At 38.5% G+C, this 288,358-nt stretch overlaps 3 protein-coding genes across 4 annotated transcripts in view; 2 read left to right on the top strand and 1 right to left on the bottom strand.

The window, feature by feature from the left end:
- Positions 1 to 37,830, top strand: part of ARHGAP28 (Rho GTPase activating protein 28) — an 89,529-nt gene extending 51,699 nt beyond the window's left edge. For both annotated transcript variants that reach the window (XM_070747568.1, XM_070747569.1), the window contains exons 3-15: positions 1 to 105; positions 2,011 to 2,098; positions 3,018 to 3,175; positions 4,719 to 4,884; positions 4,985 to 5,076; positions 6,173 to 6,250; positions 14,328 to 14,490; positions 24,314 to 24,396; positions 26,321 to 26,518; positions 29,273 to 29,416; positions 34,265 to 34,389; positions 36,476 to 36,540; positions 37,414 to 37,830. The exon at positions 1 to 105 is cut by the window's left edge and continues 113 nt beyond it. In XM_070747568.1, coding sequence (XP_070603669.1) covers positions 1 to 105; positions 2,011 to 2,098; positions 3,018 to 3,175; positions 4,719 to 4,884; positions 4,985 to 5,076; positions 6,173 to 6,250; positions 14,328 to 14,490; positions 24,314 to 24,396; positions 26,321 to 26,518; positions 29,273 to 29,416; positions 34,265 to 34,389; positions 36,476 to 36,540; positions 37,414 to 37,514 — 1,566 coding nt within the window. In that variant the 3' untranslated portion in view covers positions 37,515 to 37,830. The remainder of the gene's footprint in view (positions 106 to 2,010; positions 2,099 to 3,017; positions 3,176 to 4,718; positions 4,885 to 4,984; positions 5,077 to 6,172; positions 6,251 to 14,327; positions 14,491 to 24,313; positions 24,397 to 26,320; positions 26,519 to 29,272; positions 29,417 to 34,264; positions 34,390 to 36,475; positions 36,541 to 37,413) is intronic.
- A 12,752-nt stretch (positions 37,831 to 50,582) lies between these two features.
- LAMA1 (laminin subunit alpha 1) lies at positions 50,583 to 173,931 on the bottom strand. The gene is made up of 63 exons (XM_070747567.1): positions 173,762 to 173,931; positions 155,876 to 156,046; positions 154,873 to 154,985; positions 143,957 to 144,199; positions 139,813 to 139,992; positions 138,341 to 138,430; positions 136,108 to 136,225; positions 134,963 to 135,141; positions 134,245 to 134,350; positions 132,999 to 133,159; positions 131,796 to 131,936; positions 129,453 to 129,626; positions 128,737 to 128,838; positions 127,260 to 127,471; positions 126,648 to 126,759; positions 125,583 to 125,693; positions 124,665 to 124,792; positions 123,609 to 123,695; positions 119,036 to 119,247; positions 118,451 to 118,557; positions 117,387 to 117,567; positions 116,245 to 116,381; positions 114,714 to 114,944; positions 113,917 to 114,060; positions 112,583 to 112,762; positions 109,628 to 109,813; positions 107,854 to 107,981; positions 106,871 to 106,991; positions 106,625 to 106,762; positions 105,319 to 105,440; positions 104,500 to 104,586; positions 103,264 to 103,457; positions 102,443 to 102,585; positions 100,673 to 100,771; positions 96,906 to 97,017; positions 96,581 to 96,743; positions 94,469 to 94,679; positions 93,588 to 93,704; positions 93,342 to 93,505; positions 92,437 to 92,575; positions 91,071 to 91,164; positions 90,176 to 90,292; positions 88,587 to 88,769; positions 85,459 to 85,613; positions 82,832 to 82,975; positions 80,762 to 80,895; positions 78,124 to 78,274; positions 76,476 to 76,600; positions 72,177 to 72,327; positions 70,557 to 70,701; positions 69,362 to 69,503; positions 65,905 to 66,019; positions 65,550 to 65,720; positions 62,976 to 63,127; positions 62,264 to 62,449; positions 59,763 to 59,925; positions 58,251 to 58,363; positions 56,410 to 56,599; positions 56,113 to 56,271; positions 54,582 to 54,729; positions 53,562 to 53,695; positions 51,945 to 52,167; positions 50,583 to 50,919 (listed from the first exon to the last, which is right to left on the bottom strand). Exons 1-63 carry the CDS (start codon positions 173,838 to 173,840, stop codon positions 50,765 to 50,767), a joined length of 9,273 nt encoding a protein of 3,090 aa, XP_070603668.1. The 5' UTR covers positions 173,841 to 173,931; the 3' UTR covers positions 50,583 to 50,764.
- Positions 173,932 to 201,571: 27,640 nt separating this feature from the next.
- On the top strand, positions 201,572 to 202,468 carry LRRC30 (leucine rich repeat containing 30). The gene has a single exon (XM_070749144.1). It carries the CDS (start codon positions 201,572 to 201,574, stop codon positions 202,466 to 202,468), a length of 897 nt encoding a protein of 298 aa, XP_070605245.1.
- The last annotated feature ends 85,890 nt before the right edge of the window (positions 202,469 to 288,358 follow it).

Raw genomic sequence — 288,358 nt, 5'->3', positions numbered from 1 at the left:
GCTGCAGTGCAGAAGAGATATACCACATATTCTCAGACTATGAGAAAGAAAAATAAACACACAATCAGAGATGTGCGTGATATCTTTGGTATCCATAATTCCTCCGTAAGTGAACTATTTTAATGCTTTAGACATTATTGAATTTTTTAAAAATTATTTTGGTCACTGGTTGATTACTCTGTGGAGTTTCACTTTAAATTTGTATAATACTCTGTACCAAAATGCTGAGAACATGTTTAGGAAAGCCCATCAAAAAGTAGTTTCTCTTTCCCTTTTTGTTTTACACATTTTGCTCTTGAATAAGATGATGATACATAAGAACTGCGCTCTTCTTTAAAAAATTCACCAGATATTGTTCATAAATTCAAGTCAATTTTTGTTCCGATAAGAGATTCAAACTTGAAAAAAAAAGAATTAAACATTTCTATGATTTATTCAATCACCTTTTATGTGTTTCCATGAAGAAATTATGTGACATTAAACCTCATTTAAATTTTGTAAAAAGGAATTTATTTATTTATTTTATTTATTTATTTATTCAATTTTTATGCCGCTCTCAGACTCAGGGCGGCTTACAGCATGTTATCAATAGCACTTTTTAACAGAGCCAGCCTATTGCCCCACAATCCGGCTCCTCATTTTTCCCACCTCGGAAGGATGGAAGGCTGAGTCAACCTTGAGCCGGTGATGAGATTTGAACTGCTGACCTTCAGATCTACAGTCAGCTTCAGTGGCCTGCAATACAGCACTCTACCTGCTGCGCCACCCCAGAATACAATATGTGCAAGTACAAATGTATTTCAAATTACTGAGGCCACCTCATTATATTTTCTAAACTTATTAGTTAGTGATAACAAAAAAATATTTTAACATATGTTTATATATAAAATGGATAATTTGCAATAGAAGTCTACTTATTATTTCAGTATATCTTCACTGAAGTATTTTATGTATAGGACTTACGGTAATTTTAAAAATCACATTTAAAATGTGTTATTATTGAAAATAAAATGCCTTTCTATAAAACACATATCAAAACTTCCTTTTGCCCACAGCTCTGTCAGTTCAAAACTTGTCATATTCAAGGCAGTTTTACCATCAGTAATATCAGTACACAAGAACTCACTCTATTATCAATATTTTGTTTTCTGTCCTATTCATTAATAGATCATTTTATTTCCAGTTGTCATTGTATAATTTCAGTTATAGAAACAGAGAAACATAGAAGACTGACGGCAGAAATAGATCTCATGATCCATCTAGTCTGCCCTTATACTATTTCCTGTATTTTATCTTAGGATGGATATATGTTTATCCCAGGCAGGTTTAAATTCAGTTACTGTGGATTTATCAACCACGTCTGCTGGAAGTTTGTTCCAAGGATCTTTCAGTAAAATAATATTTTCTCATGTTGCTTTTGATCTTTCCCCCATCTAACTTCAGATTGTGTCCCCTTGTTCTTGTGTTCACTTTCCTATTAAAAACACTTCCCTCCTGGACCTTATTTAACCCTTTAACATATTTAAATGTTTCTATCATGTCCCCCCTTTTCCTTCTGTCCTCCTATATGATAAGCAAAGCTGGAATGATAATTTCACTTTGATAGTACCGAAGCTAAGCAAATGGGAGAAGCCATACTGAACAGCTGTATTTCAATCAATGTGAATTATTTTTAATAAAAAAACCAATGAATGTAATAATTTAATAAAATATTTTATTTTAATATTAAGTATCAAATTAAAATTTAATAAAAATAAGTTAATATAAAGCTAATTATTTCCATTCATATTTTTTAGCTAATTGTGTATAATGCTATGGAATTCTATGTGGTCCCCCCCCCTCCTTTTTGTTTTAATGAACTATAATTTCATTTCAATTTCAATTTCAATTTACTTTGTCCAGTATGAAGAAAGACAAATTGTATAATGTTAACAAAGTCAATTAATTGCATATTTAAAATTACAGATTTGTATCAGAGATAAATTGTTCTAATGTTTTCTTGTCTTCCAGCCTACGTTTGAGACTTTACCAATGTTACCTGTTACAACCAATGGTATTGATTTCTCTGTGCAAAATCCAGATTGGAAAATGGTTAACTGTAAGTATCTTCTAATAGATTGCTTAAAAATATATATATATCTGGGGTATAGTTTGACTGTTGGTGGTAGTATCCTATTTAAATTTTAATGCAGAAATCTTATATATTATTACTTCAGGAGGAAGTAAACATTTTGTACCCCCCCAACTCTCTGTCATGACTATAGACACAAACTCTCTGTCATGACTGTAGACACAAACAAATTCACCAAAAATTTCCAAAAAAGGATGGTGGTGCCGACGGACTACACGCCTCCCCATCATTGTTCCAAGACTCCGGCACCCCACTATTTGAGAAACACTGCTTTAGCACAATAGAAGATAACAACATTACAAACTCAACTTTTTACTTTTGAACCACAGTATATAGTAGCCATTTCTATAGCAACAAATCTATCTAATCAGCAATACACACACACACACACATACACACACACACACAGTATATCAAAGGTTTTTTTGGAAACACAGAATCTGTGGAGAAATCTGTGGAGAATGCTTTTGTTCACTCATTAATCTTTATAAACTGAATGTATATTAAAATAATTCCCCATATTATTTCAATTTTTTAAACCCTTTTGACAGAAACCAAACCAGAGTTTTTATTACCATGAGCATCATATTGTCTGCACCTGATTAAAACCCAAAATGCAGAGGGAGGAAATCTTTTTTTTTTTCATTCCATCTACAAATTTACTTCAGATCCATCATTTCTGAGCCCTGGACCTCAGTTCAGGAATTGAGGTGGAATAAATGAATAAAAATATCTTCATAATTATTTCATAAATTGTCATGTAGTTCTTACTATAAACCCAACAGAAATAACTGGTTAATGCTATAGAATTAGTTTCTCCAGCCTTTGAATGTGTTATTTTTCCATGGACAAAACAGCATTCATGAAAATTGTCCCTTGATTTCAGCTAGTGACTGTATGGAATATGAATTCAGTAAAGGCAGCCAGTTGGAGAAAGAGGAGCTTTCCCTTGAAATGTCCTTCTCAGAATCAATCACGGTACCTCCAAAACACAGAGAATGTCACAAAAGTCAAAGGTTAAAAAAAGACGATTCTGCATTACCTGTAAGTTCAAGCTCCTCAAGTTTATGTACTTTGCATTTCTTTTGAAATGAAATAATTTTTTTTCAAGCATAATCGCTATATGTTACATTAACTTTGGAGATTTGTCTTTAAAAAAGGAAAATTTGTTTGTTTTCTAAACATGTTATTCTGAAATGAATAGCTAAGAAATAATGTACCTTGCTGAATTTATTAATAGAACACTCCTGTTGGGAGAAAAAAAATCTTTGATAGGCTTTAATCGCAAATTATTTTATTTTTATTTATTTATTAGATTTGTATGCCACCCGTCTCCGAAGACTTATGAAAGTCAAGAGAAATTTCAATGGCCTATATCACTGGTTTATTAGAAATGCCTAATAAAACAGCCACATGCTATATTCAAATTAGTCAGTGCTACAAATTTGGTATACAAAGCCTTCTTCTATCCATCAAAAGTTTTAAAAGGAGCAGAGGACTCAATAAAATTACTTTATCTCTTCTCTGAACTCAAGCAAACTTTTCACAAGTTCCAGAATCTGTTGGACAAGCTCAGAAAAAATGCACAAGGCTTTAAGATCCCAAGGTTTAGTGGGGTTTCCTCCCTAGAAATTGAATAATGAGTGCTGCTTCAGAGGTTCCGTAACAGTATAATAATTAGCAAAAATATAAAAAGAGTAAAATCTCAGTGTTAAAAAAACTAATTACTGTATTGTAAAACAGCATTTTATATAAGTGGATAAATAAAATAATTATATCAGGCTTTTGCTATCTATAATTCCATAATTATAGTCTACGGAGAGGGGTGGCATACAAATATAATAAATAATAATAATAAATAATAATAATTTACTACATGAAGTACTGAGAACTATATATCAGTGTTTTGAATAAATTCATAAATATTAAAAAAAGCAAAAAAGTTGACTCTTAAATTCCATGTTGCATGCAAATATTACTTCAAAATTACCCGTACAATAGAAAAAATGAAACATTGGGCTGCTGTATAGGTCTAGTATCTATAAATACTTGAATTTGTACAGATTTTTCCATGTATCAGGCCAGAAACATGATTTTTGTGTGAAAACACTGTTTATAAATCATTTGCCCTTCTCTATTAGATTTATCCTTCATAGGAAGACTTGTTGATAGTTGCTGCAGGGATCATAATAATATATAATAATTTCCCAAAACATAAAATAAATTTAGTCTAATGTTATGCATACAGTAATTATTCAGAAATAAAAAAGATTTCTAAATGAATTTGGATGGGAAGTCAACTGATTCCATGCTACTTGTAAGTGTTCTGAATTTGCATTTAACAAAGCAAGAATTCAGATATAGTTGGTTTAATATAATTTTCCCCTAAATTCCTAGAACATAAAGGGAAACTAACTATGCCATCTATAGACTGAGAATTTTAATCAGCACGTTTCTTAAGATAATTATTTATAACTTGATTCACTTGCTTTTTGTAAAAAATATACTTAAGGATGAAATACTATATGCATGCATACATACTTAATAATGTTTTCAATGTTAAATAATTATTTAAAATCTATTACAGAAATATACAATTAGGAAAAGTCGATTTGGATTAACTGAAGTTGGAGATTTGTCTCCTGAGGACATGAAGAAAATTCGTTATCTTTCTCTGATTGAATTAACTGCTGTCTACGATGCTTTAGGAATAGAGTTGAAAAGGAACCGGACAGAAAGGATGAAAAGGCGAGGTAATAGCAATCAATCTTATGACATTAGATATTTTAAGTTTTAGTAACCACAAAAACATTACTTAGCTGAAGTCTCTTATTTAAATTATTTTTCTTAAAGAAAATGGTCTCTTTGGAGTTCCATTAGCAGTACTCTTGGAAAATGATCAAAAGAGGTTTCCTGGAATTAAAGTCCCCCTCATTTTTCAAAAAGTGAGTATTCATTTAAAGAGTTTAATCTTAATCACCACTGCATATACTGTATAAAGAATAATAGTCATTAATCTTATAGTTTCAGGGCATTTGACAAGCTTATTTCTGCTTATGTTTTGAATCAGAAAGATGTAACTTCAGATAAAATCATTCCTCTCATAGTTCACTGTATATATTGTGCTTCCTATGTCTAAAGCTTCCCAATGTATTTTGGATCATAACCCCAAGAATTCCAATAGTTTGGTCACTGAATAGCTAGGAATTCTGGGACCTACATTCTAGTCCTTCTAGAACAGGGATGACAAACTCATGGTCACAGCGGCGTCATATGACATATCAGAACTTTTTTCCCCTTCGCTAAACCAGGTGTGAACATGACCAGCATGTGATGCATTCACTCCATGGGCCAGGGGTTTGACAGGCCTGTTCTAGAAGATTCCAGTTGGAGGCACTGCTCTACAAAATATAACATAGTCACCACTAAGTACAAAAAGTTCCTCTTTCTGACTCTTCATTAAATGATAAAAATAGGAACAGTTGTTTTATCTCTTGTTTTTATTTTGCTTGTATTTTCTAACTAAGAATAACATTAGAATTATATGATGATGACGATGATGATGATGAACATCATCATCTAGAAGAATATAATACTAGTTTATTTCCTAAACAGCCCTAACAATTCCTTCAACAGAAAGTTTTAATTTCTTGTTAAATTTTTGTTTTTGGCAAAAGTTCAGGGTATCTGTTATCTTTAAGTTTCTTACTCAATAGACAGAATTCAAAAACTAACAAAAAAGCCACTTAGGGATTTGGACTAGTTCTGTTTATTTATTTATTTATTATTTATTTTATTTATTATTTAGATTTGTATGCCGCCGCTCTCCGCAGACTCGGGGCGGCTCACAACAAAGTGAAAACAATTTACAACAAGTCTAAATTACTATTTAAACATATTTAAAAGACCCCATCACACAGATTATTTTTGTTAGGAATAATGTTCACAGGAGCCAATTGTTGTAAAAATGCTCTTTCTGTATTTTTAAATATCTCTGCACTAAAAAATGGCATAAAAGTACTTTGTTGTATTACGATATAGCTATTGCTCAAACTTGAGGAAACTGGTCTGGAGACAGAAGGTATTCTTCGAGTGCCTGGATCTGCTTGCAGGGTGAAGGTAATCAGTTTTTGCTTTCAGAATTATAGACCTTTGATATAGATGTAGGGAGAAAATAATTTTTGGACAAGTTTTGCGTGACAATATATATACATATGCACACACACACACACACACAGACACACACAGACACACACAAACACATTCATAGTGTTCTTAAAATGTCACAGTTTGGTGGACAAAAACATTACTGGGACAAAAATAATGTTGAAAGTGAGATCTGTGCAAAGCTTTGGATTCAATTTCAAAGAGGTACATCAAACATGCAAGAGGAAATTTATTAGCAGCCTGCAATTTTATAAAGCAGTAGTAAACTGGTCCTGTGGTTGACTATTCAACTGATTTGTAAATCCCAAAGCAACTTTTCTGCATTGACTCCAAACAATCCCTTAGAGCCCTGCCCCCTTCTTTTTTTGTTTTTCTTTTCTTTTCTTTCTTTCTTTCTTTCTTGGAGACCTCACCTACAAAAAGATATTGACAAAATTGAACGGGTCCAAAAGACGGGCTACAAGAATGGTGGAAGGTCTTAAGCATAAAACGTATCAGGAAAGACTTAATGAACTCAATCTGTATAGTCTGGAGGACAGAAGGAAAAGGGGGGACATGATCGAAACATTTAAATATGTTAAAGGGTTAAATAAGGTTCAGGAGGAAAGTGTTTTTAATAGGAAAGTGAGCACAAGAACAAGGGGACACAATCTGAAGTTAGTTGGGGGAAAGATCAAAAGCAACGTGAGAAAATATTATTTCACTGAAAGAGTGGTAGATCCTTGGAACAAACTTCCAGCAGACGTGGTTGGTAAATCCACAGTAACTGAATTTAAACATGCCTGGGATAAACATAAATCCATTGTAAGATGAAATACAGGAAATAGTATAGGGGCAGACTAGATGGACCATGAGGTCTTTTTCTGCTGTCAGTCTTCTATGTTTCTATCTTTCTTTCTTTCTTTCTTTCTTTCTTTCTTTCTTTCTTTCATTCTTCAGTCATGTTCAATTCTCAGAGACTGTCTGGATAGTTTTCTTGACAAGGTTTTGCTCGAAGTGGTTTACAATTGCCTCCCTCCTATGGCTGAGAGAAAGTGATTGGGTCAAGTTCACATCACTATACCAAACTGGCTCTTATCCCATATCCATATTGAATGTAAAATATGCTGAGTAAAAACAATAGGGAAATTAATGAAGTGTGGCAAACAGGTATATTCTATCTGGCAGCCTATTTCTGCAAATCTGCAAATCAAGTAATTATTGACTCTTAGCAACCATGTAACTTTTCTCATGATGATATGTCCCTAACCTGGTTTTTCACCTATTGTCATTATAATTGAGTTCATTCACCTTGTTGTTAGTCATTGCCTTTTCTTTTTCCTTCTGCCTTTCTCAGAATTAGAATTTTTTCCAGAGATCTGTGTAATGCAATGGTTCTCAATCTTTCTAATGCTGCGACCCCTTAATACAGTTCCTCATATTGTGGTGATGCTCAACCATCAGTCTAGCGCCAATTCTCCCAACAGAACTTTAAGCTGATTGGAAGGAAGATCAGAGGGACTCCTCCCAATATAAATGCCTGATTGGTCGAATTATAAAAATATGTTCCAAGGTGCCAGAATAGAAGCTTTAGTTCCCAACACCATGGGAAATTTGTCTTTTCCCATGGTCTTAGGCAACCCTTGTGAAATGGTTGTTCGACACCCAAAGAGGTCCCGACCCCCAGGTTGAGAACCACTGGTGTAAGGTATCAAAAGGAGGACAACCTGAACTTATTTACTTGTATCTCTAGTGAGAATTCTGGGTCTACATTTTTCACGGGGGGGTTTTCTTGATTGTTCATGGTATTCTTAGGAATTTTTTTCAAATATCAAAGTTCCAATATCAATAATCTTCCTATCCCACTTCTTCAAATTCCAATTTTTACTCCCATAGATGGTCATAGAGAATACCATGCTTACTGATTATGATCTTTTTAGCAATAGACACATTGTAGCATTTCAATATCTTTTACAAAGTAAATTGGGTCTGATAAATCTGTTAAATCATTACAGTATTTGCTGCTAAAGTGAACGAGCATTCACCCCAGCAGATCATCTACTTCCTTTAGCTCACTGTTTAAAACTGAGAAAAATACTTAAGATTAAGTATACATCTTTGCATCTTTGACCTAAATCTGGTGTATTGCAGCATAATGCATTATCCCATCCATCACGCTTCCCTGAACATGGGTGATATCATCTCTTTTAAATATTAAATAAACATGCTAAAGTGAGGCAGCAAAAGAGTAGGCATGAAGGTGAATAAGAGGAGAGACAAAGGCAGAAAGAGACTAGACAGACCAATTCTTCCACCTAAATAAAAATTTCCCCAGAAGATATTTTACCAAGGCCTTCAAGGGGGAGTACCTCTGTCAACCTTGCCAATTATGTTCAATTTATGCAAGAGAACAAATGTGTAATTCAAAGATCACAAATTTCCATTATTATTGGAGAGATTATTCAAAATAAAAGTAATAGTAGGAAGGAAGGAAGGAAGGAAGGAAGGAAGGAAGGAAGGAAGGAAAACACCTTATCTATCTTTTTCTTTTAGAAGCATTCACAAAATCCAAGAGTGGATAGTCCTATTGTGTTAGATAGTCTTAGATAGTCTTAGTTCTATTTTACCAATTCTTTCTTTATTTTATTTTTATTTATTTATTTGTCCAATACATAATGAGAGTTTTAGTGGGTATATATATATATGTCATATGTTTTTTTGCTGAATTTGAAAATTAAGGGAGACTAGGATAGATCTATTTTGGCCTTATTTTGGCCTCATCAGCTAGCCATACCCACTGGGACTTGAACCTGCAACCTTTGCCTTGTAAGGCAGAGAATTATCCTCTAGGCTACAGTATCCAATCCCTTCAGCTCTGCACCAGGGAAGGGTTACATATTTTTGTGTCGAATCACCCTGATGTATTGAAGGAACATCACAAGCTCCTTATTTGCCTCTCGGCCCAACCCAGGGCCATTTCCAAGGCAGTTAATTTTATTGATAGCAGACAATTCTATCTGTATGTGTCATATGTTTTTTTTTGCTGAATTTGAAAATTAAGGGAGACTAGGATAGATCTATTTTGGCCTTATTTTGGCCTCATCAGCTAGCCATACCCACTGGGACTTGAACCTGCAACCTTTGCCTTGTAAGGCAGAGAATTATCCTCTAGGCCAGCGTTTCCCAACCGGTGTGCCGCGGCACACTGGTGTGCCGCGAGACATCGCCAGGTGTGCTGCCTGGGCGGGGCGCTGCGGTGCCTCTGAACTCTCCGCTCCTGCCCGATGCCGCGGTTTCTGGCCCTCTCCTGCTGGGCCCCAAAGAAGGAAGGCAGGAAGGAGAGCTCCGTTCTTCGCGCAGGCAGTCGCGGGGAGATGGCGGGGGGGCGGCTAAAGCGGCCCCGGGCACCGTTCCCTGTAGGCTTTTCCAGGGGCGCGCAGGAGAGCGCCAGAAACCGCGGCATTGGGCAGGAGCGGAGAGTTCAGAGGCACCGCAGCGCCCCGCCCAGGCGACAGGGAAGCTTCAGCTGGGCCGCGGCATCGAGCAGGAACCGGGAGGTCGGAGGCACCGGCACGGCAGCGCCCGCCCAGCTGAAGCTTCCCTGTCGTCATCGGCAAGTGTCCTTTGGGGCCCGGCGGGAGGGCACTGGCGGTGCGAGCGGGGGGGGCGCGGCTGCAGCGGCGCAGGCAGTCGCGGGGAGATGGCGGGGGGGCTAAAGCGGCCCCGGGCACCGTTCCCTGTAGGTGGCCCTGTAGGCTTTTCCAGGGGCGCGCAGGGAGCCGCGGCCACCCGCCCGCCTACCGGATTTCCCTCCGCGCGGTTGGGGAGGTGGATTCGCCGCCCCTGCCAGCCCGATCTCCCTCCGTGGGGGGGTAGGGGGCGACAAACCGACGACCGGGGGCTGTCCATCCGTGTTGGGTGGTGCAGGGCAGGCACAGGCAGCCCCAGGGGAGAACAAGGGAGGGAGAGAAAGGAAAGAGAGAGTAAGGGAGGGAGAGAAAATTGAATGAAGGAGGGAGAGAAAGAAAGAGTAAGAAGTAGAAAGGATAGAGATAAAGGAAGAGAAAGAGGGGGAGAAAGGAAAGAGGGAGGAAGGTGGGAGAGAAAATTGAATGAAGGAGGGAGAGAAAGAAAGAGTAAGAAGTAGAAAGGATAGAGAAAAAGGAAGAGAAAGGGAGGGAGAGAAAGGAAAGAGGGAGGAAGGGGGGGAGAAAATTGAATGAAGGAGGGAGAGAAAGAAAGAGTAAGAAGCAGAAAGGATAGAGAAAAAGGAAGAGAAAGGGAGGGGGAGAAAGGAAAGAGGGAGGAAGGGGGGGAGAGAAAATTGAATGAAGGAGGGAGAGAAAGAAAGAGTAAGAAGTAGAAAGGATAGAGAAAAAGGAAGAGAGGGAGGGAGAGAAAGGAAAGAGAGAGAAAGGGAGGGAGAGAAAATTGAATGAAGGAGGGAGAGAAAGAAAGAGTAAGAAGTAGAAAGGATAGAGAAAAAGGAAGAGAAAGGGAGGGAGAGAAAGGAAAGAGAGCGAAAGGGAGAGAAAGGGAGGGAGAGAAAATTGAATGAAGGAGGGAGAGAAAGAAAGAGTAAGAAGTAGAAAGGATAGAGAAAAAGGAATAGAAAGGGAGGGGGAGAAAGGGGGGAGAGAAAGAAGATATGAAGGAGGGAGAAAAAGAAAGAGATAGAAAGGAAAGAGGGAGAGAAAGGAATGAGAGAGAAAGGGAATGAAAGAGGGAGAAGGGGTGAGAGATAGAAAGGATAGAAAGGGAGAGAAAGGAAAGAGAGAAAGGGAGGGAGAGGAAGGAAAGAGAGATGAGAGAGGAAGGAGGAGACAGAAAGATAGGAAGGAAGGAAGAGAGAAAGAAAGAGGGATGGAGAGAGAAAGGAAGGAAGAGAGAGAAAGAGGGAGGGAGAGAGAAATAGAGCGAAAGGGAGGAAGAGATTTTTTTTTGTCCAAACTTTTTTTAGCGGGCCCCCCCCCCCATGTTCCCCAGGATTTTGAAAATATGAAAAATGTGCCGCGGCTCCAAAAAGGTTGGGAAACACTGCTCTAGGCTACAGTATCCAGTCCCTTCAGCTCTGCACCAGGGAAGGGTTACATATTTTTGTGTTGAATACACATAGTAAAATACATTATGAAGGTTATAGAGGAGATAATCATAGTAAAATATATCTATGAAAGAATAGAAAAGAAGATATAGTAATAGAACATATCAATGAAAGAATAGAAGAAGAGATACAGGAATAGAATAGAATTGCTGCATGTATCAGATTTCCTACTGATATATAGCTAATTTTGCTGAAATCACCAGTAAGAAACAATGTGGGGTTAAGCAGTAGTGGGTTCTAAATCCTGTTGCTACTGGGTCGCGCATGTGCTCACCGCTTCAGTACATGCACAGAAGCATCCTGGGTGGATGGGCAGAGCCTCCCGCTGCTACTCGTTCATTAAACCGGGCCAAACTGGGAGCAACCCACCACTGGTGTTAAGCTAGGAGAAGGAAGACTGCTCAAATTCGCCTCTAGCCATAGAAACTTAATGGGTGACTTTGGATTGGTCATTTTTGCCTCTCTTGCAGGGCTGTTGTAAGGAGAAACAGGGGAGGTGAATCAGAGGCGGGTTCCTATCAGTGCGTTGCATGCGCATTGTGATGTTTTGTGCACGAGTGCGCTCGCTTCACTCACATGCTTGCACACGTTCCCTTGCACAATTTTGCTTCTGCACATGCGCAGAGGGATGATTTTCTTTCTGCGCATGCGCAGAGAGCAAAAAAAAATCTCATAAAATTAAGAAAAAAAGATTGCACCATGCACAGACTGGCAAAAGCAGCACCGGAGCCATTGTACACAAATTGCACAATTGGCAGGCCATTACCGGAGCGGTGCATTGGACTGCTCCGGTAGGAATCCACCTCCGAGGTGAATGCTATGCATTCTGCATGGAAGAGAGGCTGGATACAGATCTAAGAAATCTAACTACCACTGAAAAATGAATGCAATAGAAGCTCCTCTTATATTATTAATCTGAAATATCTTGTATCTTCAGCTTGGATTTTTTTTTCAGCCGGTCATTTCATAAACATTCAACATTTTATTTGTTCCAATATATTGCAGCAGGAACAATACTATCAGCATTAGATTTCATACAGTTCATAAGCTGCCTTTTTGTTTTCTTTATTTGTGTTCTGAGCGACCTTGATATGTTTTTACTAGGTCAGACTTCCCTGTATTAGAAGAAAAGCCAAAAATCCCTAGGAAAAATGAAAATGTTTAATTTCGGTTATTGAATCATTTAATGTTAGCCAAAAAGTGGAAACAGAAGAGAACATTTTTAAAGCTGATCCAGATTTAACCATTCAAAGCAATTGTTTATTATGTTGACATTCCCATTTGAAAGCATTCCCATTTCTTAAAGAAAATACATGTGGTTCTGATTTAAAATTATTCTTTGAATGTAGCAGCTGAATAAAGACTCAAAGAGTCTTCTGTGTTCTTTAATTTCTACTTGTATCTATAAAAGGTTGGTGCCAGCTGGGCCTTGTTTCACTGCAGGCAAGAGCTTTGCAAAGCTATCTAGATAGTATATGTGAGGCCACAAACAGAAGAAGATAAATAATATATTTTAGAGTGATATGTATACCATTAGTTCAAATGTGTTTATTATCTTTTATATTACTTGCTTCATGATCATTACCAGAACCACAAGGATTTGTCATGAGAGGTATTCACCAAAATGCAGACGTAGAGCAGTTTCTGGTTTTATTTTTGCCTGTGCTATATATCATCTCCTTTGTCAGTGGGATTGCTCTGCTTAACTTGAAATTCCCTGTGATAGCTACTTCAGCATTAGAAAATACGGTGAGAAAAGAGGCTATTTCATTATTCTGTTGCACTGCTCAATACTAAATTGCAAAGATTTGAATCTGCATATAATTAAAGTACAGCTTAGTCTAATTGAATTGAGTATTATTTGTAAAAACTTAAATATGTTTGATATTGATATTCAAACTATATAAGATGGTTTTCAAAATATTATACTTAATATAAGAGCAAACTATATACACTTTGTAAATTAAATGATTTATAATAAATTAATAAAGTGTATTTTATATTAAGTAATTAATATAAATATAAATTAATAATAACTTCATTGATAAATACGGTATTCTGTCTCATAAAGTTATTTTAAAACAATAATATATAATACAATTTATTTTATCAGTGGTCATGTTTAACATTAGTCACATTTGATTATCCTGTAGAGTCTTCGCCAAGAAATTGAAGCAAAATTTGATGAAGACACTTTTTAAAATATATATATATTTATTAAGTTTTTCCATTTTTTTAAAAAAAGTACATGATCATATTTACAGATGAATCTACATCATATATACATTCCTATCAATATTGTCTTTTAATTGCTTTTAAATTTCTTAATATTTCATTTCAATGCTTCTTTTAAGTTTCTTTTTTTGTCCATTGGTACCATTTTGTCCAGGTTTCATAATAATCCGATTCTTTTCGATTATTAAGCTCCATTGTCAATCTGTCCATCTCTGCACAGTCGTATATTTTCTTGATGATTTCATTGTCTTCAACTATTTGCGGATTTTTCCAGTTCTGTGCAAATACAATCCTTGCAGCTGTTGTAATACGCAAGCTTAAATATTTTACATTTTTAGAATAGGTACCTCTCATAATACCCAATAGACAAAACTCTGGCGTATATTCTATTTTTCTATTTGTTATTTGACACAACCAATTATTTATTTTTTCCAATATTTTCTTGTCTCTGGACATAACCACCATAGATGAAAGAAGGTGCCTTGAGTGTTTTTACATTTCCAACACATTGGACTGTAATTTTTGTGCATTTTAGCTAGTCTTTTGGGTGGAAGATGCCAACGGTATAGCATTTTATATTGGTTTTCTTTGTATATTGTGGATTTTGTTAATTTGATATTTCTCTTCCAAATCTGTTCCCATTCCTCTATATATAATACAATTTCTTTTATCAGTGGTCATGTTTAATATTACTCACATTTGATTATCCTGTAGAGTCTTCGCCAAGAAATTGAAGCAAAATTTGATGAAGACACTTTTGACTGGGATCAAGTACGCAATAATGATGCTGCAGGACTGCTGAAGATGTTTGTACGAGAACTACCAAGTCCTCTTTTCCCTGTGGAATATTTGCCTGCTTTTATCACATTAGTAGAAAGTAAGTAGGGGAGACTCATGTTTCACAAACCAATTGTTTTTATTTTAAAAATGTAAGCACTGCAGTATTTTTTTAATTTTAGCAACCTTATCTACCTCATTCTATGTCACCTGGAACTCTATGTCAACACATGTAACTCCCGTTACTTTGCCTAGAGGACATCTGAATTTCTGATTTACTTCTTAAATCTGTGGGATTTCCCCCTCCAGCTCAGGTACCAAGTCTGGAAAGAATATGCCATGCATATCAAATAGCAGAGGGAAAAATGTTGTGAGCTGCCCCGAGTCTACGGAAAGGGGCGGCATACAAATCTAATAAATAAATAAAAAAATAATAATAAAAATGAAGAGAGGGAAAAGTGAAAAATGGAATTTTTTGCTGTATCAATTGGTACATCTCTCAGGTCTAGGTGTTACTCTTTCAAAATACAGACCATGCTTATAGTATTTAGAAATTGAAAAACATGTAAGCAGTTTATTAATACACTGGTACATCCACTTACGAACTTAATTTGTTCCATGACCAGGTTCTTAAGTAGAAAAGTTTATAAGAAGCAATTTCCCCATAGAATCAATGTAAAAGCAAATAATGTATGCGACTGGGGAAACCACAGGGAGGGTGGAGGCCCTGTTTCCTTCCACGGAGGCCCCACGGAGCCTTCTCTCCCCCTTTTCCAGACCTCTTTCCTCCTAGGAGATTCCCAGAGAGGCCCTACGGAGGCTTCTCCCTTCTCCTTTTCTGGTTACAGTTTCAGAGGCTCGGGTTTGTAAGTGGAAAATGGTTCTTGAGAAAAGGCAACAAAATCTTGAACACCTGGTTCTTATCTAGAAAAGTTTGTAAGTAGAGGTGTTTGTAGGTAGAGGTACCACTGTATAAAGAACTTAGTCTCAGTGACAAATCTACAGTATTGTAAAATAATCTATCTAATTTAAATTGTGTACATGTCATTATTATTCCACAGCCACGTGCAAAGGACTGCAGTTTTACATCATGATAAGTGAAAAGTAAACAAACCACAAAATGACTTGCCTCCTTGTATAACCAAGGCATAATTTGAGTCAGACTTGCAGTTTAGTGGCCCAGTGTTCTTAGTTCTAGGCAACATGACAATAATGATACAATGATGTGAAGCAATGTTTTTCACTTGTCAAAATACAAAAGTGAAAGATTCACCTCACTGGGGGGTTTTATGTCATTCCAACACACCCTCCAATTTCTATACCTGCAGCACACATGAGTAGAAGTCTCTGATAGCATTTTTAATTACCATTACCATTATTATTATTATTATTACTATTATTATTATTATTAATTGGATTTGTATGCCGCCCCTCTCCGTAGACCCGGGGCAGCTAACAACAATGATAAAAACAACATGTAACAATCCAATACTAAAACAACTAAAAAACCCTTATTTTAAAACCAAACATACATGCAAACATACCATGCATAAATTGTAAGGCCTAGGAGGAAAGAATATCTCAGTTCCCCCATGCCTGATGGTAGAGGTGGGTTTTAAGGAGCTTACGAAAGGTGAGGAGGGTGGGGGCAATTCTAATCTCTGGGGGGAGCTGGTTCCAGAGGGCCGGAGCTTCCACAGAGAAGGCTCTTCCCCTGGGTCCCGCCAAACGACATTGTTTAGTTGACGGGACTCGGAGAAGGCCAACTCTGTGGGACCTAACTGGTCGCTGGGATTCTTGCGGCAGAAAACTGTGTCCTGAAAACTGTGAAGGACCGTTGTGCAGTGCCTCTGCCAGTGAAAATTGAGCTTGGGGAGGTCACATGTGGCACCCCCGAGTTCCGTTTTCGGCTGTGACAGCCTCCTGCAATGCAGCAAAAATGAACCCATGACTCCCTCAAGCTCTGTTTTTGCTGGCAGAGTGCTCAGTCCACCACAGACACTCCTGACATGGGTGACGTTTAGATGGCCACTTCGAACCTGGCCACACCCAATCTGCCCCCCAAATCAAACACCACCCTGATGCCGCTTTCAATGAAATCAAATTTGACACTTCCGCATTGGAAGAGCATGAAGAGAAATAATGTGCTCATTCCTTTTTTAGAAGCAAGGGAGCATGGTACTTCACAAAGAATACCTTTCAAATTTAAAATATCTCAACTTCATGTTTTTCTGTGCTCTTAGCATACCATATTACTTGAAGAGACCGCCTTTAGGACCATTGTCCTAATCTAGATAGATAGATGATGGATGGATAGATAGATGGTATCAAGAAGATAGATGATAAGTAGATAGACGAACATCCTTATCTCAACTTCAATATGCTAATATCCACACACAAGAACGCACCCTGTTATCAATATTTTGCTTTCTATCCTGCTCATTAATAAGAGATCATTTTATTTCCAGCTGTCATTATATAATTTCAGTGTTTTCAGTGCTATTGTAAGTTATATGACATTCCAAAGGCTAATGATGAGCAGAGCTGAAATGATACATTTCACCTTGATAATAACATAGCTAAGCAAATAGGAGAAGCCATATGGAACTGCTATATTTCAATTAGTGTGAATGATTTTTTAATAAAAAACTAATTATTTTCATTTATATGTTTAGGTAATTGTGATATAAAATTCTGTGGAATTATATGTGGTTTCCCCCACTCTATTTTGTTTTAATGAAATATAATTTTATTTTAATTATAATTACAATTTAATTTGTATGATAGGGAAGAAAGACAATTGTGTAATGCTAACTGAAGTCAATGCATTTGGCCCAAACAAAAATATTTTTTAAAAAAACAAAAAGCCTACATTCTGCTTGAAATCTACTGCATTTATATCAGGCTCTACCACACTGAGAACATTTCAAGCTTGAAATAGCCACATTTTCTGTTTAAAATCCCTGTTTCATAATAAAAGCAGAGCTGCTTCAGCCTTAAAACACTTCTGGTATAAGGGCAACAACTCATTTTAACTCAGAAGAATGTTTTAAGCTCAAATTATTTTTAATTAAAATAATGAAAAGTCTTAGTCTATAATTTGTAGTATGGTACAAATAGGTTCCTTTTAGGGAAGATTACAGATCTGATTATAAAGTCCAGCTTCATTGAAAGTCCAGCTTCATTTGGATTTTTAAAGGATTTCTACTGATCATCTAAAAGCAGTTAGTTTTTCATGACTCCATTCTGGCAGTGGGAATCTTTTACAGACAGACTATTTCATATAATCTCTGTGGCATTACCCCCTTTAATAAAAAACACACTTTTTGGATTTTTGAAAGAGGAGCTTCTGGGAGACAGTTCCATGTTTGTTTATTATTGTAATGTCTTGTCCCTTAGCTACTTTTTATACTTTCATCCATGCAGGATATAGATTCCCTGCCAAAGGCAAAACTGCCAGTGATTTCAGTGAGATAATTGGTTGAGTCAGCATAGTCTGTATCATAGGATTAAAATGAACTGCCAGAAATTGATGCCAACCAATCCCCTTATACTTTGGGTTAGAGAGACAATGTTGTTTCTATGCCGTTTACAAATCCTCTGCTAATATGGTTCAGTGCTTTCATATAAACTGATGGTGAATGAAAAATTATCCCCAGGACTGTGTAAAATATTTGAAGGAATTTTTCAAACCGATGACGTTTTGATTAAATCAGCCCATTGAGACAGATCCAATGAAGGGACATGGATCCTGCTTCCAACTAGCCTATTGAATTAGGAAAAGTTCAAAGTCCTTCATAGGCTTTGAAGTACTTGAGGACTAGAAGGCTTTGCAATCACTGTTATCTCTGCCTCTTAAGGCAGGCACTGCAAGTACCTCAAAGTGATTTATTGTAAACCATATGATGAAGTAACTTATGAAACATAGTCTAGTTATACCATGGGTTAACAGCAATTAAGTGGACTCAAAAATACTTCTTAAACAGTATTTTAACAATGGTTCCTCAAGGATTTATCATTAAGTAGAATTCAAATTGAATTTGACAGGTTAAATAAATAGGCTGTAAATAACACAATGAATTTTAATAGAGACAGATGCAAAGGTATTCTCTTAGAACATAGAAATTAAATGTATTGACACTTCATGAAAGATGACTTGCTTTAGATTTATTCAATGGGCAAGGAGGTAGATTTAACAGAAACCACTTTTTTTTTGGTTTTGTCTGGATTTTAGCAAAGATAATTTTACTGCAATTAAGATTTTTCAACCAGCTGCAAAACTGTGTTCAGGTTGGATTGTCATTTCCCTATAGGAAATATGGTCTTCCCATCAATGAAAAGTAAATTGGGGGTTTTACTCTATTCTCCAGAACAATTTCCAGATTGTAGTGGTGTTTTACATGAGCACTCTGTGTCTAATCTAATTTTGGGATCTTGGGAAATAGCTCTGCAAGCATTAGTCATGGTCTTTTTTCTTAGGAGACTATAAGGAAAGCATACATCTACCACTCTTCAGTGTAAAGCGCCTCAGGATTCATTAAAAAGCTTATTGTTGTTATTGCTTTTAACAGGGTTACTGTTATTTAGAATAGATAGACTCTTTCTTTTCTTTTTTTTAATTTTTTAAAATTATTTTATATCGACAAACATACAAACAACATTAAACATTTATACTTATCTATTATACATAATAATTAATATTTTACAATTCTGTTTTTTTACAATATATTTCCTTAATACTAATTCCTTTTCTTGTTTTTTTTTCCTTTACCCAGTTATACAGTTTCTCCCACACTCTATAGTAGTTCTTATTTTGTTTATCCTGTAATTCATACATTAATTTACTTAGTTTAGCGCAGTCTAACATTTTATTGATCACCATCTCTTCATTTGGTATCTTTTCTTGTTTCCAATTTTGTGCGAATGCCAGTCTTGCTGATGTTAGCATATGTGTTATTTATTTGCACTTTTATAATCTTTAGTAGCATCAGTTATAACATTAAAATCCCCAATCGCACAAATATCTTCAACTTCCAATTCTACTAATTTCTGATGTAAATTATAAAAATATTTTCCTTTTTTTAGATAGACTCTTTCATTTCACTTAAATTGGCTAAGGTCCAAAATTTAGAGAATAATGAAAAAAAAATTAAAAATCTGAATGACACCTATAATAATAGGTGGAACTGGTATTTATAATAGAATTATTAGAAAATTGCTATACGTTTGCTATACATTAGAAAATTGCTATATATTTAATTGATCCAATCACTAATTAAATTAAAATAATTAAGAAAGTGCAATCCTACTGCATATTCCAAATCCTGCAGTAATAATTGCAATAGTTTAGTGTCAGGGCATTATTTTCCATGGTCAGTAACAGAATTAGGTAACCATTTTTGTTTTACATCTTGTTCAAGAATAACTTCTAGGAAGCATAGCTAATTAATAGAACTGCTTGAAGCTATTCAGTAATATCTGGGGTAATACAGGTTGCTGACTCTGTAATTTCAGGTTGTTGATTTTTAAAATAGAAACCGGAAAAGTGTCACTTTATTATGGGATTAATTTATAGACTCTTTCCTTATCCTTGCACCTTCTGCGTGTGCAGACAAGATTTAAATCTGCTATAAGACATGGCAGAGCCACTCTGCTAAAGCATTGAAAAGAACTATTTTCAGATATCAAGACAGAGATGTATTATGTTATAGGGAGGACTTGTCCTTTGAACTAAAAATTATGGGGGTTTTTCAGACATCAAAGAACTGATTGGCAAGCGATAATGAAAAATGGCCTGTTTGTGACCCAGATAATATCAGCTATGCAGAGAATGAATCCCAAAAGACAAGGCTCCCTTGTGAAGGATATAGTATTTTAATAGCCCAAGCAGACATTTTCCACCGTCTATAATGCTGCACACTTGAGACTGACTAAATAAATAAATGGGGGGAAATTACCAATACTCATAGAAATTAAGAAATAAATCCATATTCAGTCTCAGATGTGGGAAGTCTTCAATATGAAACAATAGTATGTGAAGAACTACAAAATAATGTTTTCTTAATTATTGCCTAATCAAATGCTTTTGTTGTGAGCTGTCACTTTTTAAAATGATCATGGCAATAATTCAGAGGTTAGTAAACACATCAAGAAAATGAAATATAAATTAGGCCATTCTGGCAGAGGGATTAACAATATCAAAATAAATATACAAATGCAATCACGTTGATTTTTGGGGGGTGGGGTGGGGGGGCTCCAGAAGACTGTCCCAATCTGAATAGACTATTCATCTGATGCCATCAAAACAATCTTATCTGTTTTTATTTATTTATTCTCCTTCCAGGCAAGAGCGGCAAAATAATTAACACTTGTGCCAGCGTGTGGCTAGAGCTATTAACAGATTCAAGCCTAACATTGTTATTAATAATAAAACAGAGTTTAGCTAAGTACTGTTAGTGGGGCATTAAAAAGCATGCAGGATATTGCCAAATTTTAAAGGGAGATTGATCAGTAGATGCAACAAATTATAAGAGCTGTAGGTTTCCTGCAGGAAGCCAGCCGGCAAACTAGGAATATAGAATGCATCTAACTGGATGCCCATAGAAAATAATCATTCTACATACACAGTATTTTTCAATGGACAAAATGTCTGAAAACGTAAACTAATGAAAATATTCCACAATAGTATTTATTTATTTATTTATTCATTCATTCATTCATTCATTCATTCATTCATTTATTTGATTTGATTTGATTTTATTTGATTTGTATGCCGCCCCTCTCCGCAGACTCGGGACGGCTAACAACAGTAAAAAAAATAATATAAACAAATCTAATATTAAAAGTAATTTTAAAAACCCCAATTTAAGAAACCAATCATACATACAGACATACCATGCATAAATTTTATAAGCCTAGGGGGAAGGGAAATTTCAATTCCCCCATGCCTGATGACAGAGGTGGGTTTTAAGAAGCTTACGAAAGGCAAGGAGGGTGGGGGCAACTCTGATATCTGGGGGGAGTTGGTTCCAGAGGGTCGGGGCCGCCACAGAGAAGGCTCTTCCCCTGGGTCCCGCCAAACGACATTGTTTAGTCGACGGGACCCGGAGAAAGCCCACTCTGTGGGACCTAACTGGTTGCTGGGATTCGTGCGGCAGAAGACTTTTTGTAATCACCTGGGTTATTCTTTTCCACCTCCATGTTACTGAAGCTTTTTTCCCCAATTATCTTCACCGTTTTATTTTCTAAGAAAATTTTACACATGCCCTTAGGGCAGTGATGCTAACCTTTTGGGGCCAAGTGCCCAAAGTGTGCGCATGCATGCAACCTGAAAAGGTGGTGTGAGCACCTCTGCACATGCATCCCTCCATACATACACCTCACCCCCTTGCAAATTTTGGCTTCCAGGTTGGTGCAGGTGGCCTTCCAGGCCCAAAATGGAGTGCGGAGGCTCCGTACACAAGCACAGAAACCCCAAAATGCAATGCAACTTCTTCTGCACATGTGCCTCCCGTGCACTTGTACCCCCTGTTCATGCAACCCTCCTGCCCATTTTAGGCTTGCAGGTTGGTGCAGGAGGCTTTCCAGGGCCCAAATGGGGTACTGGGGGAAGCAGACGCACTCATCTCATTTGGGCTTCCAGGTTAGTGCAGGACGCCTTCCAAGCCCAAAATAGGGTTTGGGGGAGCCACCTGCAAGCACACAAGCCCTCAAACTGCAATGCAAGCTCCCCCACACATGCGCTCTGACTCACTGTGCATGCCTGGCACAAACCCAAAGAACAGCTGACCATCGGGAGGCACGTGTGCATGCATGGTGGAGCTGGGCTGGGGCAACAGCTGGCTTGCCCAGGGAGAAACATAAAAACATAGAAGTCTGATGGCAGAAAAAGACCTCATGGTCCATCTAGTCTGCCCTTATACTATTTTCTGTATTTTATTTTAGGATAGATATATGTTCATCCCAGGCATGTTTAAATTCAGTTACTATGGATTTATCTACCACGTCTGCTGGAAGTTTGTTCCAAGGATCTACTACTCTTTCAGTAAAATAAGGGCTTTGCATGCCACGTGTGCCATACATTAGCCATCAGGTCCTTAGGGCAGGGGTAGGCAAAATTGGCTCTTCTATGACACATGGACTTCAACTTCCAGAATTCCACAGCTAGCATGATTGGCTCAGGAATTCTGGGAGTTGAAGTCAACAAGTCATAAAAGAGCCAATTTTGCCTACCCCTGCCTTAGGGCATTCCTGGTATTGATTTGATAAGTTACTGATATCCAATACTTCACTTTTCACTGTGATTATTCTTACTTAACTGATTACAAAATATATTTAACATAATCTGAACTTAATTTTTTTAAAGTTAAATGGATTAAGGAATCAAACATCAAAGAAGAGGCACAAGAAAGATCAGATGTCACTTCAAATGTCAGGTCTATTGACTTTAAAAAATTCAGGAATAACACAAATCTGACATAGATTTCTTTTTAGACTCTTTTTCTCCCAAATGTAAGCTAATCTTGTCCCGTTCTCTATTTTGTTTTTCTACCAATGATAAATTTATTTATTACTTATTATTTCCTTTAAAAAATGGTTTTTCCAAACAATGGCTTTCTATGTGCTCTTTTTTTCGGTGGAGTTATGCTTGATATAAGCATTATAGTACGGATTTGGTTTTACATGTAAATTATGAACAGTGAGGATTTTGATATACAGAATATAGAATGCCAGATTTGGAAGGGATCTTGGAGGTCTTTTAATCCAAACAGTTGCTCAAGCAGGTGACCCTAAACTATTTCAGATTTTTGGGAATTTATCAGTAAATTATGAATCGATAGAACCTCTACATTGTTAAATGCAATATCCCTAAAAAGAATTAAACCCATTCACTGAGGATAATTTTAATAACAGCTTGTCAGGTAAGATTTTAACAAAATGAAAAGCCACACCATATTTTTCAGAATATAAGACGCACCAGAGTATAAGACACACCTTAGTTTTGGAGGAGGAAAATAGGGGGGGAAATTACCTACCAGGTATTCATCTGGGTAGCATCCTTAGTCTTTTCAGCTTCAGCACATTATTTTATCCCCTGGTTAGGGCTGAAAGAACCTTTTTCAGAGAGAGTAGGAATAAAAACAAGCCTGCAAAGACCTAGGAAAGGAAAAACTGCTTTGGAGAGAGTAGGAATATTTAAAAAATGCTTCAAGCCAGGAAGATCATTAGCACCGCATTAGGGCTGAAAGAACCTTTTTGCAGAGAAAGTAGGAATGAAAATAAGCCTGCAAAGACTTACCGCAGGAACAGATCTTCGGAGCGAGTAGGAAGCCAGGAAGATCATTAGCACCTAGTTAGAGTTGGGAAAAAAACTTTGAAAGAGCTACCTGTGGAATATAAGACCCATCCAAATTTTCAACCTCTTTTAGGGAGGAAAAAGGGTGCATCTTACACTCTGAAAAATACAATATATCATTGCCATTGTCCATCTCTGCCACGGCTTAAAACCTATTTCCTAAAGCTTCCGAGGAAGGAATATAGAATGAAGTTTACTTCTTGCTTGATTTATTTTTCTAATTGACAATTACCTTTATTTATTGATTTGATTTGATTTGATTTGATTTGAATGCTGCCCCTCTCCGTAGACTCGGGGCAGCTAACAACAGTAATAAAAACAGCATATAAACAATCCAATACTAAAACAGTTAAAAACCCTTATTATAAAACCAAACATACCATGCATAAAATTGTAAAGGCCTAGGGGGAAAGAGTATCTCAGTTCCCCCATGACTGGCGGCAGAGGTGGGTTTTAATCCTTACCTATGACATTCATTGAAAACCATAGCTTCATTAGTCATGCTAGATTATTACCAGGCATCCCTCCACAGTTGTTTGACAGACTTTTTCTGATCTTTCATTCATAGAAATCTCCAAAGTCAAACTGCAACTTCAGGCTTTGCATTTGCTGATCATGCTTCTTCCCGATGCTAGTCGCGATGCAGCCAAGGTAGGCCTATTGTTCAGTAGGGTTTGACATTACAGTGATCTCTCGGTTAGCGCGGGGGTTACGTTCCAAGACCTCCCGCGCTAACCGATTTCCGCGTTATACTGGATGCGGAAGTAAAAACCACCATCTGCGCATGTGCGCCATTTTTTTCATGGCCGCACATGCGCAGATGGTGGAGTTTGCGTGTGGGCGGCGGGGAAGACCAAGGGAAAGTTCCTTCAGCCGCCCAACAGCTGATCTGCTCCGCAGCGCGGAAGCAGCGAGGAGCCGAAGATGGGGTAAAGGCAAAGGGGAAACCCCATCTTCGGCTCCTCGCTGCTGCCGCGCTGCGGAGCGGATCAGGTGTTGGGCGGCTGAAGGAACCTTCCCTTGGTCTTCCCGCCGCCCAGGCAAAGGGGAATCCCCAAGATCGCTTGCTGCTTGCCGCTTTGCAGCTTGGAGCCTTGCTTCGCCTCCTTCGCTGCAATAGGCAAGCGGCAAGCGATCTTGAGAAAGAGAGAGAAAGGAGGGCGACTTGCCAGTCCACGCCCCCCTGGATGAACAGCCTCGCATGGCCCCAGCGCCGGGCTCCGCTGTTGCCTCCGCCCCCATTCGGCTCTGCAGCTAAGAGGCCTTCCCGGCAGAGCCCTCCCCAACAGCTCCCGCCGCCAGCGCAAAAAAGAAAAGAAAAAAAAATCCCCAAAAGAGGCAGGCACAAAGCGGGGGCACAAGGGGAGCTGCCCGGCAGAGGTTGCTTTTTTTCTTCTCGTGGGCAAGTGGAGGGGGGGAGAGAGAAGGGAGGAAGAGAGTGTGAGAGAGGAAGAAAGAGAGAGAGAAATGATAGAAAAAAGGGGAGAAAAAAGAGAAATGAGAAAATGATTGAAGCATAGTGACAGGAAAGAAAGAGAAAGAGACAGAGAAGTGACTCTTGGTGATGACGTAAGACGTCATCGGGTGGGAAAAACCGTGGTATAGCAAAAAAACCGTGGAGTATTTTTTAATTAATATTTTTTGAAAAACCGCGTTGCAGCGTTTCGCGCTAATCGAGACCGTGCTAATCGAGGGATCACTGTAATCCATATTTGATCATGTTCCCGTGATCCAATAATAAATGCAATCAATAAAATCTCCCAAAGCCCTCAACAAACTTTCTTGTCCTTAGGCAATTTCCTCAGATTGGAACCTCCCACCTTCCACAACTCCCAGCCCATTTCTACATAAAGCTCTTTTTGAAATGAAATGACTAGCAGAGTTATATATATTATATATGGAGCACCAAACCTTTTCTCTGAATTCTCAGGAAAAATGCTTTATAAATGTACTTAATGAGGCTGAGTGAAACTTCAGTTTTTCAAATCAAATGGACTTATTAAATTGAATTAAATTAAATTAAATTAAATTAAATTGAATGACAATCATATAGGATATTGGGTGATTCACACTTCGTAGGTAATCCTGGGTACTGGCATATATATATGTATGTATCACATGTTTTTGCTAAATTTTTAAAATTAAGGGAGACTAGGATAGTGCTATTTCAGCCTTGTATAGCACTTGGATAGCGCTATCCTAGTCTCCCTTAATTTTAAAAATTCAGCAAAAACATACATACAGAATATAGTTTGTTGGCTATGAATAAATTAACTGCCTTGAAATGGCCCTGGGTTGGGCCTAGAGGCAAAAAGGAGCTGTGACGTTCCTTCAATATATACCAGGGTGATCCGACAGAAAACGTGCACACACACACACACGTATACAGTATATATATATATAATACCTATTATTATGCTGTTATATACAGTATATCTGTTTTTTGGAGAAATATAGTCCAACCTTATTTAAATCCATGGAAATAATTCTTTTTGGTTTTTTTTTTGTTTTACAAAATGCAATTAACAGCAGTGATTATCAATAAATACCAGTGGTTTTATTGATTTTTATTTAGGCCCTTCTACAGTTTTTGAAGAAAGTAGTTGCTAATGAAAATAAAAATAAAATGACTTTATGGAATGTCTCCATGATTGTTGCCCCAAACCTCTTCATCTACAAAGGCAAACATGCCAATCAAGAAGAGATGCTAGCAGCAGCCACTACTGCTCATGTTGTAAGGCTTTTGGTTAAATATCAAGATATCCTGTGGCTGGTAAGCAATGATTTCAATTTTACCGTTAAATAGTATTGCCATTTTTTCTTGCAGAGGTTTTCCCTTTGTTTCAGTTTTAAAATATCTAGAAATTATATTCATGTAACAGTAGCTGCCTTGCAAGATAAAGCTGATATTTATTTATTTATTTAATTATTTATTTATTTAATTAATTAATTAATTTGTATGCCGCCCCTCTCCGTAGACTCGAGGCGGCTCACAACAGTAATAGAAAAAACAATGTACAATACAAATCTAATAATTAAAACTAAAAACCTATAATTTAAAAAACATGCACACCACATACATTTATGTAAACATTTATGTTTAAATCAGGTGTTTATTCAGCAACAATAAAGTCATGCTTTCCAAAGCATGGGTAGTAAGATTTTTCCATGTACTGTATTTAGAAGTTACAGGAATTTAAAAGGAGTAGAATAGAAGAATAGAATTTTATTGGCCAAGTGTGATTGGCCACACAAGGAATTCATCTTGGTGTACGTGCTCTCAGTATACATACAAGAGAAGAAAAAGTTTGTCAAGAATCATAAGGTACAACACTTAATGATAGTCTGGGTACATATAAGCAATTCAATCATATTAGGAACCAGTCAATATAAATTGTAAGGCAATTGTAAGGTGCCCTACCCGAGTCTTCGGGGAAGGGCGGCATACAAATCTAAATAATAATAATAAAATAACAACAACAACAACAAAGTTATTGTCATTAGTGGGAGAACATGGGTGATGGGAACAATGAGAAGATTAATAGTTGGTGAGAAGATTAAGAGCTGGGGTGGCACAGCAGCACTGTAGGCTACTTCAGCTAACTGCTAGCTGTAGTTCAACAGTTCAAATCTCACCATCGACTCAAGGTTGACTCATCCTTCCATCCTTCTGAGGTGAGTAAAATGAGCCCAGATTGTTGGGGGCAATATGCTGATTCTGTAAATTGCTTAGAGAGAGCTGTAAAAGTACTATAAAGTGGTATATAGGTCTAAATGCTATTGCTTGTTGTGCAGACTTAGGAAATAAGTCTTCGGAGAGGGGTGGCATACAAATCTAATAAAGTATTATTATTATTATTATTATTATTATTATTATTAAATAGTTTGACAGTGTTTAGGGAATTATTTGTGTAGCAGACTGATGTTTTCATCCTGTGAAAGTACTTGTAAAATGGGGGAGCTACATAATTATTTTTTTAACTTGCTCACTTGTGTCCAAATCTTGGGGACTGCTTGGACAACTCTTTGCAGTTTTCTTAACAAGGTTTTTCAGAAGTGCCTCCTTTCTAGGGCTGAAAGAAAGCAACTGGCCCAATGTCACCCAGTTGGCTTTGTGCCCAAGGTGGGACCATTTCACTTTTTGCTATTTTCAGCGCAAAGTTCATAAAAGCTTCCCAGTATTTTATAAAAGCACTTGTCCATATTCAGTATTTTTAGACACCTTATAATAATAACATATTAATTGCAAAATACAAATAACATACGGACTATTTATATGAAATTATTATTTATAAAGAAAATAATTTACTTGAAGACAACTGTACAGTGATCCCCCGGGTATCGCGATCCCGATCATTGCGAACGGGCTAAATCGCGATTTTTCAACCCGGAAGTCAAAACACCATCTGCGCATGCGCGCCCTTTTTTTATGGCCACGCATGCGTAGATGGCGCCGGGCAGATCAGTTGCTGGGCGGCTTCCCTGGGTCTTCCCCCTCTTGCTGGCGGGAGGGCGAGCGGCGGGCATCAGCGAGGAGTTTCCCCACCGCCCACGCAAACTCCTCGCTGCCGCTCGCCCACCCTTCGCCCGCCCACGCCGTTCGCTTGCGCCGCTTCCCAGCTGAGTCCTGAAGCGAATTGGCTTCAGGACTCAGCTGGGAAGTGGCGCGAGCGAGCGGCACGAGTGAACAACTTGTCCGCCGCCTGCCTGCCCGCGCGCCCGCCCTTCGCCCGCCCACGCCGTTCGCTCGCGCCGCTTCCCAGCTGAGTCCTGAAGCGAATTGGCTTCAGGACTCAGCTGGGAAGCGGCGCGAGCGAGCGGCGCGAGCGAACGGCTTGTCCGCCGCCTGCCTGCCCGCGCACCCGCCACTCTCCCGCCCTTCGCCCGCCCACGCCGTTCGCTCGCGCCGCTTCCCAGCTGAGTCCTGAAGCCAATTCGCTTCAGGACTCAGCTGGGAAGCGGCGCGAGCAAACGGCGTGGGCGGGCGAAGGGCGGGCGAGCGGCAGCGAGGAGTTTGCGTGGGCGGTGGGGAAACCCCAATCTTCGGCTCCTCGCTGCTGTGGCGGAAGTAAAAACACCATCTGCGCATGCGCAGATGGTGTTTTTACTTCCGCAGCGCTACTTCGCGAAAAACCGATCATTGCGAGGGGTCCTGGAACGGAACCCTCGCAATGATCGGGGGATCACTGTATTCTAAGCTTTTCCCCCCTTATCTTTAATAAGTTTTATGGTAATTTCTGTCTGGAACAAGACTAGAATTTGGGGTTGGGGAAAATTTAAAAATCCGAATCAATGGATAACAAAGTACACTAACCTTCAGGAAAAAAATACCAATAGAGATACAATAATTTAGGATATTTGTTTATTTGTTTATTTAGTTGTACATTGATTAATTAATTAATTAATTAATTAATTAATTCATTGGCCATCTATCTTATCTCAGGATAATTCTTTGCCTTTATTATTCTTATGATGCTCAGAAAACTGTTTGACATGTAAAGTTATCTTCCTTTTATTTTTTATGTAGGTCCCAACATTTCTGATTACTCAAGTGAGAAAGATGAATGAGGCTGCAATGAACAATATGAAAAAGCAGCTTATGTTTGATAAGGGTGTAAGAAAACTATTGAGAAGGAAAACTATGGACCGGGAAAGACCAGAAAGAACAGAGGTAGAGTTATTTTATTAAGAAAATATTTTTTTAAAACAAACCAGCATAGATTCTAAATAATGTGCAATAAAATAAATGAAATAATATAATAGGATCTAGAGAAGCTTAACTAGTCTTTGTAGATTGAATCTAAGGGCTATGGTTACAATTGCCTAGGTGCCAAGTTTTTATATTTGCACATACAGTTATTTATTTAGAAGTGCTAATACTCTCTATATTAGTTTTATCTAATGAATAAAACTTAATTAAAGACAACTCAAGGAAGAGCAGTTAGTCCAGTGGTTGCATTTTAAGGTTTGCTTTTTCCTCTTTTCTAATCAATGCCTCTGTATTTTAGAATCACATTTGTTGTTGGACTTTATTTTTCAGTAGGCAGGTATTGACTTCTGCTATAAATGAAATAGCTATTTGCCATGCACTATTTAGTTTAGTTTTAGTTTTAATTGTATTTGTATGCCGCCCCTCTCCGAGGATTCGGGGCAGCTCACAGCATGTACAGAAAAAACAGGAAACAGTAATAACAATCCAATTAATACATTAAAAAACAATCTTTAAAATTCTAATTAAAAAACTATCAATACTATTCATTCAACAGTCGTTCTAAGAACATTCATTGGTCAGGGGGGGAGATCTGAGGAACCCCAGGCCTGGCGGCAAAGATGGGTTTTTAAACTCTTTCGGAAGGAGGGAGGAGGGTGGGGGCAATACGAATCTCCAGGGGAGCTGATTCCAGATGGCCGGGGGCCCCACAGAGAAGGCTCTTCCCCTAGGTCCCGCCAACCGACATTGTTTGGTCAATGGGACCCTAAGGAGGCCAACTCTGTGGGACCTCACCGGTCACTGGGATTCGTGCGGCAGAAGGCAGTCTCGGAGATAGTCTGGTCCTATGCCATGTAGGGCTTTATAGGTCATATTTAGAAAGCTCCAGTGGATGGATTCTTTCTATTTATGAATGAACATTTCATAAATGATAAATCTAGAATTTATGACCAAACTTACAGCAAGGTTTTAAATCTGGTGTGCCGATTGACAGAAGATATTTCCATCTATTAGTAAGCTAAATGTTTGTGAATTTAGCATAAATGTTAGTTTTCAGACATTCTAAATTATGCATCTCCAGAAAGAGGAAATAAACTGTTAAATAGTTCTTTTCTTTCAGTGGCACTAATTGTGTTAAGGACTGGAAGCAAGCATTACAAATTGAATTATTTTAATTTGATACTTTTCAAAAAGAGAATTGGACATCTGTAGTTCAAACTGTGTTTGCAACTACCTTTTCAACCAGCAATTTACTTTAGCATTAACTTCGGTAATAAAATTACTGCCTTTTTGTGCCATCAAGTTACAATTTAAATTCTCATTAAGTGGATAATTTATTTTATATGCCATTACATTATGTGAGTAGAGTGATAATGCTTTCCTAGGGGATTTCCTAGCTTATTCAGGAATACTCAAACTGTTCACAGTGAATCTGTGATGTGCTGTTTACATATGGTTTTAGCACACTGTGTAAATGGTCAATATACCATTTGGTCAATATACAATTGGAAAAGATCCAGCAATTATTTTCTATAGTGAGTTGTTAACTTATGGTTACTACTCTCTTAGATCCAGATGAGCAAGAGCAACGGTCTCAAAGTTATATATATAATGGCAAAGATACCGGTAGTTGGTCAAAGATAGTTCAAGCCTATGCACTTCTATTGAGATCCCAAATTAAAGTTTATACATATATAGCAAAGTCTTGGAGATCTTGTATGTAAAGCTGTTTTATTTCAAAGAATGTCCCTAAACTCTGAATGATACCCTTATAGTTATATAAACCAATTCTGCATTACATTTATTATAATTTACTGTGTTGTTATGCCCTTGCTTCAGCATAGGAGATTGCAATAACAGTGCAATATACCGTGTTTCCCTGAAAATAAGACAGCGTCTTATATTAAGTTTTGCTCCCAAAGATGTGCTACATCTTATTTTCAGGGGATGTCTTATGTATCCTGTATCCTGCTGCAGCAAAAACGCATCCAAACACACAGCTGCATGTTGGATGCATGTTGGATGTGTTTTAAATTTGATTGATGCAGCGTTTTGGGATGCAATTTATGGACAGCAGTGTTATATATGTTCCGTTCAGGAATGCTGCAAAATGAAACTTCTCCTACGTCTTACTTTCAAGAGATGCCTTATATTAGGCAATTCTATGAAACCTCTCCTATGTCTTACTTTCGGGGATGACTTATTTTCGGGGAAACAGGGTAGTAGCTATAGTACAAAATCTGAAATTTTCTTGATTAAGTCTCTTGATTTTTGCTACAGTTGCAAATACAAAAGGATTATTCAAAAGCCCCTTTGCAAGGCAAAAGCACACTAGCTATGGTCCTTCTAGGCAAAATGGAACAACTCAGTCTGGCCAGCTGGGAACACCTTCCTCGCTACTGCAAAGTCCCTCTGCAAACTCACTGCCACCAGATCATTTCAAGACAATTCAACATGAGCAAATCGCTGTGGGGACAATTCTCTGGGTTTGAAGGTTGCCCCCCCCCTCCCTCACTGTTGCCACAGCTGTGCATTCTGTCCACCTGCTCACTCACTTGCCTGCCTGACCATTCCTCTGGCTCTCCATCTGGATGCCAGAAGTAAGTTGTTCCCGTAGCAAATTGCCCATGTTGTGTTGTCCTGAAATGACCTGGTGGCAGTGTGTTGGAAGAGGGGACTTGGCCATGGTGAATGGGTCGTCCCCAGCTGGCTGTGCTGAGTTGTCCCCCTAGGCTTGCATTCACTTGGACCACTTTCCTCGATTTAGAATAGAATAGAATAGAATTCTTTATTGGCCAAGTGTGATTGGACACACAAGGAATTTGTCTTTGGTATACATGCTCTCAGTGTACATAAAAGAAAAAGATACATTTGTCAAGAATCATGTGGTACAATACTTAATGATTGTCATAGGGGTCAAATAAGCAATGAAGAAACAATATTAATAAAAAATCTTAGGATACAAGCAACAAGTTACAGTCATACAGTCCTAAGTGGGAGGAAAAGGATGATATGAATGATGAGAAAAAACTAGTAGAAATAGAAGTGCAGACTTAGTAAAAAGTCTGACAGTGTTGAGGAAATTATTTGTTTAGTAGAGTGATGGCGTTCGGGGAAAAAACTGTTCTTGTGTCTAGTTGTCTTGGTGTGCAGTGCTCTGTAGCATCAATTTGAGGGTAGGAGTTGAAACAGTTTGTGTCCAGGATGTGAGGGGTCAGTACATATTTTCACTGTCCTCTTTTTGACTTGTGCAGTATACAGGTCCTCAATGGAAGGCAGGTTGACAGCAATTGGGTTTTTTTGTAGTTCTGATTATCCTCTGAAGTCTGTGTCGGTCTTGTTGGGTTGCAGAACCAAGACTTTCAATCCTTTCTTTAGCTTAGGTTCATAACCCTTTCACCTTCCTTTTTTATGTGACAGTACAGAAATACAGCAGTCGGGGGGGGGGGGGAGTTTTGTAGACTGATACATAATTATTTGGCAGAGTTGATTTCAGTTTAGGGTTTATTGAGAGTGCAGTTTTATACTTTTTTGTGACTTTTTTAAAGAAAATCCCTATGCTTTAATTTACATGTCAGCCATGCTTGTAGGTAATCTTTGGTAAGAAATTTAGCAATAGTGGCAGTGATTCAGAGACAATGGGATTTTTTTTTTCCACCCATTTGTGTCCTCTCTATCCCAACAAAGCCTCATATATGTTCTTAAGAGCAGCAGCTGTCCCTGTAAAACCCTGGAAGTGTGAAAATGCTCTGCCTTTGCAGTTTTACCTCTTGCTTTGCAGCCATTTCCCCAGAGTTGGTCTTTTCTGAAAAGACTGGGATTGGCTTTGTACAGAAGAAGAAGTTGCCATAAGGAAAAGGAGGCATGAAAATGCAATTACCCTTAGACTATCCACTGTTGACCTCTCCCAATTCCTAAGAGGTCAGTAAGGGGCGTGCATCGTGCCTTCTGTTCCCTGTCCTAATGTTTCTATTTTACTAGCATCATGGGGTAGTGATTTCTGACAGTCTCAAAATGGGTGAGCAGTGTGGTCGGGCAGTAGGAAAAGCAAGTAGGATGCTTGGCTGCATAGCTAGAGGTATAACAAGCAGGAAGAGGGAGATTGTGATCCCTTTATATAGAGCGCTGGTGAGACCACATTTGGAATACTGTGTTCAGTTCTGGAGACCTCACCTACAAAGAGATATTGACAAAATTGAACGGGTCCAAAGTCGGGCTACAAGAATGGTGGAAGATCTTAAGCATAAAACGTATCAGGAAAGACTTAATGAACTCAATCTGTATAGTCTGGAGGACAGAAGGAAAAGGGGGACATGATCGAAACATTTAAATATGTTAAAGGGTTAAATAAGGTTCAGGAGGGAAGTGTTTTTAATAGGAAAGTGAGCACAAGAACAAGGGGACACAATCTGAGGTTAATTGGGGGAAAGATCAAAAGCAACGTGAGAAAATATTATTTCACTGAAAGAGTAGTAGATCCTTGGAACAAACTTCCAGCAGACGTGGTTGGTAAATCCACAGTAACTGAATTTAAACATGCCTGGGATAAACATATATCCATTGTAAGATAAAATACAGGAAATAGTATAAGGGCAGACTAGATGGACCATGAGGTCTTTTTCTGCCGTCAGTCTTCTATGTTTCTATGTATATAAACATGCTTATATCTTTGTATACCACCAAAATGCACTTGAAAAAACAATAAAATAAAGTTTAAAAAAATAGCATAGTGATTTACAATCATACTATAACATATATTAAATACAGTAGTGGTTTTGCTAAATTATTGTTTGTTCCTTTTTTTTGTAGTCTGATATACCTGAAGGTGTGATAAGAGTCCATGCTCCATTGCATTCAAAGGTTTCTATGGCAATACAACCAAATAATCAAACAAAAGCCAAAGATATTGTGGCGCGATTTTATTGTGAAAACAGGCAAGTAGAAGCAGAACAATGAGCAAATAGTCCAGATTCAAGTTTCATTGTTCAAGTAGGCTTTACCTGGTTTAAGAAGTAAAGAAAGCTTGAATTTGTATTTGATTCTGGTCAGTATGTGAGGATAAGATGGGTCATTTTTAATGGAAAGCATCCATGTGATTGCTCTGCCAGAGCATTAATCTGTTGCTTCGTTCACTTGTTCATGTCATAATTTCCAAGTTTACTAACTTTAGGAATCGAGCTCCCAGCCAAGAAGCAAAAAGGAAACAAAAAATGAATTGCTCCAATATCAGCTGAAGCCAAGTGTTACACAAATGAGAGCCATTCACCAGTGTGTTTTTCCCCCCTACAAACGGCTCAGATTAAAATGAATGAATCTAAAAATTACAACAAGCTGGTTTTAATTATAGTTTCTCTGGCTCAGCTAAGAAAACTAGCTTTGTGCTAGACCATTTCCTCTCAATAGGCAGAGCAATTAAGGGAAAGCCTACGGTTCTTAATATGCCACTTGCAAAGGCCCCTTAGGTGTTCACAGACAAAGACAGCAGGTAGACAATTTTCACAAAGTTTTTTTATAGCTTTACAATTTCACCTTTTCTTTCCCACTATCTCTTGCTCCCCACTTTTCATGATATCTGGATGAGTTTACAAGTTCTAAAGCTAGTATAATTTCCCTCCATTCAAGCCTATATTAGCAGGGTTTTGGGTCCATAATCACTGCACCCACTTGGCAGAAGTGTTGAAAATTGAGATCTATCTATCTATCTGTCTGTCTATCTATCTATCTATCTATCTATCTATCTATCTATCTATCTATCTATCTATCGTTCTGTCTGGGTCACTCCAGAAGCCAATACCAACCCAAAAAGAGAAGCCAGACACACTGGTAAAAGGCAAAGGCAGTTTTATAAAATTCAAGAAAAACACAGGTAACAGAAACAAGACAGGATAACGCCACTCCAAGCTGATAACACTCCACATGGCTTAAAGGGCTTGCCTGCCTTTTAAACCCTGCTGATGAGTACCACACCCAAACCCAGCTGTTTCTACTTCAATGGTGAAAATATCTCTTTAACTGCTCCTTTCGTTGCTCTGAACGTCGCTGTCTCATGTCAATGACAGCTTGTGCGTCATCACCTAATGACTCCAAGCTACTGGCTGGGGAGAGCCCCCCCCCCCAGGGCTCTCATGCTGTTCGCCTTCATCCCATTCCTGATTTTCCTCTCCCCCGTCCGACTGTTCAGCCCCCTCCTCTGCGCTGTCATCCTCCTCCGGGCATGGAGCCAGCAGAGACACAGCTGGTCCCTGAGCAGCCTCAGGCTGAATCACAACATCTATCTATCTATGTCTATCTAATCTCTATCTCTCGATCTCGATCTCTATATCATCTACGTTAAAGAATATAGTTGAAGACCAATGTAGTTGTGCTTATAAGGACAATACATTGAATATTTAAAAGTAATACATTAAAGATGAAAAAGAGGCTAAGAGGCTAGACTTTTTTTGATGCAAAGTCTATGAAGGTGGATATCTCCTCTATCAGTGTAGAAAGACTTCAAGTACGTCCTACCGTTCTTTGTAATTCGTAATTAAAGAGAGATGCATATTTCCAATATGTGTGCCAAACAACTGCATTTATTTACTGAGAATCTAATTTAATGTAGTGAATGTTGAAAAAAAAATGTACAGCTAGAATTTGCATAATGTTACATTCACTCCACCAGAAATGCTTGACAGAAACTGTAAAATTCTAATTGTAAAATGTAGCTATCCAGAATCATGATGGAATTGGGAAGTCTATAAATCAATCAGATTATGAAATAAATATGATGAAGCTAGGTAGAGTATACTGTTGATTCTTTACAGAAGACTTTAAGTTACATTTGTAGCAACAATATCCATTTTATTTTGCAAAACAACTAATTCGATTCAATGGTTCTGTACAAAAATGACAGATATAATTTTTTTCTGACACTTTTGGGATCCAGTGAACATTAGCCCCAGACAACATAGAGGTTTAATTCTAGAGTTAATCAGAAACCTATCTTTATGCTATTAGAATGCTTTATTTTTCTATTCTTAGATCTGGATCATCGGAAGAATTGAAAATGCCAATCCAAAGTTTATATGAAATTGGAGGAAATATAGGCAAGTCTTTATTTAAACCTCAGTGATGGCAACTATGTCCTTGATGTTACCTTTATAGGTCCAGCCAAGTTGTGCAGCAAGTATGATAGGGCTACACAGTATTGCTCAAACTCCTTTTAGTACTAAGCCATTTATCTTTGTAAAGCAAGATATGAATATGGGACCCCACTAAAGTGGATTTTCTGCAAGTCTTAATTGTTTCCTGTATAAGTGCCATGTACCAAGTGCTTATTTCAATACTGTAAATTAGAGCATCTCGGAGGAAGTAAATGCATTTACTAAGTGATTTTAGGATATGATGTAATCTGAAAAAGACACTCACCATAATTGGTTTTTTAAAGTTTAGAATTAAACTATTCTTCAAGATGAAAGGTAGGGTGCCAGCTAGCTGCTCAGTTTTAAGATAGAAGGTCAGGTAAACTGTCCTTTCTGTTGGCAACGGCATTATTTTCTGTTTACACACTAACTTTTACACAGTGTATAGAATTGTCATAAATATTTCTTAAAGCCTAAGATTCTCAAGAATCCTACTTTGAACGCCAAGGCCAACCATTACATGAGTTCTCCAAAAGGGGTGACTGCTTTAATACTTCAAGAAGGGATATTTCACTGCAGTAGTGGGTTCTAAAATCCTTTATTACTGCCTCGTGTGTATGATACTTTTGCACATGCGCAGAAGTGTTCTGGGTGAGTGGGCGGAAAGTTCTGGGCGGGCGGTGGATCCTCCCGCTGCAGATACTACCATTTCTAAGAACTGGGCTGAACTGGGAGCAACTCACCGCTGTTTCACTGATCCTAAATGTTTTGTGTAATCCTAAAATGTAAGGATTTTTTTTAAAGGTAAATTTTATAAACTGCTGGTGTTTCTTTCAGGGGAGCACTGTTTGGATCCAGATGCATACATGCTGGATGTATACAAGGCCAATCCTCAAGCAGAGTGGGTAATTAAAGAAAAAAGAAGTTCAATATTTTAAAGACATATTGGTCAATTTGAAAAGAACAGTGCAAATGTCTTTCCATCAGGAGCCATAATGAAGCCAAAGCAAGTGTACTCTGTATCTTTTAGACATAAAGCAAGTCCTTTATCCTCAAGTATTACAGAACCTGAGAAACCTTCAGGCAATAGTTTGTTATTATAATAAAAATAATAATTTATTTTTAGTGAATACATTTTTACTGGTTTTATTGGTATAATTGATAGTTAAAGAATACAATTTGAAATTTACATTAACAGAAAAGAAACTTGTTTTTCCCACAATGTGCCTGAGAAGGGTGTTGCACAGTGGCATCCCAAGACCAAGAATCATATTATAGTAGTAAAGTTCTCAATATAAATGGGATCACATTTTTTAAAACAAAAAATAAGGGCAAGTGGCCAGAATGCTATGATAGCTTTTTCCTGTTCCAGAATTATTTTTTATTGTGAAATATAATTACATCTGTGACTCAGTTCCTATGGATAGCTACCAATGAGAAGGAAAACTACTGTGTAAAGTATGTGTAGTGTATTGTATATGAATATAAATAGTATATAGAATTGCAAGTTATCATTTTTTTTCTGACTTTGCCCATTATTGTACAGCTAACACAATTTAATACACAGTATAAATATTTTGTATGGTATACCAATGATAAACCTACATGCCACATTGAAACACTCCCACCGACGTACAGAAAAAAACCCGTAAACTTCACAAAATGTTCTTTTCAAATTTAATATCCACGCTGTATTCATCCAGATAATCCTTGGCTTGGAAGAGTTCACTTAGTGACCATTTTAAGTTACAATGGCACAAATAAAATTACTTAAGACCATTTTTCACACTTACAACCATTGCTGCATCCCATGATCAAAATTCAGAACTCTTGGCAATTGACTTTTATATTTATGACAATGTCTTGGGGATCGTGTAATCATGTTTTGCAACTTCCTGACAAGCAGAAGCCAGATTTATGTAACAACTGTGTTATTAACTTAATAATTATAGTGATTCACTTAACTTGACGAGAAAAGTCAGAAATGGGCCAAAATTCACTTGTCTCACTTAGAAACAGAAATTTTGACCTCAATTTTTGCTGTAAGTTGAGGACTATCTGTAGTTGTTTTGCAGGTACCAATTCAGAGTTATTTGTCTTCCTTGTCCAAAACATATTTTCTTATTATTTCTTTTGCTTGATGTTTGAAATGTATTATGAAAAATGATTTCTTTTTGAAGTTTATATAAAACATAACCCTTGATTAAATCAATGCCTAGGAAAGCTGAGTGTCTTTTAAATGTTGTGCATATTCATGTATGAGAAAATATATGAAAGCAGAATGACAGAAAGATGAGTGGCAAGAAAAGGAATAAATAAATAAAAATAAAAATAATCAGAAAAAATACTTTACTGATAAAATGGTAAATACCCATTTTGAAAGGAAACAGGAAACTTTTCTGCCAAATTTGCAAAACAAGAGATTCACTTCATTGTTTTAGGCAAAAACCATTGCTGCTTGAAATTAAAATTAAACTGGGAACTGGTCTATTTTGTCAATTAAAGCTGAATTGTTTCAAAACGAGGCCCAGATCAATGGTGTAATGGTTAAGATTATATATTCTTGCATTATTCCTTTATCATATCAACTCTTACCAAAGGAATTGTTTATCATTTGCATGCTCCTATTAAACGTTTAAGCCTAAAGTTTTCAACTGGAAAATTGAGAAGGGGCTTAAAATATGTTTGCCTTAAAACAAATGGAACTTAAAAAACTTGTCCGCATGACACAATAGAACTCACTCATCTCCCCTCCCAGTCAATCAACACCCTTTGTGGCATCATGTGATATCAGATGGTCTTGTCAATCATTCAGCAGCCATGATTCTTGACCGCACCTTGCTTTCCAAGCTTTCCTTGTATGGTGGTTGTTCTGTCTGGGTCCCCCCAGACGCCAACACCAACTAAAAAGAGTATCCAGACACACTGGTACAAAGCAAAGGCAGTTTATATATTTGAAAGCAAACACAGGTAACAAAAACTGTTCTTACAGACAGGAACGTTATGAAGCTTCACAGAGGTTTCACGATGGCCAGGCAATAAAACAGGATTCTTGCTGGCAAAAACAACACTGGAGGTAATAAAACCCACGCCTCCCCCAAATCTTCAGCCTTCGAAGCCACAAGCCAGGATCAGAGACGCCAAGAATCGAAGCAAGGTCACAGGACTCCCAGTTGATAAGTCTCCACAATACAGTGAGGGCGGGCCTGCCTTTTCAACCCTGCTGAGGAGAACCACACCCAAACCCAGCTGTTACCAATTCAGGGATGGAAATACCTTGCTAATTGGCCCCTTCTTTGGGCTGCCCGTCTCTGCCTCATATCTATGATAGCCTGGGCGTCTTCATCTAATGAATCCAGGCTACTCGCTGGGAAGAGGCCCCCCCCGGGGGTCTCAGGCTGCTCTCCCTCCTCCTCTTTTTCTTCTGCCTGGTCCTCCCCCTCCTGTTCATCGTCCTCCCCCTCTGAGCATGGATCCGGCAGAGTTCCAGCCGTTCCCTGAGGAGCCTCAGGCTGAATCACAACAGGTGGTACCTTCAGGGCTGGTGCAAATTATGTGTCATCCTACTCATTTCTTTCCCGTTTTAGCTGCCTCTGGCTTTGAATAGCAAAATGATCAAAGAAGCCACTTTTGCAGGCATCTGGAAGATTTCATCCCAATGAAGGACAGTGGCAAGGCAGTTTACCTTCTGGCAAGAAGTTCACATAATATTGAGGGAATTGATTGATCAGGAAAATTACTTTAACCCCAAACAAGACCAGATTGGATTTTAATATTTCTGGTTCATTGGGTCAATCAAGTGACTCCAGCTTATAGTTTGAATCCTATGCTTTACCCACCCCTATGATCTAGTTAAGCATGTTTGCAAACTCTATTAATTTTTTTAAATATTTAGTAGATAATATTGTGTTTCTCAATGAATCAAAACTAATCTTGAACAAATAAAAACACACTGTAAAAGGGAGAAATTGCTGCTGTAATTCAAAGAGTATATGTCTACACTGCATAAACTTCCTTTAAGATAATTACTTTCATAAACTACAAAACAGAATTTAAGCATATCTAAATAACGTGAAATATTTACATGGGTGGCTCAGTGAACTTCGTGAATCTTTAAAAACAGTCTATGAGCTATAAAAGATAAATTCCTTTGAAATGATACATATTTGAGCTACAGTAGGTCCGTGGGATCATTCAAACATAACATATTCTAGGTTGTACGGCACACAATCAGTGTCTTATGATGTGATTTAAAAGTGTGTAGTTATAACTGTATGACTAGCGTATAAAGTACAGGCAGCCCTCGAGTTGCCTATGATGCCAACTGGGGCCAGAGTTTATATCACTAAGTGATTGTAGTTTGGCCACATCACCTAGCAACCTCAATCCTTGCAGTTCTTGTTCTCGTTGACTGAATCCCATGATGGTTAAGCGAGACAGCTTCCTGCTGGCTTCCCATAACCAAAATCAGTGGGAAAGATGCAGGAAATTGCAAGCCCCAGGCATGAAGGCAGGTAAGTGGTTGCTGCTAGATGGTGGAGACACGAAGGATGTGTCTGTCAAGCAAAAGCATAGCACAGGGTGGAAGGGGGACATGGAAGTGCCATGCAGGCAGATGAGGCATGAGGAGGCGGGTGATGCATAGAAAGCACCACGCAAGTTGAGAGGTTGGTACATGAAAGCTATGGGTTGGGGAGAGGACAGGTTTGTGCAAGAGGAGCAAGAGGCAGGATAAATGAGGGCACGCATGTAGTTAGCAGGGCAGGAGGGCTCGGGGAGGATGGGGAGATTTACCCACCAACTTGCAACCTTCTTGGACTTTCTGTGAAAGCTATCATGAAAGATTGCAAATGGTGATCAGATGATCTCAAAGTGCTTGGCAACCAATCGTATGAACAGGTTGCCTAGCACCCAGTTAGCGATGATGTGACCACAGGGATGCTGGGATGGCCAGAAGTCTGAAGACTAGTAATAGCTACCATTCATTCAGTGCTGTCGTAACTTTGAATGTTCACTGAACAAATGGTCATATGTCAAAGACTACATGTTTTTTAAAATGATCTGGAGAGTTAAAAGTTTTATTGTATTATTCTTTGAAAGACAGACATCTACAAAATATCATTTCTTAATCAGTTTCAACACTTCCATGTTTTATCAAATACATAAGGGAGGAATTTTATGCAGAGATACTTATTTCCTTGCTTTTTCCTCTTTTTTGCCTCCATCCTTTATATCCTACAGATAAAATATTCCTGTTGAAAGTGTTCCATTCAATAGCCTTTTGTAATTGGGTCTCAGTACGAAGGGAAGCATATGGAAAACTGTCAACCTTTTAGACTGACCACTGGCTTGGCTAACAAATTGCAGTATAATACCAGCAGGCGTACACAATGAATGCCAGGCTGAAGGTAGTAAATAGAATTCTTTATTGGCCAAGTGTGATTGGACACACAAAGAATTTATCTTTGGTGCATTTCAGTGTACACAAATAGCCAAATTTTCTAGCTGCTTAAAAAAGTTTCACTCAAATCAATATTGTCATTAATGTTCTGGATGTTTGTCTCTTTCAGGACAGCCTATTAAATTGCTGAACTTAGTTAAAGTTCAGCAATTTAATCATAGTTAAAGACTAGTCATTCACTCAAAGTTTCTTGTGCCTTTTCAAGGCTAAATCTGGAAGTTAGCCAATGTTGAATATTGAAATAAAATCTAAACGTACTATGTGAGAACACACACAGGTGTTCAGTTTTATTGTTGTTCTATTCAAAGCAATTTTGAAGTGAATGTAAAAAATGTATCCTATTGAAAAGTCTTTAACACATTTCTCTAGTAACAGTACTTTGCTGAATCAAGTAATTTAGTGTTTGTTTCCATTGCCTATTTTTCATAGTTTGAATGCATTCATTGAATGCAAAGGTTTTAGAAAGAATTAACCTATATGTATTTAATGCATATTAAACATGGACCACTATTAACTGAACCACTAATATATTTGATTGAATCCTGCATTAAAATAGTCTAAAAGTGAATTTATTTACACTCCATTTATCTATTAAAATAAAGTGATATATAAATATATATTTTGCATAACATTCAGTAAACTGTTATATTAATTCTTAAGCAACTGGGTCAATCTTATAGGTAATACTATTTGTTCCTTGTATTTGTGCCAGAAATAGGACCGCACTCTGATTTGATAAGTTGCTCCATGCATGAAAAACCCACATACGCTAAAGAGTAATTGTTTAATCTTCGCCCTTATATGATACCTTTTCTTTTAGATGACTGCAGAGCAACATTCAATATCTACTGTGCCCTGTGCTTATCAGTACAGTTTATGGCCATTTTATGAGGTTAAGTATTTCAAACTGATTTGAAAAATCTTATCTAGAATAGAGAATTAGTGGAACCCCAATGTTAATGCCTACCGTACACTATAGAGAGCAGTCACACAAACAGTAAACAAATGTTTTGTACCTGGAACAAGTTAGATCTGCTCAAAGAACAGTTACTAGCACGATTCAAGCATTTTATGTTCCAATAAAAAAAAACCTCAGCATTTTGTGTGTGTTATGCCTTAGAGAAGAACTGATTTAAACAATGAACCACCACAAAATTAGGTACAGTTAGGATTTGTGCTGTACGCCAATTAAGACAATTTTGGGAGGGGGGGGGGATAAATAGGATGATTTTTAAAAAATTAACCCGGACCACAAATAAATTAACTGTAAAAAAACCCCTATTCCTCTGTACATTGACCTTGAGGCGTTTTCCAAATGCACATGGGGAGTGCAAACATTTTGCTTTTATCATCCTGCCTGCAAACAAAACAGCGGTTGACAAACAATCCAAGCAATTTTGCACATAGTCTAAAAAAAGAAAGGTGCAGTGCAGAGAACATACATGGGCATAGGTACATGCAAGACACAAAGTTTCTCAAAAGTTAAATCACATACATAGTTTCCTTAGCAACAATATCAAAATAGCCTGTGTGTCTTTCTCTTGGATATGTTTTTAATCTAGTTTATGGCCTTGGGATCCTGGTGGTCTCTGGTTGAAACATTAACCAGGCCTGGTTTTCCTTACTGTCCAGGCCCAGAGTTAAGCATGCTAACAATTAAAATCATAATTAACAGATTCATTGGGCAGTCACCATTCCCTTTCTTCTTCTAAACCAGTTCTAAAAATATGAACCCCTTTTTGCTTAAAGCATTCTCCAATTCTGGAGAGACCTAACATTAAGGCCCAAGCAGTAAAAAAAGAAAATGGAACAAAATGTCTGCATTTTGCCCCCAAATGAGAAGAACCGTTGTACATACCTGAACGGTCTTCTCGATGCACTGGAAGGAGAGTCCAACATGGGTAATTACCAATCCTATTGGTAGAGACTGAGTTAATTTAAATATTTAAATGCGAGGTAGGCACCGCCCCTTAGTAGCCCCCAATACCTCAGTTTTAAAAACGAAGACAGTATAGAGGTAACACAATTTATTGAACTTTAACCATATAACAATTAACATATAAACCTCGCAACCCAAATACTCCGGCGACCTGGCCACTACGCCGGGTGGGTTTGGACTCTCCTTCCAGTGCATCGAGAAGACCGTTCAGGTATGTACAACGGTTCTTCTCCACTGCACTGGGAAGGAGAGTCCAACATGGGATATACCAAAGTTCACATCCCTTGGGAGGGAAAAGGCTGTGCCACGGTCGACGGAGAGGAACAAACCCTCTGCAACACACGTCTCCCAAAGGAAGCTTCAGCCGAAGCAACCGAGTCCAGTCTATAATGACGGATGAAGGTTGTAGGCGAAGCCCAAGTCGCTGCCTTGCAAATGTCCTCAATAGATGCTTGGGTATTCCATGCGGCAGACGCGGCCGCACTTCTGGTGGAATGCGCAGTTATGCCCGCCGGAGGCGATTGAGACCTGGCTTTGTACGCTTCAGCAATACAATCCTTAAGCCAGCGACTGATCGATTTAGATGAGACCCCTAGTCCCATAGATCCTTGAGCAAATGATACAAACATCCTGTCAGTCTTCCTGAACTGATCAGTCCTCCTGATATAAATCTTTAAGGCCCTCCTAACATCTACCTTGTGCCACCTCAACTCCAACGGATGTTGACCATGAGTACAAAAATCAGGAAGGACCAACTCCTGCGATCTATGAAACCCAGAGTTGACCTTGGGAATAAAGGTCGGATCTAGTCTAAGTACCACCCTGTCCGAGTGGAACACACACAAATCTGACCGAGTGGACAGAGCAGACAATTCTGATACTCGGCGCGCAGAAGTGATCGCCACAAGAAATGCAGTCTTTATTGTCAGTAGACGAAGTGGAATAGTCCTGAGCGGCTCAAAGGGAGGTGAAGTAAGAGCCTTCAGTACGAGGGTCAAATCCCAGGTCGGGAACCTATGTACCGGAGGAGAATGGGAATTGACCGCTCCTTTAACAAACTCCCGTATCCAAGGGTGTTGTGCTAGTGAACGGGAAAACGGTACCTGTACAATGGTTGCCAGAGCCGCTATTTGTCTTTTCAATGTATTTGGCGCTAAACCTTTGTCAACACCTGCTTGCAGGAACTGTAACACCAAAATGACTGAAGCTTCTTGAGGGTTAGCATGTTGTTCTAAACAAAACCTACAAAAAGCTGCCCATGTAGCTTGGTAAATCCGGACCGTAGACGGTCGACGGGCGGCCTGCATGGTATCAACCACATTGTCCGGGATACACTGATTCGTCAACCTGAGCCTCTCAAGTGCCAGGCGGTCAGCTGGAACCACTGCGGGTTCGGATGACACACTGACCCCTGGCATAACGATATTTCGCAATCCGGAATCCTCCACGGGGAGGACACCGAAAAGGCTGTCAGGTCGGCAAACCAAGGGCGTCTCGGCCAATGGGGAGCCATCAATATTAACTCCGCTCCCTCCTGCACCATCTTGTCCAACGTTCTTTGAATCAAGCATGTAGGTGGAAATGCATAAAGGAGGCCTTTGGGCCAGGGAGACAACAGGGCGTTGACCCCTTCCGCACCTGGAGTCGTGAACCGGGAATAAAACCTGGGCAATTGGGCGTTGGCCGGGGTTGCAAATAGATCCACTGATGGTACCCCGAAGCGGCGGACTACGCAGTTGAAAAGAGCCGGAGCGAGTCTCCATTCCGAAGGATCGATGGTCGCCCTGCTCAGCCAGTCCGCCTGCACGTTGCTGGTCCCCGCAATGTGCTCCGCTCTCAATGAAGACAGATGACGTTCGGCCCAATCGAAGAGAGCTGTAGTCTCGAGCATTAGACGCCGTGACTTCGTGCCCCCTTGATGATTGAGATGGGCCCTGGTCGCTACATTGTCTGTTAGAACCAGTATGTCTCTGCCCTGAACCCAGGAGGAAAAGGCCTGAAGTGCCAGAAACACTGCCCTGAGCTCCAGAAAGTTGATATTGATGGGAGCTAGGTCTTCCTGGGACCATAAACCCTGAGCCATATGGGGCCCCATGTGAGCCCCCCAACCCGACAGACTCGCATCCGTAGTCAGAACCAGATGGTCGTGACTGTGGAGAGGAGAGCCCCGAAACAAGGCTGGGGACAACCACCATCTGAGAGAGTGTTTCACGTCTGCTGGAATCCTCACCTGCCGGTAAGAATGACTGACCTTGACCTTTTGGTACGGGAGCAGGAACCACTGGAGCTTCCTGATGTGATATCGAGCCCATGGCACGATTCCAATCGCTGAAACCAGAGTCCCGAGTACTTTGGACAACATGGCCAGCGAGACCTGATGATGTCGACACAGGTCGCTGACCAGTCGCCGAATGTTGAGAAGCCGTTCCGGTGTCAAAGAGACCGTGTCCTGGGTGGTATCTATAATCGACCCCAGATGTTGGATGCTGGTAGAAGGCACAAGATGACTCTTTTCCTCGTTGATGGTATAACCGAGGCTCTCCAGGACCTCCCGTGTGAGCGTCAAGTCGTGCTGCGCTCGAGGCAGTGACTTGGACATCACGATGATGTCGTCCAAGTATGCCATCACCCGCACAGACCGGGCCCTGATCTGCGCCGTCAATATGTCCATTAGTTTTGTAAATGTCCGAGGCGCAGAGGACAGGCCGAACGGCATTGCCCGGTACTGGTAGTGAGTACCGTTGAGGCAGAACCTGAGAAAGCGACGATGAGCCGGCCAAACAGGTATATGCAGGTAAGCATCTTTCAGATCTATTGACGAAAGGAAGTCGTGATGACGGATAGAGGCGAGAATCGACTGGAGAGAGTGCATACGAAATCTCCGATACCGGATGAAGACATTGAGAGATTTCAAATTGAGAATCATGCGGAACCCTCCTGACGCTTTTGGTACAAGGAAGACGATGGAATAAAAGCCTGTTCCTTTGGCATGCTCGGGCACTCTCTCTATCGCTTTGATGTGCAAAAGATGTTCTATTTCCCGCTGTAAATGAAGATTTTTCAACGGATCGCGGGTCGATGGACATTGGACAAAGCGTTGAGGTGGGGGCTGGAGAAACTCCAGACGCAACCCCTGCGAAACTGTGGCTATCGCCCATTTGTCGGTGGAGATACTTCTCCAGGAGGCACTGAAAAGTTGTAGTTTGCCTCCTATGGGCACTAGCGAAGGAAAGTCACTTGGAGTTGCGCTTGAAGCCTCGTTGATTTCCCCTAAAGGGTCGCCTAGCCTGCTGATACCCCCTTGGTCGGTCTTGAAATGGTGCACGGTCACCCCGAAAGGATGACTGACCATACTGGCCTTGCTGAAATGGCCTGACATTCTGACCCACCGACGAGGAGGAGTCCCAGCGAAATGGCTGGCGACGATTATAAGGATTAGCCCGACGCTCCTGCCTTCTGTACGCCCTGGGAAGGTACTTCCGTTTGTCCTTATCCTCAATTAGGACCGGATCCAACGCCTCCCCAAACAATTTCTCTCCTTGGTAGGGAGAGGACGCAAGGTTCCACTTGGACTTGAGGTCCGCCGGCCAGTTCCTCAGCCAAAGGAGTCGTCTGGAGGCCAGAGAGGTCGCCATCCCCCGAGCCGAAAACTTTGCTGCGTGCAGGGTGGCATCGGCGGAAAATTCAGCTGCCGCTAACAGCTTACTGATGTCCTGTCTCAAACGGCCATCATCTGGGCCTAGACGGGCCTGCACCTCTTGCAACCATATTATAGAGGCCCGGTTGAAAAAAGAGGCCGCCGCAGCTGCCCGAAACCCCCAACTGGCCATTAAGTGAGACTTACGCAGTAGAATCTCCGCCTTTCTATCTTCTGGCTTAAGGCTATCACCAGACTCAGAAGGAACTAAAGCCTTTGAAATTAGAGTCATGACAGGCTGATCAATGGGTGGAAACTCCAATAACTTTTCCATATCCTCATCCAGCGTATAAAATTTGCGCTCCATGACCGAAGGCCCCTGAGCAGCTGCTGGAGTGAGCCAGGGACGCTTAAGGCCTTGTCGGAAGATTTCTGAAGATGGCACATGGTCAGTCTCAGGCTGGGGTTCTTTAAAGAGGACTGTAGATGGTTTCGGGTCCTCTGTGGAATCTGTAGCTTTGGTAGGACCTGGCAGGTCCGCTGTTTGCTTAGCCTTATGAAGCAACACTTTAAAGAAGGATGCCTTGAAGAGACCTGCTACTACTGGCGCTTCAGGAGCGGTCTCATCATCAGAGAAATCATACTTCTCCTCTGTGTCTTCTATCTGGGGAGGATCTTCAACCCAGGACCCCATACCCGAGAGGGGCGGTACTGACCAAGGATTTCTGGTTGGGCCAGGCCGTGTATCCTGCACTCTTGTTGCCATCCCTTGCGCATAAGCATCAGTAACAAGCTCCTGCAGGGCTGGAGACATCTGTTGCCAGGTATCAGGGTTTACTCTGAGTCCAGCTGCAGTGGGAGTAAAGGTTGCTGTAGGCCCACTCTTAAATGAATGTGCAGCAGAAGCAGAAGCAGGCCTAGGTTGACTAAGGCCTGAGGCAGCATAAACAGGTTGAGGCAGAAATGGGGCCTGCCTTTCTGGTGACCAATCCCTCTCTGACAAGGCCTCCACGGTACCCAACTGGGGAGCTTGCAAATCCCTGGCTTGGAACATCACTTGCGCAGGGAGAGGCGAGGCAATTCTAGGTGTCAGAATGGCTGCCTCAAGCCTCTGCTCCAAAGCCTTAATCCTTCTCTCTGCCTCTTTGAGGGATGTAGATGAAGGCTTAGATTTTTCCTTTGGCTTTGGTTTGCCCTTATCCTTGGGCACGCTGGGGGAGGAGATTTTTTCAGGAATTTTATCCTCCATTACTTACTATTAACAGTTGTTAGAATCAAGCAAGATCTGGAGAGTCAGAGAAATAACGGTCTTCACAATAACTCTCGCAAAATGGTGACTAATCACCTCAGCAATCCACGCATGCGCCCTGCAGCCTAAATATGGCTTGCTGATTGGCCAGTAGCAACAGAGCAATGGCGGGCGCGCGAAAGGACGCCGAAAATGGCGGATCGCCAAATCACAACTCGCTTCCTTCAGGGCTTTCACTAACCCTAATGGAGGAAGCAATGCCATCGTTCTTTGTTTTATAGCCTTCTTCGCCGAGCAGAGCGGCTTTCAAGGCTCCCAGGAACGACGATAACAGCGGCGGCGGCGGCGGCGGCTTTCCCTGTCACCGCCGAACAGCTGAGAGGCGCTGGCACCGCGCCAGGATTTTTCGCGCTCTCAGAAGCCGCTCTCCGAAGCCGCTTCACAGACCTTCCAGTGAGGGGGCCGGACCCCCTCACCTTTGGCCGCCAGCCAGGTTTGGCCACTGAGGCCAGTGACCCCAGGCTGGGTCGCTCCCCGGTCAGAATTGTACCCACGGAGGGAAGGGAAACTCGGGGAGAAAACGGTGGGGGTGGTGTCCACGGAGGACAGAGACCCCTTGAAGAAAAAACTCCTCTTCAATCTGTGTTCCTGGAGAAGGGAAGAGAAGAAGAACAACATTAAAAAGGTTATTTATTTATTTATACATATTCTTATTTACATATCACTACTACTTATGTAGAGGAATAAAACTCAAGTCTCTACTCTTAGACTGAGTTTTTAAAACTGAGGTATTGGGGGCTACTAAGGGGCGGTGCCTACCTCGCATTTAAATATTTAAATTAACTCAGTCTCTACCAATAGGATTGGTAATTACCCATGTTGGACTCTCCTTCCCAGTGCAGTGGAGAACAAACCTCAAGCTCTCCCCACTCCCCAATTTTGGAACATTTTGCAGTCTTTGTAGAAAATAAGCCTTATTAATAGTCCATGAAATGTGTGTTCTGCAACTAGTCCTTAAACTTTCACATTTCCTCTGAATCATTTTGTATGCAAATTAAGACTATAAAAAAATGAATCTGGTATGTTTGATTTAATTCATGTTTTCCCCCCCTATTAAACTCAAAGTTAATTCAATTTAATTATTTCATCTATTTACATTTTTAAAAAAACATTCATATAAAAATCATTAATATATTAAATATATTAATGTATTTTGTTATGTATACAATTTTGTTACATTTTTGTAATTCTTGGTTGATAACAAAATTAGGAAAACTTGCCAACACTTTTATATAACTGTTCCACTCATTAATTTCTTCCCCAATGATAAATATCATTGGTAGCATCAATAAAGATTCTGTCAGTAGTTACCTGTGTTTTGCTAATTGTGTTAGAGAAAATGTGTCTGAGGTTAGCCTTCAGCTTCCATTTTAACTGCAGCAATTTTAGCAGTAATTAAGAATAAAAGAAAGTTATGAGCAAAATTTGTTGAAAATGAGCTTTCTAATAATTCATCTCTAAATGTATTCTGAATTACTTTTCATACTTAAAATCCACAAGTGACATTACAGAATATTGTTGAGTAAGGCCTTATATTACATATTTACTATAAATTGACCCATAGACCCCAAAGTAATAAAGGTCGAATAATTAATAAAAGATTTATTGTAAATACTGATTTTAAAAAGCTTTTGCAACCATAAAGAACAGATTCAGCAAGTGTAGTTTATTTATTTTTATTTAAAAATGTGTAGATGTTCTAGCTAAAAACATATTTTTCTTGAGCTGGAAAGTAAGAAGGAAACTGCTTAAATCAGTATTATCATTAAAAGGATTTCTTTTTCATTAAGAGTTGATAGACAAAGCCTCTTAAAATGGAACATTTTTCTTCCCATTTAGCAGTCAGGCTGCAGGGCAGGAATGTGGAAAAACTCCATGCAGGTCAAAGGCTTCACTGAAGTCTAAGAAATCTGCTTGCTGGGCTTTAATCAGTATAAAGTTTCTCAAACACCCTTGGAAGGAATTCTTAGTGGTCAAGCAATTTTGTTTTATGTCAGCTGGAAAACAAATGAAAAAACACAGGAGACATGGTTACTGTGTGGATGAGACAATGTACATCTTGAAAGCAATAATTGAAGATAAATTGTCAGGTTAGAGCATGCAATAAATCCTTCAATCAATCTAATTTCCATATAGTAGCTTCATGCAATAAAGGGAACTCTGTTGATCGTAAAATCAACGAATGAATAAAAATGCTGGTCTCTTTCTGCTCAAGATCCCCATGGACAATTGGTGGGCCACTGGGTGACACAGAATGCTGGACTCAATGGGGTTTGGCCTGATTCAGGATGGCTCTTCTTATGTTCTTATGTAACCATAAGGGTATTTATTTTATTATTATTAAATAAATGAATAAATAGTTTTTAAGGACTAGATGGATGTCTGAGCCCAGGATTGTGTTCAGACAGTTTCTCAGATGGTCTGAGGTGTAAGAAGCTGTAAGAAAAGGAACAAGACCAGAAGACAGGTAAAGGGACACTGGTATTTTAGAAACAGAAACATAGAAGACTGACGGCAGAAAAAGACCTCATGGTCCATCTAGTCTGCCCTTATACCATTTTCTGTATTTTATCTTAGGATGGATATATGTTTATCCCAGGCATGTTTAAATTCAGTTACTGTGGATTTACCAACCACGTCTGCTGGAAGTTTGTTCCAAGGATCTACTACTCTTTCAGTAAAATAATATTTTCTCATGTTGCTTTTGATCTTTCCCCCAACTAACTTCAGATTGTGTCCCCTTGTTCTTGTGTTCACTTTCCTATTATAAACACTTCCCTCCTGAACCTTATTTAACCCTTTAACATATTTAAATGTTTCGATCATGTCCCCCCTTTTCCTTCTGTCCTCCAGACTATACAGATTGAGTTCATTAAGTCTTTCCTGATATGTTTTAACAGTCTTCGTGTTTCAGATAATTTAATTTCTGTGCCTTACTATTTTTACATTAGTTACTTGGAAAAATATACAAGAAGTCAAGATTTTTTCCTGCTTTGCTTTGAATACAAATAAAATTACATACCAGGATACCCTCCAACATAAATGGGGTTATTTGTATCTGCAGAGGTTGAATGAACATGTGGATTATCAGTCTGAACCACATTTCCATCAACTGTTAGACCAATATGATGCTTGTTTTTCTTAGCCTCCACTTTATGCCATTGTCCATCGCACAGATTAGACATTCCTTTTGGTTCATAGGAAACTGTTATTCTTCCAGCTCCATTGTTGACATTGAATAAAATCTTCAAAAACAAAATAAATCACAACTGATCAGCCAAATGGAGTAAAGATAGAAGATGGTTCTTTTAACCCAATACATTTTCAGAACTGCTGTGAGTGGGTAATTATTAAGTCAATGTTCATTTAATATGAATTTCTTAGCTTTGCATTTTGTCAAGAAACAACTAATTCAATGCACCCTATTTCTATGTCAATATTGAAAGATTTGTTTTATATTACAATCATTTCTAACCCCCCCCTCCCCCCGATAATATATGGTAAAGTACAGACAAGGTTTAAGAGACATATACTGACTGTTCTGCCGGGCTCTCTGGTAGGAGCCTCCTGAAAATTCAAGGGTACAAATTGCAGACACACACACCTTTGAAAATTCTAAGCAGTCTTTTTGTATTGCAAAGAGCACTCGTGCCAAAACAACCGGATAGTCTGTACAATTTCCCTTAAGCAGTCATTAACTACTTAGCTAGCAGCTGTGAAGAAACTTCACACCCCTTCTTCTTCCAACAAAGTGAGACACACGCACACGTTGCTCTGCTTTGGTTTCAAAGGCGTGAAAAATCAACAAAGTCCAGAAAACAGCAACACACGATTCCTGAAGAACTGCAATCAGATACTCTTTCACAACGGCCAAACCCACACGCTGCTATTTACAGCAGCAGCCCTAATTACTGGAGCCCCACCCAACCACAGGTGGCCTCATTTTCTCTTGTAATAATCCTTCAGTTGTTGTCTCCTATGCATCACTCTACGCATGCGTGGATGTGTCATTAATTCTTGTTCAGAATCCAAGGATGATACAGATGATTAATCTACTCCTGGGCTGTCTGCCAAACTCCCCTCTTCCCTGTCACTCATACTTTCTTGGTCAGAGGAGGCTTCATCGGTAGATTCCATCGGGAGCAAAACAGGCCTGCGGCATGTGGATGTCTCCCCCACATCCACCTGCACATTCCTTGGGGCAGAAGCTGGGCCAGAGCTAACTACAACACCTGACTATGTATCTTCCCTGAAAACTTTAATGTTAGATTCTGCTGTCTAGCAATTGATTAAAATGGCTAACCATGCTCTCTCATACCATCAATTGAACTGTTTCTTCTAGTATAACATTTCTGTTTTCCTATGTATAATATGTATAAATAGCAAATTGTAATTGTCTTAATAATCTAAAGATAGTTTTCCAAATAAAAAATTCTATTGCTGTAGGATAACCAGATATGTTTCACAGAGATCATGAAAACATATTAATTCCAGAATCATCATTATATATTAATAATTATCAAAGCTTTTCTCTCAAAAATTGTGACTTTCTTATATATATATATTGATCCATCAATTTAGTTATCATTTAAGATTTATTAGGATAAATGTATTGCAGTATATCCATTACAGAACCTACCTTTCCATTTACAATCTCCAGGCCAATGGCATCTATTTTAGCACTACTGATTCCAAGAAGAACTCCATTCTTAACATGTGTACGAAATTCAAATGTAATGTTAACTTCAGATCTGACTTTGTAGCCTTCCCTAACTACAAAAGAGAGAATGAAATAATGAAGTTAGAGAACTGTTGTCTATAACAATTATATGTTATAACTATAACATTATCAGTAGATCCAAAGAATTTTGAGAAAAAGTTTAGCATAAAATAACGTATTATATTGCAGGTCCAATCCATATTTATTAAGGGCATCCATATTGCATGGTGTCCATAGGTTGCATGGAAAACAGAATTCTAATATATTTCGGTTATTGTTCCAAAGACAATGCTTGCCTTTTCCTGCAAAGAAAGGATCCTGACCAAGTGAACAGATCAGGAATTACCAATCAAATGACTTAGAAAAATAAATTAGAAAAACCACTAAAAATAAGAGCTGCTTGAACCTTCTGCAAAAAAATATACTAGTCATAACCACCAACTTCAAAACTAAAGCTCTGTCTAAATGACACTTCCAGTTAGTGATAGGTCTCCATTTTAAAGAATTTCCTACTTACCTTTTATACATGAAAGTTACTGTAAAAAAACCACAGCTATCTAAGGTGGGAACCAGTAGTGGGCTTTAAAATCCGTTGCTACCTGTTCACGCACACACTGCCTCTGCACCGAATCAGGAGCAACCCACTGCTGGTGGGAATATGTGCCCACTTTAAGTCTCTCCTTGAACTAGACAAGAGGGCTGGCTTTATTGGAAACAGTTGTCTGCAATACAGAGATTTCCTTGTTCTTCAATGAAGCCATTCTATTTCTGAGTAAGGAAATTATATGATTCCTACCCACTACCAGCAGCTACAATAACTCAGAATTGGAAATAAAAGAATAAGAGGAAAATATTTAATGTTATTGGATATTTTCTATATTTCATTTTACACTTATATTGTGGGGGGAATGGGGAGAAATAAAACAACACTTTACTTACCAAGAGCAGCAAAACCATTTCCATCAAAGTAAGTTCCTTTCTGGATTGCAGCATAGCATTTATTCACGGCAAAAATTGAGACCAGACTATCCAATTGCTTGCTGTTAATGGTTATTTCATTAATGCATGCAGGAATGCTGTGAGTAATCTGGAAAGACAATTTGGTAGTACTGTATAGTTACTCCTGCAGAACAGTGTTTTTGAATCTTAACAACCTCAAGACTGGTGCACTTCAACTCCTAGGACAGTGATGGCGAACCTTTTTTTCCACCAGTGCCGAACGAGTGTGGCACACCCATAATCCAATGCCTGGGAAAGGCAAAAACAGCTCCCTCCATCCCCCAGAGGCCCTCTGGAGGACAGAAATGGCTTGTTTCCCAACTTCTGGTGGGCCTAGTAGCCTCATGTTTCACCCCCACCCACCCCCCAGGCTCCAAGGGCTTCCCTATCAGTCTGAGTGTTGCTGTCATCTATCTGGAACTCCTTGTGGGGAAAACAGATGCAGTCTAAACAACAATGCTTTTTTCCGTAATAAATCTGAATAGCTTCTTGGAAGAAAGAGAGGATTTAGGACAGAAGAACAGCAAAAGGTTAATTCTGCTCTTTTCCACTACCGCTGTGGAGATCAAAATCAGTCTTACAAGAGTTGTTTTATTTTGAAAAAAATGTCGGGAAATCCATCTGTTTTCCAGCTTAAAATAGTTTCTTTCCGTAGAGTGCAATTTAATACTGCTATTGTTATGGCTATGATCATGAGCCTGCTTATTATGGTTACTGGATGAGCTGAACATGCTGTTTCAGATACAGACATGTTTGATATCTCTTAAACAAATTTAGTAAAAAATAAAGTTCTCTTATTTGAAGTAAAATGGAAACAGAAAAACTGGAATATTTCAGATCAAACGTGGATAAGCAACTATAAAATACCAAAATAGCATGTAAGAAAATGGACCTATTATCAGCATTACACTCAATTCAAAAATATTACAGAGAATTCATTTCTTAAATCACTCTGTATGTTATCCCTTGACAGCTCATGGTAAACAACAGCTCCTATCCTTCCTTATGAAACTTAAATACAACTAATAACGACCACTATTTATATTTCACAATTCTTGCAATTAATTTTGAACTGGCACAATTGCGCTCAATTCTAGCTATTGAGATTCATCTGAATAGTTCAGAACTCACTCCTATCCTCCCAACTTGGTTAACAGCAGCACGCGATGACTCAGGAGGCTAACAATCTTCTGCCCCTTCTCTCCAATGCCTTGCTGAGTTTGCAAAGGGTGTACATAGGGAAATCTCTTGGACTGAGCAAGACAACATTAAGGAGCCTAAATATAGCATAAGTCCAATCAGTGGAAATAATCAGTTGCCCACCAGAGGAGATGCAAAATTATCTTCACAAGAGCTGATGTGTCACCACCCTATAAGAACTTCAAACCTTGGTGGAGTCATAGCACTTCCTTGGATTAGCAGAATACACAAAGGATCACACAAAGGATCAGTAAGAAAGTAAAGTCCTTACATTTCTAACGTTCTTTGTGAGGTAACCTAAGGGTAGGCCCCCCAAGTACAACTTCCCATCCACATCCAAGGTGTTTCCGTCACCCGAAACATCGACAGCTTCAGTTGCCTGCCCATCAACTATGATTATACCTTTCCTCTTAGCGTAATCTGTTTGCACCTGTAAGATACATTATTTGTGAGCAGTTGTTCATACTTAGGAAACATGCAACTAAAAGTATTATCTGTGACCAGCAGAAATTTTTATTATTGTTCCCCAATTGTTGAGGATTTGAATATAATAATTTAAGAAATGTACCGTATGCCATTTCCCATCACTGATCATTGCTCCATGAGAAACTATTGACTGTCCTTTTCCAAGATCGAATGAAAAACGAAGCTTTCCTTCTTGTAGTTGAAGGGCTGCATAATCAACTTGCTTCTGATGAGCCGTGTAGTATATTAGACCACTAGAAGCAAAGGTCCTGACTCTTAATTGGACAGAAAATCTACAAAATAAGATATGGAACTGATCAAAGTTTGGACATTACACTGCATACTGTGAAGACCATTGAAAATATTGTCTTTCTTCTGGTTTGACGTCATGGCAAGACAGCTGAAAGAAAGTAGGGCCCTGCATTCCACGACTGATTTCTTTCTTCCGGAGACCCATAAAGGTCTGTAGAGGTGATTATAAAAGTGGAAATCCTGTAGATCCCATCCTGATGGCAGTTGGTACAGTAGATCCAGTAAAAACCCTCTAACTGACAGAAGAAAGGGCTTGGCTTTTTAAAAAAAGATAGAATGAATGTCAAGTTCAATAAATATTCTAGGCTGAACTTTTGTGAGCTACCCAAAGTTGCTGACAGTCAGGTGGCATGCAATTTTAATAAATTGTTGTTGTCATTCAAGCATGTTGAGGAGCCATGGTGGTACAGTGGTTAGAATGAAGTATTGCAGGCTAATTCAACTCACTGCCAGCAGTTCGATCCTCACTAGCTCAAGGTTGACTTAATCTTCCATCATTCCTTCCCAGGTTGATAAAATGATTGTTGGGGGCAATGTGCTGATTCTATAGAATGCTTAGAGAGATTGTAAAGCATATGAAGTGGTATATAAATCTAAGTGCTATTGTTATGTTCAGAGAGAGGAATTCATCAGGAAGCAAGATAAACTAATTAATGAAAGCTGTGCTGTGTTGTTTATTTATTTTATTTATTTATTTATTTATTGGATTTGTATGCAATTATTGTGTGGCTTATCACACTGCAAACAAATATGAAAAGGCCAGAGTTTATGGAATAATGATAAAAGACCACTTTCACCATCTTAGTGAAAGTAGATCCATCCATCCATCCATCTTAATCCTGAAAGGACCCTTGGTTCAAATAGTCTGTGATCCTTCTTCTTCTGACTCTAAATAATATCACCCATGCTATTCTGGAAGCTTTGCAGATCCCCTGGAGTGTCATCGCAGATAATACTGGCAACTCTCCATCTGTTTCTAATTCCCTCTAATGGGAAATTCCCCTAACATTAACTGGAGTAGTCATAAATGAATCATACTTTCATAGTAGGCAAATAATTATTGTAGAATAATACAGAAGTTCTAGGAAGCTATTTACCCATTAAGAAACCCATTGGAAAGAAAACAGTATAAGCAGAAACTAAGGAAAAGGAATAAGAGTAAACTGCACAATATTCCAATTTGCACTTTAAAATTGTGTCCATTGTAATGGGAAATAACTTTTTAAAAAAGCTATGAGAAAGCTCAGTGAACTTTTTTGGCTGATTTTAAATGAAGTGCTTAATGCTAGTTTTATCTAGTTTATATGACATCTTTGCTACTTATGACAGACAAGGAACATCAGTTATTTTCAGGGTATGCACCATTCCCAATATTTAATATTCAGAAAACTATCCTACTACTTTATATGGATATAGGAGCAAGAAAAGCATTTAAAAAATGAATGAATGAAAAATAGATACTTGTTGTGTGACTATAGATAACTGTATAGGAAAGAATAGAATTTAATAGTGCTGCATATTGTCTAAGTAATTCTCTAACTTATCCTTAACTTCATGTTTTCTAGCTGCACATTAGAATAATCTTGTATCTCACATGTAGCAATTCTGTACAATAATTTAAGATGTACCTACTTTTTTCTTACTGTAGACTGATTGAAAAGCAGAATTAAATGACTGTTTCTGCTAACGCCAAACTGATGGGCATTGGAAATGTACTTCAGTTCTCCACTTTCTGCACACTGTTTCTGTAAACAGAATAACTGAGGTAAATGAATCAATTCTCCATTCTCTTGTTTTATTAAATATTGATGACTCCCAAACTACATACACACATTTCATGTTCAAATTATCAGAATCTAAGACAACACAAGCCTATTTTATATCTGGTCAGGCAACTGCGGTAGCTTTAATTTAATTTTATTTTTTTTAAAGGAAAGAGGATCATTTGTTTTTCCTGTGAGTTGGGTTGAATTCACAGACAGACAGAAAGACTGGCCCTAGAATTCACAATCTCCTGGTATATAGGCTGGCGCCTTAACCACTAAACCAAAATAATTCTCTTGCTTCCTTCAGTTCCAGTAATAAGCCACTAAGGTGGAAATCAGGAACTTATGCTCCAATGTTTTTGTGGGACACCAGGTTAGAGAACAGCACTGTGGTACTTCCCCATTTTAATGATCAAAAGAACTGAATTTGTGAAATCTCCTCATCTTTAAAAGTAAAACTACCCCTACATTCAATACAATCTGCATCAGAACTTCTATAGTGTTTTTTTTACATCTATGATTACAATGACACATAACTGAAATTATACATATCTAAATTTATATAAAATGATCCTTCTTGATCCAGTACTAAAGTTGCAAAAACACACACTAATATCCATGGCTTTTTTACATAAAAATAAAATTGATTTTATTTTTGTGTATATTTAATGGAAAGTAAATGAGTTAATTCAATATGGTTAATAGGATTACTTTCCCATGTATTTTATAAATTGCCCTGAGAGAGAGCAAGCTGCCCATAAAATTGCCAGCACCTGTGCTGTTTTTTCTTGTTCTTTAAGCTCTCTCACAGCAGCTGCCTATAAAAGATTTATTCTGAAACAATGGAGGAGGGAGGTACTGTATGTGTTTTGTTTGCAATGAAGTATCAGAAAGCATCGAGCAAGCTATCTTTTTCCCTAGCAGTACTCACAAGGAGCATGAGCAATAGTGGAGAAGAATGAGAAGTGAAGAATAGTGAGTAATAGTATATAAGAACTATGTGTGCTTGAGTGTGTTGTCTAGGCCAGCGTTTCCCAACCTTGGCAACTTGAAGATATTTGGACTTCAACTCCCAGAATTCCCCAGCCAACAAATGCTAGGGAATTCTGGGAGGTGAAGTCCAGATATCTTCAAGTTGCCAAGGTTAGGAAACACTGGTATAGACACTTGGGTTGTTTTTAATTATTTGTGCCTTGAACTCACCAAATTGGGGCATAGTTAAAAGAACCCATAACAAACTGATGGCTTTATGATTTACTTATGGTGAAGGGGTGAATTATGTAACTAAAATTGGAAAATAGCAAAAAAAAAGAAGTCCTGCCCAGCTTAATTTTGCTTAATTATGATCACAAGCACAAATATAACCATCATAACATACTTCCTTAGGCTGTGAAAAAGACTTTAGAGAACTTGGCAGCATCTGCGTTTCAGATCGGATTTCAAAGTCTACTGGTTGAATAGCAGGCTTGGATTTCTCTGAAAGAAAGCAGCTGTCCATATCAACACCTTCATACCTTACTGCAGTGGTGAAATCCAGAAATCTGTATTTTTTTAAAAAAAGAAAAGGAAGGAAAGAAGAAACAAATTGCAAGAAACTTGAGTTATTTTTCAGGCATAAGCTGTTAAAATATTCATGACTGGGAGAGCCAATGGTCACAAGGTCAGCCAATGAACAGGCATAGCATCGAAGTCAGCCAATGGGAGTTTAAACATTTCTGAGTCTGTGCAGAGCTTGGAAACTGAAACTTAAGCTAGAAGGCTGGGCATGGCTCATTCTTCACTCTGTCTACGCTATGTACTCTTTCATGCTGAACTCTGCTAAAATGAAACTAATTGTTTTCTGCTCCTGTAACTGATTGAAGAAGAATCTACAGTATTTTGGTATTGTAAAATTTACTTCATGTATATAAAGAAGTTTATGAATCCAGCTGAATCAGTCATCTGTGTGTGGTTCTGATTTTGATGTTTGCAACAAACTTTAATATAAGCTGAAAACTAAGAACACAAAAATATTTACCAAGTGCCTACTAATTTTCTCACATATCTTTGATGTGAAATTCTAAAGAATTATCATGTTTATTCCAATTCCAACATTGTGAAATTCCACGATTTCCATGTTATATATCTATGGATCTTACTTGTTATCATGTGCCATATAAGTGACATCTTCTATTGTAGTCAATAGTTACAAAATAGTCTCAATGTCTGTAGACCAAAAATTATCCAGCTACGCATGACATTCTTTCCTATCCCACTTAATAAAATCAGATATATTTGGTGTGAAAATCAGTTCTACCGTGGTACCGCTACTTAAGAACTTAATTCGTTCTGTGACCAGGTTCTTAAGTAGAAAGGTTTGTAAGTAGAAGCAATTTTTTCACATAGGAATTAATATAAAAGCAAATAATGCATGCAAACCCATTAGGAAAGAAATAAAAGCTAGGAATTTGGGTGGGAGGAGGAAGAAGAAGAGGAGAAGAACAGTTGCTGCTGAAGGAAGAAGGTGAGGTGAGAGGAATAAAAAAAAATCCAAAAGTTTAAGACTTTAAAAAAAAAAGAGGGACTCTGAGGCGGCAAGGAGGAGCACGCGCCTCCCATATGCCCAGCATGAGGCTGCCTCCCATACACTGTGCCAGAGAGAGAAACCCAGGCGGGCGAGAGAGGAGAACCTCCCGCTCCTTTGACCGAAAGGTGACTGCTGCTGCTGCTGCCTGCTTCCTCTCCCTTCCCATGCTAAAGGGCTCCCCTCTTCTCTCGCTCGCTTGCTTTGTAGCCAGCGCCTTTCCTTCACTCTGGTGACTCATTGGTTTGGCTGAAGCCAAGTTGATCCAGCCGGGGCGAAGCCCCCCCTTTTGCCTTTCCATGCCCAGATGCTCCGGGACGCAACCTAGCGCTGGGTGTAAGGGAGGCAGCGTGAGGGAGTCAGCACAGTGAAGTGGTTTATTCCCTCTCTAAGCGCCCAGAGAAAGGAAAATGCTCCATTCGCTCTGGGCTGCCAAAGCCTCCTTAAGCACCACCGAAAGCCTCCTCTGGCAGCCCAGAAAAGCCCGAGATCGCCAGGATTAAAGGGGGAATGGCAGGAAACTGGCTGGGCCTTCATGCTGCTATCAAATTTGCTGGGAAATTTTTCCGGGCTTGGCTTCTTAAGTAGAGGCAAAAAAATCTTGAACGCTCAGTTCTTATCTAGAAAAGTTCTTAAGTAGAGGTGTTCTTAGGTAGAGGTATCACTGTATATATGGATAAAGGCGAATAATTTAAAACCAAATCTGTCCATTAACAAAGCAAAAGACATGGAAATCAGACCTTCTGCCTAAAATACAGGACCAATCAGCCAATTTAGACAGGAAAAAGGGAAACAAGAATTTGAACACTGTTTCACTATAAATAGACTAGATATTCAGCAATATTTGGAATTCTTTAACAATGCGTTCTTGGCTTTTCTACATAAAACACTGCATCAGAGTTTCTGGATACTTCCATGCCTGTTAAGTGATTTTAGTTTAAGTTTCTCTGACATTTTGCAGAGAAGATATTCTGATTTTAAAAATATCATATCATAGTAAAAACAGTAAACAGTTACCTCCAATAAATCCTTCTCCACCATGGAGATATTATAGTAAAACCAAAGTAAAGGATTTTTTTAAATGTAACTTTTTGTCCATTAGTTATAAATAACTTATATAAAATATATTCTTTAGAATTAAATAAGCTTCTTGGATGAGAAATGAAAAGTTTTCATAGAAATAAACCAAGAAAATTCAATTGCCTTTTGGGAAAAGCATCTTTGGGACAACCAGGATGACTGAGAATCTCCAAAGACACATGTAGTATAAGGTTAAATAAGAAATTTCCCATGCATGAAAACTAATTTTAACTTACTCTGTCTTAAATATCACATTAGCTATACAACCATAGAAAGACTCCATCATCATTAATCCTGAAATACTTTCTCCAGCAGGAATTCCACCAATGAAGAGCTTTGATATATTAATTGATCTGCTTTCTGCCATGAGTCCAAGTCTAATTTCTTCAGGTTTACTTTCATCCACTTGTACACTTATTATTCTGGGCAGCAAAAGAAGCAGGGAGAAAACAGAGAGAAACAAAAGTCAGTAACGATTTTTTTCAAGAGAATAATTTCAAGGAAGAGAAATCAAGTGCATTTTATAATCCACCCTGAATAACTAGAGCATAAATTTGGTTCTCCGACATGTGTTGGAGGCATGCTACTGTGAGACATTAGTCTTTCTAATGACTTTGTAATAAATTTCTCTTGTGGGCTTTAAAAAAAAATACATAAGACCTGAAGGCTTCTTAGTGTAGACATCTTAAAGTTAATTATGTATTCCTATGTTCTACAAATATTTGGTAACATTCCCTTTGGACATCAAAGCATCTACAAATTATAAAGGGAATAATCACACACATTTTAATCAGTAGCAGGACACAAAATATAATTAACACAGGAAACTGAACTACCATGAACAACAGGAAAACATAACTGTGATTATTTTTCTTAAATAACATTAGTTCCTTTAGACAACAGAGTAGGTAGCGTAAGTGGTAATTAAATTAGGACTTCAGCTTGTACCTCTTATTCCGAGTGAGGATAACAGAATGTTCTTTTCCATCACTATAAGTTCCATTAGTAGACTTAACCAGGACCCTCTTTGCACTTGCTCGGTCACCAGCAAGGACCTGCACAGCCAAGTGACCATTCACTAGCATGATGGAGAAAAAAGGCTACAAGGAATAGAGGGGAAAAAGTTCCATTATAGCTAGGCGTGTTAAAATGTGGGAAGAGGAGAGAGGGAAGGATGTCTCTCTTTCTTCTTCTGTCTGTATTGGAATTCTATTTTATTTTATTTTTTTATTTTTTGGAGAATGGGTTTGACACAAAACTGTACAGACAGACCTCAACTTATGACAACAATTGGAATTAGAATTCACTAAGCGGTATGATGATAAATGCAAACACATTGCTCAGTAACCGCAATCTTTGTAGTCCCAAGTTGCCGTTGTTATCAAATCCCATTGTCATTCAGCAAGGAAAATTCCTGCCAGTTTCCCACAACCAAAGTAGAGAATAAAGCACAATAAGGATCAGGAAAATTTAGCAAGGATCAAGGAGGTTGTACAAGATTGTAGGTTGGAGAAGATTTTATTTTATGTATTTAGGGAATTTATATTGCCACCTAATGCATACATGGAAGCTCAAGAATATAAAACCTCATATACAAACAATAAGCTAATAAAAGAAGAGTCATAAATTAGTATAAATCACCTCCTGCCCCCCCCCCCCTCCGTGACAGCACCTCATTTAATGGATTCCATCCCACTCTGGCTTTCCCAGGCCTGTTGGAGGAACTAGATGTTCAGCACCTTCTGGAAGAGTGCTGGAGTGGGGACCATTCTAATCTCGGGGGGTGGGATGATGTTCCAGAGAGATGGGCCACTATGGAGAAGGCCTTTCTTATGGGTCCCAACAGCTGTATCTCCCTAGGGCAAGGGACCCACAACATACCTTGCATTCCCGCTCTGATAGCTTGGGTAGATTTGACCAGCAAGAAACTGTCCCTTAGATAACATATTCCCAAGCAATAAATGAGTGGACAATCAGCACTTTGAATTGCATCCAGAAGAAAATGGGTAGTGAATGCAGCTCACACAGGAGAGGTGATACCTTTGAACACTGGGGTCTGCACAAAACCATGTTGGCCGCTGCGTTTTGCACCAAATAGTTTCGGAATGTTCTTCAAGAGCAGCCCCATGTAGAGCACATTACAATAGTCAAGATGGGAATTGACTAGAACCATGATGACGAACCTATGGCATGTGTGCCACAGGTGTCATGTGGAGCCATATCTGAGGGCACTCAAGGCTTTGCCCTATGTCAGCTCCAGTGCGTATGTGTGTTGGCCAGCTGATTTTTGGTCTTTTGTAGGGTGGGGGGGAGGCTGTTTTTGCTTTCCCCAGGTTTCAGGAAAGCTCCAGAGTCCATATCCAGGCTCAAGAGCTTTACTGAGGCCTGGGGAGGGTGAAAAATGGCCCAATGGGCCAACAAAATTCCAGAGGTTTCAGTGAGTCCTGCACGCATGCACAGGGGGATTATGTGCACATATATAGGGGGAGGACATTGCATTATGGGCGTGGGCGCACATGAGCAAAAAAAGGTTCATCATCACTGGACTAGCATATGGGTGACTGTGAGTGGGGACTATGGGTCCAGGAAAGGGCATAACCAACCATCACCTGCTCTTCAAGCAGGAGTTGGGAGTCCAGGAAACCTTTCAATTTATGTACAGGTTCTGTTGGGGTAGTGCCAATGCATCCAAGACCAGAGGTGGCAATTCTCCCTGAGACAATGGACCCCAAACCCAGAGCCGTTTAGTTATAGGTTAGGGAAGGTGTACAACATCAGGGAGGGTATGTAGACAACACAGGGAGAGTGTACAAGATATGGTGAGGAATGGGAATGATGTGCAGAGTTGATGGTGCAGAATGGCAGAGTGGGAGTCGGAGAGAAAGAATGGATGGGGGGAGACTTACACCAGCAATTTGTGACCTTCCCTGTTAGCTTCCCCATTGGACTTTCTGGAAGTTGGCATGGAAGGTTGCAAATGGCATTCTCATGATTGCAGGGTGTGGCAACCAGTCGTAAAGACTTCAAAAAGTCACTGAACAAATGGCTGTAAGACAAGGACTATCTGCTTGCCATAGTAATGTGCACTCTTCTACTCAATCTATTTTTAACAGAAAAGGAAAAGTTCTCATTGTCTCAAAATGTTCTCAAACTTTACATGTTTATTGTGCTGACCAACCCAATCTCATTTGCAGAATTCAAACAGAAATACTCAAATAAGCATCCTTATTTCCATTGTGCAGCCTTAACCTTTAATCTAACAGCTGATGATAATAATCTTTATTTTCTCTGAATTGAATGAAAGTCTAGTGACTTCACAGCCTTGAATTTCTTGTCAATAATACAGAACTTCTTCCCAAATGCTCTGTGATTTTTTCCCAATCTAGATACCAGGTCTCGCATTTTTGGTGGTCTCCAGCCCAAGTATTACCTCAATGACACCCTGCTTCGCTTTTAGAAATTAGTCAAGATCCATTCCAGAAATAACTAAAAGCATAAAATTAAAGGTGACTAGGTACTCACAAGATGGACTTGCCTGCGTCTTCGTTTTGCTTCACCTTTGCTAAGCCCCACAAGAATGATTCCACTGGAATTCTTTGTAGCAAAAGTAGCCATAAGTTCAGAATCCACCAAAAGGGGTTTGGGTGGGAACTCAATGTAACCATTATGTAAAATATTAGCACTGCGTATAGGCTACATTGCAAAAGGAAAGGAACAATCAGCCAATATATCACTTTAAATCAAAAAAATAAAAACAGAGCTTTTGACTATTTAATACTCAGCATGCTAGTCATGATAAAGTCATCATGTATTATTAATTCATTTCTCAGTAGCAAACAGCTTAAATCTAGTGAGCAGAACTGTTAGTGTATCTTACCTCTAGAATGCAGCCTTTTCTCACACCATATGAATTTTTAAGCAAGTCAAAAATAGATCGGGATATTTCCAAGTTCTTCATGCATCCCACGAAGGTTCTGCTATGAACCCCTTTCCTAATAAAGGAAAATCCTGAGCTGTTAAAATTGAACAAAATATTCAGTTTTTCAGAAAAGTCAGAATGGAATTACTGTGTAATTACCTTCTGACAAATCAACATTTTTCCAATGATACTCAGAGATGACATCAATTACAAAATATAATTAATTTAAAAAAAATACAAAGCACAATAGGTAGCTTTTCTTTCCATATGATGTTAGCAACCCTAAATTCCTATGATGAATTGAAAGACTAAAACTGTCATTAGGTGTTAGTACATTTTGTTGTTGTTGCTGGAATCTAAAAGAAGTCTCTTTAGGTATCGGGGAAGGGAAGCAGATAAACCACAAAGTATGGCCCTTCCCATCCTTCTCCACCTCCAATTTTCCCATGTTTATAGGGAAGGTCTGAAGTGAGAATGACTGAATAAAGTTAGTATCTCAACCAATGAAGAATCTTGATCTATGTAATCAGGGAGGCAGGTGCTCAGGCAATTACTGTTGTTATATTCTCTCTTTCCAATGTAATTTATTTTATTTATTTATTTATTTATTTTATTTATTGGATTTGTAAGCCGCCCCTCTCCAGAGACTCGGGGCGGCTAACAGCAATAATAAAACAGTATACAATAATAATCCAATACTAAAAACGATTAAAAAACCCCATTAACATAAAAACCAAACATACATACAGACATACCATGCATAAAATTGTAAAGGCCTAGAGGGAAAGAGTATCTCAATTCCCCCATGCCTGATGGCAGAGGTGGGTTTTAAGTAGCTTACGAAAGGCAAGGAGGGTGGGGGCAATTCTAATTTCTGGGGGGAGCTGGTTCCAGAGGGCCGGGGCCACCGCAGAGAAGGCTCTTCCCCTGGGTCCCGCCAAGCGACATTGTTTAGTTGACGGGACCCGGAGAAGACCCACTCTGTGGGACCTAACTGGTCGCTGGGATTCGTGCGGCAGAAGGCGGTCCCTGAGATAATCTGGTCCGGTGCCATGAAGGGCTTTATAGGTCATAACCAACACTTTGAATTGTGACCGGAAACTGATCGGCAACCAATGCAGACTGCGGAGTGTTGGTGTGACATGGGCATATTTAGGGAAGCCCATGATCGCTCTCGCAGCTGCATTCTGCACGATCTGAAGTTTCCGAACACTTTTCAAAGGTAGCCCCATGTAGAGAGCATTACAGTAGTCGAGCCTCGAGGTGATGAGGGCATGAGTGACTGTGAGCAGTGACTCCCGGTCCAAATAGGATCGCAACTGTAGTAATACAAAGAGGCAGAAATGAAAGCTATCAGATGGCATTAATATCTCATTTCACCCCCGTGCATTCTTTCTCCTCATGCCTTAAGAAATTTCTGATCAAAAGAAAAACAGTGAGTGCATGCTCCACATTAAACATGAAGATGAGGGATTGTAAGCATTTTTTAAAAAAAAATCCTCACATTATGATGGATACTCTTTATTCAGAGCCATCACTTAAAACCTGTGTTTGAAAGTACATATTTCCAAGAAAATCTTAAAGAAGAAGGTACCCTCCATGACTCAAAAGGAAATTGTTCTACAGACCAACATGAAGAAAAACCACAGATAATGGTTGATGTTATGCAAGAAGTAGGCAAAAAGTGCCTTACTAAAAATCCAAGACTCTAGATTGATTGCATGAAAAAAGACAAATACACACAATCTGGCCCCGATCAATATAATGGGCTTTATATATCTTGTTGAAATGGGCAAGAGTAACAAGTTTTTATCAGAGCTACATCCACTATATTTAGGGCCATATGCAATTTCAACAGGAGTACACTCAAAACTGAAAATATGTATCTGAAATATATATCTTGGCATTATATATTAAAGTTTTGGATTGGCTCAGAATTCCAGATTTTAGTTACATAGAAACATAGAAGATTGACGGCAGAAAAAGACCTCATGGTCCATCTAGTCTGCCCTTATACTCTTTCCTGTATTTTATCTTAGGATGGATATATGTTTATCCCAGGCATGTTTAAATTCAGTTACTGTGGATTTACCAACCACATCTGCTGGAAGTTTGTTCCAAGGATCTACTACTCTTTCAGTAAAATAATATTTTCTCATGTTGCTTTTGATCTTCCCCCCAACTAACTTCAGATTGTGTCCCCTTGTTCTTGTGTTCACTTTTCCATTAAAAACACTTCCCTCCTGAACCTTATTTAACCCTTTAACATATTTAAATGTTTCGATCAAATCCCCCCTTTTTCTTCTGTCCTCCAGACTTAAATGACAACCTAGTGGAATTTTGGGGATGAATATTGCAAAACTAGTATACTTTGGTCTTTCTATTCCCCTCTTCTCCATGACTTATCAATCTTCCCAGAGACTTCCTTTCCCTACCTCCATTTATTATTATTATTATTATTATTATTATTATTATTATTATTATTATTATTTATTATATTTGTATGCCGCCCCTCTCCGTAGACTCGGGGCAGCTCACAACAGTGATAAAAACAGTACATAATGACAAATCTAATAATTAAAATCTAAAATAGCAATTATACATATAAAAAATCTAAAAGAGAAACCCCAGTAAATAAAAGCATACATACAGTCATGTTGTGCACAGAAACTACATAGGCAAGGGGAAAGTGTCTCAGTTCCCCCAAGCTTGACGACAGAGATGGGTTTTGAGAAGTTTACGAAAGGCAAGGAGGGTGGGGGCAGTCCTAATCTCCGGGGGGAGCTGATTCCAGAGGGTCGGAGCCGCCAGAGAAGGCTCTCCCCCTGGGTCCCGCCAGACGGCATTGTTTAGTCGACGGGACCCGGAGAAGACCATCTCTGTGGGACCTAACCGGTCGCTGGGATTCATGTGGCAGAAGGCGGTCTCGTAGATAATCTAATTTAGTGCTGCCAAAGATTAAACTCGTTTCATATGCAGAAGAGAAAGGTAGAAAGAAGTTTGGCACGGAATAGGGACTCAAGGCAAAAGCTTCCCTGTTATCTCGGATTTTTCCTTTACACATTCCACCCATGTATCAAACAGTGGAAATTGGTCCTTCTATTGCTTTCGAGAAGTTAGATGCTTATGGCGATTCTCAGTTATCTAGGTCACACTCATAGCTGTCCCAAAGGTGCTTTTTCAAGAGGCAATTGAATGATGACATTCCACTTCTCATCCAAGAAGCTACTTCATCTCTTTGAAGAGAAGAAGAATTGAAGAAGCTGCTTGGATGAGAAGTGAAATGTCAAAGTCCAGTTGCCTCTTGAAAAAGCACCTTTGGGTTCAAGAAGTTAGCTTTTCCATGCACACAACGATTGAGAATATTTTGTGCAACCTACTCTTAAGGATTTTCCTTGAACATGGTTAATTGTACCTTACTATCCTTGATCTTGGTACCCCTCCAATGTAAATTGGGTCTTTATCAGAACGATTCAGGTCAGAGGCTACACCAGGGGCTTCTCCTTGCTTGATTTCTTTAGAATTAAGGTTGTAAGCATCCATGACTGCCAAAAACCCTGAAAAATAAAAGGAATATCTTAGGTAAGCAAATAGGAACAGTTTGTAGGAATTCAAGAATTTCTATTTAAAAAACTTTGCAGAAAATGTAAGGGACAATACATTGTTTTGTTAGGAATTAAGGTCATTTAAACCCCACTCTGATATAGCAGAAATATGAAGCATATACCACATTTTTCAGTGTATAAGACGCACCTTTCCCCTCCCAAAATGGTAAAAATTTGGGTGCATCTTATACTTCGAATGTAGCCCTGCCCACATGCTCGCACGTTGCATTTTTCAGATGGTTCCAGCCTTGGTTTTGATCCCAAGTCGCCTGCAGAAAGAGAGCAAAGGATTGAATATGAAGCTTTCAGGTGGCAGATCCCCCTCCGTTTTGGGGAGGAGGAACCTGCCACTTGGTATCTCTCTGCGGGCGACTTGAGATCAAAGGATTTAATATCAAGTTTTCAAGTGGCAGATCTCCCTCCCCGATTTCAGAAAGGGTGCCTGAAACATGAAGATCTGGAGGAAAAAGATACCAAAACGGGGAGGGGATCTGCCAACTGAAAGCTTCGTATTCTCATTCTGCGGGCAACTTGGGAACAAAACCAAGGTTGAAGATCCCAAGTACTTGCTAGTTAGGTATTCAGATGAGCGGTCTGTCCCATGTGGCACTGTTTTTTGCCTCTTGTTTAAAACGATCTTATTGGAAAGCTCTTCATCTTTGAGAACTCCCGCGTCTCTCAAATCCAGACCTGCCAGTTACAAGGGAAATGAGCCCCCTTGCAGTTCTCTCATGGACCCGAGTTTCCCCCAACAAAACTTTCTTGTATATGCAGAAACCACCGTTTTGAAGTGAAAAGTTAGATGAAGTAGGTCAGTCCTGCTATATGCTTCTTAAGGCAGAATGTGCCACCTCTAATTCTTCTATTTCAGTTACAATGCGGCAATTGAAGTAATAAAAGGATTGTGTCTAATTTTCATTGCCGTATGGTTTAAATTTTATAATTAAAATCAATGTCAAGGACAAACACACCCAGCTACATCTGGATTGAGCTAAGATATTTTACCTTCCTTTTTGTTTCGGCTGAATGAAAGTTTATACCATGTTCCATTATTGTAGCGGTTTTCTGTTTTAAGTATAAGGGGACCTGAACCAAGATCAACGGTTACTTTAATTCTTCCATCAACAAGCTCCAGAGACAAAAAATCCTTCTGCAGAAAAAAAAAAAGTTAGGGAAATACATCACACTTCATGCTATTCAACTATACAACAAGTAAAATAACTTTGGAAACTTCTAACAGTGGTATTTCATTTGAAAACTCAAAATGTGTCACGTCCATTATCTTGATGCAAATTCTGTATTATTAATTCTGTTCTGAAAATGAGCTGAGATTTAGTGAAAGCTACTAACTCTAATATAAGTCACAACAGCTTCAACAATCGTTTAGCAAATCTATCACACAATGCAATTTATGTAATTTATTCTTCAGTCTTCACTATAGGAATGTCCATATTTATTGATTGATTGATTGACTGATTGATTTGATTTGTATGCCGCCCCTCTCTGAAGACTCGGAGAGGCTCACAACAGGAATACAAAATACAAATCCAATGATTGAAAAAGCAAAACAGTTAAAAACCCTTGATTAAAAACACTCATATAACCCAAGCAAACCCTACATAAAATGGAGCGGCCAAGGGGAATCAATTTCCCCATGCCTGGCGACAAAGGTGGGTTTTTGGGAGATTGCAAAAGGCAAGGAGGGTGGGGGCAGTCCTAATCTCTGGGGGGAGTTGATTCCAGAGGGTCGGGGCCGCCACAGAGAAGCCTCTTCCCCTGGGTCCCGCCAGATTGCATTGTTTTGTCGACGGGTCCCGGAGAAGGCCAACTCTGTGGGACCTAATCGGTCGCTGGGATTCGGGCGGCAGAAGGCGGTCTGGAAGTTATTCTGGTCCGATGCCATGAAAGGCATGGAGTCAACAACATCCAAATCACTGGACAATCAAATACCACTCATTTTTAATGACAACGCTATGCGTGTAACACACTACAAAGATAGTTCATTCTTGTAAGAAGGCGTTTGGTATGAAAGCTGCCTGGGTAACTCTATCTTAGACGCACCCACCTTACAGAGTTAGTAGTGTAGGGGAAATAATGGGGAGGAAGAAGGAGTATGTTCATTGCCTTGAATGATTTATAAAGCAAAATAAAAATCAAATAAATAAACAAACAAACAAACAAACAAACAAACAAACAAATAAATAAATAAATAAATAGCTGATTGTTAGGCATAGTGATGAATTTATTCATTTTTATTTATCATATTTTTGGACTATAAGATGCACCTAAATTTTGAAGATGAAAACAACAAAAAAAGTTTTTGGTCTCTGTGCACCCCATTTTTGGGCCTTTTCCAGCCTTTTTCCTGCCTGTTTTCGAGGCTTTTTTCAGGCCATTTTGAGGCTTTTTTCAGGCCATTTCTGAGGCTCTTTTGGCCCATCCTCCCTCCCCCCCGGGGGGAAATATTCAGTCTATAAGACGTACATACATTTTCACCCCCTTTTGGGAAAGAAAAAGGTACATCTTATAGTCCAAAAAATACAGCAATTACTTATCAAAAGACAACCCAAAAGTGGATTATGGAATTGATTATATATTTTTTGATAAATTGGGATATCCCCTTACTGTGCCATTGGAAGCCAGGTATAATAAGAGTCCGTTAGTTGAAAAAGTGCTGAAAAATACAATTATGTGGGTCACAGTAGAGCGAAGTGTTTTCTCCACCACTGAATATCCACTGCCATCAAAATGAAATGAAGGATCTTCATACTGTGTGCTAGGAAAAACAAACAAAGGGAAGATTGAGACTGGTAGGAATTAACTAAGATGCCTTCTGCTCACAGAATTCTACACTCTGTAATGAAAATCCAATTTAGCAACAGTCAAAATAGACATCGACTGAGTCTATGTGTAAAATTGTTAAACTGCTCTTTCAGCCTAGGAATAAAAGTAGTGTAAAGGGTCAGGACAAAATTAATTTGGTGTAATGTAACAGATATAAATTTTGGTAAAACTGTATTAAATTAATTTAAAACAATTTAAAAGTATATAAGAGTAGAAGTGATTTACCTTTTGAAGACTGGTTTAAATGTATACATGAAAATTTCTAATGTATTATTTTTCTTTTTCAGGAAAGGCGGCAATATATGAATTTCAAGTACAGTGATACCTCAAGATACGAACCCCTCGTCTTACGAACAACTCGGGGTTCAGAAAATTTTTGCCTCTTCTTACGAACTTTTTTCGAGTTACGAACCGGTGTTCGGAGACTGCTGGGAAGCCGCGCGGCTGTTTTAAAAGGTGACAGCCGGGCGGCGGGGCTTCCCAGCACCCCCCGAACCCCGAACCCGGAAGTTCGGCACAAGTTCGGGGTTCGGGGGGTTGCTTGGAAGCCCCCCAGGCCGGCTGCGACCTTTTAAAACAGCCGCGCGGCTTCCTAGCTGTCTCCTGAAGCCGAACGCGGAAGTTCGGCTTTGGCGGAGACAGCTGGGAAGCGGCACGGCTGTTTTAAAAGGTCGCAGCCGGCCTGGGGGGCTTCCCAGCACCCCCCCGAACCCCAAACCCAGGTTCGGGGGGGGGATGCTGGGAAGCCCCCCAGGCCGGCTGCGACCTTTTAAAAGAGCCGCGCCGCTTCCCAGCTGTCTCCTGAAGCCGAACGCCAAAGCCGAACTCGGCTTCAGGAGACAGATGGGAAGCGGCGCGGCTCTTTTAAAAGGTCGCAGCCGGCCTGGGGGGCTTCCCAGCACCCCCCCGAACCCCGAACCCAGGTTCGGGGGGGTGCTGGGAAGTCCTACTTCTCCCCCCCAGCCAAAACCCCAAAGCCTGTTTGCTGCCACACGATTTAGCCAGGACAGGAGCGAAGTGACGTGGAGGAATAGGGAGCTGAAACCGGGCAGTTTCAGCTTTCCATCCCTTCACGTCCCTTCGCCGCTAAATCGTGTGGCAGCAAACATGCTTTGGGGATTTGGCTGGGGGGGAGAAGAAGTAGGACCTTCCTAACTCCCTCACCCCCAGCCAAACCCCCAAAGCATGTTTGCTGCCACACGATTTAGCGGCGAACTGACATGAAGGGATGGAAAGCTGAAACCGCCCTGTTTCAGCTCCCCATTCCTCCACGTCACTTCGCTCCTGTCCTGGCTAAATCGTGTGGCAGCAAACAGGCTTTGGGGATTTGGCTGGGGGGGAGAAGAAGTAGGACCTTCCTAACTCCCTCCCCCCCAGCCAAACCCCCAAAGCATGTTTGCTGCCACACGATTTAGCGGCGAAGTGACGTGGATGGATGGAAAGCTGAAACCGGGCTGTTTCAGCTTTCCATCCCTTCACGTCACTTCGCCGCTAAATCGTGTGGCAGCAAACATGCTTTGGGGATTTGGCTGGGGGGGAGAAGTAGGACCTTCCTAACTCCCTCCCCCCCAGCCAAACCCCCAAAGCATGTTTGCTGCCACACGATTTAGCGGCGAAGTGACGTGAAGGGATGGAAAGCTGAAACCGCCCGGTTTCAGATCCCCATTCCTCCACGTCACTTCGCTCCTGTCCTGGCTAAATCGTGTGGCAGCAAACATGCTTTGGGGGTTTGGCTGGGGGGGAGGGAGTTAGGAAGGTCCTACTGCTTCTTCCCCCAGCCAAAAACACAAAGCCAGGCAGCCTCCAGCCGCCAAAGGAGCCTCCTGATTCTCCCTGCTTCTCTGTCCCGCTCATTACCCGTGTCCGACAGAAGCTGCTGCCCGATTCCTCTTAGCCGGCGGGATGCAAAGTGCTGGGGTGGTGTCCTGACAGCCCCCCCACCCCAATGCGAGCGGCGGGGAGTCACCCATGGCCGGCAGAAGATCGCTCTTGCTGACCTGATGCCTCGCGGTGAAGCCAGGCAAGAGCGATCTTCTGCTGGCCATGGGCGACTCCCCGCCGCTCGCCCATGGCCGGCAGAAGATCGCTCTTGCCCGGCTTCCCCGCGAGGCATCAGGTCAGCATTCTGGACGGGCGGGCGGCGGGCGAGGATGGGGGAAGCCTCGCGGGGAAGCCGGGCAAGAGCGATCTTCTGCCAGCCATGGGCGAGCGGCGGGGAGTCGCCCATGGCCGGCAGAAGATAGCTCTTGCTGACCTGCTGCCTCGCGGGGAAGCCGGGCAAGAGCGATCTTCTGCCGGCCATGGGCGACTCCCCGCCGCTCGCCCATGGCCGGCAGAAGATCGCTCTTGCAGGTCAGCATCCTCGGCGGGCGAGCGGCGGGGAAGCCGGCGGCTGTGGCAGCTGCTGCAAGAGGCTTCCCCGCCTCCTCAAAGCAGCCTCCCAAACCCGAACTTTCGCTGAGAAGCCCCGCCGCCCGGCTGTCACCTTTTAAAACAGCCGGGGGGGGGGGCTTCTCAGCAGCCTCCCAACGCCGAAGCCCCCAGGCTGTTTTAAAAGGTGACAGCCGGGCGGCAGCGTTTTTTTGCGGTTTTTTTTTGTTGTTGCATGGATTAATTGACTTTACATTGTTTCCTATGGGAAACAATGTTTCGTCTTACGAACCTTTCTTCTTACAAACCTCCTCCTTGCACCAATTAAGTTCGTATCATGAGGTATTACTGTATTGTTATATCATTAAATGGTCACATTTAAAAAGGAACATAACAAGCCTTTTTATACTGTCTTCAGCAATTTAAGAAGAATATTCCATTATCAATAGCTATAATTCTAGTTTGTTAGGATTCTTCAAAACAGATTTATAAAATAATCATCTATCTCCCTCTGCTGGCTAAAGCATACTTATACAGCTACAAGCATTTTTATATCAAAACCAATTTACAGTATTTATTTATTATTTGGATTTGTATGCCGCCCCGAGTCTTCGGAGAGGGGTGGTATACAAATCCAAATAATAAATAAATAAATAAATTGGTTTTGATATAAAAATGATCATTTGTAGAATTATCTCTGAATCAACTCTTAGCTCAGAGGAAATCCAGAAGGTAATTTTCAAGATACATCATTACAATTTAAAAACAGAAAAACAACAATATTAAATTCCAGGAGCACCCAAAATGGAACGTGGTACAGAGGTATTTGTAAAAAAAATATACCACCAAAAAATTCATGTACAATAATGCTTTTACAACCTATCCACAGATTTGTGTGCCTTCTGAACACATAAATTCCCCATTAAAGAGTGCTTGACAGAAATGCCTTGACTCATCTTTATTTCACAAGGCAGGTTAGAAGGAAAGCTGGAAGATCCCACAACATTCCTCACTTATGTATTGTGATCAATGATCCAAACCATTTTAAAGATCACGTGTTTTTGGAGCTTTTTTATAGCGATCAGGGTAACCCTGATTAGACTTATAAAAGCCTCAAACATAGAAACATAGAAGACTGACGGCAGAAAAAGACCTCATGGTCCATCTAGTCTGCCCTTATACTATTTCCTGTATTTTATCTTAGGATGGATCTATGTTTATCCCAGGCATGTTTAAATTCAGTTACTGTGGATTTACCAACCACGTCTGCTGGAAGTTTGTTCCAAGGATCTACTACTCTTTCAGTAAAATAATATTTTCTCATGTTGCTTTTGATCTTTCCCCCAACTAACTTCAGATTGTGTCTCCTTGTTCTTGTGTTCACTTTCCTATTAAAAACACTTCCCTCCTGAACCTTATTTAACCCTTTGACATATTTAAATGTTTCGATCATGTCCCCCCTTTTCCTTCTGTTCTCCAGACTATACAGATTGAGTTCATTAAGTCTTTCCTGATACGTTTTATGCTTAAGACCTTCCACCATTCTTGTAGCCCGTCTTTGGACCCGTTCAATTTTGTCAAACTATCCCTGTAGCCATAGGCATACTTTTCAAACCCTAGACCCCTATTTAAATTGCTTTATCTATTGACTGAGATGACGATACATAAAATAAATTAAATGGATATCAACATATACTTTCCAGTTCTTACCTTCCAAAGCATCCAGTGCACTTGCCTTCTCTTTCCATAAAATTCCAAAGTCCCACTGATCTGCCATTCAGGAATGTCTCTCCAATGCATCCTTTGAAATGTGTTACTTTAATTGATGGTGATTTCTATAGAATACATAACACATTTACAGTAAATAAAATAAGCTTTGGCTATTTGAAATTCTTTCAGGTACACAGTTTATTATTCATTCATTCATTCATTCATTCATTCGACTTCTATGCCGCCCAATCCCGTAGGACTCAGGGCGGCTTGCAACAATACAAATATAATACAAAATAAAAAGAAATCAAATATCAAAAATAAACAATAAAAAACTCAATTATAAAACCCATATGCTAAAACTATAAATGCTCATTATAAAGCCCATAAATCCAATCTATCAAATAACATACATAGCCATCAAACATGACTTGGCTGTGCCAGATGTTTCCAGGCCTGCCAGCAAAGTCAGGTCTTGACGTCCTTTCGGAAGGCCAGTAGAATGGGAGAAGTACGAATATTGGGGGTGGGAGTTCCATAGAGCTGGGTCAGATACAGATAAGGCTTTCCCCCGCGGTCCCACCAACCTACATTGCTTATTTGACGGGACCCGGAGAAGGCCGACTCTGTGAGATCTTAGTGGTCTCTGGGAGGTATGTGGTAGGAGACAGTCCCGTAAATACTCTGTCCCTAAGCTATGTAGGGCTTTATAGGTGATCACCTATAAATTGAATTGTGACCGGAGACTAATCGGTAGTCATGTGGAGTGTTGGTGTTATATGGGCTTTATAAAGGTAAGTGAAAAAAGTTTGATTTATTCTCTCTCTCTCTCTTTCTCTCTCTGTATAAGTATGTACACTACTCAAAAAAATAAAGGGAACACTTAAACAACACAATATAACTCCAAGTATAGCAAACTTCTCTGAAATCAAACTGTCCCCTTAGGAAGCAACACTGATTGACAATCAAGTGCACATTCAATTTTGTACACAACAAAGTATTCAATGAGAATATTCCATTCATTCAGATCTAGGATGTGTTATTTGAATGTTCCCTTTATTTATTTTGAGCAGTATATGTAGATACATATACATAACATATATGTTAAACATATATGCTACCGTATGTATCTGAGCTCCAATAGGGAACTCTACTGCATTTGAGTAGCATATCATAGTCTGCACCGCAAAAATGAGACAACGGTATTTAATTCAAATCAATTTAGTATTGACTAACATCATTAATCTCCCTATATGTAATAACTTTCACTTCTCTCAAGTGGTATCCTTAGGAGCTACCAGCTTTTGTCAGTATTGCAGCACATATTGCAAACTCTGTTCCTTTGTGTATGTGTGTGCAACTATGTGTCATATGTCCAAAAGAGATGAACTTGACTTTTGAAATTAGTTTTATGAATTTGTCCTCAACCCGGTTCCACAAAGATGGTGAAGTTTCTCACATTAAAATTATAGCTACTGGCATTTTTTTAAAGCACTCAGATTTACAAAAACGAGCAACCATCATATAGATGTCTTTCTTTTCATTTCTGAATACTTGACAGCTCTTACAGGTTCATCACAGCGAAGAGGAAATAATCTTCAATATTTGACAACTGAACTATCACAGTATATTAGAGTCAAACTTTCACCTTGATTTGTCCTCCAAGTCCACCAATGAACATTAGAGTTGACGGATTTACATCTAGCACAGTAGCTGTTCCTGGGGATGTTGCACTTTTTTTGATGGGCTTCTGAGGAGAACTAGTCTCCTCCACACTCAGAGTGCCTGTTTTCCCAAACCTAAGTAGAAGAATAATGAAGGAAATAAAATAGTTAAATCTGTTAACTGGTGTTACCCAAAAATGCAAATATTTATACATGATAAGGTAATCAGAACAGTTGCCATTGACTATATAAATATTAGTTAATTGCAACTGTTCTGATTACCTTATCATTTAGAAGTTATTATTTATTGATTTTATTTATATCCCATCCTATATTATGGAGCTCCAGGCAATGTACCTACTTCCTCATCCTCTTCCTTTTACCAAAAACTTAATATATTGGACTGACAGTGAGAAACTGGTCCAAGGCTGTTCAAAAAGCTTTTGTGGATGAGAGTATTGTGGGACTAGCCCAACAGCTTCTTAACCCAATAGAAAAAATTAGTGTATTTACTAAATTCAGTTTATTTATGCAGATTCCCTCCTTTTCTAAAAAAAAATTACAGATCCTTTACCATACATTTCATTTCATTGGATTTGTATGCCGCCCCTCTCCGTAGACTAGGGGCGGCTAACAACAGTGGTAAAAACAACATGCAACAATCCAATACTAAAGAAGCTAAAAACCCTTATTTTAAAACCAATCATACATGCAAACGTACCATACATAAATTGTAGAAGCCTAGGGGGAAAGAATATCTTAATTCCCCCATGCCTGACGACAGAGGTGGGTTTTAAGAAGCTTGCGAAAGGCAAGAAGGGTGGGGCTATTCTAATCTCTGGGGGGAGTTGGTTCCAGAGGGCCGGGGCCGCCACAGAGAAGGCTCTTCTCCTGGGTCCCGCCAAACGACATTGTTTAGTTGACAGGACCCGGAGAAGGCCCACTCTGTGGGACCTAATTGGTCGCTGGGATTCGTGCGGCAGAAGGCAGTCCCGGAGATAACCTGGCCCGGTGCCATGAAGGGCTTTATAGGTCATAACCAACACTTTGGTATGAAAACTCTTCTACTTTGGGGTTTACAGTTTGTTTGAGTTATATGTATAACTTATCACCCAGCTGCTGTATCCTAGAGATAGAGCTCTTGCCTCACAATCAGTTGTGAATTCAATCCTACGTAGAGGCAGATGTAAGGTCTCCTGCTTGGGCAGAAGGTTGGACTAGATGCAAGGTCCCTTCCAACTTTGTTAATCTGTTAACTATGGATAAGATATAGTGAAATTGCAGGATGGTTGAAAAGGACGGGGAAAAAAACCTGTTGGGATAAATGAGGCTTCAGCTTCAGCTAAAAACTGATGATTCACAAAAACACCTCAAACAGCATCCCCTCTCCCTTTTAATTCCAAGAGGATACCATAGCTGTTCTAATACAAGTAACTTTAGGTTTGCACACTGAATGCTGCTTAGTCTGGTCTATCTCATAGAACTGACACAGCTTTGGTGACACAGTGATGTTTTTCAGCTAATAAAGTTGCAATAAATTGCATTAAGCTACATATGTTTCAAAGGCCATTTAAGTGAGTTTCTTTGGTTGAGGTGGGCTACAATGTCAGACTCTCTGCTTCTAGTGTAACTCTTTACTGAGGACTCTTGGGCTGAGAAAGGGAAATTGGCCCAGTGAGTTTCTATATCTGACAATGATTAAGAATCCAGGTCTCCTTTACATTTGGGAAAATGAAGATGGGTTTTAAAAGGCAGGATGTTTACTTTATGTTTAAAGTAAATGTTTACAAAGGCTTTAATGTTTATAAAGACTTATGGCACCACATTCAACATTTAAAATTGTTGAATGTGCTGCAAAATTTGGTATTAACTAGCTGTTGGAATTATAAAACCGATAGTACCTATTTATCTCTGGTTTGTATCTACAGTGATACCTTGTCTTACAAACTTAATAGGTTCCGGGACGTGGTTCTTAAGGTGAAAAGTTTGTAAGACAAAACAATGTTTCCCATAGGAATCAATGGAAAAGCGATTAATGCGTGCAAGCCCAACATTCACCCCCTTTGCCAGCCGAAGCGCCTGTTTTTGTGCTCTTGGGATTCCCCTGAGGCTCCTCTCCATGGGAAACCCCACATCCGGACTTTTGTGTTTTTGCGATGCTGCAGGGGAATCCCAGCATCGCAAAAACAAGCGCTTCACTGACAACGGAAGTCTGGAGGTGGGGTTTCCCAGCGAAGGGAGCTTCAGTGAAATCGCAGCATCACCTCTGTGTTTTTGCGATGCTGCGATTTCGCTGAGGCTCCCCTCACTGGGAAACCCCACCTCCGGATTTCCGTTGCCAGCGAAGCGGCAGCACTGGGTTTGTAAGGGGAAAATAGTTTGTAAGAAGAAGCAAAAAAATCTTAAACCCCGGGTTTGTATCTCAAAAAGTTTGTATGATGATGCGTTTGTAAGATGAGGTATCACTGTACTTATGTTTTATATCATCTTATGATAAATATCTTTATCAGATAAATTAAACTATTATTCTAAAAATGCTAAAAGCTGTTTATTTCCAACACAGCCTACCTTTTCTAGATATCAATGTCCTACATAGATAGTATCACATTCATAGTACTTTACCTTGTAGCATGTATTCTATGCCACTTGTTGTTGTTAATAGATAAATCAGGATATTCCAGTCTTGTTGATCCAGACCCCAAATCCCACAAAAACGCCACTTTACCACGTCTCATCTCCACTGCCATGAAATCAATCTAAGAAAAAAATTGTGGATATTAAAGAACCAACATGTCTAAGTGTTCTAAAGTTTTTAAAAACAACCTTAATCGTTAGGATTCCATAAGAGAAACTATAATCACAATCATTTTAATTTTTACTTTACCTTTCTGGTCTTGTGAAGGAAATTTATTATTTCACATACGGCTGTGAAGTGGGCCATCTCAAATACAGCAACTTAAACATGAGATATACTATACACTTGAAACTAGCCAGCCACAAAAAAGACATTGGAAACCCAGAGAAAAAACAATGTAAGGTGATATTAATGCTGATAAGACTCTTATTAGAAGTCAGTAGTATACACAAAGTATGCTAAACTTTTCCAACTCAATTTTAAGAACTTAAAATAAAGTGAGGGACTGTTCGGCATTTTGCTTGTAAATGAAACATTCAAGAAAAAAAACATTTTAAAAATGTAAAGACTACATAAAATTAAATAGGCTTAATTAACCACAGAATCATTTAAATCAACATACCATAGCTCTAAGTCTACTATAAAGTACAAATCATGTTAATTAAAGAACAAATTAGCATTGCATAACTATAAACTACCATAAAAATTAATTCAAATTAACTGTACTAATTACAATTAACTGTGTCTGGAGGGATTGGGTGGCATATAGTCAAATAAATAAATAAATAAACAAACAAACAAACAAACTGATTGGGAGCAATTGTGATGCTAAAATATTCTAAAAAAAATTGTTTTTTGAAATCTAAGTAATTTACTATTGGATTTATTTTTTTCATTTTGACAGCAACCTATAAAGGTTCGAGGAAATAAGGTTTCATTACCTTATTTATAGACTTTAATTGACCATCAGACTTTACTTCATATAAAAGCAACAAAGTATCTTTAGATGTAGTGAATTATGGTTTGTATAAAATCTTGTCATTTAGCCATGCTTCTGCCCTCATGAAAATTAGTCCAAATTTCACATCCAGTTTTAAGAACTGTATTTTCTGATCATTAATGTTTGAATATTCAGGATACTAAATTTAAGGTAATATTTATTACTGACCCACTGAAGTTTGAAATACTTGAAATGTGCAATCTCATGTGCATTTCATAATAACTCCAAATATTATGCAACATTATTTCATTAACTCATATACTAATAAATATTAAAGTTGCCACTATATTCATAAACATGTACAAAAAACCTCTTTATATCCACTAAAATACAACTTATTTGTTATATAGATCAGTGTTTCCCAACCTTGGCCACTTGAAGATATCTGGACTTCAACTCCCAGAATTCCCCAGCCAGCAAATGCTGGCTGGGAAATTCTGGGAGTTGAAGTCCAGATATCTTCAAGTAGCCAAGGTTGGGAAACACTGATATAGATGTCAGATAATATAATTCATTAGAAAGCCAATGTAACTCAGGACCAATAGTAAAGTACCTAGCCCATAGTGGTTCTCAATCTTCCTAATGCGCGACCCTTTAATACAGTTCTTCATGTTGTTGTAACCGCCAACTATAAAATAATAAAATTATTAGGAAATTCAGGGGTGGATTCTAACTTACCTCACTGCTAGTTCGCTTCCTCCTGCACTACCTGGCTGCACCTTATCAGCATACCTGCGCTTTGTGCACATATAAATGCACAGTGCCGATGTTTTTTAAAAAAATTCACAAAAAAGCTAAAAACAAGATGGCGAAGCATGTGCAGTGCTGGAAATTCAGCTTCCTCGCATGCTAATAAGTTCCTATGGTACAGATTTTGAGTTTTTTTGCAGTAGTCTATTTGAATATGGGTGGACCTGCCTGACGACGGATAGAAATATGTGTTTTCCAATGGTCTTAGGTGACCCTATGAAAGGGTCATTCACCCCCAAAGGGGTCAAAAACCCCAGACTGAGAACTGCTGCTATAGAAGAATCAAGATATAAAATCCTTTACTTACTTTACCATTGGTACCCAGATAGAACAAAAGATTGTCAGGTTCCATTGTTTTAACATTTAATGTTAATGTATTGTAGTTACTAGGTAATATCTGGGGTTGGTAGGCCCGAATACAGTCTTTTTCCACAGATACTGCAACTTTAATCTGACAAAAGGAAAAACAAAAACCTTATATAATGCAGGTACAGTTTACACCCATATATATACATATAGAGACACATAGTGGATATCATAGAAATATTACTTACATTAATGAATAAAATACTTGACATAATCAATACACTGACTGTAAACTGCTTAGAGAGTTGTAAAACACTGTGACGCAGTATATAAATCTAAGCACTGTTGCTAATCAGATGTAGAGTCAGTGAGATGGGCAGCATATACATTTATATAAAAAATAAAATACACCAATGGGAGGCAGCATCTTTCTTTTTTTTTTAGCGTTATTTATTAATAATTGATAAATACAAGGAAAATAGCAACAACTTGTCAAAATTATATCTTGAAAAGATGTTTTTAAAAAGCTTATTCACATTCATTTTGTATAATCAACAAACCAGTGTCTGGAAAAAAAAAGGACTAAAAACCCAATTCTATTGCATTTTTACTATTCTTACTTGTAAACGAGTAATACAAGACAAAATCACACCACTGTACAGGTTCATGTGCTATGGATTTCTTGTAGATGATCTTTATGCATCACTGTAAAAGTAATTTATTAATAAAAGTGATCTGTCTTCATGTATCTTTCCCAAAAATCTTTCCCTAATTTATTCTGCGTTTTTTGCTGCATCAGCAACATGTACAATAAAATCTTTCTTTATGTCTTTATATTTCACCAAAATCATGAATGGTATTTTTATATGTTGCTGATAGGACATCCTACAATGCAAAACATATTGAGGAAATAGTAGATAGTGGGAAAGAATGCATGTGTTTTCAGAACCTTGGTTAGTGGTACTTGATTTGGGACTTATGTTCCCTAAGATGTGGGAATTAGATGACTGAAGAAAAACCCATATGCAAAGAATGGCCTCTGAGAAAAGACTGGAACAGATAGATTAGGTAATCCCCAGGGGCGGATTCCTGATTCCACTGCTACCGATGCACTGCGCACGCAATTTTGCTTCTGCTGTGGGCATATGCGCGCATCCCAGACAGATTTTGCTTCTGCACATGCGCAGGAAGCAAAATCTTGCAAGGGGACATGCACGCACATGAGTTTTCAATGATTTTTTTGCTTCTGTGCATGTACAGAAACAAAATCTTGCTGGGACACAGCCACACGCCCGCAACGTAAGCAAAGCTGCACATGCACCTCAATTTTTGCTACAGGTACGGCATCCTTACCTGTACTAGTAGCAACCCAATACTGGTAATCCCTAAAGTGATAGTTTTAGGAGGGAATGAGAATTTTTGAATAGTTGAAGACAGCACTATGCAGAATGGAGTGATAAAAGGTCCTTAGTGCTCTCTGAACTTGGTTGTTTTCTTGCAGATGTTTCATTACCCAAACTAAGAAACATCATCACTGTTAGTTGTCATTTAGCACTGATGATGTTACCCAGTTTGGATAATGAAATGTCTGCAAAAAACTACCAAATTCAGAGAGTTCCAAGGACCTCCTATGTCAAACCTGAGCTACATTTTTTAAAAATTTCTAAAAATTTCTTTTTTAGAAAGAAACAAAAAATCTCCTGGGATGAAAATAGATATGCAGGAAGGCCATGGAGAGCTTCAACAACAGAATCTGTAGTTTGTAGTAGTCTCATACATTGCATGCACCTGTTCTCTTTGAAACTGCATTTTTGAAACTGAAAGATCATAGGGAGCCATGGAAGTTTAATTTTACTTAAAGAAAAGTACAAGTCCTTCCCTCCTTCACTATCTACCATAGTGATGGTAGATACAACTACTTAGGGCAGTGTTTTTCAACCAGTGTGCCGTGAGACATGGTCAGGTGTGCCGCGAAGCTCAGAGAGAGAAAGAAAACAAGAGAGAGAGAGAGAGAGAGAAAGCAAGAGAGAGAAAGAAAACAAGAGAGAAAGCAAGAGAGAGAGAGAGAGAGAGAGAAAGCAAGAGAGAAAGCAAGAGAGAGAGAGAGAAAGAAAGATAGCAAGAGTGAAAAAGAAAACAAGAGAGAGAAAAAGAAAACAAGAGAGAGAAAAAGAAAGAGAGAGAAAAAGAAGAGAGAGAAAGAAAGCAAGGGAGAGAGCAAGAGAGAGAGAGAAAGAAAGAGAAAGAGAGGGAGGGAAGGTGGGAGAGAGAAAGACATGGAGGGAGGGAGGGAGAAAGAGAGCAAAAAAGAGAAGAAGGAAGGAAGAGAGAAAGAAAGAGGGAGAGAGAAATAGAGTGAAAGGGAGGAAGAGAGAAAAAAATTGGTCCAAACTTTTTTTAGCCCCCACCCCCCCCAACTCAATGTGCCCCAGGGTTTTGTAAATATAAAAAATGTGCCGTGGCTCAAAAAAGGTTGAAAATCACTGATTTAGGGTATGCACTTTACATTAAAGAACATATGTACTTTGTCAGTTATAGTTTATTACAATGCTGGAGCTATTTATGATTTATCCTGAAACAAAATAGCAGTTTCTTTTCTGTAATACACAAGAAAGTTTAGATGCTTACAGAAGCTGCCTGTTTGCGAGCCTGGTTTATGAGCTCTTTAATTTCAGAGATGTTTCTGCTTAAATTCTCCTCCAGTATTTTCAGAGGTTTCAATCTTCCATATAACAGACCAGCCTGGATTTCAACTTCATTCACTTTTTTTTCAGCTGATGCTGCTGCCAAAACAAAAGTGGGGAAAAAAAGAGTTTTAGGGCAATTCTGCTAATTGTTTATTTGTGTTTTAAACTGCAAATAAATAATGAATATACATACAAAAAAAATGTAAGTACATTTAATTTTTTTAATGATTTTTCATTCAGCCTTGTTAGCCTAAACATGCCAACTTTCAATCAAAAAAGAGAGCAAATCTCATCACCAAATCAAAGTATACTAGTACAAACTGCTTTCAATGTGAATAGGATAAAGAATTCTTTGGATTAAAAATTAATCCCACTTTTGCATGCAGTAACATTTTTAGTAAGCAGTCAAGCAGCAAATCTATAACCTTTCTCCCTCTTCTCCTCGCTCTATTCTTACTTTCTTTTCCCTCCCTTCAGTCCTTCTCTACAGCTCTTTCCTCTCCTACTGCTCTCCTCTTCCCTTCTTTCCTATCCTCTTTTCCCCTCCTTAACCTCTTCTCCTTTCCCTTTCTTCTTTCCTCTTAGTCTTCCTCTTTCTATTGTTGTAGTTTTTATTTTAATAGATCTGTTTTCCAGCAATCTCAATTCATTATTTATTTAACACCTTTTCTATTTCTTCCACATTTTTTTACTTATTGATATATTCTATTTTAATATACTGTATATTTGTCTAGTATACTTTTTCTATATTTTCCTTCCACTCCCCTCTTCCATTTCAAGTATGATCTGGGTTTCTCTTTCATTCTTATTTCCCTTCTATTCATTCACATTTTTCCAACCATTCATAAAATCTTCCTCATATCTTGTAATGCAATGATTCCTCTTTATCTTTTAGTTTAAGTGTTAATGTATTCATTTCTGAGCAGTCTAATTTTTTTATTATTATTTGTCCTTCTTCAGGTGTATTTGCTGCTTTCCAATTTTGTGCAAATACTATTCTTGCTGCCGTTACGATACATGCTATCAAATAAGTTTCTTCCTTACTGTATTTTTCTGGTGAGATATCCAATGGGAATGTTTCTGGTTTTAATTCTATTTTACATTTTAACATTTTTTCTCACCACATTTGTATTTTAGTCCAAAAATGTCTTCCTTATTTGCACGTCCACCACATATCCTCGAATTTAATTACATTTTTTGTTGATTTATCCTTAAACACTTTTGCTATTTTCTCCGGTGACATGTGCCATCTATAAAAACGTTTTGTATAAATTTTCTTTATATGCTGTTGCCATTGTTAATTTATAATTTTTCCCCATAGCTGTTGCCATTTACCTAATTAAACTGTAAAATCAAAGTTTCTTGTCCAAGATATCATTGTTTATTATCGTATTATCAGTGGGTGTCTTATCTTGAGGCAAATAGGGTATACTGTATATAGTTTTAACTACGTTTATAAACTTTTCCCCCAAATCCATCATTTGTAGTGGCATTATCATAAATTCCCATTTCACATTATCAAAGGCCTCCTGTGTGTCTAAAAACAATAATGTCATTTGTTTCTCTGGATGTGCTTTCTAATATTCAGTGTATTTAAAATTGTTGCATTAATGTCTATTATTTGTCTTTTTGATAAAAATTTGGTTTGGTCTACGTGATGAAATCATTCAATAATCTCTTCAGTCTTTCTGGCATTATTGATGCAATAATTTTATAATCAGCATTCAGTAAAGAAATCAATCTATAGTTCTTTATTTCTTGAAGATCTATCTCTTCATTCGGTATAAGGATTATATACGCCTCTGTCTATTTGTTTGGTATTTTAGCCTTTAACCTTAAATCATTAAATACTTCCAATAATGTTTTACTTAATACTTCCTGTAAGGTTTTAGTTCTGATAGAAATCGGTTGGTCCTGTGTTTTCCCATTCTTCTGCCTTTTAATTCTTTCTATCACTTCCATCATTATTATTTTCTATTCTAGTTATTTTAAAAAATTTCTCCTGTATTTTTGGTATTTCAGGTCTTTCCAAATATTGTTTTATCTTTTCATCTTCTACTTCTTCTTGTTTAATTTTATAATAATTTTACAATGTTTTCTTCTTTTCTTTATTTTGATAATATATACAAATCTAATAAATTATTATTATTATTATTATTATTATTGTTATTATTATTATTATGTTCTTTTTCTTTCTTCATTTTATAAGTCAACCAGTGGCCTGGTTTATTCGCATTTTTAAAAAAGTTTTGTTTCATTGATTTTATTTTATAAACTAATTCATCTATTTTCTATTATATTTATTTTCTGTCTTTGTAAGTCCATTTTTCTTTTAATTATTTTATCTCGTGGATTTCCTTGTAATTCTGTTTCTAATTTTTTGAACTCCTCCTCCAATTTACTCTGTTTCTGTCTCTTTTGTTTTCCTAAATAAGTCATTGTTAAACCCCTAATATGCGATGGCAAACTTATGGCACATGTGCCACCGGTGACATGTGGAGCTATATCGGATTGCATGCAAGGCGTTGCCCTATGTCAGCACATTGGCCAGCTAATTTTGGCCTTGGGGAAGGTCGTTTCATCCTCCGGAAGTTTCAGATAAGTTTCCCCGAAGTTTGAAAAATGGTCCAACAGTCAAACTGGAAATTTGGAAAAATGGACTTCTAGTTTGTCTATTGTGCTGTTTTTTGCACTCCAAAAGCTTCAGGGAATCTTCCTGAAGCCCTAGAGTGCAAAAAACAGCCTGCCCGGAAGTTTGGAAAAGCAGACTTTACAAGTGTCCCATACATTTTGTAGTGATGTATCATCTTTATTTTATTTAAAGAAAAATTTTTATTCCTTTTCTATGTATCATTGGGAGTAAGGGATGGCAAAAAAGCAGTCTTGAGGTTAATAATAATAATAATAATAATAATAATAATAATAATAATAATAATAATAATTTTAATGAAATAGAAAATACATAAAAAGTATTGTATTAATATTGAGAAAATGAAATTGTATATTTGTGATGCAAAGATGTGAAATAAAATTTTAAAAATGTAAAAAAAGGAAAAGCAACAAACTTACCAGCATTTGTTGAGGCAATTATAAGTTCATTTGTTTTCTGTAATGTATCATTAACTTTAGACAATGCAGATGAAGAATTCCACAGCTTCTCGCTAAAACCATCAGTATGACTTATACTGTTAAGGGCAGTCAAATTAGCAGAAAGAGCCAGCCTTTTTATTGCCGAAATATTTCTATTAATATCTGAAACAGATGATCAACATAAATTTGATTATCTATCATCCTGCTTGCAAAGGGTAGAACACTGGTCTCCTGTTCTCTCCTCCAGTTCGTCAGCAAAGCTGGCTTAAGAATTCTGGGAGTTGAAGTCCACAAGTCTTAAGGTTGCCAAGGTTGGAGACCACTGGAGTATAAGACCCAATCTTTGAAACTTCACTACCATCACCCTCAAAACAAAATAAACCTAGTGTAGAAGATCGGAGCTCAGAATCTCATATTTATTTTAATTGCATAAAATTTAAAATGTACCTTACTCTGATAAATGCAGTATTATCTTATGTTTGCAACTGAACAAGTAATGTCAGCATAAAAATCCTCTGGATGCAGTATCACAACATCTAAGCATATGCCTCCCTGCTTCCTTTAGTCATTAATGCCCTATTTTATGGTGGGACTATTAAGATTCATATACATTGAAATAAAGGCTTTCCACATGACTGTTCCCTAGCACATAAACTGTCTGGCTTACAATTAAATGAACACAAGAACAATCAAACTCTGCTATATTACTATCAAGGTCTGGAATTAGGAAGCTTGTGAATCTGTAATCAGTTCATTTGCTTTTGTACTTTGGGCATAAAGCGATTCTAATTATCTCAACAACCTTTTTATTCCATATTTCATAGTGTTCTGAATTCATTTGGGGTTTTTTCTTAAAGAATTGACCATCAAAACCAGAGTTAATGTGGAAAACTAAAATTATACATAGTTATATATATTAATATATTCATATAAAAATTATATTTTTTCTCCAGATGATGTCTAGATGATGTCTATTACAATGCAAAAGTAAAAGTAGTATTTTTACTTGGAAAATGAAATGAATAACATTTAATCTGATTTTTAATGCAAAAAAATGCTACTATGAAGCTTAATATAACTGGTTATTACTTATACATGCAGTGTTAAATTATGGTTTATTGGTCGTGGAAAGACCAATGAAATACCATTCAAATCTACAATCCTGTTTCAGCATGGCTAGGTTTCAGAGCTTTAATGGGCAGAAATCCAGCCAATGTAGCGTTGCTTAGCACAATGCATAGCAATATAAGACAAATTATTTCTTATTCATTTTGTTTTTCTTTTTTGTTTTAAATGAATAAGAATATGCTGAAAACAGCAACCATATATTGTCCTCTTACATACAGGCCGAATGAATGAATGAATGAATGAATGAATGAATGAATGAATGAATGAATGAATGAAAGAATGAATGAATGAATGAATGAATGAATGAATGAATGAATAAATAAATAAATAAATAAATAAATAATCTGGCACAAGAAGATCAGATTTTCCTGATGTGATGAAGTTAAACAAATTTGCTTTCTAGAATGAAGGACATTGTTATCAAGATGAACTTCCCTTACCTCTGGGCAATGCAGTCAGCTGAAGTAGGGAATCATTAAACCTTTTAGCAATTCCACTGGCTTTTGCTTTAAGTCTTTCCACTTTTATGTTAATTTCATTTAACCCTGACCTGAGTCCTACAGAGAAAAACAATTGTAAATCCAAAGCAGTAGATTATCTTTTGTAAGAAACTAAAAGCACTGAATTGTGCCTTATATAATCTGTACCCTATATGCCAAAAAGATGCTTATTTAGCAGATGCCTTTATATAGGTTAAACTAATCACAAAGGCAAATGTTGCCAGGGATCACACATAAAATGCACTAAAACAAAATTGCAGCCTGCACCAAATAGCTGGCTGTTTTATTACTTCTAGGAGGATAATTTATAAGTGGCCCAAGTTTATAGGTTCTTTAATACAAAATTTCTCATCATAACATACAGCAACCAATATTTACAACAAAGATCTCAGGTGGAGTAAACACCTTGATTTTATTAGCACAAGAATCTTGTGATGATAAAAAATCTAATATGCCCCTGCAAGTTTCATTGCTGAGAGAAAAAAAATGAATACCTCAACCAGGGATGGGTTCTAACTTATCTTGCTGCTGGTTTGCTTCTTCCCACACTGTGTGGCCATGCATGCTCAATGCCTCCCCCCAAAACAAGATAGAGATGCATGCGTAATGTTGGAAACTCCGCTTCTGCACATGTTCAGAAGAAAAAAATTGGGGGGAAATTCCACCACCACCCATTAACCCCCCCCCCCCCAAAAAAATGGCGGCATCCATGGACCGGCACGGACCAAACCAGTTCCATCATGATATCAATATCAGGTTGCTACTGGTTCGGGTGAACTGATCTGAACTGGAAGGAACCCACCTCGGATTTCAACTTATATGTAATAAAACCTACCATCATACTTCTTATGAAGATGTTTTGCATCTGTTACGGTTGTAGAGCCAAGCCGAAGAACATTTCCCCCCGTAGTGTTAAAGGGCCTTCTTTGCTTAAAACAACCACACAACAAGAAAACATTATTTATAGGAAAAAGCAATATTAATATGACATGATTCAAGCATAAGATAATTTTGGGGAAACCCTGTTATATGTTATGTGGCTATAAAATAACCTCATTTCTATCATTTTTAGCTTAAGCTTCCAATACGATCAGACACATCAGATTTATTACTATGAGACATTAGACAGAAAACCATAAAAACATATATTCACTTACATAACACGCAACAATATTAGGAATAGAGTGCTGTGAAGCTCATGAATGCTTACAAAAATGTTTCGCTAAAATGGCCCTATACAGATATTGTTGACTTTCATCAACACATTCCATAGCTGCTGCTGTGAGTTGGTCTTGTTCCCAGAGATTCAGAGGTTGTACCAAATGCTTACATTGTGTATAATTATTTGGATTTCTGTGAACTCTCACCTTAAGAAAGGTCTCGCCCTTTAACCCATGTGCACAGTAGGAAAAAAAGATTATGCCAAGGATTAGCCAGGTGTCACATCACCAAGATTAGGTCTGCCTAAAACAATTAAACTTTCCAATTCTTTTCAATAGATTGAATTTCTTAAAAGGAAAAAGTTGTACAAGTAGGGAGATACTTATAATTCCTTGCTTTCATTATGTTTTCAGAATTTCAGAAAAATATTGAGTTTTTATAGATTCCAATACAAAGCTTTCAACAAAGAAAAAATATGACTGATGAACAGGCTTTTGAACAAGTCAGAAGCTACTTCCATTGTATATAGTGGTGCTTATTTTTGTAAAAGTTACATATGTTGTTATTTGTCATTACCAATGACAAATTACCTATGAGTCCAATCACACTTGGTCAATAAAGAATTCTTTCCATCCCATTCTATAATTTCATAATTAGAAAGAAAATCTGGGCATTGTGGTCATCCATTAGAACATTCCAAAGCTTTTCATTTATTTGAGAAATGAAACAAATTCATGTGTAGGATTTTTAAAAATCTGGTATTGTGGGGTACAAGCTATACATAGTCAAGACACAGCTGCTTTAAAGAGTTGCATTAGAGATACAGGCATTTTATTGAGGCAACTCCAGATCATTTTTTTCAGGTTTACCTAGAAAGATATAACCCTTTAAAGAGATGAAGGGTTTCACTCCCAGATGTTCCAAAACACCTCTACCATTCATTCATTCCTTCATTCATTTATATACGTTTTTAATTTTAAATATCAATAGTGAAGAATGTATAAATGCATTGATCTTACCCAGACTTATTATGCACTCACCACATGTATTGGTTCATAGATAATCTTAGTGACATCATTTGCCAGGTTTTCTGCACTTTCAACTAGAGTTTTGATAGTAGAATACACATGGACAGAATTTGTCACATTCACAGTCACATTCCTAACATTAAAAAGGCCACTGCAATATAAGATGAAAATTATATTGTTTGCATAGAATTTAAACCTATTAAAATACTTATCAGATTTTATTAGAACCTATTTTAAGCTTTATATTTGTAAGTTCATTTATTTTATTGATTAAATTCCTACAATGGCCATCTCACTAATTGATTCAGTGGTTTACAACAACATGCACCTGAAAAAAAAATAGCACTGTATTCCTTTAAAAATATAGAATATAAATTGCATATTGAAAAATACATTGCCTTTCATTCCTAATGCAGTCATTAATTCCAGCGTTCTGTCACAATATGAAAGTTTATTTTCCTGAATAATTATATTACATTCCAGATGAAACAGCTTATGCATTTCAGTTCCAGTAATACTTTGCCTATTTATCTGTAGTAATTAAGTATGTTAGCGTTTAATATAAAAGGAATATGTAAACTCAGAAGAGCTGCAGTATCAGTACAATGGTTTGGTTACAATTGCTGAAGAAGGAAATTGTGACCATCCGTTTGAAGCACTTGTCAAAACTTCATGAATCAGATACATATAGAATCCATGTCCTTAAAATATTACATGTGCAGAATCCATAATTGATTTCTGGTTAGAATGAAAGGATTGAATTCCACAATTTAGACTGGAAACTTTATATTTCCTATGTAATATTTTGTGTCTAATAATCTTTGACACAGAAAGCCATTTCTAGTAGACAAACATTTTAGGCACTACGGACTGTCTGGGATCTATTTAAGTAAAGCATAGTCTATTGACATTCTTACCTGTCTAATGCATGAACATTTTTTTCTAACTCAGCAGCATGATCTTCTGTCTTATAGACAAGTTCAAGAGCGCCTCGAGTAGACATCTGCATAACCAGGTCATCCACATGTTGTCTTAATTTACTACTCCATAACATCAATTCCTCCTGGTGGATTTCTAGATCCTAAACATTCAAAATCAGTTAATATTATATTATGGCTAATTAACTGTGTATAAATTAGGATTTTAAGCGTTCAGTGACTTACAGTTGTAGAATTAAATATATCCTTCGCAAAGGCGGCAGCAGCAGTTGTTTGGATTTTTCCTTCATTTATTAGAGTAACAGAGAGCTCCTCATCTTCTTTAACATTCAGCTTTTTATTCTGAATACAATATTGGATATTATTATTATTATTATTATTATTATTATTATTATTATTAATTAATTAATTAATTAGATTTGTATGCCACCCCTCTCCGAGAACTCGGGGCGGCTCACAACAATAAAACAATGTACAAATCCAATATCTAAAAACACAATTTAAAAACCCTTATTAATAAAATAATCACACAGCCCAATTAAACCATACATAAAACAGTAGTTAGGGGAGGTATCAATTTCCCCATGCCTAGCAGCAAAGGTGAGTTTTCAACAACTTAAGAAAGGCAAGGAGAGTGGGGGCAGTTCTGATCTCCGGGGGGAGTTGGTTCCAGAGGGCTGGGGCCACCACAGAGACGTGGTCCCCGGGGCCCCGCCAGACGACATTGCTTAGTCAACGGGACCCAGAGAAGGCCAACTCTGTGGGGCTTAATTGGCCGCTGGGATTCATGCGGCAGAAGACGGTCACGGAGGTATTCTGGTCCGATACCATGTAGGGCTTTATAGGTCATAACCAACACTTTGAATTGTGACCGGAAACTGATCGGCAGCCAGTGCAGGCCGTGGAGTGTTGTTGAAAATTAGCACTTTATATCAGCTATTAGAGAGTAAGTGTAGCTTGCCTAAAATCCCTTTATGCTTAAAGGGATGCAAATGTTAAGTGTAATATACACCTAATATTAGCCAATTATTTTCTCTAAAGACTATTTTACACACTCAGACAAATTTACTATAAAATCACATGAAATATGTCATGTGTCTTCTTACATTGAACTCATGGAGGTTGTTATTAATAGGAACAAGGAGACGTCTAGCCTCTTCAGTGTTACTGTTTGCTGTGTTCACAACATTTTGAGCTTCTTGATGTTTGGTGCTATGATCAGATAAGGTACGTTTTGCTGCTTTTTGAAAGTCCTTAATTTTCTGCTGTGGTCTCCAATATTCTCTCTGGATTTGTGTCAGCAATTTTTCTGCACCTCTAATAAATATAGAAAATAAACAAAAAGTTATGTAATCCTCTTGAAAGTAAAAACCATTTTAGAGAAAATTAAGATCTGTCTCATGTAGTTAATGAGAAATTTGGCTTTGTTTTTTACTTATATTGTTTGTAGCCACTTACTATAAAATCATTATCCTATGATTACAGGCTAATGCTTATGATGTAAAATGGAAACTTGCATTTAATCTTGGCTTATTTGGATGCACTAAAGTATGACCTGTGTTTGAATATCACAAGATGTTATTCTCAAAATATTTAAAGGAAAGGAGATTAAAAAAACTATGAACATGAAGTGCATTCTAAAAGGGTTTTTTTCAAAAGACACCTGGACTTTCTTTGTTCCTTGAAGATGTTTTGCTTTTCATCCAAGAGACTTCTTCAGAATCTCCATAAGACATTTTGTGCCTTCATATCCCAAATAGTTAAACTTATCTGATAAAGTGGTCAATTCACTTAACATTTATTCTTGCCATTGTCTCAAGAGGAAAAAAAAATAGTGGAAAAGTATCAGGACTCTCGATGGAAATCAAGAAACTGCTTCTTGGATAGCATCTTCTTGAGTATAACTTAAAGAATATTTCTGAATTCTTTTATATATACAGTAGTACCTCGTGATACGAACCCCTCATCATACGAACTTTTCAAGATACGAATCTGGGGTTCTGAAAAATGTTGCCTCTTCTTACGAACTTTTTTCGCCTTACGAACCCGCCGCCCGAACGCCGAACCCAGAAGTTCGGCAAAAGTTCGGGTTCGGCGTTTGGGAGGCCACCGAGAAGCCCCGCCGCCTGGCTGTCACCTTGCCAAAAGAGCCGCGGAGCTGTCGGCCAGTTGGGAGGCTCAAACGGAAGTGGGGAATCCCAATAGGGAACTCCATGGGCGGAGCTTTGACGTCACGGAGACGTCCTTCCTGGAGTCGTTTCAACCGGCCAGGAAGGACGTCTTCATGACGCCAAAGCTCCACCCGTTGAATTTCGTATTGGGATTCCCCACCTCCGTTTGAGCCTCCCGACCGGCCGACAGCTCCGCGGCTCTTCTGGCAAGGTGACAGCTGGGTGGTGGGGCTTCTCAGCGGCCTCCCGAACCCGAACTTTTGCCAAATTTCCAGGTTTTGCATTCGGGAGAATGCTGAGAAGCGCCCTGCTGTTTCAAAAGGTGACAGCCGGGCGGCGGCGCCCAGTGGAGTGCCATTTTTGCGATTTTTTTTTTTTTTGCTTGCATGCATTAATTGATTTTACATTGTTTCCTATGGGAAACAATTTTTCGCCTTACGAACCTCCTCCGGGAACCAATTAAGTTCGTAAGACGAGGTATTACTGTATTTCACAAAATTATTTTATACATTAAATCAGGTTTCATTATTTTCTTTGTTGTTTTTTTTTTACAAACTCACATTTTAATATTTTGTCTAAACCATACAAAATTACATTAAAACAGTTTTTGATTTTATCACAAGTGAAATCTTGTCTGTGGGTTTCATTTAAATATCTTTGATATATATCCAAATAAGAGAAATTTTACCCTTTACATCTAACACATTCTAAAGCAATTTACTCTAAAGACAGCTTGAAACAATTTATCTGCATGAGGTATGAGTTATGTACAATAGACCATATAATTCCTGGAACTGGAAATTAGAGCTAAATTTAAAGCACATATGAAAATCAATGAATCATGTTACGCCTTTAAAAAATTAAGCATTCTAATTTTAGTGAAAATCTCCTGTTGTTTTATGACATTAAGCTTTTAATTTGATTTAATACATTAAGCATTGTAGAAATTACATTTAGCAATTCATTATCATAAAGGTCAGATACATTTTTCTTCACTTGTCTTAAATATTAATTATGAACATTGCAGCAAGCCAGAAAAAGACTTACTTTAATTCACGTATACTATCTTGATGCATCTGCTGGAAATCTCTTCCACGCATTATGTCCAACATCATGGGACTATCATCTTGCAATGTCTGAAGTGTTTTATTTGATTGTGGGAATTCACTACCTATTGTTGTGTTAAGAGTAGTTGCCATTTCCACAAGCACTTGGTAGAGAAAGAAAAAAAATGATTTGGGAAGAAAAAAGAATTTTAAATATCACTTTATACAAATGCAGAAACAATAGATTTTTATTTATAAATATCTACTTCCTACTCAACCATATTCCTAATCCAAAAGTATAAGCCCCAAGCCAATCACCATATTACCTTTAATAGTTGTCTGTAATGTAGTGACAAATTTAGCCAATTCTTTACTCTTCTTCAAGGAACCTTCTGTAGCATTGTTGAGGTGTTCTTCTCTTTCTAGTATTCTTGTTAACTAGTATAAAAGCAAATATATATATTTATTGAAATTGTGGCTCTTAATCATATAACAAAGAATGAGGAATATATCTAAAATTGTTACTCCGTTATATGCAAAGCAAACCTTTATATTTTGTAAAAATAGCATTTTACGTTATTCTTATCAAATAAACGCTCAAGAAATAGTAAAATGTTTCAAGATATTTAATCTCTATGCAAAAAATATAATAATAATAAATGGAAAAGTAACAGACTATAAATACTTGCATAGATGAGATAAGTACACTGAGACCTTGTGCACCAAGACAAATTCCTTGTGTGTCCATTCACACTTGGAAAATAAAATAAAATAAAATTCTATATTCTATTCTATTCTATTCTATTCCTCTTCTATTACATTCCCTAAGCTTAACAGAGACAGTGAAAGGTGGAGGTGGTAGTTTCTGCTGAAAATAAAGAAAAGAAATGATTAGAGAAGGGATAAACTACCATGCACCAGAAGATGTGTAAGAAGATCATAAGTGAAGTAGATATCAGGATTCCATGAAAAACTAAAGAGCCTCCATGAAGGCATTGAACTCAATAGTATTTATTCTAGAGTAAGTATGCCAAGCGATGTGGACAGAGGGGATCTGCTGCTTGGGTAACAATCTATCCTCTATACTTAACCTACCCAGGCATCATGCTCGGGAGAGGACATACCAGCTTTTTATACAGCACTGAAACAACACAGAAAGCAGCAGTCATTGGTTATAATAAGTCTTTCCTTGATTGGCATAGAGCGTGATGCCAGGGGATGCTTTCAATGGTGGGAGATGTCAATATGTCTCACTGGCATAATGACAAGAAGACTGATAACTTTGAACTGTGAAAAAACTGTAAGAAAACTTTAGCCCCAAAGTTGGGCACTTGGAATGTTCAGACAATGACCCGCAATTTCTCTGACAATCTACAAGAAACAGATGACGTACGCAATACTGCTGTTATCGATATGGAGCTGAGCAGACTGCAAATGGACATTGTTGCCCTTCAAGAGACAAGGTTCTCAGACTCAGTATCTGTTAAGGAGAGAAACTTCTCATTATCTGTTAAGGAGAGAAATTTGAGCAGACTGCAAATGGACATTGTTGCCCTTCAAGAGACAAGGCTCTTGGACTCAGTATCTGTTAAGGAGAGAAACTTCTCAATATCTGTTAAGGAGAGAAACTTCTCATTCTTCTGATAAGGAAAACCATCAAATGAGACTAGGGAACATGGGGTGGGCTTTACAGTCAAAAACACGCTCCACCTGCTGTAGGAAGCAAAAGGATTCTGTCCTTACAGCTCCTCTTGCTAGCAGGACCAGTCACTCTTATTAGTGCATATTCACCAACTTTATCCTCGACAGTAGAATATAAAGATTAATTTTACGATGATCTGGTCACCACTATCAAGAAAGTCCCTGAGAAAGAATCACTGTTTATCCTTGGAGATTCTAATGCCAGAGTTGGAGCTGATTATAGTTCTTGGCCTACCTGTTTAGGTCAGTTTGCATTGGGAAGATGAATGAAAATGGCCAACGCCTGCTGGAGTTTTGCTGCTACTATGGTTTATGTGTTAGCAATACACTCTTCAAAACAAAGCCTCAACGCAGAATCTCTTGGAGTCATCCAAGTTCGAGGAACTGGCACCAGCTCGACTTGATACTAACCAGGTGTTCTAATCTTCCCAGTATTACAATCGCACGTAGCTATCAGGGTGCTGACTGTGAAACAGACCACTCCTTGGTGTGCAGCAGAATAAAACTGCAAACAAAGAGATTGCATCACTCCAAGAAGGAAGACCACGAATCGACATCAGCAAGACCTGCAACCAGGGCAAAGTGGAGGAATTGGCACATGCATTAGAGGAAACGCTTCCAGGCCCGGCTGAAGCAAGCACACCCGAAAGATGGGAATATTTCAAGAATGCTGTCAATAACACTGACCTGTCAGTATTTAATAAGATCAGTATTTAGTAAGAAGGCAGCGAAATGGTTTGAAGCCCACTCAAAGGAGCTGATACCAGCCATAAATGAAAAAAGAAGAGCACTTATTGCATATAAAGACTGTTCCAGTGTACGCAATCTACAGGCTCTGTGAACTGCTCGTAGCAAAGTCCAACTGGCCGCCATCAGATGTGTCAATTACTATTGGTTGCAGCTTTGCTCTCAGATCCAGATAGCAGCTGACACAGGTAACATCAAGGGGATGTATGATGGCAGGCTTTAGGACCAACACAGAAGAAATCTGTCCCTTCGAAGTCTGCTACAGGTGAGGTTATCTAGGACCGAACGCAGGCTGGGTGCAGCACTACTCTGAGTTATATTCTAGAGAAAATGTGATAACTGACAAGGCTTTGAACAGCATTGAGTGCCTGCCTGTCTTGGAAGAGCTTGACAGTGATTCCTTACAGGAACTAAAGACAGCTCTGGACTCCCTCGCCTCAGGCAAGGCACCTGGGAAAGATAATATCCCTGCCGAAGTTTTGAAGTGCTGCAAAGAGATCCTCTTCAGAGAACTGCATGCAATCTTCTGTCTCTGTTGGAAGGAAGGTGGAATACCGTAGGACATGAAGGATGCAAATATCATCACACTATATAAGAACAAAGGTGACGGAGCGACTGTAACAACTACCATGGCATCTCTCTTCTTAGTGTGGTAGGGAAGATGCTTGCCCAAGTCATATTGAAGAGGCTCGTAGTGTGGATTCCAAGCCAACAGATCCACTACATACAGACATAATGTTTCCACGTATCTCACACTTACATACATACACACTGCTAGGGCAGAAAAATGGGTCAAGGATGGGTTTCAACTGAATTATAAATAATAAATAATAAAATAAAATAAAATAATAATCTGCAAGGGCACATAAAGGTCACAGATATTTAGAAAAAACAAGAAAAAACAATTACGACCAACCTTCCTTCCACTGAGGACCTACATACTGCACAAGTCAAAAAGAGGGCTATGAAAATATCTAGACACCTCTCACTTCCTGACATAAATTGTTTCAATTTGTACTCTCAAAATGATGCTATACGGCTCTGCACAGCAGAACAAGACACAAGGACATTTTCCCTCCATGCCATCACTCTGTTAAACAACTAATTCCCACAACATTGTCAAACTATTTAATAAGGTTTATTACTATTATCTTTCCTATTATCTATCTCCTTATGACTATAGCTTTGTTGCTTGTATCTTTATGATTTATATTGTTTTATTTAAATTCCTACTATGATTTTTGTTGATTGCTTATTTAGTACCCTATGACTAAGTGTTGTATCTTAGGATTTATGATGAATGTATTTTTATGATTATTATGATCACGTTTTATCAATTATAGCTTTTATGTACACTGACAGCTTATGCACCAAAGACAAATTCCTTGTGTGTCAAATCACACTTGGCCAATAAAGAATTCTGTTCTGTGCTGTGCTATTCTAGTCTGATAAACCTTACAGTAAAGATGGAAAATATATGCTTATTAATTAAGTATGAAACAGATTTTTATCCAGGAAATTCAGAGCTAAACATTTATAATTACCCAGTTCAATTCAATGTTGCAGGTCTATTTTACCCATTTTTACTTTACCTATTTTTCTAATAGGCAAGCTTAAACTTGAAATAAAGACGTAAAATCCCTACCTCTTTGTAGTACTGATCTGAAACACTTGATATTGTATCAAGATTGCCATTCATAATTTTCATTACAGAATTTGGCCTTTCTTCAACCCCCAAAGATTCCTGGAAATAAAATGTGTATGCAAATAGCTTCAGGATTGGAGAAAGGGATTTAATGTTGACCTTTTAAGCATGCAATTATTCCCACAAAGGTGCTTTAACAGTCCTCAAATAACTTTCATAGAAAACGTTAAAATGTCTATATAATAACTAAGCAATTTGTTGGTGTATAATAGAAAATGAAATAAAAACTACATTACATTGGTAGGTAACTGAAAAACAAATGATCAACATGTAAGATTTTAATTCAATCAAGATGTTAGTGAAACATCTAAAAAATATTATGTTACAGATTCAATTGATGAACCTTGGAAACCCTGAATCCGTAATAACATTTCAGTGTAAGTTTGCCCCTTTTGTACAATGATTCAGATTTGAAGGACATAAGTCAGTGATTCCCAACCTTTTTTTGGCCACTTACCAAATCTCTAAAACCCTGACATATAATCCCCCCCCCCCCCGGTGACATTTATTTATTTATTTATTCAATTTTTTATTCCGCCCTTCTCCTTAGACTCAGGGCGGCTTACAACATGTTAGCAATAGCACTTTTTAACAGAACCAGCCTATTGCCCCCACAATCCAGGTCCTCATTTTACCCACCTCAGAAGGATAGAAGGCTGAGTCAATCTTGAGCCGGTGATGAGATTTGAACCGCTGACTTACAGATCTACAATCAGCTTCAGTGGCCTGCAGTACAGCACTCTACCTGCTGCGCCACACCGGCTCATTAATATAATTCTTACTATTCAAAAAGTGAACTCCTACTTACAAGGAGGAAGCCTAAAAGGCCATTAACTTGGTTTAAACAAGGTTTTAATTGCCCTCATTAAAAATCAAATTGCCCCCCTGTAGAGCACCAATCAGTGATGAAGGAAAGGGCACTGGGAGTATACACATATGCTCCCATTCACATGTTGCATAGTGTGTAACACTGAATGGAAATACGTGTGGTGGCACAGTGGTTAGAATGCAATATTGCAGGCTAACTCTGCCCACTGTCAGAAGTTCAGTCCTGACTAACTCAAGATTGATTCAGCCTTTCATTCTTCTATGTTCGGTAAAATGACTTGGCCGGCCGAAACGTGGACTCCAGGAAGGACGTCTTCGTGACGTCAAAGCTCTGCCAATGGAATTCCCTATTGGAATTCCCCACCTCCGTTTGAGCCTCCCGACCGGCCGACAGCTCTGCGGCTCTTCTGAGAAGGTGACAGCCGGGCGGCGGCACTTCTCAGCATTCTCCCGAACCCAAACTTTTGCCAAACTTCTGGGTTTGGCGTTCGGGAGAACGCCGAGAAGCGCCCGGCTGTTTCAAAAGGTGACAGCCGGGCGGCGGCACCCAGCGGAGCGCCGTTTTTGCGTTGTTGTTTTTTTTGCTTGCATGCATTAATCAGTTTTACATTGTTTCCTATGGGAAACATTGTTTCGTCTTATGAACTTTTTACCTTACGAACCTCCTCCCAGAACCAATTAAGTTTGTAAGACAAGGTATCACTGTACTACTAAATGGAACACTATTATTAATTATTATTAGTATCACTAACACTATAATAGAATCATAAGAATCAATCAAACCACACTTAAAATAGGCCTGAGATAATCAATATATTAATCTTCAGGTAACTACACAATAATATAAACTGCAATGTAAAAGATAAACAACGGCTTACATACCTTTAAATGTTTGGTGGCATTTTCCAAGTCTGAAAGTGCTCCATAAGGGGCCAGGATAGCACCAGTGAAGTTTAGCAAAAGCATAGCTTTGCCAAAATTATCCAGATCATTCAACAACTGCCCTGTACAATCATCGTCACAAGCTGAAGAAAAAAATCTAGATATTATTTTAACCTTAATACACATATTTGTATTGATGCTTACTTTAAGTCTTGTTTACTCATGAACTAAACAGAAAGTGGGGGGGGGGGGGAAAGGGAGCCCTCGCATTTGTATCCCTTAAACTAACCCAATGACCTTTCTTGGGCTCCAAAAAATAAGGGAAAAAAACAGACAATTTAAAAACTATTTCATGGATTTTTATTTAAATTGATTATTTATTTAAATCAGATTTTTTTTATTTAAATTGATTTTTTTTATTATTTATGAAACTAATTTTAATAAAATGCTTCTGAAGTAAAAATCTATCTAAAGATAGTTTTCTATTTAAGATACTTTTATAATTTCATTTATTCAGGATGAAATGGAGTTTAGTTAGGGTTCCAGCATGAGGCTGTATATTCTGAAATATTTACATTTTTGGTAAACTCATTCAATGATTCCAAGCTCTGCAAGTTAAATAGGTTTCTTTTTGCAAGCAACAGATTTATCTATTTAGTTGGCCCTATCCAAAATATAGACAGCACTTTTTAAGAATGTTATTTTCTGAACAAATATGTTTCATGCTGCAGTATCTTGTAGATTGAATAATATTAAACTGCATTTATCAGTTCCCGTTCCACTTAAAAAGCAAAAGGCAACAATAAAAATAAAGCACTTACAAACACATTCATTCTCCACAAGAATGTGCCTTGAATCACACTGATCACACAACTGTCCTGTTACACCTTGCTTACAAACACACTGCCCAGAAGTATGATCACAGTGGTGATGGAGAGAACCATTAGGGTTGCACTGACATTGCTGACATTTGCCACCTGGTATTGTAGGATCTCCATAGTAACCTGAAGAACATCTAGAAAGAAACAAGACAAGTTAGTCTTTCTTCAATGTCTAGTCTTGTTTTTAAAAAACGATACCTTGAGATATCTGATAATAAAACCACACTATTGTCTGTATTCTTTCAGGGTTTCCAGTCTTTTATCCCAGCATGTTACAAATAGTCTGAGACTTAAACATACAGCATATTTCCCATGTTGAAGGACATTTTACATTCTATAGATCAGTGATGGCAAACCTATGGCACGGGTGCCACAGGTAGCACGCGGAGCCATATCTGCTGGCATGCGAGCCATTGCCTTAGCTTTTTCCAGCACGCATGTGTGCACCAGCCAGCTGATTTTTGGCTTGCACAGTGTCTCTGGGAGGGCATTTTCAGCTTCCGGAGGGCTCCGGGGGGCGGGGGTGGTGAAGGAGGGCGTTTGTGCCCTCCCTAGGCTCCAGGGAAGGCTCTGGAGCCTAGAGGGTGAAAAACGGGCCTACCGGGCCCACCAGAAGTTGGGAAATGGACTGTTTCTGGCCTCCAGAGGGCCTCTGGGGGGGCAGGGGGGGCAATTTCCCCCCTCCCCAGCCATTGATTTATGGGTGTGGGCACTCGTGCAGGCACAATAGTGTGTGCACATGCATTTTCGGTACCCGAGGGGAAAAAAGTTTGCCATCACTGCTATAGACCGTGCAAATGAATTCTGAGAAATCACAGGGATAATACTTCCATTTTTTAAACAGCATCACAGTTCTATTAAGAGCATTTCATAACATATAAAAAAGCAAAGGCATACTTTTGGACTCAATGATGACACATAACAACATGTAGAATAGTCAATAAATCAGGTTTAACAGTCACTAGGTGCTTATGTTAATACTTTAATTCTGTAGTGAAACAATATAACAACAACCTCTTGTCTACTGTACTATATTTATAATAAGGTAAGACATGGGTTTTTGCATCCCTTTTATCTAATGCTGTCTGAATCAACTAAAATTAAGCTATGGCAACTCTTCTTAATGTATGTAGGCACATTTTTTTTGCAAAAGTTGTAACGAGCTGAATACCTTACCTTTCACAATACTGGCCTTCATATCCAGTGACACAAGCATTGCAGTGGAAATCCTTTATACCTTTTGCAACACACGTTGGACTAAAGCTTGAAGAACAAAAAAATTCATTAGGTTTAAGAAAAACATATTTATACCAACTGCTACTGGTATATAATTTTATTTATTAGATTTGTATTGTTTCATTCAAGGGCTTAAGGAAATGCTCTCCCCATTTTTTTCCTGATACACAATCCCATAAAATAAATTGGGCTGTCAGTGAATGGTTGACCCAAAGTAATCCAATGAGCTCCAATAGATATGGGTGAACTTGAACTTGATTCTCCTAATTATCACTCCAACATCTTGCACAGCCATAATTAGGTATGTAGGAACATTACTTTTGATGCTTAAAAAAACTATAGTTCCAGTACCATTCAATTCTATTAAGTATTCAACATTATACATATGGATTCAAAGAAGATTTTAACAAGGCTTTTCCCTAGGTAAATAATATTGTTAATTAGTTATGTTAATGCATAAATACAATTCTGTTCCTTATTGCAGACTTGGTGCAGCCTAATATTTGTCTAAAAGTGTTGAACTGTTATGTTTAGTCATTGTGAAAGGCTGATACAATGTAACCACAAGATCAACCACTATGATAATGTCTATTGAATTATCTGACTAAACTGAATTACAAATCCCATTTTAGTCAAGGATTTTTTTAAAAAAAAAAGGTGGAATCACCTAGAAATATTGCTGGCAACACCAGCTATTATTAATATAATACTATATTAAGCATAATAATTATTAAGACAGCCAGGTTAATATTTAGGTACCTGTTAGGACTCATTCTTGGACATGCACATAGTGAACAATCATTGATGGATCCTTTAACTTTGCCGTAATAACCAGGGGCACATATATTGCAATGATCACCAACTGTATTATCTCTACAGTCCTAGGAAGCAAAAATTCATGAATTTGAAAATTAAAATAATACTTTAAAAAACTTTCCATTTCATAAATACAGTGCTTTTACTAATTACCTAAAATGTCAAGAGATAATATATGTATTCCTTTAATTATAAAAAAAGATTGGTATTTATAGAAAACCAAGGGTGTAAACTGTAGAAAATTCTTGCCATTTCAATATGGGTAAACCTTGGAGTGAAAGTAATTAGTTCTATTTCTTATTTTAGCATTCCTTGATGATTGCCCTAATTTCTTCAAGCCAGCTGAGTCATTTCCATCAGTGATTCATTTTTGGTAATACTTCAATTAAAAATGTAAAATTTAAGTGGTTAAAGCAACTATGCTAACCTAAACTACTGCAGCACACTTCATAGAAACAGTTCAATGCATCTTGAATCATTGTGTGCCTAGGTTTAAATTATTGTTTCAATCCCTTCTTTCTTGTAATAGTTTCTTTCATAGAATAACTTCTGTATTGTTTGTATTAGCTTTGCAAACCCTTTTGTGAACAAGCTAAGATGACTAAAAGTAATCTTACAAAAGAATTACAGGTAGTTCTTGACTAACAACCACAACTGAACTCAAACTTTTTGTTGCTAAGTGAGGCATTTGTTATGTGAATTTTGTTCCATTTTGTGGCCTTTCTAGCACAGGATCACTGTTAAGTTAGTGACAAAGTTATTAGCTGATTTTTTCTTCCCCACTTTGCTTGTCAGGTCGCAAAAGTTCATCACAAGAGTCCAGGACACTGCAAACATAATAAATATGAACCAGTTGCCAAGAATCTGAATTTTGATCGTGTGGTCATGCAGATACTGCAGTGATCACAAGTTTGAAAACAGTCTTAGGTCACGTTTTTCAGTGCCATTGTAACTTTGAAAGGTCACTAAACAACCTGTTGTGAGTTGAGGACCATCCCTAGTCCATGATAATATTGCAAAGTTTGCAGCATGAATATTATTAGATATACAATGTTCTTACTATCTGAATATAAAAGTTGTTCTTGGAGGGTTTGCATTTCTAATTTTGATCATGTCATTTTTCCGAGGTTTTTTAAATCTTGAATGACTTCATTTATTTTAAGCATTTATATAACTGCCCACCTTAAAGCAAATTGGGAAGTTCCCAAATATTGTTACAAAAATAATGTATTGGTAGGAGTTTACATACCGAACACTTCCCTGTTTCTGGATCACAAGCACTGCTGTGATTGTTGCACTGGCAGGGCATACATAGTGAAACTACCGAGGACAACACTTTTGAATTCGTGTTTCCATGCCTCTCTCTATAGTATCCTGGTGCGCAGTCCTATATAGAAAAGAGCTTTATTAAAATGGCAGACTTATTTTTAAATAAGGCATTTAACATATGACAAGATTTTACCCTAAAATAATTTTTCACTAAGACATACCGTACCTGACAGGAGAGTCCTGCATAACCTCTAGGGCACAGGCATTTTTCAATGTGGTGAGCTGGTTCCTTGGCCAAGAGCACGTGATCAGCTTTCACTGCAATTTCCATGGAGACATTTGAGATTCTAAAAGGTGTTCCATAAAAACAAAGTAAAAATGAGACAATCTCCATTTGTTATTATTTCCTACCAATTGTATTGGAATGGCTTCTGCAAATATTTATCATTCATTCATTCATTCATTTGATTTTTTATGCTGTTCTTCTCCTTAGACTCAGGGCAGCTTACAACATGTTAGCAGTAGCACTTTTTAACAGAGCCAATCTTTAGCTGCCAATTTAGCAGATTCCACCCATCTCCTTCTGTGCAGGTGCAGGAGTGTGGAGAGAAAGGATGACCTTGACTATCTAGAAAGGATTTGTTATAGCTACATATAGACAACCCTCATAAAATCTCCCCTATCAATTTCCCACAATCAAGAATACATATTAAAGTAGCATAAAGTGTGGCAGGCCAAAGACCCCAACTAAAATGGCTTCAGCCTATCACTAATAATTTTTCATATAAGCTACAAAGAATGGCTAAACTATGTATTGATTCACATGGGACTATTGGAATCTGCACTGTGAACTGCCTTCATTCAGAGTTTCTTATGGAAAAAATGTATTGATTTTCAGAAACATAACTATCAAAAATAGCACAATATAATGTTATACCATATTTATATTTATGTATACTGAACAGTAATATGTAGTGACTGTTCAGTATACATAAATATAATATGGTATAATCCATTATTACTACCCATTAGTTTTAAGCTGCATTTTATAGTTTTTAATGTTTTTAATAATAATAGTTATTTGTGAACTCTTGTTTATTAACTTCGTTATATGGTACTTATTCATTTCTTTTGTAACATGGATGACTATATGAATTTGATAATAAAATAAATAAAATAAATAAATATAAAAAGGTTTCAGCACCTTACCTGCTTTGTTGCAATCCTTGACCATATGAAGCCTTGATAAGAATATACTCAATGTGGTTCAAAACTGACATAAAGTCAGAATGTGAAACAGATTCATCTGAAACAGCATTAAAGTATTTCCAGATGTTCTGATAAAGACAAGAAAAATGTAAACATAAATTAATTACAAACTGTTAATAATGTACTAGTTTAGTGAAATTGCTTTTAGTTTTTTGTGTACTAGTATTCCTCATTTAGTGACCACAATTGGGACTAGCAACTTTGTCAGCACTGCAATTTTGTTTATGATTTTACTTTGGCTTTCCTTTCCTTTATAAATCTGCAAAGTTCGTAAATGCAAGCATTGGTTATAAACTTCCTTTTTTTATGGCTGTGGTAATTGTAAATGGTCGCTGAATGAGTATTATCAATATTGTCCTCAACACCTTAGCTGCAAAATTAATGGTATATAAAATGTAAAGTGCTTCTGTATTTAATAAAGGTGATCATAAGAATTAGTCATGACACTTCCCTAATTAAGTCTTCACTGGCTTTATGAGCCCAGTGGAGTAAAATTAATAACCTGGAGAAGCAAACATATAGTAAATTAAGCATATTCTAAATTACTATGCTAAATTTGAAAGATGTTGAAAGTTATTTTCAGAGACAAGCCTCTAAGGAGAAAGGCTGGTGTAAGAAAATTTCTCCTGCTCAAAGCATAGTAGATACCTCACAGATGGATTGTACCCAACAGAAGTATATTATCTGATAAATTCAAACACAAACTACTGATTATACAATGAGTATAATAATATTTTTGCTCTTCAAAATCATAAGTTGAAAACCATACACTTTTTATTCCTATGTTGCTCAGCAACATGTTTTTCAGTAATGTTTGTGCAAGAATTTCCAAACCAACTCTGACATTTGTATTCTGCTTTTGATTCTGGGACAGTTAATGTATGTGTGTGTGTGTACATATATATATGCATGTACAGTAGGTATGTATTCTAATACACATTTATTATTAAAACAATTCTAGAATTATATACAGTGTTCCCTTGATTTTCACAGGGGATGCGTTCCGAGACTGCCCGCGAAAGTCGAATTTCCGTGAAGTAGATATGCGGAAGTAAATACACCATTTTGGGCTATGGACAGTATCACAAGCCATCCCTTAACACTTTAAACCCCTAAATTACCATTTCCCATTCCCTTAACAACCATTTACTCACCATTATTACTGGTACTCACCATTGAATAAGACACTTAGTGATCCTGATATTTATAAACATAATTATTTATTAACAATAATTATTTTTTTGTTATTTATTTGCAAAAATTATTAGTTTGGCGATGACGTATGATGTCATCGGGCGGGAAAAACCGTGGTATAGGAAAAAAACCCGTGAAGTATTTTTTAATTAATATTTTTTGAAAAAACGTGGTATAGGCTATTTGCAAAGTTTGAACCCGCGAAAATTGAGGGAACACTGTAGTTTATAATCTTGGATAGAACATTAGCTCCTCAAAATGGGTTTCATTCACAGTTTTTATATGTTGTCAATCAATATTTGAAAGAGAATAAGGACATTTTTCTTGGATATAACATATTTTAATATGTCACATGATGATGTCATACAACTTACGTTACAAAAGATAAATAACCTGAAAAGAAACAATCAGTGATTTTTCTATTTTCACACAAAAAGGTAAAGAGCAAACAATATCTCTTTTCAACTGCGAGCAAACTCTAAGTACTTTTCTACATATATAACAAAAATTTTAGTCTCACCTCCATCATTAGTATCTCTTCATTTTGCCTTAATCCATTTTCTGGAGCGGGGACATCCACGTAGATGACCTGTTTCCTAGGGCTACCTCCCTTAATCAGAACTTGTGGTTCAAGATTTGCAGTTCCAAAACCATCCAGAGCATAAAAAGCTACTGAATATTTCAATTTCCCACCGTATGCCATGAGCTGTTTTGATAAACAATTTATTTATTTATTTATTTATTTATTTATTTATTATTATTATTTAGACTTGTATGCCGCCCCTCTCCGCGAACTCGGGGCGGCTCACAACAAAAAATATAAACAATCGTACAAATCCAAATAAATTCAATAAATTTAAGTATTTAAAATAGTTTTAAAAAGAACTCCACTATATTAACAAGCACACACACAAACATACCAAACATAAATTGTACGTGGCCGGGGGAGGTGTTTCAGTTCCCCCATGCCTGACGACAAAGGTGGGTTTTAAGAGCTTTACAGAAGGCAGGGAGAGTAGGGGCAGTTCTAATCTCCGGGGGGAGTTGGTTCCAGAGGGCCGGGGCCGCCACAGAGAAGGCTCTTCCCCTGGGGCCCGCCAACCGACATTGTTTAGTTGACGGGACCCGGAGAAGGCCCACTCTGTGGGACCTAATCGGTCGCTGGGATTCGTGTGGCAGAAGGCGGTCTCGGAGATATTCTGGTCCGATGCCATGAAGGGCTTTAAAGGTCATAACCAACACTTTGAATTGTGACCGGAAATTGATCGGCAGCCAATGCAGACTGCGGAGTGATGGTGAATTATATTGTTAATTTGAGACATTTTCACTAAAATCTAGATTGGAAGCAGACTATCTTTTTCCTCTTGGTCCGCTCCAAAATCTGATCTCCAGAATCATTTTGTCTTTGCTATTACTTTTCTTATATTGACTTTATTTACAAATCAAGCAAAAATTTCTTATTCTCCATTATAGTCAATATAATTGGGTTTTGTTTTTTGCTTTCCATTAAACCATAATTTATTGTGCTATCTGATTTAAGAACTATAATATATTAAATATATACCTACAGCCTTGTCATCCTTGCTTCTGGAATTCCTAGGGCAGTGATGGCGAACTATGGCATGGAGCCATATCTGCTGGTATATGAGCTGTTGCCCTAGCTCAGTTCCAATGTGTATGTGTATGCTGGCCAGCTGATTTTTTGTTTGTACAGAGGCTCTAGGAGGGTGTATTGGCTCCAGAGAGCGTCCGGGGGAGGATGAGGGAGGGCATTTTACTCTTCCCCAGCTCCAGGGAAGCCTTTGCAACCTGGGCAGGTTGAAACATGGGCCTAGGTTCAATCATATCTCAAGACCTAAAATGGTCACCTAACATCAAAAACATCATCAAAAAAGCACAACAAAGAATGTTCTTTCTGCGCCAACTCAGGAAGCTCAAACTGCCCAAGGAGCTGCTGATTCAGTTCTACATAGGAATCATTGAGTCTGTCATCTGCACCTCTATAACTGTCTGGTTTGGTGCTGCAACCCAACAGGACCGACACAGACTTCAGAGGATAATCAGAACTGCAGAAAAAACAATTGCTGCCAACCTGCCTTCCATTGAGGACCTGTATACTGCACAAGTCAAAAAGAGGGCGAGGAAAATATTTACTGACCCCTCACATCCTGGACACAAACTGTTTCAACTCCTACCCACAAAACGTCGCTACAGAGCACTGCACACCAAGACAACTAGACACAAGCACAGTTTTTTTTCCGAACGCCATCACTCTTTTAAACAAATAATTCCCTCAACACTGTCAGACTTTCTACTAAATCTGCACTTCTATTCTACTAGTTTTTCTCATCATTCCTATCACCCATTTTCTCCCATGTTGACTGTATGACTGTAACTTTTTGCTTATATCCTAAGATTTTTATTAATATTGCTTCTTCATTGCTTATTTGACCCCTATGACAATCATTAAGTGTTGTACCACATGATTTTTGACAAATGTATATTTTATTTTATGTACACTGAGAGCATATGCACTAAGACAAATTCCTTGTGTGTCCAATCACACTTGGCCAATAAAATTCTATTCTATTCTATTCTATTCTATTCTATTCTATTGAGCCCACCAGAAGTTGGGAAACAGGCAGTTTCTGACCTCCATGTGGCAGGGAAAGCTGTTTTCACCCTCTCAGGCATTGAATTATGAGTGTGGACACTGCACGCTCTTTTGGCACCCGAGGGGAAAAAGGTTCGCATCACTGTCTTAGGGGATCATTTCATTCTTTCTCTACCTCTTAGTTTTAGTCATCTTCTCAGTCACCTTACCTTTTCGCTTTCTGACTTTTTTGCTTCTGTGCATTCACTTTTTTTTTTTTTGCTTGCGCATTTTCTGTGCAAGCAAAAAAAGCCAGAAATTGTGCATCTTCGTATGAGATTCGGCTTCTGCACATGCACCCAGTCCCGTTCCAGTGGCAGCAGGAGTGATGGTCTGTCACTGAGTGGAACCCACCACTGGCTCATAGTATGGGAAACCTTTCCCACCAAACGCATTGACATTCATATTCTTTTAGAAAAACACAGTGCTTTACAATCCAAGTAGCAATTGTATGTGAAGCAATTACCAACAAGCGAGGCAGTTAGATCGGGATCAATTCAGAATCAGAAAACTGGGGCATTTTGTTAGGCCTTCAATGACAGTATTAGTTACAACTCCAGGAATATGCCAGTCTCTGCCTCTGAATATTCACTCTAATTTTAGATTCTACTTAATCTAGTAGCTTTCAAAATTCTGCAAGCAGCCTTACATATATTATGTGGTTTCAAAAAAAAAAAGATATATAAAATTTTAATAGTTTTGTTGTTAACGTACAGTAAACATATAGGAATGAATGTAAGTATACACAGTGAATTCTGATTAGAAGTTTTAGATATTCAATTGAGAATTTATTCACGGAAAAACAGAAAAATAAACATTTACCTGATTTCCCTGGAACTGATCTGGTAATTTCCAGTAAAAGGGTTCTGCATTCAAGTGTTGGCGAACTGTTGCCGCATCCATCACTACGTCTGGAAATTGGGAAAATACACCTTCACTCGTTCCAGTAAAGTTACTGAGAGAAACCACATGTAATAGTTCCTGTTCTGGAGTTAGTGTTACCTGTAATACAAGCCAACAGATTACCCATTTTCATAAAATGAACTACATATGGTCCCAGACTAAGAAAGATTTCACACGCTTCCTAAAATAACTAACGTATCACACATCCTTTGAAATCTGGGAACCATTTTAATAAAGCACCTGACATTTTGTACTAGTATAAAGCTTTTGTTTTTACATATATAAAACAGCTGAAGGTGAGGATGCATGGAAATAAAGCAAAAAGAAACCAAACTTATGTAAACAGTATTCATTAGACAAATAAAAATGGTTGGGTTTGAAGAATGCATAGAAAATCCAGTTCAAAACAATATAAATTTGCCTCAAATGGAATGCATGTTGTTGTTGTTGTTGTTGTTGTTGTTGTTGTTGTTGTTGTTATTATTATTATTATTATTATTTATTAGATTTGTATGCCGTAGACTCAGGGCGGCTTACAGCAATGATAAAAACAATATATAATAACAAATTTAATAGTTGGAATCTAAAATAACAATAATACATTTTAAAATCTAAAAAACAAGAAATCCCAATATATAAAAACATACATAAAGTCATCATACACAAAAAACTACGTAGGCAGGGGGAGATGTTTCAGTTTCCCCACGCTTGACTGCAGAGGTGGGTTTTAAGGAGTTTACGAAAGGCAAGAAGGATGGGGGCAGTTTTAATCTCTGGAGGGAGCTGATTCCAGAGGGTCGGAGCCGCCACAGAGAAGGCTCTTCCCCTGGGTCCCGCCAAATGACATTGTTTAGTTGACAGGACCCGGAGGAGACCAACTCTGTGGGACCTAACCAGTCGCTGGGATTCGTGCGGCAGAAGGTGGTCTCGTAGATATGTTAAGTGCAATTGAGTTGTGATTTGTATCACACTTTCAATAAACCAGGACAGTTTGCAACAAATTTTAAGAAATTTAAAATATCAAAGTAAGCTGATTTGGAGTTGGATATTATTTTTATTGAAATCAATAAAAAATAATAAAATGATTAAATTCTTGATAGCAGAAAAATTCTAAAACACATTAGGAAATATTAAGACTCTTCCAAACATTCTTCCCATCCTAGCTGCAATCCAAGTGGTTTAGAAGAACAGGAATGATCAAATTAGGATGAAATTAGAATAGCAAGAAAAGGCAACTAGTACAGTTTACTAACCGGAACTCGCACATAACCTTCTACTTCTGCACAGAATTCAGTCATCCCGGAACAGAAGCAAGGAATGCATCCCAAAGGATTAATAGCATGTAGAGCAAAGGTTCCGCTTTTGCATTCATTGCAATGCAATCCAAAGACATTTTCCTGAAGCAAGATGAGATCATGATCAGCATCATGGCTTGAATAATAATATTTTTCTAGCCTTAATAGTATGTCAATAATAGGTATTTAGCATGTACAATTATATAAGACACCTATAGAAGCTTGCATTTATTCACTATGTAACTATATTAGTCACATCCTCTGCCCCACTTTAAAGGAAACACCGAACCTCTATGGTCATAGTAAATACATTAATGGCTCAGTTCGTGTGTATCTACACTGGGGGGGGGGGGGGATTTTTTTACCCTGCAATTCTGAGGCTTGAAAGAGATTTCTTCATTTTTATATTGCCCTAATGACTTAGCTTCAGCAGGTCTCTTAAGAAAAATAGCTCCCTTACTTAAGGTGAAAATGACAAAGGTATTGATGCTTTCCTCTTCTCTTTCACCCAAAATGTAGCATGAGATTGTTTGGGGTAAGTGTTTTCTTTTTTTTAATCCCTTTTTGATGTAATGGCAAAGTGAATAGGGAATTTTGGTTTTTTTTGCAGAGGTGCCTTTCCAGTGCTTCCCAATTCCTGCTCTTTCAAAGTTTCTTTAGACTTTATCTTTCTCTCTCCCCTACAGGATGCAACCATGATTAAAAAACATTATGAAAATTTTAATAGGTCAATACTTTATCTGATTATGTTATACCTTGCAAACACACACACCAGTTTCTTCTTCGCAGTTGCAGATTCCTTGATTGCACATCTCCGCTTTACTCCCACGCACATCACAGTCACAAGGAATACAATCAGGATAGTCCCTGTAACCCAAAGCACACAGGGAACACTTGTTGCTTCCGTATCCTTGCTTACACTGGCACTGAGAAGTCAGCAGGTCACATTGCAGGCTTAGGGAACCTAAATGACTACAATTGCAAGCCTGGGGAAAAAAAGATAGAATCCTGTAATTTGAAAAAGCCATGTTTACAAATTATTTTTTGCAGTCAAAAAAAGTCACCAGTATTGTTTTCTTTTTCAAGACTGTTTGTTTTGCTATAAGAAAAAAAACATAGTTACTTCTCTAAAAATTGTTATTAGAACTCATATTAAAAGTTGGCTCAAATTAATTCACAACTATACCTTTGTAGTAGTGATTTTAGGATGCAATAAAGTTGACTAATAATGAAATTACTCAACTGAAATAGGAAGAGGGGAAATACAGTTTCTTGAGGTGTTTCATTTAGAAAAAAAATTGGATTTTAAACTGGTCAATTTAGGATGGAATTGGGGAAGTTCAGAATGTTTCAGGAAACATCAAAGCACTGTTGTTGCTAAACATTATCCAATAAATGATTGGGGTTGTATTAGGGTTTAAAATTGCTAGACAAATTGCTGGCTTATACAATATTTTCAATGCTGGTTTAAAATAAGAAGCTATAATTTATTACAGAAATATAATATACTATATAATGTGAAAAAATAAACTAAGAATCCAATTTTTTATACAACCTTTTTAAAATAAGTAACAGTGCAAAAGATTATGATAGCAAGATTTCTTACAGTTCAATTAGCATTTTAGTCAATAATTTAGAACTTAGTAATCGAAATATTTACATTTGCATTGTCTAAAAGTTGGATTATCAAAAATAAAATTTTGTATTGACCATTTTTACTAGAAGGAGGATTCTGTGGTTCAGGCTTCTGAGAAATCTAAGTTAATTTTCTTTCATCATGTAGCAACATTTTGTATAGCAGATATGAATGTCCCCAATTGAGCCACAAGAATCATATCTTTGTATTTGCTCCAACAACCTTTGATCATGTATAATCTATCACCTACAGCTTATTAATATTTTCAATTATAAGACTGATTTTCTATTTTTAAATTTCATTTATAATTTTAATATTTTTTTTCTTAACCGTAAGGATTTTAGGTTTAATTTTCATGCTACATTATTTTACTTATATCAAAGTATTTAGTTTAGCATATATTGTAGATTTTATCTGAATTTAACCTATCCATCCATCCATCCAACCATCCAACCATCTATCATCTAGCTATTCATTTAGATACATTTTAATAAAGAGGAAACTTCTCTGAAATAACACATGGTGGAAAGAAATCTAATATGTATATTCAACTTTTCAATTCTTAATTTCCTTTTTTAACATATTACATCACATTACCTTGCATCCCTTGCACATCCCTTGCACATTACCTTGCATCCCTTGCACATTACCTTGCATCCCTTTTCTGCATCATGACCCCAGAAATTTTCTTCACAAAGTTCACATTTTTCTCCAGTTGTATGAGGAGCACAAATGCATTGTCCCGAATCTTTATCACACGTATTGTGAGTATGAGCACAATCACAAGCTGCAATTAGGGCAGTACAAAAACAAGTAAACTGGAAGAACTATCTCTTCATTTTTTAAAAATCTAGGATTTAAGAATTCTGAAAATCAATGTCTTGTGAAATCCTAAAATTCTCCATTTTTTAATAAAATAAAATTATCCCATCCATATTGTAAAAGTAAATATTTTTGCAAATAAATTGTCAAGTAAATGCAAATAAATGTGATGTATTATTTTCCTTTTTTATTATCTAATTGTTTCCATCTGTATTCTCCATTAAAATGGACCAGTTTCATAATATGAAACATAAAAAGAGAGAGGCAAAGACAAACTCAGTTTGGTGTAGTTTGGTGCTGGCCTAGAAACCATGATACCCTGAGTTCTAATTTCGCCTTACGTGTGAAATCCAGCTGGGTGGCTTCAGGCCACTCCATCTCTCTCAGCCCAAACCACCTCATAAAGTTGTTGTCATGGGAAAACTAGGAGGAGGAAAGAGTTTTAAGTACAGTAGTACCTCTAGATACGAGCTGCTCCACATGCAAGTATTCCAAGTTACGAGCCACGACAGGAGAGAAATTTCTGTTCGACACCCGAGCTCAAATTCAGGATATGAGCCGAGCTTCCACTAGGTGGCGCAAGAATCCTTCCTTCTGGCTATCTTGGCAGGGGAAAAATAAAGTCTAAAGGCATTCGTTCGAGATCCGAGTTGATCCGACATACGAGCTCGGTTCTAGAACGAATTAAACTCGTATCTAGAGGTACTACTGTATATTCATTGCTTTGAGTTACTTGAAAAGGGCAGGATAAAAAAAATGTAATAAATAAATAAATAAACATAAAATAAGTATATTGTAGCTATTGCAGGTTCTAAAGCCAGGTTAGATAGCACAATTTTCCATGTTAAAGTGACAACATGAATATCTTATATCATTTTGATATCCTATTTGCAGCTCCTAAGCAATGGACTGTTTTCACTTTTAGAACAATTTTAGTTATTGCAAAATCTGTTTATGAGCTAAAACTTACGTTTGCAACCACCTTCCTGAAATGCATAAAACCCTGGAGCACAATGATCACACTTGTCTCCCGCCACTCCTAGTGCACAGTGACACTGTCCTCCTTCATTACAATCTTCTGCAGCTGAACCAATTTTACTGCAATGGCAGGGAAAGCAACTAGCTGTAGTACTGAGGCCATAATAACCAAACTGTAAGAAAGAATTTAAAAAAAAGGATTTGAGTGCTTTTTAAACTATCCTCCTCTGCTCTTCTAATATAACATTTGCTATAGACTCTTGTAATTCTCTTTAGACGTGCATTAGAAAGAAGTTTTACAGCACAGAAAAATGTAAACAAAAAACAACCAAACATTTGGGTGCTTCTAAAAGTAATGCCCTGGGATTCTTCCAATAAAAAAAGAACAATGAAACATTTAACAGTCAACTATCTACTAATACCTGTCAAAATGTATAAATACATTAAGATCAGGTTGATTAGACAAAACCAATTAAATGCCAATGTCATATATTTAACATTTAGGGAGAAAGTATAGTATTTTATTAGCATATAAACAACTCCTAAATGTGTTAGGTTTTTAATATTTTGATAGCTAGAATTTCCTAGTGTTGAAAACATGAAACTACTTTCAAAGGTATATTAAAGATTAGTGAGACAAAAAGCTCATTTCATTCCTAATTAATGCCAGATCCTCTGGATATATAATTTTAGTCTTTATACTTTTAACACATGGGTCAATTCTTACATGTGACCATAGGATAATAGGATAATAAAGATTTGATTACATCAATTTAAGTTATGCCTTCCTGGAGTTAAAATTATGCCAGTCTGTTATGATGTCATACTGGTGGGCAGTATGACTTTAAGCAAAAAAGAATAAAATCCCTTTGATTGTATCTTTCAGTTACTATAACTTACATCTAGATTATTTTACCATTATACTGAAATTTAAATATATGTATACATACATACATACATACATACATACATACATACATACATATGTTAGAGCCTTTCGACAAATAATTTGTAAAAACATAATGTGTTAGTAATGTAATCGTTGTTTTTTTTTACCAAGCATTTGTCACATCTCTTTCCAACTACGTTGGCTTTGCATTGACAGAGGCCAGTTTCATGATGACAGATGTTGGAAAATGAGCCATTTATGTCACATTCACAAGCTGAGATATAAAATGAACAAAGAGAAAAGATGATTATAATGACAAAATACACAATAGTAACTATTACATATTTATTTATTATTTATTTATTTATTTATTTATTTAGATTTGTATGCCGCCCCTCTCCGCAGACTCGGGGCGGCTCACAACATATCCCCTCCCCCCCCCCAACAAAATGTATAATTCAATGTCTTACTTTTCTATAGTCTGGGCATTATTATTTTAAGTTTATATCTTTATAAAAAGAAATTCATGTAACAATCCAAGGGACTCCAACTGTATGTCTACTTGGAAAGTTCCCTGATTTTATTAATGAGTAAATTGTGTTTATGATAGTCTGACAATCTTGGGGTGGGGAGAACTCAAATGCAGAAAAAGGAGATACATTGTTGATTGGTCATTGTTGATAAGATACTGGTCAACATGGTTGTATTCAACTAAAAAATATTTTATATTTAACTTGATCCAAGAAACTCACCATAACAATGTTTGTTGGTCACTGCATCCCCATAATAGCCATCAGCACACCTTTCACAGTGATATCCAACAGTATTTCCAATGCATTTTAAACACTCTCCTGTAAGTGAATGACAGTGGCCATCTTCCAAGGGGTTTACATTGCCATTGCAGTCACAAGGAATACATGGTTTTCCTGGCACTAAAGGATTGCCATAATATCCATTTGCACATCTATACATAAGATAGAACAATTGCATTAGAGTAAAAGGGGGTGGTTTTTTGCTGCTTTGTTTATTATGCCGCTCATCTTACTGATACAGTGGATCTGTTTAGATGGTAAGAATACAATCATTTCCTATTTATTTCCTGTTTATTTTCATAATTTGGACATATTGTACAAAAAGAAAAATTATTACAGAATGATACCATCCTTACCAAAGTTATAAAAACTGCAAAAGATGGATCAATACAGTAACAACAGCTCTTACAGGGAAGAAATGGGGAACTGCAGACAGCTCTGATAAAGTCCACAACTGCAGCAGAATTAAGAGCTGACAATAGACCAACTTGTCATTATTTCTCTCCATGTCTGGAATGGATTTGAGATCACCCACAGATGCTCTATACAGTTGTTCCTGATAAGGAGACCACAAGATAGTGATCGCTGGTGCATCAGGGTGATAAAGGAATAGCAATCTTTTTGCTCAAGTCATGGTTGGCACTTTCAAAGGGACTCTGGGTTTCCATGCTTCTTTTCCAATCACTTTCAGAAATTGCTTAACTGCTTTTCGGTTATTGTAATTGTTGTATTGTACAGTAACTGCTAGATCAATAATCAAGTTTGATAGGTCTAATTCCCTTCAATCCTTAGCGAGGTTTTAAACACAAATTTAAGGACTAAAAATATTTTGGAATAAACAGAAAAGGGGATTATAATTTAAATTTTAGAAAATTACAAATGAATTAATATCCATCTATAGGAAACAGGTTTCAATAAAAACTTGGAATTAAATATTCTTCCCATGGGAAAATGCTGCTGTTTTGAATTTTCTTTTTAAAAAATCAGATTGGAAGATTGGACATTAGAGGGAAACAGAACAGCAACAGATTAAAGGAGAACACTTAAATTTTATTTACCAATATATAATGGGGAAAAATATTTTAATATTTAATACATTGAGGGAAATTTTTGAACAATGATTGAAAATGCATTTAAGAATGATAGGCTATAAGAATTATATGTAAAAGATACTATTCTGCAGATACCAATGAAACCAGCTGATGTCTGAATAATTAAAAGAGATATATAAATAACAAAGCAACAGAGTGACCTGGATAACTTTACTACTTAATTGGACTTATAAAAGAAAGCTTTGAAGAGTTTTGGGACAAGGAACAAAGAGAAAAAAGGAAGAAATGAAGTTCTAGGACGCCCTTTGAAGGAACTAAAGATCAAGATTGTTGAAAGTAAAAGGAAAGAAATAAAGCTGATTTGTTTTATCAAGGATAAAATAGGTATATTGTTATCTTTGATTTATTGCACTTCTATTGATCAGAATGGAACAAGTTATTAAGGACTTGTTTAAGGATAAAGGAGGATATATATAAAAAAGAAATCTTCTGGTTGTATAAGTTACTAAAATGTTTATACATGTTATGGAGGAAGTCAATTCATTCTATATTTCTTTACTATATTTTTATGTTTCAAATCTTTCCATTTTTTTCTTTCCATATTTTATGCACTTTCTATTTTTTCTTTTTACTTATTTCTCTTTTTTAGTTTGTATTTAAACATGTATGGATATCACTCTAGCATGGTCCAGTTCAGGGCAGTTGTCTTTTATTTTCCTGGAACCCGTTTAACTATTTTTCCACTATGAACAAAATAACTTTCTCGCATAAATCAACCATTCATTTCAAACAAAAGAACCTTACTGCCAACACCAATGTCACAGATATTAAAGCAAATATTATATTTGATAGCTACCGTGTTTCCCCGATAGTAAGACACCCCCGATTGTAAGACGTATCGGGGGTTTCAGGGGGGTCGGCTAATATAAGCCGTACCCCGAAAGTAAGACATATGTCTTACTTTCGGGGAAACACGTAGCTGCGCGCCGCCTCCTGCCCACGTCTACTCTACTCATCGTAGCTCCTACTATTACCCTCCCTCTATCTTTCAGGTTGTCCCCACCTCTTCGGTACCTTTGACGCCAGCGAGGCCCCTTCCTCGGTTGCTTCCTCCAAGCTTGGCCTTCCGTGGGGAAAAAAACCCCTCCAACAAAGCAGATCGTTTGTAATCCCCCTCGGTTTAAAGTCCCCCAAGTTCTTCGCAGCGCGGATTTCAGCGAAGTCCTGTAATCTCCGGGATCTGCGCCCTGAGAGGCGGGAAGAGGAAACGAGGCGCAAGGCAGCGGCGCATACGTCGCCGCGTCTGCAGGAACGGGTGGTGGGGCGCCACGAAGGGCGGCGCTTGAAAGCCACCACAGCACCGTTGTTGTCCTCACGGCGCAAAGCCACACAGTCCCGGATCGCTTGCTTCCCCGGCCAGTAAGCCGGCTGCCTAGGAAAGCAGCGCATTTGAAAAACGCTTTCCCAGGCAGCCGGCTTGCTGGCCGCTTTCCTAGGCTTTCCGCAGGAAAGGGTGGTGGGGCGCCATGAAGGGCGGCACTTGCGCAAAGCCACACAGTCCAAATGCGCTGCTTTCCTAGGCAGCCGGCTTGCTGGCCAGGGAAGCAAGCGATCCGGGACTGTGTGGCTTTGCGCAAGTGCCGCCCTTCATGGCGCCACACCACCCGTTCCTGCGGAAAGCCTGGGAAAGCGGCCATCAAGCCGGCTGCCTGGGAAAGCGTTTTTCAAATGCGCTGCTTTCCTAGGCAGCAGACTTTGCTGGCCGGAGAAGGGAACGATTCAGGACTGCGTGGCTTTGCGCCGTGAGGACAACAACGGCGCCGCTTAGAAGCAACAGTGGCTGGTGCCCTCCCACCGGGGCCCCAAAAGCTCATGCCGTCACCGCTAGGGACGCTCCAATATAAGACATACCCCGAAAGTAAGACATAGTGGGGCTTTTGGGGATAAAAAGAAAGTAAGACACTGTCTTACTTTCGGGGAAACACGGTAGATACGCGAGTTAATGCTGAGACTATTTAGCAAATGTATTGAAAAATTTAGATAGATTTGAAAGGAGTTAGTTGCAACACATTTTCTATATTAAATAATTCATCTTCATAGTCACTGCTTTTGGTGTAATATGATTTGCCATATCAGGTAGTTGGGCTTGTTGGAGCTTGATGGAGTGAACCCTACTGTACAAATTCCAAATATGAAGTGTTAATACCACTTTATAATGCCTTAGTAAGGCCACACTTGAAATACTGCATTAGTTTTGGTCACAATGTAAAAAAGTTGTGGATACTCTAGAAAGAGTGCAGAGCACTATGGAAACTCTAGAAAGAGCAACAAGGATAATTAGGATGGAGGCTAAAACATATGAAGAATGGTTGCAGGAACAATGTCTAGTTTAATGAAAAGAAGGACTATGGGAGACATGATAGCAGTTTTCTAATACAGCCACAAAGAAAAGGAAGTCAAGCTATTCTCCAAACCACTTGAATGTAAGACAAGAAGCAATGGGTGGAAACAAATTAAAAAAAGAAGCACTTTAGAACTAAGGAGAAATTTCCTGACAGAACAATTTATCAGTGGAACAACTTGCCTTCAGAAGTTGTGAATGTTCCAACATTGAACATTTTTAAGATGTTGGATGACATTTTTCTGAAGTGGTGTAGGGTTTTCTGCCTAAGCAGGAAAGACTGGAAAACCTCCAAGGTCCCTTCCAACTCTCTTATTTTATTTTGTTCTGTTCTGTACTGTTTACAGGTAGTCCTCAAGTTACGAGCACAATTGAGTCCAGGGGTTTATGTTGCTAACTGAGAAATTTGTTAAGTGACATTTTATGACTTTTCTTGCCACATTTGTTAATTGTTAAATTAGTAATATGATTGTTAAGTAAATCTGGCTTTTCCATTGACTTTGCTTGTCAGAAGTTCAAAAAATAATCACATGACCCCCCTGGATACCTCAAGCATCATAAATATGAACCATCTGTCAAGCATCCAAATATAAATCACATGACCATGGGGATTCTGCAAGGTTCATAAATGTGAAAAATAGACATAAGTCACTTTTTCAGGCTGTTATAATTTCATACTGACACTAAATGAACTGTTGTAAATTAATTCAAGGCCTCGAAATGTGGCAACTTTAAGATCTGTGGACTTCAACTCCCAGAACTCTCCAACTGGCACAATCCACAGGTCTTAAAGTTTCGAGATGTGAAGACCTCTGCTGTAATTGATAGCAGGATTTCAAGACTTCTCCCAAAAGCATTGGCTCTTTTTTAATGTGAATAGTAAATGATTCACAAGAACTAATATGACCATAATAAATATTGTCATCTCCCAAATGCATTTCTGTCATAGAACCTCTATACAATTGAAATGCATTTCAAAAATGCTTTTTAAAATAGAAGAGAAATAAAGCTGTATTTAAGTTTAATTATTTAACTAATAACAATTTCTGCTACTCCATACCTTTCACATCTGACTCCTGCATAACCTGGAGCACATTTATCACAGACAACGTCACCTCTGTTATCCAAATGACAACTAGGGCTGAAACTAAAAACAAACAACTTAAGAATTATGATACAGATTATATAAACTCAATATATCAAATACATGCACAATTCATGACTGCACAATGTAGTAATTAGTGGACACAGGAAATACAATCAGTGTGCAATCCTGTATGTGCCTATTCAAAATCAAGCCACACTCAAATTGTGTTACACCTGTGTAAGTATATACACAATTTTATTCTTAGCTACATCCAGGTAGGGGATGCCGCTACCTGCCGTGCGTGCAGCTTTGGGTATTTGGCATGCGTGCATGCGTATCCCAGCAAGATTTTGCTTCTGCACATGCTCAGGAAGCAAAATCTTGTAAGGGGTCCCGCGCACATGTGGGATTTCAAAAAAAAAAATTGCTTCTGCACATGCGCAGAAGCAAAAAATTGCTGAAATCTCTCTCACGTGGGCGTCCCCTTGCAAGATTTTGCTTCCTGCTCATATGAATGCCAGAGACCCAAAGCTGCACGTGCAGCTCCAGTTTTAATACCGGTGCAGCGTCCTCCTCCGTACCGATAGGAACTCACTACTGGCTACATGCATGTTTATCTGCATAAACAACTTGATAGTATCTGAATATTCAGTGCTTAAGAAAAAAAACTTTAAAACCCCTTAAAAGATAAACCTCTCAGAATGTTAGAAACCATTTACAAGACTGCTACTAATCCCTTGGCAAGAGTCATCTTAAATTACTATTATTTCATATAAATAGCAAAATTCTAGCATTTTTTTTAAAAAAATTGAGTAGCATACAACACTACTTTTCAAGATGGGTTAGAAATTAAGTCAAAAAACCCAAGAAAAACAAAACTTCCCCATTTGGGCCAACAAGAGTGATCCTTTCATTTTTTGTCTTGACTTTTCCCCTTCTCATTTTGATTCTCCTTCCCTTGTCCCTTTGTGGCTCTGCCTGCCTGAAATTGTTGGAGTTTTCATATATCATTTCCAATAAGCGGTTTACTTGTTAGTAGCACTTCCCAGTGGACAGGCACATGGCTGGCAATCCTCTGTGGTTCCCCTCGAAGGCATTCCGTAAAATCCTGGCAAACACTGCTCACAAGATTGCCCTGTGGTATTATGCTCACAAGCCTATAAACACACAAGAAGCCTTTTGATACTTAATTTGGATGGAATTTTATTCCCAGAGGGAGCTCAGTACAAAAAAGCATGCTGATTTAGTATTCAAAGAACAAAACACAAAGAAAAAGGGATGCCAGGGGCAATACGCTTTTGTAAACTCACAGCAACAACTTATGCATGCGCCCTTGACCAGAGCTGATACGCACATTTGATTTCATAAATTAGCTACATTACTTTGATGGGGAATGAAAGCAAATTAAATGTATTTTTATTTGGCAATGATACAATTCATTCAGATATTTTTACTCCGTCCTCAAAAGAAATAATGCACAAGAAAATATTATCGGGAAATAATGTTCACAATAGATTTTTTTAAAAAAAATAATAACTTAATTATCAATTAGGAGACAACCAGAATTACTTTGATGAGATGATCGGCTATACAAATAAAATAATGTAATAAAATAAAATGCTCCAGTGTTTTTCCATCCAGTTCTCTAGGAATTTTGCCATTGACTTGAATGGAAAAAAGCTTGCATGCATTTTCTTATAAAATATGTTTTACATTAGTTATAACTGAAGACAGACTATGAAGGTACTTTAATGTACACACAAAGGGCAGGTTTTAAAGGTAGCAGAAATGGTTAGGAAAATGTGTATTTATTTATTTATTTGTTTATTTATTATTTAGATTTGTATGCCGCCCCTCTCCGAAAACTCCTTGTTTGATGCATGCTTAAAAATTCAACATTTTACAAAACAGGAATGGATTGATCTCAGAAGCAGGACACAAACTTACAATACAAACACCATGACTGTCACATTCCGTTGCATGGCCATTGCAATCACACGGCAGGCAAATTCCTCCAAAAAGTATTGCATCCACTCTATAGTATCCAGGAACACAGGACTAAAAATAGCATTAAAATAAATTACAGCCAGCATGTTAATTATTATAAATCTGCGCTTATAGATTTAGTATGATGACATTTTGAAAACCCATTAAACCAAATTAAACAATGTTATCTATAAATAAGACATTACAATTTTAGATCTATAATGCTTTTTCAGGAAATTTAACAAAAACCTGATTGCAGATCTCTGTCTGTCTGACAACAATTTCAAAAGTGAACTAAACTACCTGAATTCTTTCTTATAGGATATAAAATAAAATATTTTCTAAATATATTAATATCCTTATGAGTTTCATTAATAAGTAATAAATTAATAATAAAGAGTTTTTCCAAGAAAAAGGATAACAATTATATGGTTTTAATTTTAGATCTAGCTATATGGAAAATGAACTCTCATCAGGTTCCTTTAAAAATGTAAGAGAGAGGCTATGTTATTCACAAAGTGGAAAATATGTGAAATTATTTTAGACAGACAGAAATGGAATTTTGGCACTGCAGTTTTGAAAACTACATGTCAAAAGGCAGTTGTATGTGTCTACATACTTCTCTCTCTCTCTCTCTCTCTCTCTCTCTCTCTCTCCCTCCCTCCCTCCCTCCCTCCCTCTCTCTCTCTCTCTCTCTCTCTCTGGAATTTTCTGAAAGAAGTAATGACTGCACATATTGTACCATTTTGGCAATGCTGGCAAGTAACATTTCCCCTAATCTATTAATTCTGATCATATTTATTAAATATGGCCTTTTAAACACATTTCTTGGGAGGGTTATTTTGATTTTGCTGATCAGTGGTTACTGACCGTGCTTGGTGATTTTTATTTCTTACTACTTGGTTATAATGTTGATGTTTTTTGATAGTATTTCTATATACAGGTTCACTGATAATAAATTGATTACATAATCGTTTGGAAAATCATTTTTAACAAACAAACAAACAAATAAAATATTGAAATTACTTCACAAGATATTCCAGAGTAACCCTGTGGGCATTCACAATATTCTACATGTACAGCTGAAGACAGATCTATGAGATTAGCATTTGCTGTATCCAAAGTCACAGAATCTAACCTGAAATAACATAAAAACAGGAAATCACCGATGCAAATAATGTATTAGGAGTTTTTTAACTGTATAAAATAATGCATATCCATAAAATACACAAATGTATTTTGTGTAAAGCTTAAAATTTGCATTCTTTCTTGTTCTGAATTCATAATTCCACATAAAATACATTTCACAATCTATTATACATTCAGTAGTTCTAAATAAAATCCTATTGTAATCAGTATAAGCTTTGCAGCATTTGTAATACAGCCAGGATCCTAGCAAATATGGATAATGAATAATACAAAAAGCTGTAATTTCAGGTTAAATTATTTGTCTGTTATTCTTTTACATTCCCTCACACTTAATGCTATTTAAGTAAAAAAAATTGAGAATCTGATATTATCCCATGAAAAATTAGCCCTTTGCCCAAACTTTTGAATTTTTAAAGAAAAGAACACATTAAATGCTCTTGTGATTCTTTTGGTATGGTATACAATATATAGAACAGAACTTTACATTACCTATATACAGATTTTTCTGCAGTGTTGTAACTGGCCCGAAGTAGAATACGGGTCACATTAACTAAAGCTGTCATTAGGGTGTCTCGATCTATTGACTTCTTTGTATTAAAATCGACAAAGTTTTCAGAAATAAGGTGCACTGTACTGGAATATTCCTCATACGGTTGTAAAGACAGCCCTTCAGATCTTGTAGACAGAATACGCCCATTGCCCTGGAATGACAGGTATTGTTATTTTATACATTTCTAAAAGTATAATTGGAAATTGTTTAAAATTACATCTAATGGAAACCATACCAGGTTCCCAAGATTCCTCTTTTCCCCAAACCCACTCTATTTACATTTCTTTTAAGAGTACAGTATGTAATATGTTTTGAATCTGAACTGTTCTTAATGGAAAACATCAGTTTCAAATGCCATATATCTTTATCTATATGTCAATTATATTGGAAGTACATCAAGATTTGAAAAAAAGAAGTATGTTTCAAGTGGAAAAATCTTCCACTTTCTAAACATCTGCTCAAATGGAGTGTTTGGGATTTAAAATATTCTGAACAATCCAAATTCAAAATCTTTTGCACACTATTAATTTCTTTCAAACCATCTTATATTATTTTCCAAGTTTAAAGTAATATTAAGAAATGGCTAGAACATGAATTTAAACATATTTTCATGGAAATAAACCCACTTAGCCATAAAATCCACTTAACATCTTTACTTCCCATCCAAACAAAGTTTCAATACAACTGAAATACACCATGATGAAGAAAACACTCTTGACTTTAAATACGATGCATTGACAGAGTAAATATCACCATGTTTATATATTTTTCAATTTTAAAGAAAATTTTAAAAACCAAATTTCAAAAGTCTGGATGTTAGAGGAAGTCTCCAAGTTCATTGTTGCAAGAGTATCTTTTCTCAACTCTCCACTAAAGGACCATCTGCAGAAATTCAGAAGACCCTCTAGTAAGCACTTCCAGAAGAACAAGAATTGCTACCTGAACAAGGAACTACAGCTAGTCCTTGACTTATAACAGTTCATTTAGTGACCATTCAAAGTTACAACATCACCAAAAATAGTGACTTATGATAGTTTTTCACACTTACCACTTTTGTAGCAGCCACGTGATCAAGTGATCAAAACACTTAACAACCAATCCATATTTATGACCATTGCTGTATCCTAAGAGATCATGTGATTACTTTTTGAGATCTTCTGCCAAGCAAAGTCAATGGGGAAACCAGATTCACTTAACAATCAAATTACTGACTTATCTACTGTGGTGCTTCACTTAACAACTGTGGCAAGAAAGGTTATAAAATGGGGCAAAACTCACTTAACAGATGTCTCACTTAACAACAGAAATTTTGGGTTCAATTATGGTCGTAAGTCAAGGACTACTTGTACCAAGTCAGGAACTTTCAGAATATAGTATATACTTTATATTTTCATACTTTGAATTTAATACAATTACCTGGATAATAACATCGACACTAGATACCAAGTCACTATCTGTACTGTCCATGGGAATATCGTAAGACATGGTATACTTTAAATATCCACCAAAGGCAGTGAGCTGAAAGCATAAAAGGCAAGAAATCAAAAGTGTTATTTTTTATCTTCTTATTTTAACTTCTTATCTTATTTTCATTTGGCAATATAAAATTTTGTATCAAATGAGATAGATTTCACCTTTCTAAGATGTCTTATTAAATTATCTGTTAAAATGCTAGATTAAACCCAATCTATTTTTCCCTTACATAAAATCATAAACTTTCAAAAAACTGATTCTTAATTTTGGAAACAACTGAGGTGCCTAAAATTGTTTAACATCTAAATTGTATCTTGCCACAGTTCTCTGAATATTTCTTAAATCAAATGTTTCCTGTGCAATGAGTAAATCATAAATATAGACTTGGGAAAACAGCTACTATATTTAAATGTACATTCCTTTTTTTGCATGATGTTTGCATCTTAATTCCAACACCAATTTTTTTTTTGGCAGGCAGAGGCAGAGGTGACATACATTCCAGATATAACTTTAATGATTCCCATGTGGTAGGATTCCTTGGAAAAGGTGCCTTATGCTCTTTTAAATATTACCTTATATACATAATAAAATGAAAATACAACACAGAAAACTTTATATGTACATAGAACATTGAAAAAAAATTCCTCCAGACTACTTACCTTATTTCCAAGGTATGATTTAGGTGCAGACCAATAATAAGGAGGATTTAGTACTTTTCCAACCTCAGTGTCATTAATACTTATTTGATGAGATTTATCAAATTGACCTTCTTGAAGTTGCATAGATTTTGAAGAATATAGAGTTGTCATCTCCCACCCCGTCATAGAAGACACCTTAATAAAACAGGAAACATGATCAAGCATTTAGAGAAAGTGTGTGATTGTGTGTGTTTTGCTTTAGCTAAGCTCTATTTTTATGTTATTTTATTTGGCCCACGATATGATATTGTGTTATGGCTGAGTAGTCCAAGCAAAACGGAAATCACGAGATATAGTTTTTCCCAGTGAAAGCATTAAAATGCTTTATATAAGAATGCGATTTCAGAATAGCTGTTTATGAGGGCAGTATAAAAAGTATGAGGGTCATATGTAGTATGCCATGCATAGATAATGCTTCTCTACTGGGACTACTAGTAAACTGAAAAGGCTGTCCATCAGAAGTACTAGAGCATGTGTCTCAAACTAGCTGTGTCATTTTGCTGTTATGTAACATTTTCATGCCCCCACCCTCCTTGTCTTTGGTAAATTACTCAAGACCCATCTATACCGCCAGGCAAGGGGGAGTTGAGACACCTTTCCCCCAGGCTTTTTTTATATTTATGTTTGGATATGTATGTGTTGTTTTCTTTTTAAATATGATAGGATTGTTATGTGTTTTTTAATATTAGATTTGTTTTCGCTAGAATATTGTTTTTATTGTTGTTGTGAGCCGCCCCGAATCTTCGGAGAGGGGCGGCATACAAATCTAATAAATTGAATTGAATTGAATTTTCCCTTTATGGAGCTGAGGTGGGCGTGGCCTGCATGTGATGCATCTGGCCTCTGGCTTGCCAGCTTGACACCCTGTACTAGAGATAACCTAGGAAGGTTTAGACACATCTTCCAGAAGATGCCTCATACTTGTACAGGCTTATACATTTAAATCAATTCATAGTAATATATGAAAGTAGCAGCATATGTAAGTTACCAACTATACCTTTACAAAACATATAAGAGCGTATTATACCTGTACAAGCATACCAGCCAATTATTCCTGTACAAAATAAACAATGTTCAGATCTTGCTAGAATCAAACCACTCCAAACTAGATTGCAGAAAATACGACTTCAGCAATAGAGTGATCAACACCTGGACTTACCTGACTCTGTGGTTTCTTCCCCAAACCCCAAAATCTTTAACTTCAGATTGCCTACAGTTGACCTCTCTCCTTTTCTAAGAGGTTTGTAAGGGGCATGCACAAGCGCACCATTTTGCCCATCATCCCTGTCCTACTACCCTATTGTCTCCTTTTATCATTACTTACTAATTATGCCCTGCTTATACAAGCTACAATCATATACTGTACTTGTTTGATTAAATAAATAAATAGAACAGAACAGTAGCATGAACAATATTATAGCAAAACCTGCAAGATCAACATGTAATGAGGCCTCAGTCATCACTAATTGAATAATAGGTGAAACAGCCAGCCTGGTATATATTAATAAAACTGATTAGAGCATGGGATGAGGTTTTACCCTTTGAGAAATGTGTCCAGACAGGATTTGAGTGGGGCCCCACTCAGTCATATCTCCTAGGCAGGGTGGTAGAATATTTATTAGAGAGTGGCTTCCCAGGCTTTCCCATACTTTCCTGTTTGTGTTCCTGACATGTAATGCTGGTATACAAACAATCCCCTACCAGAAAACACTTTTAACAATTTTTAAACAAATATTATTGCAATACTCACTTGCAAAACTAAACATTTTAAATTACTAGTACAGTAGTACCTCTAGATACGAGTTTAATTCGTTCCAGAACCGAGCTCGTATGTCGATCAATCCGCATCTCGAACGAATGGCTTTAGACTTTGTTTTTCCACACCAATATAACCAGAAGCAAGGATTCTTGCGCCACCTAGTGGAAGCTCGGCTCATATCCCGAATTTGAGCTCGGGTGTCGAACAGAAATTTCACTCGCGTCGTGGCTCATAACTTGGAATACTTGCATGTGGAGCAGCTCGTATCTAGAGGTACTACTGTACTTAAAATGCAAGCATCTCTTTTACTTATCTAATAGTGCTTGATTTTCAATAGGGAAATTTTATGCAAACCTGTACCTTACTTTCAAATAGTATCTCTCTAGATAATTTGCTGCTTTCTATAATTTAAACTAAATTTATAAAATTTAGAAGTATAAATTATGTTTTTCTCATTTGGAATCCAATCCTTTTACACCTAAGTTTTTATTTAGTGAAATAATTAACTGAGCAAATTAATTATGGGATATGAGTCAATATTATACCTTAGTAGTGGACCAAGGAAGACTTTCACACACATCAGAAACACCAAAACAGAAGCATTCAGTGCAACCCTGTGGGTTTCTTTCTTGGAGATTATAGAATCCAGATTTGCAATGGTCACAATTTTCTCCTTCTACGTTTTCCTAGGAACATAATCAGAACCAACGTAACGTAAAACGTAGTTAACAATTTTACCATAACATTTTCTAGGACTTTTCTTCTGAAATGCAGTATTGAGTGGAACATTTTCATCCCTTATATATCAATAAGTACTTGTATTTTATACAAAGAATGTCACATGACAAGCAAATATACCAATCAACAATATTGGCTATGAATAGGGAGGCTGCAAGCTTCCACATAACTGCTAATGTCAAATTCAAAAAAAGTCAATCTACTTCATGGTCACCAAAATGTCAATTCTTGCCATTATCATTTTTTTGCTTGAATTTCATTCAATCAGTTTCTTATTTTGGCGCTTACAGGCTAAATACTGAAATGAAATTTCTTGAAGCTTATAAAATTATATTAGAACATCATCTTCATTATAGATAGTAGATTTTTGCTTCTCAGTGTGGGTAAATGTGACTGGTTAAAAAAATCAACTAATATCCTCCCAAAGTTATCTTAATTTAGAATTGCTCTTTCCAAGCCAAGTTTTACTTACAGAATCTGATACATAATTTTGCTAATGTAAGATGTAATATACCTGTATCATGAATCTTAATGTAAATCCCCATCCAGGACATTTTTGCTAAAATTCCACTTAATTAATAGTTATAATTATTAGTCTACGGAGAGGGGTGGCATACAAATCCAATAAATTATTATTATTATTATTATTATTATTAATTATTATTATAGGATTGCTATTTAGAGATAATTTTCCCATAATAAATAAATGGACAAGTTTCCATTTTAAAATGTATTATTATAAAATTTTAGTACAGTGGTACCTCAGTACTCATTGTTAATTAGTTCCAATGATGAGTACCAAACAATTTTTCCCATAAGGAATAAGGTAGTGAGTCACAAGCTAGCCGACATCTCTAAGTTCAAGCTTATACATTAAGTACCAAACAAACAATAAGTATGAGGAAATGTTTTTCACATAAAATGCATTTAGTACCAAATTTGATGAGTTGCAAAGCAATTGAGTACAAGGTACCAAGGTATAGTAAACTAAAAATCAGAGCTGTACTTACTTTGCAAAGACAAGGTTCAGTACATGGATCATCATTGATGCTGCCAACGAGGCTACAATTACAACGTATGCAATTTGGATAACCTTTGTACCCAAAGGCACAATGGTCACATTTTTTTCCAGCATAACCTTCCTTGCAGTGACATTGACCAGGCTGAATACCTAGAAAAAATTAAAACAAATAGAAGAAAGTTGCTTATTCTTCATATAGATACTAATAAGATCCAAAGAAATTGAATTGAATTTTAAGTTTGGCTGTTTCTTATGCACCCAGTACAGTGATACCTCGTCTTACAAACCCCTCATCATACGAACTTTTCAAAATACGAACCCGGGGTTTAAGATTTTTTTGCCTCTTCTTCCAAACTATTTTCACCTTACGAACCCGCCACCGCTGCTGGGATGCCCGACCTCCGGACTTCCGTTGCCAGGCGAAGGTTCCCCTCGTTGGGAAACCCCACCTCCGGACCTTCTGTTGCCAGCAAAGCGCCCGTTTTGCACTGCTGGGATTCCCTGAGGATCCCCTCCATGGGAAACCCCACCTCCGGAAATCCGCGTTTTTGCGATGCTGCAGGGGAATCGCACCAGGGGAATTGCAGCATCTCAAAAACGGGCACTTCGCTGACAACGGAAGTCCGGAGGTGGGGTTTCCCAGCGAGGGAAGCCTCAGTGAAATCGCAGCAGTGCAATAACGGGCACTTTGTCTGGCAAAAGGAGTGAATTTTGGGCTTGCACACATTAATCGCTTTTCCATTATTCTCATGGGAAACATTGTTTTGTCTTACGAACTTTTCACCTTACAATCCTCGTCCTGGAACCAATTAAGTTCATAAGACAAGGTATCACTGTACCTGATTTTGAAATATTGCCTATACCAGTGCCTAGACCATGCAGAGCCATATCTGTTAGCACACAAGCCATTTCCCTAGCTCAGCTCCAACATATATATGTGTGCCGGCCAGCTGGTTTTTGGCTCGCACAGAGGCTCTGAGAAGGCATTTTTGGCTTCCAGAGAGCCTTGGGGGGAGGGCGAAACATGAGTCTAGTGAGCCCACCAGAAGTTTGTAAACAGGCTGTTTCTGGCCTCTTGAGGACCCCCGGGGAGTGGGGGAAACTGTTGTCGTCATCCACAGGCATTGAATTATGGGTGTGGGCACTTGTGCATGCACAATAGCACACACCCATGCTCTTTTGGCACCTGAGGGAAAATAGGTTCACCATCACTGGCTTAGACCATTATCTCTTACCTCTTTGGGGGTCAGCATGATTATTATCCTTAACACAGTCAAAGCCAAAGGACCCAAATAAATCACATTCACATGGACGGCAAGGATTGTTGTCATAAGGAGACACCTGGAATATTTCAATTTTTATTAATTGTTTGATGCTACTGAAAATGAATTCTTGTTCCTGTTCAGGAGTATATATGAAAACATACATCTCAACTGGCAAGGATGATTAATTATTTTCATGGGATGAGTGCAAGGCAAAAATTAGATAAATGCAATGAGATAAATGAGATAATGTTCAAACCAGCCATTATGGCAGCGGGAAGCACTCTGTATGTTACAAAAATGAACACAGATTTATTTTTTAAAACATGACCATCTGTACAACCCTGGCCCTATGGCTCGAGTATGATTCTGTGGGGAAAAGACACCATATGCAGTGGTCCCCAAATTTGGCAACTTTAAGACTTGTGGACTTCAACTCCTAGAATTCTCCAATATATATTTATATTCACATTCATATTTATAGGTAACAGGCACAATGATGCAAAATATACACAAGATACTATTTTTACAAATTGTTTTACATGGCTGGACAACTTCCTAGTTTTTTCTCAACAACTGAACCCTTTCCATTTTCCTTTCAGTATGAATTCACATGGTTTTAATCACATATTAAATAAACTTTTAGCATTGTTTACAAGTAATGATATACAATATTTTAAAATCCTCTTACTTTTTGTGGTCTGTAGTAACTATCCCTACACATATCACAGTTTATTCCAGTGGTGTGTTGTGTACAATTTATACATACTCCACCTCCTTTGAATTGACCAAATATGTTTATGCTTTTTTTTTCATCTGCTATACTCTGGTCATAATAACAATCTTCTGTTTTGTTGTGACAGTTGCATCCTAAAAAAAACCCAATACTCTTTTAGTGTGTGTGTGTGTGTGTGTGTGTGTGTACAAATAAGTGAATCAACCAGTTAAACAAACTGAACACATATCCTACACACAAAATTATCCTTTTATCTAACACTCAATATTAAACATTGATGGAAGATTTTAATCTTCTATTAAAATACATAATCACTTTATTATCTCGGTGGCATAAACAAATAAATTGGTCTCCCATCTTTCACTAATCAAAATATCGTTATTCATACACCTTATATTAAAAAGGAGTATTGTTTGTTTGTTTGTTTATTTGTTTGTTTATTTATTCATTTATTAGATTTGTATGCTGCCCCTCTCCGAAGACTCGGGGCGGCTAACAACAATATAAAAAGACAATGTAAACAAATCTAATATTAAAAATAATCTTAAAAACCCCAATTTAAAGAACCACTCATACATACAAGCATACGATGTATAAATTCTATAAGCCTAGGGGGAAGGGAAATTTCAATTCCCCCATGCCTGACGACATTATGCTGCAAGTATTTAGTATTCCCAATTTTATTCTAATAAAATTATTTATGACGTCACATCTAATTTTCTAGAATCTAATTTTCTAAAAAGATTTATATCTAACATGAGGTGTTCCGTTTAATAAATGCATTCTGCTCCTCAAAACATATTAGATACTGGATTATATCTTTTATGTAAAGATTAGAATGAAAATGAAAATTATAAATATCCATATTTCACATGAAATACAGTAATGATTATTTATGGTCCAAAGAAATAATTAAAATTTTATAGGCTTTACAAGCTTGGTTTAAATTTTACAGCTCATAAATTTTGAGTGTTAGAAATACTTATGCATAATTAAAAAGAATTCCCTTTGTCAAACTCATGGCTTTAGTGATGGATGGATTGCTTATCTAATCAATGAAGTGGTGAACTTTAAAGGATCTGTCATTTAGTGCAACATACTTTCACATTTGTTGCCAGCAGAAATAGTTCCAGGTCTCCATGGTGCTTGATGGTAGCCAGGACAACACTCATCACAACTTTCACCACAAGTATTGTGTTCACACTGGCACTGTAGTTTCTACATGAAAATAAATTATAATACAATTCTATTACCAATCACCCTAAAACAAAACTATTTATTACAGATTTAAGAAATACACGAAATATCCTCTAAGTGTTTAGGCTGGATAAATTCTTGTGTATACTACAGATTTGTACAAAACCTTGGTGTAAAATCTCATCTATAAGGTTATAAGAATCCAATGAAAAAGCAATGTTACCTCAAGGAACTGATACACACAAGTAGTTCAATAGTATGAACAAAAGAAAAACAAGAGAGATAGGAAAAGGAAAAGCTTATTTTAAAATCTAGATTCAACAAACAAAGCTACTTGATGATGCAGACTGATTCTACAAGGTGCAAATGGAGATATTTATTTAAATGTATATGAAAAATTGAATGACTTAATAAAGAATTGGAGAAAGTTACATTTGTTTCTACCCAACTTGGTTGTTCTGAAAAAAGTGGAGCAAAAGTTAGTATTTAAAAGACAGACTATATGGATAAAAGGGCTTGAAAGCTGGGAGAAAAATCCAGCAGAAGATAATATGCCAATGTAGTCATTAAAAAATATATTTATTGCTTCAGTTCTTTGCTTTTCTGGTTCATTAGAGCTGAAAACAAAATTCCAGATGATATCTGTTTTTACCACTGGTTTTCCATGTATCAGAAAACCAAAACATTCCTATATTGCATACTAGTATCTAAAATGGCATGTCTCTGTTTAGTCTCATGGCTTGTGACTTTATATATTTCATTAAACACCACTTCTATATTATTTATCTGAATTTCACCTGTCCATTTCCTGAACACTGTCCTCATTCTATTTTATTTTTACTTACACAATAATAAAACCACTTATTTGCCAGCAAGAACTAAAAATCTGTTAAATTTCATGGTCTTAAAAATCCAATTCTCTGTAACAAGTCAGTCTTAATTTACCCCATTTCATCTTTATCTGATACTCTAGGTAACGCATATTCACATATGGTGCATGATTGCAGATAATTTCAGCATTTTGTAGAAAAAGAGAGAGGTAAATTTGCTAGAAGGCAAAAAGCTAATAATACATTAAAGCATAATACAGAAAGATAAACAGTAGTATATATTTCATTTACAAAATAATTTCTCAGATGCTTCAAGCAGTTATCTATGAAAATAATTGCAGAAAAATGTGAAGAAGCTTTTTACAAAATCTAACAAGTTTTAATGATTCAAGTCTTAAACAAGTTTGCACAAGGCAGTGTGCTTGTGCAATGCTTAGGCGTTGTTAACACTTGTCATGTTTGCACAGCTGTTTACACGCAGATGAATGTGTACACATATATATGAATGTGTAGCTGCATAAACAAAGTAGTTTTATTTCATAAGGAAGATATCCAGAAAAGGAAACATAATGCATTTGAACTGCGCCTATACAAGTAGCATATTTTCTTAATACCTACTTAATGTTAAAGCAATCTACTGGACTTATATTTTTATTCCTGTAAGCTTTTTTGGATTTGTATATAGTTGTTCACTGATTTAAAAAACCATCTAGTTCATGTAAAATTAATATGATAGAAAGCAAAGAAAAATGACAGTAATATTAACATTTCAATAAATAGAAGACAACCACATGATCTTTCTAACAGTGGTTCTCAACCTGGGGGTTGGGACCCCTTTGGGGATCAAATGACTGTTTCACAGGAGTCGAATAAGACTATGGGAAAAGACAAATTTCCCATGGTGTTGGGAACTAAAGCTTCTATTCTGGCACCTTGGAACATATTTTAGCAATCCGACCAATCAGGCATTTACAATGGGGGGGTCCCTCTGATCTTCCTGCCAATCAGCTTAAAGCTCTGTTGGGAGAATTGGCGCTAGACGTATGGTTGGGGGTCACCGCAATATGAGGAACTGTATTAAGGGGTCATGGCATTAGAAAGGTTGATAACCTTATTAATAATCTTGATTTTCAAAAAAACACATAAATATAATAAAAAAGTAAGTAAGTATGTAAGTATGTAAGTATGTAAGTATGTAAGTAAGTAAGTAAGTAAGTAAGTAAGTAAGTAAGTAAGTAAGTAAGTAAGTAAGTAAGTAAATAAATAAATAAATAAATAAATAAATAAATAAATAAATAAATAGTACCTTTGTGTCTTTATCCAAAGGACAACTTCGAGCATGGCCATAGCAAATGCACATGCCTCCAACAGAGATGTCTTTTATTGAATAGTAATACTAAATAAAGCAAAGTTTGATTCATTAAGTTTAATGCATTTAACACAATAGGTCAATATTCATTAGAAAATAATGATGCATAAATATTTAATTATAATTTTTTTTCAAATCCAGTTTATAAATTGCAATTGACTTCAGTTAGAATTTACATATGAGGTTTACATGAGAAGGTCTTCACACTCATATACACACACACTCTATACTGATCAATCAGGGCACTGGAGACATATTCTTATGCTAGATCCAAAAATCTCTACAAAGAACATAAAATGTTTCAAGGACATATGTATACAACACAATAGACAACACAATTAGTTACCATGGGCAAATAGGCAGCAATATAAATTTAATAATAAATAAATAAATAAATACAACACACTATATTGTATGTGATCAGATTTACATATGTTCAAAGAAAGTTTAAAAATTAATTATGTCTTCCTTCTCATAGAAATGTAACAAGACTAGTCTTAGCATGGTTATGGCACCTGTTAGGTTAAGCTGAGTGTGAAATAGTATTAAAGCCTTCAGGTTAGGAGTGTCACATTCTCAACCTGCAGGCCAGATGGGTCATATGCTGGCCATGCCCAACCCCACTTTAGCAAAGGGGAAAAAGTCACAATTTGTCATGGGATGACCGCTGGCCCCTCCAGCAGCCAAATCAAATGAGGAGGTGGTGTGGGCACCTGAGAGGCAACCTGAGAACTCCGAGGGGGAAAACAGAGAATGGAGCTGGCAGAGGGAGAGAAAGACAAAGGCGAACCCTGGACCATCTGTCAGCCTCAGATGAATAGTCAACAGCCCCCAGATCTAGAGGTGGCTGGTGAGGAAGAGGAGGAACAACTGGGTCCAGTGCCTAAAACGCGGATGCACAAAAGGCAGAGGAGAGCAGTGGAAATAGCTGGGCCAATCCTTGAGAGCCATTGCTGCTAGCAAAGCCCAACCCTGGTTCCAGGGATAAAAGGCAGGGGGTGGAGATGAGTAAATGTGGCAGACAGCTATTCATCTCCCTGCCAGACAGACTGGTTAGTTTGCAGGGAGACAGAAAATTTTTGATGGGGCTGCTGGCGATTCTAATAAAGGAATTATTGATTTAACTACAGAGTGTTTGTCATGTTTGGGTAGCTGGATCAGAATAGTAGCCCATGTCTCATTACATCACCGTATACACTATTTTAGCATATTAGTATATCTCAGCACTTCTAATTTCCAGGAATATTATTTTAAAAGCACCCTGCAAGACAACGATAAACAAGCGTCTTATTTTTTCCATGCTGAAAAATTAACAAGTGCTCTGGATCTTAGCCTATTTTAGGATAAATTCTATCAAGGCAGAGATATCAGGTTTCAAACACACTGATAAATTAACTTCACCTGCTTACCCTTCTTGTAACAATAGGATCAACATCTTTAGGATCATGGTGACTAAGGGTCATGAGATCAGCATTAAGAGTCCTTATCCGCTGCAATCGGAGACGGATATATCTTGCAGAGGTAAACTGGAGTAATGTTGATGAAGGGTCATCAGCACTAGGTCTTCCATTGATCAGTGACGTGTGTATCTAGATAATAAAACTAATTTAATTATAAACACATTGCCTACTTTTATGCAAAAATAATTGGTATTTCCCCATTCATAGGCTTTTGTAGGAATTTAGAATAATTTACCTGGGTCAATAAGCTTATAATCATGCTGAAGTTATGGATTTTACAGGACACTAAATATGCTTAAAGAGGTACAAAAACAAAACAAAAAAGGCTTATGTTTGATAGCAAAGCAGGTCCAAAAATGTTTTGTGAAACTTGGGCCAAATAGTGCTTTATTTTCTTATTTACAGTTTGTTATCCTTCTTGTGTATATAATTATCTTGTGTATAATTATATAAAATTACTTTTTCTGTGTCTCCGGAGAGGGGCGGCATACAAATCTAATTATTAATAATAATAATAATAATAATAATAATAATAATAATAATAATAATAATAATAATAATAGCTTAAGAGCACAATAACAGAACTGGTCCAAACTGCGCAAGATTTACCAGATTCAAATTGTATTATTCTATGCTCATTGAATACTTCCTCACATACACACATCTCTTACATTCCTTCTTAAAGATGTTGAATCAGCTGTCTGTATCTCTTACAAATGTTTTATTTCTGTGGGGAGATAAACTCTGCCAAGAATTGACCTCCCCGGAAATTTCTAACTCACAATCCTGACAAATTTCTGCTTTAGAAGTTTGAAAAAAAAACACAAAGATCAGCAGTCCTTGATCTGTTACTAACTAACAGAAAATCAAAGAAATAAACAGTATGGAAATGCAATCATGCTGAAGTTATGGATTTTACAGGACACGAAACATGCTTAAAGAGGGATTCTGAACTTTAAAAATATAGATTAAAAGAAACTCAGCAACAATCTACAAGACTTAAGGACCCCACAACAAAAGTGGTACCTCTACTTACAAACTTAATTTGTTCTGTGACCAGGTTCTTATGTAGAAAAGTTTGTAAGAAGAAGCAATTTTTTCCATAAGAATCAATGCAAAAGCAAATAATGTGTGTGATTGGGGAAACCACAGGGAGGGTGGAGGCACCTTCTTCCCAGGAGATTCCTAGAGAGGCCTCACAGAAGCTTCTCCCTGCCTTTTCTGGTTACAGTTTCAGAGGCTCGGGTTTGTAAGTGGAAAATGGTTCTTGAGAAGAGGCAAAAAAATATTGAACATCCGGCTCTTATTTAGAAAAATTCATAAGTAGGTAGAGGCACTACTGTAATGGGAAAGGGAGCTTAAGGTAGGTAACAATTCCTAAAAAGAAGGCACTAAAACCGGAACTGGAAAAATTCAAGAGGGAAAAAAAGAGGAATGGTAATAGAAGCCCACAGCTCAAAAAAGTCTAATGAAAACTTGACAACAAATGACATATGTGAAATTAAAAAAGGGACTAGTTACTAAGACTATAGGCTAGAGAGGTGATGTCACTAAGTTAAAGCTCAAAATGAGCCAAGTTGTGTGCAGAGCATATTTTTCCACATCCCTTTAGAAAAATTGGATATTGAAAGAATCAGTATTTTCTTTTTTTGTAACAAAATCATGGAATGTATTCCATCTGTGCATGTGTTTGCATGTGTGTTTCTGTTCTCCCCATCTGTTACATCTGTATTTGTGCCCAGGGAAGTTCAGAGAGAGTTATAGTTAATGACCATTCACTGAGCAACTATTGAGAGTTATAGCAACATTGAATGAATGTTACTGCTGATCCTCAAAGTTCTGGCTGTTGCAGTGTCCTTATGTTCATATGATCTGAATTTGGGGACTTGACAGCTTGTCTGCACTTACAACCACAGGAGCAATTCAATGCCCACAACTTGCTGTGAACTGCACAGCGCACATGTGAAGCACCCTGGACAACCAATCTGTAGAATTCAACAAAAACAAGTAGAGGGCCTGAAGATAGATTTTGCTGTTACCTGCAGCATCTCTACCCCTCACTGAAGCCTGCTGAGATGCAGAACATGCTCTGGACCTTCAAGAAGCCTTCATAGCCTCTACTTTCACCCATGGAAACACTACAACCTCTCCAGCTTTGCCATGCCTCCCCATCCTGTCCCACTCCCTTACTCCCTTTTTGGGCCTAGTGGTCTCCCCTTGGTAGATGAGACTTCATTGCCCTGCAGGGCTTGGTGTTTACATCTCAGAGCTGGACCCTCATCCATTGCCTGAATCCTTGGCTAGCAGCAGCAGGATGAAGACAATGAAGTTGACAGCTGGATTTTTGTTTAAATAACTTGAGAACTTAAACCTGCCTTCTCCTACTTGGATGCTCTCCAGATGTTGACTTTAATTCAAAGAATTCTCCATGATATAAAATCTGTCTGGAACATGTAGACACTAATTCCATCCAACTATAAAAAGTTCAAAGTCAGGAAAGCATTAAACCCAGTTAAAATCTACTAAAATTTCCTAATATGCTTTATTTTAAATTTCTTTCAGTTATGAGGATTAGAACAAATATTTCAGCTCAGGAACACCAGAAATAGCCAGCAATCTGATATCTTAATTTAATGTTGGACCATGCTTGTAACTGGGTCTAAAGAAGTAATTTAACATTTACTAAATTAATGTTAGTAGTGGTTTTAGTTCCAAACACATACTCTTTAAAGAAAAATTTTAGATTTCTTTTCCAGTAACTCTGTTCCAAGGTCAGAGTTCTATCTGCTGGTATATAAGGAAAAACATTCATTGCAGGTTAGTTTTCAAAGCACAATTTCCTTATAACATGGGTTGCTTCTCTGATCTATGCCAGATAGCAAGTATGAATAGAGCTGCTTAAAAGGAATAACAATCAACTGTTGACCTGCCAATGCTAGCCCTTTTGATCAAGCTCTCCTTGAAATGATGCCAACAATTATTCAGAGTTCAAGCTGCATACAGTCACTCAGATTTTTATTCCAGTGAGCTATTTTTTTCCTGAAGCAATTAAAACAATTTTATTAGAAACTTTCCCTACAAAGCAATTGAGATCCAGCTAAAGGAGAATACACATTTTTATCTATTGCGCTATTTAATTATTTATGAAGCTTACTAACTATCCCATTTTTATAAGCAAACAAAATAGATCTGAACATTTAAAATAACAATATAACTATAAAGCAAAATAATGTAATCGATACAAACCAAAATCAATTTTATAAATTCTGACAGCGTACCATCAAATTCATCTTCTTAGAAGAAAAATACAAAAGAATGGGAATAAGGCCCTTCCCATGTATTAGAAATAGATACTGGCATCTGGTCAACATCTTCAAAAGGGCTCTCTAAAATATTGAACAGGTTCACAGAACAAGAGGTATTTTAACCCTCTTATAAACACCTTAAATTATGCCTAGAAAACAGCTAGCACCCATTGTAGATTTTTCTTTTATGAAAGACATGATCCCTGTACCTTTACTTTCCTGGGTTAGCAGCCTCCATGCAATACTTTCCACTACAGTAGTACCTCTAGATACGAGCTGCTCCACATGCAAGTATTCCAAGTTACGAGCTGAGACACGAGCAAAATTTCTGTTCGACACCCGAGCTCAAATTCGGGATACGAGCCGAGTGTCCACTAGGTGGCGCAAGAATTCCATTTTTTCCAGTTATCTCGGCGCGAAAAGCCAAATCTAAATGCATTCGTTCGAGATACAAATTGATCGACATACGAGCTTGGCTCTGGCACGAATTAAACTCGTATGTCGAGGTACCACTGTACTTCTAAACATTTTTCTAATAGAGTCCCACTTACAATGTGTTGCAGTAGTTTAGTATCAAAACAAAGAATACCCCAAAAGTGATTCATAAATTGGAAAGCTTCTGATCCTCAGAAATTAAACCTACTTCAGTTGCTACTAATAACAGATGAAAGATGGATGAAGGAAAAATTAGGATTAATTTTTGTGCAGAGGGATTTTTCTTAACACTTTATCATTTTATTCCTTCCATGAACACAAATAATAGGCACATGAATGAAAAGAAAACATACTTCTCCATGCTCAAGTGGAACAAGTTTAGAGTAATAGGAAGTGCATATCACTTCATCGTCTTTCTTGTATGTAGGAGGACCAAGTCTTGGAGTCACGTTGTATCTGGTTAGACACTCGGTATCACTAATTGCATAGTATTGCCAGGGGCTGAATTCAATACCATTCACAGAACGTTCCAAAATCCAGTTTCCAGGCCTTGGAGCATTAGCAGCTTTTATGATGATGTAAGCAACTTGAAAGATCTAAAAATAATGTAACAGAAAGGATCAATATTTTATTAGAAATACAGTGTTCCCTCGATTTTCGCGGGGGATGCGTTACGAGACCGCCCGCGAAAGTTGAATTTCCGCGAAGTAGAGATGCGGAAGTAAATACACTATTTTTGGCTATGAAAAGTATCACAAGCCATCCCTTAACACTTTAAACCCCTAAATTGCAATTTCCCATTCCCTTAGCAACCATTTAGATTATTACTCACCATGTTTCTTTATTAAAGTTTATTTAAAAAAATATTTATTAAAGGTGGACGAAAGTTTGGTGATGACATATGATGTCATCAGGCGGGAAAAACCATGGTATAGGGGAAAAAACGCAAAGTATTTTTTAATTAATATTTTTGAAAAACCGTGGTATAGACTTTTCGCAAAGTTCGAACCCGCGAAAATCAAGGGAACACTGTACACCCAAAATCAGATTTATAGGTTTCAATAACATGCAAGGTTACTTCTTTTGATTATATAGCTTATCATATAAATATTTCGCATCACATTTCAACTACTGTTTGTTCTTCCATGAGTGTTCCTTATACAGAGTTCAATTTAATTTTGATCTAATTTTCAGACTCAAAAGTTACATATTTTCCCAACATAAAAAAACCTTTAAAAGCAAGAATCAAGCGATGACAGAATTAAAATGTAGCATCATAAATATAAAACCAGACTATACTAAGTAAAGCTGAAAAATAAATGCTAATTAGCATTTTAAAAATATTTTAATACTGCTGGTTTGTACTATCCTATAGATCCATGCTAAAAGGTCTCATTCAGGTTGAATACATACAAAGATAAATCTTGACATTCCTAACAATGTAATTTAATTTATAAGATTTATTTTAATTATTTCTTAAATACACTTGGATGCTGCCACAATAAAATTTTCAGTGACTCCATCAAAATACAATGTAAAACAAGTCCATACAAAAATAAAACATAATATTTACATGCACTGATAGCAAGAAAGTAGTTTGATAACTACGTGACGGCGCTGGTCCGAAGTGAGCCGAGCGGGCGGCGGCTTGCAGCGAAGGCGCTCGTCCCAGCAACTGAGTCCTGCCGAGGCTCGGCTGCAAGCGGCCAGCAAGGCCGACCGGCTCCGAGGCGAGCGGCCGGAGCTGCGCCCTCCTTCGCCCGCCTCCTTTCCGGCAGGCAGGTGGGGCTGCCCAGCTGCGCAGAGTGGCTCCTCCCCTCCAGACACACGCTTCCCCGACACGCGTGTGCGGCTCCACGCGTGCACCGAGGGAAATCCTTTGTGCCTTGCCGCCGAGCTCTCCCACCTGCTTGGCGGCCGCAAGCCTCTCACTGCCACCGCGCTGCCGAGGGAACCGCCGCCAGGGCTGCTGCCGCGCTGCCGAGCAGATCAGCTGCTGGGCAGCCGAAGAAACCTTCCCTGGGTCTTCTCCGCCGCCCATGCAAAGGGGAAACCCCAATCTTCGCCTCCTCGCTGCTGCGCCGCTGAAAGGACCCTTTCAATTTTTTTCCAATGTAAGACATACCCCGAAAGTAAGACGTAGTGGGGCTTTTGGGGGTAAAAAGAAAGTAAGACACTGTCTTACTTTCGGGGAAACACGGTAGGTTGGCAGAAGCTGGGAAAAGTTACACAGTGCTAGGATGGAAACCGCTAAACTGCCGACCTTCTGATCGACAAGCTCAGTGTATTAGCCACTGAGCCACCGCTTCCCATTTTAATTACTACATCTTTTTTAAAAACCTGATCCAACGCTGCCATTTAAGCATAAAATACCTAACGAGAGGCATACTAGTTTTCTATCCTATTATGCAAGCTATTTGTGTAATTTAAGACAATTATGAGTCTAGTAAATCTGTAATTAGGTCTGTGAAAAATCTGCAATTGCTTATTTACATAATTTCTAACATAATCAACAAATTGCAAATAATACAATATCATAAAAGTACTACTTTAAATTTATACCAACTTCGGGTACTATGCAGAATGCAGCTGCGAGAGCTATCATGGGCTTTCCTAAATATGCCCATGTTACACCAAAACTCTGCAGTCTGCATTGGTTGCTGATCGGTTTCCGGTCACAATTCAAAGTGTTGGTTATGACCTATAAACCCCTTCATGGCATCGGACCAGAATATCTCCAGGACCGTCTTCTGCCGCACGAATCCCAGCGACCAGTTAGGTCCCACAGAGTTGGCTTTCTCCGGGTCCCGTCGACTAAACAATGTCGTCTGGCGGGACCCAGGGGAAGAGCCTTCTCTGTGGCAGCCCCGACCCTCTGGAACCAACTCCCCACAGATATCAGAATTGCTCCCACCCTCCTTGCCTTTCGTAAGCTCCTTAAAACCCACCTCTGTCGTCAGGCATGGGGGAATTGAGATATTCCCTTCCCCCTAGGCTTACAAAATTTATGCATGGTATGTTTGCATGTATGATTGGTTTCTTAAATTGGGGTTTTTTAAACTACTTTTAATATTAGATTTGTTTATATTGTTTTTTATTGTTGTTAGCCACCCCGAGTCTACGGAGAGGGGCGGCATACAAATCTAATTAAATAAATAAATATACATAAAATTTCTAGCAACAGTATTCTTACATTACTCAGGTGCAGTATCCAAGTTTAAACACATGCATAATGAAGCTGTAACATTTCAAAATAAAATTCACTTCTAACGTCTTCCTACTATTTGCGGAAAACTGAGATCCCTTAGGTACCACAACCTGTCATAATGGAATTATTGCATGAAATTGAAGAGAAGGCTTGTATTTGAATGTTTTCTTCAAAAGAAAAATTTCTAATCTTAAATATATTTGATGCAGCTGTGCATGCCATGATGTATCTTTTTTCAAGTTTTTTTTTAATACAGGTGTCCTTTAATGAATAGCCCAGAGATGCTGTGATTGTGAAATGATAAATATATTTTTCCTAATAAATTTTAAAGTGTGCATATTCCTAATATTTAGGAACCATCAGTTAACATTCCAGCTGTCGTATATTAGTACTAATTAAAAAAATACTAGCAAATGGTTTTTTTAATTCTGCTTTTTTAATTTTACTTTTCAGAGGACAGCAGGGAGAAAAAGGCAAAAATGTAACCTGGGTGAAGTGTAAGCAGTAATATTTCTATGTAATCAGGGCTTCTTGGAGCTTGGCTATTTTCTTGCAGCTATTTCATTACCCAGGATAGGTAACATCATCACTAGCACTGATGATATTAGCTATTTTGCATGATGAAATGTCTGCAAGAAAACAACCAAGCTGAAGGAGCACCAAGGAAACCTCATTTCAATCCTGAGCTATAAATATTCTCCTTTATTTGTTCTATGCAATTCTAGGCTTGTTTTTTATATATTGGGGTTTCTTTTGGATTTTTTAACCTAAAACTGTAATTTAGATTGCTAAATATTAGATTTGTTACTATGTATTGATTTTTACCATTGTTGTGAGCCGCCCCGAGTCTGCAGAGAGGGGCGGCATATAAATCCAATAAATCTAATCTAATCTAATATTTCAGGACTGGGTTTTTGTATAGTACAGTGATGGCCAACCTATGGTACAGGTGCCACAGGTGGCATGCGGAGCCATATCTGCTGGCACACGAGCCATTGCCCTAGTTCTGCTCCAACCTGTATATGTGTGTTGGCCAGCTGAGTTTTGGCTCACACAGAGACTTTGAAAGCCTTTGGAGGCTTTGGAAGCCTTTGGAGCCTGGGGAGGGCGAAACACAACCCTATAGGGCCCACCAGAAGTTGGGAAACAGGCCGTTTCTGACCTCCAAAGGGCATTGAATTATAGGTGTGGGCACTTGCGCGTGTGCATGTTCTTTTGGCACCCGAGGGACAAAAGGTTCGCCATCACTGGTATAGTAACTCTAAACTCATCTTTTGTCTATGTATAAACTTTCTGAGTCAGTTATTGATTTTAGTATTTGCAAATCGTCAGGAAAGAGTTGGAACTAAAGTGCATGACTGGACCAGAACATTATTATTATTATTATTATTATTATTATTATTATTATTATTATTATTATTTATTGGATTTGTATGCCGCCCCTCTCCGCAGACTCGGGGCGGCTAACAACAGCAATAAAACATTATATAACAAAATCCAATACTAAAAACAGTTAAAAACCCATTATATAAAAACCAATCATACATACAGACATACCATGCATAAAATTGTAAAGGCCTAGGGGGAAGTGTATCTCGGTTCCCCCATGCCTGGCGGCAGAGGTGGGTTTTAAACAGCTTTCGAAAGGCAAGGAGGTTATGAATTCACATGTTATAGCCTGTTTCTTTACTACTACCACTACTACTACTAATAGTAGTAGTAGTAGTAATTTAATTTATATGCCCCCCAACTCTCTAAGGGCTTACAACAGAAACATTCCCAGTGTAATTTACATTGTTTCTTTGTAACTTTTCTCCCACAAGAAATCACAGGTGCACTTGGTCTGTTTCCAAGCAAGAGTACAGGCATAAATCTTTTCTCTAGTCCTCATAGAATAAGAAAATGTATTAATACACCTGAAGTGAAAAATAAATGCAACAAACATATTTTGGAGCAGAAGTTCAGCAGGACCACTCTGGATGGACCATTATTTTAGCGCTCCTTAATCACTGCCATATTTGTTTGTTTGTTTGTTTGATCGTTCTTTCGTTCGTTCATTCATTCATTCAAGTACAGCTTAGAGGTCACTCAATTGCAGATAACTCAGGGTGATAGACATTAAAAGCTAAGGGCAATTAAAAAGAAAAGGAAATTAAAGAGTTCGTAAAACTTTCAAAAGGGAAACTCCATACAACAGCAAAACATCCTATGATAGCTCAACCAATACTCTGACTCAAAGCCAGAGAAAGCAAGCATGTTTTCAGCAACTTTCTGAACATCATCAGAAGGAAAGAGAAGTGTGCCTTACACTGAGTCTGTCCATGGCTACCTGAATATTACTGTGCCACCAGTGTTATCCCATACTCAGTTGAGCCCTCTGTTTACCACTGCATTATTTATTTATTTATTCTTTATTTATTTAATTCAATTTTTATGCCGCCCTTCTCCTTAGACTCAGGGCGGCTTACAACATGTTAGCAATAGCACTTTTTAACAGAGCTAGGCTATTGCCCCCACAATCCGGGTCCTCATTTTACCCACCTCGGAAGGATGGAAGGCTGAGTCAACCTTGAGCCGGTGGTGAGATTTGAACCGCTGACCTCCAGATCTACAGTCAGCTTAGTGGCCTGCAGTACAGCACTCTACCTGCTGCGCCACCCCGGCTCATTCTTTCCTTTCCCACCGCCACTTCATTCCTACTGTTGCATCCTCTGGCTCCAGGCATCTTATCTTTCTAGCAACATCATCATCATCATCATCATCATCATCATCATTATTATTATTATTACTATTATTATTATTATTACTATTATTATTATTATTAGTATTCATTAGATTTGTATGCCGCCCCTCTCCAGAGACTCGGAGTGGCTCACAACAACAAAAACAGTACAACTCCATTAATTAAAACAATGTAAAACCCTCAATATAAAAAACAATCACACATAAAGCTTTTTTCCCGCCCACCTCCCACTTTCCTGGATGCCACCATCTTTCTCTATCCACTTGCTGCTTCCAATCAACACCACCTATTGTTCATCTCCAATGCACCCCTTCCTTTCCTGCTCTCATTGCTTAGCATCCACCTGCCCCATACATTCTATTTCTCCGTATTCACATGCTATGAGACTTCTTTTTGTCAGCTCTCTCTCTCTCTCTCCAACGCCAGATCTTTGCTAGACTGCATGTTCCGAGTCCACACATAGACCTAGCACAAATGCTTTGGATTTAAATCTATACCTGAATTGCCCTATACCCTTAAGTCATGCATATAGTCATGCGTATAAATTGTTGCAGGCTTTCTAATTTAAATGAAATAGAAATGATCTAATAGGTCATCTGATTCAGTTTTCTGCTGGATACAGAAATTCACAAAACCATAATCAACAAGTCGGTCCCTGTTTGAAAACTTCTAGTAAGTCTAGGTTGAACACTTTTCTAGACAGATTATTCCTTACTATAAAGAAACGTTTGTTGAGCACCCAATTCTCCTTGAATCAATTAATTTTAATTAAAACAAAAGAGACTTTTCCCCTTTAGGGAAAAAAATACAGTCATAAGTTAGCTAACAAGTCCCTTGCTTAAGATTGCAGGGTTGCCTCAAACCATTCTAATGATAAATAATGCATGACTAGTTAGGCTGTAGAAAATAAATGGAGGCAGCGAATGCAAAGAAGCCTTTTGTTGCATTTCCCATCAACAGTTGCTCCATTATTCTCCCTTCACAGCCACGTGAACAATTGCACAACTACCAAGGCACCAAAAAAAATCCATTAATGTGCTTTTGCTACCCTCCAGGGTCTTTCCCCTTTTCACTCTATTATTCTTTTATTTGTTCTGTTTTCTCATGTATATTACTTGGCAATATGAAATGGAAAGGGAATGATGCAAATTCCTGGGGTGTGATATACTGTTGAGACATTATCTGTAGCTAAAGAAAAGAAAAATAAACTCTTAATAAAGTCTACCAGAAAATATTAGGGCTGTTACACTGGACTGGAAACTTTAAAAAAAAGTAGATACCCAAACAAACAACAAGTACATAAAGTTATGAAAGCTAAAGACTGACTCAAAAGAAATTTTACCTGTAATCTTTTCTTTGTCCTGGTCTCATAGCTAGCAACCTGGTTTATAGACCACGTGCAACAAACTGTCAAAAACAGCTTGCACACAATTGATTAAGAACTATGCTTTATCTTAAACAGAATTAACTGAAAAGCATGGCATCGTGATTGAAATTCCACCCCTTTGTACATTTGTGTAACATCAACCAGAGCAACCAGAGCAAGATGTGACTACCATCTTGCCAACTTTGATACTTCTCCCAGAAGATATTCCTGGGAGGCTATAATAGTAATCCAAGGATCATCCTAACAAATCATTTCATAAATTTCAGATTTTACCCAACAGGCAGAACTACTGTTAATAGGTAAGATCATGAAAATTCAATTACCTTTTCCAAGTACCTTTTATCACGGCAAAAAACGAAGCCATAACAAAATAATTTTGAGGTTTCATTTTGTTTCGTAAACTTCTTAAAACCCACCTCTGCCGTCAGGCATGGGGGAACTGAGACATCTCCCCTTGCCTATGTAGTTTTATGTATGGAATGTTTGTGTGTATGTTTTTATATAAGTTTTTTTTTAGGTTTTTAATGTAAAATTGTTATTTTAGACTTAATATTAGATTTGTCATTGTATACTGTTTTATCACTGCTGTGAGCCGCCCTGAGTCTGCGGAGAGGGGCGGCATACAAATCTAAATAATAATAATAATAATAATAATAATAATAATAATAATAATAATAATAATAATAATAATAAAGTTCTTAGTCTATGTAATGAATAAATAACTCCACATGCCTTCCTCTTTTCTGCCCAATCTTGGCTGTTTATTATCTTCCACAAAATGGACTGATTTTCATTACAATGGGCAGATTTACTATCAAGTATGTTTCACTTACTGTATAAAGATTAACCCTCCAAAACTAATGCAGTGGTACCTCGAGATACGAGTTTAATTCGTTCCGGACCTGGGCTCTTAAGTCGAGCAGCTCTTATCTCGAACGACTTTTCCCCATAGGAATTAATGTAAATAATTTTAATTGGTTCCAGCCCTCAAAAAACTCACAAAGTTAGTCTAAATTATGCAGAAAGACATTTTTTAATGAAGAAATGTACATGTACATATAAATGAATAATGAAGTTTCTTTCACTTAACTTGTAAACTTTCTTAAACTTTTAAATTTATATATGTTCAACTTCTCTGCCACCCAATCCTGTAGGACAGAGGTCCCCAACCCTTTTTGCACCAGGGACCGGCTTTAAGCGATCAAGAGAGGAATGGGTGAATGAATGGACGGAGGGTGGGAAGGAAGGAAGGAAAGAGGGAAGGGACAGGAACAGAGGAAGGAAGCAAGGAAACTTATGAAAGGGGAGAGTAAGAGAGGAATGAGTGAAGGGAGGGAGGGAGGGAAGAAGGTGGGAAGGAGAAAGAAAAGAAGAAATAGAGGAAGGGAAGGTAAAAGAGAGGAAGAAAAAGAGCAAGAAAGAAAGCTGCAAGCACCCCCATAGCCCCCCAGGCCGGCTGCAACCTTTTAAAACACGCGCGCCGCTTCGCAGCTGTCTCCTGAAGCCGAACACGGAAGTTAGCGTTTGGCTTCAGGAGACAGCTCCTTGGCGCTTGTATCTCGAATTTGAGCTTGTAAGTAGAACAAAAATATCTCTCCCCTCCCAGCTCTTATCTCGAGTTGCTCTTAAGTAGAGCAGCTCTTATGTCGGGGTTCCACTGTATATGTTTTAATTTATATCTACTTGGAAAATGGTTAATAATTCAAGATTAGTTTTAGAAATTAATATATATGTATTCCCCTTGAGGCAATTCAAACAGCTGAAGAACTTGGAACACGTTTGGCAATTTCTCTATGTTAAAATTAGTAACTGAGAAGTAATCATTCACAGACCCCAAGCAATCTTTATTAACCCAAATACTTTCTTACTGAAAATAAATGTATATCAGTATGTAATGCTTTTTTTAAAAAAAAATAAAATGCTGTAAAGCAGAAAAAATAAAGAAAAAGAGACACTTCATGGTGAAAGGTATAAAATCAATTTAATGAAAGTTAGAATGCCTTAAAAAGAAAAATTCAATACTGATTTGGAAAGACTTTATATACATAAATATATGATGCTCCTTTTTAAAAAGTTAATTAAAGTCTGAATAATATATTTAGCAATGAACTGCAGATGGGCCAATGTTAATTTTGTTTCTTAATGCCATATAATGAAAGGCTAGCTCAAAGCTGATAAAATATAAATCAACTGCAAATTACTCAATCAGAGTTATTTCCATATTTATATAACTAGCTAGGTCAACAGCTGTTTCATATTTTAAATTATCACTTAACTTTTCATATTTTAAATTATCACTTAACTTTTCATATTTTACAAATAATGTCTTAGTATTGAGACATAAATTGCTTTTCTGAATATGCTTTCATCTATAAAGCTCTCCAAAGAAATACTTTTCTTATCTCATGATGGAGTTTTGATATATAATTTGAAAATAATCATTTAATCCTTTTTCAAAAAGATAATCATTTCATTTTAACACGTATTAAGTATGCATGTATGAGTGTCTATGAATTTTGCTCACTTATTCTAAGTTTCTTCAGATCGTACAGGTAAGCTGCACTATTCAAATGCATTTTTAACATAACAGTAAGCAAAAACTACTACAGTGATCCCTCGATTTTCGCGATCTCGTTCTTCGCGAAATGCTATATCGCGATTTTTCTCACCTGATGACGTCACTCTCTTCCTTCCTTTCTCATCTTTCTCTCTCTCTTTCTCTATCTTGCTTCTTCCTCTCTCACACTCTCTTCCTCCCTCTCTCATCTCTTTCTTTCCTTCTCTCTCTTTCTCTATCTCTCCCCCTCTTGCTGGTGGGCGGCAGGCGGGCGGCCGGCGGGCGGGCGAGCGGGGGCATCAGCGAGGAAGACCCAGGGAAGGTTCCTTCGGCCGCCCAGCAGCTGATCTGCTCGGCAGCGCAGCAAGGAGCCGAATCGGGGTTTCCCCTTTGGTTGGGCGGCGGGGAAACCCCGATCTTCGTCTGCTCGCTGCTGCTGCGCTGCCGAGCAGATCAGCTGCTGGGCGGCCACAGCAGCAGCGAGCAGACGAAGATCGGGGTTTCCCCGCCGCCCACGCAAAGGGGAAACCCCGATTCGGCTCCTCGCTGCGCTGCCGAGCAGATCAGCTGCTGGGCGGCCGAAGGAACCTTCCCTGGGTCTTCCCCGCCGCCCACGCAAACTCCACCATCTGTGCATGCGCGGCCATGAAAAAAAAAGGGCGTGCATGCGCAGATGGTGTTACTTCCGCAACCCTACATCGCGAAAAATCGGTTATCGCGAGGGATCTTGGAACGGAACCCTCGCGATAATCGAGGGATCACTGTATTATGTTTCTGTCAGTTGTTAAATACAAATGAAACTACTTTCATTTCATCTTTGTTCTTACCCCAGGCATTGCCTTTTTTGAATGTTTCTTAGCATACTACTTAAGATCAAATATTGCACTCCATCTAGAGAAAGTACAGCACTTCTTGCTGAATTCTAGTAATCAAAGGCTTATGAAGAAATAATGAAAATTTAAGTGATATGTCATATATATCACTTGATATATATGACATATCAACATATATATGTTGATATATAAGTTCAATCAACTGAGTATCAGCTAATTTACACTGCAATAGTTTAGAAAAATTCTCTGACATTTGTTAGTACAGTGTATTAATATATAACAGGAATAGAAAAAAATTAATTTAAATGTAAGACTCAACTGAACCATGCATGCATTGAGTTGCTATGGGCATTTATTGATCTCAATCCAATTCACATAAATGTTATGGAGATAAAGATAAGGGTGATCCTTCAATATAGGTTGCCTTAAGCGTCTAAGAAACATGGGATAATTTTCCAATTGCTATCGCTGTACATTAAGGAGCAATACTAAAAAAAATGAAATAGTCCTTTATAAATGAAAACACATTGCATCCACTTACCTGTCTTAGATCTAGAGTTATTGTTACCCAATGGTATTCTCTTCCATTCTGAATGCTAGGACTTTGCCACCAGTGATTAGTACCATCTATAGCATTTGAGATAGGATGTTGTTCTAAAATAAACACAAATTTTGATCAAAATTTCCCAGTTTCTTTTAATGTATTATAAGTTATAAAAGAAAATACATCAATTCAATCAATGTGGATTATTCTATATATAGACCAGACCACATATCTAAGATTAAATACAAGTCAGAATTCTGTTTTAATCTAAATTGGAACTTTCACATGACATGACCTTACTAGTTTTATGCTCTACTCAAATAGTTGTGGGTGTAGAGAATAGGAAAGAGAACCCTAATAGAAATATGTAGAGAATAGGAAAGATGCAGGGATATATTTCGGAAATATGCCGAAAAGTCAGACAATGAGATAACATTCAGGAACAGCTGAACACCTTTAATTCAGCAAAGTATAAGAATGATATACTATGACGCATTCAGTATACAGTAGTCCCTCACCTATCGCTGGTGTTACGTTCCAGACCTGGCCGCGATAGGTGAAATCCGCGATGGGGAATTTATCGACTGATAGTACTTATTTAAATACAGTATTTATATTGTAATTGTTTGGTAGGTTTTCATTGTTTTAAGTGTTTATAAACCCTTCCCACACAGTATTTATTTTAGATACAGTATTTAAATACAGTATTTACAATTTTAGATATTTTTTTTTTTTTAAAAACCTGCCGATCGAGTTCGGCGGGCTGTTTAAATCTGCTGATTGACTTCCTCAGAAACCCGCGATGAAGTGAAGCCGCAGTAGGTGAAGCGTGGTATAGCGAGGGACTACTGTAATCTATTATTGCAAAATTCTATTATTATAGCAAATCTCAATAAAAGTCATTTTAGCCTTCCCGTAGAATTGCCTTCCTGGTCTGATCTACTTCGTAAATTTCACATTTCACAAAATGTCTACACAAAGTATAATGTAATAAACTTGCCTTTGGAATTTTCACTGTTGTAATCACAAATTCGACACTGTGCATTGCGTAAGGGTCGGCCTGGAACATGCTCCACAAGTTTACAAAACATTTCAGGGCCTTTTTCACCACAAGTAGCGTTAGTGCTGATATGAGCATTACTAGCTAGATTTAAAATGGCAGGAAATAAACCTGAAAGACATTAGATGTTAAGCTTTATTAACATTTTATGGAAGTCTTTTATCAAATCCTCAAGTAATGTCTTATATGTCAATAGCAACATGATATAAATTTATTACATTAACGAATAGAACAGAGCAGAACAGAACAGACCGGAATAGAATTTTATTCTATTGGGCAAGTGTGACTGGACACACAAGGAATTTGTCTTGATGCATATGCTCTTAAGTGTACATAAACGTTTTTCAAGAATCATAACATACAGCACTTAATGATAGTCCAGGTACAAATAAAAATCAAATCATATAATCAATATAAGTTGGCCTTCTCCGGGTCCCGTCAACTAAACAATGTCGTTTGGCGGGACCCAGGGGAAGAGCCTTCTCTGTGGCGGCCCCGACCCTTTGGAACCAACTCCCCCCAGATATCAGAGTTGCCCCCATCCTCCTTGCCTTTCGTAAGCTCCTTAAAACCCACCTCTGTCGTCAGGCATGGGGGAATTGAGACTTTCCCTTCCCCCTAGGCTTATAAAATTTATGCATGGTATGTCTGTATGTATGACTGGTTTCTTAAATTGGGTTTTTTAAATTAACTTAAATATTAGATTTGTTTATATTGTATTATTATTGTTGTTAGCCGCTCCGAGTCTACGGAGAGGGGCGGCATACAAGTCTGATAAATAAAATAAAATAAATAAATAAATAAATAAATAAGGATACAAGCAACAAAGTTACAGTCATACAGTTATTTGTGAGAGGAGATGGGTGATTGGAAGGATGAGAAGATTAATAGTAGTGCAGGCTTAGAAAATAGTTTGAGTGTTGAGGGAATTATTTGTTTAGCAGAGTGATGGCCTTCAGGAAAAAAATGTTCTTGTGTCTAGTTGTTCTGGTATAGCATCGTTTTGAGGGTAGGAGTTGAAGCAGTTTGTGTCCAGGATGTGAGGGGTCTGTAAATATTTGCACAGCCCTCTTTTTGACTTGTACAGCATACAGGTGCTCAATGGAAGGCAAGTTGGTAGCAATTGTTTTTTCTGCAATTCTAATTATCCTCTGAAGTCTGTGTCTGTCTTGTTGGGTTAAAGAACCAAACCAGACAGTTATAGAGGTGCAGATGACAGACTCAATAATTCCTCTGTAGAACTGTATCAGCAGGTCCTTGGGCAGTTTGAACTTTTTGAGTTGGCGCAGAAAGAACATTCTTTGTTGTGCTTTTTTGATGACTTTTTCATGTTAGGTGTCCATTTTAGATCTTGCGATATTGTCGAACCTAGAAATGTGAAGGTCTCTACTGTTGATACTGTGTTGTCAAGTATTGTGAGAGGTGGCAGTATGGACAGAAAAAAATGTTTTCATACAAAAATGTTTTTAAAAATGGCAGTGCCCTTGGATCGGCACCAACCGAACCAGGTCTGTAACATCATTGTTGTTCTGTCTGGGTTTTCCCAGACCTCCACACCCACTGAAAAATAGCCAGACACTCTGGTAAAATCCAAAAGTAATTTATAGCAGGAAAAAATAAGCACAAAGGAAAACCTGTCTTCACAGCAGACAGGTTACAATACTTTACAACAGGGTCCTGATGTCCAGTCAATTCCAAAAGCTTCTTGCTGGCACCCCCCCCCAAGGTTTCAAGAGTCCAAGGCACAAACCAGGATTGTAGCCACCAAAGTTCACAAACAGGTCTCACGAATCTCCAAGATAAAACTCCACAAGCCAGGAAGGGTGGGGCCGCCTTTTATCCTTTCCCAAGCACCACACCCAAACCCAGCTGCGACCCCTAATGCTGGAAATATCTGGCCAATTGCGTTCTTCTCTCGTTAGCTCTCCTCTGTCGCATATCTATGAAGTCACTAGCATCTTCCCCCAGGGAATCCAGGCTGCTTGCTGGGGAGAGCTCCCCCTGGTGGAACTCTGGCTGTCCTTCATCTTCAGCCTGGGATTCAGCTTCTTCATCAGTCTGCCCCTCCTGGTCCTCAGCCTCTGAGCCGGACACCGACAGCAAATCAGCCATTCCCGGAGGGGTCCCAGGCTGAACCACAACAATTGTAATGTCACCAGATGGTTGCTACTGGTTCGGGCGAACCAGTCTGAACAGGGAAGAACCACCCCTGAGTATAGTTAATCCTCAACTTACAACCATTTGTTTAGTGACTGAAGTTACAATGGCACTGAAAAAAGTTATTTATAACCATTTTTCATATTTACATACACTGCAGCATCCATGGTCATGATCAAAATTCAGATGCTTGCAACTGGCATATATTTCTAAGTGTTGCAGTGTCCCGAGATCAAACTCAATTGGGGAAGCCAAAGCAAACTCAATGTGGAAGCCAAATTTACTTAACAATCATGCAACTAACTTACCGTGTTTCCCCGAAAGTAAGGCAGTGTCTTACTTTCTTTTTACCCCCAAAAGCCCCACTATGTCTTACTTTCGGGGTATGTCTTACATTGGAAAGGAGGCGGGCGAAGGAGGGCGCAGCTCCGGCCGCTCGCCTCGGAGCCGGTCGGCCTCACTGGCCACTTGCAGCCGAGCCACTGGCGCCACCGCCTCCTGCTGGCAATGCACAATGGCCCTCCTTGCTCTCCCTTCTCCCCAAGGTTGGGCTTCTCCACGCGCTTCTGTTCAGCCCCAACTTCGAGCGAACCACCTTCCCTCTTTCCCCAACGGAGCGACGTTGCAAAAACAAACAAACAATCACATCTTACCTCTCCCCTTCCCCCAACCCCGGCCTCTTTCACACAACCCGACCTCTTTCTTTCTCCTTCACGGCCGGTTGCAAAGAAAAGAAAAGTGCAAAAAAAAAAAAAGAGAGTCCCGAGCCGGAAGAGTCACATTACCTGTGTGGCAACCGAGGGTCTGGCAACCGAGCGCGGACATCGGCCACCTGTCCCGCTCCCCCGAGTTCGCGCCCCGTTCTCGGCTTGGCAGCCCGCGCGACTTCCCCAACAAAGGAGAAACTTCTGTGAATCGTGAGCCGGCGGCGAAGCAGCTGGCTGGGGGTCGGCCGAGCAGGCTCGCGGGCGGCCAATGGGAAAGTTGGGTTCGTGCAGGAAGTGTAGCCGCCGCCAGTGCTGCCGCCGACCCGGCCTGGTTGGAGAGGAAGCTGCTCCGACCGACCGACCACCGGCAGCAGCAGCAGCAACCCCGAAGTGTGTGACCCGGGGGCGGGCAGGCGAGGCAAGGAGTGCCTTCGCGCTGGGATGGAAGTGGAGGGCTGCTGCCGCCTCCGCCGCACCCTTGTCGGCCTTGTTGGGGAAGTCGCGCGGGCTGCCAAGCCGAGAATGGGGCGCGAACTCGGGGGAGCGGGACAGGTGGCCGACGTCCGCGCTTGGTTGCAGATCGAGCGTGCGAAGGGGGGGTCCTTTCAAGCGGCGCTGGGCGAAAGAGGGCGGGTGGCCAGCAGCAGAAGGTGAGAGGTGCCTCCTTCTCCGGCTCTCCGGCAGATCGAGCGCGCGAAGAGGCACCTCTCACCTTCCGCCGCTGCTGGCCGCCCTCTTTTGCCCAGCGTCGCTTCGGAAGCCGCCGAACACCGTCAGGGGGGAGCTTGGCGAGCGGAGAGGCGGTCGCCAAGCGCCCCCATGACGGCGTTTGGCGGCTTCCGAAGCGACGCTGGGCGAAAGAGGGCGGCCAGCAGCGGCGGAAGGCGAGAGGTGCCTCTTCGCGCGCTCGATCTGCCGGAAAGCCGGAGAAGGAGGCACCTCTCGCCTTCTGCTGCTGGCCGCCCGCCCTCTTTCGCCCAGCGCCGCTTGAAAGGACCCCCCCTTGGCTTCTGCTGGGGGTGGGGAGGTCCGGACGGCCCCTTCTCCGGCTCTCCGGCATATGGAAGAGGCACCTCTCACCTTCTGCCGCTGCCCGCCCGCCCCCTTTCGCCCAGCGCCGCTTCGGAAGGCCGGAACCCTCCCTTCCTCCGCAGACCCAGAGATAAAGGAGGCGCGGAGCGGGGAGAGCCGCCTGGCAGAGCGCTTGCAGGCGGCGGCGGGGGGGGGGGACGATGGCGGGGGGGATGTATGTCGAGGTACCGTGTTTCCCCGAAAGTAAGACATATGTCTTACTTTCGGGGTATGGCTTATATTAGCCGACCCCCCTGAAACCCCCCCTATGTCTTACAATCGGGGGGGTCTTACTATCGGGGAAACACGGTAACAATTGCAATGATTCACTAAGAAAGGTCATAAAAATGGAAAGGGGGGGAGACAGATTTAACCACTGTTTTGCTTAGCAATTGGTAATTTGGGCTCAGTTGTAGCCATACATTGAGTATTACCTGTATGTTATTTTTATTGCAACAGACTAATAAGGCTGCTACACACAAAGCTGCAAATATATTTATGTTTTGGGACTACCAATTTCCTGGCCTTTTTTTCTTCTTTAAATCTTGTAGTTGAACAGCACTAATGGGATAACAATGCTAATTTGTGCTTGGGAAAATAAACAAATGAGGCAGTACTAATTTAAACAAGCTTCCCATACCTACCATAACTATGTGCCATTCATTTTGTGCTTTTTTACCCAACTGTGCATTCTTTCTTTTAAGAGCCAGATATATTGTCACAGTTATTTTAAAAATGATAGAACAAAGTTGTACCTTGAACATAAAAATTCCTTTTAAATATAGCATAATCAAACAAATCTCACTAAAGTTGATATAATTTGAACACACCTACATAAAAGTATAATTCACTGTGATTGAATAATCCATATTATTATTAAGGAATAATTAAATTTATAGATAATGCTCAAAAATATTGTTGGTTATAAAACTGACTGCAATCACTGATGAAATTTAAATGCTAAAATGGAAAATGTATCATGTATTTTGCAATCTTCTCCTTTACACCTGAGAAAGTTCATCCGACATTTACAGTTACAGCACTGAATTTTTTAAAGCCTACCCACTTGAGCTGGAAGAAAGAACTACAGATTTGGAATATCATGGTATTCTAATAGAAGAGTACACAAGTGTGTGTATATTTTATTTCAACAAATTCTGGATATCTTTAACTTAACAATGGTTAGAGGGTTAGAGAGGCTGAATATTTTCCCAAGTATGAGTGACATTTGAATAAAAAAGTGATAAAATTTTTAGTGGGAAGATTTATTATTTAACAGTCTTTTCCTGTCCTCTTGTTTATAAAGGGCAAGCTGTTGTATTCTGTCTACTCATTTAAGTATTGTATTATAAATTCTGGAAAAGGTCTGTGCTCTGGTGATTCAAATTCTACCAACATGTCATGGAGTAATCCCCGTCACTTACCTCAGCGTCTGCCAACCTACAGTTCAAAACCATGTTACATATAAACTACATACAAATACCACTTCGGTGGAAAAATAAGTGCTTCATGTGAAAGTAGGATCTCCGGACATGCCCAAATGCAAGGCAATATTTATGGAGAGAAAAGCTCCAGATGACACTACAGAATGCTGTTAACCATTCACTAGTTCATCCCCTGTGATGCACCATGGATAGCGTGCAAGCATGAACTGAACATATTAAAGCAGTGATGCCGAATCTATGGCACGGGTGCCAAAGGTGGCACCTGAGCCATATTTGCTGGCAAATGAGCTATTGCCCTAGCTCAGCTCCAATAGGCATATGTGCGCTGGCCAACTGATTTTTGGTTAACAGGAGGCTCTGTGAGGGTGTTTTTGGCTTCCAGAGAGCCTCCGGAGGGGATGGGTGAGGACGTTTTTATCCTCCCCTGGCTCCAGGGAAGCCTTTGGAGCCTGGAGAGAGCGAAACACAAGCCTACCGGGCCCACCAGAAGTTGGAAATTAAGCCATTTCCGGCTTCCAGAGGGCCTCCGGGGGGGGGGGGACAGGGGAAGCTGTTTTCGCCCTCCCCAGGCATTACATTATATGTGTGGGCACTCAGGCATGCACAATAGTGTGCACCCAGGCTCTTTCGGCATCCAAGAGAAAAAAGGTTCGACATCACTGTACTAGAGTAATCTCAGGCAGCCAAACAATTACTCTACTAACACTGTAGTCCCCTGGTTAATATGATACATTAAATAAATAAATGCTTTCAAGCTTACCACTCTACTGAGCATCCTTTGAGGGAGTGTGTTAACTGAGCAAATGCTACCTATCTGTCCTACTTCCAAAAGAGTTGAGTTCTAGTTCTGCAAATTTTTTATACTCTCCTGAAGCTAGCAATAAAAAAGAAAATTGCATATTGTCCTGTCACATAGCTATTCTACTTTATTTAATGCTACAACTTTGCTTACAATACCTGACTTCTCTATGAAAAAAAAATTATAACTAATTAAAGAATAGCTTATTCAAAAATTATAAATACTGTATGCTTTCCTCCTCAGTATCAAATACTGGTATGTCATCTATATATTCAATATAGCTATCTTGTTAATAAGTAAATCAGATATTTTTTAACATCAAAGAGATAACAAATATACTTTCCTGCTTTTAATTTTGAAAAAGGATATACACTTAATAAATACTGATTGAAAGTTTTTGGAAAACTACCAAAGCATATATTTGTTATAACTTGCATTAAAAAAGTCCCCCAAAGAAGTTATATACCCCAAAAATAAATATAACTGTCATTGCATAATAGTTGTATGAAATCGTAACTACTAAGTTTTTAAAAATATTAAAATATGTTGTAGATTTCAATATTTTATTATAGTCAATTACATTTTCTATATATAGCATTAGCACAATGTGATTATTTTTCTGTCACATATTCTAGGAAAATTTTATTCTCAGCTCTCCTCTCGCTCTGTGTCTGTGTGTCTGGATGTAGATAATAAATGAATTTCAAGATGTTTGAACTAAAGAGACATAATTACATTATTTCTGTTCTCTTTGCAAATAAAGATTGTATCCCTGTCTTGCAAAGCATTTTGCAATACTTTGGACATTTTGAAGTCATTAATTCCAAGAGGAAGTAATAAAACCATCTGCTTTGCTGCTTGAATATTTCAGAGACTACGTGATCTCATTAAAGCTCACAATCCTCTAAACTCCTTCAAGTTGTTGCCTACACAAACTTCACAGATAATATGTCTTATCAGTTTGGCAATGCCATACCCTGCTGACAGCAAAAAAAATATGCTTCTTTCCAGAAGATAAAAAGTGATGTATACACTGAAATCCTTAAAAGATTGGGGCAGCTATAGTATATAGTAAATATATTGGAGAAAAACAAGATTGTTATTTCAGGATAATATCTACTAAGAGTTCCCTTTTATGAGATTCACAAAGTAATATAATTACCAGAATAATTCACCTTCAGCAACTAAATCTATTTCTAGAGAGACAACTGTCATTTAGTGGCATTCTGGAAATAAACAGTAATCAGAAGTTTTTGCTACTAAATTATTAAAACAGAATGCTAACAAAAGCTGAAATGAATTGGTTCTAACTACATTAGATAAAAGCTAAGAAAAAACTCTTAGTAAAAAGGTCTGGTCTCAAAAATTTGCAAGAATTTTTTTTATAGCTTTCTCTCCCACCCACCCCCAAAAAGAAATAGAACTTGAACAAATTTACATCTACAGAGTAATTGTCACTAACACCAAACTGCTGTTTTCAGAGGCACCGTGAGGTTGTAGTATAACCATTACATATTTTGATATTTTATTTGTAAAAAATAATTAAGTAACCTCTTAATATAGTTTATTTTTCTAACATACATAGTCTTTTGTTATCATGTCTGGAAGATAACAGCAAGGAATATCCCAAGGACAGCAGCTGTTGAATCCTTATTAAAGAACAAAGAAAAAGGAACTTTCAGAAGAATCCTTTCCTCTGTTTAAGTTCCTGTAAATACCTAAAACTAATCAGTAGAAGCTGATTAATTTTTTTTGGTACACAAAAGACAACATTTTCTGAGATAGGCAAAAGTATTTGCTTACTAAACTTTAACCTATTCAGAACACCTTCACAAGATTTGTATGAGTCATCCCTTTGTGGGCAGAATAAGTCTAAGGTGGAGTTGTAAATATAGGTAGTCCCCAATTTACAACCACAATTGAGCCCAAAATTTCTGTTGCTAAGTGGGAAAGTTGTTGAGTGAATTTTGCCCCATTTTACAACCTATCTTGCCACAGTTGTACTGTTGTTAAGTGAATATGGCTTTGCCATTGGTTTTGTCAGAAGGTCGCAAAAGTCTATGGAGAGGGGCGGCATACAAATCCAGGTCCCGTCAACGAAACAATGCCACTTGGCGGGACCCAGGAGAAGAGCCTTCTCTGTGGCGGCCCCGGCCCTCTGGAACCAACTCCCCCCAGAGATTAGAACTGCCCCTACCCTCCTTGCCTTTCGTAAGCTACTCAAAACCCACCTCTGCCGCCAGGCATGGGGGAATTAAGACTTCTTCTCCCCCTAGGCTGATACAACTGTATGTATGGTATGTTTGTACGTATGCTGGTTTTATATATTAAGGGGTTTTAAGTTAGGTTTTTTTTAGTATTGGATTTTTACTGTACATTGTTCATGACTGTTGTTAGCCGCCCCGAGTTTTCGGAGAGGGGCGGCATATAAATCCAATAAATGAATGAATGAAATGAATGAATAAATAAAAGGGGATCACACAAACCTGGGAGACTGGACCCATCATAAATATGAGTCGGTTGCCAAGCATCTGAATTTTTATGACGTGACTGTGGGGATGCTGCAACGGTCATTTAAAAAACGGCCATAGGTTGCTTTTTTTAGGTGGCATGGTAACTCTGAACAGTCACTAAATGAACTGTTGTTAGTAGAGGACTACAGTGTTCCCTCAATTTTCGCAATGTCTATACTACGGTTTTTCAAAAATATTAATTTAAAAATACTTCGCGGGTTTTTTCCCTATACCACAGTTTTTCCTGCCCGATGTCATTCATATGTCATCGCCAAACTTTCGTCTGCTTTTAATAAATATTTTTTTTAATAAACTTTAATAAATAAACATGGTGAGTAATAATATACATGGTTGCTAAGGGAATGGAAAATTGCAATTTAAGGGTTTAAAGTGTTAAGGGAAGGCTTGTGAAACTGTTCATAGCCAAAAATAGTGTATTTACTTCCGCATCTCTACTTTGCGGAAATTCGACTTTCACGGGCGGTCTCGGAATGCATCCCCCGCAAAAATCGAGGGAACACTGTACTTGTAATAACCGACTAATTCTACATACAATGCCTAACCATCAGATTAGTGTGCAATTAATTAAAAAGAGAAGTAGGGTTATTCATAACTGCCTTTCATCTATTCAGGACAAAATATATAAGTCAAAACATATGAATATTGGGTCTTTACCTACTCCATTCTGGTTATGGCAAGTCATAGTAAGAGCACAAAGAGAAAATGGAAGGATATGAGAAAGGTGAGCATTTGCGTTAGTTCCTTTCTCAAAAGAAATTCTTGTTTGCCTTAGAGAGGCCAATCACAATATTTGGATCCAGGAGGAAGCTTTAATAAAAAATTGGGGTCTGATAAGGATTTCCTATGCCTTTAATCCACTTTTATCCTGGGCAGCTGTGTGATGATATTTTATCAGCGATTGCTGATCTGGGCTACAGACATTTATTTGTAGAAAAGTCAGTAAAATTCTCCATTATAGTTCTGACTCATCAGTCATTATTATTATTATTATTATTATTATTTGATTTGTATGCCGCCCCTCTCCGTAGACAGTCATCTTCACTGCACTCAGGAAAAGTAATAATATTTTAAATAATTTTATCATACTGATGAAAAATAAAAATTGGTTTTCAAACTTCAGACTCTGAGACAACAGAATTTCATTTTTTGCTTCAGGCCCAATAAGTCTGGACTATAGTCAGTATGATCCAGATCAGACCAGTCCATTTCTAGAGCTCTGAGTCATCCCAAATTAGGCCCCCAAATCAGATTTGTCATTGTATAAATATACTCTATAAAAATTACTAAAAAATAATTAAGAAAATATTAACTTTTAGCAAAACCCCCAAAGTATTGAATTAATCCTGGAATCATAATTAACTTACATTCCAGTTGTTTCATTATTAATTTATAACTCAAAATAAACTTCTGGAAGGAATTAGCAGAATTGTCACCAAGTAAATCCGAAAGGTATCATATTGAAGAAGGATGAATCAGAAAACAATGAAAGAGCAGTGAAGAAAGATGAATCAGAAAACTTTTAAATCAGTCGCTACATCTTATACGTATTAGGCTGAACTGTTTTTGTGTGAGTTTGTTCCTAAAGCCACTGAATACCCACACTGAATAGCCACATCCTGCAGAGAAGAAATTGTAAATCTTTCACAGCCTAAATAGGATCCCTGTGTATAATATATCAGCAATAAGCCAAGCCATAGTTAACTGCAAGACTGCTTTTCCTTTTAGTGTTTGTGTATACAATCATTAAGTGTTGTACCACATGATTCCTGACAAATCTATATTTTCTTTTATGTACACTGAGAGCATATGCACCAAGTGTCCAATCACACTTGGCCAATAAAGAATTCTATTCTATTCTATTCTATTTGATCGATAGATAGATAGATAGATAGATAGATAGATAGATAGATAGATAGATAGATAGATAGATAGATAGATAGATAGATAGAGATACATACATGCATGCATACATACATACATACATACATGTTCCTCTTATGATCATATTTCTCTCTCAAAAGAATCTTCAGTTTTTATTTACCATACTCATTATTGCAGGTATTTTGATTATAGTGATATCAAAATAATTTTCAAGTAATTTATCATTTGAATTAAATAAGGCAAAAGAAGGTGCATTATTCCTAGATCATTTTAGATGAGTAAACCATAATTTTTATTCTCTTCAAATCATTACAAAAATTATGTATTTCTTTTCAAAATGTTAACAGCTGCATTCTCAAAGGATTTCAGGGTTTTTGTAAAAAAAAACAAGGAGTTTATTTATTTATTCAACTTCTATGCCACCTAATCCCAAATAACTCAGAGAATTCAGCATATTAGGAAGAGCAAAAGCACTTAGTCTTAGATACATCACATAATGTTCCATTATTGGGGATGAGATGCTTACATTGGGCAGTTTAGATTGTTAACATATTACCCCCCACAAAATTCAATCCTCATTTTACCAACCTTGGCAAAATGCAAGACTGAGTAAACTTTGAGCCTGTCAGTATCAAATTCCAGGCTGTGAGAAGCCTACAATACTGCATTCTAACCACCAATACTGCATTCTAACCACCAATACTGACCTCCAGATTCTTTTTGAAAGTATCCAGTGATGTTAGTTTTACCTTATTTTAGAAGTTTCAATTTTTAAAATTGCAATTCTGGTAACTAACAACAATAGAGATTTACTGATTGTTAACCTCACTGAAAATGTATTTACTCCTTAGCATTAAAGGCAGGGGCGGGCAGGAAGTGGAATGGCATGGAACGCCGTTCCACCGGCAGAAATGGAGCTGCATGCCCAGCTCCAACACCGCCAGCCATACACGCACTGTGCACGCGAGATTCAGCTTCTGCACATGTGCAGGAGCTGAATCTCGCTGTCCCAGCCACCAGCAACATTGCCCCCTGCTAGGTGGGCCCAGAAAATGCAGCGCTCATCCAGTAGGCATGGGGTGCCTCTGCCACTGATGCTGCTGATGCAACCAGCCAGCGGCCGTGGGGCTGGGTCCTGCGAGGCATGGCGGTGGTCAGTCCTGGCCAGGAGCCCCCAGTGGGAAGAAATCCTCCAGGAAGGAGAGCAGTTTGTCGGGGAGACGACACTCCCCCGTTGCCCGTGTCTCCTCAACAAGCTGTTCTCCTTCCTGGAGGATTTCTTCCTGCTGTTGGCTCCTGGCTAGGACTGACCGGAGCGCCTCTGCTGCTGCTGCCAATGCAGCTGGCCAGCAGCCATCGGGCTGAATCCTGCAAAAATTATTTCTGGGCCCTGCAAAAAATATTTTTCTACCATGGAATATCAATATGTTGATTCCTCATGATTGAATTTATCACAATCATTTACCTATCTCTAACTGAATTTGTGTAAAAAAATTTTTTTTGCACAATTTCTCTGATACAGCTAATGAATATATCTCACATGCACATATCCACAAGCTGTTCTCTCCAGATGTGGTATGAGTAAAAGTTACACAATTCTCAAACAATAAATTCTGGTATGTGGAATTCCAGCACTTCAAGAAAAGGAGAGATTAGAGAGAATGATGCTATCCATACATCAGTATTCTTGCTCAAGACAAACAATTACTAAATATATATTGGGAATTCATGCTTCGCTGTACCAACCTCCTCTAACCACTATAATTCTAATCTAATAATTAGATTATAATTATCATTCTATAACATTGTGGATAGTGATTGTAGTCTAGCACATCTAGAAAGCACCAGGAAGTCTGTTAGTCTTTCCTTTGTGATAAACTAACAATATATAGCAATCAGTCCAGTTATTTAACATTCAAACAAAACTTTATCCCACTCCTGGGATAATCTGGGGCCATTTGGCAAAAATGGTCCATAGGTTACTTCAGAAAACATTATTGCATACTTAATAGCTCACAGAAATGGTTTCCTCATAACAAAAAATTCCATAGTGATCTGCAGTGACCTTCTGGAAATGGTGATTCTCGTTTAAAGAAATAATTGTCTTTGTCAGAGTTTCTCAATCTTAGGAACTTCATGATATGTGAACTTCAACTTCCAGAATTCCCCAGAAAGCAAGCTGGCTAAGTAATGCTGGGAACTGAAGTCCACACATCTTAAAAGTCGCAAAGGTTAAGAAATCTTAATATTATTAAGGGACACAGAATCATACAAACAGAAGGCAGAGCTTTAGGCCATCAAATCTAATCCTTTTCATCATTTAGGAATCCAAGTTAAAGCAACCCAGAGAGTTTTCAACATATCCACTGAAAGGAGTTGATCACCTGATTTAATAGCTGCTAATACAGGAAGTCCTCAATTTACGACCATAATCAAGCCCAAAATTTATGTTATTAAGTGAGAAATTTGTTGAGTTTTGCCCCATTTTACAACTTTTTTTTGCCACATTTGTCAAGTGACTCACTGAAGTTATTAATTTAGTAATATGGTGGCTAAGTGAATCTGGCTTCCCCATTGACTTGAGTCACATGACTCCAGGACATAAATATGAACCATCCAAATATAAATCACATGACCATGGGTATCAGGGGTGGGTTCTAATGTACCTTGCTGCCAGTTCGCTTCCTCCCAAGCTGCGTGGGCACGCTTCATGCGCATGCGCATATGCACAGAAATCCAAAAAAATAAAAATAAAAGCCAAAAGCAAGATGGTGACACATGCACAGTGCCGGAAACATGGCTTCTGCATATACTCAGAAAAGAATAATATTTTTTTAAAAAAAATTAAAAAAGATGGCGGCGCCCATAGACCAGCACCAACCGAACCAAGTCAATGACATCATCATGATGTCACGATCAGGTCACTACCAGTTCAGGCGGACTGGTCCAAACTGGGAAAAACCGTCCCCTTATGCGGATGCTAAAATAGTAATAAGTGTGAAAAATGATCATAAGTCACTTTTTTCAGTGATGTAACATTGAATGGTCATTAAACGAGCTGTTGTAAATTAAGGACCACCCATACTGTTAAGATTTATCCAGTTCTTCCATGTCTCTTCATAAGGCTTAATTCAGTGTTCCTAAACTGGGGTTAATTACCAGGATTGGGGAGGGAAACTACTTTGGGCATCTCCTGGGTGTAATGGAGCTTGTGACTTGAGGATCCCGTTTGAGACTGACACTGCCTAAAAGGACTTTTAAGAATGCTTTATGCACAAAAATGGAAAGATACTTTAATTCCCACAAAAGATAACTTGCTGCAAAAGCAAGCATAGATGGCCAAATTGTCAGCTTCAACTAAATAAATTAAAGAAAATAATACAATTAACAATTTATTTCTTAAAATACAGCTTCTGTATTTTTGTGCTTGAGTTGGGGGGGGGGGATGAAACTTATTAGGTGTTGTGATTCAGCCTGAGGCTCCTCAGGGAACGGCTGGAACTCTGCCGGATCCATGCTCAGAGGGGGAGGACAATGAACAGGAGGGGGAGGACCAGGCAGAAGAGGAAGAGGAGGAGGGAGAGCAGCCTGAGACCCCGGGGGGGGCCCTCTCCCCAGCGAGTAGCCTGGATTCATTAGATGAAGACGCCCAGGCTATCATAGATATGAGGCAGAGATGGGCAGCCCAAAGAAGGGGCCAATTAGCAAGGTATTTCCATCCCTGAATTGGTAAAAGCTGGGTTTGGGTGTGGTTCTCCTCAGCAGGGTTGAAAAGGCAGGCCCGCCCTTACTGTATTGTGGAGAGTTATCAATTGGGAGTCCTGTGACCTTGCTTCGATTCTTGGCGTCTCCGATCCTGGCTTGTGGCTTCGAAGGCTGAAGACTTGGGGGAGGCGTGGGTTTTATTACCTCCAGTGTTGTTTTTGCCAGCAAGAATCCTGTTTTATTGCCTGGCCGTCGTGAAACCTCTGTGAAGCTTCATAACGTTCCTGTCTGTAAGAACAGTTTTTGTTACCTGTGTTTGCTTTCAAATATATAAACTGCCTTTGCTTTGTACCAGTGTGTCTAGATACTCTTTTTAGTTGGTGTTGGCGTCTGGGGGGATCCAGATTAGGTAGGATTGTTGTTATAGAAATGGCTAGTATATATTACTACATAAAAGTAAAAAGTTGAGGTTGTACGTTATCTTATTCTCCAATACTAAAGAGTGGGAAGTCCATGCTTTTCTTCTTCTTTCCCCTTAACTTTTTCCTTATCCCTATTTCCTCTTCTACTTTCCCATTATTTTTGTTTGTATGTTATATGTTGATAAACAAATGAAATAAAAGAGGCTGATACTGCCATGATGTGTAAAGCTACAAAGTCTTTGAGGAGGGAGAGGGCAATGACATTGACATCAGAAAAGGGGTGAAACAGTTTAGGAATCACTGGCTTAGTTTCTACTCCTTAATCATCTTTATTACTGTTCACTGAACCTGTTTCAATCTCCCTAAATCTTAAAATGAATTTTTGACTATAAAATGAATTTTTGTTGATTGACTTTTAAATGGAAATATATATGATTATGCTGTTGTCCCCCCCCCCCCAACTGAGAAAGAATTAAGACATTTCTTCTACCAAAGAAATTTTAAAAATAACTTTTGGCATTAATGATTATATCTTAATAAAACAACATATGTCTTCAATCTTAATAGTTTTATTCTCTCCCTGATCGTGCCCCCCCCATTCAGAATAGAGACCCAGCTGTAATCTTTACAGACAATTTATAATGTGCTTAGAATATATTTTTCCACCTAGAGCAGCTCTGCAAGATTTTTTTAAAATTTCTAGTCCTCATGGACTATATATATATATATATTCCAAAGCTTTGTTTCTCCCATTCATCAGAACCCACAGTACTGTACGCCATCACCGTTATATGTTCTGAATAGCTTGTTTCAGTTGCACAAAAGCAAATTCATGAAATCCAGTTCTCCCCTGTAGTGGTTCATGGGTCGGACTACTAGCCCAGGATGCAAGATTCCCTTCCTAGCCTATGAAGTCCCAAATTCCATTTTGCTAGGGGTGGAATTTGGCAATCTGGGGCGGGGGGGGCAGCCTTGAAGTGGCTCTAGAACCTGTAATAGTTTCTCATGTCTGAATCTACTAAGAAAAGAGCATCTGAAGGCTGGAAAAGCACAGTGGTTAGAGCATAGGCTACTTCAGTTAACTGCTAGCTGTTGTTCAGCAGTTCAAATCTCACCATCGGCTGAAGGTTGACTCAACCTTCCATCCTTCCGAGGTGGGTAAAATGAGGACCCAGATTGTTGGGGTAATGAATCCAAAATATATAATTTACTTGGGTTAAAAAATAATAAGGAAAAAAAATTTTTTTTAATAACGAGCCTAATAGATTTGTAAGATTCAAATAAAAAATGAATTTGATGACCAGCGATTAATTTAAAGGTTATTGTAATGTTTTAATGTGAAATGAAAAGCTATATGAGTTTTTTGAATATATAAAAGATATATGTTTTTACAATTACTTTGTAAAAGAAAGAGTTATAGAGCTTCCAATGAGTGATTACAAAGGAAAAAGGAAAAATTTGTATATGTTTGACAATAAGCTGGACTTTGTGTTGGAAACTATGTATTGTTCTTTAACTTTGTGTTGGAGAAAAAATAAAAAAATTATGATGGGAAAATTTTTACTACCCCACTGTAGGCGTGGCTTATACAGGACGCTCTGCATTTTCTTTCAACATCTTTCAGTGCCAATTGGGTGCTCTGGGGCGGAGCTCCATTTTTGCTACCCCCACTGTGTTCCTCCCCTCCTCCCGGGCAGCAGCCCACCCATGTTGGGGGCAATATGCTGATTCTGTAAACCCACTTAGAGAGGGCTGTAACAGCGGTATATCAGTCTAAATGCTAATGCTAATGATGATGATGATGATGATAATAATAATAATAATAATAATAATAATAATAAGGACCCAGATTGTGGGGGCAATATGCTGGCTCTATTAAAAAGTGCTATTGCTAAAATGTTGTAAGCTGCCCTGAGTCTAAGGAGAAGGGTGGCATAAAAATCAAATAAATAAATAAATAAATAATAATAATAATAATAATAATAATAATTTATTAGATTTGTATGCCGCCCCTCTCCAAGGACTCAGAGCAGCTCACAACAACAATACACAATGTACAAATCTAATGTTAAAAGAACAATTTAAAACCCTTATTATAAAAAAAAAACAGACAACCTTGCTATTGGAAGGGGAATACTGTACTGGCAATCTATTTATCTTTGTTGGGAGGAAAGATGCCCAGCCTTGAGGGGCAATTCCATCGAGCCCAGCAAGAAGACAAACATTTCTAAACTTTTTTTTAAAAGTACTGTATATTTAATTGAATTTTTGTTTTACTTTATTGAAAACAAAACGGAGAATCTAAAAACCCACTTCAAAGCAAAGTGGGCGGGGGGCTTCAGCTCAACCGGCAAAAGGCGACACCACCCACCCACCCCCAACTTCCCGCAAGAAGACGAAACAGCGGAGGAGAATCGAGTTTGGAAGGGAGTCGTAAATTACAAACAGGATGGCCGGCAAGATGAACAGAGGGACGGATGGGAACCGGCCGCGCAAAGGGACAGTGAGGCGGGGGGGAGCAATCGAGGGTTTCTCTCGGGGGGCAAAGAAGGATCTTTTCCCGTGACCAGAAACCCGCGATTAAAGCCATGAAGCCCCTTTCGGGATCTTTTAAAGCCGGCCTTGCTGTTTCTCTCTCCTTCGGTGGAGATCGAAAACTTTAAAACTTTTAAGCACGTGCTACCGGCGGAGCCCGAACTCCGGGAGCTTTTTCCACCCTTTTCCCCGCCCGAGCTGAGGAAAAAGAGAAAAAAAAGCATGCGAGGAAATCGACGGTGGTTTTGTTTTTCCCCCCTCCGCCACCGGAGCACCGCGCCCAGCTGACCCGGGCGCGCTGACCTCCCACCCTTGCCCAGTAGCTCCGGCTGCGCGCCCTCGCCTTGCACGGCCGGACGGGTCTCCGACTTAAAAGCCGGGGAGAGGGAATCGAGGAGATGGACTCCCGTATCCACCCTCGCGTGCTTTCGACGGGGATTTAGGCGACCTGGGCAACGGCTCGATCCCCGCCGCTCATTCTAGCCACGGCGGCTGAGGCCCGGGTGTGTGCGGGGGATGTTTCCAACCCCCTCGGGATCCCCCGCAGCCGCGCCGGAATGGAGCGCTCACCTCGAAGCTGAGCCTCGGCGCCGCCGAGGAGCAGCAGAGCCGGGAACGCCAGCTGCCACCAGCACGCGCGGCCGCCCATTTTCCACCCCCGGTTTGGCTGGAAAGCGGCTCCACAGGTGGAAAGGGCGGGAAGTCTCCAGGCTCCGGAGATGCCTTTTGTTGCCGCTTTTCTAACTCTGCCGCGAAGCAGCCGTCCGGCTCCGCCGCGCCCGCCCCTTCTTGTCACCCGCCCTTATCTCTGCCGCCCTCTACAGTACGTGAGCCTTCCAGCCCTTGGCAAGCCGCAGGTCCGGCGGAAACCATTCCCACAAGGATAGGGGGGGTTGATTCCCTGGGGCTTGGGTGCTCCTTGGTGTAATCCCGGGGGGGTCCCGCAGGAACCCCCAAAGTGGAAGTGTTTATTTCTCCATTCAAAGATGTCGGGGACATCTGCTGCCCACCTGACATTCCCACTCGGGGACGATGCTTATTTCCCAAGAGTCACATCGCCACCCTTTACGGGTGGTTTGCTCCCGCGGTAGCTGTGGTAGCGAAAGACCCTGAAATGGGGATGGGGCGGGGGGGAGGAATCCGTGATGAGGGAGGGAAACATTCCTGAGCCGTTCAGAACGATTTTAAGCCGCTTCCCCCGGAAAGCAGGGACGGCTTAAAGGCAGCTGATTCAGTCGTAAATATACATCTTGGAAAAGAAAGGACGTGACTTATTTTCTATATAAAATGCCCACCTTGGGATACCCAGTGATGCAGAGGAGCGTCCGGCGTTAACTTATAATAATAATAACAGTTGGGAGGGACCTTGGAGGTCTTCTAGTCCAGTGTTTCCCAACCTTGGCAACTTGAAGATACTGTATTTGGACTTCAACTCCCAGAATTCCCCAGCCAGCTGGCTGGGGAATTCTGGGAGTTGAAGTCCAAATATCTTCAAGTTGCCAGGGTTGGGAAACACTGTTCTAGTCGAACCCCCTGCTTAGGCAGGAAACTTATTCAAATGAGCTTTTCTATTGCTCAAGGACAGAAGTTATTGTAATATAGGGATGCATCAAAGCTTTAAAAGATGGATTGTGTCATTATCTGCAAAACATTATTTTCTTTTGAAACTTTTTGCTCGCTTTCTTTTGGGGGGGGGAAGCCTTTTGTTATTGGGGAAACAGGCATGCGATTATAATTGGTTAAAAAGGAAAACACTGTGAAAATGCAGCTATAAATTGCAATAATTTTGCCCATAACAAGCCTATGCTATTTTAGCATGCAGTGCTTGCAAAAGTGTTAGGATAAGTGAATTTAGGAAAGTGGATTCTGCAAACTATTGGTAAATCAGCTATGGGCAGTTGATGTACTTTATGCTTCATATTAAAGCCCTAACTATTGGATTCCTAGTAATAGGCTGATTTTGAACATATTGTTTCTATTGTTCTTACCATTGGTTGTTGGGGTTTTTTGTATAGTCTTGCAAATACTCATTCTAAATAAAGGTTATACATTTCCTAATACACATAGATAAATCAACAGAAGGAAACTTATGGTAAATAAACAGTGAGTACCAAGTAATCACTAATAACTTTTGAACAAGTACATTTCCCAAAATATTAATTACATCTAACAACATATAGACAGGTTAGTCAGGAATCAGTATAAGAAATCCCAAGAAATATAATAACATTCAATTAAATTAAGTACAGTGATGCCTTGTCTTAAAAACCCCTCGTCATACAAACTTTTCAAGATACAATCCCGGGATTTAAGATTTTTTTGCCTCTTCTTCCAAACTATTTTCACTTTACAAACCCAAGCCGCCGCCACTGGGATGCCCCGCCTCCAGACTTCTGTTGCCAGCGAAGCGCCTGTTTTTGCGCTGCTTGGATTCCCCTGAGGCTCCCCTCCATGGGAAACAACACCTCTGGACTTCTGTGTTTTTGCGATGCTGCAGAGGAATCGCAGCAGCACAAAAACGGGCACTTTGCTGGCAACGGAAATCCGGAGGTGGGGTTTCCCAGTGAGGGGAGCCTCAGCGAAATCCCAGCATCACAAAAACACAGAAGTCTGGAGGTGGGATTTCAAGGACTTCCGTGTTTTTGCGATGCTGCAATTTCGCTGAGGTTCCCCTCGCTGGGAAACCCCACCTCCGGACTTCCGTTGCCAGCGAAGCACCCGTTTTTGCACTGCTGGGATTCCCCTGCAGCATCACAAAAACATGGAAGTCCGGAAGTGGGGTTCCCAAGGAGGGGAGCCTCAGGGGAATCCCAGCAGCACAAAAATGGGCGCTTCGACTGGCAAAAAGGCTGAGTTTTGGGCTTACACGCATTAATCGTTTTTCCATTAATTCCTATGGGAAACATTGTTTTGTCTTACAAACTTTTCACCTTACAAACCTCGTCCCGAAACCAATTAAGTTCGTAAGATGAGGTATCACTGTATATTATTTGGAGTTAGTGCATTTCAGAAAGCCGCTTCTCTACTCATTCCAGCAGTTTATGTTTCAGTTCTGGCATGAAAGAAGAAAGCAAAACATCCGCAGCAGAAAAAGTCAACATATTTCCCGAAACAGCATGTCAGTGGGAAGAATCTTCTCTGTAGTGACACAGAGCCAGATGGGGAGCAAGGAACAAAGGCAAAAAAAAAGTTAGAAAAGAAAACATGACCATTTGTGTATCTCTGGAACACAGTCAAATCTTACACTTAATGTTTTTTTTTTTTTTTATCACAAATCGGTCTTAAGCATTTCTTCTTTCTATATGTTATATTACTGTAGCAGATAGTTAAGACTTGATGAACCCTTTGGGCTCAGAGAGATAAAGGGGTTAGGAATTAGATGGGGCAAAACCTCCAGGAAATTCCTGAGGTGTAGGCTCAATGGAGAAGAAACATCCCCCAAAACAGCCATGCAAAGCGCTTCCATGCTGGGATCAAGAAAACGACAGAGATGTGACTGTGCACACCCCAGGAGTCAAGTTCAAGTCAAGGGCATTTTTCACCTTTTGACTGTTCCCAAGCCAATAAAAGCTTTGAAATAAATTATTAAAAGGGTCTCATTATTCTATCAATCTCTGTCTGACTTGCCATAAGCAGAATATCTACTGTTTCTGGAAATAGAACAGAAACCAACCAAATTTGATGTGCTGGTTTAGGCAAATAAAATAAATCAGAATTAGGCAAATAAGTAAGATCATGTTACAAAATGGGCTGAATCAGTGGAAGGGCAGCATAGAAAAAAATATTCCAGAAAAATGGATCCAAACGGATCTATCTGGGAAAGCCGCCCTGAGTCTATGGAGAGGGGCGGCATACAAATCCAATAAATAAAATAAATAATAAATAAATAAAGGCAGGTGGAAATCGGTGGCTCAAATGTTGCTGTTTGTTCATTTATAAGCTTCGTCCACCCATTATCTCCTTCTGCCTCCCTTATTATTGTACATACAAAGAAAAACTATTGTAGAAGAAGGAAGAGATGCAATCTATTACTTTATTACTTTAAAAAAGCTATATCCTATCGCCATTGCTGGCAAAGGGATTGGAAAAGCCATTTTCTGTATGCTTTCTCTATTTTGTTTTTTAACCAATCAAAAGTAACGTGGGAATGAAAACATGTAAGGAGAGGCCACATTTGATGAAAAGAGATAAGCTGGCAAAAGAAAGTTTGAGCTTGGAAGCAAACTGGGTCAGCAGAGAATGCAATTTCTAGAAAACTTTGTAAAGCAGCAATTTAAAGCAGCATTTCTCAAGCTTAGGAACTTTAAGATGAGTGGACCTGAATTCTCAGAATTCTCCAGCTTGCATGCTGTATTCTGGAGTTGAAGTCTACATATCTTAAAGTCATTAAGACTAAGCAATATTGCTTCAGGGCATTTCTAGCTTTTGAGAATGTTGCTACTCCTACACTGCAAAACTCTAAATTCTAGATCATGTGACTCATAGTGGAGCAGTTATTAAGGGATTTGTAAGAGTTTTGCACAATACATTTTGCTTGCTTTCCCTAGTAGCTCCTTATACTACCACATTACCAAAGGGCATTCTATAATGTAAAAATAAGGAAGAAAGAGAGAGGTAAGCTATTTTCTTCTGGAGTGTCTTGATCTTGGCACCATCAGCAATGTCTGCTGGCCAGACACCGAAGCTCTGAAGTTAGAGCCAACCATGGTATTTTGCCATAATGTCATTTGCAGCAACGGTATTGTATCTTCACTAAAGATTGAGCAATGTCACAGCTAGGAAATAGTGAAGTTAGTCACTGACATCCTTGGAGAAGTGAGAAACTCTTTGAAGTCTTTAGATTCCATCTCTTAAGGTCAAAAGTGATAATAATGTCAACAATTATCCCAGGGGGATTATATTTTGCAGTCCAAGAGATCATAGCAGTTTACATGCATTATTTTAGGAACAAGACACATATATACTAGGCATATATTGTTGTGTATGATTTCCTTGAAAGAGCTGGGCTACAATTGGAGGCTGTATTGTGTTTTGAAGCCAATTTGCTGTTTCCTGACATTCAGGGTGTAAGTGTTGAAAAGGTGTCTTCTTTCATTGCTAATGGTGGAACTTGAGGGAGGGGAGTTGTGTCACCCATGCCTTCATAACTTTCTACTTAGATCATTGCCACATGCTTTATTTAAGAAAGAAATTTTGATAGCCATAGTAGTGCTAACAACCTAGAATTTATTTAGGAAAATTGCAAAGCCCCCTTACACATTTTAATTCAATTTCAGTAGCTGCCAAATTAAGGAGATCAAAGCATCATCTGTTGGATAACTTCATGGGTACCTTTTATAACTTCTGAATATTCTGCCATCCTTTTAACGTGGCATCTGCCTGAAGCAATGTCTTTGGGGTTCCTTATTGGGAATTATATGTCACTTTTCCAAAATACAATGCCTTTTCTTTTTACAATGAACAGGTTTCTTTTTTGAATTTTCTCAGATAAATATTTGTTGTAGTGAAAAGACAAGAAAATGTTTCATGTTAGAAAAAGACACCAACCACCAACCCCCTACTTGTGACATTTCATTGTACTCTTTTATATTCCATTGTTACCGCTCAAATAATTAGATGATACAAACTAAGGAACTAGAACAAAGAACAAACCACGCTAAATGTTTTAGAGAAAGGAGAAGAATATCATTTAAGACTATCATTTTTTGGTAGTCACTTCAAAAGGTTTATAAATAGGCCTGCACTGAGTAAATCATGAAGCATGGCAATAGAGAGACCAAGCCCCCAATGAATTGAGTTATGAAGCTTATGATAATATTTAGCAACCTGACATGTTGCTGTGTTGATTAAAAGGAAAGACTTGCAAATGTTTTCAGCATAAACTGATATTTGGATAAGAGACATTTACTAATTTATGAAGATTGTGTTTCTGTGTAAACAAGAGCTGTTGATTAGAAGCATGATGCTGAGAATGAGAAATATGTGGAATCACAACCTAATTAGGTATCTCCAGAGATAAGCTCTGTATCTAGCCTTTATCATCAAAGACTGTGTTTAGACAAGATAAGAACTTTTCAGGTTCATTTGTGTTGCTGTTGCTGACTCAACTTTAGTTGTTCAGTAACCAGGAAAATATTCTTCCATCCTTGAGCTGTTCCACTCCTCTGATATAGCTATATCAATTAATGGATTCTTCTGCTGGGGATTGAAATAATAGAAATCAACTTTCAATTAAAATATCTCTGTGTGTGTGTGTGTGTGTGTGTGTGTGTACTGCATTCCATGAATATTCACTAATAATCTTGCTCCACCCACCCCTGTCCACTACACAACTACACAGCTTCCTAGGTTTAAACATCTTTCAAACTGAAAGTTTAATCATAACACAAGAATTACTGAAAAAACTGTGGGTTATTATCTTCATTGTATCCTCAAACCAATAGTGAGCCATTCAATTAACCTAACTTAGGGTGGATCAATACTTGTTAGTTAACACAAGAGATTTTACTAATCCAGTCTTATTAAAAAAAACAGTAGTATTAGTTACATATGCAAGAGGTATGTCAAAACGTTATGAGGTCATGATGACACAAACTCAGGCTCTTTTGTACTTACATCATGATTTTGCAGGATATCAGGGTTGAGCTTGTGTGATATCATAGCAAATGTTTTCTTGAAATTTCAGCTTGGATGCTCCTGATAATTGCTATCAATTATAATGGTTTTAACTTATTGCCAAAAAAATTTCAATTTTATAATAGTCAGTGTGGGGTTCCTGATGCTTTCTGAATTTGATTGTTTTCACAATCAACAAGCCAAAAAGGGAACAAAAAGATTAAAATACCTCCTACCAGCATTCAGCATCCAGAGGAGCAAACATTAATTCAAGATTAACATCAGACTAACAATCAGGTAAACAATACCCCAATCAAGGAACTGCCAGATAAACAGACAAACCAAAGAACCTCTAAGACCACCCCCACCAACACTTCTTCAGCTCTGACTGGAGGGTAGGAATGGATGGACTTATATTCCTTGCAGAAGCTGGTCATTTGTATTCTTTTTAGAGAGTTGTTGCAGCCACTTTGGCTATTTGTCTGTGAACTCAGGGTCACCTGAGTAAGTACTAAATGGGTATTGAGCCTTCTTGCGACTGCTGAAAGGACTTCTTCAGAGTCGAAGAAGCTTCTTGGAAAAAAAGGGGAAAAAAGAAAAAAAAAGTGAAAAGTGAAAAACAAGAAAGTCCAATTGCCTCTTGAAAAAGCATCTGTGGGATAACCATAACCAGGATGGCAGATAATTTCCATAAACATTTAGCTGTTTTCAAGTTGTCCGGGAGCATGAATGGGTTCCCAGAAAAATTGCAGACTACAGGAACTACTGCACCTATTAACAGCGGTGTCCCCCCCAAAGCAACATTCTAGGACCAACACTCTTTAAATTTTACATGAATTATCTTTACGATCATATTATAAACATCTGCGTTCTCTTCTCTGATGATGTAAAACTATATAACACTACTGACAATGCTGCTACCTTTCAATAAGACCTTGACTATGTGTCAGAATGGTCAAACAATTGGCATGTTCCAAATCTCAACCAACAAATGCTCTGTCTTATGCTTCAGCAAAAAGAATCAGAACACAAAATATAAACTGAGTGGACAACACCTCGTAAACGACCCTCACTCTGTCAAGGACCTTGGAGTACTAATATCTAAGGATCTAAGTATCAAAGCCCACTGTAACAGTATCACCAAAAAGGCATTAAGAGTTACAGTATAAACCTAATCTTGCATAGCTTCTTCTCCGGTAATATTACACTACTAACCAGAGTATACAAAACATTTGCTAGACCAATTCTTGAATACAGATCATCCGTCTGGAACCTGCACTGTGTATCAGACATTAATACAATTGAATGTGTCCAGAGATATTTAATGGAAAGAGTCCTCCACTCCTCTGCTCGCAACAGAATATCTTATGCTACCAGAAATGAAATTCTGTGCTTAGACAATTTAGAACTACACTGTTTTTGGTATGATCTAAATGTAGTTCATAAAATTATCTCCTACAATGTCCTACCTGTCAATTACCACTTCAGCTTCAACCACAACAATATACAAGCACACAATAGATACAAACTTAAAGTTAACCACTGAAAACTGGATTGCAGAAAATACAACTTCAGCAACAAAGTGGTAAAAGCCTGGAAAACATTACCCAACTCTATGGTTTCATTCCCAAACCCCCAATATTTTAACCTTAGACTATCTACTGTTGACCTCATCCCATTCCTAAGAGGTCTGTAAGGGGCGTGCATAAGTGCACCAACGTGCCTACCGCCCTGTCCTAAAGTACCCTTTTATTTTTATTCATATTGATTTCATGTATTCAAATTACGTTTATACTTATATGTATTATCTAATACATATTTGACAAAATAAATAAATACAATAGAATAAATACAGTCAGATTGGAAGAAGCTTCTTAGATAACAAATAAAATGTCTTCAAAGAAAAACAAAGTTCACGTATCTGTTTAAAAAGTAGTTTTGGGACATTTTCCTTTATTGGTCGTTTTACTTGCAGACATTTCATTACCAAACTAGGTAACATCATCAATGTTCATAGGGAGTGAAATTCTGCTCTCATTTTATATTCTAGTGGTTTGTCTTGACAGTGTTGGTGAAAATGGTCTGGGTGGTTCTTTGATTAGGCTGTTTACTATTAGTTTGTTTGAAAGTTTCCTGATAGGGGTATTGTTTGCTTCTTGATTGCTCATCTGGGTGTTCATTGCTGATAAAAAGATGTTTTGGTCCTTTTGTTCCCTTTTTGGTTTTTTATAGTCTCTTTTGAGTAGTATGCACATGTTGTCTATGTCTAGCTGCCCATTGATGGCCAATTTGTCTCAGTACCAAGTTTCTAGGACATCTTTAGTGTTTTAAGACTTGGCTTGGTCCAAGATGCTCACAGTTTCCCAGTTAAAACCATGGTTACATCTATCCATATATTGTGAAATTAAAGAGTTTTCATCATGTCTTCTGACCGCTACAGTAGTTGGTATTCATGGACAGGTATTTGATATCCATGGTCTTCTTCTATATAGTCAGAATCCTGACTATATACACCAGGGCCGCCGGTAGACGGGTATTACTGGGAGCGCCGTACCGGGCCCGGGCAAATTGGGGCCCGCAGTCAGCGGCTCCTTGCACATGCCCAGTCTGTACCCTCCCTCTTTTGCCGGCTGCCTGCCTTTACCAGCAGCAGAGAGAGAAAGAGAGAGGTAGAGATCGGGCGCGTTACCGGGTGGTGGAGGCGGTGTGGGGCCAGACGCTGGGTGCCGGGGACGCGGGGGGGAGGGCGAAGGGGTGGACGTGGCTGCTGCTTCTCAGCTGCAGAGCCGAACGGGGGCGGAGATCAACGGCGGAGTCCGGCGCTGGGGCCATGCGGGACCACTTATCCAGGCGGGCGTGGACCGGCAAGCCGCCTTCCGCTCTCTCTCTTTCTCTCTCTGTTGTTGGCGTGGTGTATGAGAGAGAAAGAGAGAGAGCAGAGGGCGACGAAGAGCTCGCTGAACACTTCGCCCCTCCGCCCGCCCGCCCGCCCACGAAGACAGGCTGCCAGCGGACTTCAGCGAACTTTCCGCCGTCTGACGTTGGGCTGCGCCAACCTTCTTCGCGCCCCTCTGCGAAGGAGGCGGACCTGCTTTGCTTGTCATCCGGCTTCACCTTGGCCTCCACCCATTTGTCTTGCTCGCTTCCAGCACGTTTCTCTCGCTCCCTCTTTGGGGCGAGGCGTTTCCATCTTTTCCTCAAAACTCCCCCCCTTCCCCATCTTCACACACACACACATGGCCCCACACCGCCTCCACCACCCGGTAATGCGCCCGATCTCTACCTCTCTCTTTCTCTCTCTGCTGCTGGTGTGGTGCATGAGAGAGAAAGAGAGAGAGAGAAAAAATAAGGGAGAGAGAAAGAGAGAGAAAGGAAGAGGAGAGATAGAAAGGGGGAGAGAGAAAGAGGGAGAGATAGAGAAGGAGAGAGAGAAAGAGAGAGATACAAAGAGAGTGAGTGAGAGAAGGAGAGATAAGAGAGAGAAAGAAAGAGAGGGGCAGAGAGAAAGAAAGAGGGACAGAGAGAAAGAAAGAGAAGAACAGAGAGAAAGAAAGAGAGGGACAGAGAAAGGGAGAGAGAGAAAGAAAGGGAGAGAGAAAGAGGGAGAGATAGAAAGAGAGTGAGTGAGAGAAAGAGAAGAGAGAGAGAGAGAAAGAGAGAGGGGGGAGAGAAAGAGGGAAAGATAGAGAGGGAGAGAGAAAGGAAGAAGAGAGATAGAAAGGGAGAGAGAGAGAGAGAAAGGAGGAGACAGAGAGAGGGAGAGAAAGAGGGAGAGATAGAAAGAGAGTGAGTGAGAGAAAGAGAGAAGAGAGAGAAAGAAAGAAAAAGAGAAAGAGAGAACAGAGAGAAAGAGAATTAGAAAGACAGAAGGACAGAGAGAGGGAGATAGAAAGAAAGAGGAAGAATAAATATTAAATATTGTATTTGTTCCCATTTTGTTTTTTACTTTAAATAAGGTATGTGCAGTGTGCATAGGGATTTGTTCACACGTTTTTTTAATAGTCCGGCCCTCCAACAGTCTGAGGGACAGTGAACTGGCCCCCTGTGTAAAAAGTTTGGGGACCCCTGGTCTACACTGTTCAAAAAAATAAAGGAAACACTTAAACAACACAATATAACTCCAAGTAAATCAAACTTCTGTGAAATCAAACTGTCCACTTAGGAAGCAACGCTGATTGACAACTTGGAGTTTATATTGTGTTGTTTAAGTGTTCCCTTCACTTTTTTTTGAGCAGTGTACTTTGAAATTAACTTGGATACCACGGGCTTGTTCAGACCTGCGTTCACCGATGGGCGTAAAAACTAGATCGAAAAGGATATTGAGATGTGAAGCAATATGAAATTGTATTTGGTTTTTTTTTTTATCAGCTCCTATTTTAATACCACTGATAACTACACAACCCCCTGGATAATTAGAATAGAATAACAGTGGGAAGGCACCTTGGAGGTCTTCTAGTCCAACCCCCTGCTTAGACAGGAATCCTACACTACTTCAGACAGATGATTTTTTTTAAAAAAAGTAGTTATTATGTAAACATTAAAAAAATAAGATAGTACATAATCTATCATTTTACAATATACTTATTTGTTTGTTTAAATTTTGTATTTGCATTTTATAAGACAAGCAACAAAACAACACACCATAACAAACACCACCCCCGTCCCTTTTGAACTGTTATCCTCACAGTTCCTTCTTTATATAGTTATACGGCCTGTAACATCAGCGGTTATTATATGATTATTCTACAGTTCCAGTAAAACTAAGGTCAAGTTGTTGCTATCATAATCTTATGAATAAAGTTAATTCTGGGAACATCGGGTTTTATTTACAGCTATTTTCAGATGATTATCTAACATCTTCTTAAAAACTTAAAAAAAGTAGTTTTAAAATGGCGGGGTGGGGCAGACACTTAGGCTGTATGGGCCCCCAAAATTCCTGATGGCGGCCCTGATATACACTATAACACTAGGTATATTTGTAGGTGTTGAGTAAAATTAAGACATATATACAGTGTAGTAGTCAGTGAATATTTAGAAACTAATTTAAGGTCAGTGTCTTAAATTTACTCTCTTTTTTAAAGGACATTGTTTATTCAACTTTATTTTTAGTTCACAATGTTTTATAATTTTTTTACAGTTTTACTATTTATGCTTTAAATTGCAATAAGCTACTTGAAATGAACTTTGGTTAATGTGTATGCTGCATAATTAGTAGTGAGAGATCTATTTGTCCAACAGTATAAATTAATGTGATGTATAAAAACAATTTAAGCCATTTCTGCAAAATCCCAAAACTATAATTTATATTTAAAATCTCTATTAGTATTTAACACCCTGAAAAAGGTTATTAAGAGCTGAGAGACATGAAAAAGAGCTAGTGAAATTATCACTTCTAAAGAATAACATGTAACTGATGCACAATCTAGAAAAGGTGTAAATGCAGAAATGGACCATATGACTTAGAGTTGGCTGGAATAAAATTGCATGTGCTATACTCATAAAACATTAATTTCATATTTGAGGTTTGCCCTCTGATCCTGCAATTCTTTTAAATGGACAGATATTTGTAAAGAGCTTCAGTTGGTATGACATTCCATGACTATCTCTAAGTATCTAAAACATTATTTTGGGAGCTATTTTTCTTTTAAAAGCAACATTCAAAACTATTTAAAGGAAGAAAATACTGCCAGGGTACTAATTCTAACTAGGTGTTCAGAATGTATTGCAACTATTTATTACATGAACACAGGAATTTGTTTCCGGGCTCAGGTCAAGATGTTGGTTTTAACCTCTTAATCTCCTGGGAATGTCAAGGATTCCTCCTTCTCCATTCAACATCTTGCTCCAGCTTTTGCTAAAGTACCATATGTTTCGGAGTATAAGATGCACCTTTCTCCCCCCAAACCAGGTGGAAATGCTGGTGCATTGAATACAGCCAATTTTGGCCCTCCTGAAACCCCTCCTCACATCCTATTTTTGCAAAAAATGTGCCCATTCTGCACAAAAACAGGGTGCGCATAGGGTTTGGGGAGGTCTGAAAAGTGCTCCTGGGGGCCGGGGGAAGGCAAAGATGCTACTGTTTTTGCAAAAAAACCAGGCTAAAAACGGACCATTTTCTGCAAAAAAAACCATGGGCCATTTGTGCCTTCCTGCAGCCCCTAGAAGCATTCTACAGGCCTCCCAAACCCTCTGTGCATCCTTTTTTTTTTTTTACAAAAATGGGTGAAAGATGGGTTCACACTGTCAGGGAAATTAAAGTCTGTTAGGACCTTAACTCCGGAGGTCGATGGATAGAAGCCTCAATCATTTTTAAACAAGATATTTATTTTAAAAAAAGAGATTAAACAAATAAAAGACTGTCTCGAGGGACAGGAGAACATATACATCTTACATCATGGAGGTTAGGAAGAAGAAGAAAGAAAAAGTTGGCAGGATATTCTTTTAAAAGCAGGAGGATCCAATAAGACACACTAGTTAACTGTCTCATTACTAAATGTGTCTGAGGGGCTGTCAATATACAGCATGACACACACATTTGGGAGGATTTGGGAGGCCTGCAGAATGTAGATCCAAATAAACAACATCAACAACATTCTCCTGGTCCACAAAGTTTGTCACTTTGTCAAAGAATGCCATAAGATTAGTCTGGCATGTTCTGTTTTTGACAAAACCATGTTGGATTTTGGTTATTACTTTGTTTGCTTTTGGTGTTCATTGACTCGTTGCTTGATTATCTTTTACAAAATCTTCCTTGGAATTGAGGTCAGGCTGATAGGTCTGTAGTTTCCTGGATCTGTTCTCTCCCCCCCTCCCCCTTTCTTGAAGGTGGGAACTACATCAGCTCTTTTCCAATCCTCTGGCAATTCCCCGGTGCTCCAGGATCATATGTATGGTGTTCTTGTAATGCAAATCATTTTCACCACAGGGTGATAGTCATTGCCTTAATAAATAAACAATCTTAGTACAAATAAACCAGTTCTATGATACTCTCAAGAAAAGTATTCTGCTAAGAATTCTTCAGGGCTTCAAAAAAAAAATCACTCTTTGTTGTATAAATAAATAAATAAATAAATGTGGCAGAGAAATTTGAGAATTCCCGCTTAGTTCTTCACACATCAGTAGGATGGTTTGTTATCTTATTCTCACTTCCCCAGATCTATTTTGATTACTTTGATGGGTGATCATGTCTTATGGAGTCTAAGGCTTAATTTCAAATCATCATGCAGAGAATCAGCATGTATGCATAATTACAAAGGAGCTAGTCAGAATGAATGAAATCAGCTTTTCAAGTAAAGATTTTTAGTATGCTTCAGAAAGATGGGGGGAGAAACAAGGGAAATAGATAGGACGATGGCTAGTTTAAAGAAGCACCAAAGAAAACCTTTTGACAGGGATTTTAAAGAGTTAATCACAGAAAGCTAGCGTAGGAAGCTAGTATAGGAAGTTAGCACCCACCCCTCTCCTAGAAAAATGAGATATTTTAGGAAATAGGAAAAGGGCAGAATATTTCCATAAAAGGGAGGCAGAAACTCAGCTCCTCTCCTTTGTAAATGCACCAGTAAGGCCTGGGCCAGTCTATCCTACATAACAAAGATCAGGCAGAGCCATAGTAGGAATTGCCCAAAGTTCTTTCGTTGCATCATCACCCAGCAAGAGTAAGGTGGGGTCCTAATTTTAAACAATTTGTCCCACGTCCTGTGAAATTTTTAAAAAGTCCCGATTTTGGGACTTCCAATTATGACATCACGTTGAACCTGAGCAGCCTTCAGTCACTCCAGGATTGTGATTGGCATTTCTCCATTTTTAAGCAGCTTTGAAGCAATCCCTACTTGAAGAGCCAAGAGATTTGAGAAGGGAAGACCCGGTGCATCTGTGGTCGGCAGGCATGCCACCCGGATTGCAAGGGGAGCCTGAGTGCTGACCGAGAAGAAGCCGATCTGACAGGCCGGCCCAGAGACATGACGCCTAACTCCACAGAAAGAAGCAAAAGAGAAGCAGTTGGGAGGTGAGCAGGGTGAGACTAGGAGGAATTCCGCATGTGCAGAAGCAAAAAACCTCACCGGAACATGGGTGCACCTGCGTCTCCGAGCGCGATTTTGCTACCTACACAGGTGCAGAAGCATAATTTCACTGCTCACAGTCACTCATGCCCTCATCACCTCGAGGCTCGACTACTGTAACGCTCTCTACATGGGGCTACCTTTGAAAAGTGTTCGGAAACTTCAGATCGTGCAGAATGCAGCTGCGAGAGCAATCATGGGCTTTCCCAAATATGCCCATGTTACACCAACACAGTCTGCATTGGTTGCCGATCAGTTTCCGATCACAATTCAAAGTGTTGGTTATGACCTACAAAGCCCTTTATGGCACCGGACCAGATTATCTCAGGGACTGCCTTCTGCTGCACGAATCCCAGCGACCAGTTAGGTCCCACCGAGTGGGTCTTCTCCAGGTCCCGTCAACTAAACAATGCCGCTTGGCGGGACCCAGGGGAAGAGCCTTCTCTGTGGTGGCCCCGGCCCTCTGGAACCAACTCCCCCCAGAAATTAGAATTGCCCCCACCCTCCTTGCCTTTCGTAAACTACTTAAAACCCACCTCTGCCGCCAGACATGGGGGAATTGAGATACTCTTTCCCCCTAGGCCTTTACAATTTTATGCATGGTATGTTTGTATGTATGTTTGGTTTTTATATTAATGGGTTTTTAATCATTTTTTAGTATTGGATTATTATTTACACTGTCTTATTATTGCTGTTAGCCGCCCCGAGTCTCCGGAGAGGGGCGGCATACAAATCCAATAAATAATAATAATAATAATAATAATAATAATAATAATTTCGCTCGAATTCATGGAGCTGCGAAGGCGAGCCCAATTAGGCATTCCAGCTAGCAGCCCACCACTGCTGAGCAAGGCCTTCCCTACACCTTGTCTCCAGCAGGTGATAGACCTGAGCATTGCCTCCAAAGGTTCCCCCCAATTCTCTAGCATTAATAGAAAATAATTTTCATTTTAATTGCTTTTATATGAATCTACTCATTAGCTTATTGCTCTGATTGTCAACACCTGTGGCTTATTGTATCTGAGGAACATTTAAAAACAAGATTAGCTTTTTCTTTCCTCTAAGACTACAGGTGAATAAAATTTCAAAATCTTTTTTTAAAAACTTGTTTCAATACCACTAGATGGCAGTGGTTGATAATACCATAAAACAGATCATGTAACAAATACACAAGGGGGAAAAAGTCTAGTCTACGCCTAACAATAGGGTTTACAGTATAAATGATCCACTGAAAGGCTGGGATACATCTGTGTCAAAACTGCCATTCTCAGTTTTCACCTCAGCAATTGGGATTGCAGTGATCAGATGCAGATGATTGGTGAAAAAAGTCAGGGCTTTAGAAGAACAGCTTAATCTTGACAAAACATTACCCACATTCTATGTAGGTTTGTTTTTAAAAAGTCAATAGAAATATGCTTTTGAATCTAATTGCAATTTAGACTGCTTCATTCTAGCAGTTCTCCAAACTTGGTTCTAATTCTGTTAGATAATATTATCATTAAAGAAGTTTGGAGAAGTGCTATTCATTGGCTGGCAAAAGTTATGTAACATTCTCTATGGTCATCTTTCATATTCTTGGATGCCATTGCAGAGGTTGTTTTGCAAGTAATTGATGCCTTGTTGATAGATTTTTTTTATTTGCCTGACAAGGTGGTGGGTTTTTTTGTATGATCTGGTGTTAATTGCTGTATGGTCTGTGGTGTTGATACCAGTGAAATGGCATGGCTCACCATGAGGATGATATTTTCATGTAATTTTGAATGTCTTTTTTTTAAGGGGAAAAAAAGGTTGATAAATAAACGTTGACTATTCTGTCAGAGAAAGTTCTTGACTGAGCTCATAGTCTTTGGTTATGCATTTTGATAGGTCCGTAGAGAGAGTTGGAATCTATATGTCAGTGATATGTCTAATCATTACTTGATTAGAATACTTTAACTCTAAGAATTCTCTTGCATTTTTCCATGTAGTTTTGTTCTATTATTTACAATTTCCCTGCTGGAATAATGCTCAAATTATCTTGGAAATTATGCTATAGTATATCACAGAAGTGAGTGCACCCACTCAAAATTTGTAAATATTTAAGTATGCCTTTTGACTATTGGGTGTATGGCCTGTGCACGATATATCCAGTCCATATGCCACCAGTTTGACAGGCCTGTCCTATGTAGTGATGTTTCAATTTTATTTAATAAACAACTGTTTTGGTACTGGATCTTTGAGTTCACTTAGGATGTTTTGCATGGACTTTGGATTTTAGGCCATGGTTTCTTCAAATTGGATAACCTACTAGTGCAGGGGTGTCAAATTCATGGGCCATGGGCTACACAATGCATCATGCATTAGCCATGCTCACCACATGACACAAATGTAATACCCCGTGCTAGTGTATTTGAGATGCCTTTGAGATGCCTTTGATAAAGAGGAGGCTTGCCTTTTTGTAGGTTGAGTTATTTGTCTTTTAATTGGATTGACTTACACTTTTGCATAAAATTGCTTTCATTGCAACACAATTAGGGCATCTTTCAGAAAATTCACATCACCGTTTGTTGCTGCTGAACTGTAACCTGATCCCAAATGTTGAAATATTTTCTCTTCCTATAGTGTATTGTTAAAAGATAAACCATAAAGACATTTAAGACGAAGATCTGTTAGTAAAAAATAATCAGCGTGAAATGGTGATCATAGTGTTGGTTTAAGATAACTAAAACCTAGGCTACCAGATAAAGGCTGAAAAACTTTAAATAGCCACCAGATGGCAGCCATATCTTATCATCATCCATACACCTGGTCTTTTTTCTTCAAATCTATTCTGAGCCATACTGTAGAAATTTACTGGACTGACTTCAAGTCAATCATTATTTCCTATTATGATTCCCAATATTTTACAAGATTTTCTTCCATCCATAAAATGGGAAATGCGAGTGCCATCTAGCTTTGGGGAGTGTTCTGTCGGGCTCTCTGGTAGACTCCTCCCAAAAATTCACAGGTACAAATTTCAGACACACACACGTTTGAAAATTCAAAATAATGTTCTTTATAATGAAAATTCACTTAAACTAAACCCTCTTTTGGTATAGCAAAGAGCACTTCTCTCCAACCAAACTGGTAATTTGTACAAGTCCCTTATCATTTCTGTGATACTTAGCTTGCAGTTGTGAGGTAATTCACAGTCCTTCTTCTTTCACAAAGTGAAACACACTTTGCTCTGGTTTAGTTTCAAAGCGTGGAAAAATCAGCACACAAAAAGTCAAAGTCAGTAAAGTAGTCACGAAACACAACGATCAGATAATCCTCCACAATGGCCAAACCCACAGGCTGCTATTTATAGCCCCACCCAACCACAGGTGGCCTCATTTTCTTTGATAATAATCTCTCAGTTGTTGTTGCCTATGCATCGCTCTCCGCATGCGTGGCTGTATCATTAACTCTTGTTATGATTCAAAGGAGGAGCTAGATAATTGATCTCCTTCTGAGCTGTCTGCCACACTCTCCTCCTCCCTGTCACTCATGTCTTCTTGGTCAGAGGAGCCTTCATCAGCAGATTCCATGGGGGGGGCGCAAAACAGGCCTGCAGCATGTGGATGTCTCCCCCACATCGACAGTCCTTGGGGCAGGAGCTGGGCCAGAACTAACCACAACAGTGAGGAAGAAAGAAAGCTACATTCCTAGAGGAAAAACAGAATACACAGAAAATGAATGTCAGGAGCACGATTTCCTATGGCATATTAGGTTAGCTTTAGCTAAACCATTGTGCCTGAATATTTTTGACTTCATCTTATATCAATCCTGCCAACATGGCTAGGTAGTTGGAAGATGTGACATTCAACACATGTAGAAGAGCCTAGGATACAGAAGACCTTGTAAGTTATATATTATATAAGATATATTAATCTTTAATGGGTATCAAATACAATGAGCTGAAAAACTGATGCTTACAGAACTTACAGAATAACAGAGTTGGAAGGGGTCTTTGAGGGCCAATCCCCTGCCTAGGCAGGAAACCCTGCACCACTTCAGACAAATGGTTATCCAATATCTTCTTAAAAACTTCCAGTGTTGGAGCATTCACAACTTCTGGAGGCAAGATGTTCCACTGATTAATTGTTCTGTCAGGAAATTTCTCCTTAGTTCTAGGTTGCTTCTCTCCTTGATTAGTTTCCACCCATTGCTTCTTGTCCTGCCCTCAGGTGCTTTGGAGAATAGCTTGACTCCCTCTTCTTTGTGGCAGTCTCTGAGCTATTGGAATACAGTGTTCCCTCGATTTTCACGGGGGATGCGTTCCGAGCCCTCCCGCAAATGTCGAATTTCCACGAAGTAGAGATGCAGAAGTAAATACACTATTTTTGGCTATGAAGCCTTCCCTTAACACTTGAAACCCCTAAATTACAATTTCCCATTCCCTTAGCAACCATTTCGATTATTACTCACCATGTTTATTTATTAAAGTTTATTTAAAAAATATTTATTAAAGGTGGATGAAAGTTTGGTGATATGACATTATCGGGCGGGAAAAACCGTGGTATAGGGGAAAAGAACGCAAAGTATTTTTAAATTAATATTTTTGAAAAACGGTGGTATAGACTTTTCGCGAAGTTCGAACCCGCGAAAATCGAGGGAACACTGTACTGCTTTGATGTCTCTTCTAGTCCTTGTTTTCATTAAACTAGGCATACCCAGTTCCTGCAATTGTTCTTCCTATGTTTTAGCCTCCAGTCTCCTAATCATCTTTATTGCTCTTCTATGCACTCTTTTTAGAATATCCACATCTGTTTTACATTGTGAGGACCAAAACTGGATGCAGTACTCCCAGTGTGGCCCCACCAAGGCATTTTAAGCTGCTAAGTATCATCCCTGATTCACTGGCTTATAGATTGGCAACAGTTTTTGCATTATAAAGCAGCTTGATAAAAAAACATCTCATTAAAATTATACTCTGTTCTGACTCATCTTGTTTTTTGCTTTTAATATATATATTAAAAATCCCATTCCCAAAATAAAAGCATAGTGAAATAGTGGAATACAGGTAGTTTTCAACTTATGACTACAATTGAGGCCGATTTTTGTATTATTAAGCAAGGTATTTCAGAAGTGAGTTTTTCCCCATTTTATGACTTTTCTTGCCCCAGCTAAGTGAATCACTGCAGTTGTAATGCGGTTGTTAAATGAATCTGGATTTCCTATTGAATTTGCTTGTCAGAAGGTGACAAAAAGTGTTAACATAACCCTGAGATACAGCAAGTGGGTTAGTTGCCATGCACCTGAATTTTGATAATGTGATCATAGGTGTTGTGGTTAGATAACATGTGGAGAGCGATGCATAGACAACAACAACTGAGAGATTATTATCAAAGAAAATGAGGCCACCTGTGGTTGGGTGGGGCTGTGGTGATTAGTGAGGCTGCTATAAAGAGCAGCCTGTGGGTTTGGCCATTGTGGAGGATTATCTGATCGTGGTGTTGTTTCGTGACTGCTTTACTGACTTGGACCTTTTGTGTGCTGCTTTTTCCCTGCTTTGAAACTAAACCAGAGCAAAGGTTGTTTCACTTTGTGAAAGAAGAAGGACTGTGAATTGCCTCACAGCTGCAAGCTAAGTATCACAGAACTGATAAGGGACTTGTACAAATTACCAGTTTGTTTGGAGACGAGTGCTCTTTGCTATACCAAAAGAGGGCTTAGTTTAAGTGAATTTTCATTATAAAGAACATTGTTTTGAATTTTCAAATCTGTGTGTGTCTGAAATTTGTACCTGTGAATTTGTGAGAGGAGTCTACCAGAGAGCCCGACAGAACAATAGGTATGCTGCAAGAGTTGTAAGTGTGAAAAACTCACTTTTTTCAGTGCCATTGTGACTTTGAACAGTCACCGACGGTGAAGGTGTATTAAGAAGCAGAGGGTCTTAAGGCTATAATGAATATCATTTGATTTTTTAAAAACCTGACAACTTTACGTTGCATGAATAAGAACTATGTAGGTTTTTAAAAATAATTATCTTCATACCATATTGCAAATTGCCTCCCAACCTAATATAAGGTTAAAACACAATTTGCAGTATGACACGATAACCATTTGATAAGACAAGTGTCCAACAGAGACCAGGTAAAGAGCTTTTATCCTAGCTCTTATAAGTTTGTACCTTATAGTATTTTTCTCTTAGGAAATTATAAATTAAATATTTATCTATAAAAATGAATTGTTGTGCGCATTCCTTTCAGTCAAACACAATTATTACACTGATCGTATTATCTTGTTGCTTTGTGAGATGGATGGATCTATACATATATACACACACACATACAGATAATATGGTGTGAGCATATATGTGTATATATGTACCGGTTTGTGACTTATAATTTGAGCAACTATAGAAATAGCCCAGAAAAACAGATTGGTGCATTCTGTACAGGTTTAATTCAATGCAAGGGTGAAAAAAAACATTCCATTTCCAGACTAATCCTCAGATTACAGGTTCCAAACCAAAATAATCATGTTAGCTCAAAATTCTGAATTATATTCTCAAAACATCTAGAGGGCATGAAGATAATATAAATTGGTTTAGAAATACAGTATATTGCAGCACTCTACTAACACATTATTCTGCCTTTTTTGACAATTCTCATGATGGAATGCCAAATTCTTGAACTTATTCTAGTTGTGAGCACATAAAAGTATTCATGAGATCTGTCTTTCATGTGCCATCATTCTGAAAGTAGTCTGCTGTTCTTTTCCTTCCCATAAAAGTGAAATCCCAAAGAAAACATCCTGGGCATTTTCAAGGCAAAAAAACATGCAATGCCAAAGGGGTTTCAGACTGTGTGATAAAAATAATAAAAAGGGAAAACCGCTTTGCTACTTTTAAATAAAAGAAGATCAGAAGTGTTTTATTTATTTATTTATTAAAAAATTATTTTATTTTTAACAATTTTTATATCACACAACATAAAACAGTGCATAGTGAATTGTGCCCACCACCCCGACACACACACATTCCCCACCACCAAATTGGGGGTGTTTCTTGTATAGTCCACTTAACCCAAGACCGCCTCCTGCCGCACGAATCCCAGCGACCGGTTAGGTCCCACAGAGTTGGCCTTCTCCGGGTCCCGTCGACTAAACAATGTCGTCTGGCGGGACCCAGGGGAAGAGCCTTCTCTGTGGGGGCCCCGACCCTCCCTGCCTTTCGTAAACTCCTTAAGACCCACCTTTGCCGTCAGGCATGGGGGAACTAAAACACCTCCCCCTTGCCCATGTTGTTTTGTTGATTGATTGACTGTGTGCCTGTTTTTTATATATACTGTTTTTTTATGAGATTATTAATTTCAATTGGAATCTGGATGGGTGGGCATTGGATTTGGTATTGTGTACTGTACTGTTTTTTATTATTGTTGTGAGCCGCCCCGAGTTTGCGGAGAGGGGCGGCATATAAATCCAATAAACCTAAACCTAAACCTAATATATCTGTTTACATATTATAGAGTGATTCCAATTTATTTCTTGTAGCTTGGTCTCGGATTCTGCTCGTCATATATCGTCTTACCTTGTCCCACCGTCCCATCAGCTGTCCCAACTCAGTTTCATTATCCAAATTTATCCTTTTTTCCATAATTTCAAATTGAATATGGTCCACCATGTACCTATACCAATTTTGCATTGTCCATTTTGTCGCACCCTTCCAACCCAAAACTATTACTGCCTGAGCGCTTTCTATTGTTGCTTTTTTTATTTCTCTAAATTCTCCCATCGCGTTGCTTTTTACTAGTACTGCCATTTCCTTAGTGATTGTCCATTGTATATTTAGCATTCTATTGATATCCTCTTTCACTTTTTGCCAAAATTCCTGCACTATCGGGCATTCCCAAAACATATGCATAAACACTTCTTTGTCTTGACACCCATGCCAACAATTCCCCCTGACATTCTGCTGAAAGTGTGCGAATTGAACCGGAGTAAAAAAAAAAAGAAGTGTTTTATTTAAATTTCCAAATAATTCAGAGCACGTAGATCCGTTTATATTACTCTATGCCCAGTTCAGCTAAGGGTGATACAAGCAGAAAGCAAGTTCTATGTGTTTCTGTGTACTTGGAAAGGGTATTTATAAACACAAAAGCACAAGTAGATTCCGTCGATAAGAGTTATGTGTCTATCATTTTGTGTGAAAGACTAACATTAATAGTACATGTAATCTTTGCGCACCTTTTATTCTGCAGCTGTCAAGAGGTCAAGGAGTATAAATCAAGTTCTTATTCAGGAAGAAGATATGTAGTTGGCACACAAGCCTGTTACATGCCAGTTCCAAGTGCTCTAGCTGTGCAGGCAAAGCCAAAGCTTTTGAATCTGCCAGTCAGTGGAACCGGCTTCGGAAGTTCTCCTCTGAAATGTATATGGTTTTCTCCATATATTAAAGGTAGGCTTTGGTAAGCTACTGATTATACAGTTTTCCTGCATTGTTGTCTCTTTAAATTCCAATAGTAGAGAGCTTTAACTTGCAGTGGTTTCTATTTTGTTGCAAGAATATAATAGCAATTGGGAAATAAAGAAATCTGAGCTACTGTTACTTAACAGTAGATATTTGATAGTATCTGACTTTTAGAATCAGCAGTAAAATATGATTCACCGAAATTTAAAGCATGGCTCATTTTGAATAAACATACAGGTAACGTTTTGCAGAATTATATCATAGGTATTTTTAATTCAACATCTTATTTAACAACATTATTAACAACAATAACAACAATGCTATATCTTCTGCTGCTGCTGCTGCTTATTTTTTTTCCTTTTTTTAAAACCAGACTAATTTTTCAGCTGTTTTTCTAGAATCACTCTTACACTAACTGCTGTGAGAAAGTTGCATTCAACAGCAGAAGCCCTAAATTTAAGAAACACATGACTTTCCCATCACACTTAACTGGATCAATAAAGAAGCTATTGTGTTGTTAGTATATCAAAAAGGGAAACACATTAGTAAACTACACCTCCCCTCCCCAAGATTAACCCGAAGAGTTTAACCTCTAAATCACAAAGTTAAACTAACTCCATCTGTTGGTTATGCCATCGGAACATATGGACCCAATTTTTCATACTTATTCCAACATACGAAAGAGCACTCATAATACAACTCACTGCTAAAATCTGGCAGTACAGAACACATATCTAAACATAATTACTGAGGTTGGCCAAATGTACTTTCTACTTACCTGCTTTTTGTTCTGGAGAGGACTAGTGACATCACAAAGTGACCTAAGTCCTAGAGCCCACTGCAACAACATTGCCAAAAAGGCTTTAAGAGTTGTTAACCTAATCCTTCGCAGCTTCTTCGCTGGTAATTTTGAACTGCTAACAAGAGCTTACAAAACATTTGTCAGACCAATCCTAGAATACAGCTCGCCTCTATGGAACCCACATTGCATATCTGACATCAACACAATTGAGAGAGTCCAGAAATATTTCACAAGAAGAGTCCTTCACTCCTCTTCTCACAACAAAATACCTTACTCCGCCAGACTTGAAATTCTTGGTTTAGACAACTTACAACTCCGTCGTCTCTGTTCCGACTTAATTATAGTTCATAAAATCATATACCAAAATGTCCTACCTGTTAACGACTACTTCACCTTCAACCGCAACAATACACGAGCACGAAATCAATTTAAACTAAATGTCAACAGCTCCAAACTTGACTGCAAAAAATACGACTTCAGCAACAGAGTAATCAACGCATGGAATGCACTATCTGATTCTGTGGTTTCTACTCCTAACCCCAAAACCTTTAACCTTAGACTATCTTCAATTGATCGCTTCTCCTTTCTAAGAGGTCTGTAAGGGGCGTGCATAAGCGCACCATTGTGCCTACAATCCCTGTCCTATTCTCTACTTTTTATCATTACTTATCTAAAGTTTTATATGTACAAATTATCACCCTATAATAGTTTGACAAATAAATAAATAAATAAATATTTATGCTAATATAAAGGCTTAAGGGATATTAGGCACTCTCTGGGGAAAAAGTGATTGATTGCAAACTGAATATGAGTCAATAGCGTGACAGATCCATAAAAAATACAAATTAATCAACAGAAATCTATTATTTATTTATTTATTATTTGTACTTATACGCCACCAAACTCCTTTCAGACTCTACAACATGAAACATCATCATGGTACATAGTTGTTAGAAATTATATTCTAAGTGGTTTAGTTTTTATCTTGAATATTGTGTGTAATTCTGGGCTTGGCACTAAGAAATTAGGCATGATTAACATAGAGTAGGAATACCAAATTGGTGGCCTATGGGCCAGATGCATCACATGTTCACTACGCCCACCACGACTACACAAAGGCAAAAAAGTCACGATATGTCATATGACACAATCAAGTTTGACACCCGTGATATAGAATAATATCTATCTATCGATGCTTGAGGAGTCCCACTATGGGAAAATTTGGTCATGCAATGACTCCTGGTGGTCAATGTAACTGGAAATACCATATAGGATATATATTGTGTAAAATTAGAGATCTACCTCCTCCAAGAGAGAGAGGATGGAATTCATGTAAAATCCAATAACTGAGGTCAGAACATAACATAATCTGCATCTCACTGCTCAAGGATAACTGCAGACTTCTCTTCTTGCAACCACTGAGTACCTGATTTTTCCCAAAGCTGTTATACCTTAGTCATCTTAAATAAGAAGAGCTGTGTTTTCAATTCCTAGGAGAGGACTTGGACCCCATGGAATAACATCTGACATCATAACATTGGTAAATCAGAGGTGGGTTTCAGCAGGTTCTGACTAGTACTTGAGAGCCGTAGAAGAAATTTTGAGCAGTTCAGAGAATCAGTAAATATCACCTCTAACTGACCCCTGTCCCATCTATTCTCTGCCCCCCCCCCCCGAGTCTCAGCTGATTGGGAGGAAATGGGGATTTTGCAGTAACCTTTCCCTGGAGTGGGGGGAGGATGAAGATTTTGCAGTATCCTTCCCCTGCCATGTCCACCAAGCCATGCACATGTTCTGCCGGCGTGTCTCAACCGCCCGTAATTACAGGGTAATTAGTCCAGGAAGACACACAACACACGATAAAAGGAAAACCCAAAAGTTTTTGTAAACAGAAAAACAGAAACAGCTCCCTTTTTAAATGTCAAAGGGATTTTCTGGTACACACAAGGCACAGGTTAAATGCAGTCCAATTGCTCACCCATAACTGGGAAATTGAGTCCAATTCTAAAGTCCAGAGAGTCCACACACACAATCCTGAACAGCAAAAACCACGATCTTGACGAAACAATGAATCAGATAAACTGCCATGAGGCTAAAACACCAGGCTGCACTTTTATCTGTAGCACTAATTACAGCAACCCCACCCAACCATAGGTGGCCTCATTTTCTCTTGTAATAACCCTTCAGTTGTTGTCTCCTATGCATCACTCTACGCATGCGTGGATGTGTCATTAATTCTTGTTCAGAATCCAGGGATGATACAGATGACTGATCTCCTCCTGGGCTGTCTGCCAAACTCCCCTCTTCCCTGTCACTCACGCTTCCTTGGTCAGAGGAGACTTCATCGGCAGATTCTACTGGGAGCGAAACAGGCCTGCGGCGTGTGGATGTCTCCCCCACATCCACCTCCACATTCCTTGGGGCAGGAGCTGGGCCAGAGCTAACCACAACAGCACATAGAACTGGTAGTTTTAAAAAAATGAATCTCACCACTGCTACCCATGCCTGAGGAATCCCAATTAAGACAAAAGCAATTATCTGGTGCCTCTTGTGGTCAATGTGACTGACTTTTCCAGCTTAGAGGGTAAACTTCTAAAGAGAAAAGGTGGAAGGAGATGAAGATAATCACTAATATTTATGGCTAAATCTTCATTAGCTGATTTATACATATATAAACTTGATTTTTACATATAATTCATTGTCACGATTGAAAGTTATAAATAATTGCAAGTCAAGGAAGTTCCATTTATTTACATGTACCATACCTATGCTTTCTAGGTATCTATAGGGATTCTTTCAATATTTCTACTTGTGCAGTCCAACTGAGTTTTAGTTTTACTATAAGAAAATTCTTCATGCACAGGATGAAAGGAGGACTTAAGTGTTAAAAAAATTAATCCAGAGACGACCAATTTTAAAAATTTGAACTGGAAAAAAAATATTGTTTTCCCTTTCTCTCTGTTTAGCTGCCTTCTCATTATTAAATCTATCACCCACCATACATCAGCTCCCCAAGGTATCTATTTTATTTAACTTATTAAGCTGGTTGCATAGACTGTAAACAGCAGGAGCCCATCGGCACTATGGCTCTTCTCCATTATCCATTCGGTCTGGGCTGTCATTCCACAATATAATGGAAGCATGGACAAAGAAGTGGAGTTCTTTTCATTTCAGACAGACTGGGACCATACTTGGCGATTCACTGTAATTCTTTTTTAACAAATTCCATGTTAAAACTGAGATGAGCTAAAAAGAAGCATGTTTTTAAAGCAATAGTAACAACAGTGGTGCTGCTACAAGTAGTATATGTTGTACTTTTATAAGTAAGGATAAAATCCTAAATCAGATCCATTTTTAAATGCCATCACTGCTAAACAAATAATTCCCTCACCATTGTCAAACTATTCACCAAGGCTGCATTACTATTACTATTAGTCTTCTCATCATTCCCATCACCCATCTTTTCCCACTTATGACTGTATGTCTCCAACTTGTTGCTTGTATCCTTACAATTTATATTAATATTGTTTCCGGATTGCTTATTTATATCCTATGACAATCATGTTGTATCTCATGATTCTTGGCACATGTATCTTTTTTTTATGTACACTTTGAGCATATGCATCAAAGACAAATTCCTTGGGTGTCCAATCATAATTGGCCAATAAAGAATTCTATTCTATTCTATTCTATTCTATTTATAAAATATAATTATTTATTGTGTATGTGTGTACATACATTATGGTTTGTCTCATAATCAGTCTGATGTTTAGACTGAATTTGACATTTTTATTCACCTATAAAGTTTTTCCAATGACATTGCTATTATTACTTATTCAATTAAATTTATTGGCTGCTCAACTTCAGTAGATTCTGAGTGGCATGTTCCCACAGAACCCCAAAATAAGAACACCATGAAAGAATTTAGAGCCATTACAATTTGGACTCCACATCAAAGTTACTAGGAAAGTCATTCCTCAACTGAATAAACATTGGGGGGGGGGGGCAGAGATTATCCTCTATCCATGGTTTTTTTTTATAGTTACTCTTCCTAACTGTCTTGCCGCTACCTCATACACCAAATATTCAAGAAAGCTGACATGGTAAAGTTATATACAGCATTGAAATGACCTCTTTGCAATGAGGATGCTTATCTATCCAATAAAGCCCTAGACAAAATGACAGTGACAGCTGCCTGGCAGCATTCACTTTGAATGGAACAGGATTGTCAGTATCAAGCATGTCATGATAGCATATAGCATCAAGACAAACATCTCAAACCCATTTTGGAAAAGGGGATATTATTTTCTTGGTTGCAGAAGTAATTTAGGATGCAAAGGGTTTTTTTTCTTCTTATGGGATCCATACCTTTTTGGCTTGCTCTTGTTACAGGAGTCTTCTGAAACCTCAGCGATTTAACCTGATGTGTTAATTGTTGGCTGCTACAAAACAAAATTTGGGTCAGCAGAAGCAGCAAAGGAGAGAAAAATATGGGGGGAAAGAACTCCAAGGATCAAGGAGAAGAAAACGCAATGCCACTAAAGAGAAGTCAGAAGCTACCTCTTTGGGAAGAAACTCTTATCTCTGGAAAAGATCCCAAAACACTGTTAAAGCGCGGGCTGCAGTATGTCAGCCTGAACCTCATCATGAAAGGAATGATAAGGACACCTAACTTTTTATGGGGACTACCACAAGTACAGAAATTGAATCTTTCACACAACCAATTGGTGGCCCTTCCTCCTGCTTTGGGGAAACTTAACCAGCTGGTGGTCCTGAACTTGTGTGGGAACCGCATAAAGTCCCTGCCTAAAGAGATTGGACTGCTTAGGAATCTGAAAGTTTTGTTTGCCAATATGAATTGCTTGAGTGAAGTCCCATTGGAGCTTGGACACTGTAAGAACTTGGAAATTTTGAGCCTATCGCACAATTACATCTCTTGGCTCCCTTCTAGCATTGCAGAACTGGTCAATTTAAGGAAGCTGAACCTGAGCAACAATTGGTTTGTTTATATTCCCATGAGTGTGTTTGCTTTGAGAAATTTGGATTTTTTGCACTTAGGCTGCAACAAACTTGAAAACATTGGAGACAGCATCCAGTTTCTAAGCAAATTGCAGATCCTGATTGCTGACTCTAACAACATTCATGCATTGCCAAAGTCTATCTGCTCAATCAGTACTCTCGAATTGCTAAATGTTGATTACAACACTATACAAGCCCTTCCGTATGAACTTTATTTGCTGAATCGATTGCCCAAAATTGCTTGGAATCCTCTGAGTAAGGGGCTCCATATTGTGCACAATCCTTTGTCAAAGCCATTGCCACAAATTATAGATGGAGGAATAAATTCACTGTACAAATACCTTAAGGAAAAAAATCAGCTTGCATAAATATATATCTTGGTTTGGAACAGATCTGATAGTGCCTCAATTCTGCCATATATGTTTTTTCTGGTCAATGGCTTGTAATATATGAAACAGATACAGTATTGGGATACAGTTATGATTGGTTTCCCCCCCCCCCCATGGAAACAGATACACTGTCTATGGAATAATATTTTTTTCTAAATTAAATGTATCCTTTGAATACTGATGTAGGAATCATAATAACTCTCTCCAATAATTTAAATATTTATTTGTATTTAATTATCAATGAAAATAATAGCAACAGGATTTAAAATGGTTTTTCTTCTTTTGTAAGGCTTCACTGGTGTTATTTTAAAGGGCATGAACTGAGTTGTTGTGCAGTTGTGATTCTAACTCTTATTCAATATGTTATGAATACAAGTCATATATATATGCTATTGACTGAAACACCAAAACCTAGACAATGAACTGGTATTTTAGGAAGCTTTTACTAGTATATACTATAGTCACGGAGTAATTATTATTATTATATCACCTGTCATGGTTTATGCTTATTCTATTCTTCTAGTTCATTAGAGAACCAGCTTCCAAAAATCATGATAGGATTCAGTTTGCTACTAATGAGATAAATGTCCATATTCGAAACTACTAAGAATTCCAAAAAGTTTTAAAACTCAGTACAACAGAAATTGGCAGGATGAGAGAAACAGTAAGAAACACCACAGAAATGTGTTGTATTGCGAATACTAGGTGGAATCCACACTTAGTTGCATGAGATTTGATAAGAGGGGTCATTCTTCTAAGTAACTATTACATGATTGTGATGCAGCTTATAGTATTGAAAACCAACTGCATTTGTTTTCACACAATCCTTCCAAAAATGTTTAGAAATATGAGCTGCAAAATACTTTATCTATCTATCTATCTATCTATCTATCTATCTATCTATCTATCATCTATCTATCTATCATCCATCATCCATCCATCCATCCATCCATCTATCTATCTAATCTGTCTATCTATCTCTATCTATTCATCCATCCATCCATCCCTATCTCTATCTCTATCTCTATCTCTATCTCTATCATCTCTATCTCTATCTCTATCTCTATCTCTATCTCTATCTCTATCTCTATCTCTATCTATCTATCTATCTATCTATCTATCTATCTATCTATCTATCTATCTATCTATCTATCTATCTATCTATCTATTAAATTTGTATGCCACCCAACTCCTGAAGGACTCTTGGCAGCTACACTTTTCCTAGTACAAAGCCCACCATTGTTCTTTGCCTTCATTTTCCTTAATTGTGGTGTGATCTGTGCATAAAAACATGACCCAGGATGAGTCAGAGAGACGTCAAAGTGCTAGAGTCCTTTTTATTCTTTAAGCCTGGACACCTGTAATATAGTTCTTGTATTATACAAACTGTTTTAGGGAGGTATTTTGTGGCAGCATCAAGAATACTGTAAATAATTACCCAGCCTAATTCTTTCATTCTTTCAAAGTAGTCATTCCCACACCCAGACATCTAAGTAAGGAAGATTAAGAAGGAGTAATTTAGTTGTGAATCTATTTCTGTTGGAAATTAATCTACCTGGGAAGACTGTGGATATGAATATAGTAAAAGCTATGGTAATCATGTGGCGTTCTCTGTACATTGTATCATCATTCTAAGAAAATGCAATGTACTCTTCAAGTATTTCCATTTTTATTCCACTTTACAGAGAAATAAGTTTTTCTCACAGTTGTGCTTTTCTCACCTGTAGCCATTACAGAATAACCTCCCAAGGGTTGACATTAAAGTTGAAATCCTGACAGCTTTTAAAAATAAAATAAAATAAAACTTTACTTCGAAAACAAAACTCTGTAACTGTGAAATGCACTTTCAAAAACTAGTGTTAGCAGTTTTAGCAATTTCCCTGTGTGAGATGCAGAGCAAAGGATACTGGCAGATAATTTGGGACTAACAGCATATTCAAACGTAAGCAGCTGCCTAGTTTGTAGAGTGTGTAAAATTGATTTGTATCTCACCTGGAGTTATATGTGTAAGAAAATTAATTCTAAATATGCATATTGAATTCTGTGGGTGCTATTAAAAAAAAGCGAAGGCATGCAACAGGTATAATAGTAACCTTTGGCTAATATCTGGAGATTAAAAAATAAGCCATCAACAGGTTAGATATCAAAGGACATTCACTTCTGAATAGGTTATATTATTATTAAAGTGATAAGTTGCTTAATGAAACAAAATAAACTCTGTATTTTGTGATTCACTTAAGAACCATGATAAAATTAAGACATTTCAGTTCTATTGGTTGCAAAGTAAAATATATTACTGGGTACACAGCTGAAGTTTAAAAACATCTGCTTTCAGTAGGAACCTGATTTTTGCTTTACCCTTTTTATTAAAACATGGGTGTCTTGCAGCTTTGGATGCAGAGGAAACACTGAAATAAATACACAAAGTGATAGAACTGTATTGATACTTGATTTGGAGATTTGATTCAAAATTGATTTGATAGATTCAAATGTTCAGATTGAATTGAATATTCAGAATTAATCCTGATGCAGTTTGAAAATTTCACAGGTTTATATATATGTGTGTGTGTGTGTGTGTGTGTGTGTGTGTGTGTTTGTAGATTTTCACGGGTACAGGTATGATGGTCTTGGTATATTCGGGTTTCTTCCCGTGTAGGATTTGGAAATTTCTGGCGACGTTTCGACGAGGTCCCACTCGTCATCTTCAGGCTGGTGTTTCTGTCCTTGTTCTGGGGCGAACACAGCGAGACCTGAGCTGCCTTCCTTCTATAAATACTGGTGGCTGGGAAGAAAGGAAGCTCAGGTCTCGCTGTGTTCGCCCCAGAACAAGGACAGAAACACCAGCCTGAAGATGACGAGTGGGACCTCGTCGAAACATCGCCAGAAATTTCCAAATCCTACACGGGAAGAAACCCGAATATACCAAGACCATCATACCTATACTCGTGAAAATCTATGAAAACATATATACATATTTTTCCACCTATGTACAGTGAAGGGCTACCAACATTTTTACTACCACACTGTGGGCATGGCTTATGCAGAACACCCTGCATTTTATTTCAACATCTTTCATACAAATCTAATAAATTATTATTATTATTATTATTATTGTTGTTGTTGTTATTATTAATCATTATTCTATTATATGTCATAATTGCGAGTAATTTGAAGACTAACGAATAAGTGATCTTATTTAAAACAAATATTGAAATGTTGGGTCTTTTAAGCAGTTGTGAACTGTGTGCATGAGTTAGCATTTAATAGTCTAAATTCTTGTGATATATGCCACTTCTGTGGGAGGAAATATCTATGCATCAGTAAATAAGAATTAGATCATTGCAATTAGTTTTGAGGTTAGTCACATTTCAGTTTGTATAGATGTTTAAGTTCTGTTTCACAAGATAAAAACCAGCAGATTGTATAAGGGAAACATATCCAGATGGAAAATGAACATTAATAAAAATCAAAACTTGTTGGAGGCATAGGGAGGAAAAGAGAATATAAAATAGAACAATTGAAAGCAGTGGTGATACTGAAAATGATAGCAATTCTCTTGTCTTAATACAATTATAAGGTCTGGATGAGCCAGTTGATCTACTTTACCCCTGGAAGGCAGAATTAATTTTCTTCAGGGAAAAAAGTGACATATTTTGTCTCTGTGATGCACCTGCTTCACCTCCTCCTCGTTTTTCTTTCTTTTGTAGTACTTTCAAAAACTTTAAAGACGTTTTTGCAAACACTAAAGAAAGATGAGAAACAAAGCAACATGGAAATGTTATTTGCTTTTGGAAGAAAAGTGGTTACCTTGGTTCATGGAACAGTTTTAAGGGGGTGATGGATTTGAATTGCAAAACAGCCCTCAAAACCTTTAAACCCATTTAACTAGGATGAACATTACATCATTTTTCTGGCCAATTTCTATTGGAAATACATATCCATGAACACCAAACATGGCCTTAATCAAACCTCCTTCCTCTATAGAACTTGCTTCCAGATGCACATATATAATTCAAAAATCCAATTAGATCTGCAAAGAGGCAAAGTATCTCTTTTGCAACATATTTCTAATCTTTATCTTTGGGATTGATCTGTATTTTATGTTTGTCCTGTCCTGAAGGAAATGTTCCCTAGATGTTCCATCTTATATAAGGCAAAAACTTTTGAGTTTGGTTGTAGGAATAACTATGTCCAACAGTACAATACTGTAGATACAAACATCACTAGCAGAAAGACATCATTGGATACAACCCAGAGTCAATTGCTTGACAGCATTCTTAGGAAGCAACACAAAACTAGATAGATGTCATTTGTGTTTTTAATAAAAAAAGAGACAGGAGAGGTTTTGACTTTATGATTTACTCACTTTGATCTATACTCAAAAATCTTTATATCAATATAATAAAAATGAATTTGTTTTACATCTCTCAAAGGCTTCGTGCTAATCACAGCAATTATTTAGTAATCTTGTAATTAAATATGACTATTATTTCTTGCTGTTTTTATGGATATTTCACATAATGGTTCCTTATTTTCAAAAACGAAAGGTATATTTACTCAAGCACCTGCAAAATGCAAGGTAAGTAATTTTGTCTGTGTGTGTGTGTGTGAGAAGAACTTCTGGTTCTGCTCAATTAAGCTTTAGCTCCCTTGATTTCATTGCAATTTAAGGAACATAACTTTATTTAATTGCAGCTTAATCAACACAGAGATCCTTTAGCATATAAGCAAAAATTGATTTCAAATTTCTTGCTTCCTTTAATGTTCTGTCTGGGTCCCTCCAGAAGCAAACACCAACCCAAAAAGAGAATCCAGACACACTGGTAAAAAGCAAAGGCAGTTTATATAATTCAAAGCAAACAAAGGTAACAGAAAATGTCCTTACAAACAGGAACACGCTGGAACTTCAAAGATGTTTCACGAAGGCCATGAAGTAAAACAGGATTCTTGCTGTCAAAAACAATGCTGGAGATAACAAATATACGCCTCCCCCAAGTCTTCCAGACTTCTAGGCCACAAGCCAAGATCAGAGACGCCGAGAAGCAAAGCAGGGTCACAGAACTTCCAGTTGATAACGCTCCACATGGCTTCAAGGGCTGGCTTGCCTTTTAAACCCTGCTGAGGAGAACCACACCCAAACCCAGCTGTTGCCAATTCAGTGATGCCAATACCTTTCTAATTGGTCCCATCTCTGAGCTGCACGTCGCTGTCTCATGTCAATTATAGCCTGTGCTTCCTCATCCAATGAGTCCAGGCTACTGGCTGGGGAGAGCCCCCCCCCCCCCGGGGCTCTCAGGCTGCTCTCCCTCATCCTCTTCCTGACTTTCCTCTCCCCCATCTGCCTGTTCCTCCCCCTCCTGTTCACTATCCTCCTCCTCCGGGCATGGATCCAGCAGAGATGCAGCCGGTCCCTGAGGAGCCTCAGGCTGAATCACAACACTTTAATATCTAGGATACTGAAATTTTATTTCTTACCAAACAATGAATTTGAATGTTTATAAGTGACCTTGGCTTAGTCATTTTCTGTTAGCTTTAAGAAGAGGGGCCTAGGAAAACCTACTTCTGAAAAGCCTTGTATAGAAAAATTTAGAACTTGTCTAAGAGGCCCTTCAAATATTGGTCATGACTGAAAAAAAACACTCTTAAAAGAATAAAGCAAATATTTATATCCCATCACAATTATATATTTCCCATAATTTTATCATCCCATTTAGTTCTAAAATAATGGTGAAATTATGAATTATCTTTCTCTGTCCTAAATACAACTCTTATGGCCTGATCTGAATATGATTCCTTAAGGGAGAAACTATAATTATAATTATAACAATAATAACAATTATAATTAGGCAGTTACAGAATTATCTACAATAGATCAGGCTCAAAGATAGAATTTGAGCCAGAATCAAACTACTGTAGTCTTTTCCTCTGAATTGTTGAGAAAGGTACTGAGAAGTGATGGGCGAACTGAACCCACACAATTTGGGTCTCTACCGAATTTTGCGGTGTTTGCTATGCCGAACACAAACCCAATTTTTTTTCAAACTTCAGGTAAAGTTCGGGGTTGTGTTCGGCGTTCAGAGCTTTGACGTCATCGGCAGGTTGCTAAGGACACCAAGGTGTTCACTTCCTGGATTCCATGGAATCCAGGAAGTGATCACCTTGGCGTCCTTAGCAACCTGCCGGTGACGTCAAAGCTCCTCCCCCGGAATCTCTTCGTGGGAGGGATTCCCCAGCTCCTTCAAAGGGAGGTCTTCACATAAAAATAAACATTGTTATTTTTACGAAAAAGGATGCCACAGTGGCGCTGCAAGCAAAGGGCGGTCCTTTCACGTCAAAATAAACATCCATGGAATCCAGGAAGTGATCACCTTGACATCCTTAGCAACCTGCCAGTGCTGTCAAAGCTCCACCCCCGGAATCTCTTCATGGGAGGGATTCCCCGTTCGGGTTCAAGTTCGGGTTCGGCTCGGGTTCGGCCGAATTTTGTGTAAAGTTCGTCCAAACTTGCCGAACCCGAACACTGTTGGGTTCGCCCATCACTAGTACTGAGTAACAGAGTTGGAAGGGACCTTGGAGGTCTTCTAGTCCAACCCCCTGCTTGGATAATACAGAGACACAGAATTTACATAATACAGAGCCACTGGATTTCTTCTTTGCAAGAGAATGATGGTTTATTTAAAGGTAATTCAGCATGCTGAATAATCTTGCAATTAGATCACGCTTAATGAACATTTGCTGAGTTAATTCTCTTAACTTAATACATGTGTATCACTTTGCAGTCAAATCAGGCTCCATGAGCATCCGCTGAGTAAGGATAAGGTAGATTAGACTCTCTGCTGCTAAAGTCTGATGCTTGTGCAACAACTGATTATCCTTGAGGACTGATGACCCTTGGTATAAGATTTGTTGCTTTGTTGCCTGGATTGTGACTTTACCTCATATGTTTTTGCCTTTTGAAATCTCAAGTAAGGTTCAGATTGATTTATCTTTAAGGTTTTGGACACACTTAAAATTATTCTTCTGTTGGTTGTTTTTTTTAAAAAAAAAATTGATTGTAAAGCTACTATTGTGCTAGTCCTTGTGTTCAGGGTTCAAAAGAAAATATCTCACGAGTTTGAGAAGTTTGATCCAACTTAGGAGATGTTTTCTTTTATGCCCTGAACATAACTCCAAGGAATGTGATCCCTGCAGCAAAAAACCCCATGTTACCACATGCCCTCTGGCATGGCTCCATGCCCCCCACTGCCCCCCCCCCACTATTTAAGAAGCACTGCCTTAAGGCGACCATCTCTCCTGATTTTATTTCACTGTCTAATTAACAATAGACAATTCTTTCATCCAGATCTTCCCTTAATATTTGGGAGATATGCTGGGGATGTCTATTCAAATCAATACAAAGAAATTATTCTGAGTAAATACTACGATTTGTTTTAATATCAATTTAGGCTTAGGTTGACAGTAAAATCCAATATGTTAAATGATTATTTTCCTTCTGTTTAGAATTAAAATTTAGTTGCAAATTTGGAAAAGGTCTAGAAATCTTATGCAAGCCTGTGGATAAGGTAGAAGATATCACACACAACACAACATGTGTGCATGTCTCAAATAATGCACTGATGACAAAGCAAAACTTTCAAGGTTGCCTGGATATGCATTAAATTTTCCCCAGAGTTTTAATCTTATTTTATCAAGGTTGTGAACCCCAGAGTTTGGGAATACAAGAGTCACTATGGGGAATGCAAAGTTCAATCGTATATGAACACATTTAGCTGCGGCCTTTAGATTTGTGTAGTATGCAAACTATCACAAATTCAAATCATAACATCCCCATATAGTGGGAAAAAATGCTACCAAAACCTCTGACAAGCAGTGCTAGTTCATGTTGATAGCACTAAGCTAGATTGACCAAGAGCCTTTCTTAGTATAGGAATCTTTCTAAGTTCCCTTTGGAGCTACTTTAGGATGTCACCCAAGGCTACATGAGGATGCTGCTCATGTTAAATATAGCTACTTCAGTCATGCATTTGTTTGGTACACAGTCCCTAGAAACTAGGTATGCTGTTTTCGAATGTCCTTAAATTGTTTGCAAGTAAACAAATTCTATTTCAGATTCAACTGGTATGCAGCTCTATAAATAGTGTCAGATGCTCTCTGAGCATTCTCTAAGCAAGCATTGCAAAAAGAAATCTCCTCACAATTACAAATTAATTAATTCAATTTTGATTAACATATGCTATCTCCCTCTGTATATTTCTCAGTGTGTATCAACCTTGTCCATTTTGCAATAGAGACCAGATCCTTTCTTATCTGGGAAATAAAAATGTTCAGTATACACTTTAATGTAGGAAGAATGTAGATGCCAAATTGTACAAATATATAGGAACCTTAGAGACTATTAATTTAAGCATCTATTTATTTATACTAGCCTAAGCCTATTTGTACGGCTATATTGCAGCCTGTCGAAAGAATTGTGATACTGTTTAAAACAGGTTATCTCCTGACTATTACTCAGTAGATTAACAGAATATTTTAGTCTTATTAAAGGATCAATAAAACTACTTATAGACTAATCTTAAGCAATTTTAAGACTTTTGCCACTTTACATATATTGATTTTGTTCTCAATAAATTTATCTTCTCTTGAGTCCAGATGCACTAAATAGAATGTAATCAATTGTCTACAGCTGATAGACTACTTTGACTCTGAAAAGCCTGATCTAAATAAATTTACGGACTGTTTGTTTGTTTGTTTGTTTGTTTGTTTGTTTATTGATTGATTGATTGATTGGATTTGTATGCCGCCCCTCTCCGGAGACTCGGGGTGGCTAACAGCAACAATAAAGCAGTGTACAATAGTAGTCTGATGTTAGAAACAATTAAAAACCCATTAATATAAAAAACCAATCATACATACATACATACTATGCATAGAATTGTAAAGGCCTAGGGGGAAGAGGGTCTCAATTCCCCCATGCCTGACAGCAGAGGTGGGTTTTAAGCAGCTTACGAAAGGCAAGGAGGGTGGGGGCAATTCTAATCTTTGGGGGGAGTTGGTTCCAGAGAGCTGGGGCCGCCACAGAGAAGGCTCTTCCCCTTTTGCAATAAGTGCTGTAAATACATTTCTTAGGAAATACTTGGTTCATGATTACTCCATGGTGAAAAATCCTTCTAGCAATAGAGTTGAGGTTTGCTTGACATGTACCATTTTGACAATATAGGCTGGTCTCGTGGCTGGCATTCTGCTAAACTACATATTGTAAGTTGACAGCCTGACATCAATAATGGGGTGGGGCTGGGAATCTGAGTAGGGAACTCAAGAGGAATGGAAACCAAGCCGTACCATGTTGTGGGAAGGAAAGCACCAATCATTTCAAGGTCATACCATAACAATGAGGAGCTAGCTATCACACAAATACAGGGACCGTTTTCTAAACAATTTATTAATCCCTGATTGGACATTGACTGATAACCTGTGTCTTGGCCAAGAATAGGAAAAGTTAATTGTATCTTGTGCGTGAAAATCTCAGATGCAGCTTTGCCTCTTCTGTAACTACTTTGGCTACCGAACTTGGTTACTTTAGCCAAGAATACTTTTGGCTAATCATGGGCCAGGATTCTTTTTTTTCCTAATTGACCAAGTTGGGACTGTTGAAATCTGATTTCTTGTCTAGAACCCGAATCATTCATATTAACAAGCTTGGGAAGGCAAAGGTTAAATGAAAAGGTGCTGCATCATCAGAGTTCAATGAAAGGAAACCAAGTTCAGAACAAATATTTCTCAAGATCTGCCTCAATTGAAATGACAGAATACACTATCCAAGTGCTTTCAAATATACCAGGACCGCAAAGAAATAAAATTTGGCAGCCATTCACAGGGTTTTCTTACTTTTTTGTTCATAAATATATCCTGGCAAACTGGGCCAGCTAAGCAGCTTTTGCATTCAAATCTGTCAATCACACCTCAAGAAAGGAAGTTATGATCAGCAGGTGGGCCAACAGGCCAGGAGTTGACAATCAATCATGCTGTGCGGCATGATTGAGTCTTGTACATTTCTAAATGGGAGAATTCAACCCACAGAGGGTAACTCTGTATAATACAAGCATTCTTTTCTATAACAGTGCTTACATTAGTCAGTGTTATAAACTCATCTACTCTGAATCCATATATAAAGCATTTTATATATTTATATTTTAAATTATGTATCTACTTGTAAGATAAATGGTAAAGTTGCCTTCTCATGCAGTTTGAACACTTAGTGATTATCCAGATGTATATAATTTTAATATAAAGTGCAAAATATTAATTCAAACGCCCTAATCTGCTTTGGAATGTTGAAAAGGCACATTAACCCCAGCAGAATACTTTGGGGGAATATAAAAATGGATGGAATTGATGGGTGAACAAAACACATTTCATTCATGAAAGCATTCAGAATCATTGCAGCAAGTTTGATTATCTATTACCTACTATGGACATTATCTATTAGACCTATTTACCCATAAATATAAGCATCACATTTTTATTATATGATTGTTGAATCTTGCAGCTTTATTCTTGCCTCCTCCTCATCACTATACCATACCACACTTACTTCCATCCATCCATCCATCCATTCTTTCTTTATTTCTCTTTCATTCTTTCCCAGAAAAGAAACAACTCTGAACAATGTGAAAAAAAATTACTTACTATTTCTTTCAGCAATTCTATCCCAGGTTTATCAGAATGCTTTTATTATCGATTGGGAAGCAGGGGTTTTGATCACAATCATGTGATTGTTCAATATTATTATTTTGCACTGGTATTAATAATAGGAATATAGTTGTTTCATTTTTGTTACTGCCATCTTAAGAAGTTTTGAGATTGAAGAAGAAAACATGTATTTAATAAAACTAACTAATCAATCTTAGTCAATTGAAAGAAAATGCAGATGGTCCTTGACTTACAACAGTTCATTTTGTGACCATTTAAAGTTACAACAGCACTGAAAAAAGTGTCTTAAGACAATTTTTCACACTTCCGACCTTTGCATCATTTCCATGGTCAAATGATCAAAATTGAGAGGCTTGGCAACTGACTCATGTTTATGATGGTTGCAGTGTCCCGGGATTATGTGATCAACTTTTGCAACCTTCTGACAAGCAATGTCAATGGGGAAGCCAGATTTATTTAACAACTATGTTACTAACATAATAACTGCAGTGATTCACTTAACAAATGTGGCAAGAAAAGTCATAAAATGGGGCAAAACTCATTTAACAAATTTCTCACTTAGCAAGATAAATATTGGGCTCAATTGCAGTTGTAAGTTGAAGATTACCTGTAATATGCAATGGACTTTATGATTTAAAGTTTATTGTGTAACAATGGCAATAGAAAAATAAATACTTTTTGGATATCCATTGTAAATGTTTTGATTTTAAAACTCCACACAATTATATTATGAAGATTGCATAATTCAAATCAGGGGTGAAATTATTTACTTACTTACTTACTTACTTACTTACTTACTTACTTACTTACTTACTTACTTACTTACTTACTTACTTACTAGATTTGTATGCCGCCCCTCTCCGTAGACTCGGGGCGGCTAACAACAATAGTAAAACAACATATAACAAATCTAATATTTAAAATAATTTAAAAGACCCTAATTTTAAAACCAAACATACACACGAAATGCTACCCATTCGGCTCAGTTCGGGTATACTGGTAGTTGCGGCCGCCAATGGTTCAGAGAACCAGTAGTAACAGCAGCACAAGGCTCCACCCACCCATCTGAACGTCACAATTTTCTTGTTTTTAACCCTCTGTGCATGTGTGTGACAGTGGTTCACGTGTGGGCAGAGTGAGCAAAGCACACACTCCCGAACCAGTAGGGAAGGTATGTAGATTATACTGGTGATCCAAATGATGTTCATAATGTGGCTATGTGTTCCCTCACTGAGGACAATCTCCTATTTGAAGGACTCTAGTTGTAGGATAACGAACTATGGAAAGGGATCAAGGTTTCTAGGGATTTTGCCATCACACTTCCTCTTAGTGTCATCTTAATGTATACACCACCTCTAAAAATCTAAATACCAAAATAAGCAGAAATGAACAATGAAAATAATACAGTGAAACTTTGGAAAGGATTAGCATGAATTATAATATAATATAATATAATATAATATAATATAATATAATATAATATAATATAATATAATATAATATAATATAATATAATATAATATAATATAATATAATATAATATAATATATAATATAATATAATATAATATAATATAATATACCGGTAATTAGTGAATTATATCTCTCCAAAATATAAGAATTATTTCTAAGCTTGCTGCATAAGTACCAGTGTATGCCAACTTCATACAGCACTATACTGGCTCCCTCCACCCTTTTGGGGAGAGTCATGGGTAATAACTATATAACTGTAAACATTACTGTTTTACCCATTATACTAATGTACATGATGTAACAATGTTAAAAAGAGCCCAGCTGGATGAAGCCATAAGGTATTTGAAGGCTCTGCATACACAAGAGCCTATTGGATTATCTGGGAAGCTCACAAGCCTGGAATGAGGACAATAGCCTCTTCAACTCTTGCTTCCCAGCATGTTGCCTTTGATCAGGAGGTGGTAAACAACCCTCAATATTAGTAGCCATTTAAAGCTTGATTCAGCATGAGCCAGACCAGTCCTCTTTTAAAGCTATCCTGATGGTCTTCCATTAGCACAACTGCTGGCAGTGAATTCCGCAGTTAAACCATGTCATGTGCTGAAAACAAACCTTCCTTCTGTCAGTCCTGAATCTCCCAGCATTTATTTCAATAGTTAACCTTGAGTTCTGAGATTGTGGCAAAGAAATAAAAACTTCTTTCTATCCACATTAATTATGCCATATATGATTTTACATATCTCTATCATGTTTCCTGTACCATCAAGCTTCACTACAAGTTTTGTTTCTCCTCTCAGGTAGGTGTTTTGGATTCCCCAAAACTTTAATGCCGCCCATTTTCAAGTCTTTGAATAGCATTTCTCAACTTCAATAACTTTAAGATGTATGTACTTTAACTCCCAAGAACCCCCAGCACATACACTGGCTGTGGAGAATTCTGGGAACTGAAGTCCACACATCTTTGCTGAGGTTGAGAAATACTGTTCCAGAATAAGGATTCTCAAACATTTTGTGCCATGGATCCCTTTGATAGAGTGATGAAACTTTTGAGATTCCTTTTAAAAAATGTATTTAAAGGATTTATTTATTTATTTATTTATTTATTCATTCATTCACTTACTTACTTACTTATTTATTTATTTGATTTCTATGCTGCCCTCTCCAAGGAAACCAGATATGCTCTAACACAGTTACAAAAATAATATAGTATAGTATAGTATAGTATAGTATAGTACAGTGATCCCTCGATTTTCGCAGGTTCAAACTTCGCGAAACGCTATACCACAGTTTTTCAAAAAATATTAATTAAAAAATACTCTGCGGTTTTTTTTCTATACCACGGTTTTTCCCACCCGATGACGTCATTCGTCATCACCAAGAGTCACTTCTCTCTCTCTTTCTCTTTCCTTCCTGTCATTCTCTGCTTCAATCATTTTCTCATTTCTCTTTTTTCTCCCTTTTTCTATCATTTTTCTCTCTCTCTCTACCTTCCACTCTCTCCCCTCTCTCTCTCTCTCTTTCTCCCTCTCTGTGAGAACGCCTGCCCCCACCTCTCCTGCAGCCCCCTCGTTGATAGCTGGGACGAAAGTGCTCTCAGCTAAGGGACTGTGAGAGGGGCGGTGCGGGCATTCTCAAAGCGCTCAGAGCGGCTACCGGCCGAATGAGGAGGATGAGAAGCCGTAGCCGCCAGCGCTGCTGCAGCAGGACCCATGTCCGAAGAAAGCCGGTGAGAGGGGTGGATCGGGCGGGCGGGCGGTAGCGGCGAGGGGGCCGGAGGCGCTGGGGGGGGACGGGGGCAGCTGACATTCAAAGCAATCTTTGCCGGCCTCCGCACTTTCGTCGCTCCCTGCCCTAATTTCAAGCCCGGCTCTTTGCGCTGCCTTGAAAAAGGGTGTGTGGGGGTAGTTTTTGGCTGTCCATAGCCAAAAATGGTGTTTTTACTTCCGCACCGCTACTTCGTGGAAAATCGACTTTCGCGGGAGGTCTTGGAACGTAACCCCCGCGAAAATCGAGGGAACACTGTATAGCATAGTATATATAGTATAGTATATATACTATAGTAACATGTGATTTATTAAATCCATTAAATGAATAAAAAGATCATATTCCTTTCTGGGGTATGATGATTTTAGTAAATTTAGTAAAATATATTAACAGCTCCGGAGTCTGGATGCCACAATTACTTTGTTGTCCATTAAATATACATTAGTAAAACTGAAAGTGTCCTTTTTTCCTATCCAAGTTTATGGACTCTCTGAAATCAAGAACCTCCTTCTCTAGAATATATTTTTTAAAAAATATAGTTAGTCTAGAATGGTACATTATACTTCATATTGTTATAAATTTCTGCTATTTGTTTATTTATTTCTAATTATATCCTCCCTTCACTGTGCACTTATTATATCAGTAGTTCTATTTTCATCTCTCTTGCTAATAATTCCAAGTACAGAATTGTCTTTTTAAAATAGCAACGGAACCTTGAGTTGACTGTGAGTGATTGGTATGTCTGATTGGACAGCTTGTTAAAGGTTTATTAGTTGTTAGTATAATGGGATTTCCCCCCCTGTTTTTACTATTTATATTTGACTTTTTAATATTGTATTATATTATTATTGTTGTAAGCCGCCCTGAATCCCATTGGATTGGGCAGCATAGAAGTCAAACAGACAGACAGACAGACAGACAGACAGACAGACAGACAGACAGACAGACAGACAGACAGACAGACAGACAAATAAATAAGCAAGCAAGCAAGCCTATAAGTTTATTTGAAGGAGTGAATGCATGCTAGTATTCAGGAGTACATTGTGGAAATAAGAACAGTGAATTATGTTACTTCTCTACACTTACTGTTTAAATCTAAGTATACTATGTTGAAGTCTAAGTATACTATGTCTACAGCATTTCACTGATCTACTGATTTAATCACTCTGTCAAAAGATGAAGTAAGATTGGTTTGACATGATCTGTTTTTAACAAACCTGTGCTGGCTATTAATTATAACTTTATTTGTTTCTAGATAGTTACAGATCTATCTGTATGCTGTGAATATTGGGTTTTAATTTTTACTTATTTTTATTTTAGTTATTGGAATATTTTAACTTTGTTATTATTTTATTGTTGTAAGCTGCTCTGAGTCCACTAGAAAGGCGGCCTAAAAATTCAACAAACAAACAAACAAACAAACAAACAAACAATATAACACCACTCAGGATGGACGAGAAATGCCATCAATATTTTGTCCTGATCTTTTGAGTCTGGGTCAAACAAAATAAGATTAGCTCCTGAAAGATTTATTGATGATTTATTGAATTTTATTCTGATTCCAAATTTGGTTTTGGATGGTGGTATATTTCCCTAAGAAAGGAATTATACAATTTGGGAGTCCTGCTAGAACATCAATGGAAGATTTATTTCTCAGCTTTGGCTAGTGTAGCCATTAGACTCTTTTATGAACTAGGACTTATAATTTAATTAAATCATTTAATCATTTCATTATATAATTCAGTGTTTCCCAACCTTGGCAACTTGAAGATATTTAGACTTCAACTCCCAGAATTCCCCATCCAGCGAATGCTGGCTGGGGAATTCTGGGAGCTGAAGTCCAAATATCTTCAAGTTGCCAAGGTTGGGAAACACTGATATAATTCACTCTACATGGAGCTGAACAGGAAGGTGGCTCAGAAGCAACAACTGATCGAAGACATGACAGCCCATTTTCTAAATGAGAGAGGAAGAAATTTAACAATGTGGAAACCAATGTTACAGTTACTGCGCTAGTTATTTACTCGCTTCTGCTTCCAATTCATAGTGCTGGTTATAGCTTTCATGTACATGGCTCAGCATCTTTGGCACTTACAACTTCATCTTTCCCTGCAAGACCTGTGCTTTAATGGAGTATGTTTCACATGAAGTGAAGAGGTAAGAACCCACCTTTCTCAGTATTTGCTCCCAACTCGGGAACCCATTGTTCTTGCCTCAAGTTTGACTCAGCCTTCCATCTTTCCAAAGTTGGTAAAATGAGGACCCAGTCTGTTGGGGGCTATATGCTGATTCTGTAAACTGCTTATTAGAAAAGGAAATAAAAGCACTGTTGTATATACATCTAAGTGTTATTGCTATTACTGTTAATACTGCAGGGCATTTCGATGCTGATGATGGAAGTGTTACCTTCACATAATTTTCTTTTTGGTTATAATTATTGCAAACTGCTTTGAATCCTTCCAAGTAGCAGTATATAAAAACTGGTATGATCTGCTCCAATGCAATTTGTATTTCTTGTCATGAAATCTGCTGACTATTCCTTATACAGTGATACCTCATCTTACAAACGCCTTGTTATACAAACTTTTCGAGATACAAACCCGGGGTTTAAGATGTTTTTGCCTCTTCTTACAAATATTTTCACATTACAAACCCACTGCCACCACTGGGATGCCCCACCTCCAGACTTCTGTTGCCAGCAAAGCACCCATTTTTGCACTGCTGGGATTCCCCTGAGGCTCCCCTCCATGGGAAACCCCACCTCCGGACTTCTGTGTTTTTGTGATGCTGCAGGGCAATCCCAGTAGCACAAAAACGGGTGCTTCACTGGCAACGGAAGTCCGGAGGTGGGGTTTCCCAGAGACGGGAGCCTTAATGAAATCTCAGCATTGCAAAAACACAGAAGTCCAGAGGTGGGGTTTCGAGGACTTTGGTGTTTTTGTGATGCTGCAATTTCACTGATGCTCCCTTCGCTGGGAAACCCCACCTCCAGACTTCCGTTGCCAGCGAAGCGCTCATTTTTGCCATGCTGGGATTCCCGTGCTGGGATTCCCTTGCAGCATCGCAAATACACAGAAGTCCAAAGGTGGGGTTTCCCATGGAGGGGAGCCTCAGGGGAATCCCAGCAGCGCAAAAACGGGCGCTTTGGCTGGCAGAAGGGGTGAATTTTGGGCTTGCACACATTAATCGCTTTTCCATTGATTCCTATGGGAAACATTGTTTTGTCTTACAAACATTTCACCTTAAGAACCTCGTCCTGGAACCAATTAAGTTTGTAAGACAAAGTATCACTGTATTATAAAATACAAAGAGGAAAATACTTTGACATAAAATAGAAATATGTATATACTGTTGATACAATATTTATACATGTTGTTTTTCTTTCTGCATAAATAAATATTAACTGGGGACTTGTAAACCACCAAGGTTTTTCCGAGTAATTGATAAGCTAAAGACCTCATTAAATCAGGGCCCTTTTTTAACAGAAAACTGTACAGCTGGGTGATGTCAGAGGAGTAAGATCCATCAAGCAAGAGCCACCAGAAAATCAATGGATGTTTCTTGCAAATAAAAAATTCTTTATCCTGCAGTTACTGTTTTCTACATTTCCTCCCAAAGGTATCTTTCCATAGCATTCTTTTTTGAGGAACAAAACTATAACATCAAATCTATCCACCAGACAGAAGTCCCTTTGTTATTTCTATATGCTTTTGATTTTATTTACTTTATTGCTAAAATACTTCACTGTGGTTGTAACCTAGTTTAACAAAAATAATATATTTAGAGACTCCAGGAAACATATAATCTTTTTTTCCATATCATTAGCACAGCATATAACTTCTAGTATTATGCGAACACAGTACTTTTGATAATGTCTCCCACTGATTAAATACAGTGCATCCTGGATGTCCATTTTGTATTTCTGCAGTACTGTTTCATATCTTCCCTACAACAAAGCTGCATATTAGTAAACACTTTCTGCAACTACATTGACTTTCATAACTGGAGAATCACAGTAGGCCATTTTGTCTTATTTTCTTTGCAATAGAGAAAAAAAGATAATACTGTACTGGATTCGCCTCCAGTATTAGGATGTGTCATCTGAAATTTAAATGCATGCTTCAATATCCGGAGCACTTTCTGTTTTGGGGGAGGAGGCATGTTTCATTCATAAAATTAGCATCAACTATACCAGAATGGTGAGAAAAAGCAGGACCAAAATGAGAGCTGCTTAGCAGCTCATGGATATCTCTTCAAACTACTTTTTCATTTTTTTGCACACATAAATTTTATTAAAAGTTGCAAAGAGCATAAATTAAGAAAGAAAAGAAAGAAAGAAAAAGGGAGAAAAAAGAAAAAAGTGGGGGGAAAAACAGAAAAAAATACAAATTTTTGCAGGCAATATAATTATGATTACAAAGCTATCACTTACTCTACGATTATAGAAAAACTAACTTTTTTCCATCATCTAATCTTTTTTCTAATCATGAAAGCCACAAGTTAAAAGTGCATGTTTTTCCATTTGATGCCATAAATGTAGATACTGTCTTTTTTCTGATCAAGAAAATCAGTGAATATCTCTGAAAGATCCATCATCTTCACCAGCTATTTCTTTATTGTGCAGTTTATTTCCAGTTTTGAGTATGTAGTAATCTTGTTGCAATAGTCACATATAAAAACAAGTTTCATGTTCTTTCTGTAGTTGTCTCTCCATTAATTCCAAAAGAAAACTCTCTGGATTTAATTGTAAATTGTAAAATCTTTATCTATAGCCAACATGTTGGGTTTTTTACATGGCTCCATATATGATAAAATATATCTTCATTTTGTTCACATTTCCAGCAAAGATTTGAAGTACCTTTATATATTCTGGACAATTTCTCTGATGACAAATGCCAGCCATACATCATTTTATAAAAATTCTCCTTAGGCTAGAACATAATGTAAATTCCAATCCTTTCAACCACATATTTTCTCACTGATGCATTTGTATATTATAGCAAAAACATTTAGCTCATTTTATCATATATTCTTTCACTTGTTCTTTTCCCTCATATTTCATATCTCAACAAACATTTATACATTTTAGCAAAAACATGTTTATCATTTATACATTATACATTTGATGATGATGAAGAATGTCATCAATATAGCAGTGTCCAGAATTTTGGTTGGATAATGGGTAGAGCTATGGATTCAACTCACTGCATGACTGGAAGAGGGAGATTGTGATCCCGCTGTATAGAGCGCTGGTGAGACCACATTTGGAATACTGTGTTCAGTTCTGGAGACCTCACCTACAAAAAGATATTGATAAAATTGAACGGGTCCAAAGATGGGCTACAAGAATGGTGGAAGGTCTTAAGCATAAAACGTATCAGGAAAGACTTAATGAACTCAATCTGTATAGTCTGGAGCACAGAAGGGAAAGGGGGGGCATGATCAAAACATTTAAATATGTGAAAGGGTTAAATAAGGTTCAGGAGGGAAGTGTTTTTAATAGGAAAGTGAACATAAGAACAAGGGGGCACAATCTGAGGTTAGTTGGGGGGAAGATCAGAAGCAACGTGAGAAAATATTATTTTACTGAAAGAGTAGTAGATGCTTGGAACAAACTTCCAGCAGACGTGGTTGGTAAATCCACAGTAACTGAATTTAAACATGCCTGGGATAAACATATATCCATCCTAAGATAAAATTATAAGGGAAGACTAGATGGATCATAAGGTCTTTTTTTGCCGTCAATTTTCTATGTTTCTATGGCTGCTTCTGCTATTAGGGCTGATATGTGTGATCCCATCAGGGTAAATTGTACTTGCTTATAGATGCTAGATTTTTTTCATGGCTATATATCACAGAGCCAGCTCTATGGTTAAGGTAAGATAAATAAGAAGGTAAGTAGCAAATGTGGAGGGAGAGCAGGAGAAACCACCCAAAAGAACAATCATTAGTGCTGCTTTGATAACAATGAACAGATATTATCGGTATTTTAAATACTTAGGGTTTGTCTCTCTAAGCAGCATCACATGCAGTGATGTCATTTTTTACTTTTAATTAGCATTTCAGACCAAGTTTTGAAGACAGAAATTCAGACTCCATCACTGAATGACCAGGAAGCCCAACTGGGTTGACATGTAAGATATGCAAATGCATACAATTCTGTACAGATGGAAAAGAGGCATAAAGCTATCATATTCAGATCTAAAGTTACTAAATTGAATGCCACATCACTGAATGCCACATCAATCATTGTGATGCTATGAGGCCACCAATGTTTACTGTTATTCAAACCTCAAGAAGCTGGAATGCAGTCCAAAATAGCAATGATTATTTGTACTCAAAACCAACTATGCATATGGAACAATGTAGTTCTATTAAGTGGAGAAGCACATGTGAGATTTGAAGACTTCAAACCAGTTGTAAATGAAACCAATCTCATTCCAGAGATTAGGCTTTATGGGGAATGGTTCATTGATCCTCTAATCCCTCAAGAAGTAGCTGCCCACTTCCCAATTTCCTGGCAGTTACAGTAGAGTCTTTTCATTTGACCTGAAGTCAAATATCTAAGAAAATTCCCTGTAGAATAGATTTGTATATCAAATCTCTATGCAAGGAGAAAGGGGACCTGTCAGGAATCAAAGTATTGATATCTAACATAAAAGCTTCCTGAGAAGCTTTTGTGTAATGTCCAAATATCTGTTATGGGCATGAAAATTACTTCTAAAATATTGCTATGCTTGGATGCATTCCAGACATCTCTATTAACCAGTGTCAAATAAAAACCCCACATGAATTTTGAAAGCTGAACTCGATCAGATTCTGCACCATCTATGCATATCAGCAATAAACCATATGCTTGGCCTCATAGTGCTACTAAGATTCTACTATCAGCATTTGTACATTCTGAAATGTTCTTGAAAGGAATGGATTACCACTGGAAATAAGTTAACCCGTGTAATTTATTTATTATAAATCAAATGGGAGGGATTTAAAATGTCTTCTTGCTCTCGCTCTCTCCAGGAGTTGTTATTTGAAAAAAACTAATCCAAAACTCGAGTACAATTTTTTTTTAAAAAAAATAAAAAAATAAAAACTATAGCATAGGTTTATTTGATTTCTTTGTCTTCACAAATATTTTAAAAGCTTTAGGATAGTTTTATAAAACAGAAGCTCCTAGAACTGACATGGGAGGTATCAAACTTAACAATCCTTTATACATGTTAAATAATTAATGATACATTCAGAACTTAAACCTCCTTATATCTAAAGAAATCCTGCAGAAGGAGAAGAAGGAGGAGGAGGAAGAAGAGGAGAGGAAGAAGAAGAAGAAGAAGAAGAAGAAGAAGAAGAAGAAGAAGAAGAAGAAGAAGAAGAAGAAGAAGGAAGAAGAAGATAATTGAGCTAAAAGAAATTTGAAATTGCACTTGAGCCAAACAATGTAGTGCTAAAAACATCTTTGATGCTAGAATTTTAGATGCCCGCTCATTCTGAGTACAACTCAACCTTTAAAGTGTGAAATGGCAAAGAATCTGTCAACACAATGAACTTTCTTCCCCCATGTGTATCTCTCTGTACTTTAAGATAATTTGTTGCACTTCTGTGTACCATTGTCTTCAAAGTCATGGGTCAATGACATAACGTTCTGAGCTATCATGGGCACAGTTCCAGAGAAACTGAATCTTTTGTAATCTTTGTCCGAAACTCTTTAAGTGTCTTTGAATCAAAGTACCAGTTATTTCTTCATTCAAATCAGTAGAACTATTTCAATTCCATGTGTAGAACCTGACTGAATGGAGCAGGGCTTAGAAGAAGCTGAGGGGCTATCTCAATTATCAACACAAGGTGAGTCAGATTAATGTGTGGGTTAATGGCTCCCAATAATGAAAAACTCTGCCCTTAAGCACAATTTGTAAACATTTTATAGAAAGATAATAGAGAGAAGATAAGAAAATATTAGACCGGATAAGTTAGATAAATAAAGGGAAGGAAGAACAATAAAGATCGAGGAGGGTAAGAAAAATATGTTGGTCTACATAGGCCACTCCAAAAGAGTTTCTTTTAAAAAAAAAAAAATTATTAATTTTTAATAATAACAACAGATACACGCTACACAAAAGACAGTGCACAGTGATGTATGCTCCCACCAGCCAACATCATTCATTCAGACTCCTTTATCGAAATGAGGGTGTACTGATTTATATTATTTTAAACCAAGAACATTACCATACTTACAAATTATAGAATGATTCCAATTTATTCTTCATAACTCGGTCTCAAATTCTACTAACCATAAAACCTCTAACCCGGTCCCATCTTCTCATCAGTTTTTTCACTTTATTTTCATTATTTTCAAAAGAGTTTCTGGATGAACTAGTACTATAAAATATGAGGGTCACCCAGAAAGTAATGCACCACATTTTTTTCTTCAACAATTATTTATTGAACACAATGAAACTTACACACAAGAAAGAATGAGGTTTCTTTTACACTTCCTATTTTTCCACATAATCTTAGTCCCGTTCTGTGGCCTTCCTGCAGCGACACACAAGTATGCCCTGTCGGTACCACTCATTATTCTGATCATGAAGCCTTGGAGCTCTGCTGAACGGTCTTCTAATGCAGCGTTTCCCAACCTTTTTTGAGCCGCGGCACATTATTCACATTTACAAAATCCTGGGGAACATTGGGCGGGGGCGGGTGGGCGGGTGTGTGTGTGTAAAAAAAAGTTTGGAAAAAAAATATCTCTCTTCCTCCCTTTCGCTCTATTTTTCTCTCTCCCTCTTTCTCTCTCTCTCCCTTCCCTCCTCTTTCTTTCCCCTTTCTCTCCATCTCTCTTTGTTTCTCCCTTCCTTCCTCTTTTTTGCCCTCCTTCCCTCTCTCTGTCTTTCCCTCACCCTCCTTCCCCCCTCTTTCTCTCTCTCTCTTGCTTTCTCTCTCTTGCTGTCTTTCTCTCTTTCTCTCTTCCCCTCTCTCTCCCTCTCTCTTTCTCTCTTGCTATCTCTCTTTCTCTCTCTCTCTTTTGCTTTCTCTTTCTCTCCCCCCTCTCCCTCCCTCTCTCTTGCTATCTCTCTTTCTCTCTCTCTCTTTTGCTTTCTCTCTTTCTCTACCCCTCTCTCTCCTTCTTTCTCTCCCCCCTCTCTCCCTCTCTCTTTCTCTCTCTCCCTCTCTTGCTATCTCTTTCTCTCTCTCCCCCCTCTCTCCCTCTCTCTCTCCCTCCCTCTCTTGCTATCTCTTTCTCTCCCCCCTCTCTCCCTCTCTCCTCTCTCTCCCTCTCTTGTTATCTCTTTCTCTCTCTTTCTATCTCCCCTCTCTTCCTCTCTCTCCCTCTCTTGCTATCTCTTTCTCTCCCCCCTCTCTCCCTCTCTTTCTCTCTCTCCCTCTCTTGCTATATCTTTCTCTCTCTTTCTCTCCCCCCTCTCTTCCTCTCTCTTCCTCTCTCTCCCTCTTTTGCTTTCTCTTTCTCTCCCCCTCTCTCCCTCTCTCTTTCTCCCAGTAGCTGTGGGGCGACGGCAGGGTGATCAGCTGTGAAGCGGAGCTCCAGAACGGAGGCACAGACGGCGGTGGCTAGACGCCGTACATTTCTGGCGTTGCGCTGGGCATGGACGTGGGGCTTGAGCCTCCGTCCTGGTCCAGCCAGCAGGCAAGTGCCAGCCACGCAATTCCAGCATTTCCAGCCGCCGCCGTCGGTGCCTTTGTTCCTCTGTTCCGTAGCTCTGCCTCACAGCTGATCACCCTGACGTCGCCCCACGGCTACTGGGAGAAAGAGAGAGGGAGAGGGGGGGAGAGAAAGAGAAAGCAAGAGAGGGGGAGAGAGAGAGGGACCACCCTGTCACCGCCCCACGGCATGGCTCCTGCCCGCTGCCGCCGCCATCACCCTCCCGCTGTGCACCGCCCTCCCGCTGCCGCTGCCCTCCCACCAAGCCCCAAAGCTCACCTGCTGACAGGGAAGCTCCAGCCGGCGGGGCGCCGCAGCTGCTGGAAAACCTGGAAGGCGCAAAGAAGCAAGCTCAGCTTCTGGTCTCACAACTTTTTTCTCTTCGCAAAAAGTTGCGAGACCAGAAGCTGAGCTTATTTCTTCGTGGCACACCTGACCATGTCTCGCGGCACACCCGGTTGGGAAACACTGTTCTAATGGACTCACCTCTGTGCCCAATGACTAACCGTACTTCTGTCAACTGCAGATTCTCCATAAACTGTACATAAACATTTGTGAATGTTCCCAACAGTTTCTTTCTCTGCAGTTAGAAATTCAATGACGACACAATGCTTGTAACATTTATCACTTAGAGAAGCCATTTTGAAACCCTGCTGCAGCTACGCTATCTGTCTGAAGAAATGGAAAATTTGCATACGTACTCCTGACAATTCAAATAATGTATGTCTAAAGTTTTGCATTTGTACCATTTCTGTAGGCTGAGAAAAAAGATGTGATGCATTCCTTTCTGGGCAACCCTTGTATTACCTTACTTGTTAAAAATAAATATGAGAGTAACAAGCTAAAATAGTCTAAACAATAGCAAATAATAGTTACGTTAAATCAAATCTAAATCTGATATGATTCACATTTGATATGAATTATAGATCTGAAATATCTATGTGTATTTGGAAATATAAACCACAAATTTTCAACAGTTGTTAGATTATGTCCCAATTTATCCATGATCTATTGAAACAAATATCTCAGCATAATATTGTGAGATAAATTAAATGACAACAAAAACAAATCAATATGATTTACCCCAACACACACACCCTTTTAAAAATGATTTATTTGATTAGGCACCATCCAATACCAGAATCACTTGAGGTGGCTCAGAATATGGCAACGAAAATAAATTACAATACAATTAAAAAGATAAATCAACAAGGTGAAAAATCTGGCTAGCAACACAGAACCAAGCATCAACAAAGCCTGCAAAAGCCACCAATTACTTAATCAAAGGCCTAGAAATGCAGCCATGTGTTCAAGGCCCTTTCAGCCCCTATCAGATAGTAGTCACCCAGATCTCAATACTCTAAAACATTTCACAGATTATGACAGCCGGTCAGCCAATCCAGGAAATTGTTCCAGGATGCAGAAAATCACAATACACAAAAGTGGGCAGCAGATGGTGCTATTGTTCAGGAGACAAACAGTGTCCTTCCTTCCCTAAACTGGGCATCTTAAAAGCTTTTGCAAACTTGTTATCATTTTTCCATGTTGGAGTTTTTTCATAATTTTATTAATCAGGTTTATTTGTTTATTTTGCCATTTTGTTACAATATGAGGTTATGTACAATTTATGCATTTCCACATTTATGGAACAAACATTGATGGGAGGAAATATAGATCGGAGTGTTGACTCAAACCAAACACTTTACAAAAGGAAAAGATTATCACCTATTTGCATAATGTTTCCCATCGGATCTTAGGTATACCCTGTTTAAATGAGATTCTAACATTTCAGAAACTCTTTTATTAATTTTTGGATTTTAATACAAGTCTGGGGATTTGGGAAGTCACTGAATTTTATTAGACAATAATCTGGATCATGAAAATATTTTATCATATGATTTCATTAGTAGATTTCTGTTTGATGTCTTGATTGGTACCACTTACTTTGTTTCAAAAAATAGAAATTGTGTCTAACATGTACTTTCAAAGCTGATAAACAAATACTTTTCACAGCTTATACATAGGTTAGTTCCGTATAGGGATTTTTGTGTGTGTGCAGAAAAACAATATACGGTATGTATGAAAGCACTTCTAAAAGTGACATCTATTCATCTTTTGGGTGGTCACATGTAGCAGCTAAAATTGGGGATGGAGCAGTCTCTAATCCCTCAATCTGACCTTACCGGTACAGTTTTAGAGTTATCCCATCTTCTCCTATGTTGACCAAGTTTGGATTACATCATAACATGAAACCTAATTCATGCCATAGAGATGGTGCTCATAGAAACCTCAGTCTGGCTGCAGGTTAATTGTGAGATAACCATACTGTTATCTTCCATACTGTTGCCAAAAAACTATGTTGTCACAAGACATTAAGGTTGATTTGAGGGAGTCTCTAATTTAAAACTGGTTGGGATCATTTATATACCGGTAGCTTTTGAATTATTGTATAGTCTTCTTATAAATAATAAATTGTAATATATGCAGATTAGTCTAAAGCCTGTCTATTTTCAGCTGTGGTTATATTTTATTAAATATCCAAATCATTATGCAAATTATTAAAAAGAAGTAAATTATCTGTGGTGTATACAAAACTTTCCCTAGCAAACACATACTTGAACATATATTTTAATTTAGTAATTGTTGTATGTAACCAGTGAAGGGCTACCAAAATTTTGACTACCATACTGTGGGTGTGGTTTATGCATTTTCTCTCAATATCTTTCAGTGCAAATTGAGGGAGCTCCATTTTTGCTACCCCACTGCATACCCCCTCCCTGTCCGGGTAGTATCCCACCCCTGTATATAACTTACCTACTCATTCAGAAATGAAGAATCCTTTTAAGATCATGGCCCAATTAAATTCTCGACATCCCTTTTTTGAAGAATTATTATGAACAAGTGGATTCATATTTTGCCCTTCAGTATTAGTTACTTATAAGACTATTGCCAAATGTTTTCTCTAACTTGGTGGCATTATTATGGAGCCACAACCAGTGAAAGAGTTGGCTTGTATGGTAAAGTATATTTCCACCTTTGCTTACCTATTTTTAGAACTGTAATTCACTTTCCCTGTATCCACCCCACAAAAAGTCTCACTATAAAAAGTATAAAATATGAGTGGAAATCAAGAAAACATTTTTAGAATAGTTAAAAGCAGCAGCAGTTAACACTCATAAAATAAGCAACATAGCATTGACTACTCATTGAAGAGGTACCTGTGCATTTGCTACCAAACCAAATTAAAAAGTCAGATGAACCTACATTTCCTAGCAGGGAATTTCATTGCCCTTAGGAAAACCCCTCTTACAATCTTCTGCCATTTGCGCCTCTGAAAAGCAATGGCACTGAGAAATGAGTGCCAGCCAATCTTAAAAAGATTGGAAGATTTACATTGGGAGGGGTATCTATTCAGCAGGATCCCAATTGAGAACAATAGCCTCAGTAATGTGCATATATTTTGTGAAACATTCCAGAAAAAGAATGTCAGAATGTTAATTGTTACTTGTTTTAAACTTGACATTTGTGTTGGATTTGAGACGGGGCATAAATTAGATCCAATTATTCCACTGAGGTGATTCCTTTGACTTATTTCACAGGGCACTTGACCAAGCCTTGGTGAATATGGCCTCCAAGAAGTCATTTATCTTACTCATAAAATGTGAATAACAGTACATCCCAACTTCAGAGAAAGGCACAAAACAGATACATGATGTAAATGTGTATTGTATCCATCCAGAGCTTTATTTATTTATTTTATTTTTTTATTCATTTGTCCAATACACAAATACATAGGAAGAAAAATAGACATGTGGTAATATATATAAGGGTAAAAAGTGAACTTAGAGGAGAGGATATATGAAAGGAAGAGAATATATATGATAGGGTGAAAGAAAGGAAAGACAATTGGACAGGGACAAAAGGCACACCAATGCACTTATGTACGCCCCTTACTGGCCTCTTTAGGTACCTGGAGAGGTCAATCGTGGAGAGTCTAAGGAGAAATGTTGGGGGTTAGGGGTTGACACAATTGAGTCCAGTAATGAGTTCCACGCTTCGATAACTTGATTGTTGAAATCATATTTTTTACAGTCAAGTTTGGAGCGGATCGTATTAAGTTTGAATCTGTTGCGTGCTCTTGTGTTATTGCGGTTGAAGCTGAAGTAATCATTGACCAGTAGGACGTTGCAGCATATGATCTTCTGGGCAATACTCAAATCGTGTTTTAGGTGCTGTAGTTCTAGGCTTTCTAGGCCCAGGATTGTTAGTCTATTTTCGTAGGATATTTCTGTCAGTACTTGAAGAGAGTTGGACATTCACAGAATCCTATGGCTAGGTTTATTTAGTGCACAAAGCTATTTTTAAAATTTGCTTCTATTTGGGCTTTGCTTGATGGTGAATAAGGTCATTATACCTTGTTACACAAAACATGTCTTAAATATTGCAGCTTAACATGGTTTATACAGCAAGTATGTAGTTAAGACATTGCTGGGATCCTGTTTTTGAATTTCTCCCATTTTTTTCCAGCATAGAAGACAGCACCACCTTCCCCTTTACCCTCACTTTCATCATGTTCTTCTCCTTTCTCATTTTCAGGAACGGTATGGAATTTTTTTGTGATTTTTGGGGTGATAATTGAGTTCACTATATTATTCAAAGGTGATAGTAGGTACTGTCATTCTAGTTTCAGATACAGCATCTTCATTGTCTTGCAATGCTTCTGGTCGTACATCAGTGGTGGGTTTCTACAGGTTCGCTCAGGTTCAGGTGAACTGGTAGCGGCGGCAGAAGACTGCACCCACCCACCCGGACGGAAGCTCTGCGCATAAGCAGAAGCGGCATGTACTGAACTGGCAACAAAGGTAAGTGAAACCCATTGTTAAGTGAAATACGTTACTGTTGTAGATGTCTATTGTTCTAAATAAGTTCATGATCAATTTGTCTTCTGATGTCTCTTTCTTCAAATGACATGGAAAATTGGAAGGCTACAAATTCCTGAAGACATGGTGAGTCAAGAACTTCTGTTAGAGCAGGTATCCTGCATTTCATCCAAGGGAGTGTCACCATATTATTTCCTGTAAATTATAAGAACTGTAACATACAGATTTAGGACAGTGGTCCTGTCAACAGTGTAAGGAATAACCCACCATTGTCCCTTGTTTTGCCTGACACAGAATTTATCCTCCAACGCTATACAGTAGTCCCTCGCTATACCGCGCTTCACCTACTGCGGCTTCACTTCATCGCGGGTTTCTGAGGAAGTTGATCGGCAGATTTAAACAGCCCGCCGAACTTGATCGGCAGGTTTTTCAAAAAATATATATCTAAAATTGTAAATACTTCATTTAAATACTGTATCTAAAATAAATACTGTGTGGGAAGGGTTTATAAACACTTAAAACAATGAAAACTTACCAAACAATTACAATATAAATACTTAAATAAGTACTATCAGTCGATAAATTCCACATCGTGGATTTCACCTATCGCGGCCAGGTCTGGAACGTAACACCAGCGATAGGTGAGGGACTACTGTATTGGACAATACTCATGCATGGTTCTAGAAGTGGAACAGAGGAGACTATACATTCTTCCTGCCCTTTTTGGCATTTGTGGGTCAAAATAGCATTAGGCCACATGGAAAACAGAAGAACTGATTGAACAGCTGGATAAAAATCTAACACATCTGCCCTCCTCCACTTTTTTTCTTACCCCTTCTCTTCCTCACTATTCTCTGCCTGCCGAATTATATCCTTCAGCCTGCCTGATGATTGGATACTGTGCTACCATATTATTATTACCAGCAGAAATGAACATAGCTACCTCAGTGCCCCCAGCTGCCTGGCCTTTTCAAGTCAGAAGGCTGATCTACTACTGCCCGGAGCCATACAAGTCACTACTTGCCACTGGCACATAACACTGCTGAAATGTGATGTTACTATCAAAGCTCCTAAGGAGTCAAAGAAAGCATTATTTTACCATGTTCCGGTCATTAAGGCAGCCAGAAAGCATACGTTAATGGAAATTTATATTGTCTGCTAATCTAATACACTCAAAATTAGCATATCAATCATGAAAATTAGACAATAAACTCTTTACTCTTAAAAACCCTGTAAAAATATATTGCAAAAATAATTAAGAGATAATGTCATTTGGACAGAGCTTTATCGTGAGACAATGGGTTCCATTTTTTAAATCTTGCGAATGACAAATCACAGGCATTTATCAAAAACTATCATGTTTTTTTTTCATAACAAGCAACACATCCATTGACAAAATTTCATTACAATGACACTATTTCTATTAAAATGTGTGATTGATGGATGCCTAAGGCAACTGAAAGACAATTTGCTCAGCTGCTTCAGAAAAAAGGGTATTTCTATGCCAAAATAAAACACCGTAGTGAGCAAAAATAAATTTGAAAAAATGAAACTACAGTATTCTTATTCATTTGTGGCTTTCGACTTACATTAAACGATTACTGTAGATGTGATGCCACATGACCCTATCAGCTCACCTTCCAAGTGTTTTACCCCTAAAAATAATTCTTAGATAGAAATTAGTCATGAAATTATTGCCAACCTATTAAAAAGTAATTAGCAGGTTGCATATGTCTGTTTTATTTTAATTTTATAATTGAGAGACTGCACAATTCTGCTAGATTTTGTGCAGCTTGTAGGGTTACAATCAAATACCACAATAAAAAAAAAATGAGGTGATGTGGACAAAATGTCTTGCTGTGGCCCCTTTCTTTTGCTCAATCTACCACTCTTTACTTTTACAGGTAGTCCTTGAATTATGACCACAATTGTGCCCAACTTCTCTGTTGTTAAGAAAAACATTTGTTAAGTGAGTTTTGCCCCAATTTGCAACCTTTCATGCACAGTTATTAAGCAAATCATTGGAGTTTTTAAGTAACATGGATTAAATGACATCTGGCTTCCCCATTGACTTGCTTGCCAGAAGGTCACAAAAGGTGATCACATGACACTACAACGGTCATAAATACGAACCAGTTGCCAAGTATCTACATTTTGATCATGTGAACATGGGGATGCTGCAACAGTCATGTGTGAAAATGACACATAAATCACAGTGCTTTGGTAACTTTGAACAATCACTAAACAAATCGTTGTCAATCAAGAACCACCTGTACTAACTACATTAATCATACCACTTCCATTTTGGCCACTGCTATTTCATTTCAGGTCTGATCTGCAAAAATTGCTTGATAGGCAGAAGCTGCACCTTCTTAATCATGTCCAGTTTTTATATTGAATAGAATGGAATGGAATGGAATAACAGAGGTGGAAGGGACCTTGTAGTATGGGCAGTGATGGGCTCTTACGGGTACGGTCAGGTACGCGGTACCAGTAGCAAAATTTTGGTCAGGTACACAGTACTAGTAGCAAAAGTTTGATTTTTTTCCTCTTTTTTTCCCTTCTGTTTTTCCTATCACAGTAAATGAGGTTGAATATGTTCTGGTTTCTGGTAGAAATTTATCAATTACAAATAACTCTTATTAAATGCATTATTTCATGAATAAAGAAACTCCATTTATTTCTCTGCTCTTCTGGAATTCAAACACATTCCATACATGCACTCGGTCCGTTATCTCCCTTAGCTGCATTCCTGACATTCCTTCTCCTGCTCCACTTAACAAGATTTATTTTCCTAACAGCATGATTTTGAAAAACAGCAGAACTGACTGTTAACAACACAGAATACTTTTGCTTACTTGAGAGTGGCAAGAAACACATCCATTTTTCCCTTCCGCAATGTTGAAACTCCACCCTTCTTCCCCACTGACCCCCTGACGTGCCAAATACATCACTACAGTATTTAACGCATTCCTCTCCTATCTTCTTCCAGACCTCTGTTCTCTACATTTTTGAGCCCTTCTAAATTTAGGGTTAACCCAGCGAGTGCCTGATTCTCCCTCTCTAGATCCTGAACTCATAGCCCCATCCTGTGGCTGTCCTACCACCTGTTCTACTACCTGTAACCTCACCCCCCCCTTAATTCATAAACACTATCTGAATCCGAGTCTTCAATATCTTCATCATCCTCCAACAAATCAGGAGTATGTACAACAGAATGTGTATAATTTTAGAAGAGCTTTGTGTGCGTGTGTGTACATACACTTTATATAGTAGATAATCAGGAGTGGGCTACTGCCCGGATGGGGGAAAATGCAGTATGGTAGCGAAAATGGAGCTCCACCCCAGAACACCCAATTGTTGTACGGTGCCCTGAGTCGCCTCGAGAAGAATGGCATAGAAATCAAATAAGTAAGTAGGTAAGTAAGTAAGTAAGTAAGTAAGTAAATAAATAAATAAATAAATAAATAAACAAATAAACAAATTTGCACTTAAAGAAGTTGAAACAAAATGCATAAGCCACGCCCACAGTGTGGTAGTAAAATTTTTGGTAGCCCATCACTGAGTATGGGTATTGTGCAGTGGAGCTGAGCTATGTGACAGCTCATGTGCCTGCAGAAATGGCACTGCATATGTCAGGCATGCCATAGGTTCACCAGTACGGTACTAGACATAGTACTAGACACGGTACTAGCCAACAGATATGTTCTCTTGCATATGATTCAGAGAAACAAATTGTATGTTATGCTGTCACACAAGGACATACATTTTTCATTTGTTTATTAGACTATGTAAAAAAAAGTCAAACTAAATAATATCAGAATCCAACACTTGTCTTCAGACAATATTATTTACTGGAAACTCTCATAATAGGTTGAACTTCAAATCTCAGCACTGCTGCAAATTATGGAAATTTACATCAAACATGTCTGGGGAGAATCTTAGCTAAAGCACGTTTGTTTTTAAAAATACTTAAAGAAACAAATCTTCTCCTTGTACCATGTGATCTCATAATAGGGACTAATTCATTCAACAATCCATGAAATATGCATATGTCTGAAAAAAATGCCCTTGCCTCTTGACTCAAGGAAATAGCACTTATCTAATTCAATAAGAAACATGACTTCATTGCTTGAAGGTGAAGGGACCATTATATTCTTTGAAGTTAGGATGCACTGGAACATACATAGACGAATGCTTAATTTAAAACAAACTCTAGAAGTGGAAGTTTCTTCGCCCTTACACATTTACTTCTAACCAAGCAATGTTTCCAAATGCATTTTAATATAAAGCAACAGCTGGGTCAACATGGCATTATATAAGATAATTCATATGAGATATAAAACTACAGTACTACTTTTAAGTTTTAATTAAGAACTGGAAATACATTTTTTACAATGTGAGCCATAGGGCTTAACCTATAAAAGCTATCTTAGTGGTGTGTTATAGAAGTTCAGCCTTTCAAGCATCAAGTAAAAAAGTAACCTAATTTAGCTTGGCCTCATAGTTTAAAAAAAACTGTTAAGGAGATGTTCACATGTATTATTTTACTAGTAAAGATACTACAATTCAAAGTAAAATGTTTATCAACATAGAAATATCCATATACTGTACATTGATACCTCATCTTACGAACTTAATTGGTTTCGGGACAAGGTTTGTAAGGTGAAACATTTGTAAGACAAAACAATGTTTCTCACCCCTTTTGCCAGCCAAAGCGCCCGTTTTTGCGCTGCTGGGATTCCCCTGAGGCTCCCCTCCATTGGAAACCCCACCTCCGGACTTCCATGTTTTTGTGATGCTGCAGCAGAATCCCAGCAGGGGAATCCCAGCAGCGCAAAAACGGGTGCTTCGCTGGCAACGGAAGTCCGGAGGTGGGGTTTCCCAGTGAGGGGAGCCTTAGCAAAATTGCAGCATCACAAAAACACGGAAGTCCTCAAAACCCCACCTCCGGACTTCTGTGTTTTTGTGATGCTGTGATTTCGCTGAGGCTCCCCTCGCTGGGAAACCCCACCTCCGGACTTCCGTTGCCATCGAAGCGCCTGTTTTTGCACTGCTGGGATTCTCCTGCAGCATCGCAAAAACACAGAAGTCCGGTGGTGGTGTTTCCCAGGGAGGGGAGCTTCAGGGGAATCCCTGCAGCACAAAAACAGGTGCTTTGCTGGCAACAGAAGTCCGGAGGCGGGGCATCCCAGTGGCGGCGACTTGGGTTTGTAAGGTGAACATAGTTTGGAAGAAGAGGCATAAAAATCTTAAACTCCATGTTTGTATCTTGAAAAGTTTGTATGACGAAGGGTTTGTAAGACAAGGTATCACTGTATTAAAAAGTAACAGCAGAGAATGAATCATCCAACAGTTAAATGGTAATCAAAATTCTATTAAGGTTTTTTTTTAAAGAACATTCTGGGAGTAATTATGCTATGCTATGACTAAAACTTGGGTATTTTTGATGTAGTCAGCCTTTGGAATGAATTTGTACATGCTGCCAACTGCAGGAGCTTGTCCGTTACTAATTTATGATAGTTTTTGACATTGTATCGGTTCCCATGGGCTAGGTTTACCTGCTCATCTAGATCTGTGCTTTTTTGTAGAGATAATTTGATTATTCATTTTGTGAAGACAAAATAAGAATTAACAAAGGAAAGTGATAGAGGGCATCTGGTCAGATCTGAGAGATCAGCAACAGGTTTTCCCCCCTTTCTCCTGGCGTGAGTGTGTGGGTGAAATATAACAAATTATCTCTTACTGCTATAAATAAAAATGAATTAATTTGTACCTGACCCATGAGGTTTATCTAGTTTATGTTTGTGACTAAGAGAGGGTAGATTCTGCAGAGGAAGATTTATCTATTATTAGATTTCCCCAGAGATTGATGTCATTTACAATAAACATGAATATATAAAGCAATTTTAAAGATGTACATCTGGAAGAATAAAATAAATAAACATGAAATCAACTAAAAAGCCCCTAACTGATGGTTGCTCACATTGCCCAGTGGTGGCTGAACTCTTCTCACAGGACTGGCAAGAGTGGACGAGCCAGTGGTATGCTTGTAATGCTTATGCCTTCAGATTTTTAGACTGTAGGGTTGCCAGCCCTTTGCGGTAAATCAGATTCAAAATAGAACTATGAACTAATTCTACTTTATTGTAAGGCTGTATTTACAAAATCTAAATCACTAACTTCCTGTGGCCACTTTCAATTGTTTGATCCGTTAGGGTGGATCATTCTTAATTTTCTTTCTCTGACCATTAACCAACTGCCTCTCCTGCCTGATTATCCCCAGGCCATTGATGGCGAACCGTTTTTTCCTCGAGTGCCAAAAGAGCGTGCGCGCGTGCTACCATGAATACGTGAGTGCCCACACCCATAATTCAATGCTTGGGGAGTGAAAAAACAGCTTTCCCCACCCTCCAGAGGTCCTCTGAAGGCCAGAAACAGCCTATTTCCCAACTTCTGGTGAGCCCAGCAGGCTCATGTTTTACCCTCCCTGGGCTCCAAAGACTTCCCTGGAGCCAGGGAAGGATACAAATGCCTTCCCCCATCCCCCTGGAGTCTCTCTGGAAGCCAAAAATACCCTTCCAGAACCTCTGTGCAAACCAAAAATCAGCTGGTCACCAGACACATGCTCGTTGGAGCTGAGCTAGGGCAACAGCTTGCGTGCCAGCAGACATTTACTTATTTATTTATTTATTTATTTATTCATTCATTCATTCATTCATTCATTTATTTATTTATTAGATTTGTATGCCGCCCCTCTCCGTAGACTCGGGGCGGCTCACAGCAATAATAAACAATATACAGTATAACAAATCTAATAATTTAAAAGAAACACTAAAAGCCCCATTATTAAAAGCAAACATACATAACAAGCATACCATACATAACTGTATAGGGCCGGGGGAGATGTTTCAATTCCCCCATGCCTGACGGCAAAGGTGGGTTTTAAGGAGTTTACGAAAGGCGAGGAGGGTGGGGTCAGTTCTAATCTCTGGGGGGAGCTGATTCCAGAGGGTTGGGGCCGCCACAGAGAAGGCTCTTCCCCTGGGTCCCGCCAAACGGCATTGTTTAGTTGACGGGACCCAGAGAAGGTCAAGATATGGCTCCGTGTGCACCCTGTGACACCCATGCCATAGGATGGGTGTTAAGAGGGAGCCTTGACCAAGAGGAGAGCAGATGGGAATACATAGGGGGTTGTGTTGTTGAGGGCTAAGGCTAAAGTGCTTTGGGAATTTCACTTCCTCTCCCTGGGATGTAGAGAATTGTAGAAAATCACCCAGTCTCAAGATCTGGGAGGACTCTACTGGGGAATGTATGAGCCTTGGAAAGTTCAGGTTAGATTATTAACATGGTGATGGGATAGGTATTGGGCAGTGATGGTTAACCTTTTTTCCCTCGGGTGCCAAAAGAGCATGTGGGTGCGCTATCACACATGCACAAGTGCCCACACCCATAACAGCTTCCCCCGCCCCCCAGAGTCCCTCTGGTCTGTTTCCCAACTTAGTTTCCCAACTTAGTGGACCTAGTAGGGTTGTGTTTCACCATCCCCAGGCTCCAAAGGCTTTCCTTAGAGCCAGGAGAAGGTAAAAACACCCTCCACCATCCCCCCCAAAATGCCCTCCCAGATTCTCTGTGCAAGCCAAAAATCAGCTGGACAGGACCCACGTGCATATTGAAGCTAAGCTAGGGCAATGGCCAGCAGATATGGCTCCGTGTGCCACCTGTGGCACCCATGCCATAGGTTCACCAATCACCATCACCGGTATAGGGGGTAAAGACAGTTGTCTTAAAGAACCTGAGTTTGTTGTCTTATACTAACTTTGCAATCCAGCTCCTTGAATTCTACCCCAATATTTGATCAGCAGACCTGCAGAGGCCCTTGCTGTTGTTACTAAATGCCAGGTCAGCCTGCAGCAGGGCCTCCCTCATCTTTTTAAAAAATCCTAGATGAGAGGACCAATCAAGCATATATGTTATGTTTGCATGCTGTTAGAATGAAGATCTCCGATTGGACCAGACGCAGCCAATAGGAACCCGCAGGCTGACCAATAGGAAGCCTGCAAAGCAACGATCAACCAGGAGCTTCAGCGCGAAGACTTGAAACAATGTCACCAATCCCGGCGCTGGCAACAAAGTACATAAGTGCGGGTTTAGCCGGGGTTTCCTTCAACTCTCTCTGATTCTTTGCCAGCCTGCGAGCTGGACTCTCGAATGCTGCTGCTGATTTAAATAAAGAGCTATTGTCACTTTTCCTTGGCCTCTTGCCTCTGATTTAACAATATATTACCAAGATCTGACTGGGTCTGGAAAAGAAAGGGATGGCCCTTCCCCAAATGTGCTTAGCTGGATTTCAGGTGTTGCATCAGCTGAAACTCCAGGGTAATGTCCTTTTCAGTCAGAATTCATGTCCATGTATGGGATGGAAAAGGCACTGGTTGTACTTTTGGATGATCCCTAGTAGGAGCACAATTAGCATTGGCATCCATCCTTGTTCTGCTGACTTCTCAGAGGCCTTTAACACCATCATCACTGATATACTTCTGAACTTCCAGGAATTGAGGATGGGCAGTATGCTATTGTGCTGGTTCTCCTTTTTATTTGGAATAAATATCAGTGAGGGGTGATTAGAGGGAGATCTCACCACTTTGTAGTGACCAAAGGGTTCAGTGCTCTCTGCCCCATCCTATTTAATACCTACATGAAGCCAGTTGGTGGGCTCATCCACCACCTACCTTGGGATGAGAGATCGTCAAACATTCACCTATTATTCCATATCTAGATGCCCACAACCACCAGGTAGGAGATCAACAGCAAAAGATTAGGTCATCAACAGCACTGCTTAATTTGGTGCACAGAATGCTGGTGATAACCTACCCTTGTACCTGGAGGTTGTGGGGATCGGAATGGGGAACAACTGCCTTAAACTGAACCTGGTAAAACTGAGCAGTTTTTTGTTCTAGGACTATACTATCCTTCGTAATGAAAGACCGGATAGCTGACAGACCTACGGTAATAAGCAAAAGGGCTCCTTATGGATTCACATGTGGCAGTTTGCACTAGAAAGACTTTTGCACAACTTCGAGTTATACATCAGTTGCATATTCTGAGTCATGGTCATTCTTGTCTTGGTCACCTCCTGGGGGGGGGTGTGGACTGTATGTGCTGTACATAAGGCTGTCCTTGAAGAATAACAAGTCTTAGCTAAAATGCAGCAACACAAACAGTGCACATGGAAGGCAATATGTGACACCTATGCTCAGCAAGCTATTTTTTACTTCTAGATTCAATTCAAGGTGCTGGTTTTGACTTTTAAAATGCTCCATGGCATGGGATTGAGTTATCTAAGGCAGTGTTTCCCAACCTTGGCAACTTGAAGATATTTGGACTTCAACTCCCAGAATTCCCCAGCCAGCATTCACTGGCTGGGGAATTCTGGGAGTTGAAGTCCAAATATCTTCAAGTTGCCAAGGTTGGGAAACACTGATCTAAGGAACCATCTCTCTCCAATTACTTCCTTCCACCCCATTGTGACTTGCAGCACTGGCATGCTCCAAATCCTATGGCTAAGGAGCCACGTTGCTTTCTGCTGTGGATCCCATCTTGGAACTTAACCCACCCCAAGGTAAGAATAGCCTCCTCTTTTTATGTTTTCTGCAGCTCTCTTTAAAATTTGATTATATCAACAGGCTTGGAGGTTTCATGGAAATAGGGATTTCATTACATTGTGTGTAAAGCCTATGCTCTCTACTTTAAAAAAACACCAATGTATTAATATTTATGTTTTAATCTTAGGATATTTTTGTAATTGCTGATTTTTAGGGCTTTACTGTACATCAGCCAAGTCAAGTTTCTGTGTTATGATCAGCATAGGAATATGATAAATAAATAAACGTTCCTAATGTTGCAATGTACATAATTGATTAATATTATTGAGTAATAAGAGCTTGGTGGTATTTAGTGTGCAGTACTGCAAGATAATTTTGCTGATCACCAGCAGTTTGGCAGATCGAATCTCGGTAGGCTCAAGGTTGACTCAGCCTTCCATCATTTCAAGGTTGGTAAAATGAGGACCTAGTTTGTTGGGGCAATGTGCTTACTCTCTGTAAACCACTTAAAGAGGGCTGTAAAGCACTGTGAAGCGGTATATAAGTCTAAATGCTATTTCTATTTCTATTGCTATTGAATTAAACTTTAGATTAAAAAAAAACATGGCATTTACATGGTTACATCAATATATACGTGTTATTTTAGCATCGTATGGTTTGCTACAGACCTTGTATCTATAATCTTCAATATAGCATTGGGGTATTTGATGAATAGATGTTTTCATTGGAAGTATAACTGAGTCACTAGGACTTATAAACACTAATCATTGCTTAGATTAGATTCCTAACCTCAGGAACAGTCATATGAATACAAAAATGTTTTCTCTTCAATGGGGTCACAGGCTCAAGACTGAAGTTAATCTACAAAAAAGATTTCATAATGGAGAGAAAAAGGGTGAATCTCTTGAGTAGCTAAAGGAACAGTATGAAAAGAAAGCAAATAACTTTCAGAGTCAGGAAAGTTTTACCCTGTGGAGAAGCTGAAAGTACCAGAATTTTCTCTCTGGTCTTTCAAGATGAAAATGCTTCTGAAGTCCTAAGGAATCACCTTTGTGTTAGACAAAGAAAGAATCATGGAAGTAGGACAGGAGATGGTGCAAACAATGAGAGCAGATAAATCTGGCAGTGAATGATTTGATTCTATGCATTTATGGGGCTTGGATCAAGCCAAGCTTGTTTGAAAAACCATCTCAGATTTATTGCAGAAAAGATCCACAGTTTCCAAAGAAGATTTCAAAGTACATATTATCAGAAAGATACACAACAAGAAGCTTAACAATGGACTGTCCAACTTTGCAATTAAATCAATATGAGAAATTGCAAGACAGTTTAAAAGAGAAAAGACGGCTATACATCAGTCTTTAAAAGTAGTCCAGACAAAAAGCACCAACCATGAGTACTAAATTACCTTTATGGTAAGGTTATAGTAACAGAATCTTGCAAGTCTGAAAGTATATCTCCCCTTTCTTACTTTTATTCCTCAGCAAAAGCTTTCTTCAACCCTATCCTTCCTTCAGACCTAGATTTCATTTATTAAACCCTTGGCTATGGCTCTTCTTCCTTTCTCCCAAGGTTATTCCCACATAACATTACAATATACAATTAGAAAGGCTTACTGTTTTTGACTCTGAATTCATTGGTTCTGAATTACCATGCTGTGTTGCATGTAATAGAAATGAAAGAAGCTAATAATTTTACAATGAACCCTTTCAAACGCTTTGATCTTCTTGAAGGCTAGGAGAAAAGAAAGACAACATTTACTTGGCAATGACTTGGGTCATTTGCAGATCAAATATCCTAGGTGAGAAAAACAAGAAAAACCTTTTAGACTACATTTCATATATACAAATCTAACTTTCTCTCAGTATAAGAAAAAGAGATAAAGCTCTCAAAGCTAAAGTACATGGGCCACCAGATGGATCATGAATGACCTCCAACTTTATCAAAGAATAATAGATATTTATTGATCTAGTCAATGAATATGTTGTGGTAAATATAATTCCTCAAAAAAGCAACAATTTTCTTGAGGAAGGGCCAAATGATGATATCATCAGTCAGTCGAGGTGACTGGGGCTTGTACTTGTCCATCTGTCTGGGAAGAGTTTGATCTGGTGACACCTGATGAAGTGGACAAGGCCATTGGAGCTGTGAGTTCCGCCACCTGCTTACTGGATCTGCGGCATACAAATCCAATTAATAATAATAATAATAATAATAATAATAATAATAATAATAATAAAGCCCTCCATGGCATCGGACCAGAATACATCCGGGTCCGCCTTCTGCCACACGAATCCCAGCGACTGGTTAGGTCCCACAGAGTCAGTCTTCTTCGGGTCCCGTCAACTAAACAATGTCATCTGGCGGGACCCAGGGGAGAAGCCTTCTCTGTGGCGGCCCCGACCCTCTGGAACCAGCTCCCTCCAGAGATCAGAATTGCCCCCACCCTCCTTGCCTTTTGTAAGCTCCTCAAAACCCACCTCTGTCATCAGGCTTCGGGGAACTGAACTACCCTTTTCCCCCTAGGCCTATACAATTTATGCATGGTATGTTTGTGTGTATGTTTGGTTTTAATAAGGGTTTTAAAATTATTTTAAACATTAGATTTGTTACATGCTGTTTATTACTGTTGTTAGCCGCCCCGAGTCTACGGAGAGGGGCGGCATACAAATCTAATAAGTAAGTAAGTAAGTAAGTAAGTAAGTAAGTAAGTAAGTAAGTAAGTAAGTAAGTAAGTCCAAAATGAACAGGTTACAGTGAGCTATTTTCTATTGCATCCCAACAAAGAGCAGGACTCAAAGAATTACATAGCAATTATGGGAATTTGAGCAAGCCACTAGTAGGGGACCATAGCTACATGGAATTTCGTTGATAACTGTCAAGGAAACATAATAACCACAAAAGGAGACACTAGGTATTCTTCATTGTGTGAAATTATTACAGAAAGATTCCTGAAAAAAACCCCACTCCATGGTACCTTTGATATATAAATGGAGTCAAGATTCTCACTGTTGTTCTAACAGACTTTATTTATAGCAGGAAAAGATAAGGAGTCATAGCATCATAAATCCTTGAATCTTCTAGGTTTCATCTTTACAATCAATTAGTCATTATTAGGCACTGAGAGGGACAAGAATAAATTCCACTCCTAAAGAGGTTATATGAGAGATATTAAGAAGAGCATCTATAAACTTAAAGAGATACATGACAGTACAATACTTATAAAAGCAAAAATAAGTGTGGCTATAAAATTGATTCATCCTGATATCTTAGTCTAACTCAACACATTTATAAATCTATCATTTTATTCAGCAAATGGGTAAAAGATTACCTCAGCTGGGAGAGATTCTATAAGATTCTACTGAGTATTACCTACATTAATAATTAAGGATCCCGGATATCTGGAATTAATAAAATATATTTCCTCTATAACTTTCATCATGTATTTTACTATGTGTATATAGATATATACACACTAAAAACCTTACTATGTATTGGACAAAATAAATAAATAAATAAATAAAATATATTTTATTTATTTATTTATTTATTTTGTCCAATACACAATAAGGGTTTTAGTGGGTATATATCTATATACACATAGTAAAATACATGATGAAGGTTATAGAGGAGATACTCATAGTAAAATATATCTAAGAAATAATAGAAAAGAAGATATAGTAATAGAACATATCAATGAAAGAACAGAAGAAGAGATATAGGAATAGAAGAAAGGTATAGGAGATATAGGAGAGCAATAGGACAGGGGACGGAAGGCACTCTAGTGCACTTGTACTCGCCCCTTACTGACCTCTTAGGAATCTGGATAGGTCAACCATAGATAATCTAAGGGTAAAGTGTTGGGTGTTTGGGGATGGCACTATGGAGTCCGGTAATGAGTCCCACGCTTCGACAACTCGGTTACTGAAGTCATATTTTTTACAGTCATGTTTGGAGCGGTTAATATTAAGTTTAAATCTGTTGTGTGCTCTTGTGTTGTTGTGGTTGAAGCTGAAGTAGTCGCCGACAGGCAGGACGTTGCAGCATATGATCTTGTGGGCAATACTTAGATCTTGTTTAAGGCGTCTTAGTTCTAAACTTTCTAGGTCCAGGATTGAAAGTCTAGTCCCATAAGGTATTCTATTTCGAGTGGAGGAGTGAAGGGCTCTTCTAGTGAAGTATCGTTGGACATTTTCAAGGGTGTTAATGTCTGAGATGCGATATGGGTTCCAAACAGATGAGCTGTATTCAAGGATGGGTCTGGCAAAAGTTTTGTAAGCTCTGGTAAGTAGTGTGAGATTGCCAGAGCAGAAGCTACATAGGATTAGATTTACAACTCTTGAAGCCTTCTTGGCTATATTGTTGCAGTGGGCTTTGGCACTTAAATCTTTTGTTATTAGTATACCAAGGTCTTTAACCGAGTGGGGATTATCTGTGATAATTTGATTATTCAGTTCGTATTTGGAGTTCAGATTCTTCTTCCTAGTGTGTAGGACAGAGCATTTGCTAGTTGAGATTTGGAGTTGTCATCTGTTAGACCACTCAGAAACAGCGTCAGGGTCTTTTTGGAGAGTAGTTGTGTTATCACTGGTGTTGAAGAGTTTTACATCGTCGGCAAAGAGGACACAGTTGCTTGTGATGTAATCGCAAAGGTCATTGATGTAGAGAATGATGTAGAAAATGAAAAGGGATATAGAATAAAACTTAAAAGATTAAAACTAGATCATTTCTTATGAAAGATACCAACAAAGAAGTGCAATCAAAATAATTGTTTACATTTGTGGCACAGGAGAATGGGACATGAAAACTCAAATGCCATTTGTGAATTGGACTTTTCAGCCCAATAACTGCAAACCAATTTTGCTTCACTTATTACATAGAGGAAAAACACGTTAGAATAATAAATATGGAAATAAAAGAAAGGAACCACTAGACCAATGTGCAGCGATATCTGTTTTAATGCTCGTCGTCATATCAAATGGGAACAAATAAATATAAGCATTCATATATAATTGTTATTAATATACTATTGCTACTTACTCAGTGAAAAGATTACTTGAAAAATTTAAAGACTAGGTGGACTTAGTAAGGATTTTTTTTTAAGACTTAAGAGCAGTACACAAACAATAAAGTCCAATATATATCAGCAAAACTCAAAAATATATGAAAGAACAAGAGACTAAATGTAAGTGCCCATGTTACACCAACACTCCACAGTCTGCATTGGTTGCCGATCAGTTTCCAGTCACAATTCAAAGTGTTGGTTATGACCTATAAAGCCCTTCATGGCACCGTACCAGATTATCTCAGGGACCGCCTACTGCTGCACGAATCCCAGCGACCAGTTAGGTCCCACAGAGTGTGTCTTCTCTAGGTCCCGTCAACTAAACAATGTCGCTTGGCGGGACCCAGGAGAAGAGTCTTCTCTGTGGCGACCCCGGCCCTCTGGAACCAACTCCCCCCAGAGATTAGAATTGCCCCCACCCTCCTTGCCTTTCATAAGCTTCTTAAAACCCACCTCTGCTGCCAGGCATGGGGGAACTGAGATATTCTTTCCCCCTAGGCCTTTACAATTTTATGCATGGTATGTCTGTATGTATGTTTGGTTTTATAATAAGGGTTTTTAACTGTTTTAATATTGGATTGTTATATGTTGTTTTTATTACTGTTCTTAGCCCCCCCGAGTCTACGGAGAGGGGCGGCATACAAATCCAATAAATAAATAAATAAATAAATAAAACTATAATGGTGTGCATTCTGGAACAGAATGATATGACAGAAAGAACTGTTCCATCAGTTGATGAGAAGTTACTGTAAGATATAGGACTGTAAGATATAGGACTAGTATATAAATAGCGAGAAGAAGCAGGCAACAAACATTTTACATATTACAATATTTTGATATTGCATATTAAAACAGATTCCCACCAAAACTCACAGAACCAATGCTACATAGAAGGAAGCTCAGCTTGGGGCATGTAAAAGTATTTGTTTTTTTATATGTTTGCATGTCTGCTAAAATAAATGAGAATCAAACTGAGCTGAGGTATAATTTTTTTTTAAAAAAGTGATGGTTAAATACCTATAATACTGCAAGAGAAACATGATCCAATATTCTGCCACACAAATAATTAAGATATACGACTTTGCTTATTTTGATGAAAAAGAGAATATTTTTAAAAGATTAGAAAAAGAATATAAGCATAAAGAGTTACAGCACCTGGAATTCTATGTAAGAAGGTAAGTGCAACAAGCAAGGTAGGCTAATTTGAAGTCAAGAGGGTGTCCAGATATTAGATACTGTACTGCATACTTAGAATTCAGATTGCTAGTTAACTCAAAGTTGTATAATTTCAGTGGCACTGATTCTTCCACTCCTTAAGCTGTTGATCCAAACAAAACATGGATAATTAAGAAATCTCTCTGTGTCCTTTGTCTATCACTCTGCCTGTTCTTTGTCCACGAGATGGACTTCAGGTTGTTCCCTTCTGCCTTTATTCCCAAGCACAAATGCATAGAGTGATTACTTGCTGAGTGCTCTTTGTGGTAAGGTTATGACATGAGGTTCTGCAAATTTTCTCTAATGTAGTTCCATAAATAACTCTCCTTTCTGCTACAGCATTATAATAGTTATAAGCCCTGCTTTACAATTCAATGTTCAGGTTAGATTCCTATGACCGGGAACACTCATGTTTACGCACAAATGCTTTTTCTCCAACATCTTTTGCTTGCTGCTTCTTGGACTGGTAAGAATCCACACACTTTTGTTTTGTATTCAATTTATTAGTAATAAAGCTCTGAGAAAGAAGTTTGAGTATTTTTTTACAAATAAATATAGAACAAATATCTCACTTATCACATAAAACAAATTAAGCACAATTTTCAGCATTTTCTAGAGAATTATGACCATTGACTAGCTAGATCTATTACTGAAGGCAAACTGCCCTCCCCCAGTGGGTCAACCTCTAGGGAGGCACAGGGTGCCATAATTGGCACATCAAAATGAAGCAACGGAGAAAGTTTTCTCAATGAGACGACCTCGGTTGAATCAAGATCGCTCCTTTTATTGTATTTCACTTTTCCTGACATGTGGTACATTAATTCGCGAACGCCACATACATTAAGCCATCCCCCAGCTACCATTCAGTCATGCGCTGTATAAGGCAACCTCTTCATGACTTCCATATAGATAATTAATGGAAGCTCCATTCATTGTCTTTTCCTGGATTGTGTGTTTACTGATGATTACCAAAGGAATGAGAGTAAGGCATATATTTCCTTATATGGAAGTTAGCTATACGTTTTCTTCATGCTGTATATCAAGTTAATTATTTTCCACGTGGTCATGGATTCTGCAGCTTGCTTACTCAGCCTGGACTTTGCTGCCTTTCAATAGAGGAAGAATAAGGTTAATACAGCACCCATTAGGCTAAAACATCACCCTTCAGCAATATTCCATCCCAAAGTTCAGTGCCTAAAAACCTATGATTACAACATATTACACTGAAATAAACAGTGGTAGTCCTCTGGACTATGACCTCTTCTACCATCAGTCTGAGATATTTGCTTTAGAGGTGGGTTCCTCCTGGTTTGGACCAATTGGTAGTGACCCGCTGGTGATGTCATGATGATGTCACAGAACTTGTTCCGTTAGTGCTGGTCCTTCTTTTTTAAAATTTATTTTTAATTTTTTAAAATTTATTTTCTCTTCTGAGCATGCGCAGAAGCCCAGTTTCTGGCACCTTGTTTTCGGTTTTTTGGTAGTCCTCAACTTACAATGGGTAGTCCTCAATTTACAACAGTCCCTTTAGAGACTGTTCAAAGTTAAAAGAGCACTGATGAACGTTGCGCTTAGAGACAGAAATTTTGAAATGGTTTCACTTAGGAATTTGGGGCTCAATTATGGTCAAGGACTACCTGTAAGGAAATGCTTCCCATTCTTTTGAGCTTCACTTAGGAGGTAGTAGACTTTCTTTCAGATGAAAAGGTGAGAGAGGAAAAGCACAGTGTAGCTGCATTCTTTAGTGAAATCCTACATGGCTAATACAGCTTGAGTGTCTGAATTTTCAAAGCTGTGATTGTAGAACAGTCACTGGGATCAGCAGGAAGATGCTTGATTGGCCATGCCATGAGTTTTCCATCATTTTTACTAATCAGCAATCTCTGCTCATTTTCAAGCCTCTGAAATGACACCATACAAATAATTCTATCCCAAGTGAAAGACTATCCAGAAAAATGCAAGGTTTTAGGGCAGGGGTCTTCAACTTTGGCAACTATAAGCCTGGAGGACTTCAACCCCCAGAATTCCCCAGGCTTAAAGTTGGAGATCCCTGTTTTAGGGAATTTATTTTATTTATTTATTTATTCATTTGTCCAATACACAAATACATAGGAAGAAAAATAGACATGTAGTAATATATATAAGGGTAAAAGTGAACTTAGAGGAGAGGATATATGAAAGAAAGAAAATATATATGATAAGTGAGAGAAAGGAATTATGGGGATTGCAGTCCAACAGTTTTAGTGCCTATAGGACAGTGATGGTGAACCTTTTTTCCCTTGAGTGCCAAAAGAGTAATTCCATAATTCAATGCCTGGAAGGGCGAAAACAGCTTCCCCGGCCAGCAGCGAGAGAGGGGTGGGGGAAACACTCACAGGTGAGTAGGAGCACCTTCGTTGCCAGTGTAAAATCTCCAGGAGAAAAGGAATCAATGCTAGGCCAGAGTCCAACTAACACTTTATTAAGAGCAAGCAACAAGTTTGAGAGTAGGAACCAGTAAAACCCAACAACCAATATATACATGTTGCTACCAGGTGTGGCTAACCAATCAAAGCTTAGTAATACCTTGCCCCCAGGAGGCCCTCTGGAGGCTGGAAACAGCTTGTTTCCCAACTTCTGGTGGACCCAATAGACTCGTGTTTTGCCCTCCCCAAGCTCCAAAAGCTTCCCTGGGCCCGGGGATGGTAAAAACGCCCTCCCCATCCCCCCAGATGCTCTCTGGAAGCCAAAAATGCCCTCCCAGAACCTCTGTGTGAGCCAAAAATCATCTGGCCGGCACTCACATACACATTGAAGCTGAGCTAGGGCAACAGCTCCTGTGCCAGCAAATATGGCTCCACGTGCCACCTGTGGCACCCGTGCCATAGGTTGGCCATCACTGCTATAGGACATCAGGAGTAGAAAGCCAATTATAAAATCTAAATCAGAGAAGCAATTTGGCATGATGCAGTATAGAGGATTTTTAGGGTAGGATATTGCTCTTTTAAAAGTAGCTCTTGAAGTAAATATATGGCAGGTTCCTTAACAATAGTCTGTTGTTTGAAATACAAGCAAACTCTGTTGCTGTACTTCTGGAGGCCTTGACTTGCAAAAGCTTCCAAAGTCAATTACAAACTGATCTTTTTGAAACATATTCACTTGATTTTGTTTCTTGTTTTTATTTACCTGCAGGTATCTCAGTGTATGTTGTGCTACAATCTGATTAGGTTCTTCATTTTTTTTGGTATTAAATCACTTTCAACTCAATTTGCTTTCATATTATACCCCAAGCCTCTGAAAATGATGGCTGAAGAGAAATGCCACATTCTCTTTATTTTTAATATTCTTGCATATTATTTCTAGCTTTTATGTAGCTATTCAGACGCAGATATGGACTTTCTTTCTTTTTTTAAAAAAGCCCTTCCTTGCATAATTTTTCTATGCTGCTTTTAACTTTTGTCTTTTTCCTCACAAAGGAATTTGAAAAGCAGACAGTCTCCTCCACCGAAGCCTTTTAGTCAGTATTTTGTTTTCAATGCCTGTTTTTTTTCTTCAAACCATTTTACATTTGCAGCTTGCAGCATCTTTATCCTCTGCTCTTCACAGAAATCTCTTCATGATATCTCTGGAGGGTTTTTTTGCCCAATTTTTCAGAAAAAAAGGATTGATACACATTCCTTTGCTGAACAGTCGGTGGAAAAGCAATGAAGGTCTTAAAGGGTTTGATGCCCAGAGCCAAACTTCTGATATCCCCAAAGAATGCTGAAAGGTGATTCAGTGTGGACTAAGTTCAGAAAAAAACTTCTGAGATAATCTTTTTAAAATGCCACAGAGAGAACAAAAATGGTTTATTCTCTCTCACAAACAGATCCTCTAGTCTTAGGCTAGGATTATAAACAATCAACTTGATACTCCTTTAAAGGAAATTGCTGAACCTATGCTAATATTTCACGATCTCTTTTTTGCCTCTTCGGGTTCTGTCAAAAAAAATCCAAGGATATTAAATGCAAATTCTGGTTGGCCTGCTTTTTATACACTCACTTTCGTCCTGAGTTCAAGAAACGACTCCCCAGTTATTTCCCAAACGGGATCACTTTCAGCTCCTGTAAAGTTTATTTTCATCAAGCCTGCTGCCAAATTTTCCATCAGCAGAGAGATTTTAAGGAGAAACCACCGCCACCCAGCTCAAGTAAGAAGTTATGAGCAGACAAAAATAAATTCACTTTTCTATTAAAACTGGTAACCCCACAGTTCTTCAAACAGCATTACAAAGAACAACTTTAAAGAACAGTAGTTATTGAACTCGGTGAAGATGAATCCCTCAGTCCCGAGAGAGTAGCTGAGAGACAGATTGCTTGTTCTCTCTCCTCTCTTTTTTTGCAGCTTCTTAATGGGCTCTATCTTTTAAATGCAGAGTGTGTGAACAATTCCACACTATCAACAGCTCTCTCCTCCCCATTGGTAAGTGTCAGCCTTCCCAGATAGACCAGATAGGAAACCCAATCAGATGTGTTGTAAGGCTATTTTTAGGGAATCTTGCAAGTCTGGAAGTACAAATTTGTGTCCTTCATAGCTCAAGACGTTAGGGAGGGTTCCTTTGGAGTTTCTTTTTTTGCCATTATGCAGCTGTAGGCTATATACCCTCTTATCTGATTGCACTCTAGGCAGAATCTATTTGGACCTTTTCTCAAAATCTTCCCCACAAACCTTACAGGTGTTTGTGGGACCTCAACCATTCATTTAGTGATTATTCAAAGTTATAATGGCACTGAAGGAAGTGACTTTATGACTGTTCTTCACACTTGCACATTTTTGACACTTGCAGATTACCCATGGTCACATGATCAGAATTTGGATGCTTGGCAACTGTTGTGTATTTAGGACTTTTCCAGTGTCCCAGGATCATGCAATCACCTTTTGTGACCTTATGACAAGCAAAGTCATTGGGTAAGCCAGGTTCACTTAACTAACAACCACAGGGTTTCACTTAACAACTGTGGCAAGAAAGGTTTAAAAGGGGGCAACATTCACAACTGCCTCACTTAGCAACATAAATTTTGAGCTCAATTGTGGTTGTAAGTTGAGGACTACCTGTATATCACCCTCCCATTCAGACTCATCACTCCTCCCAATTTTATTTTTATTTTTAATTTTATTTTTATTTTAATTATTTTTATTTTTATTATTTTTTTAGATTTATATGCCGCCCCTCTCTGGAGACTCGGACAATTTACCCAAGGGAGCAGATTATAAATTGTGAGAATGAAATATTAGCTATGTCATCCCTTCCCTTTTCTCCTGATAGCTCCCCAAGATAATGTGAGATATCCTGTAAATCAGCTGCTCCTGTAGAGGTGGAATTTGTTAGTTTCCCTTTGTCATATCTTGTATGCCTGATTTGAAAGGAGATGGTTCATTTTCCACGTACCCTTCGGTCTCTTGCTATTCCCTAAGCTCCATATACCCAACTACATCCTGCTTGTCTTGATCAGCAATATTGAAAGAATGAAGTTAGTTAGGGTGTTGGTTGGGAAAGCAGTGCACCAATTGTAGATGAAAGACACCTGTTACTGCCCTCCATGAGTAGTCTTTCCAGTATATCAAGTATTCATCTCATTTCCATCTGTGTTTAGAGTCTAACACGGGGTGGGCTCTAGCCAGAATGTTAAATTGGGCTATCCGCCACAGTTTGTGAGTGCTTGTAGGGCCAGCACAATTTTGCTTCTGCACCTGTGGAGATAGCAAAATCATGCATGGAGCCGCAGGTGCGCCCATGTTTCAGCATGCGCAGAAGCAAAAAAACCTCACTGAAACATGGACACACCTGTGGCTCTGTGACGATTTTGCTATCTCCACTGGTGCAGAAGCAAAATTGTGCTGGCCCCACAAGCAATCATGAGCCACAGTGGTGAGCCCAATTTAGCGTTCTGGCTAGCAGCCCACCTCTGCTCTAACACCACTTCCCTTGTACTCTTTTACTCTTCCTCCCCATTTACTGTGGGTAGTGGTAGTAGTAGTGATGGTTACCATTTGGGAAACCAGAGTCAGAAAAGAGCCTCTTTCACAACCAAATACCAATGAAATACAAGGTGAACATTTACTGATCCTAGAAATTGCAAACAAAATAAGAACATATGAATATAAGAAGAGCCATGCTGAATCAGGCCAAAGCCCATCGAGTCCAGCATTCTGTGTCACACAGTGGCCCACCAATTGTCTTTGGGAATCTTGAGCAGAAAGAGAAGGCAAGACCCTCCCTTTCCCCTGACCTCCAACAAATGGTACTCAAGGGAATCCTGCCTGCCTCAAACAACATAGAGGCTGCACATGGACATCCATTTCAATAACCACCGATACACTTGGCATCCATGAATCTGTCTAATCCTGCCTTGAAGCTATTAAGGCTGACAGCTGTCACGACCTCTTCTGGAAGTGAATTCCATAAACCAATGACCCTCTGGGTGAAGAAATATTTCCCTTGATTTGTCCTCACTTTCTTACCTATGAGTTTTAGGGAGTGACCCTTTGTCCCAGTATTGCGTGATAGAGAAAATATTTTTTCTCTATCTACCTTTTGTATCCCATGCATGATTTTATACACAAAAAATACTATTGGATTCATATGCTTAGTCGCTAGAAAAGGGGTGACGCAGCAGATAGAGTGCTATACTGCAGGCCACTGAAGCTGACTGCTAGATCTGCAGGTCAGTGGTTCAAATCTCATCACTGGCTCAAGGTTGACTCAGCCTTCCATCCTTCCAAGGTGGGTAAAATGAGGACCCGGATTGTGGGGGCAATATGCAGGCTCTGTTAAAAAGTGCTATTGCTAAATGTTGTAAGCCACCCTGAGTCTAAGGAGAAGGGCGGCATAGAAACCGAATGAATGAATGAAAGAATGAATGAATGAACGAACGAACGAACGAACGGACGGACGGACGAACAAACGAACGAACGAACGAACAAACAAACAAACAAACAAACAAACAAATCATTTAAGTCTGTTTTCTTGGAAGGTCTCAAAGAATTTAGAAATTTTGTAGAAAGTCCCACCAAATCTCCTTCTGCAATATCTATCTGAATCTGCTGCTTTTTAAAATGTGGCCTTTCAAGCCTTTCCTTTAAGAGGCTTTGAGCTGCTATTGTCTCTCATACGGGAAATCTGCAATTTGACGAATGGCACTTTCTTGTCTGATTGATGGGACGTTCTGTGGCTGGAATCCATTAGTTGCCTGGAATGGGGACAGAGAAAGGTGTGTGTTGCATTATTGTAAGTAAATTCAGCAACTGGTATGAGATCAGTCCAATTGTCTTCTGGTAAGAATCATATAGCTTGTTAAACATTGCTGCAATATCTGCTTTTAACCTTCTCAGGTTCTCCATGAGCCTTAGAAGAAAACAAATGAAATTTAATATTTAATGACTACCAAGAAAGTCTTCCAAAATTTGGAACTGAACTGACCTTTTGATCACATGATTGACCAATCCTCCCTATATAAAGACACGATATAAAAAGAATTGAATTATTTCTTGGGCCATTAGGAGGCCATTATATGGAACAAAATGAGCCAGTTTGATAAATAAATTCACTACCAGCAATGGGGTGGTATAGCCCTGTAGTAAGGAATATCTGGAAAGATATCTAGAGAAATCATGTCCCAGAATTCCAAGAGGATCTCACTGAATTGCAATAACCCACCTGATTTATCAGGGATTGGTTTTCTCCACGAGACACATGACAAGAGTAAAACATATGCTTAATATCTGTGAGGATGTGGGTCACCAAAACTTTCTAAGAGGGTCTGTGTTAGGTTTTAAACATCCCCCTATGCCCTGCTGTTTTGTTGCCAAGGCACAGCTATAATACCTCCTCCATTAGGGAAGAGGCACATATACAATAAGCCAGTGATGGTGAACCTATGTCACGGGTGCCACAGGTGGCATGCGGAACCATATCTGCTAGCACGCAAGCTGTTGCTCTAACTCAGGTCCAAGATGCATGTGTGTGTTGGCCAGCTTATTTTTGGCTCATACAGAGGCTCCGGGAGGACATTTTTTGCTTCCAGAGAGAGTGGGGATGGGGGAGGGCATTTTTACCATTCCCTGGCTTCAGGGAAGCCTTTGGAGCCTGGGGAGGGCAAAACATGAGCCTACTGGGCCCACCAGAAGTTGGGAAACAGGCTGTTTCTGGCCTCCAGGGGCCTCCGGTGGGTGAGGGAAGCTGTTTTTACCCTCCCCAGGTATTGAATTATGGGCATGGGCACTCATGCATACGTGATAGCACACGTGCATGCTCTTTCGGCACCTGAGGGAAAAAAGGTTCACCATCACTGCAATAAGCTATCCATTGTGCAACAGCTACAACCTGCCCTTCACTGTGAAATGCATACAGCTGGTATTCCTGGAGGTCATCCATCTAGGCGCTGGCATGCAGCTTGATAATCTGGTCAAAGTGATCAAAGCTTTGTCTCTCAGCTTTTTGTGTTGTTCTGATTTATGGTGCAACCCAAAGTGGCACGACTGAATTATTATTGAGGGACTTTGCACTCTGGCTCATGTGAGAGGGTGTCTGGAAGCTTATTCTGCGAGCCTGGGGGACTTTTTTATATGAAATATAAAAATCAAACTAAGAAAAAAGTTGTGATAACTATGTCCACCCAATTGGGTGTTTTGCAGAACCTCTAAATTCTAATGATCTGTATAAACTTGCCTGGGATGGGCTTCTTCCTCCAGCAGGTGTCTCCATTGTTGAAAGGCATTTTTTTTTTACCACCAGCAAATTTTTAATTGAAAATATCATACTTCTTTTCTGCTGGGAGGAGCACTCTGGAGTAAAATGCATATGGTAATAAATCTGCTCCCATCCATCTTTGCCTGGACTAGGATCTCTTCTATCATCAATCTGAGATATCTGCCTCACAGTGGGTTCTTCCCAGTTGGGACCAATTTGCCCCAACTAGTAGCGATCCAGATGACATCACAGAAGCAGTTTGGTTAGTGCTGGTCCATGGGTGCCACCATCTTTTTAATGTCCACCCAATTGGGTGTTGGAAAATACACTGCTCAAAAAAATAAACAACTTAAACACTTAAACACTCCGGGACTGCCTTCTGCCGCATGAATCCCAGCAGCCAATCTGGTCCCACAGAGTTGGCCTTCTCCAGGTCCCGTCGACTAAACAATGCCATTTGGCAGGACCCAGGGGAAGAGCCTTCTCTGTGGCGGCCCTGGCCTTCTGGAATCAACTCCCCCCAGAGATTCGAACTGCCCCTACTCTTCCCGCATTCCGCAAGAAGTTGAAGACCTATCTATGTCACCAGGCATAGGGGGAATAACTATCTTGTTCCCCCCCAGCATCACCTTTTTCTGACTGTAATATATGAGAATGGTATGATTGCGTAGTAATGATCGTTTTTTTAATATTTAGGGGTTTTAAATTGCTTTTAACTTATATTGGATTTGTACTTTGTATATTGTATTGCTGTTGTTGTGAGCCGCCCTGAGTCTTCGGAGGGGGCGGCATACAAATCTAATAAAACTAAACTAAACTAAAACTAAACAACACAATATAACTCCAAGTAAATCAAACTTCTGTGAAATCAAACTGTCCACTTAGGAATCAACACTGACAATCAATTTCACATGCTGTTGTGCACATTTAACTTTGTACAGAGCAAAGTATTCAATGAGAATATTTTGTTCATTCGGATCTAGGATGTGTTATTTGAGTGTTCCCTTTATTTTTTTTTGAGCAGTATAAAATAAATTTATTTTATCTTCTGAGCATGCATAGAAGCCCAGTTTCTGGCACTTTGTTTTCGGCTTTATTTTGGGGAGTGGGTATTTTTCAGATTATTTTTGCCACTGCGCATGCGCACGTGTGCAAACCTCAGATTTAACAGTAGCAACTTAAGACATCACTGGGTTCTTGAGAAGCCTGTTTTAGGTATGCAAAAAAGAAAGAAAGAAAGAAAGAAAGAAAGAAAGAAAGAAAGAAAGAAAGAAAGAAAGAAAGAAAGAAATCCTGCTGATTTTCATTTTCAAATCTTCTATATCTTCAACTGGTCTCATTGAACTCCAGGTCCTTCTTCATCAGAAACCCTACCACATCAAATGAGATCACATAACACTTTGTTGCAACCGACCACATTTTAATTGATTTATTTTTGTAGCTGCATTGTACTTTTCTCCTTCACTTACCTAAGAACTACAGTCTCTAGGTATTTGTGAAAAAGGATATGAACGGAGGAAACCGCTTTATGTCTATGCAGTCTTTTTATTCCAAGAAGACATTGTCACCTTGTAAAATATGCTTGTCCTACTAGAACTATGGAATAAGGGGGACTCAAATCCAGCACGATTAGTCATATAGTAATAAAAGGAAATGCCCATAGCACACTCTGTTGCTCCAGCTGCCTGATGTAGGTATTTTCTTTAGCTGGCATGTAAAGCTGTGCCTAATTGAAAGGAAAACAAGATCAGGAGATGCCTAGTCAAGCAGGCAAATGTATTATATCTCCTTAAATGCGCTGCTTTCTTTTTTGGCCTACCCTTAAGTGTTACACGAAACAAACCTTGAACAGCCTGCTGCATTTGTCTTAAAACAATTACCCTGAAACACTGCCTGCAACGTTACCCAAATGAAAGAATTTTTACAAAATCCCCCCCCCCCTTCCAGCCTCTTTGTAAAATTGGCATTCCCTCTCTTGAGTAATCTAAGAGTCAGAAATGTCCACAACAAGCATTGAGTAATACCAGACATTTTTAAATCAAAGTACATACTATTTTCATAGAATCAGAACATGGATGTGATATGCAACGTGTACTCGAGCTTCCAGATAGTATTTTTTTTTAAAAATTCTTCACTCATGTTGTGGTTAGCTCTCGCCCAGCTCCTGCCCCAAGGACTGTGGATGTGGGGGAGACATCCACATGCTGCAGGCCTGTTTTGTCCCCAGTGGAATCTGATGATAAAGGCTCCTCTGACCAAGAAGACATGAGTGACAGTGAGGAGGAGAGTGTGGCAGACAGCTCAGAAGGAGATCAATTATCTAGCTCCTCCTTGGATTCAGAACAAGAGTTAATGATACAGCCATGCATGCGGAGAGCGATGCATAGACAACAACAACTGAGAGATTATTATCAAAGAAAATGAGGCCACCTGTGGTTGGGTGGGGCTGTGGTAATTAGTGAGGCTGCTATAAATAGCAGCCTGTGGGTTTGGCCATTGTGGAGGATTATCTTATCCTTGTGTTTCGTGACTGCTTTACTGACTTTGACAAAGTGCTGATTTCCCCCCGCTTTGAAACTAAACCAGAGCAAAGTGTGTTTCACTTTGTGAAAGAAGAAGGAGTGTGAATTGTCTCACAGCTGCAAGCTAAGTATCACAGATCTGATAAGAGACTTGTACAAATTACCAGTTTGTTTGGAGACGAGTGCTCTTTGCTATACCAAAAGAGGGCTTGGTTGAAGTGAATTTTCATTATAAAGAACATTGTTTTGAATTTTCAAACGTGTGTGTGTCTGAAATTTGTACCTGTGAATTTTTGGGAGGAGTCTACCAGAGAGCCCAACAGAACAACTCATAAACAGATACAATTTTCATAATACCTTCAATTTTTAGTACAATACAATAATTTTCCATTTCCTTTTGGTATATATCATCAAGCAAGTGCTGCCTCCTTTATTTTTATGACCTGGATGACCCAATATAGCATTTTTCAATATCTTTATTCAAATTTACCACGTTATTTATTTATTTATTTATTTATTTTATTTTATTTATTTAATTTATTTATTTATCAATCAAGTATAGGATAATAGTTAATATAAACATAACAGAGAAAGTAAGGATAAAAGAAGACAAATAGGACAATAGGATTTTTATAACCCCATCAATAGCTTTCACTCATCTATTCAATGTAAGCCTTAATAATTCTTTTCAATTATCATACAACCTTATTTACTTCAGAAATATTTCTTAACCCTTATTTTATACTAATTTCCATCAAGCTTCCAATCCGGTGAGAATTCCCTCACCTTCATAGGTGTCAATTGTCCCGTTTGCTTTTTTTTTTGGACTGGAAGCTGAAAAAGAAAATTGGGTTGCTGTTGGCGTCTTCTTCCACCAAAGTTGCTGTTTGAAATTGGACCAAAAAGCAGTAGGTTTGTACTTTTATGGATCAGACTTTCTGCACAGAAAATACAAATAACTTGAAGATTAGCAGTGTATAACAGAGGATGGGAAGATGATTCATTTACTGTAACAACACGAGGAACAATATTTTCTGCTACATCAGCAGAGAAAATGGCCCATATGATGGATTGACACTGTATCTCCATAGGTGCTATTGGGGCTACCAAGCTGGGAATACTGGCACAACCCATAATCATGTACTTGGCGCTTAGATGTCACAAGCATTCTTGAGTGCTTATGATTTAGGTATAACTGCCCATTTCCTCTTCTCATAGCAATTGCTGGAAGCATGAGAGAATAAAGATCTCTAGTCACACAGATTGGCTCTCGGCAAAACCTCAGTCTAGAATTAACCTTAGGAACAACAGCCTGGGATGTTGTTAGGACTCCCAGTGTATCTCAACAGGATCTATGAGGTTGTCAAATCAAAATCTAAAGAGAATATCTGATTCTTTAGAAGTTCCAAATCAAGGGGTCAAAATGCAGCTTTGCCCTATGGGCATATTTCTTTCTTTTCTTTCTCGCTTGACCATAATCACCTTCATCTATTATTGCAAGCAGCTTCAGAGGCTGAGGGAGGAAAACTGGAACGTATTAGTGGAGGAATGAGCCGAAAACTCCTTTCTGTGTTTTTCTTTCAAAAGACGTATTCTGTCCTGTTGATTCATTATTCTTTGGGGTATTGTTTGGGCTATTGTAAACAAACCTAGGAAACTGAGCTCGCCAGCACCAATGTACCTGATATTTAGCAGCTTTCACAATGCTGCAGCACAAGAAAATTTAAAAGGGAAATTTCTATTTCCTTATAGTACTGTGCTAAAACCTCAATGCTTTATTCTACAGTAAGTAGAATTCCCCCCCCCCCCCCAATGTTGTTTTCTGAGCTTCTAGTTAGGAGAGGTTAGCTTCTAACCAAACAATTACTTTCTTTATAGCATCACCACTCTGCTTCTTTTGTGTCCTCTGGGCCTGCACTATAATCATGAGAACCTTATAAAGTCTTTTCTTAGCCCCATTAACTTGTGGAAGAGCTACAGTGTAAAACATAATTTGTAACTTTATGAACATTAAGCCATTCCAGAAACTGATAGAAAAAGCACCCAGGAAAAAAAAAAAGTATGGTGATGCTAAATGCAATTTCCTTTAGAAGGAAAGGAAGAAAAAAATAAGCTTCTTTTTCAAAATGTTTTCTGTTGGAGGCCCTGTAATACATTTCAAGTGATTGTGTTATTCCTTTTCCCTGTGTTTCACAGGCTGCCTGTCCCTTGGATATCCATAATTATGAAGAAAACTTGTTTTCTTTGTAATTTTCCACTGCACAACCCTGAGCTGAAAAATGGTGCCACATCTTTTTTTTTTTCTTCCAATGTCAGCTCCAGTGTTTTGTTTCAATAAATGCAAGAACAACATTGTTCCAGGGGTGGGTTCCTCCCGGTTCAGACCGGTTTGCTTAAAGTGGTAGTGACCCACTGGTGACATCACAATGATGTCACCAAACCGGATCAGTCAGTGCTGGTCTATGGGCGCCACCATCTTTTAAAAATTTATTATTTTATTGTTTTGAATTTTTTGGGGTTTTTCTTCTTCTGTGCATCTGCAGAAGCCAAGTTTCTGGCACTGCACATGTGTCGCCATCTTGTTTGGGGAATTTTTTCTCTCTTTTTTTGCTTCTGTGAATCTTTTTGGATTTTTCTCCACTGCGCATGCTCCACCCACCCAATGCTATCTCACCCCACCTACTCGCTCATCCTGCCCAGCCTCTACTTGCAAAATTGTCTCCCCACCAGCTGCTGGAAAAGGCAAGGCAAAAGGGCATGGGCTAGCAGGTGGGCAGGAGTGGGAGAGCTGAAGAAGGGGTGATACGAGCAGCGGATAGACTGATCCTCGCAGGGAGGTAGGGGAGCGTGCAGGAGATTGACATGAGTAAACTGCAGCTAAAAACTCCCATGTGCTTCCCTCGAAATTTCCCAAAAGCATGCACCCATGTGCTATCACATATGTGTGCATGCCCGCACACATAATTCAATGCCCCCACACCCACACATGTGTGTGTGACTCCCCCCCACTGCCCCACCCCTGTGCATGATGCTCCCTGCTCCCTGACTTCCAATGGGCCTATTAGGCCCACTTTTCACCCTCCCCAGGTACCAGGAGCTTTCTTGGAACCTGGGGGAGCAAAAACTGCCTCCCCTGCTCCCATGAAGGTCCTCCCAAGGCCAAAAACACACTCCCAGAGCTTCAGCACAAACCAAAAATCAGCTGCAGTTGAACTATGGCAATGGCTCGCTTGTTGATAGATATGGCTCTGCATGCCACCCATAGCACCTGTGCCATAGGTTCGCCTCACGGCCCTAGATCATTTCTGACCATAGGCTGTCCATTCTCTTCTTGAAGGCCTCCAGTGATGAAGCACCAACAGCTTCTGAAGGCAAGCTGTTCCATTAGTTGATCATTCTCATTGTCAGAAAATGTCTCCTTATTTGTGAATTACATAGAAACATAGAAGACAGACGGCAGAAAAAGACCTCAGGGTCCATCTAGTCTGCCCTTATACTATTTCCTGTATTTTATCTTACAATGGATATATGTTTATCCCAGGCATGTTTAAATTCAGTTACTGTGGATTTACCAACCACGTCTGCTGAAAGTTTGTTCCAAGGATCTACTGTACTACTCTTTCAGTAAAATAATATTTCCTCACGTTGCTTTTGATCTTTCCCCCAACTAACTTCAGATTGTGTCCCCTTGTTCTTGTGTTCACTTTCCTATTAAAAACACTTCCCTCCTGAACCTTATTTAACCCTTTAACATATTTAAATGTTTCGATCATGTCCCCCCTTTTCCTTCTTTAAAAACAACTAATATCTCTGAAAAACAGATGCATGTAGAAAAAGCAGGGTAGGATCATAGTCCTCATGCCCTTTTTTAATGACTGCTGGTTGTGGGAAAGAAATGGACCTTGCTCTGCTCCTAGGCAATTCCTTGCCCTTTTAAAAAAGAGCATAAATATGCAAACCAAAAATACTGGATGTAATGAAATTTTTCAACAATAAAATCATTACTGCTTAGCGTAAGTGTAACACGATTAATTTTGTAGGAATGCAATGGAATGTGATGTTTCTGGTTATCCAATTATTTTTTTAAATGAAAAAGAATGAGAAGAAGGTGAAACAACAGTAGTATGTCTGCTGTTGGGGCCTCTAAGCAGAAGCTAATCATTTTGCTTACATGGAAGTCAAACTGAGTCACCATTCCTTCATTTCCTGTCAAGCTATTAAAAGGTGAGACAATAGAACAAAGTGACAGCTGCGCTTCTAATGTCAGTACTACTGATAGCTGCAGTGGTGTCTTTGCACTGCAGTGATAGACATATTAGCAATTCTTAATAGAAAAGGTATTTTCACTTGTCTGGCATTATTATTTATTCATCCAGCAAACATGTAGTGGGAAGTGCAACAGTAGCACGAGCATCCATCTCTTGAAATTAGGCCGGATTCTATAATTAGAATAAATTATGCAAAATGGAAACTTATTGTGCGCCATGCATAATTTATTCTGCTTACAAAGTTTGTTTTTAAAAGAATCCATTTCGAAAAACGCAAAACAAAAAATACGAAAACTGGGATAATAGTTTGAAAGGCTATTTGCCTTAGTAAGCAATGGGCAGAGTGGGCTTTGCAGCAAGACACATTTATTATTTTATTTTAGTTAAGTCAATTGACATGGCTTCTCACAAATGCGAGCCAACTAAACACAATTTGAAAACACCTTACATTGATCGTGGCAGTTCAATTATTCTCCCAGATCTGGAAAGGCTTTCTGAAAGGGGAGCAGATTTGGGACTACCTGAACCTTGGACAACATAATATTCCAGAGGATAGTCAGACCTACAAAAAGACATCTTTCTGGTCTAATGGTATGGGCAGAGATCATGGGATTAAGATAGTGCTCATGCCATGTAGGCCTTTATAAATAATAAGCTTCTTGAAATGCACCTAGAAACTAACTGGGTGTTGGTATACTGTACCTCCTTCTATGATGAGGAAATGGCAACGCCAAGAAACCTTAATACCCGAAGCTGTTCCATCTTGCTAGCATTGAGCTGAAATCTATTTATCTCCTTCCAGACCACAACCTCAAGGAATTGAGAAGAAACTCCACAGCATTATTTGGCCAGGGAGAGAGAGATATTTTATTTTTTATTTTATTTATTCATTTGTCCAATACACAAATACATAGGAAGAAAAATAGACATGTAGTAATATATATAAGGGTAAAGTGAACTTAGAGGAGAGGATATATGAAAGAAAGAAAATATATATAATAAGTGAGAGAAAGGAAAGACAATTGGACAGGGGACGAAAGGCACACCAGTGCCCTTATGTACGCCCCTTACTGGCCTCTTAGGAACCATAGCTGAGTATGATCAGTTTCTTGATGTTCCCATATCAATGGATGATCTCACTTATCAGCTGATCTTAAACAGGAGGAGTGTGTGTGTGTGTGTCCATCCCTAAGCACTTTTTAACAGAGCCAGCATATTGTCCCCACCATACGAGTCCTCATTTTACCCACCTCGGAAGGATGGAAGGCTGAGTCAACCTTGAGCCGGTGATAAGATTTGAACCACTGACCTACAGATCTACAGTTAGCTTTAGAGGCCTGCAGCATAGTTCCCTCTAAGCTGAGCAGTGAGCAATCGCTCACTTAAAAATCATCATCAACTCAGAGTTTTCCAAACCTGCTCAGAAGCTGAGAGGGAAAGAGTGAGAGGGAAGAGAGAGAGAGGAAGAGAGGAAGAGAGAGAAACAGATAGAAAAAAGAGAGGAAGGAAAAGAGAAAGAAAAAGAATGGGAGTAAGGAAGAGAGAAAGAAAATCAAAATCTAGTTTGAAACTAGCTCAACTATTTAAGTGGCATTTTGATATTGATAGAGTTGCCCTATTATGAGCTCACTGTTATAGACACACAGTACAGTATTTTATTTTGAAATTCTCTGAGGCAAAACAGGGTGGGTTTTTTATTTGTTTGTTTGTTTATTTATTATTTCTGTGCCGCCCAGTCCCGAAGGGACTGCCGCTCAGACACTATACTTTTCCGCCCACCCCCCAAAAAATTAGAGGGAACACTGGCCTGCAGTACAGCACTCTACAAGGTGTCACATCCAGTTGCATGTTACTGTATGATATGTTTGCATCCAGAGACCTCATCCAGTAACATAGATGTCTCTTTTTTAGGTTGTTTCATTTTATTCCTGGTTTGCATATCTTCAGTCTTCAGATCCCCCCACCTATTTTTTCTAGTATTTCATTTATTTCATGACACAAAGCATATTCAAAATTCACTGCCCAAAATACACTAAATAATTTCCACATCTTTCTGTGAAACCAGGCGTTTCAGGAATACACAATTTACAAATAATCTCTGCAGAATTGTCATAATCAGACCATTGGGGAACATACAAGCAGGCTCAGAGTCCTATTCTCATTCACATGGACTTCTCTGAATGTCTTGTGGCCACTAACTATCACACAGCACAGAGCTGTTAATCTGCAGATAAACATGGGCACAATCTTTTGTATAGTTCCTTGAGGTCTTTAGAGGGAATAAGGGATACAAGTACAAGAAATCAATACTTATTTATATAGGTTATGAAGCCCCAATATTATGCTGCCAAAATTCAGAGGGAAATTGCACAATTGTAGTAGTGTGGTTTCTTACAATTTTCCCCCCAATAAAAATTAGCATTGAAATAAGTGTGTTCAGCTCCAAAGATTTATTATTTCACTCAAATAATCTGCCACTATTCTAAAATTTAAAAGGCCCCCTAATTCCTGATTTGTACCACCACCACAGGAATACTATTTTAAAGAACCCCTCCGTTCGAGCCGATTTTCATTTTATTATTTTATTTCATTATGTCGTTTCATTTGTGTCCTATGAAACCGGGAATGTTGCCTAAATGAACAAGCTACAGAAATGCTCCCATGCATTTTAAACTAAGCCACCAAAAAACCAACTATGTTTATGCAACTGGAAATCCAAAATTGGCAGTGTAGGCTGGAGAATATAGAGGCTGAAATCCAAGACATCTGGAGAGCACCAGCTGGGGAGCAGCTCTGCTCAAGCTATGTTTTTGCAGGTGGATCTATTCATATTCACATATTTATTTTATGTGCATCGTACACACAAAATAACAAGCCACTATTGAAACTGCAGTGTTTATTTCAGTACAGTAGAGAACAGTTAAAGACTAGATCTTATCATTTGATTAAAATCCTCATTTCAATTGGACAGGCGGCAGTACACTCCACCAAAGGATTGATGGTGAATATTATAAGTAACCCTGATGCAGCTTGGATACAGGTGAATAAACTGCAGGAAAAATACACTACGTTGTGCATGACAACAATTGTCCAGCGTCAAGACACCATTTGCTCTAGAATGGGGGAACTGAAGATTCAAATCATAAAGCATTAAAAGGTGTGGACAGAGGCCGCTCCTTACACTGAACTGAACATCTTAATTAGAATTGGTTCAATATTTCTCAGAGAAAAGAGGCAGCCTGCCACTCACTCAGATAAAGCTTTGCAACTGAAAATGGTGTGTGGCAAATTATTTGTACCCTGCAATGATTTCTTGCTGTTGGGATTCCTGGAAGTATAAGCTGTCAAAACAGTCAGCATATTTCTTTATTATTTAAGGGTACTTAGAAGGAAACTTAATCAAGCACTATATATTATTTTTAGATGCAAATATATTACATTAAGAGGCCTGGCTTTTCAGTGAAGTAGATGGGCTATTTGCTTTACCGCAAAGTTTCCAACTCACTAGCTTCAATCTATTACTGGTGTTGCTGCATCTATATCTAGTTCGATTCTGTAACTCAACAAGACAGACACAGAATTCAGAGGATAATCAGAACTTTAGAAAATTAACAATTACTGCCAACCAGCTTTCCATTGAGGACCTGTATACTGGACGAGTCAAAAAAAGGACCCATTGTATCCTGGACCCCATTGACCCCTCGCATCCTGGACATACAACGTTATAGAGCACTGCATACCAAGACAACTAGACACAAGAGCAGTTTTTTCCTGAACGCCATCACTCTGCTAAACAAATAATTCCCTGATCACTGTCAAACTATTCACTAAGGCTTCACTACTATTACTATTAATCTTCTATCATTCCTATCACCCATCTCCTCCCACTTATGACTGTATGATTGTAACTTGTTGCTTGTATTCTTACAATTCATATTAATATTGATGGTTTCCTGGTTGCTTATTTGTACCCTATGACAATAATTGACAAATGTATTTTTTCTTTTATATACACTGAGAGCATATGCACAAAAGACAAATTTCTTGTGTGTCCAATCACACTTGGCCAATAAAGAATTCTATTCTATTCTGTTCTGTTCTATGTTCATCCATTGTGTTCGAAGAGGACCTTGACATTTAATGGGTTGTGGACTGTATGTGATGTGTCCACAGGTGGCTGGTAAGGCGTATACGGGCACAGAATATTGTGCCACATATTGGACAAACATGTTGGGCACCATTGTTGCAGCATTTGCAGCTCTGGCTTTGTGGAGTGCTCGCTTCTCTTCTGCTACGAATGTTCTTCTGGCCTCAGATGTCTGGCAGCCTTGGTGGATCAGCATGCACCATGTTGGTCGATCTTCTGCCAGGGTTTCCCAGGAGGTGGTATTGATATCGAGGGACTTGAAGCAGGCTTTCAATGTGTTTTTGTATCAGTTCGCTTGTCCCCCATGCAATCGCTTTCCTTTAGAAAGCTCACCATAGTGGAGCTGTTTAGGGATGCAATGGTCTGGCATCCTAGCAACATGGCCTGCCCAGCATGTCTGGGCTTTCATCAGCAGGGTGGAAATTGATGGAGAGGACCTCAGTGTCAGGCACTTTATCCTGTCACCGGTGCCTTGGAATTCTACAGAGGCAGATCATATTTTATGTTTATATTTTATGTTTGGTATGTATGTGCTGTATGGTTTTTAAATTGTTGGGATTTTTTATATAATTTTATTATTAGATTTGTTCCATTGTTATACTGTTTTTATTATTGTTGTGAGCTGCCCCGAGTCTTCGGAGAGGGGCAGCATACAAATCTAATAAATTGAATTGAATTGAATGTGGAAGTGGTTCAATTGCCTAGCATGTCTCCTGTATACAGTCCTGTATACTTCTCAGAGTAATGGTAATAAGAAATGTGCATAAGATTCTGACATCACCTATAAACGTATCAGTTCAAAAAGTCTTTGAAATGGGTTATTTCTTAAGATCATGACTGTAGGATTTCATTCCTGAAATTATGATTCTATCGTTTGTTTTGACCAAATGTCTACTACTTGGGAACCTTTTTTTTTTGTCCCCATTGGTTTCAAAGGTAGTCGGGGTGCAGTTAATTCTGAGCAAAAATGAAGATTGAAATTTTTGACATTTGCTCCTTTTAAGTTGCGGAAACAGGCTTGATATGCCATCAAGAAAATTATTTCCCCTTTCATCCCACTTCATTTGTAATATTTTGCTATTCTAACTCCCCACCAAGAATAAAGGATTTACATATGTACCAATTTAATCTGAGAAAAACAAAAATAAACCAGGGGGAAATTCCTTTGGGTTTTATTTAGTTTTCCCCCCTCACATTTTTATGATTGCACCAGCTGCAAAAAATGTACTTCTTGGTAGTATTCATTCTATCCCTTTGTTCCTAAACCTTCATCTTCTTTCTTTTTCTTTCTTTCTTTCCTTCTTTTTTCTTTCTTTCTTTCTCTTCTTCCTTCCTTCCTTCTCTCCTTCCTTCCTTCCTTCCTTCTCTCCTTCCTTCCTTCTCCCTCTCTCCTTCTTTCTTGGACGATGGTCTTTAATCATTCAGAGATCCTCCTTGTTTGTCTTTTTCCATTTTCTCCCTTGTCCCTTTTCTTTTTATTTTATTTTGTCTGCCGTTTCCGCTGACCAGATACTGAGATGACGAGAGGAGTCCTTTTGACTGATGGAGCACTGTAGTGATTAGAGGAATGCTTTGAACCTTGACTTGCAGAGAGCTCTTTCTTTGTCTTGCTTATATGTATTCGTGACATAGGTTATTGTTGTCATCTGTTTTACTTCTCTGCACACAGTTTCATTTGGGTGAAACAATTTATCATTTCTGTTTGTATGACATTTCCCCCTATTTCATTTGTTGCTGAGTCCTTGGAGTTTTCTGTAATTTTCTCATGAATTGTCTCTCACAGAATGGTCATATCTGTATGTTCCAATTGGTAGTTCCTGCTGGATATCAAGGGCAGGATATGAACCATTTGATTAACATAAGGACAGTCTTTTTACAGAGTTTGAAAATATACACACTTACAAACAAAAGACTGTAAGGAAAAAGGATAGAGTTCACCTCTCTAGCTTATAGAATAAATAATAGATTTGGAGGCATTTAAAAATATTATAAAAAACCATTGTAATAAAATTGATCTCTTATCTTCCTACCAAAATGATAATAGTAGTAATTATATATATTAATTATTCAACCAGAGATACTTCCAAAGTTCTAATGGACTTTATCATAAACAAATAAATTAATATATAAGAGAATAGAATATTATGTGACGGGACTTCAAATTCTTCCACTTATAGATTCCAAATACATTTTTATCTGTCAACAAATCATGACAATGGACGATGGTTTTAAAATTGGAAGAAAAATAATGTCATAACCTGTTCTATGCTGATGACCCTGTTCGGAAAATGCAAGTGTACTACAATCTCTAGTAATAAAAGGCAGGGAACATAGTGAAAAGTTTGGGGCCCAGAGTAAATATAAAGAAGATCAGACCAATAACTACAACCAGTGCTACAATGAACAATGTGAAGATATTGAAGTCATAGATCTCTTCTGCCTTTTAGGGTTGACTATCAGTAGTAGAGAAATCAATAGTCATGAAATATAGTGCAGACTAGCAGTAGCAATGATATTCATAGGTCATAATATATTAATATCAACAAAGATCAGAATCACAAAAGAAATTAGTTTTCCCTTGACAGTTTTTGAAGAAAAAGCTATGTTCTGAAGAAATAGTATTGACACTTTTGAACTTTGGTGTTGGAGAAGACTCTTAAGTATATCATGGATAGTGTTCTGTCCCAGCTGCGGACCAGAGAAAATGTAGTACACAATCAGTTTGTTAAACCTATATTTAATTGATTAACCGATACTAATAAACTGGCTTAGTAGTGTTCACACACAAATAAATCATCAGTCTTTTCTTGAAAAAAACCAGCTGTTGATTATATGGCATTAACAGCTGGCATAAGTCCATAAAGTCATGAAGCAAAGATAAGTAATTAATCATGGATATCGCAGGAAGCTTACAAAGGTTGGCAAGATGCCTGGAATCAGTCCACAAAATGGAAGCCAAGCAGAGATTTTACAAACAAGAGGCACACCAATAAACAAACTATCAAACATGAGTTATTTCCTGTAGAGTTGTTTCCGTCTTTGTCATTCCTTAAGTAGGCTTGGGGAGTGGCCCCTTAGCCCCAATCCTACTCACGAGGACACCTCCTCCAGAGTAGCCATTCGTGCCCTTGGCAGCTTTGCATGCTAGTGCATTAAGAAGTGGCTCCTCCTCTTCTTCCTCATCACTGCTGTGAGGTGCTTGAGGTTCTGAAGGCCCTGGCTGAACCTCTGCCTCTGGAACTGGGTCCTCACAAGCCCCCTCTCTGTCCGATCTGGGTGCGCTATCATCTGCATGGGCTACTGGCAGGTCACAACAGATAGCCAATAAAACAAAACAAAAAATTCCATACAATACATCAGTGTTACTTGTTGTGGTTGGCTCTGGCCCAGCTCCTGCTCCAAGGAATGTGGAGGTGGATGCAGGGGAAACATCAACATGTCATAGGCCTGTTTTATTGCTGACAGATTCAGGTAGTGCAGTTTCCTCGGACGAAGAAGAAGGTGGGAGTGATTTGGAAGAGGGGGGCTTGGCACACAGCCGAGGAAGCCAATCTCCATTATTTTCGATCGATTCGAATGCGGAAGTCTTGGACCCACGTAGGCGCAGAGTTATGCGTAGAAGAGACCAATTGAGGACATATTACAGGAAATAAGAGAGGCCACCTGTGTTTGGGTGGGGCTCTAGTAATTAGAGCTGCTGATACAAATAGCAGCATGTTGGTTTGGCCATTGTGGAAGATTATCTGATCGCAGTTCTTCAGGACCGTGCCTTGCTGTTTTCCGGACTTTCTTTGTTGATTTTTCATGCCTTTGAAACCAAAGCAGAGCAAAGTGTGTGTGTTTCACTTCGTGGAAGAAAAAGGGCTGTGACGTTTCTTCACAGCTGCTAGCTAAGTACTTAAGGACTGATTAAGGGAATTGTACCACCTACAAGGTTGTTTTGGGACAAGTGCTCTTTGCAATACACAAAGGGTGCTTTGTTTCTTTTGAATTTAGTGATAAAGAACATTGTTTTGAATTTTCAAATGTGTGTGTCTGAAATTTGTACCCTTGAATTTTTGGGAAACTCTTACCATAGAGCCCAGCAGAACAGTTACTATTTCAGACAAAAATGATAACCCTCAAATTATCATATTACGGACAGATGTGGCGATCTAGCCCTCTTGAAAAATCTATAATGCTGGAAAAAATGAAATAAATAAAATAAGAGGATGTTTAGCAACGAAGAATATGAACTCATTTACAATGGTAATGGGTGAATAGTTGGAAGGCCAAAAATAACAGATCATCATGAAAAGTCCATATATATGATCTTTAATAATTGACATTTACTTGATAGCACATAATCAAATTAACTAAGTTTCATCATAGTTGATTATTTATAAAGTACTTATACATGAAACCACATTAAAAAAGCAGACTTGAAATAATTCAACAAAAATAAATTAATCTTTAGTATATAAATGAAGTCCCACTGTTCCTTTAAAAAATGGGAAAATACACAGTTTATCCTGTACGGGGCAGTCTGGCTATCACTTTTGCAGGGACGATCATTTCTTACCTGAATAGCTCTCTGTCAAAACGCTACACAAGAGAAATCCAGCCTCCAGGATGATATTTGGGTATGAACATTCATACTCTCGTATACCTGGTGACTTGAGATGTCAGGGCCCTGGCCTCAGATTGCTGTTGCTTAATGCCAGGTGTGTTGTCAACAAAGCCCCTGTCCAGGATTTAATACCGGAAGAGGGGGTTGACCTGCCATGCATAACTGAGACGTGACTGGCCAAGAGGGGAGTGTTCCCCTCTCAGAGTTCTGCCTGGATGGGTTTCAGGTTTTACATCAGCCACGACTCCAGGGAAGTGGTGGTGGAGTGTCAGTCATTGTCCGGAAAAGTATTTGTCCTCATAGGATACCTGCCCTGGAGATAGTTAGGTGTGAGCCTATCTTTTGAGGCTGGATTCAGGGGTTCATTTGGGCTATTTGTTCATTTGTTAACATACCTACCTCCCAGCTATACTATAACAGCCCTGCCTGCTCTGCTATAGGCGGTAGCTGGGTTGGCGGTGGAGTTCCCCAGGCTTATAGTGCTGAGGGACTTCAATTTACCATCACTTGGTGATCTGTCAGATGTGGCTCAGGAGTTCATGGCTTCCATGACAATCATGGACCTGACCTGACCTAAGTAGTTCAGGGTCTGACTCATGGGGAGGGGGACACACTTGACCTGGTGTTCCTTTCGGGGCAGTGGAGAGATGATCTTGAAGGCACCCTGCTGCAATGGTTTTCCTACTATCTCTCTGGTCATTCACAATCAGTGTTGTGAATGACCAGAGGTTGACCCCTGGACCCCTTGTTTGTGAGTGCCTCAGGGCTCAATCCTCTTTCCCCTATTTAATATCTACATGAAACCACTAGGAGAGGACATCTGACATTTTGGGATGAGATATCAGCAATATACTGATGATACCCAGTGGCATATCTCCACCGCGTTAGTTCAATGAAGCAGTGGATGTGATGTGCCAGTGCCTGGAATCTGTGAGGGTCTGGATCAAAAGTTCAGACAAGACTGAGTGGCTGTGGGTACTGCCTCCTAAATAATGTATTGACTGTTCATCCTTGGATGGAGGTGGTAGAGAAATTGTCCCTCTCAGAACGGGTTCGCAATTTGGGTGTCTACCTAGACAAACAGCTAAGATTCTTATTCTGCATTTGTGATTACATAATCTCAAAGTAACTTTATTTCATTATTTTTAGAATGATTATTTGAAATGTCTAACCTTATATGTCCATATGGAATCAGTTATATTCCCAAACTCTCTTGACACCACAATAAGGAAATTATTGGAGCTGAACTTCCAAATATTTTGGAAGATATTAATTTGGAGGATTCAGTGGACTTTTTTCTTGCATAACAGATGATTTTGTGAACATACTATTAAAAAAGAATCCATATTATCAGTAGTAAAATATTAGTAAATAAAATATAGAAATGATTCTGTATATCTACTCTAAAATTTGCAATTGAAAACAAAAATCAATGACTACCTATTATAATTGTGCCCAAAGTTCCGGAAGTAGGTTCGTAAGGCGAAACGTTTGTAAGACCGGTCAGACGTCTTCGTGACGTCAAAGCTCCGCCTATGGAATTCCCTATTGGGATTCCCCACCTCCTTTCTAGCCTCCAGATCGGCCGAAAACGGCGCCGCCGATTGCAAAAACAGTTCTCCGCCGAGCGGCACCACCCAGCTGTAACCTTCTGAAACAGCCGGGCGCTTCTCAGCGGCCTCCGGAACCCGAACCTGAACTTCCGGGTTTGGCGTTTGGGAGAATGCCAAGAAGCCCCCCAGCTGTTTCAGAAGGTGACGGCCGGGCGGCTGCGCTTCTTGGCAGCCTCCCAAACCCGAACCTGAAAAGTTCGGGTTCGGGTTCAGGAGAACGCCGAGAAGCCCCCCGGCTGTTTTAAAAGGTGACACTCAGGTGGTGGCGCCCAGCGGAGCACCATTTTGCGATCTGCCGTGGGTTCGTAAGCCGAAAAAAGTTCGTAAGAAGAGGCAAAAAATTTCCGAACCCCGGGTTCGTATCACGAGGGGTTCGTATCATGAGGTAGCACTGTTTATGAATATCTTTTACAGTGTATCTGGTTAGGTGCAATAAATGTATGAAATGCGTATAATACTCCCTTGTTCATGAGAAAACATAATTTTGGGGAAGAAAGTTAAGAATATGGGATTTGAGTCTCACTGAATTCAACAGAACTTATTCCCATACAGGCTGAAGAATGCAGCTTAACAAACCAGACAGAATGTGGGAGAAGAAGCAATTAAACCCTCAACACAAGGCAATGAATTGATATAAGCAAGGTCACATAGAACAGGTCAAAATATAGAGATGTTATCCAAGTACAAAGTGCTCTGACTAATGTCTTGTTTATTAAACTAAAGTCCTCTCCTTGGGGGGTGGGGGAACTACTGCAAGTCCTTATCAGCTCTTAGGCTTTAGGGAACCAGCAGAATACCAGCAATGACAAAACCTAACCTTTTTTTAATGTCAGAGAAATCAATTAAAATGAACAGAGCTTTCCATCCTGTAGCCTTGAAATGCATTGTGCACAATAGTAAGAAAAGGATGACAGAACATCCCTATAAATAGGGGCTGCTGAAATAGAACTGAAAAATGAGAATTGAAAAATGACATGGAGCTTGTCTTCCTCCCAAACCTAAAATGGAGATAACGACAAATGTCTATAATGAAGAGAAGTCATAACTACTTTTAACTAGGCCATTTTTTCTACTTGCTAGGATTACTGACTTCATTATTGTCAAACCTAAAATGCGTGTCACCCTTCAGTTGGGAACCTTTCCTTTAAAATATATATATATAATTCACAGAGGGGGTCAGAAAAGTGTAATTTGAAATGGGAATTAGTTTCTCACTTCAAGTACTTACAATGTCTCCCGATATATATAGAGTACATAAACAATTTAAGATTTGTAGTTGTGTTTTCCTGTAACAGGAAACAAGATTTTAATTTTAAGGTCTACCTGGAACCATTATGATATTCACAGAAAAATCACAGGACTTGTAAAATTAGATGCAGTAAAAGCTTCATTTCACCACACCGCTGATGCTATTTATAATTGAGGAAAAGTCAGACCTGGCATTACAGTAATACCATCGTAATGAAGGATGCTCTACATTAATTGACACTAAAACATCTTTGTGTCGAAGTGACTGAACTGATTAGCAGTGCTCATGTGATGTCAGCTAGTGAACCCCCCCAATCAATGGTGAGCTGACATGAAAACTTATCTGTGTTGTCAGTGGCGAAGTCACATTAAGAAGGTTGCTTACAATGCAATGCATTCAGGGTAAAGAAAGTGACCTTAGATTTATGACAGAGAAGAACAAAGCGGTCTGGCCTCTGAACTTCGTGGTCTGAATGACTGATTTTCCATTTAGTTGGGTAACATGAATTTGTTTTTAAAATTACACCAGCAATTACTATGTCCCTGGTTCATAATGCTGCTGTTCAATCTGTCCTATGCTCTGTTGATATAGCAAGAACATTTCAGCTATCCTATAAGCAAGCTGCAATTAGATTGGAACATATTATTATTATTATTATTATTATTATTATTATTATTATTATTATTTATTTATTTTCAGTAGATAAACAAGACTTTTAGGAACTAGACTGGGCATTGTATACTTATTTTATTTTATTTATTTTATTTATTTATTTATTTTGTCCAATACACAATGAGGGTTTTAGTGGGTACATATCTATATACACATAGTAAAATACATGATGAATGTTATAGAGGAGATACTCATAGTAAAATATATCTAAGAAATAATAGAAAAGAAGATATAGTAATAGAACATATCAATGAAAGAATAGAAGAAGAGATATAGGAATAGAAGAAAGGTATAGGAGATATAGGAGAGCAATAGGACAGGGGATGGAAAGCACTCTAGTGCACTTGTACTCGCCCCTTAAAAAAGGAGGTTCCACCAAGATTTGAACCCAGATCACTGGATTCAAAGTCCAGACTGCTAACCATTACACTATAGAATCAGCGACTTGCAGATTATTTGTAGCAAAATCAGTAGCCTTTATTTTTATGGTCTGCAATTGTACCATAGCAAAATGTTCCTTCTGTATGAAATAATGCAGTCATAATTTTTGAGCCATATTCTCCATTGCTCAAAATGCCACTAAGGCTGTACTAAGCACTAAGGTTGCTTCAGTGCTATTTAACTTAGATTAGAGTCTAGGTTAAATAGCACTGAAGCAAGACCTTGGCAATTAAATCATATCTTATTGGCTTAAAGTAAAGGTAAATATTTCCCCAGACCAATTGTGTCTGACTCTAGGGAGCAGTGCTCATCTCCGTTTTTTAGCTGAGGGAGCCAACTTTGTCCAAAGACACTTCTGTCATTATATGGTCAGCATTCATGGCCATTCAGTAAGACGCATGGAACGCTGTTACCTTCCTACCGAAGTGGTTCTTATTTATCTACACATATTGTGGTAGGTGGGCAGGAGCTAAGGCATGTAACAGGAGCTCAGCCTGTTGCATAGTTCTTGGATTATGAATCCAGCTGTCAGCTTTCCAGCTGGCAAGCTCAGCATCTTTAACAGCCAAGCCATCAAACCCCATCTTGTTGGCTTAGAATCCATCTATCTCTCATGAGACTCCCCCTCCCTTGTTTTGTTCCTATTAAATTCTAAATAGCATAACTTACAAGTTGTTTCTCACTGATATGTCTCCTGATTTCCTTCTAAACATGGGTTTTGACAAAACCACAAATTTCCATAAAGCAAAATTAGAAGATATTGAACTTCGCCCTAAATTAGCAACAGTCCTCTGGTTTTATCATCTCTCCATGGAATCAAGGGAACCATAACCTACATGCGTTTTATTTTAAGTTATCCAGAGCACATTTTAATTTCCTCACTTCTGCAATTTTGGATCCCTGTGGTTCTTAGGCCACATTCTTGTGCTGAAACCCTAGCACAGGTTTTTCCAAGGTGCAAATTCTATGCAGAATGGGGTGGACAGTTAATTTGTCCTCTGATGGAAAGACTGCTTAGTCATCCCAATCCATGTTATCTGGAAATTTTCATATATTTTTTAAAATCACTTTTTAATTGATAGGTTCTGTGTCTCAACTATAAGGCTACTATATTCAAAATTATTAATAAATTATTAATAAAAGCATGTAGCACACTGTTAGAATGTCATTATCTTTTTTTGGTTGTTTTAATTTATTTTTTCACTTATTATGGACCACACCAAAGAAAGTTAATTAATTGACTAATGATTGATGATTGGTTGGTTGGTTGGTTGGTTGGTCACTTCAGTTTGAGATGCAGACAACACAAACCCATCCCCAACAGCCTGTGCCATTTTCAACAGTGAAGACACGGGGAAGAAAACATTTGTTTGTTTGTCTGTCTGTCTGTCTGTCTGTCTGTCTGTCTGTCTGTCTGTCTGTCTGTCTGTCTGTCTGTCTGTCTATCTATCTATTTATTTATTGGATTTGTATGCCGCCCCTCTCCGCAGACTCGGGGCGGCTAACAACAATGATAAAAACAGCATGTAGAAATCCAATTAATAAAACAACTAAAAACCCTTATAATAAAACCAAACATACACACAAACATACCATGCATAACTTGTAATCGCCTAGGGGGAAGGAATATCTTAACTCCCCCATGCCTGGTGGCATAAATGAGTCTTGAGTAGTTTACGAAAGACAGGGAGGGTGGGGGCAGTTCTAATCTCCGGGGGGAGTTGGTTCCAGAAGGCCGGGGCCGCCACAGAGAAGGGTCTTCCCCTGGGGCCTGCCAAATGACATTGTTTAGTCGACGGGACCCGGAGAAGACCAACTCTGTGGGACCTTATCGGTCGCTGGGATTCGTGCGGTAGCAGGAGGTAATCTGGTCCCATGCCATGTAGGGCTTTAAAGGTCATGACCAACACTTTGAATTGTGACTGGAAACTGATTGGCAGCCAATGCAAGCCATGGAATGTTGAAGAAACGTGGGCGAATCTTGGAAGCCCCACGACGGCTCTGCACAATCTGAAGTTTCTGAACACTTTTCAAAGGTAGCCCCATGTAGAGAGCCAGCAGTCAAGAAGGCTCCACACCCACTTGCTATTCACACTATTCAGGTGACCCTGAGGACATAAATAAAACTTCAAGTGGTCTTAACAACATTCTAAAACAGGAGTGTCAAACTGGATTTCCTTAATAACGGCTGGATCAGCTTTGTAGTTCTCCATGAGCTGGGGGGGGAGAGAAAATGAGACAGATGCCTCCTGCAGCATCCTGTTAGCCAAATTGGGGCATGTTTTGGCCAGCAGAGTGCTTCACGAAACTATCCAGACCAAAACGTGCAGTGTAGTCCCCCTGTGCCCTGTTTTTGTTGCGAGAGGCATCATGGGCCAGTCCTTTGCTATTTCCAGGCCAGATTTAATCATCCTGTGGGCCAGATCTTGAGTTTGATATCCCTGCTCTAAAAGAATGAAAATGTGCCGTTAGTTTAGGGTGCTTCTTGTGCTACCCAGCCTGTTAGCAATCCCTTGCTGCCGTTCCAGTTAATTGTTAATAAAACCAATTTAACTACAATGTGTCCAGCCTGGTGTACCCGATCTAACAATCTTCAAAAGAAAAAAAACAAGAAAATCCAGTTTTCTGCTGAAAAAAAAGGCATCTTTGGGATAACCATGACCTGGATGACTGACAATCTCCCTAGGCTTTGGCCCTTATCCAGTTCTGTGCTTCAACTGGAACAGGCCTTCCCCTCTGGCACATTACACGTGGCTATTCTGTGAAGAAGACAGCATGAAAATTTCTGAACATTTTATTAACAGATAACTCTTAAAAGCTGTTGTAATACAGTGAAGTAGTCAGTCCAAATTACCGGTTCATGTTTCATTAAGTCTGATCAAAGGTCATCATGGGTGTGCTTCTCTTATATCATTTATATTTGCCTGCCTATGGCTGGAGTAAATCTTTCTTTCTTCCAGCCATGTCTGTTACCACATTTTAGGCCTATTAATTTGTTGCAGTGTATCATAATGTAGTATAATATTTAGATACGGCAGTTTGATGTGCAATAATATTATTTTGCACAATTAATTCCTGCTTTCCATCTGTGTAAGTGCATTCAAAGGGAATATCAGTTATGCTATCCTATTTTCCAATTATTTTAGCATGTGGAGTTCATATTGCAGTATTCTCTAAGTTATGAACATGATCTAATAAAACAAGACATATTATTCTTTATACCAATTTTTTTTGAATAGCATAGCATAGCATAGAATAGGATAGCATAGCATAGAATAGAATAGAATAATAGAATAGCAGAGTTGGAAGGGACCTTGGAGGTTGTATAGACCAACCCCCTGCCTAGGCAGGAAACTCTACACCAGTGATGGTGAACCTATGGCATGGGTGCCACAGGTGGCACACAGAGCCATATCTGATGGCACATGAGCCACTGCCCTAGCTCAGCTCCAGTATGCATGTGTGTGCTGGCCAGCTGATTTTTGGCTCACACAGAGGCTCTGGGACGGTGTTTTTGGCTTCCAGAGAGCCTCCAGAGGGGTGTGGGCGGGCGTTTTTACCCTCCCCTGGCTCTAGGGAAGCTTTTTGAGCCTGACGAGGGCAAAACACAAGCCTTCTGGGCCCACCAGAAATTGAGAAACAGTCTGTTTCCAGCCTCCAGAGCTGTTTTTGCCCTCCCCAGCATTGAATTATCGGTGTGAGCACTTGCACATGTGCGATAGCATGCCTACATGCTCTTTTGGCACTCGAGGAAAAAAAGGTTCATCATCACTGCTCTATATCATTTCAGACAAATGATCATCCAACATCATCTTTAAAACTTCCAGTGTTGGACCATTCACAGTGTCTGGAGGTCAGTTGGTCTAAGTTGCTTCTCTCCTTGATTAGTTTCCAACCATTCCTTCTCGTCCTACCCTCAGGTGCTTGGAGAAGAGCTTGACTTCATCTTATCTGTTACAGCCTCTTAGATATTGGAACACTGCTATCATGTCTTCAGGACCGCCTTCTGCCGCACCAATCCCAGCGACTGGTTAGGTCCCACAGAGTTGGCCGTCTCCGGGTCCCATCGACTAAGCAATGTCGTTTGGTGGGACCCAGGAGAAGAGCCTTCTCTGTGGCGGCCCCGACCCTCTGGAACCAGCTCCTCCCAGATATCAGAGTTGCCCCCACCCTCCTTACCTTTCGCAAGCTCCTTAAAACCCACCTCTGTCGTCAGGCATGGGGGAATTGAAATTTCACTTCCCCCTAGGCTTATAGAATTTATACATGGTATGCTTGTATGTATGAGTGGTTCTTAAATTGGGGTTTTTTAGATTATTTTTAATATTAGATTTGTTTTCATTGTTTTTTCATTGTTGTTAGCCGCTTCGAGTCTTCGGAGAGGGGTGGCATACAAATCTAATAAATAAATAAATAAAATAAAATGTCTCCTCTAGACCTTCTTTTCATTAAACTAGACCTGTTCAGTTCCCACAACCATTCTTCATACACACAAACAGCCCCCAACATGACTGCATTTGGGTATTTAGCAACCGATTCACTTTTACGACTGGTTGCAGAATTCTATGATCCCATGACCACAACTTCCAACATTATTTTGCTAGCTTCCGGCCTTTTCGTCCAATTTCCAGTCCAAAAACACCCATAGGAATAAATTTACTCTTTTCATCCCCGTGATAGTTGTTTTATGATAGAAGACTTTGCTCTACTACTGCAACGTTTACTTTATGACCACTGCAAAAAAAAAATGTTGTAAAATTGGGTTGGTCATGTGATTGCCTCAACTTATAACTGTCATGACTTAAAATGGAAATTCCAGATCATAAATCAAGGACTACCCATATGAAATCTGATTCCCGATAAATTAAATTTTACAAATGTAGTAAAGTGAAAATGCGGGTTCCATATGAAGTTTTCATTGCCTTAATATTATACCTATGAAAAATAAAGTTCTACTTTCTATTTGTTATTAATATTCTGCTTAGAAAAGCCATTTTTAAGGAAAGTTTTCATAGCACCTATAGCAGAATCTACTTAATCTGTAATTTGTTTACTGGAAATTTCGATTTACTATCTCCTAATCTGCATCTTTATTTTTTTTCCTGCAGTACTTATCAACTGCTCTAATCATACTAATTTTATCTTAAATAATTTGACTTTCATAAGAACGTATTACTTGTCCTTGATTTTTACAAGTGCAATTCAAAATGAAGACTATACTACAGGGTATGGATACAATTGAATTCATATTAATATATGCTCGTGTTATGAATTCTCTTGTTAAGATCGGGGGAGAAGGCAAGGCTAACAGAACTTGATGTTAATATGCAAATTTTTAGATTATATAAAAGGATGTGAGATAAGACTGCAGTAATTTGTAAAACAGGATAACCTCCCTTGGAGGTTCTTGAATTAGAAGTAAAAATCTTAGATAAAAGATAATGCAGCCAAAAACTATACACACTAGACCATATTTAGTACTATGGGGACCCGAGAACATCATGAGCTACAAATATATTTTTTTGTTTGCACATCCAGTACATATACCCATCTACCATCAGAAATAAATTATCATGTACTGTATTTTTTCTTTCGCTCAGTAACAAAGAGCTTGAGAAGCTTGTGAGTCTATTAGTAAATTATCCTAGCCCTGTCTTCATGTATTTGGTAAATCTTCCTTTAAGGCTGATCAAGTTAGTATTCATCACCCCATGTAATGGAAATTATTTTTATAATTTAATAATGAACTTTGTGGCACACTTTTTATGTTGCTAATCTCCCGCTAATCACCCTTCAGATTTTTCTGGTTAGGTTTTAAAACACTTTCATAGATCTCTGTCTGTGATCTTCAGTCTTGCCCTTTTTATAACCCCCATATCCCCACCTTTCCTTATTCAACTTTGGATCGTGTTACTTGCTATTTCTACACAATTTTCCTGTGCATCTTTCTTTCACTTTGCAGACTGTCTGGTACTCAAATATATTTTCTCTTAGAGGCATCTTGTAAAGATGTGTATGTAAAAGAGACAATGATAAGTTTCATTTCATAAGCAAGTTTTAATATATTTAACACTTATAAGTTAGAAAGAATCCAGAGAGCACAGCATTTCTGAAATAAAACCATCAAAAAGCTGCAAATTATCTCCCCAAACAGCCTCAACACTTCTTAGCGGTAGGATAAAACGGATTTGATATGGACAAATTCAGACTGCATCTGTATATAGTGAAGAATAAAAATCCCTCTGAAGTGTGTAGAACTAAAGGTTTTACAAATGATTTAGTACCTCTGCTTTAGAAAGCTGGATGCTGAATCAGCAAATAAGTAAAAAATTGCTATACAGTATTCCATTTCAACAATACAGTGGTACCCCCACTTAAGAACTTAATTCGTTCCGTGATCAGGTTCTTAAGTAGAAAAGTTTGTACGTAGAAGCTATTTTCCCATAGGAATCAATGTAAAAGCAAATAATGCGTGCAAACCCACTAGGAAAGAAATAAAAGCTCGGAATTTGGGTGGGAGGAGGAGGAGGAAGAAGGGGAGGAAGACAGCCGCTGCCCAGAGAGAAAGGAGCATTTCTTTTCTCTGGGTGCTGGCAAAGGTTTATTCCCTCTCCAAGCACCCAGAGAAAGGAAAATGCTTCGTTTGCTCTAGACTGCCAAAACCTCCTTAAGCACCACCGAAAGGCTCCTCTGGAAGCCCAGAAAAGCCTGAGATGGCCGGGATTAAAGGTGGAATGGTAGGAAACTGGCTGGACCTTCACGCTGCTCTCAAATTTCCTGGAAAATTTTTTCAGGCTTGGGTTCTTAAGAAGAAAATGGTTCTTAAAAAGAGGCAAAAAAATCTTGAATACCTGGTTCTTATCTAGAAAAGTTCTTAAATAGAAGCGTTCTTAGGTAGAGGTACCACTGTACTGGGATGAAGGGGAGAGAAAAGAAGTAGCAAAGTGAAAAAACTCTGAGTTCTATTTTATAATGCAAGGTAGAGGTTAACAATAGTATGAATCTTTGGATTGCAATCAATGGGAATATGCTAAACAACAACAACAACGACTGCCTTTTAAAATTACTTTTTATGGGTTTTAGTTTTAGATAAGGTTTTAGGTTTAGATAATGTTCAATTTCTTTTTATCCATTTGTATCTATTTATATTTTATTTTATTATTGTTGTAAGCCACCCTGAGTCCTTCAGGATTGGGCTGCATAGAAGTCAAACAAACAAACAAACAAACAAACAAGCAACACTGACTGTCCACTGTTAGGAATCACATCACTCTAAAAAATCTCAGGAAGTCACTGAAAGATTTTAGGGATTATCTCAAATTAAAATACTTATTAAGGATGAACATTACCTTGCTTGTGTTCTTAGGAGCAATTCTCCAATCTTTCTTAAACTGTAATTAATAATTTAATAATAATAATAATAATAATAATAATAATAATAATAATAATAATAATAATAATTTATTAGATTTGTATGCCGCCCCTCTCCGAAGACTCGGAGCAGCTCACAACAGTAATAAACCATGTACAAATAAAAAAACATCTAAAACTCATATCATTAAAAACCATACAACTCAGTTAACCCATAAACCCAGAAAGTATCATTTAATTTACAGGTAGTCCTCAACTTATTCTTCTTTTAGCGACAAATCGAAGTTACAACAGCATTGAAAAAAGTAACTTATGACTTTTTTTCGCATTTACCATTGCGGCACCCCTCAGTCATGTGGTCAACATTTTGGGGCTTGGCAACTTGACATGCATTTATGACAGTTGCATGGCCTCGGGATTACATCATTACTATATGTAAACTTCCCAGCCTGCTTCTGACAAGCAAGGTCAATTGGGAGAACCGGGTTAGTTTAATGATCGTGCAATTCTCTTAACAACTGCAGTGATTCATTTAACAGCTATGGTAAAAATGACATAAAATGGAACAAAGCTCACTTAACAACTTGCCTTGCTTAGCAACAGAAATTTTGGGCTCCCTTGTGGTTGTAAGTCAAAGGCTACTTGTATCAAAGATATCTATTCAGGGCCATCAAATTTGCTTAATTAAAGGTTGCCGGAAAGGGAGCAGAGCTTTATTTCATATCTAATTCAGGGGTTCTTATCAGGGAACATCTAATTTCCTCTTCTGACAGGTCTCTGTCTCTACATTTTAAAGTTTCCAAACAGCCATTTTTGGCATGGTCACAGAGAAAGAGGTGATACCCAGTGACTTAACTCTTCACTAAATGAGGACTATGAATATATCTGTCCCCATAAACCTACCCCATAATTTCATAACCAGGTGACACAAATGTTGACATTGATTTCTAATTAACTACAGAGGATTTGTCATGTTTGGGAGCGGGGTCAAAACATGTGCAGCAGGAGCTCAAGCAGAGGTGGGCTACTGCCCGGACGGGGGGTGGGAATGCAGTGGGGTAGCAAAAATGGAGCTCCACCCCAGAGCACCCAATTTGCACTGAAAGATGCTGAAAGAAAATGCAAGGCGTCCTGTATAAGCCACATCCACAATGTGGTAGTAAAAAAATTAGTAGCCCTTCACTGGCTAGGTCAGAACATGTGCAGCAGGAACTCAAGTGACCCCCGGCCCACTTCTTCTGCTTGTTGATGGCCTCAACGGAGCAAGAGGCTGAGTGGTGTGATGGTGCGGTGGCCATAAGATGGGGAAGCTGATGGGGTGCATGGGGCAGCTTCACTGCCTCGCCTCATGGATGTGGCAGTGGTGCATTGTGGGACTGTTGGTGTGGGTGTATGGTATACATATATATTTTCTTTTGAGACCAGGCATCAGAATTTCATGTTTTTATCATGTGCAAGTGTTCACAGAAAAAAGTGACAATAAATGTTATCTTAACATTATTATTATTATTATTATTATTATTATTATTATTATTTAATTAATTAGATTTGTACGCCGCCTCTCTCTGGAGACTCGGAGCGGCTCACAACAACATGCTATATAATAATTATATATATATTAAGGAATAGAATAGAACTATTGTAATAACATTATTGGCTATATAATAATAATTATAATAATTATATATATATATATATATATATATATATATATATATATATATATATATATTAAGGAATATATATAATGGACCTCTGTAATTTTTTGTAATCTTTTATCTTCCCTCCCCTCCTCTCCCCTTTGATTTTGTACTCCCCTCTCCCCTTTCCTTTTTCAATAAATCAATAAATTATATTTAAAAATAAATAAATAAATAAATAAAAGAGCATGGTTCTAATCCTGTATCACAGGTGGATTCCAACTTATCTCACTGCTGTTCTCTCCCTCCTGTGCATGCGACTGCGCAATAACAAAAAAATCTCAGGGAAAAAATGGCGACCACATGCACAGCCAGAATTCGGCTTCTACACATGCTCAAAAGGAAATAATTTTTAATTAAAAAAAAAAAAAAGAAAAAAAAAAGATGGCAGCGCCCACAGACCAGCACTGATAAATTCATTTCGGTGACGTCATCATAACATCATCATGACATCACCAATGGGTCGCTACCATTTTGAGTGAACCGGGGGGAACCCACCTCTGCCCTGTGTCTGTCCTTCTGTCAGTTTTCCCACACAGAGAGAAACAGATCTCAATTTTATGAATAGTTCCTTCCAATTTCCTTCTTCTACTAAAGAAAAAGTTATAGCCAGTTGTATTTTTCCAGTTCTAGTCAAACAGAGTTAAGGAATCTCTGATCTCAGCTAAAGCGTGCTATTTTCCAAAGTAAATCACTGCAGGAACAATCAAAGATATTAGATGAGACTCTCCTTGGGAGGCTGAAATAAGTACAGTTGCAGCAAGGAATTCCAACAGCTAAGGGGACATCATCAAAAGCTGTCTCCAGGGGCCTCCGCCAGCTAACAAAAGACCACACAGAGGAAGCCAAGGCATAGAATAGATAGATCAGCCCTAGGAACTGAAATGAGCAAATGAGAGTCTTCTTTCCTGACTGAATATATATTTTCCAGTACAGGAATATTCACTGCTCAAAAAAATAAAGGGAACACTTAAACAACGCAAGTAAATCAAACTTCTGTGAAATCAAACTGTCCACTTAGGAAGCAACACTGAATCCCATAGTGGAGAAGTTTCTTCTCAAGAGAAGAATATCTAATATCATAACTCCCAGGAGCAAATCATTATTTCAGACAGTGATTTTCAAAAACTTTCAGAAATGCAGGGGCCATTCAATGAAACAAATGCCTCTTCCTATTGTTTGTCTTTAAAATAATGGAATTTCATATTTCCAGTGGGGAAAAAATACGGAGGGGGCGGCATACAAATCTAATAAATGAATGAATGAATGAATGAACGAACAAACGATGGATGGATGGATGGATGGATGTATTTATGCATGCCTTTCCATCCTTCCCCTAAGATCCTTTCAAACTAGATTTTGTACCAAAAAACCATACATTAGATATTTATTCTTGAATCATTTTATGTTCCTCATGCCACCTAATAGCCTTTTTTCTATAATATGAAATGTATATACCGTGGTAGGTAGAAAACTAGCCTTTCAGCTCAATGAAATCCATTTTTAAATATTCAGTGTTGCATTTCCTATTTATACTTTCCTTTGGGGGCAGGGCTGTGTGAGAGACCATCAATCTACTTAATGTAGTTTGTGTAGATTCACAGTTGGTAACTGCATTTGAGACAGTCTTACTATTGACCGTGGTCTAAATTTAGTATTCATATTGTGCACATTAAAAAAAAAGTGTTCAGCCACTGATCCATTTTTGCTAACTTATCGAGCAACCCACCATAGAACCCACCCAGAACCACACAAGTGAGATTGGGGGTGTAGAAAATTTATAGATGGTACAGACAGGTAAATAAATACATAGATAATAACAGCAAAAAAAAGCACTCAACAAATAAAAAGGCCATATAGAACATAAATAGTAAACTGTAAACTGGCCTGCCTTTTTCTATGAAACAGCTGGGAATGGGATATTGCAAATACATGCCTGTCTTCTCTTAATGATACTATCTCAGAGACATCAAATAGCAATAAGTAAAAAGTGATACAGTTTACATGGTCCGTGGAGAAAGATTTCTTGATGGAACCATCAGTCATGAAATAATATTCTGAAGAAGCTAAGTGATAGCAAAGAAATTTACCTGCTATAAATGCAGGAGGGAAGGGTGATGCTAAAGCAGCAAAGGGTCTCAGGTCTCGCCTTGTTTAATTTTTATTTATTTATTTATTTATTTATTTATTTATTTATTTATTTATTTATTCTTTGTCCAATATACAATACATATGGAAGAGAATAGACATTAAGTAATATATATGATGATAGAAAGTAAAAAGAAGAGAAGTAGATGGGAGGGAGAGAATATATATGATATAAGAGATAAGGAGAGAATATATATGATATAGATAGATAGAGAGAGAGAGAGAGAGAGAGAGATAAGGAGAGAATATATATATGACATATGAGATAAGGAAAGACAATTGGACAGGGGACGATAGGCACATCAGTGCACTTAGTGCAAAGAAGGGGAGTGGTGGATCTGACAAGGACTTCCAACAATCAGAACTGCAGAAAAAACAATTGCTGCCAACCTGCCTTCCATTGAGGACCTGTATACTGCATGAGTCAAAAAGAGGGCAGTAAAAATATTTGCTGACCCCTCGCATCCTGGACATAAATTGTTTCAACTCCTATCCTCAAAATGTCGCTACAGAGCACTGCACACCAAGACAACTAGACACAAGAACAGTTTTTTCCTGAATGCCATCACTCTGCTAAACAAATATTTCCCTCAACACTGTCAAACTATTTACTAAGTCTGCACTATTGTTACTATTAGTTTTTTCTCATCATTCCTATCACCCATTTCCTCTCACTTGTGACTCTATGACTGTAACTTGTTGCTTTCATCCTTAAGATTTTTATTAATATTGATTATTTCTTCATTGCTTATTTGACCCCTATGACAATCATTAAGTGTTGTACCTCATGATTCTTGAGAAATGTATTTTTTTAATGTACACTGAGAGCATATGCACTAAAGACAAATTCTTTGTGTGTGCAATCACACTTGTCCAATAAAATTTTTTGTTATGTTCTATTCTATTCTATTCACCACAGTTACTACTTTGAAGGGTGGCTTACCTGCTAGTAGACCTGGGAACTCCAACTTGATTGAATCTGTACAATGGTCCTCTTTTGTTTGTAAACTCTGTTGAAGTAAGAAAATGGGCTAATAACAATAAACATACATAGAATAGAATAGAATAGAATTTTTATTGGCCAAGTGTGATTGGACACACAAGGAATTTGTCTTGGTGCATATGCTCTCAACGTACATAAAATAAAATATACATTTGTCAAGAATCATGTTCACATTCCTCTCCCTACAGTGTACATTTGTATCTTCAACAAGATAGTGTGTTAACACGCCATAATTTAAACCACAGAATCAGAGAAAATAAAGTAAAATTAACTGCCCAAGTAGGTTTGACCTTGGAAGAACCTTTTCTCTTTTCTAACCAATTCAAGGATTTGCTCCAACAAATCTGGCTTACGCTGAATTGAAACTTCTTCACAAAGCAAGCGATCCAATTTTATAGAAATCTCTCTTTGATAGAGACACCAACAAATTAAACTTATTTGTCCACCAGGAGGCAAAGTGTTATGGATTATTGTACACAGACAAGGCCTGCCTAAAGTGACTTGATTTTTTAAAAGTGACATCAGCCGTATGCTGTAGATTATAATTACCATCAGTCTCTGAGTTTCCAATGTTATAATATGAAAGATTGATTGTGTTCACAAATATAAAATTAGAAATCCCATTATGGGAAGGAACTAGGACAAAAAATGGTTAAATGGGATGGGAGTATAAAAAAGCATTAAGCTGCTCTTGGAAAATATGATACTCTTATGAGATTTCTCATTGCAATTAAAGTCAGACATGCCAGATGTTTTGAAATATATCAGAGTATTACTAAAAACCTGAACCCTTTAAAGATTAAAGATAATTCCAACAACCGCAAATTTAAAAATCTTCAAGTGGCTTGACTGAGGATGCAACGAGCACTTAGCACTAAAGAAATGGTTAAAGGGAATGAATCCTCAGAGGTATTAAATAATGTATTAATTTTAAAAGGACCTTATTTAAGAGGAAAAAAGAAGGCTTTCCAAAGGCAACATTGGAACATTTTGAAGAATGAAGTATGTAGAAGAAATAGATATCTTAACTTTGGGAGAAACATTGAAACAAAA

The sequence above is a fragment of the Erythrolamprus reginae genome, chromosome 3 (genome assembly GCF_031021105.1).
Source record: "Erythrolamprus reginae isolate rEryReg1 chromosome 3, rEryReg1.hap1, whole genome shotgun sequence".
Classification (NCBI taxonomy): Eukaryota; Metazoa; Chordata; class Lepidosauria; order Squamata; family Dipsadidae; genus Erythrolamprus; species Erythrolamprus reginae.
The sequence above is the reverse complement of the archived record's forward strand: the minus strand, read 5'-3'. Positions and strand labels throughout refer to the sequence as shown.

Excerpts from the sequence above, each read along its gene's own strand:
- LAMA1 (XM_070747567.1), bottom strand. The coding sequence starts at position 173,840 with ATGGGCGGCCGCGCGTGCTGGTGGCAGCTGGCGTTCCCGGCTCTGCTG. Across the intron at positions 138,431-139,812 it reads ATCCTATTGTTACAAGAAGG|TATTACTATTCAATAAAAGA; the intron begins GTAAGCAGGTGA and ends TGCTTTATTTAG. Across the intron at positions 59,926-62,263 it reads AATGTGATATTTAAGACAGA|ATTTCTGGATTTCACCACTG; the intron begins GTAAGTTAAAAT and ends AAAAAAATACAG.
- LRRC30 (XM_070749144.1), top strand. The coding sequence starts at position 201,572 with ATGGGGGGAAAGAACTCCAAGGATCAAGGAGAAGAAAACGCAATGCCA.